Here is a 282,007-nt window from a genome sequence, read left to right on the forward strand (position 1 = left end):
GGGGGCCTCTAATCCCCCTCCCCGCCCCTCCACATGGGCCAGGAGTGACCCCGACCCTCGCGCCGCCGCGTCTGACACGAGACTGCCGCCTACTCCCCGCCTCTCGTGCCTCCTGGGGTGACCGCTGCCCGTCTACCTCGCAGGCGCCCCCGGGCCACGCCCCCGCACCGCCTTGACCAGGAGTTGTGTTTCCGGGGCTGCCGGGGCCCGGCCATGCCGGCGCCCGCCGCCCACCGCAGCCTGGGCGACTACTGGCTGAGCCCGCAGCGCCGCCGCCCGCCGGGCGCCGCCTGGCGCTGGCCGGCGCGGAACCTACTGCTGCTGCCGGGTACCACCGGGCTGGCGGACTTACCCTCAGCGCGTAGGCCCAGCTGCTACGGCGCGCGCCCGCGCCTCATGTGAGCGCCCGGGGGCGGGGCGGAAGCCCTGGGAGGGAGGGGCGGTGCCTACGGCAGGGGAGGGGTCTGTGGGAAGGGGCGGATCCCCAGACGCGAGGGTCGGACAGGGGTTGGACAGGCTGGGCTTGACTGTACCTAGGAGCGGGAGGAGTGGGAGGAACTGAGTGGGAAGGGTGGGGCCTGAAGCGGCTGACCACGGAAGGGACAAGGCGAAGCGGGCGTGGACTCAGAGGGGGCGGGGAGCCTTGCCGCCGTCCTGTAGGCCCAGTTTTCCCTCCCTCCAGGTGGAAGCACCGGTGGCAGAATATTAACTACCAATATCTGGGCAAGAGGAAGACACATCTAGCTCCCCTGCGCCCGTGAGAGCCGGTGAGGGGCGGGGCCAGAAGAGGGCGCGACCTCGGAGGGGCGGGTCTAGAGGCGGGGCCTGACGGAGGTTGGGGTGGGGAAAGGGTGATACCCGGGCACGAGGTTAGTCCGCCCTGCCTTACAGGCTCGAGGACCCAGAGGGGTCGAGCCGCAGTGAGAGGCCCCGCGGGCCGGGCGTGGGTTTCTTCAGGGTTATTCAGCCCTGCCCTTCTCAAACCACCACAAACATTTTTTGGAAAATTGACATTCGACTATATTAAAATTTCTGTTTATCAAAGGACAACTAAAGGAGTAAAATAGAGTTCCAAAGAGGGCTCTTCAAACATAATGCCAACTTGGTGCCCCGCGCAGGGAGTGTGGAACCAGAATAGGTCATGCCCTTGGGCACCAACTGGGTCGGTCCCAGGACAGGAGTCACCCCAGCCCCAGGCCTGATGACCAAACTGAATGACCAAAGGGAAGCAGCCTGCTTGAAGGACACTGTCCTGTGTGTGTCTGTGTGTGCTTGATATTTTGGGGCATCTCTGAATGTTTGCATCACCTCTGAGCATGGCTCTTTTTCTCTGTGTGTCTGTCTATCCCTGGTCTCTGTGTCCATTTATTTCTTCAACAAATATTTATCAAGGGCCTATTTTAGAGGGTTGTGCCAGGTTTATACTCTGAGTCATTGAGTTCACATTGGTGAAAAGAACAGTTGAAGTCCCTGTCCTCATGGCACTTACATTCTGGTTGGGAAGACAATAAAAAAGTCAGAGATATGGGGACTTCCCTGGTGGTCCAGTAGGTAAAACTCCATGCTCCCAATGCAGGGGGCCGAGGTTCGATCCCTGGTCGGGGAACTAGATCCCACATGCATACCGCAGCTAAGAAGTCTGCATGCCGCAACTAAGAATCACGCATGCCGCAACTGGAAGATCCCGCATGCCACAATGAAGATCCTGCGTGCCACAACTAAGACCAGGCGCAGCCAAAATAAATAAATAAAAGTTTTTTAAAAAAAGAAAAAAAGAGATCAACAGTGTGCTCTGTTTGAGAAGATCGAGGTGGGCCAGGTGCTACATTATATGGAATGGGCAAGGACTGTGTCTTGTTCACAGATCTAGAACAGTGCCTGACTCCTAACTGGGGCTCACTAAAGATTGCATGAATGAATCAGTTGGCTGAGTGGTCCTGTCTGAGGAGGTAACTCTTAATCAAGGCTTGAAGGATGAGAGATCAGCCACTCCAGACCTGGGAAGAGTGTTCTGGGTGCAGGGAATAGCATGCATATGTCTCGCGGGTGGCCCTTTGCCCCTGGCTGTCTGTCCTGGAATACCCCTTTGGCTATGTCTCTGTTCCTGTCTGTTGTCTCTGTGATCTTGGGAGCCATGGGGCAGGTTTAAACGGGGCCCCTCCAGGCTCTCTGGAAGTGAGGTCACTGCTGAGCTCATTCACTCCACTGGCCCACTCTGGCCTAACCAGCCTAATCTGGACATTCCCCTGGAAGCAATCCCTCCCCTCAGCAGCCTCTGTCCCACGATCTCTGGCTCCTTCCCAGGATAGCATCCTGCAGTCTGGAAGGAAGTCCTTCGTCCTGCGTAACCACAGTCCCTGCTGGGGCAACCGCAGCCCTTTCCTCTCATTCTGCCTCATGGGCCAAGAGGAGGAGATGGGCTGGCCCTGTGGCAGCAGATCCTGCCGGGACAGAGAGCCCAGTAAAGGCCTGACAGAGTGGAGGTGACAACCCCTCTGCAGCCCCAGCGAGATGAACCTCAGAGGGAAAGAGACCATCACTCATCTTAGGAGTCTCTGCCACAGCCATTATTTCATTTAATCCTTCAATATCCCTGTTTTGTTTTTTTTGTTGTTTTTTTTGTTTTTTTTTTGCGGTACGCAGGCCTCTCACTGTTGTGGCCTCTCCTGTTGCGGAGCACAGGCTCCGGACGCTCAGGCTCAGCAGCCGTGGCTCACGGGCCCAGCTGCTCCGCGACATGTGGGATCCTCCCGGACCGGGGTACGAACCCGTGTCCCCTGCATCGGCAGGTGGACTCTCAACCACTGCGCCACCAGGGAAGCCCAATATCCCATTTTTTAGATGGAAACTCAGGCAGGTCCAGTGAGGAAAACATGGCAGAACTGGGACCAGAACCCAGGTCTCTTGATGGAATAGTTATAATCCTAACAACTCATTTTTATTCCACATTTACTTTCAGCCAGTTATTATGCTAACACTTCGCGGGCCTCATCACAACCCTATGAGGTGGGTACCATTGTTATTCCCATTATTCTCAGATAAGGAGACTGATCAGGGCTCAGAGCCATTAAATGACTTGCCCGAGGACACCCAGCGAGTTCACAGCAGAGCTGCACAAGAGCCCAGACAGTCTAGGGTGCTCAGCTACACAAACTGTGCCCCAGGTCCCAGAGGAGGGTCACAGATGTCTGTTTTCCAGGGACTTGGGAAGACAGGCTTCAGGTTCATCTCCTCATGGTCCTGAGGCTAACTTGTGCCAAGCCAGGATGAGCAGGAAGATGCCTGGAACACTGCACAGTCCTGTGTCCCCTCTCAGTGGATGAAGATTGTCCACCTTTGCCCTCTCCCCTGGTATCTCCATGTTTCTGCCCTTCACTGCCCGAATAAAGCAGCTTTCACTGCTCTCTGGCTCTCCCTACTTTGGGGGATGATGATCTCTGTTCTCCCCATCCACACACACTGAGTTAGACTGAACCCACAGGGCTGGGAGGGCCTCTGTAGCCGCCCCTGAATGTCCCACTGCACCCGTGACCACCCCCCCATGGGGTAGACTGAGTGAACCCGACTTGTTCCTCCTCCCTAGACTCTCACAGGCCATAGAAGGAGAGAAGCAGAGACATACGCCAGCTCAGTAAAGTGCCACAGAGGGTGACATTAGTTTGTTTGGGGCACAGTGACTCCTCTGGAAGATCAGGAAAGCCTTTTGGAGGGGTACCTTGAGCTGAATCTTGACAGATGGGCAGGCCCTGGGTAGACCTACAAAGGGAGTAGCAATCCAAGCAGAACTGGCAGCATGGAGAAAGGCTTGGTGATTTGCAGCCTGAAATGGTATCATCAGAGCGGTCATCCTGCTGAGAGAACCGTGAGACTGGCAGCCAGGAGGGCTCTGCCTAAGATGAAGCTAGCTGGGCCTGGAGCTTCAAAGACCTTGAAGGCCAGGCCAAGGGGGTGGACATTCTCCAAGAGGAAGTAGGGAGCCATGGACAGGTTTAAAGCAAGGGAGGGACATGGTCCCATCGTGGCACCTCTAAGCCTAGAGCCCTCCCGGGGTCTCAGAGTCCACTCTGGTGGGCAACAAGTGGTCTCTGGCCCTCAACTAGGTCCAAGGCCCTGAGCACCTGTCCCTGTGCTCCCCTTTACTCACTCTCGCAGGTCCTACCTGGGATTGAAGCTGGGAGTGGGTCCCGCTCATGCCTTCCTGCAGGGGTTCGGCAGAGGGTGCCGATGGTTAAAGGAAGGAGGCTTCGGGTGTCCACCCTGACTCATGCACTCTGCGGTCAACAGCAGCCCCCTCCCCCCTCCGTAAGACCCACTTATGACCCCTCCCCTGCCCTTTTGGGAGGGGTCTCAGTCAGATAAAGAGGTGACTGCAGGGCAGCTGTCCCCACTCTCCACACCCAGCGGACCCCTAGAGCTGTCTCCCTTCCTCCTCTAGCCCCTCTCCCTCCACATGGAACCTCGCCCCCATCTCTGGTGCTCTCCGCTCCCTGAATGTCTCTGCACTTCATCTCCTCTGCCCTCTGCCCTTGCCTAGTTCAGGCCGCCTTTGCCATTGTCTGGACCAGTCTGATCAACTCTTCCCTGGTTTATCTCGCCTCCAACTCTGTCCTTTCTAATCTGTGTCCTGAGCCTGTTTTTCTGTGTCTTGTAGGTCCCTGTGGGACATGCGGGGTGATCTCCAAGGGCAGCCAGAGTTCTGGAGAGACCTGGGCTGGAGATAAAGATTTCATAACAGTCAGCATATAGATTCTTTCATAAATACACATAGAAAAGGATAGAGGAGAGGGACTTCCCCGATGTTCCAGTGGTTAAGACTCCGCACTCCCAATGCAGGGGGCACAGGTTTGACCCCTGGTCAGGGAACTAAGATCCCACATGGCACGGCCAAAAAAAAAAAAAAAAAAAAAAAGGATAGAGGAGAGAGTGACAGAGACAGACAGACACACACACACACACACACAGGGGGATCTTCTCTTTTTCTCTCCAACACACATTTCATTCCAGACGCATAGATCCTAATGACATTCCAAAGGCACCTCAACTCAAGCTGTCCAAAGCTGACCTCTCCTTTTCCATGGTGCCCCGCTACTCCTCCCTAGGCCTTCTGTGTATGGCTTGGCACCTCCTTCCACCCATTTCCCAAGCCAGACCCTCAGGCACCATCCTCGGTCCTTCCTCCTCACTCCCGACATCCATAGTCCTTTGCTAAGACCTGTCACTTCTGCCCCTGGACCCCTCCTATACCTCTACCCCTCCGTCTTCCTCCACCTTCAGCAGCATTTGACATGGCAGATCACGCAATCCTTCTGGAAGCCATTTCCTCCCTCAGCCTTCAGGACACCCCTGCTCCTGGTTCTCTTCCCTTCTCTGCCCACGAGCTGAATCCCCCTGCTGGCTCCCCACTCAGAGTGTCAAAGTTGGAGAGCCCCCGGCACTGTCTTCTTGAGCTGCTCCTCTCGGTGGATCCCATCCAGTCCTGTGGCTTCAAATTTGGGAGGCCAGACTTCCCTGGTGTCACAGTGGTTAAGAATCCGCCTGCCAATGCAGGGGACACGGGTTAGAGCCCTGGTCCGGGAAGATCCCACATGCCGCGGAGCAGCTAAGCCCGTGTGCCACAACTACTGAGTCTGTGCTCTAGAGACTGCGAGCCACAACTACTGAGCCCGTGTACCACCACTGCTGAAGCCTGTGCGCCTAGAGCCCGTGCTCTGCAACAAGAGAAACCACCACGATGAGAAGCCCACTCACTGCAACAAAGAGTAGCCCCCGCTCTCCGCAACTAGAGAAAGCCCGCGCGCAGCAACAAAGACCCAATGCCACCAAAAATAAATAAATAAATAAATTTATTTATTTAAAAAAAAATTGGAGGAGGCCTCCAAGCTCTCCTCTGAAATCCAGGCTCATAGATCGATTAACTGCCCGCCTGATGTCTCCACGGGGACCCTAATAGTCATCTCAAACTTAAGCTCCAAGGCTACACTTGCAGTCCCGAGCACTGAGGACAGAGTCTAGCTCAGGAAATGTTGGTGTTGGCTGACTCTCCCTTCTCTCTTTAGTGCAGGTTCCCCATCATCACTTGCCTGGATTATTTCAACAACCAATCTTGTTTCCCTGCTGCATAGCAGGGAAGAAGGACAAAGCTACATGAATGCAGGAAGGAGAACAGGGTATGGCTTGGGGAAAAGCCCAGAGTGCGCTGTGGGGAATCAGACAGGGAGGACCTTAAATATAAGGCACAGACTTTGTGCTGATGGCAGTAGGGAGCCATGGAAAGGTTCAAAGCCAAGGGGGATATGCTTGATTCTACATTTCTGTCACTCTTTCATTCGTTCCTTCACTCATTTACTCCATCAGTCAACAGATATTTATTGAGCACCCTCTACTGGAAAGTGACCCTGAGGCAGAAAACAGCTAGAGGGGCTAGACTTGTGCAGAAAGACAAGTGAGAAAGCTGATGAAATGGCCCAGGTCCAGGTGAGAAGGGCCAGTTATGGAGGTGGAGACAGGGGATGATGAGCTGACAGGGGTGGCCTGGTGATGCAGCCCAGGTTCCAAGTGGTGGGAAACCGAGTGGTGGGAACCCTAAGCCCAAAGGTGTGGAGCAGGTGGTGGGAGAGCCATCCCTTCCTCCTGGGGAATCTGGAAAGTCCTCAGGAGTGGTTTAAGAGAAGAGTAGAAATTCAGCAAGTAGAGAAGTGGAGAGAGACACTGTAGGCGGAGGGAACAGCCTGTTCAAAGGCCCTGAGGTAGGAGAGGCTCAGCTCTGATGAACTAAAAAGTCAGGAGAGTTGAAGGTCAGTGGGCCAAGGAGCAAGAAGAAGGAGGTGAGGCTGGGAGCCCGATCTCTCGGAGGCACAACATGGAGCATTGAGGGCCAGTCCCTGGGAGCTAAGGCCTCCCTGTGCAGACAGATGGGAGGGAAGGAGGATGTGAGAGGCTGGGAGGGGACAGACAGACGACGTGTGCGTTGGAGGGGGGTCCAGAGTATGTCTTTTCTGGGAATAGTCACCAAAAGGAGGTCCCCGGGGGACACTTCTGGGGTGTGAGAGGAAAGAAAGAAAATCCTCAGGGTTCTGGGGAGAGGCAGATTCCTTTGCCATTTAAGGAATTGACTGAGCCAAATAAATTTCCCTTCTGAACACTTCAGCACCAGCCCCACCACCCGCCCCAGAAGAAAGCTGATGGAGGGGGTGCAAGGTTATCCCAGGGTGGTCCTGGACACCTACCTCCTCTCCCTAGGGCAGGAAGGGAAGAGAAGGGAAGGGAATGGCCCTTGCCCAGCATTTCACGTAATCGCTTAGGAACATTGTTGAATGTTCCCGCGTGCTCTGCGCCTCAAGTGCTTGGTCCTCAGGGCTTTACGTCACGGTACTAGGTCATTTGTCTCACAATAACCCTGAGGCAGTAGGTATGATCATCATTCCTATTTTACAGATGAGGAGACTGAGACTCAGATAGGGCCTAAAGCCACACCGCTGGGATATGACGGAGCCAGCTCTTCACCACTACAGTTGCCTCCGCACAGCAGTACCTCACTGAACCCTTTGCCACAACTCGAAGTGGCGCCTGGTGTCCTCGTTTTACAGAGTGGGCGTTGCGAGGCTCAGCAAGGGGAAGGGACTTGTCCAGAGTCACAAAGCTAGAAGGTAGCTGTAGTCTGGATCCAGATCATTTGGGAGAAGAAGCTGAATGGGAGAGGTGATGCGTCAAGGTCTGAGCAGGGTGGAGAGGAAAGGGTGGGACTGGGAACTGGACTAGGAGAGTTTCAGTTTTCCTTTTAAAGGGACTTCCCCTAAATGGGGGGTTTTGGTTGGAAAGTTGTTAGCAGTCCACATTCCACTGGTTTGGCCACCTCTTCCCCCAAAGGCACCCAGGATCTGAAAAGAAACTGAAAGTTAGAGAAAGGGGAGGGAAGGAGGAAGGGAGAGGCTGAGAGCAGCCCAGAATAACTGGGTTGAATTTCTGGTGACCTCACTGAGCCTGGGGGAGATAGGCAGGCAAGCTGGGATTACACACCTCTTAGCTATTGGAGAAATTGAGCCCCAGAGATACAGCTCTATTAGATAGTGGCTGGGTCCTGTCCAGTTTGCACAGCCACCCGCAACACACACACACACACACACACAGAGAGAGAGAGAGAGAGAGAGAGAGAGAGAGAGACCAGGGGAAGAGGGAGGGAAAGGGAGAAATGAAAGGTCTGGGTGGCCTAAAATCCTGAAAGGGAATTTCCAGAATCCCTTGTCTCTGTCATGTGGTGACTGGTTGGATGGTGGGTCCCAGTGAAGGGCCCCTGAGGTGTCCCAGTATCCAGACCCAGGTTCAAGGCCCAGGACTGGCAGGAAGACTGCACACCTGGGTCCTACTGACAAACAAGCCAGAACCAGCGTGCCCAGGGTGCTGGGGAGTCAAGTCCCAGGGATCCCAGGCCTGCAGCTGCCTTGCCTCTCCCTGCCGACATCCCTAACTGCTTCTCCCAAATCAGAAGCATCAGGACCCTTTGTGGAGGCCCCCGGCTGAACCCAGCACGGCCACGCCCCTCTTAGTCCTGACCTCCTCCTCTTCTGCTCACATAAACACTCCGCCTCCCTGGGCTTGTGTCCTCCTCTGTAAGGGGGAACAATGATGCCACACAGCTCACCGGGTCATGAGGTAACGTATGGAAAGCAGTTGGTGCAGGGCTTGGTGTACAATAGGCATGTAATCAATGCTGGCAGCTATGATTATTATCACCGTTGGTCATTCCTACCTTTTTTTAAAAAAAATACATTTATTTATTTTTTACTTTACTTATTTATTTTTGGCTGCATTGGGTCTTCGTTGCTGCACGCCGGCTTTCTCTAGTTGCAGCGAGCCGGGGCTTCTCATTGCAGTGGCTTCTTTTGCTGCGGAGCACAGGCTCTAGGCGCTCGGGCTCAGTAGTTGTGGCACACGGGCTCAGTAGTTGAGGTGCATGGGCTCAGTTGCTCCGCAGCATGTGGGATCTTCCCAGACCAGGGCTCGAACCACTGTCCCCTGCATTGGCAGGCAGATTCTTAACCACTGCGCCACCAGGGAAGTCCCCATTCCTACCTTTTTAAAACTCTCCCGTGTGGTCAAGGATCTCATGATTCTGTCCTCTAGGGTTTTTCCTCCTCCTCCCTGCTGGCTCCCTTCCCGGGGCCCTCTCTTGCTGCTGGCCCCACCAGTAGCAGAGCTCCCACCGCCCAGGGACTTCCTGGGTGACCTCATGCACTGCTTGGTTCCAGTCACCCTCTTACTAGCAGCAACCAGAGATCCAGATTTCCTGGGGTCAGTTCTGGCTGAAAACCTTCTATCTGTTATCCCTTTAAGGTCACCAGCCAGACCCTAGCCTTTGGGCCCTGGCCTTTGGCTCAGGAAACATGATCACATGTCTATGTGCTGAAGCATATAGACTGCAGACTTCCTCCTGGATGTCCCCCCCAAATATTCCCTGGGCACCTCCAACTCAGCAAGGCTAGATTCAGCAACTCCCTCCCAAGTTTGTTTTTCCTCTGATGCCCTATATCAGTCATGTATCCATTTTGGCAGGTGTCACCCAAAACAGAAATGTGGGCTACAACATCATCACTCCCATATCCCCACCCCCATCCCTGTACCAGCCAGTCCCCAAATCCTAGGATCCTGTCCCTTAAATCTTGCTCCAGACAAGGCCTCTACCTTCATCCCCACCCCACACAAACCATTTGCTGTTCCCCTTTGTGCCCTCGAAGCCCTTCCTCCATCCCCAGCGCCCCCCACACAGGCCCCTCATCTGACCCTGCTCTGGCTCTTTCTTTTCCTCGTAAGGTGTTGCCAGGAAAGCCCTGAGGGCAGGGGCCCTGCATGACTCACAGCTGATGCTCTGCCATGCAGAAGCAGAAGGAGGAACTCCAGTCTCCATGAATGTGAATCACAGACGCCAAGCTGTCACTGTGCAGATGAGTAAACTGAGGCCCAAGAGGAGAAAGGACTGGCTTACGGTTAAAGCAGGAGGCGGGGGCTTCCCTGGTGACGCAGTGGTTGACAGTCCGCCTGCCGATGCAGGGGACACGGGTTCGTGCCCCGGTCTGGGAGGATCCCACATGCCGCGGAGCGGCTGGGCCCGTGAGCCATGGCCGCTGAGCCTGCGCGTCCGGAGCCTGTGCTCCGCAATGGGAGAGGCCACAACAGTGAGAGGCCCGCGTACCGCAAAAAAAAAAAAAAAAAAAGCAGGAGGCGGACCTGGGGCCAGAACTAAGGTCTCCGAGTCCAGCTGATGCTCCCTGGAAGGAGATGGGGACCCTGGGGCTGGGAACTGTGCCGTGCCAAGTCACCATTCCTGAGGCCTCCACTGGTACCTGGCCATCCCCTGGTGTCTCCTCCCCTCTCCAGGCCTTGGCATATGCTGGTCCCTCCCCTAGGAAGGCCCATCCTCCATTTCTGACAAGATACTGCCCTCACCCCTCACCTCGCATCTAACCTGATCACCACCACAGGGCCCTCCTCAGAGGCCTCAAAGTGTCCCCACAGCCTTCTCTATGAGGCGGTGCTCTCTCCTGCCCTCCTTCAGCCCCACGCAGTGCTCTCCCGGGGTCCCATTCCCTTCTGTCCATGGGGACTAGGAGCATCTCAGGACAGGACCAGCGTCTGAGCCTTTACTGGAGAACTGGGACAGATGGGGGATGTGCGAAACAGTCTAGACTCTGCAGCTTCCGCCATCCAAACTCGAGCCCCCCTGTCTTCCCCACTCCTCCTTCCCCTGCCACTCTGCCCTGGCCAAAGCTCACATCTCAGAGATCCTGAGCATCACGACCTGACTGGCTGAGGCACACACAGCCACTCACACAAACACAAAGTTAGCCACTCTCTTATGCACATTACTCATAGTTACACACCCGATCACAGCCAGACACAGTCACCAACACAACCTCAAGGACAGACAGGCACATACCCAGAAAGACTCAGAAAGTCATCGAGAGTCACCAAGGCTCTCTCTCTCACCCTAAATACACATCGCCAAACAAAGATGCAGACTCACACAACTACAAAAGTACACACCTGGTCACACACACACACACATACACAGAGTCACAAAGTCTCTCACACACAGACAGATACCGAGCAATACACAGTCACACACAGAGAAAAACAGACACACACAGTTGCACACAGGCCCCTGGAGATACAGAACAATGGGCGCATTGTCTGGGCGGGCAGCAGCTGGGGAGGAAGGAGCCGAGTGTGGATGGAGGAGGCTGTGGGGTCTGCTATACCACCCCCACTCACACCCACAGCATCCTAAGCCTCTTCCCTCTTCCAGAAGCCGGATTCGGCTGGGACCTGGATTTGCTGAGGGATTCAGCTCCCAGGTGCCCCCTCCCCAGCCTCCTTCGATGTCTGGTGGGGGACGCTTGGGCTCCCCTGTGGACCAGCCTCCCTCTGGGGCTCTGGGGACACGGGATCCTTTAGCCCTGATGCTCCTCTGTCCTCCTGGAATCATCCTGGCGATTTGCCTCTCATCCCCACGGGGCAGCGCCTGGAAATCGGGAGCCTTAGCATCTGCTCCTAACCTCGGACTCCAACTCCTCCAGGACTCACACACCCTCCATCTGAGCCCTGCCAGCCGGTGCGGGCCGCGCCTGGCAGCATTGTGGGCTCCCTATTGTGGCCGAGACAGAGACGTGAGTCACAACGTCCATCCCTTAGTGGCAGTGGGTAGAGAAGTCACCGTCCTGTCAGTGAGTTGCCGTGGGGCATGGTGTCCCTTCCTCTCCCCAAAGCTAGCTCTTCTCACCTCCCACGCTAACCAGGCAGCCCCAGATCTCAACAGAGACTCCTTCCAGGACTTTCCTTACAGCCCCCAGCCCCTTTTTGCAGGTCTCTCCAAACTCTTAGCCTCAGCTACTGGTATCTGCTATGTGCCCTTGGACATGTCACTTTCCCTTTCCGAACCTCAGTGTCCTAGTCTGTAAAATGGGGGGTGCTAATGAAGCCGAGAGTATTCTGTAGTCTCAGAGTGGGGGTGGGGATGGAGGCTACAGGAGTGAGTTGGTATGTAGAAGCCACCTCAGCCCGCCCCGCCCCTCTGTTGTCAGATCTGTAGGAGTTCCTGATTTCTCAGTCCCTGGGGTGTCTCCACACCGCACAGCCTCAGGCCTCCCAGGAGGCCATACTTGTAGGAGGGAAGGAGCAAGGGAGCGACGTGCTGAGCTGTCCCGGACACAGCCTTGCTTTTGCAACACTTTGCTTCCTCCAGCCCCCATCCCCTTCCTCCTGGGGGCCGAGGGCAGGCAGCCAGACACACAACCGGGGCCAGCCAGGACTCTGGGATTCCCCCTGGCCTGGGCTAGGGGGAGTGGCAGGAGACTCCAGCTGGAGAGTCTCCAGCCTCCTCCCCCCTGCCCCTGTCCCCGGGCTCCCCTACTCAGGCGGGGCTGACGGCTGGACTGGGCAGCTTGGGGGCTGTCCTGAAGGGGCCATCCAAGGCTCCTCCTCCTCAGGAACTGGAGTGTTTTAAGGGTTGTTGAGCGCCCCCCCTTCGGGGAGCCCTGATGTAGGGGAGCAGATGTGAAGGGAGAGCACCGAAGTCAGACAGGTTATGTCCAGGTCTCTGAGCCTCAGGCTCCTCGGCTTTCAAATGGGGATGGAGATGCCCCTCAAGATCACGGCACCACCCCAGATGGGACTTTGTCATGGTTCAGGCTGAGAACAGGAGGGACCAAAGGTGAGCTTATCTGTGGGGGCTTAGTGTGACGGGCCACCAAGAGACTGAGAGGAGGGATGAGGCACGACCTCACCAGTCTGACCAGAGTGACCCTGCGGTGGGTCAAACCTCCCAAGCTGCCCTGGACAGGCAGGCACGTGGGCGGGACCTCGGACCGGTCTCCCGGCCTGAGGGGGCACAAAACCCAGCTGGGGCCCTGCGACTTCCATGACCATATTCTCTGGAGCATAATAACTCTGGACCAGCCGGCTGACGAGTCTGGGCATGTGAGCCCTTCGAAGAGTTCTAGGGGGAGACTGACAGGGGCTGCCAATGCGGGACCAAGGCGATGGGGGCCACTCCAGGAGCTGGGGCGTCCACCTGAGAGGTGGGCGGTGAGAGGAAGGGATGACTGCTCTGTCCTCTTTCCTCTAGGAGCCCCCCTCCACCCAGCTCGCCTCTGGGCTCGCCTCAGGCACCCGCCTCTCCCCTTCCCACCCTGGACCCCACCTGCCCCCCGTAGCCGTGCGGGTTGGGGAGACCAGACCGCCAGCGTCGCCCACCGCTCAAGTGGGGCCCGCGACTTGAGCCCGCCTCCGCCCCTCGATTGGGCGCTCATTTAAATGTCCGGCCCCGCCCCGAGCTCCGGGCGCATATATATAGGCGGCTCGGCGGGCGGCGGGCGGCATTCTGGCGCGGAGCGGAGCGGCGGCGGGTGTTGCTAGCGGGTCCGGCACGGAGCGGGGGTGCAGCTAGGTTTCCCCCCGACACCCCTCCCCCTCAGGCGCGAGCCCCACCCCTCCGCCGGCCAGGCCCACCCGACCGAACTATCCCCTGCGGCGCGAGCCCGGGGCGGCTCCGGGCGCCCCCCAGCAGAACCCCCACCATGGGCAGCCAGAGCTCCAAGGCTCCCCGGGGCGACGTGACCGCCGAGGAGGCAGCAGGCGCTTCCCCCGCTAAGGTCAACGGACAGGTGGGTGCGCTCGGCACGGCCCGACTCGTTCCCCTCCTCTCGTACCTCGCCCCCTCTAGGGCCTCGGGCCGGGGCCGCGCGCTTTGTCCGGCCCGGGACACGCGGCGCCCCCTCCCCCGCCCGGTCCCTTTGTTCTCGGCGCCGCAGCCCCCGCGGGCGAAGCAAGGGGAGGGGCGGGGAGGGGGCGCCGGCCGGGCCCCGCCGCCTTCTTTGTTCGCGGCCTCGGCCCCCGGCGCTGCCCCCTGGCCGCCCGGAGTGCCGCGCGGGGAACAAAGGCGCTGCTGGGCCGCGCCAAGGGGGCGCCCGGGGGCCGCGGGGCGGGGGCCGGAGGGGAGGGCACTCCCCCCGCAGACTCGACCTCGATAGCCCACAGCTTTTTTTAGGGAGGAGCCGCGAGGTGGGGAGAGCCTGAGGTGGGTGGGGGCCGTTTACACAAAGCAGGAGGCTGGGAAAATAGGCCGTCCAGGTGTGGGGAACAGCGCCCCGGGGCGGCTTCCCGCCCAATATCGGCTGCACGGCTCGCCCGCCAGCCCGGGATCCGCGGCCGCGGGCGGCCCTGCGCGGAATAGAGAGCGCGCCCCGGGGGAGGTGGGTGGGGGCCCCGGGACCCCAGCGCCTCTTGTCGGCCGCGGCCCCTGCGCGCCTGTGCGGGGCAGGAGGGAGAGGTTTGACGGGATGCCGGCTGTGGGGTGAGGTTACAACCAGGCTCTGGGGGTGCGGCGGAACGAGTCGGGACCCCGTTGCGTGGAAGAGGTCAGAGGCGGGCTGGGGGAGGGGAGTAAGAGCCCCGGCCCTCATTGCTGTCTCCTCTGCCCTGCAGGAGAACGGCCACGTGAAAAGCAATGGAGACTTATCCCCCAAAGGTGAAGGGGAGTCGACCCCCGTGAACGGAACAGAGGAGGCAGCCGGGGCCACTGGTGACGCCATCGAGCCGGCACCCCCTAGCCAGGGCGCTGAGGCCAAGGGGGAGGTCCCCCCCAAGGAGACCCCCAAGAAGAAGAAGAAATTCTCTTTCAAGAAGCCTTTCAAATTGAGTGGCCTGTCCTTCAAGAGAAATCGGAAGGAGGGAGGGGGTGATTCGTCTGCCTCCTCACCCACAGAGGAAGAGCAGGAGCAGGGGGAGATCGGTGCCTGCAGCGAGGAAGGCACTGCCCTGGAAGGGAAGGATGCTGCCACCCCTGAGAGCCAGGAGCCCCAGGCCAAAGGGGCAGAGGCTAGCGCTGCCTCCAAGGGAGGAGACACAGAAGAGGCAGGGCCCCAGGCCGCAGAGCCATCCACTCCCTCGGGGCCGGAGAGTGGCCCTACACCAGCGAGTGAGCAGAATGAGTAGCTGGGTGGGGGCAGGTGGGTGATCTCTAAGCTGCAAAAACTGTGCTGTCCTTGTGAGGTCACTGCCTGGACCTGGTGACCTGGCTGCCTTCCTGTGCCCAGAAAGGAAGGGGCTGTTGCCCCCTAGCCACGTTCCCTCTCCTCCTCTCCCTCCTGTGGATTCTCCCATCATCCATCTGGTCTTCCTCTTAAGGCCAGTCGAAGATGGTCCCTTGCAGTTTCCCAAGTTAGGTTAGTGATGTGAAATGCTCCTGCCCCTGTCCCTGCCTCCTTCCCTGTCCCCACCTGTGCAGAAGGCAGTTGCTGGTTTTCTTCCCCAGTTCTTTTCCAAGTAGGCTTTGTTTACTCCCCAAATCCCTGAGCCAGAGGTGGGGGTGCCTACTCCCACGCCCTGAGTGTCCACCTTCCCCTGTTGTTTGTAGTCTCCTGTGCTGGGCCTAGTGGCCCCTGGGCTGGGGAGGACACTGCCCCTGTCTAGGTTTTTCTAAATGTCTTACTCAAGTTCGAACCTCCAGCTTGTGAATCAACTGTGTCTCTTTTTTGACTTGGTAAGCAAGTATTAAGCTTTGGGGTGGGGGGGAGGTATGTAATGTGAAACAACTTCTTGTTGTCTTTTTTTTTTTTTTCCCTCCCATTGTTGTAAATAACTTTTAATGGCCAAACCCCAGATTTGTAATTTTTTTTTTTTCTAACTGCTAAAACCATTCTCTTCCACCTGGTTTTACTGTAACATTTGGAAAAGGAATAAATGTCGTCCCTTTAGTGGTGCTTTTTAATGAGTGGTCTTCTGGGGTAGGGTGAGAAGACTGGTCTACCTCAAACCTTGAGGGGGGACTGAGACAGGTAAGTTTGTGGGGTTCTTTTGTTTTTGAGGGGTTGCCCAGATCCTCATGGACACCAGAAGGGCAGGGAAGTGGAGTCGAAATGAACCCAGGGATACTACTAGGAGACAAGCTCAGGAGGGTGTAGAAATGTACCATTTTATTACAAAGATTCTCACAAAAATGAAAATAGTATCTCAAAAAGGAAACTAGACTACCAATCTTCATCTGCAGAATTGGGGGGAGGACAGAGAGGGCAGGCAGTGTGAGTTTCTTGGCTCACTGGGGGCCAGTGGGAAGGTATGAGAACAGAATCAATCTAAGAATGGCTGATGACAAGAGCCTGAGAACAACAGGGAGTCCCTGAAGACCCAGCCACCCCTTCTAAAATGCTCAATAAGGGCACCTTTTCAAAGCAGGCACTTCAAGATTTTGTCCTATGGCTGCTTTAAGTGTATCCCTTCCACCCAGACCTGGCATCCGTTATGGTTCAAAATTAAAGAGTTCGGGAGGGATGGGTGGCAAGGCAGCTACTAGAAAAGCTCACCTAACACGTGTGCCCTGAGCTCAGGGCCCTGGTTCCTGTCTAGTCCCTGGGGATATTTATATTTAATATATTTTTATATAAATACACAGAGAAATAGAAAATATAAAATCTGAGGGGTTGTGGGATAAAGGTGGGGAACTTGGCAAGAAGCCAGAACTGGAGAGGTCTGTTCAGGCCAACTTGACCTCCTCCTTGACCCTGTGGAGAGAGCAGAGATTGGCATGAGATAACCCACCCTAGAGGCTTTAAGGCAAAAGTGTGGGTACAATGACTTCCACAGGACCCCGGCTGCCCAGGTGACTGCTAAAGGCTGGGGCTTCCTAGCTCTGCCTAGAACTGCAGAGACAGACAGACTGGTCCCTGAAAGAGGCCTTTGTAAGCTGGACCAGCTGTCCCTGCGCCTTCCCTCTCAGCGTGGTGGGACAAAGGGGCTGGTGCTCCAATGCCAGGGAGATGATAGACAGCTCCTTCCTCACCCTTTGGCTTCTTGCTTCTCCTCCTTGGTTTTCTCCTCTTCTGTGACTTCTAGAACATAAGAGTGCAGGGATGGCCAAGGGCAGCCCCTCTGGAAAGACCCATGGGATCTCCACTTTGAAACCCCTTCCCCAACACTACAGCTCACTGGACATACAAAAGAGAGAAAAGCCCATCCCAGGCCCTCCCAGCGAGCCCTGCAGAGGACAAACAGGTTGGACCGGTTTCCCAGCCTGCTAGAGCCTGAACCCAGTGGGTGGAGGCAGCCCCCTGGGAAACTGGGGTGAAGCACTGAGAAAAGGTCTTGGGTGGTATGTGAGAGCCATGCTCCCGACCACGGGGAGCCCAGGCATGTCCCTGGCTCTGGAGCCTGGCAGGGCTCAATCAGCCAGTGAAGATGACGAATTGAGTTTCATTCTTTTGTGGGCCCTGCCACTTCTGGGAACCAGTGAAAGGCCCAAGTAGCTAAGGAAGAGCCCTAAGGAGCTGGCAGGGCCTGAGTCAGCTCCCTCCTCCCAGTGCCCTACATAAATTCCTCCTCCAGGGCCTGGGGCTCAAGATCCAAGTCCTGGCCCAACCCAAACCCACCTTTCTTCTCTTCTGGGTCTTTCTCTTTCTCATCTTCTGTTTTGACTCTCTTGGCTTTTTTGAAGTTGGAAGAGTTCTTGCGACCGCCTTCTCCCTCCTCGTCAGAGTCGGAGAACTCTTCCTCACAGGCAATTCGTTTGTCCGAGGAACAGACTGGGAAGTAATGGAAAATATGGGTGGGAGAGCAGATTCTTTATCTCAGGGTCTGCCCAGCGCTTTCTTGCATGTTCCCCCAAAAGACACCAAGGGAAGGGGACCTGGACCCTCTAAATTATCCCTACAGGCACAGGTACTTGGGTTTCTCAACAGGTGGGCAGCTTGGGGAGAATGTGGAGCCAGGAACAGTGGAGGGAAGTCAGAACTGCCTGCGGAGTAGGAAGGTGGAGGCCCCTGGGTCTCGGTCTTACTTGAAATGCGCTTGTCAGGGTCTTCTTCATCCTCATCGCCACTCTCCTCTGGAATGGCATCCTCAGGAATGGCCTGCATTTGGACCCCAGGCGCGTGGGGCAGCATTCTCAGGTTCTCAAACAGTCGCTGTCTATGGCCAATGGTAGAGAGGTGGCTGGGCTCTGGTCAAGGACCAACCAGAGCCTGGAATGTTGTTAGGGGTGTGGGGGAGGATATACTCACTTGATCTTTTCCAGGTACTCATTAGTGTTCTGGTTAGTCATATTGGAAGGACTGATGTGAAGTTTGAAATCTGGTCCAAAGTATTCGAAGTAGTCGTTGTATGGAAGCTCTAATTGGGGCAGAGGGTGAGAGAGTTAAGAGACTGGCCACCATGGGACCCTGAGAAAAGCATCTGTAGGTTTATCTGGACCTGTGAGCCCAACTATCAAACAGAGAAGCATGCCTCCAAGATAGGGTGAGGCTTGGGTACCTATAGGATTTCAATTTTTTTTAAAGCCATTCTCCAGTGTCCACACCAGTGGTGTGTTTGTGTGCATACGTGCACGTGTGTGTGTATGAAGCAGGCTGAAGCCCCTGGTTTAGAAAAATTTAGGCAATATTCATTGCGAGCACTCCCTCAGTCACTACCCCAGTTACCCTACAGAGTATGAATTCCAAAGCTATAGATAAGCACTGATAATTTTGTCCAGACCAGCAGCTGAGGGACAGGGGACAGGGTCAACTAAAGGACTCAGAAAAAAACTGACAGCTACGGTCTGAAAACCACAAGAGGATAGCAGGAGAATCAGACTCTGAAGAGGAGAGGTTGTAGAGCCAATGGGAAAGGGGCATGTGAGCTCCTGCGCTGCCCAGCCCAATCTGGCCCTGCAGCTATTACCATTAGGGATCTCTGTGTCCAGGGCCACAGCTGTTTCGTATGTCCAGCACCGGGCGACATTACGAATGGTGTAGCCACCTCCTCCCAGCATCAGCATAGGCAGGTTGAAGCTCTTCACAAATTCCACACACTTGGCGTGCCCTTTGGTGGGAGAAGGTGTGCCAAGTTGCAGGAGCACCCAGCAGGACCCTGCCCTCCCGTCTCTATGCTACCTGGCCTCACCTTTGATGGTCAAATTGAAGCAACCTAACCGATCACCAGACAAGGAGTCAGAGCCACACTGTAAGACGACTGCACTGGGCTGGAACATCTCCATTACTTTGGACATGACCTGAAAGGACACAACCTGGTCACTACCAGCCTCAAGAAAAGCTATTTGAGGTTCAGGCTGAAAAGTGTGGGTGCAGCACTTTCTTCGGCTCCTTATCACTCACTCCTACCTTTCCACTCTCCCTCAGAGAAAAGGGAGTACAAGCCTGGGCTTCTCATTTCCCCACTTTGTTCAGTTTTCCAATTTGAGAGGATCTCCAAGAGCCTTCTAGCTCTAATAAGGAGCCTAAGACAACCTCCTTGTCAATTCCCTAGATCTTGCCCTCCTTTCGTTGCTCCAAGAAGCCCTTCTGATGCAGCCCTTAGCTGCGTCTGCTCTATGCATTTGGTCCTGCAGACTTTGAGCCTTACGCTGTGAGGAGGCGCTTCACTTTTGTTTATCTCATTCTCACTAGATTCTAATGTAACTGAGGACAGAGACCATAACTTAGGCTTTTCTGTTGCCCTTACTACAAGGTACACAGTAGGCACCTGGTGTTTGCTAAACGACTACCTAACCTAACCTAACTACTCTAGTTATTTATAACTACTCTAGTCATTACTACTCTAGTAATGGTTCCTTATTGCTTACAGGTGAAGATTTAACTCCTCAGCATGGCATTCAAGGCTACCTTTGAAATACTGACCCCGACAAACATTTCCCGCCACATCCTTCAACACTCCTCCCTCACATCATACTGGCCTACATACCACGTATTGGCACCTCTATGCTTCTGCTGGTGCTGTTCCCTCTGCTGAATGCCACCCCTCCCCTCCAGCCCCCACCTCCTTCACATGGGTAACTCCTCATTTCTCAAAGTCCAGCTCAAATGTCACTACCTCTGTGAAATCATCTCTGACTACGCTTTCCCCAGCCCATGTTCATCCCTCAAAAACAGCACTGACCACATGCTGTCAGGGATGTGCTTGCCTCCCACACCACAGACTGTGAGGTCTTCAAGGGCATGGATCATGTCTTAGCTATTCTTATATCCAGCAGAGGGCCTGACCCACAGAAGGCATCAGTAAATATCTGGATGAATTTTGTTCCCCTAACTGGCCACACAGCATGCAATCCAGGGTTCAAACACATCTCATTTCCAGCCAGCCTCTCAGTGGGGAGACATCCCGAAGTACACTGGAGGTGTTTTGCTACCCCTCCCTTAGATCAATCCTGTTTATAGCCCAGTGGTGGATAAGCCTAAGCCACTTACCGGCTTGAAAATGGCCTCATAGGACTCGTCATCAATCCCATCTCGGAGCGGGTAGTTAACAGCGTAATACTTGCCTTTGCCAGCCCCAATATCCTAATCAAGAAGCACATTAAAGTAAAACTGAAAGATGATGAAGCTAGGAGGAAGTTCAAGGATGAGGGCTGGAAGGCTAAGGAAAGAAGCAGTGGTTCTAAGAGAGATAAGCTGGGCCCATGAGGTGGGCCAGGGACAGAGCAGGTTAGCACCATTCCCCTCACTGGTGGAACAAGTCTAGCCCACGTCTCTGGACACACCACTGAGTCTGCACCCAGGCTGAGAATCATTTATGGAACCAGAGACTGAATATCCTACCACACAGCATGAGACCTCTCCCCCTGGACTGGGTTAAAGGTGGCTGGGGGCTGGACCATAGAAATAACACCCACCCCACGACAACCCTTTCCTTTCCAGAGCGCTTTACTGCTCACTCCTCTACCCACCACTCTCCTCTCTAGGGAGGTGTGGAAGGAAAGCAGAAACGGAAGAAGAATTCTTCAAAATTGGAAAGGCTCAGTTATTATAATGCTTGCCACGGCAAACAACTGAATTAGTGCCACTTTTTCACCCAAGGGCCACTGGCATGGCAAAATGGCTGGTTTCATTGTATTCATGCTCTCACAAAGCAGAATAGTTTAATGAATCAGTTTCCAGGGATTCTTATCCTGAGGTCCATGGATGGGCTTCAGTAGGAGGAGGCATCTATTAACTATTTGATAACAAATGTAAAATTTCATGTACTTATGGGGAGAGAGTACATAGCTTTCAGTCAGATGGTCAAAGGGAAGGGTAACCTAAAAACATTAAGAACCCTTGAGATGGTCCATAAAGGTCCCAATTCCTAGCCCGTGGGAGAGAACCTCATGTTTCTAGCCTAAAATTCAAGCTGTCTGGGACATGTGAATAGTGTAATGCAACTCAGCTGTGGCCAGGAGGGAAGTGCAATAGTCAGGAGACCCCCATCCCTTCCAACCCTTTATGTACCATCATTCCCTTCCTCCAGAATAAGAGAGGGAAAGAGACCATGGCAGGTGTCCCAGGCTGGGGTGTGGTATTCTGAATGGCAGAAGACGCAGGAAGTGGTTTTTGGTGACATGAGATAGGAGAGTTAAGAGCTGGCAGCTGAGGGTGAGCTGGTTGGCCCCTGAAGGGAGTTCTCACCCGTAGGTCCCCAGTTCCTGGGAAGTACTCTCCATATTTATGAAAGGACACAGTCATGACTCGGTCTGTGGTATAGAAGGCCTCTTCCACGCCATCGCCGTGGTGAATATCAATGTCAATATACAGCACCCTCTGGTGATACCTAGGATCAGAAGGGGGTCAGGGGGTTCTGGGGGCTCTTTGGGAGTGGGACGCGCCAAGGGCGCCAGGTCCCAGCTTACCGGGCTGGCTGCCTCCCTCAGGTATCTCTAAGCACCAGAGACGCGGAAACTGGCTGAAGGAAGGTGGAAGAGCGGCAGGGTGTCTCCAGAGGCCTGACCAAGCCGATCAAGTCCGATCTTCCTACTCTACAGCCAGGGTCAACTCCAGCCACACAGGGACACTCTGGAGGCAGGATCTGAGCAGCGCCTGCCCCTGATCTTGCCGTGGGCTCAGATCAAATCAAGACCCCGTCAAGGAGAGGATGGCCAGAGACACTCACCGAACACATCCTAGCCAGCACACTGCTAGGAAAAGCAAACTAGGGAGGCAAGCCCGGGGGAGGGGGAAATGGGAACCTGGCCTAAGGTGCTCCTCCAAGAGACAAGGCCAGGAAGGCATACTTTAGCAGTTCCAGGATGGCCAAGACGATATCATTGACGTAACAGAAGCCAGATGCCTCGGACTTCTTTGCATGGTGTAGGCCCCCAGCCCAATTCACAGCGATGTCCGTCTGCTGCTTATTAAGTTTCACGGCACTTGCTGGACGTGGGAAGAAAGAACACAAGCCTATTATCAAGCCACTCTCTCCCTTTCCTCCAAGAAGCCAAGGGAACCCAGTGAGAGGTAGGACCTGCCTATTCAACAGCTGTATTGTACAATTCACAAGCCAGTCCTCTCCCCCTACCCTATTCCAATAGGAATAAACATGATATTGGCTACTCTAAAAAAACTGTTTTCCAAACTGAAGGTGGTAACTCACTAGTAGGCCTTCAAATTGGTTTAGTGGGTTATGATTAGTATATATATATATATATATATTTTTTTTTTTTTTTTTTTTTTTTTTTTTTGCTGTACATGGGCCTCTCACTGTTGTGGCCTCTCCCGTCGCGGAGCACAGGCTCCGGACGCGCAGGCTCAGCGGCCATGGCTCACGGGCCCAGCCGCTCCGCGGCATGTGGGATCTTCCCGGACCGGGGCACGAACCCGCGTCCCCTGCATCGGCAGGCGGACTCTCAACCACTGAGCCAGCAGGGAAGCCCTAGTATATATATTTTTAAATGAGACAGACTAGAATAAAAATATCAGAATAATAGTAAAGGTAACCACTGTTTTGTGAAACTGGCTTCAGAGTGAGAGAGGGTGTTGTGCACGTGCATGCATAACCTGGATTGCAAGTGTAAATACTTCTAAATGTGGTGCATGGTCAAAACGTTTTGAAGAGGGGCTTCCCTGGTGGCGCAGTGGTTAAGAGTCCGCCTGCCGATGCAGGGGACACAGGTTCGTGCCCCGGTCCGGGAAGATCCCACATGCCACGAAGCGGCTGGGCCCGTGAGCCATGGCCGCTGAGCCTGCGTGTCCGGAGCCTGTGCTCCACAACGGGAGAGGCCACAGCAGTGAGAGGCCCGTGTACCCCAAAAAAACAAACAAACAAAAAAAACATAGAGGGAATTCCCTGGCGGTCCAGTGGTTAGGACTCCACGCTTCCACTGCTGGGGACCGGGGTTCAAGCCCTGGTCAGGGAACTAAGATCCCCCAAGCCACATGGAGTGGCCAAAAATAAATAAATTAAAAAATTAAATAAATAAAATGATTTACTGAGTAAAAAATGTAGGCACAAAACTGTACATATATATGACACATTTTTTGTAAAATACAGATGTATATATGTTATGTCCAGATATATGCACACAGAAAAAAGCATGGATGTACAAACACCAAAATGGTAATGATGGTTATCTGTGGACAGTGTGATTGTAGTCAGTTTTTTTCCCTGTGCACTTCTTTGTTTTCTGAGATTACATTAGGAGGTGGTAGCGAGGGGGGAGGAGAAAAAACAATGATCATAGAAAAATAAACATTTGTTAAAAAAGGGTAGAGTGGGACTTCCCTGGTGGTCCAGTGGGTAAGACTCCACGCTCCCAATGCAGGGGGCCCAGGTTCGATCCCCTGTTGGGGAACTAGATCTCGCATGCATGCCGTAACTAAAGATCCCACACGCTGCAACTAAGACCCAGTGCAGCCAAAATTAATTAATTAAAAAAAAAAAAAAAAACTTCCTAAATTTTAAAAGAAAAAAAAAAGAAAGCATAGAGTGATCCTGGAGGTAATCTAGACATTACAAATGGAAGTGGGAGATGCGTGGGGAGTATTTCTGACCTCCAAAGGTAATTACCATACTCTTTTGTAAGACAGATGATGACACTTCCCATTTTTATAGCACTGTGCAGTTCACAAGTTACTTTTATGTACAGCATCTCAACAAGCCCATGAGGTCTGCAGAGAGTTCCTGTATATAGGATGTCTTGGTAGGAGAGGACAGCCAAGGACACCTGTCTGTACCATGTCAGATTGAACCTGGGCTGGGACTAAACCAGGACATTTTCAAGACCTCAGGTAAAAACTCACAGGACCATTTTACATGGTCACAGGTCAGCCTCACTGGGATAGTGGCCTAAAAGACAGACCTCACTAGTACAACCCAGCACAGCCTTTAAGGAGGGATGTATATTCCTTACCCACAGAGCCACCAGTAGATAGCTGACAGAACTCAAAGAGGCCATCAAATACCGGACAGTCCTCACCAACGTTAACTTGAAAAAACATAGGAAAAGGTTAGTTTCCACAATTTCCTTTAGTTTTTGTTTACATATTTATGAGCTGATGGAAAAAATGCAGAATTTGGATTCAGAAGGCTTGGGTTCTTGTCCAGGCTCTACTACTTACTGGCTGTGTGACTGGGTCCAGTCACTTAACTTTGTTGAGCTTTCGTTCATTATCTATAACTAGCAATAATGACATCCACCTTACCCAATTGTTGAGAAGATTGATAGAAATCTTATATGGGGAAGCATTTAGCAAGTAAATACTTGGAAAATGTTGGTTCATTCCTGAGGGAGAAAAATACAGCCTCTTATTCCAGCCTGGGTTTGTTCCTGGACCTCACTCCAGCTGGCCAACAAGGAAGTGAAGAACAGAGACCTATACTGTCATCCACTGGATGCTTAACAACGTGCCGGACACTATGCTCAGTGCTTTAAGTACCTGGTGTCGTTTATCCTCACACACCTGAGGTAGGGTTTGGTCCTATTTTATAAATGGAAAAACAGGCTCAAAGAGGTGAACTGTCAGTAAATGGCAGAGGCGGTATTCAAGGATTGGTCTGCCTGTCCTAAAAGCCTACGAAAATATACTCTGGCCTCTTCCCCAGTAATTTCACATACACAGTCTCATTTGATCCTAACAAGCCCATAAAAGCTGGACGAGACAAATATCAACCCCACTGTGCAGAGGAACAAACAGATGTGGAGAAGCTAAGTGACTCGCCCAGGGTTATATAATCAGGCAGTGGTAGAACCAGAGTCCAGGTGTCCTGACTCCCACAGTCCAGTGCTCTTCTACTATACCAAGTGACAACTGGAGGAAAGTTATTTCAGGCCTAAGGGGTAAAAGTACAAACTAACACATAATGTGGAACCACATGCAAACAATAATGCAAATAAAATGAAAAAGACAGGAAGGGAAGCACACCTGAAGGCTGCAGACTCAGAGCTACAGAGGAACCTTATGGCTCCAAGTCTGCTCTCACAGAAAAGGAAACTGCTGAGATGTCAATGATATACAGAAGTTAGAGGCAGGGTGGGGCTAAATTCTCGTTCTCTTGTCCCAGTCTTCCCATTGCATGCATTATTATCAACAGGGGTTCCCACAGTAGAGCAAGGAGGAGGAGCCCTAGGATGAGGAGGGTAGGAGAGCCCAGCTTAGACTGTGGTGACCTCTTGAGACACAGCTGAAGCTCAAGGTTTGCAATAACCACAAGAGTTACCACCTCTGGCACTGCCCTAAACTTGGGAGGGTGCTCTGATCTGGTGCCCTGCCAAGCACAGTGCTCTGAGGAAAGGTGGCGTGTGTATGGGGGTAAGCAGTAGGTGGCTCTCTCCCCCACTTCCCAGGTAAACACTGGGAGGCTGTGTCAATAAGAACTTTGGTCCCTGAGGCCAGGCTATTTATTTATCCATCGGCAATTGATTTCCCTCTCTGGCTGCTTCCTCCTTCAGTGGGCTTGGTCTGTCTGGGTTCCCAAACCTTTGCTTATACTCCTGTTTGAGATGTGGAGCTCCCATGACAAGAAATTGGTATTTTAGAAACGAGAAAAAATATATTCCTTCAGGCCCCAAACCAACATGTGGCTCAGATGGCCAGTCCATTATTCCCAGCTCAAGGGAGCTGTGTGATTACAGATGGAAAAGGGGTAAAATGGGAGAGCAGACCCTCACTTGGGACTAATCTGTGAGACTAGGGAGGACTTTTCTATGGGTTTTCCCTCTTCCCACTATAAAACTTCTCTCATTCTTAGGCTGGCTTTAGACTGATGGGGAGCAATACTGGGTGAGAGATGGGGGAGCAGACGTAGGTCAAGAAGGCACTAAAAAGCATATACTGCAGCAAGAGACACATGGGATTAAACACTGACTTCAGGATAGTGCTTACACCTTGGTGGTGGTGGGAATGGGGTGGAGAGGGGGGTAGAAGAGGAAGGGCATGTGATCAAAGAGAGGTGCCCAGGAGGGCTTCAACTGTACTGGCAATGTTTTCTTTCTTAGGCTGGTTGTAGGGACATGTTTGATCATTGTATAATTTTTTATAGTTTTGTGTGTGTGTCTGAAATATTTTATGTGCAACATATTTTAAAATAGTCCAGAATCAGGAAACCAGAGTTCCATTCTCCATTCCACCACTATCTTGCTGTGTGACCCTGGGACAGTCATCTCACCTCCCTGGGTTTCAGTTTATACATCTACAAAATGGACAAGAATGCCTCCAAATTTTACCAGCACAAGTCCCTTTTATCACGTTTCTACCATAAGCCTCATGTTTTGATAGACTATCTGCCAAAAATAAAAATTGCATTTATTTATGTTCCCATTTTTAATTATTAAAAATTATGTCAGAACTTCTGCTTAAGATTCTCAAATTCTCAAAGTGACCATAAAGCATTTAAATTACATCCTAGCAAGAGCAAGGAAACCAGACTTATTTGGTCTTATTACATGTATTAACTTCCTAGGTTAGGTGTTGGTAAATACTGAAAAAAACTCAGCTCTTCATCCCTGTTATTGTCCCTGTAGACATCCCTGGTTTTAAAGCACTGCACTAGTGACATCTCTCTGAATCAAGTCAGTAAGGTGCCTTGAAGTACTCAGAGAACCTCATCCTTTTTTTTAAAAAATTTTTTAATTTAATTTAATTTTTTTATACAGCAGGTTCTTATCAGTTATCTATATTATACATATTAGTGTATATATGTCAATCCCAATCTCCCAATTCGTCCCACCACCACCACTCCCCCGTGCCACTTTCCCCCCTTGGTGTCCATACATTTGTTCTCTACATCTGTGTCTCTATTTCTGCCCTACAAACCAGTTCATCTGTACCATTTTTCTAGGTTCCACATATATGCGTTAATATACGATATTTGTTTTTCTTTCTGACTTACTTCACTCTGTATGACAGTCTCTAGATCCATCCACGTCTGTACACAAATGACCCAATTTCATTCCTTTTTATGGCTGAGTAATATTCCATTGTATATATGTACCACATCTTCTTTATCCATTTGTCTGTCGATGGGCATTTAGGTTGCTTCCATGACCTGGCTATTGCAAATAGTTCTGCAATGAACATTGGGGTGCATGTGTTTTTTTGAATTATGGTTTTCTCTGGGTATATGCCCAGGAATGGGATCGTGGGCCATCTGGTAATTCTGGTAATTCTAGAATTCTAGAAATCTGGTATTTCTATTTTTAGTTTTTTAAGGAACCTCCATACTGTTCTCCATAGTGGCTGTATCAATTTACATTCCCACCAACAGTGCAAGAGGGTTCCCTTTTCTCCACACCCTCTCCAGCATTTGTTGTTTGTAGATTTTCTGATGATGCCCATTCTAACCGGTGTGAGGTGATACCTCATTGTAGTTTTTATTTGCATTTCTCTAATAATTAGTGATGTTGAGCAGCTTTTCATGTGCTTCTTCTCTCTTCTTTGGGGAAGTGTCTATTTAGGACTTCTGCCCATTTTTGGATTGAGTTGTTTTTTTAATATTGAGCTGCATAAGTTGTTTATATATTTTGGAGATTAATCCTTTGTCCTTTGATTTGTTTACGTATGGTGTTAGGGAGTGTTCCAGTTTCATTCTTTTACATGTAGCTCTCCAGTTTTCCCAGCACCACTTATTGAAGAGACTCTCTTTTCTCCATTGTATGTTCTTGCCTCCTTTGCTATAGATCAGTTGACCATAGGTGCATGGGTTTATCTCTGGGCTTTCTATCCTGTTCCATTAATCTATATTTCTGTTCTTGTGCCAGTACCATATTGTCTTGATTACTGTAGCTTTGAGGTACAGTCTGAAGTCAGGGAGTCTGATTCCTCCAGCTCCGTTTTTTTCCCTCAAGACTGCTTTGGCTATTCAGGGTCTTTTGTGGCTCCATACACATTTTAAGATTTTATGTTCTAGTTCTGTAAAAAATGCCACTGGTAATTTGATAGGGATTGCATTGAATCTGCAGGTTGCTTTGGGTAGTATGGTCATCTTCACAATATTGATTCTTCCAATCCAAGAACATGGTATATCTCACCATCTGTTTGTGTCATCTTTGATTTCTTTCATCAGTATCTTACAGTTTTCTGCGTACAGGTCTTTTGTCTCCCTAGGTAGGTTTATTCCTAGGTATTTTATTCTTTTTGTCGCAGTGGTAAATGGGAGTGGTTCCTTAATTTCTCTTTCAGATTTTTCATCATTAGTGCATAGGAATGCAAGAAATTTCTGCGCATTAATTTTGTATCCTGCAACTTTGCCAAATTCATTGATTAGCTCGAGTAGTTTTCTGGTGGCATGTTTAGGATTCTCTATGTATAGTATCACGTCATCTGCAAACAGTGACAGTTTTACTTCTTCTTTTCCAATTTGTATTCCTTTTATTTCTATTTCTTCTCTGATTGCCGTGGCTAGGACTTCCAAAACTATGTTGAATAATAGTGGCGAGAGTGGACATCCTTGTCCTTTTCCTGATCTTAGAGGAAATGCTTTCAGTTTTTCACGATTGAGAATGATGTTTGCTGTGGGTTTGTCGTATATAGCCTTTATTTTTTATTTTTTCGGTACGCGGGCCTCCCACTGCCGTGGCCCCTCCCGTCGCGGAGCACAGGCTCTGGACGCGCAGGCCCAGCGGCCACGGCCCACGGGCCCAGCCGCTCCGCGGCATGCGGGGCCCTCCCAGACCGGGGCACGAACCCGCGTCCCCCGCATCGGCAGGCGGACTCTCAACCACTGCGCCACCAGGGAAGCCCCGTATATGGCCTTTATTATGTTGACGTAGGTTCCCTCTATGCCCACTTTCTGGAGAGTTTTTATCATAAACGGGTGTTGAATTTTGTCAAAGGCTTTTTCTGCATCTATTGAGATGATCATATGGTGTTTTCTTCTTCAGTTTGTTAATATGGTATATCACATTAATTGATTTGCGTATATTGAAGAATCCTTGCATCCCTGGGATAAATCCCACTTGATCATGATGTATGATTCTTTTCATGTGCTGTTGGATTCTGTTTGCTAGCATTTTGTTGAGGATTTTGCATCTATATTCAACAGTGATATTGGCCTGTAGTTTTCTTTTTTTGTGACATCTTTATCTGGTTTTGTTATCAGGGTGATAGTGGCTTCATAGAATGAGTTTGAGAGTGCTCCTTTCTCTGCAGTTTTTTGGAAGAGTTTGAGAAGGATGGGTGTTAGCTCTTCTCTAAATGTTTGACAGAATTCACCTGTGAAGCCATCTGGTCGTGGACTTTTGTTTGTTGGAATATACATATATTTTTTAATATGTGGTTCTTTTGTGGGTTTTTTTCTCATTTATTTTTGGCTGCGTTGGGTCTTCGTTGCTGCATGTAGGCTTTCTCTAGTTGCGGCGAGCAGGGGCTGTTCTTTGTTATGGTGCGCAGGCTTCTCATTGCAGTGGCTTCTCTTGTTGAGGAGCATGGGCTCTAGGCGCGTGGGCTTCAGCAGTTGTGGTGCACGGGCTTCATTGCTCCGCGCCATGTGAGATCTTCCCAGACCAGGGCTCGAACCTGTGTCCCCTGCATTGGCAGGCAGATTCTTAACCACTGTACCACCAGGGAAGCTCCTGTTGGAAGATTTTAAATCACAGTTTCAATTTTATTACTTGTGATTGGTCTGTTCATATTTTCTATTTTTTCCTGGTTCAGTTTTGGAAGGTTATACCTTTCTAAGAATTTGTCCATTTCTTCCAGGTTGTCCATTTTATTGGCACAGAGCTGCTTGTAGTAGTCTCTTACGATGCTTTGTATTTCTGTGGTGTCTGCTGTAACTTCTCCTTTTTCATTTCTAATGTTATTGATTTGAGTCCTTTCCCTCTTTTTCTTGATGTGTCTGGCTAAAGATTTATCAAGAGAGCCTCATCTTTTCTTTTTTTTAACATTTTACAGGAGTGTACTTGCTTTACAATGTTGTGTTAGTTTCTGCTTTATAGCAAAGTGAATGAGCTATACACATACATGTATCCCCATATCTCCTCCCTCTTGCGTCTCCCTCCATCCTCCGTATCCCACCCCTCTAGGCGGTCACCAAGCACTGAGCTGATCTCCCTGTGCTATGCAGCTGCTTCACACTAGCTATCTATTTTACATTTGGTAGTGTATATATGTCAATGCCACTCTCCCACTTCATCCCAGCTTACCCTTACTCCTCCCCAAGTCCTCAAGTCCATTCTCTATGTCTGCTTCTTTATTCCTGTCCTGCCCCCAGATTCTTCAGAACCATTTTTTTTTTTTAGATTCCATATATATGTGTTAGCATACGGTATTTGTTTTTCTCTTTCTAACTTACTTCACTCTGTATGACAGACTCTAGGTCCACCCACCACACTACAAATAACTCAGTTTCGTTTCTTTTTATGGCTGAGTAATATTCCATTGTTTATATGTGCCACATCTTCTTTGTCGATGGACACTTAGGTTGCTTCCATGTCCTGGCTATTGTAAAAAGGGCTGCAGTGAACTTTGTCGTACATGACTCTTTTTGAATTATGGTTTTCTCAGGGTATATGCCCAGTAGTGGGATTGCTGGGTTGTATGGTAGTTCTATTTTTAGTTTTTGAAGGAACCTCTATACCGTTCTCCACAGTGGTTGTATCAATTTACATTCCCACCAACAGTGCAAGAGGGTTCCCTTTTCTCCACACCCTCTCCAGCATTTATTGTTTGTAGATTTTTTGATGGTGGCCATTCTGACTGGTGTGAGGTGATACCTCATTGTAGTTCTGATTTGCATTTCTCTAATGATTAGTGATGTTGAGCATCCTTTCATGTGTTTGTTGGCAATATGTATATCTTCTTTGGAGAAATGTCTATTTAGGTCTTCTGCCCATTTTTGGATTGGGTTGTTTGTTTTTTTGATATTGAGCTGCTTGTAAATTTTGGAGATTAATCCTTTGTCAGTTGCTTCATTTGTAAGTATTTTCTCCCATTCTGAGGGTTGTCTTCTCGTCTTGTTTATAGTTTCCTTTGCTGTGCAAAAGCTTTTAAGTTTCATTAGGTCCCATTTGTTTATTTTTGTTTTTACTTCCATTTCTCTAGGAGGTGGGTCAAAAAGGATCTTGCTGTGATTTATGTCATAGAGTGTTCTGCCTATGTTTTCTTCTAAGAGTTTTATAGTGTCTGGCCTTACATGTAGGTCTTTAATCCATTTTGAATTTATTTTTGTGTATGGTTCTAATTTCATTCTTTTACATGTAGCTGTTCAGTTTCCCCAGCACCACTTAATGAAGAGGCTGTCTTTTCTCCATTGTATATTCTTGCCTCCTTTATAAAAAAATAAGGTGACCGGGCTTCCCTGGTGGCGCAGTGGTTGAGAGTCTGCCTGTCGATTCAGGGGACGCAGGTTCGTGCCCCAGTCCGGGAATATCCCACATGCTGCGGAGCGGCTTGGCCCATGAGCCATAGCCGCTGAACCTGCGTGTCCGGAGCCTGTGCTCCGCAACAGGAGAGGCCGCAACAGTGAGAGGCCCGCGTACCGCCAAAAAAAAAAAAAAAGGTGACCATATGTGTGTAGGTTTATCTCTGGGCTTTCTATCCTGTTCCATTCATCTATATTTCTGTCTTTGTGCCAGTACCATACTGTCTTGATTACTGTAGCTTTGTAGTATAGTCTGAAGTCCAGGAGCCTGATTCCTCCAGCTCCGTTTTTCTTTCTCAAAATTGCTTTGGCTATTCAGGGTCTTTTGTGTTTCCATACAAAGTGTGCAATTTTTTGTTCTAGTTCTGTGAAAAATGCCATTGGTAGTTTGATAGGGATTGCATTGAATGTGTAGAGAGCCTCATCCTTTTTACCCCCACCTTCAATGACAAAAAAATCTCAGACCTCATTTTTCAATGCACAACTTTAGAATGCTGGTTTCAGGAAAACTGGAGCAAACTGGGAGCCAGAACCAAACCTGCGCACTCCTGAGGGCCTAATATGTCGTCTGTCTTGATAGATTTGAAAATAAAAGCAATAAGTTATAACAGCAAAAGCTACTATTCACTGCTTTAAATACACTATCTTGGGCTTCCCTGGTGGCGCAGTAGTTAAGAATCCACCTGCCAATGCACAGGACACAGGTTCGAGCCCTGGTCCAGGAAGATCCCACATGCCGTGGAGCAACTAAGCCCATGCACCACAACTACTGAGCCTGCGAGCCTGCGCTCTAGAGCCCGCGAGCCACAACTACTAAGCCCGCATGCCACAACTACTGAAGCCCACACTACTAGAGCCTGTGCTTGGCAATAAGAGAAGCCACCACCACGAGAAGCCTGTACACCACAACGAAGAGTAGCCCCCGCTCACCACAACTAGAGAAAGCCCTCATGCAGCAACGAAGACCAAACACAGCCAAAAATAAATAAATAAATATTTTTAAAATAAATAAATAAATACAGTATCTTACTCATCCCCCCAAACTCCATTATGAAACAGGCACTACTGTCTTCCTTTTAAAGAAGGTAAAACAAGGCTCAGAAAGGCTAGGGGACATACTCAAGAACACAGAGCTAAGTGGCAGAGCTATGGGATTCAAACCAAGACATCAAAGCTCATTCTCTTGCTTTAATACGAAGCTGCTTCTCTAATGAGAGCCCTCTCTACTGAGAGTAGAGCCTTATCGCTAGCCTAAATAAGTTATGGAACGGCCCTAAAGCCATCTAAAGCAAAGGAATGAATCTGTCTCACCTGAGAAGGAAATAAGACCCTGTCAATTCAGACAGTAAGTACCTCACTTAGATGGGGCAGCAGCTCCTGGAGTTGTGCGTGGCAAAGAAGCTTAATGCTTCATAAAAGGTCCCTGTGGTTCTCTAATCATTACCAGTGCACAATTATTGTAACAAATAAATTTCTGCCTTGGGAATCAGACTACCTTGTGGCCAGTAGCAACAAAAAAGTGCCATAGATTTCCTGGTATTTCAAAATAAGCTGTCATAAACTATTCAAAACTTCTTCTAGACAATACTGTTACATTGTTTTATTATGAGATCTTAGGTGCTAAGGGATAATTTCTAAAATAACACAAGTGAGAAATCAGGGATGACAGTTTCTTCTCAAATTTGAACATAATTTTTCCACACAGCTAAAACAATCCCCATAATTCCTATAAGCTGAGCGTGGCTTCTGAGATGTGACCTGTTCTGAGTTTCAAGTCCCAAGGGGCAGGGGCAGAATCACCTTAACTCAAAGATTACATCACCTAGAGTCTAAGTGGCTGCTAAGTTCTTAACTAATACTCACATAGTGAGAGCAGTTACAGTTGCATGGGATGACATCCAGTCCATTTTACAAAAGAAAAATCTGAGGGGAAGTGACTTGCCCCAGTCAGTTAAGAGTCAGTGCCGGGACCTATATCACCTGTCTCCCCAACCCAGGTCAGTGCTTTTTCCATTACAACAATTACAGTTTGGTGGGGCGGGGATAATGTTGTGAACCTAACTGGACAAAGTTCAATCTATTTCTTACAATCAGGAAACAAAGAAAACCAGTCTTGAGACAAAAGAAACACTTTGGTACCCTCAGGAAGCAGGGAAAATCAGGTGTCAGCTGAATGGGGGATACAAGGGAAGGGAGGGTGAGTCTCTCCAACTTGAAGGGAGATCCAACTGGGGGCTTGACAGTAGGGAGGGAACAGAATGGACTTACATCTCTGCATCTGCTTGCTGTACTCAGACATGTTATCTGGGCGGATGGAGCGCAAGAATTTAATGTAGTCATCACTGTGGTACTTGGTCATCTCCTCAGCATTGGCTTTGTGAGGGCGCTAGAGGGCAGAGGGGAGAAAAGAGCATGTTATTCTTGACTACTGCCAGTCTTCACTCAGCACTGAGCTAGGTGCTGTACAGAATAAAAAATGACTGATTAGATTCAGTCCTCAAGAAACTCACAATCTAGTTAAGCAAATAAGATTATCAAAAGAGATTCCATATCTCAAGACCTAGATGGCATCTCAAGCTCTATTGCCTAGGCAAGTCTATATTTTTTTTCTTTTTTTCCATTTTTTAATTTAAAAAAATTGTTTTAAGTATTTAATTATGGTGGCAATTCTATCTCTTGAGCCTCAATTTCCTCATTTACCAAATAGGGATAACAACATCTACTTCACAGGGAAGAGGTGAGAATTGGATGAGACTGTTAAATCTCTTTGTAAATTGTTTTACAAATCACTTTCTTTTTAATATTCAATATAACAATATATAATTATGGGCCAAATGGCTCTAAGAGTTCAAGAAGAAGGGGTGACTAGTAATAACTGAAATAGATGGGAAATCCTTTATGAATCATCATCACACCAACAATTCTGATCACATCCTCCCCATAATAACTTCCCTGACATAGTAATTTCCAGGTTATCCCAACATTCTGATTCAGCCTGTCCTCTTTTTAAAAATTCTCTTCCTCTCCTGCCTTAAAGGTGGGTCTCCTTCAAAGACAACCCTCTTCTTTTCTAATAACCAATACTTTTATAGTTTATAAAGCATTTTCAATACAGCTAACATTAATTATTTACTCTGTGCCAGTCACTGTTTTAGGCACAACCTTTTAAAGTCCATACTATTATTATCTTCACTTTGCAGTAAGGAAACTACAGCAGAGAGGGGTTAAACATAATTTGCCCAAGGTTACATGGCTAGTAAGCCAGAATAAGAAAGGTCTGGCTCCAGGGACTATTTGACTCTCATTTAAGCCTCACTTAATATAACGAGAAATACTGAAATTGAAAGACTGATACTGTTTTATTAAAAAACACCCATAGAAGGCTTCCCTGGTGGTGCAGTGGTTAAGAATCCGTCTGCCAATGCTGGGGACACAGGTTTGAGCCCTGGTCCGGGAGGATTCTACGTGCTGCAGAGCAACTAAGCCCGTGCACCACTACTGAGCCTGCGCTTAGAGCCCATGAGCCACAGCTGCTGAGCCCACGTGCCACAACCACTGAAGCCTGTGAGCCTGGAGCCTGTGCTCTGTAACAAGAGAAGCCACCGCAATGAGAAGCCTGGGCACCAAAACGAAGGGTGGCCCCCGCTTGCCACTAGAGAAAGCCCATGTGCAGCAATGAATACCCAAGGCAACCAAAAATAAATAAATTAAAATGAATAAATTAATAATAAAAAAAGACAGCTGGAGGAGCAATACTCATATCAGATAAAATAGATTTTAAAATAAAGAATGTTACAAGAGACAAGAAAGGACACTACATAATGATCAAGGGATCAATCCAAGAAGATATAACAATTATAAATATATATGCACCCAACATAGGAGCACCTCAATACAAAAGGCAACTGCTAACAGCTATAAAAGGAAATCGACAATAACACAATAATAGTGGGGGACTTTAACACCTCACTTACACCAATGGACAGATCATTCAAACAGAAAATTAATAAGGAAACAAGAGCTTTAAATGACACAATAGACCAGATAGATTTAATTGATATTTATAGGATACTGCATCCAAAAACAGCAAATTACACTTTCTTCTCAAGTGCACACGGAACATTCTCCAGGACTGATCACATCTTGGGTCACAAATCGAGTCTCAGTAAATGTAAGAAAATTGAGAGCATATCAAGCATCTTTTCTGACCACAACGCTATGAGATTAGAAATCAATTAAGGGAAAAAAACATAAAAAACAAAAACAGACGGAGGCTAAACAATACATTACTAAATACCAAGAGATCACTGAAGAAATCAAAGAGGAAATCAAAAAATACCTAGAAACAAATGACAATGAAAATACAATGATCCAAAACCTATGGGATGCAGCAAAAGCAGTTCTAAGAGGGAAGTTTATAGCAATACAATCCTACCTCAAGAGATAGCAAACATCTCAAATAAAAAATCTAACCTTACACCTAAAAGGACTAGAGAAAGAAGAACAAACAAAACCCAGTTAGCAGAAGGAAAGAAATCATAAAGATCAGAGCAGAAATAAATGAAATAGAAACAAAGAAAACAATAGCAAAGATCAATAAAACTAAAAGCTGGTTATTTCAGAAGATAAGCAAAATTGATAGACCATTAGCCAGACTCATCAAGATAAAGAGGGAGAGAACTCATATCAATAAAATTAGAAATAAAAAAGGAAAAGTTACAACAGACACTGCAGAAATACAAAGCAACCTAAGACAGTACTACAAGCAACTCTATGACAATAAAATGGACAACTTGGAAGAAACAGACAAATTCTTAGAAAGGTATAACCTTCCAAGACTGAACCAGGAAGAAACAGAAAATATGAACAGACCAATCACAAGTAATGAAATTGAAACTCTGATTAAAAAAAAAAAAAAGTCTTCCAACAAACAAAAGTCCAGGACCAGATGGCTTCACAGGTGAATTCTGTCAAACATCTAGAGAAGAGCTAACACCCATCCTTCTCAAACTCTTCCAAAAAATTGCAGAGGAAGGAACACTCCCAAACTCATTCTATGAGGCCACCATTACCCTGATACCAAAACCAGACAAAGATAGTACAAAAAAAGAAAATTACAGACCAATATCACTGTTGAAAATAGATGCAAAAATCCTAAACAAAATACTAGCAAACAGAATCCAAAAACAGATTAAAAGGATCATACACCATGATCAAGTGGGATTTATCCCAGGGATGCAAGGATTCTTCAATGTATGCCAATTAACCAATGTGATGCACCACATTAACAAACTGAAGAAGAAAAACCATATGATCACCTCAATAGATGCAGAAAAAGCTTTCGACAAATTTCAACACCAATTTATGACAAAAACTCTCCAGAAAGTGGGCATAGAGGGAACCTACCTCAACATAAAAAAGGCCATATACGACAAACCCACAGTAAACATCATTCTCAATCGTGAAAAACTGAAAGCATTTCCTCTAAGATCAGGAAAAGGACAAGGATGTCCACTCTCGCCACTATTATTCAACATAGTTTTGGAAGTCCTAGCCACGGCAATCAGAGAAGAAATAGAAATAAAAGGAATACAAATTGGAAAAGAAGAAGTAAAACTGTCACTGTTTGCAGATGACGTGATACTATACATAGAGAATCCTAAACATGCCACCAGAAAACTACTCGAGCTAATCAATGAATTTGGCAAAGCTGCAGGATACAAAACTAATGCACAGAAATCTCTTGCATTCCTATGCACTAATGATGAAAAATCTGAAAGAGAAATTAAGGAACCACTCCCATTTACCACTGCAACAAAAAGAATAAAATACCTAGGAATAAACCTACCTAGGGAGACAAAAGACCTGTACGCAGAAAACTGTTAAGACATTGATGAAAGAAATCAAAGATGACACAAACAGATGGAGAGATATACCATGTTCTTGGATTGGAAGAATCAATATTGTGAAGATGACTATACTACCCAAAGCAACCTGCAGATTCAATGCAATCCCTATCAAATTACCAGTGGCATTTTTTACAGAACTAGAACATAAAATCTTAAAATGTGTATGGAGCCACAAAAGACTCCGAATAGCCAAAGCAGTCTTGAGGGAAAAAAACGGAGCTGGAGGAATCAGACTCCCTGACTTTAGACTATATTGCAAAGCTACAGTAATCGGGGCTTCCCTGGTGGCGCAGTGGTTAAGAATCCACCTGCCAATGCAGGGGACACGGTTCAAGCCCTGGTCTGGGAAGATTCCACATGCCGCGGAGCAACTAAGCCCGTGTGCCCCAACTACTGAGCTTGCGCTCTAGAGCCCATGAGCCACAACTACTAAGCCCACGTGCCTGGAGCCCGTGTTCCGCAACAAGAGAAGCCACTGCAATGAGAAGCCTGCGCACTGAAACGAAGAATAGCCCCCGCTCGCCACAACTAGAGAAAGCCCACGCACAGCAACGAAGACCCAACGCAGCCAAAAATAAATAAATTTTAAAAAAAGCTACAGTAATCAAGACAATATGGTACTGGCACAAGAACAGAAATATAGATCAATGGAAAAGGATAGAAAGCCCAGAGATAAACCCACGCACCTATGGTCAACTAATGTATAACAAAGGAGGCAAGGATATACAATGGAGAAAAGAGAGTCTCTTCAATAAGTGGTGCTGGGAAAACTGGACAGCTACATGTAAAAGAATGAAACTAGAACACTCCCTAACACCATACGCAAAAATAAACTCAAAATGGATTAGAGACCTAAATGTAAGACTGGACACTATAAAACTCTTAGAGGAAAACATAGGAAGAACACTCTTTGACATAAATCACGGTGAGATCTTTTTTGACCCACCTCCTAGAGAAATGGAAATAAAAACAAAAATAAACAAATGGGACCTAATGAAACTTAAAAGCTTTTGCACAGCAAAGGAAACTATAAACAAGACGAAAAGACAATCCTCAGGGGGCTTCCCTGGTGGCACAGAGGTTGAGAGTCCACCTGCCGATGCAGGGGACACGGGTTCGTGCCCCGGTCCGGGAAAATCCCACATGCTGTGGAGCGGCTAAGCCCGTGAGCCATGGCCACTGAGCCTGCGCGTCTGGAGCCTGTGATCCACAACGCAAGAGGCCACAACAGTGAGAGGCCTGCCTACCGCAAAAAAACAAAAAAAAACGACAACCCTCAGACTGGGAGAAAATATTTGCAAACAAATCAAAGGACAAAGGATTAATCTCCAAAATATATAAACAGCGCATGCAGCTCAATATTAAAAAAACAAACAACTCAATCCAAAAATGGGCAGAAGACCTAAATAGACACTTCCCCAAAGAAGAGAGAAGAAGCACATGAAAAGCTGCTCAACATCACTAATTATTAGAGAAATGCAAATAAAAACTACAATGAGGTATCACCTCGCACCGGTTAGAATGGGCATCATCAGAAAATCTACAAACAACAAATGCTGGAGAGGGTGTGGAGAAAAGGGAACCCTCTTGCACTGTTGGTGGGAATGTAAATTGATACAGCCACTATGGAGAACAGTATGGAGGTTCTTTAAAAAACTAAAAATAGAATTACCAGATTTCTAGAATTCTAGATTTCTAGAATTACCAGAATTACCAGATGGCCCAGCGATCCCATTCCTGGGCATATACCCAGAGAAAACCATAATTCAAAAAAACACATGCACCCCAATGTTCATTGCAGAACTATTTGCAATAGCCAGGTCATGGAAGCAACCTAAATGCCCATCGACAGACGAATGGATAAAGAAGATGTGGTACATATATACAACGGAGTATTACTCAGCCATAAAAAGGAATGAAATTGGGTCATTTGTAGAGACGTGGATGGATCCAGAGACTGTCATACAGAGTGAAATAAGTCAGAAAGAAAAACAAGTATCGTATATTGACACATATATGTGGAACCTAGAAAAATGGTACAGATGAACTGGTTTGCAGGGCAGAAATAGAGACACAGATGTAGAGAACAAATGTATGGACACCAAGGTGGGAAAGTGGCATGGGGGAGTGGTGGTGGTGGGATGAATTGGGAGATTGGGATTGACATATATACGCTAATGTGTATAAAGTGAATAACTAATAAGAACCTGCTGTATAAAGAAATAAAATTAAATTAAAAAAATACTTTATGGGTTAAACAAAAATGTTTGAGGGGTTGAATTTATCTCATGAATTAATTGTACCAATCTACTGATCACAATTTTACTAGCAATTCTCTAAGGGAATCCTCTCCCATCTTTAGGCCTTTGCATATACTACGGCCTAGAATACAGTTCTCTTCACACCCTCTATTCAATCTTTAAGTTGCAACTGAAAAGTTAATTTCCCCAGAAAGCTGTCCTTGACCCCCAGAGTCTCAGTTAAGTAACTCTCTGAAGTGCTCCCCTGAGAACCCTGTACTTCTCTTGTCATTCAAACTGCACAGAAATTGTGCTTGCTTGCTCTACTCCGGGAGGCCAGGAGCAGGTCTATCTTTATTCTAAGAAAATAGCACAGGGGAGTTCACTGGTGGCTTAGTGGTTAGGATTCTGGGTTTTTACTGCCATGGCCCAGGTTCAATCCCTGGATGGGGAACTGAGATCCCGCGCGGCTTGTGCACAGATGCCCAGCACTTAGTAAGTACTCAATAAAAATCTGTTGTCATAATAAATTAACTCTCATTTGGATTATTTTTTGGTTTCCTAATTGGTTCCATTTATATCCAGCCTTACCCTGTTCCAATCCATCTTCCATAACGGTGTCACAGAAATCTTTGAAAAAGTCAATGCCCTCCTCTAGAACATTCAGGACAAAAGAAAAGATTCTAAAGACTAACATAGTAATCAAGGAACTTTGCAAGGTTCCTTTTCCAATCTAATTCTCCCCCTACTCTCTTTCATAATATTATACTCCAGACAAACAACTCTTCTGCAACAAGACCTACAGAGCTTCCCACCACAGTGACTGTAATCAAGCCTTCCTACTATTTGAAATTCATCCTTATCCTAAATCTCTGAAGGACAAAGCCCACCTCAAAAGCTGCCTCTTTTACAAAGTAAACGCAAATCTCACCCTAAGAACCCATCTTTATCCCAGGCCACAAAGTTCCAAGAAATATGACCTCACAATCAAAAACCACAAAACACACAAGGAAACAAAGCACCAGAGGTAAGAGCCCATAGAAACAACTAATAGCAGAATCAGATCCTCAGGGACCTTGGATATAAGTTTAAATAAAAAAGAACAGCACTGAATTTCTATACACCAGTAAGCAATTAAAAAATAAAAAATTCAGAAGATACAATTTATGACAGCATTAAAGAAATGAAGTACTTGGAAAAAATCTAATAAAAGATGTACATCAGCTTTATAGAGAAAATTACAAAACTTTATATTGATAGCCAAAATCTCAACTGCCCATCAACAGTGGAATGGATAAATATAGTATATTCTACAATTAAATAGTACACAGCAATTAATATGAATAAGCTACAGCTACATACAAAAATGTATATTGTATAATTCCATTTATATCAAGTTCAGCAAAATTAAACTATATTATTTAGGGATGGGTAATTAGGTAATTAAATTATGATGAAGAGCAAGGAAGCATTAACAGAAAAGTCAGGATTCTAGTTACCTCTGGGGGAAGAGAAGAGGCTATGATCAGGAAGGGACATATGTAGGTTTCTGAGGTACTGGCAATGTTCTATTTCTTGAACTAGTTTGTGTTTACATGTATGTTTACTTTATATCCATTTGTTAAACTGCATATTTGTTTTATGTACTTTTCTGTGCATGTGTTATATTTCATAATAAAGAAGCTAAAGGAAATCTTTATGTGAGACATTTAAAAAGAACTAAATAGGGACTTCCCTCGTGACACAGTGGATAAGGCTCCGCGCTCTCGGTGCAGGGGGCCTGGGTTCGATCCCTGGTCAGGGAACTAGATCCCACATGCATGCCACAACTGAGAGTTCACATGCCACAACTAAGGAGGCCACGTGCTCCAACTAAGACCCGGTGCAAATTAATTAATTAAAGACCTAAATAAATGGAGATATACCATGTTCATGGATTCAAAGACTTAATATTCTCAAGATATCAATTTTCCCATTTTCCCTAAGCTGAGGCACAGAGTCATTGAAATTTCAACAAAAATCCTAGTAGATTTATTTGTAGCACTTGATGAGTTAATTCTAAAATTTATACAAAAGTACAAAGCGCAAGGAACAAGTCACTTTTTTTTCTTTTAAAGAACAAAAAAGTGGGAGGACTTAATACTAGATACCAAGACTTCATAAAAAGCTATTATAATTAAGCCACTGTGGCAATGGCATATAGGGCAATAAAGAGACCAAGTCAAGAGAACAGAGAGCCCAGAAACAGACTCAAACATAGTACCTGGCACTAAGTAGGTGCTTAATAAGTATTTGTGGAATAAATGAATAAATACGGACATTTCAGATACAAAAGTGGTGGCACTTAGCGGGGAGAAAACAGACTTTTCAACCAATCAGCTGGGACAATATGGGGGAAAAAGTTTCAGTGGATTCCCTACTTCAAATCATTTTAGGGAACTCCCTGGCAGTCCAGTGGTTAGGACTCCATGCTTTCACTGCAGGTGGCACTCCTGGTCGAGGAACTAAGATCCCGCATGCTGTGCAGTGCAGCCAAAAAAAAGAGATACATAACAAACCATATTACAAAATCAATTCCAAATACAGTACATATCTATATGTGAAAGGGAAACCTATAAAGATTTTAAAAGATTAATATAGGATCATACTTTAAGGGTTGGGAAGGATTTATTAAGACATAAAAAGCACTTATAAAAGAAACAACAAATATGACTATGTTAAAATTAAGAATCTCGGGACTTCCCTGATGGCCCAGTGATTAAGAATCTGCCTGCCAATGCAGGGGACACAGGTTCGAGCCCTGCTCCAGGAAGATCCCACATGCCGCAGAGCAACTAGGCCTGTGCACCACAACTACCAAGCCCACACTCTAGAGCCCGTGAGCCACAACTACTGAGCCCACGTGCCACAACCACTGAAGCCCACGGGCCTAGAGCCCGAGCTCTGCAACAAGAGTAGCAACCTCAATGAGAAGCTTGCACACCATAACGAAGGGTAACCCCCTCTCCACAACCAGAGAAAGCCCGCGCAGCAACGAAGACCCAACACAGTCAAAAATAAATAAACGAATAATTTTTTTTTAAAAATTAACAATCTCTGTTCATTAAAGATACATTAGATTGAAAAAACAAAACCAAAGTAGAAAATACTTACAGCAATATACTGACAATGAACTATATATACCAGAATATATAAAGAACTACTACAAATTGTTAAGAAAAAGAAAGTCAAACAACCCAAGAGGAAAATGGGCAAAAGACATGAAAATACATTTCACAGCAGAGGACATACAAATGGCTAATAAACATATAAACAGATGCTCAGTTTCACTGGTCACTAGCAAAATGCAAATCGAGACCATAATTACATATTGTTTTTTTTACACCCATTTGATTAGTAAAATTTAAAGTCTGATTCTAAGTGTAGGAGAGGATGTGAATCACGGTATCTCTTATATATTGCCAGTTCATTCAACCACACTGAAAACCAACTTGGCATTTAATATGCACATATTCTACAGTCCAGCAATTCCACTCCCAGAGAAAGAGCCATAAGAAAATTTTGCCTATATGCACTAACAGACATGTACAAGAATATTCATAGTAACACTGGTCCTAACATTGAAAACCTAGATACAAATTAAGACCACAGGAGAATGGATAAATTGCAGTATACTGACATCATGAAATATTATTCAGCAGAGAAAAATTAAAGAATTATAGCTACATGCAACAAGGTGGATGGATTTTAGTAGTTATAATATTGTGAGAGATAAGCAAGTCCCCAACGACTACACGTAGCATGACACCTTTTTTAAAGAATTCAAACACAAGTAAATAAATACTATAACTTGTTTAGGCACGTACAGACATGATAAACATAAAAATATGATAAGCAAGAGAATGATAAACACGAAATTTAGAAGAGTGATTGGGTTGTAGGAATATGAAGTTCACAGCATTATTAAAATATTTAAGTAAAATGAATGAATAAACAATAAAATAACATTTTTAAAAAGAAGACCAAGCATGAACCTTCTTTAGATGCTTATAAACCAAGGATAATGATTAACCCAATTCTGTGTATCCAAGGTCCAATTAAAAGAGAAACAAAACAATAACCAGACAATCAAAAAGAAAAATGGGCAGAAGGCTTGAATAGGAACTTCAAAAGGGAAACCTGTAAAAAGATCCTCAACCTCACCAGTAACAAGCGAAACATAAACTGGCAAAAAAATTTAAATATAACAAAATCAAGTGTTGGCAAGGACTTGGAGCAACTGTAATTCTTCTACACTGGTGGCAACTGGAAACCATTTTGGCATTATTTAATAAGGGTGACTGTGTACCAATGTCCTGACCCAGCAATTCTACTCCTAGTACCTCCCCTTCTGAAACTGTAGTATATATGCATCCAAGAAACATGCTCAAGAATGTTCACAGCAGCAGTGTTTGTAGCAGCTCAAAACTAGAAACAAACCAAATGCCCACCAATAATAATAAATAGACAACTTGTAGTATACTCTTTCAATGAAATACAGTGAAAATAAATACAGCTACATGTATCAACATGAATGACTCTTAGGAACATGTTGAGCAAAAAAGGCAAGTCACATAATAAATACTGTATGGCTCCACTTATGTAACATTCAAACATGTAAAACATGTACTATTTAAGAATACATACGGGTAGGGACTTCCCTGGTGGTCCAGCAGTTAGGACCCCACACTTCCAATGCAGGGGCCCAGGTTTGATCCCTGGTCAGGGAACTAGATCCCGTATTACCAAATCCCACATGCCGCAACTAAAGACCCTGAGTAATGCAACTAAGACGCAGCACAGCCAAATAAGATAAATAAATATTTTAAAAAGAAAAAAAAGACTACATAATGGTAAATTTATAAAGACAAGCGAGCAAATAATAAATCCCAAGTTCACGGCAGAGGTTAACTCTGGGAAGAAGACAGGATCAGGGAAGGGCATACAGGAGCTTTAGCAGTCATGGAAATACTCCTTTTCTTAAACTAGGTGGTATTAATAATAATGTGGGGCTTCCCTGGTGGTGCAGTGGTTGGGAGTCCGCCTGCCAATGCAGGGGACGCGGGTTCGAGCCCTGGTCCGGGAAGATCCCACAGGCCGCGGAGTAGCTAGGCCCGTGTGCCACAACTACTGAAGCCCGCGTGCCACAACTGCTGAAGCCCGTGCGCCTGGAGCCCGTGCTCCGCAACGCGAGAGGCTGCTGCGATGAGAGGCCCGTGTACCACAATGAAGAGTGGCCCCCGCTTGTCGCAACTAGAGAGGGCCTGCGTGCAGCAGCGAAGACCCAATGCAGCCAAAAATAAATAAATAAAATAAATAAATTTATAAAATAATAATGTGATTCTTTATACCCTACATATATTTTATAAAAATTCTTTCATATCTATTCAATATTTTATAAAAACATTAAAAAAAGAACAGAAGACAATGAATAAGAAGACTGGGACTATACAAAATTAGCATCCAAGGCAAGGAAGAGAGCAGGATTTTTATTATGTAAATAGGAAGATGCCTGGATGAAAAGTGAAGATTTAGATTCTGGGACAGATTAATTAGACGTGTAGAGACAGAATTGGAGAAGGAACCAAAGAGGGTGAAATTGTGTGAAAAAAACTTCAACGTGTCTCCTTCAGGTACAGAAACTTCTATGAGCAGTCTAGGGAACTTCTTTCAAGACTGACTCTCAAAAGCCATTAATTGGGCTTCCCTGGTGGCGCAGTGGTTGAGAGGCCGCCTGCCGATGCAGGGGACATGGGTTCGTGCCCCGGTCCGGGAAGATCCCACATGCCGCGGAGCAGCTGGGCCCGTGAGCCATGGCCGCTGAGCCTGCGCGTCCGGAGCCTGTGCTCTGCAACGGGAAAGGCCACAACGGTGAGAGGCCGGCGTACCGCAAAAAAAAAAAAAAAAAAAGCTATTAATTTCAGGACAGACACTAAAATAAATGGCTCTTTGTGCTTTGGGAAAGGGATGCTAGAATCATAGCCCAGAGAAAGGAGAAGAAAGAAGGGATGAATGCAAAGAAATACTGCTGAGGGGAAGAGGACTAACGATTCATACTCAATAAAGAGATAGAGCCAGAGAAGGAAAAAGATCACATGAAAGAGAACGAGGTCTAGAGATTTCAGAAAGAGATTATACTAGGGTTTTGCTTTAGAAGTTTACAATAAGCATACCACACAGATGAAGTAATCTCCAATAATCTCTATTATCTCCTATGATAGCTACTGTTGGTTGCTTCCCAAAGAACCAGTCTTTCCCTTCTTTCTTGTTAAGAGATCTCAATTTGGTTGCGTGTACCCAGCCCCAAGAATCAAATTGCTGGTGAATGGTCTAAGGACAGCAAATGACCCAAGGAGATTTAAGGGGAAATCTGTTAGGAAGCTTCTAGGACGAGTTTTCCTCTTTAATAAAAAATAGAGTGTGGGGTGAGGACAATGGAGAGTGATCCAAATTAGGGTTGCTGTAAACATTAAGGAAATAACAAGTAGCTCTGGCTTGGTACCTAGCAATCACCAATAAATGTTAGTTAATTTTTCTTCTCACTTAAAGATAGGATCAATTTTTTTTTTTTTTAATATTTTCTTGGGGGACTTCCCTAGTGGTGCAGTGGTTAAGAACCTGCCTGCCAATGCAGGGGACATGGGCTCAAGCCCTGGTCCACGAAGATACCACATGCTGTGGAGCAACTAAGCCCATGTGCCAAAACTACTGAGTCTGCACTCTAGAGCCTCTGAGCCACAACTACTGAGCCCGTGCACCACAACTACTGAGGGCCACATACCCTAGAGCCCACACGCCACAACTACTGAAGCCCGCATGCCCTAGGGCCTGCATGCTGCAACTACTGAAGCCCGCGTGCCTAGAGCCCGTGCTCCACAATAAGAGAAGCCACTGCAATGAGAAGCCCGCACACCACAACGAAGAGTTGCCCCTGCTCGCCGCAACTAGAGAAAGCTCACGCACAGCCACGAAGACCCAACACAGCCATAAATAAATTTCAAAAATATATATAAATATAAATATATATATATATATATTTTTTTTTCTTGGCCGTGCCGTGCGACACGTGGGATCTTAGTTCCCCGACCAGGGATAGAACCCTTGTCTCTTGCATTGGAAGCCTGGAGTCTTAACCAGTGGACCGCCAGAGACGTTCCAGGATCCATTTCTTTTTTTTTTTTTTTTTTTAATTTATTAATTTATTATTTATTTTTGGCTGCCTTTGGTCTTTGTTTCTTTGCCCCTTGGAGGGAGGGGGGCTGGGGAGACTACTTTACATTGCGGTTGCGCGGGCTTCTCATTGCAGTGGCTTCTCTTGTTGTGGAGCACAGGCTCTAGGCACATGAGCTTCAGTAGTTGTGGCTTATGGGCTCTAGAGCACAGGCTCAGTAGTTGTGGCATATGGGATCTTCCCAGACCAGGGCTTGAACCCGTGTCCCCTGCACTGGCAGGCGGATTCTTAACCACTGCGCCACCAGGGAAGCCCAGGATCCATTTCTTAATACCTCAATATCACTCATGGAGGTTGATATAGTCCCTGGGGTATGACAAGTACTCAACAAAAATCTGTTAAATGAAAAAGAGAGTGCTTAAGGTAACACTTGAAAATGAGTAAGATATAACTGGACAGAGTAAATAATGCTCCCAATCAGGATGGGGTGGAAAGAGGCAGAATCTGATCTGGCTGACTTGGAGAGGTTCTGAGGAGGGGAGTGGCAGGAAAGGAGGCAAGCTGAGGCCAGGTCAGCATGGTGTAGGTGTGCAACAGGAAGCGCCATAAGGCCTTGATGCTTACTATTCCACATTCAGGTAACGTCTCTTTATCTAAATGCTAGTCTGCTCCCTAGAGTTCCTGGAAACCTCTGCTACCTTTTATGTTTTTCATTCCCAGATGCCCTTCACACCTGAAAATGCTCTCTAGTCCCAAGATCCGTCTGCTCCTCTATCTACCTTCCTTCCTTGCTTCCCCAGCTGCCTCCTCCAGTGGCTCTAGAGACATGACACAGCCATCTGGGACAGAGACTTATCTCCTTTCAGTCTCTGGAATGGTGAGGAAGGATACTGCTGTTGCTAGGTTACTTAAGCTGTCAGCACAGACTTTTAACAAGACTCTTATGCTCTAACTGTAAGACAACATAGGGGGCTTCCCAGGTGGTGCAGTAGTTAAGAATCCGCCTGCCAATGCAGGGGACACGGGTTCGAGCCCTGGTCCGGGAAGATTCCACATGCCGCAGAGCAACTATGCCCGTGCGCCACAACTACTGAGTCCGTGCGCCACAACTACTGAAGCCCACGTGCCACAACTACTGAAGCCCACGTGCCTAGAGCCTATGCTCTGCAACAACAGAAGCCACTGCAATGAGAAGCCTGCGCCCCACGACGAAGAGTAGCCCCCGCTCACCGCAACTAGAGAAAGCCCGTGCGCAGCAACGACGACCCAACACAGCCAAAAATAAATAAATTAAATAAATAATAATAAATAAATAAAATACTTCACTTGCTCTTCACAGCTTCCAGAAGAGGTTCAGATTGGGAACCTCTGGACCAAATTTGGTCCACAGATGTGCTCATGTGCTTTTGTTTGCACACATCTAAAACAAACAAACAAACTTGGGCCAATATTTTAAACCTGGGAGATTTTACATAATAATCTAGAGTTCTGGCTTCTCTTTAAAAACTGATAGATGGGGCAAAAGTCATCAGATGGAGCTGAGTCAAGATGTTAGACAGTCCATACTCTCTAGTAACTAGAGACTTGGCATCTAGTTCAACACAGTTCCAATCACTCTTTTTTTTTTTTTTCTCCAGCCATTGGATTTTTTGACCCTGGCGCCACAGAGTTGCTTAGTACATCCAATCCTTGCTGACCTCTCCAGCTCTAGCTCCCCTCTCTCACACCTGTGAACTTTATACTACAATACCTGCACACTGAACTACTTATATTTTCCCCAAACACACCATATTGTTCTTACCTCTCTGCCTTTTTGTGTATGTTCTTTCCTCAGCCTAGAATGCCAGTCCCCTCCTGAACTCCAGGCTAAATTCTATTCAATCTTTAAAACACTGCTCAGATATCACCTCTAGAGAACATTCCAAGGCTCCCTTCCACCTTCACACCTTATTATCTCTGCATCTTATACATTGTTTCATTGTTGCACTTACACACTGTACAATTTATTTGTGTACATGTTAGTCACCAGCATTAGAGTGAGCTCCTTAAAAACAGAGAATCTCTATCATTTACAGTGTCTGCCATGTAACAGTCACTCAACACATTTGATAAATGAGTAGTTGAAAAAATGAGATAATGAGTGACATATGGGGAACCAGAGCTGACGAGGTTAGGGAGGGGTGACGCTCCCAGTAACTCACATAGATTTCCATCTTTCGGTAAAGACCATAGTTAAGGAGCAAATTGTGAGTCATGCGGATTCGGTGAGGCTTCATTGGGTGGCCTTGTCCATAATAGTAATTTCCAACATCCCCTGAAGAAGAAAGAGTGACAGTTTCAGTGACACAGTTAGACATACACTTCCAGGAGAACCCATGAATATTTACAACAAATTTCTAGGCAAACTCTCTTTCTGGTTCATCCTAGACTCCAAGATTCTCTCCCACCTCAAGGAAGGGTAAACTCCAAAAGAAAAAACAAACAAAAAGCAGGGGACCTTGGTGAGATGAGCATTTAAGGATGTCTGTCTAGCCCAGTTTTTTCCCCTGGAGCCTACAGGCACTAGGATAGTGTGAGGAGGTCATTCCAAATCTACTGGGGAACAGCAGCGAGTGAGGTGACTCACCTCACTGTATCTCCAAGGAATTCATTCCCACAACAGAAAAATAACCATCACTACTTAGAATTACTGTAAGTCACAGTTCACCTCTTGCACATCATGACACTTTATGGTGTCAACGTACATTCGCATTCATTTTCCTACTGGATTCTCACAAAAACCCTGTAAAATAGTTAGGACAGGGAGTATTATTCCCAGTTTATATATAAGAAGACTAAATTCACCATCTCTTGATTCATCTATAGCAATAACCTTCTAATTGGTCCCTCTGCCTTCAATTCAAACTATCGGCCACACTGTTACCAGTTATTTTCCTAATATACAGCTTTGATAACATCACTCGCCTACTCAAAAATCCTTAATGGTTCCCCATCCCCTACAGGATAAAGAATAAAGAACAACTTCAGTATCCTGGCATTAAAGGAGTTTCTTAATCTACTTTTCCAACTTCCTACCACCACCACCTTGCCCCAGCACGCGCATGTGCGTGCGCACGCACACACACACACTCACTCTCTCTCTCTCTCTCTCTCTCTCTCTCCCCCTCCCTCCCCCTCTCTCCCTCCCTCCCCCTCTCTCTCTCTCTTTTTTTTTTGCGGTATGCGGGCCTTTCTATGCGGGCCTTTCACTGCTGTGGCCTCTCCCCTTGCAACTCCCTGACGCGCAGGCTCAGCGGCCGTGGCTCACAGGCCCAGCCACTCCGCGGCATGTTGAGTCTTCCCGGACCGGGGCACGAACCCGTGTCCCCTGCATCGGCAGGGGGACTCTCAACCGCTGCGCCACCAGGGAAGCCCTAGCTGCCTGTTTTTTGTAAATAAGATGTTATGGCACACAACGATGCCCATTAGTTTATATATTATCTATGACTACTTTCACATTATAATGGCAGAGTTGAGTAGTTAAATAGTTACTACAGAGACCCACCCATATGGTACACAAAGCCTAAAATATTTACTATCTGGCCCTTTACAGAAAGTTTGCCAATCTCTGCTATAAATGCACTAGATTATTACCAGCTTCCTGAACATGGCATTCATCTTCACACCAAAGTATCCTTTGTTCAGACTGTCCCTCTGACCTGGAATGTCATTCCTTCTCTGATGATCCTCATACTACAAAGCAAGCTCCAACCATAGTCTTGTTCAGAATAAATGGTCTTTTCCTCTGCATGCAATTATATATGGCATGTAATTTTGTTTTGTATCTAAATTATTTACATATCTATTTTATGTCTACAAGACTAGCTCCTTGAAGGCAAGGACAAATATGCCCTGTACATCATAGAGGCTCAATAAAGATTCAAGGAACTGAGGTGAGACTCAGAGAAGTTATGTGCCTGCTCAAGATCACACAGCTAATGAATGATCTGGGAGTCAACCCTTCTAACTCCGAATCCGGAATGCTAAAAACTGCATTGGGTTTCCCAGGTACCTACTTCAGTTCGCACTTCATCTAAAGGGCTCTGTGAGTCTACTTGGTAGAAAGTTCCTGGAACAATATTTCAAAATCACGTGAATTGCACACCCAAAGTTCTCTCCTTGGAAGTCCATCAGGATGAGGCAGATCTTTCAGCACCAGTGAAAAAAAGGCCCCAACCTCTTAATCATTGATTTGGTAGTGCCAGAAACAGGCTTCATTCCAGGGAGCAATGCACTGTGGGGAATGCCACCAACAGCATCCAAGCCACTCCAGTTCTCTTTGGCACAGACATGGCCTGGGATAATGGGAAGCTTCTAAACAGTTGGATATTTAGGATCTCATCCTCTTCTCTCTCTTTTTAAATAAACTTTATTTTTTAGAACAATTTTAGATTTACAGAAAAATTGCAAAGAAGTACAGAATTCTTAGATACTACACTACTATTTCCCCACTACTAACATTTTACATTAGTAAAATAAAAAGTATTTGTTACAATTAATGAAGCAATATTGATACATTATCATTAACTAAAAGTCCATACTTTATTTAGATTTCCTTAGTTTTCACCTAATGTCCTTCCATCCTCTTCTCTTAATCTTAGTGAGGCCTGTGCTCTCAACCAGAGCCACAAGCCAGAGCACAGCATGTAGTGGCATTCAAGAGGGACCATTGTCCCATACAGGCACAGACTTTGAGACGCAGTAGCAGGGAAGGCAGGCAGAAGAGTTTGTTCCCAGGGCTCCTCAGACAACCTTATCAGCCATGGGGGGCGGTGGGGGGGGGGGTAGAACATGTTCTCAAGGCATTGGCAGAGACATCCAGATGCAGACCCAATTTGTGGGCAGTCAGGAGTCACAAGATCATTACTATGTGATATAACTGGCTTCCTGCTTACCCATATCTCTGGCCTATCAACCCAGAATCCAGCCAAGGTTTAGACCTGGGGAACTAAGATAACTTATGTAGAAAGCTAAGGGAGTACCTGAGGGTGGGGCCCAAAGATACCATTTTCCTTAACAGTTTTTAATCAGGTTGCTGAGAGACTTTAAAAAGAAATAATGCTTTTTGGGCTTCGCTGGTGGCACAGTGGTTAAGAGTCCGTCTGCAAATGCAGCGTACATGGGTTCCTGCCCCCGTCCAGGAAGATCCCACATGCCATGGAGCGGCTAGGCCCATGAGCCATGGCCGCTGAGCCTGTGCGTCCGGAGCCTGTGCTCCGCAACAGGAGAGGCCACAACAGTGAGAGGCCCACTTACCGCAAAACAAAACAAAAAAAGAAAGAAAGAATGCTTTTTATATAGAATTGGCCATCCCCATCCACTAACCCTGGCTAAGGAAGGCCTACTATACTATGCAATTTTATGTAAGGAATTTGAGCATCCTTTTGATATTTGCACTGGGGTCGTGGAACCAATCCAGCTTTTTTAAACTTTTTAAAACTTTTTTAAAAAGAGCTTTTTGCACTGTTCTTATAGTTTCTCAGCTTTATAGGGGAGTGACCTGAGGCCCGGTAAGGTAAAATGACTTGCCCAATACTTCAAAGCTTCTGAGTGGTAGAGACAAATCTGAGCCCCAAACTAGTGACCTCACTGCAAAACTCACAAGTAGTTTCTCAAAAAGAAAGAAATCTCCCTTCTCTAAAGACTGATGTCTTTTCACTTTTTCTCTTTTTAAACTGAGAGTGTAGAGATCACAAAACTGTGCAAACTGATAAGGCTACAGAGTCAGACGCCAGCCTCAAATGGGCCCTCACCACTGTCCAGCAATCCTTCCAATTTTTTTTCCTGGCTCCCTCTTTCATAACAGCTATCTCTCTTCAAGATTCCTACTCTACCAACTGCCCTCCCCCACTCTCAGGAAAAGGAATATTCTCTTACCTCATCTTGAAAACTCCCTCCACTTTCTCCCCATCATTTCCCCTTCAAACTTACCTATCTCTGAACTTTTCCTTGCCACTTAACCTCTCTGTCCCGGAGGAACTTCCCCTTGCAAGACTAGTGTCCCTACCTGTGCTCTGGTTTCCATCTCACCTGGTCTCTTCTCAGGAATCTCCATCATTACTAGCCCCTCTCTCCAATATCTGGCTATTTTCCTTAAGAATTTGCAAATACTCAACTCTCAGCCACTACATCTCCCCTTTATCAACAACCCTCTCTCTCTGTCCCAACAAGCTTCCTTTAAAAGTTCGGCCTAGGGACTTCTCTGGCAGTCCAATGGTTAGGACTCTGTGCTTCCACTGCAGGGGGCACGGGTTCGATCCCTGGTCAGGGAACTAAGATCCCGCATGCTGCGCAGCGCTGCCAAAAATAATATATAAAAATAAAAAAAGTTCAACCTAATGTCTCCTCTTAACCCATCCATTCATTCTTCAATCTACTGCAATTCAGCTTCAGTTCCAAACCCTGCACAGGAAACAGCTGTTGCCAACACTTGGCCACTCCCTCCCTCTTTTGGCTACTGTAACCCAACACTTTTTGGTTCACTTACATCTCTGGTCATTCCCTTTGTATCTTTATTCATTTAATCAACAAGTATTTCTTGAGAAAATATGTGCCTACTATGAGCTAGGCACTGTTTTGGGGACTGAGCATACAAAGGTAGACAAAACATGATCCCTTTCCCTAAGGACCTTACTGTCCTTAAGAAGTATGAACAAGTAAATGGGCAATTCCAATACACAGTGACAAATGCTATGGCAAGAGAGTGCAGAGCATGAAGAACACTAGACTTTTTCTCAGTCCACTTCCTTAGAATTCCGCCCTGGACCCTCTTCTCTTTTCACCCTATACAACTTCTTACATGGGATGCGAGGGTGACTGCATCCTCTCCTATAAATAAAATTATCACCTGTATGTATGTATTCTGACAATCACCAAAAATCTCTATCTTCTTGTTTGTCTTCTAAACTGCAGACCTGAATGGCCAACTGCCTACTGGACACCTCTACTTGGATATCCCCCAGACATCTCAACAAATATTTCTTCAAAAAACAAAACCCGGGGCTTCCCTGGTGGCGCAGTGGTTGGGAGTCCGCGTGCCGATGCAGGGGACACGGGTTCCCGCCCCGGTCCGGGAAGATCCCACACGCCGCGGAGCGGCTGGGCCCGTGAGCCATGGCCGCTGAGCCTGTGCGTCCGGAGCCTGTGCTCCGCAACGGGAGAGGCCACAACAGTGAGAGGCCCGCGTACCGGAAAAAAACAAAAAAAACCGGAACCTCCCTGGTGGCGCAGCGGTTAAGAATCCGCCTACCAATGCAGAGGACAAAGGCTCGAGCCCTGGTCCGGAAAGATCCCACATGCAGCGGAGCAACCAAGCCCCCGAGCCACAACTCCTGAGCCTGCGCTCTAGAGCCCGCGAGCCACAACTACTGAGCCCGCGCCCAGAGCCCGAGCCCCACAGCAGGAGAAGCCACCGCAGTGAGAAGCCCGTGCACCGAACGAAGAGTAGCCCCCGCTCACCGCAACTCAAGAAAGCTGGCACACAGCAACGAAGACCCAAAGCAGCCAAATAAGTAAATAAATAAATAAAACAAAACCCAAAGTTATTAACTGACCCTGCCTTCTACAAACACTCAGCATCAAACTGCCCAAACCAGAAACTTGGGATCCTTGTCTTCTTCCTTACTTCTCCATTCATGCGTTTAATTTCTGTCCCAGAGTGATAGTTCCAAGGTATAAATATGATGATGTCACTAACCTGCATACAACTTCAATGATTCACAAGTGCCCTCAGAATAAAGTCCAACTTCCTTAGGGTGGTATGCCCAGCCCTTCATGATCTGGTCCCCATTTACTTCTCCAGCCTCATCACTTGCAACCTTTCTCTCACTCCTGCTCTCTACCTTCTAACACTGTGCCCTCAAATCTATGCCTCCACCGTTCTGCACATAGACCTGCCGTTTTTCAAACGTGCTGTCCTCTTACCTCTCAACTTGCTGTTATCTTTGCCCTGCCTGGGCCTGGCTAATAACTCCTGTTCTTCAGGTCCTAACTGAGATGGCACCTCCTTGCCTGACTCCTCAGGCTGGGCGGGTGCTTCTTCTCTGTGCTCCCAGAACACTCTGAGCTGTCCTTCCTCCCAGCCTGATAGTGGAGAGCAATTCTTTGTCATTGTCTACCTGCTCCTCCGGACTGAGAGGAAGGTGGCAAGTGCTTTGGTCTTCCCATGGCCCCAGCCCCTAAATGCTACCTAGAACAGAGGAAGCTGCTGCTCCACAGATCTCTGTTCAACGAAAAAGTTTGTTCTAACAAGTTGCATCCTTCTCCTTCCAACCTCAGGGGTTCCATTTCCCAGCAGCAACTGCAGGGCCTGCTGGGAGATGGGGAGGGATGCTGGTGACCTCTAGGTGGTGAGCTCTGATGGCCTCTCACCAGAAGAGATGAGGAAGGAAAGGGGCAGTGAGAGACCTTCGGATTCTCAGCAGTAACATGTAACCCTGCAACCTTCTCCACCAGATTCTGCCTCCCCCCTCGGACTCTGCCTCCCCTCTAGGAGGCCGCCGCAAACTCCACATCAGACTTCAGAAGTCCCCTCCAAAGTGACCTCAGGCTTCCCCAGGCGACCCTCTCAGCCTCGGACTCCTCCCTCAGCATCCCCTCTCAGCCTCGACCTCCTTCCCCTTAGCCTCCTCCCTCAGGCTCCACCTCCTTTCCTCTTAGCCTCCTCCCTCAGCCCCGACCACCTTTTTTCAAACTCCGCCCTCAGCCTCGACCTCCTTCTCTCAGCCTCCTTCTCTCAGCCTCCTCCCTCAGTCTTTCCCCAATGCCTCAGCCTCCCCCGAGATCTCCTCGGCTCCCTCTCCCAGATGCCGCCTAGCCCGGCCCCGCCCCCTACCCCGACGCGAGGACTGTGCTCACCGTCGTAGTAGTAACAGACTTTCCTCCTGGTGCCCTGAGTCTGCGCCATCTTGCTCGCCTCCTGTCCCTCCCGTCAGTCTGTCCGTCCACCCTCCCGCCCGCCGGCAGCTCCGCTCAGCGTCAGACCCAGTAAAGAGGGGGCGGGCCTCCAGCGCGTTCCGCCCGTCCCCGCCCGGGCTCACCTATAGCCGCGCAGCCCGGGCACCGCTCCAGCCAATCAGAGGCGCCGGGACGGCCCGGAACTCGGCGGGGGGCAAGGGCAGCCCGGCGAGGCCTCGGAGGGCCCCCTGGGCCTGTACCAAGGTCCGCGACAGGGGGTGGGGCTGCCCCAGGACCGTACCATTCGTCCCGGGGGAAGAAAGCCGGACTGCAAACTTCGCTGTCCCATTCGGCTTTGGGAGAGTGCTTGGAGATCAGAGACCAACTTTGTCATTTGACAGAGGCCTACGGTGGAAAGTGACTTGCGCAAGGTCACTCAGCTGAGTTTGGAGCAGGAGAAATAAATTGACAAAGGACAGGAAACTGCTGTAGGCCAAACGCTGTGCAATAGCTTTACCGACATTATCTCAGTCATCTCCATTATTCTTCACGACGGCTCTGGAGGGGGCCTTTTTATCACCATTTAACAGACAAAGATAATGAAGTTCGGAACTTTGTGGCTTCCTCAGAGTCACACAGTAATTACGTTCAATTTTCAATCGTAATTTTTTGAATGCCTACTATGCATCAGAGGCACATTAAAAATGTGTCAGAACCCAGCCTTTCTTACTCCAAAGCCTACGTCCCTGATGCAGTCACCTAGGAGAACTGAGTGCATTTAGATGGGAGGAAACTGATTGTCCCCTTATACTGGGAGCAGAGTTTCTCAGGATACTGAAGCTACTGATATTTTGGATAATTCTTTGTTGTAGGGGACCGTCCTGTGCACTGTAGGATTTTTAACAGCATCCTTGGCCTCTCCTTATTAGATGCCAGTAGTACCCTGACCCACCCCCAGCTGTGACAACAGAAATTGTCCTCAGACGTGGCAAAATGTCTCCAGGGCAAGGGGGAGGGGATTGGAGGGAGTGTAAAAGTGCCCCCCACCCTACCCTTGAGAACCACTGCACTAGATCAGTCATCAACTAATCATTATTGAAAGCTACAGACTGAAAAGCACTGTGATGCGCTATTAAAATAACAACACAGGGCTTCCTTGGTGGCACAGTGGTTGAGAGTCCCCCTGCCGATGCAGGGGACACGGGTTCGCTGCCGATGCAGGGACACGGGTTCGTGCCCCGGTCCGGGAAGATCCCACATGCCGCGGAGCGCCTGGGCCCGTGAGCCATGGCCGCTGAGCCTGTGCGTCCGGAGCCTGTGCTCCGCAACAGGAGGGGCCACAACAGTGAGAGGCCCCGCGTACCAAAAAAACAAACAAACAAACAAAAAAAAAACGACAACAATATTAATATTTAGTGAGTGCTTACTATGTGTGAAGTAAGTTACTCATGAGCCTATAGATCTATAGGATCTATAGATATATATTTTATGCCTCTTTACATCTTAAAGACTGCTTGGGCACTTGTGTTCCTCACCTGGGAACTGCATTTGGGCCACTAATTACAAATGTAACAGATCTAAGACTGGGCACTTCTATTATAGAAGCAGCAAAAGACCAGGGAATAAACCCTATTCCCAGTTCTGTGTTGCTGCTTCCTAGCCAGGAACCTTTCTGGGCCCCCATTTCCCTGTTAGTAAAATGGAGAGTGTAAGAAAACAAAGTTCACCAGCTCTGTGGCTGCAGCAGTGTCCAAAGGAGGAGGAGGGTGGGGATCAGATGAGGTCATGGGTGTGGCAGCATTTTATAAAATGCAGAACAGGAATCACAAACTCAGACGCTTGCAGAGGTCACGCAGGTGATGTAAATGAGTGGATTTATATTTATATTGGTTTGATTCAGGTACTTTGCTTTTTAATATTGGATTCTTTTTCACTTTCTAAAGAAATATGTCCTTCTCCCCATCTTTCTTCAAACACACTGCCATCTTCAGGGATCTTTAATTTTCCCACTTTTTAATGGAAATATGGGTGCAAAAAATTTTTCATTTTCCTCTTTTTATAAAAACAACAGCACGAACATGATGATATATAACCACTAACACTCAGGTTCATTGTCTGGGAGCAATAGGGTGTGAAGGGGCTCTGGCAATGGGAGAGCTCATACCCCACCTGAAGGCATTAGCCACTTATTCAGCTCCATGAGGACAGGTAAGCCCAAAAGAGCCAAATCTTCCTATTTTTTTCAAGAGGAGGCAGAAATCTGGAGTTTTATGCAAAACTACCTCAGTTTTATAAACTGACTGCTAACTCAGTCTACTTTCAAGACAGCAGTAAGAGCCATCCTTTTAAAATGTAAGTCAGCTCAAGTCATGGCTCTGCACCCTGCAAAGGCTCCTCAAAATGGCTCCTGCAAAGACCACGAGGCCCCAGGCCCCATAGGATCTATCCCCCTCCCTCAGGCTACCTTTACCTCTGAGATCTTGCCAGGCAAGCTTCTGCCTCAGGCTGTACCCTCTGCCTGACTGCTCATCCTTCATACCACGTGGCTCACTCCCTGACCTTCAAATCTTTGCTCAAAATTCACTTTCTCGGGCTTCCCTGGTGGCGCAGTGGTTGAGAGTCTGCCTGTCAGTACAGGGGACGCGGGTTCGTGCCCCGGTCCGGGAAGATCCCACATGCCGCACAGCGGCTGGGCCCGTGAGCCATGGCCGCTGAGCCTGCGTGTCTGGAGCCTGTGCTCCGCAACGGGAGAGGCCACAACAGTGAGAGGCCCACGTACCCGCAAAAAAAAAAAAAAATTCACCTTCTCAATGAGACCTTCCCAGACCACCCTCTTTAAAACTACAAACCTCCCTCAAACATGACATTCCTAATTCCCCTTACCTTGTTTTTCTCCCCTTAGCACTATCACCTTGTAGCATACCATACCATTTACTTCTTTGTGATGCTTATTGTCTATCTTCCTTTACAGAGTATAAGCTCCAGAGATTTTATCTACTGCATATCCTATGAACCCAGAATCATGCCTAGCACACAGTAGATGTTCAATAAATATTTGTTAGGTGAGTGAATAAACTCAATGTTTAAAAACACCTTGAAGGTGAATCAGAACATATCTAAGGTCAAATATAGTCCTTGAATCAGTAGCTCTCAAAAATGCTGTTGCATTTATATAATGGGAGGGGGGAGTGTCTTGGGACACAGCTACTCTCTAGGAGGTTCTGGGTAGGGGTTGCCCATAATCCTTTGGGGTGGGGGTTTGAAGGGGTTCAAAGAACCCATACAGCAAAGTATAGGGACCTCCTCTTGGCCCCCAACATCAGCAGGGCTGGAAAAAGTTCAGACATCCCTTCACCCCATCTTTCACCCCAATTCAGGGTGCCCCAGTTTCCATCTTCTGAACGCTCACTCCCCACTCCCAAGGAAAAGGAGATTGGAGTGGGGAGCAGAGAGATGTGCAATCTTCACCGAGAGACATTTATTGAGCTCCTTATGGGTGCCAGGCACCAAAGAGGAGCGCACAGAGGTATTAGATAAGGTCCCGGCCCTCAAGGAGCTTCTTGATGACCAGGGGAAAAGAAAAGGGGGTGGGGAGAAGCTGGTGTCAATCACAGGCCTCTCTCCTTTCTTTGGTGGTCTCAGAAGTGGCCGGGCCCAGAAAGGGACAACTTGGACGAGTGTCCAAGACATATATGCACAAGCCACACATGTACAAGACACATGTGCAGAGCCCACCCAACTACAGAACCCGGGTACAGGACACGAGAAGTGTATGTGTCGCATGTGGGCGGGATTCACATGCAGAGTCCATATGTGCATAGGCCACATGGGTGTAACACAGGAACTGCATCTCCCCAAGCCGGGTTGGCTAGGTAGGGGGAGGGCTCCAAGCCCCAGCCAGCTAGGCTCCTCAGGGCTGCGGCTGGTACTGGCCCTCTGTGGCTGTGAAGAAGTCCTCCAGCACGCTGCGCAGGTAGTCAAAGGTGGGCCGGTCCTCCGGGAGCTCCTTCCAGCACAGCATCATCAGTTGGTACAACTCATCTGGACAGTTGTCAGGTCGTACCATGCGGTAGCCTTGCTCCAGGTTCTGAATCACCTCAGGATTGGTCATCCCTAGAGGTTGATGGGAGAACTGACATCAAGTCTCCAGGCTTTGGAAGCCCACAGGCAGGGGTGATGGTCAAGATATTTGACAACTTGTATAGTGTGAGCACCAATCCAAAGGGATCTTGGTCTTCATCAATGGTAAAGCTATACTTGCGGTAATTGCTAAATGTCAGTCGTGCCACTTGTAGTGTCTGCTATGGCTTAAACACTCAATAATGCACACATGTGGCTGTGAGACTTTGGGTGAGCCACGGCACCTCTCTAAGCCTCAGTTTCCTCATCTGGAAAATGGGATAACAGTAGCTCCTACCTCATAGAGGTGTTATCAGGATTGAAAGAGAAAGTGTATATATAGCATTGAGAATGCTGCCTGGAAGAGGAGATGCAGCATAAAGAGTACCTGTAATGATGATTATTTGGTAGGGAAGGATGGAGTGGTCAGGGCCCAGGGCAGGATGGGGGCCCACAGCCAGGACAATGGGGGGGCTTCTCCAGCTTTTAGAACAGGCACATGAGATGCTGCATCAGGAATCCAGATGGACCCTGGACCCCAGCAAGGCAGACCCTGCATGGGGCAGAGAAGATTCACTAGGCCCCTCCATGATCCAGATGAAATCATCTTTGGGCCACTTCCTTCCCTTGGTGCTGATCCTGGCCCCCAGAGTAGGCTCTTTGCATGTAGACCCCCAAGAGGAGCTGCTCTGGAGAACTGCATGGTCACAGCAGAAATATAGCTCCCTGTTTCTAAATTACCTGTATGGCCTCTGGTTTCTCCTTCATTCTCTGAGAAGAGACTGTGACAGGCAGTCCCCAGAGCCTAACCCCTAGAGGGTCCTAGCAAAACAGAAGTTTTACTCCTACAAAGCTTCAGACTGGACCCTAGTCAATAGAGACCTCTCTTCCCCAGGCCTTTCCCCTGGGGGACCTCTAGCTATGTGTCACTCAGATTTCAAAATCAGGACACTGAAGGACATAAGCCAGGGAACAAGGGTACAAACCTATTGGCTACACCCAGCCTAAATACAGCCCACAGCCCTACTTTGGCTTGGCCCCTTATAGTGTTTTTTTTTTTTTTTTGTTATTGTGTGTGTGTGTATATATATATTTTTTTTCTTTTTTTGACATGTGGGATCTTAGTTCCCCAACCAGGGATCGAACCCGTGCCCCCTGCATTGGGAGCATGGAATCTTAACTGCTGGACCACCGGGGATGTCTCCCCTTTTGGCATTTTTAAACAATGTGAATCATCACCAATATTTGGAAATGGGAAAATTTTCCTAAAACTCCAAGTTTTGGCTTCTCTTGAAAAAACAAAGATCTGTTTTTTGGGCCCCCATGTCTTAATAGGAGCCATCTGCTAGAGCAGATGTAAGTTCACCCAGGTCCCCATTACTCCCCATAATTTCCCTGACCCTAAAGCCACGTGTCGGTTGCCATTTATCATCATGCTTTCACTGCCTTTATTCTTCTAATAGAAAAATTCTCTAAGGGAGCACTGTGAACTCTTGGCAGGACAACGAGTGTGTTTCTAGCCCCGGCGCTGCCGCTGGACTCTGTGATGGGGCAAGTCCAGGGCAGGAGAGGCCTGCATACCCTCACCTGATTCTAAGGTGTCTTTACCTTCCCAGGAGCAAAGTACTGTGCACACTGATGGGGATGTAGGAAGCTTCTGCAAGTCTGGCCACTGTGCTCCATGACCTCCTTACCCTATCTTTGTATCCTATTTCCTTTCCCCAGAGTTTCCTAGCAAGTTCCTTCCAAAAAAAATTTCATTCCTGTCTTGGCTGAATTCAGGGGTAAAGGACTGTCCAGGAGATGGAGGGAGGAATGGGAGAGAGTGGGAGTTAGCTGTTTACACGTCTCTCTCACTCTACATGGAAGGCTTCAGAGGGACGGGAAGTCAGTGTTTAGTGAACACCTACTATGAGTCAAGCTCTTTCACAAATAATCTTGTTTCTCATATCATGAAACTGAGGCTCAGAGAGGTAAAGTCACCTGCCCAAGTCACTTGCCCATAGTGATTAATAATAAAACCTAACACTCCTGAGTGCTTCGTATGGGTCAGGTACTGTTCTAACCTCACGTTTTACAACTGGAGAAAAAAGGAATGATCTGATCAAAGCCAAACAGAAAGCATCAGTGGCAGACCTGGTAATAAGAAGCAGGCCTCTTACCTCGCAGGCCAGATCCTCTTCTACATATTAGGCTGCCAGTGTTAGAACTAAAGAAAAGAGCTGGGATTGTTGAGGGAAGAGACATCCAGAGACAGAGATGGAAGCCAGGCCTGGGAGATGTGCACCTAATTGGGGATGTAGGAGTGCCACCCCTGAGACGATGGAGGAGAAGCAGCTAGAGAGTTTCAGATTCTTAGCCTGGGAAGAAGTAAGTGGAAAGACATGAATTTGCCGCCCTTCCCCATCACCCTTTCAGCTCCTGCCCTTGACCCTGACCTGGGTAAGGGATGCGGCCATGAGTGACAATCTCCGTCAGCAGGATCCCGAAAGACCACACGTCCGACTTGATGGTGAATGTCCCATAGTTAATGGCTTCTGGTGCTGTCCACTTAATGGGAAACTTGGCCCCTGGAGGGAGGAAATGCGGTCACCTGGGTCTGCTTGGCCAGACCCTGCAGGCCACAGACTTCCCTCATGTCCCGTACCTACCCTCCCTGGCTGTGTACTCATTGTCCTCGATGAGGCGTGCTAGGCCAAAGTCTGCGATCTTGCAGCTCAGCGTATCAGACACCAGGATGTTGGCGGCCCTCAAGTCACGGTGGATATAATTCCGCTCTTCAATGAATGCCATGCCCTCTGCAATCTGCAGGCCAGGTACAGGTCAGCGGTCCTGGGCCCGACATCCTTCTCCCACTGCCCTGTGCCTATGCCCATCCCCTCCCCAGTCTCCTTACTTGCGCCGCCATGTCCAAGAGTTTGTTAATGGTCAGCTTGATGCCTGTGGAGGTCTTGAGAAAATCCACCAGGCTCCCTGTGGGCAGAAGCAAGAGCTGCTGACCCAAGTTGCCCCAGGGGAAAGCCCTCAGACCCTTCTCCCCTAACTGGGAGTCTAGAAGCAGTGTCTGATGTGTGGAAAGGAAGAGTAAAAGCTGAAAAAGGAGGAGTGTGTGTTCAGAGTGAGGATGCCCGGGATGTGTGATGCCCTTTTCCCGGGGACTAGGGGGCTACTTGGAGGGGTCTGCAAGCTTCTTGTCACCAATGGGGTGGAGCCCAAACTCTTCAGCGAGTCATCCAAAGCCCTGCATGGTCCACATCTGTAGTTTCTTCTCTTCCTTCCACTCCTGCCTCTTTTACTCCACCCACCCTAGACAATTGTGTGATTTTCCACATAGACCCCTGGGTTCTCACCCCAAAGTCTCTTTGTCCCATGTCTCATGCTAAAAATTCTTTTTGTTCATGGCCCAGCTAGACTATTCCTCTAGAAAGCCTCTCTAGATCTACCAAGTATAATAAATTACATCATCATCTTCCTTCTCCATGGTATACTGGAACTTTCCTATGGCACAAACTCTGGTTTTCCTAATGTGCATAACTGATAGCAGCAATCAATCAATGTTCCCAGCCCACAGTAAGCAGCAATAAATGTATGCTGAATGTAGTAAATGGAATCTGGAAAGAGGTGTCCTGGAGGATTGAGAGACCTCAGAGGGTAGCAGAGGGTAACTAGGAGAAGACCAGGGATGGGAGTGGCTGGAACAGAGCTAGTGACCGCTGACCCTTCTCAAGAGACTAAAACCCTATGTGAAGATGACAACAACTTGAGTGTCTCCACTATGAGTGCTGAATTAGTCACTGAAGGCAAAGACCTCACCCAGAGGCAGCAAATATGTGGACATAAACTGCCATTCCTTCATTGTATCCATGGCAGATGTTGCTAACCAATCCCGGTACTCACTTCCAATGAACCTCAGAATCCTTCTCAACACAGAACTCCAAGCAACTACCAATTGAAGGTCGTCTGCTATTTGCCATTTCCAGAATCCATTAGCCAATTAACAGCTTTTTTCCCTTCCTGAAAGAGGGACAGATCTTATACTCCCAAAGAATCAGAGCCAGATAACAACAAACTTACTAAGCTGTTACTATATGGTAGGCCCTGTTCTAACTGCTCTATATGCATTAACTTTCATCCTCACAAAAACCCTATAAGGGGACTTCCCTGTGGTTAAGAATCCGCCTGCCAATGCAGGGGACACGGATTCGAGCCCTGGTCTGGGAAGATCCCACATGCCACGAAGCAGCTAAGCCCGTGTGCCACAGCTACTGAAGCCCGCGTGCCTAGAGCCCGTGCTCCGCAACAAGAGAAGCCCCTGCAATGAGAAGCCCACGCGCCACAATGAAGAGTAGCCCCCGCTCGCCTCAACTAGCGAAAGCCTGCGAGCAGCAACAACGACCCAACACAGCCAAAAATAAATTAGAAAAAAAAAAGACCCTGTAAGAAAGTTGCTATTGCATTATTATCACCATTTTACAGATGAGGAAACCATGGCAGAGGGAAGTGAAGTGACCAAGCCCAAGGCCACACAGTCCTGAAGCCAGGATTCTAACCCAGGCAGTCAGACTCTAGAGCCCTTAATGACTACACTTATTTCTGGATAAGCCTGTTTAGATTTCTGCTGTTATTCTTGGGGGAACTGAGCATCAGAGGTGGCACAGGGACTTGGTCCAAAGCTGGGCCTAGAAGTTCCTATTTACCTTCCTGGGGCTCTCAATCTGTCCGACAGTGGACTGAGGGAGGGGGAGGGGCTCACCCAGAACTGAAAAAGAGGGCTTTGGAGCACTCGCAAGGCTCAGGGGCAGAAGGGAGAGAGGTGGGGCTAGGGACCTACTCATCTCCTGAGATCAAGCATCCTTAGATCAAGGTGGGGTTTGAAGAAGGCAAACAGGACTGACTGCAGGTCAGAGAAGAAGGGGGGCGTGGGGGGGGTGAATGCTCTTTCAGAGCCTGCCACCTCAAGCTGGGCTCCCAGACGGGGCTCGAACAACACATCCTCTTCTCCACACGCCCTATAGTCGCTCCTGGAAGTGAGTCTTTGGGGGCTCAGGAAAATTCCTCTAAAACACCTCAGCGCTGAGCCAGGCCTATCTCCTCCGCCCTCCAGCAGGGGCAGAGGAGACGGCAGTGCCCCCCAGCGGCCGCGCACGGAGGCGGCGCTCACCATTCTCCATGTATTCCGTGATGATATAGATGGGCTCCTGGGTTACCACCGCGTAGAGCCTGACCAGGCGCTGGTGTTGCAGCTGCTTCATGAGGTTGGCCTCGGCCAGGAAGGCATCGGGGGACATGCTGCCCTGCTTCAGGCTCTTCACTGCCACCTTCGTGTGCCCGTTGTAGTACCCTGGGGCAGGGAGGGGTTGGGGGAATCACTCGGAGCCCATGCCCCCAGAGCCAGGCAGCTGCCCCGAAACAGGGCACTCTCACGACCTTAGATGCCTCCCCTCCCCGCAGTCCTGGAGGGCCTCACTCACCCATCCACACCTCTCCGAACTGGCCAGCCCCCAGCCGCTCCACCAGCTTCAGCGTCTCCCTGGGAACCTCCCACTCATCCTCCCACCAGGGCTTCTGGGGCTTCTGGGTCTGGCAGGGGCGGCTCAACCTCGTGCACAGCCCGTCCGAAGAATCTGTGAGGATAAGGGAGGAGGGTAAGGCTGTGAATAAGGCGGGACTGGGGGTTGGGGCCCACCCAGTCCCCACCTGGGGAAATGGACTGGCAGGGGAGGTGTGTGGAGCTGTCACCTGATCCCTGGGGCTCCAAGGTACCGCACCTCACCCACTGAGGGGGGAATGAAGGAGCATACTGAGAGATGGATGGAGGGTACCCCGAGAGGCCCTGGGGGAGGCAGGCTGACAGGGCACAGGTGCTAACCCTAACCCTGCCGTGCTCACTCATGTAATGGCGGACCAGCTCATGCAAGCCAGGAAAAGTGATGCGGGGGGAGATGTAGAAGCCGCCCTTGTCCAGGTTACGGATCTTGTAATGTTTCACCACTTCTCCCTGGGTCTGGTCGAAGTCCCGGACGGACAGTGAAAACGATCCTGAAAAAAAGAAAGGATGAAGGAGCGCAAAAGAGGGGGGCGGTGGCCTCCAGCGAATCGCACCTCCGCCGACGCGCCACACACACACACCCATCCCACACCAACCCCGCGGGCTCCTCGCGCCAGGACCTCCGCTCGCTGCCCCAGCCCGCGGCCCCGCCCCCCGCCCCCCGGCCAGCCCAGCCGCTCACCCGTGGTGCTTTCACTCTCTCGGATCAGGAAGGAGCCGTGCGTGTTCCCGGGCGCCAGGAGCTGCCTCTCCGCGTCCTTGCGGGTCAGGGTCTTGAAGAACCAGCTGAGCAAGGCAGAAGCGAGGGCTTCTTTCGTCTGTTGGTCCGTTCTTCCTCCATCACCCTCCAGCATTCACACCACCCCAAGCATCTCTCCTTTGCTCCGAGGTCCCTGGATCTACACCCAGCCATCCCGCACGACGAGTCCCCACTCACGGTTCGGGCTCCAGGCTGTTCGCTCTGGCCACAAAGTTGAAGGGGATGTAACCTTCCTGGCCCGTGGTCACGGACTGCGCCTTCCACCACTCGCCGTTCCTGAGCGACAGCAGCGGTTAGCACGGTCTGCTCAGCCTTGCACTTGGCTGGAACCCCCCCTCGGAGCACCCAGTTAGGCCATGCCACCCCACCCTTCAGCTCAACACTCCGAAGCCTCCCATTTTGTCTTAAGGGCACCCACTGCAAGCCAGATCAGGGGCCGCAGGGGGGCTGCAGTACCGGAGGTCCCCACTCCCTCACACTCTACCGCAGGGCAAGGATGGATGGCGTGAAGGGGACACTCACTGCTCCAGGATACGTAGCTGTTCACCCTTCTCGAAGCCCAGATCTCCATCGTGGGAAGGCTCATAGCTGTGCAGGGCGATAACCAGGTTGTCTGTAAAGACAGGGGGAGTCAGGGAGAACCTGTCTGGAATAGGCTGGGAGAGCGACTTCAGGAGTTACATGGTAGCTGACAAGACAGAGGGGGGAGGAGGAAGGACAGGGGGTGAGTAGGTGAGGAGATGGAGGCTGACAGCCAAGGATCCACAGGACTTCTCTTCCAGGCCCTGCTGGTTGAAGTCACCTTGCAGTGGAGAAGCTGGGGGGTTGGAGCCTTCGTAGGTGACCAGTGGATCCCGCACTTCAGAGCCATTCCAGATGGACAGCTGTGGGGTGGGGTATAAGTGGAGTCAGAAAGCTGGGGCTGGGTCAGACCCTGGCTTGCCTCCCCACTGCCCTGCTCTCCTTCACTTCAGCTTGGCTGGGTCTTATCACTGAATTTGCCGACCACTTGCTGCATGACCTTATGAGAATGCCCTTTCCCTCTCCAGGGTTCTTTTCCTTTCTGTTGCAGGGGAGAGGGCGCGCTGTTATCTCAAGGACCTATAGTGGTGGTCCGTTTCTCTCCTCCGGGTCGTACACCCACCCGACTCCCACACCAAGCCCCCTGTCTTGCCTCTTACCATGGCCTTGCCCTCCAGTGGAACTATGGGGTAATGGCAGTTCTCACACACATCGATGTTTTCCATCCAGTCATCTTCAGGGTTTGAGCTGCAGCTACAGCCCATGGTCCCTGGGGGAATGGAGAGGGCACTGAAAGGGCTCCCCCAAGATCTACCCCTGCAACATCCGACATGCTAAGACCTAGCCCTGGGAACTTCCAGAAGGACCCGAGATCGGCAGCTCCCCCGCCCCCATTCATAAGCCACAGAAAAGCTGAAATGGGGTCCTAGCTCCCACCTGGGCTGGGCAAACCGCCACAGGCACCTTTGTTAGTCTAGTTGCCCACTTCCTGCCTCTCCCCACTCTCGCTCTCTCTGCCCATCCCCCAAGTTGGGGGACTTCCTACTAGAGATCACATACACTTCCCCAAGCCCTAGGGAAGACCTAAGTTTTGATCCTCCCCTACCAGAGGGGTGTGTGCGCCCCGCCTCCTAATTACAATTCCCCTTTCCAGACGAGGAAGCTGAATATGAGACCCTTTCTCCCGAATGTCAGCCATCAGGCTTCTGCTCCCCCAAACGTCCCCGCACACGAAGTCTCCTTCAGAGGCTTCTTTCTGCTTCTCCCCAGCAGAAAACACTCCAGTGGCCCTCTTGGCCATACCTTTTACTCGTTTGCTTGCTTTAGCAGTGGAAACTTTTTGTCAGATGAAATCAAGCCGAACCTCATAGATCAAGCAGGTCAAAGTGGAGCTGTTCTGCCTGAAGCAGAATGTGGCGGGACCTCACTCTGAAGCTCCTGGGAATCCCTGCAGCACCTCCTCCCCCAGGGCTGCTCCTCAGGACTGCTTGGAAACAGCAGTCCTCAGGTAAAGTTTAATTGAATTTACTGTGCATTCAAGAACCTTTAATATCAGAATCAAATCCACCTCCTCAGTCTATTCTGCTACACACACACACACACACACACACACACATTCACACAGCCTGTGCTCTGAGCTAGTCTTCCCAAAAACTTCTCGCTCTTTTCTTACAACGTGCCTTTGTTTATGTGGTTCGCCTGCCTTGGAATGCTTTTGCCCATCTGTTGAACTCTAACTCAACCTTCAAGCCTCAACTCAGATATCACCTTCTCTGTGAAGCCTTCCCAATGCCCAAAGCTCTTTGCTCCTACAGTATTCCACTTAGACCACAATCATCAACTTAGGCACTGAGTGCCATGATTACGCTAATTTATGTGTCAGTCCCCCTGCCTCTCCTCCCCCCTTGATGAGATGGGGGGTTTATCAAGAGCAGAAGCTGTGTTTTATTTGCCTGAATGTCCCAGCACCCGGAACTGTTCTTGTTCATAAATGTTGACTGGTATGTGGAGGGTCGATGCACAGATTCTCCCATTTACAGAGGCCTTAGAAACCACCAGGTCTAACCTCTGATTTTAGATGAGCAAACAGAGGACCAGACAGGCCTGCTTCAACTCACACAACTGTTTGGGGCAGAATAAAGCTAGAGTTGCTAATACATGCTGGGACCAAGTAGAAGTGGGGACCAGTGGTGGTTTCTTGGTTAGCAAGACTTAAGATCTGGGGCTTACCTGGTTGCTCAGTGGTTAAGAATCCACCTGCCAATGCAGGGGACAAGAGTTTGAGCCCTGGTCCGTGAAGATCCCACATGCCGTGGAGCAACTGAGCCCCATGTGCCACAACTACTGAGCCTGTGCTTTAGAGCCCATGAGCCACAACTACTGAAGCCCGCGTGCCTAGAGCCTGTGCTCCGCAACAAGAGAAGCCACCGCCATGAGAAGCCTGCGCACCACAACGAAGAGTAGCCCCTGCTCGCCACAACTGAAGAAAGCCCGCACGCAGCAATGAGGACCCAACGCAGCCAAAAATAAATTAATTAATTAAAAAAAAAAAGACTTAAGGACCTATGTCAATTATATCTTAATTAAAGAAAGAAAAAAAAGATTCAAGGATAGGCCCTGGAGTTATGTTCAAATTCTGGTTCTGATAACTTACTGTGTCTCTTTGCTGAAATCATTCTTCCTCAGCCTCACTTTGCCTTTTCTGTCAACTGGGGATCGTCATCCCTTTCTCATAAGCTTAGATGAATGTTGGCTTGATTTAGAGCTGAGAAAGACTTATACCAGTGCCCATTCTGCCCTACCAACCCCTGCTTTGGAGGGTGGGAGAATGGGACTGATAAATAATCCTCTTGGCTTTAAGCTCATGTTTCTTTTTTTTTTTTTTTTTTTGCGGTACATGGGCCTCTCACTGTTGTGGCCTCTCCTGTTGTGGAGCACAGGCTCCAGATGCACAGGCTCAGCGGCCATGGCTCACGGGCCCAGCCGCTCCGCTGCATGTGGGATATTCCCAGACCGGGGCAGGAACCTGTGTCCCCTGCATCGGCAGGTGGACTCTCAACCACTGCGACACCAGGGAAGCCCTCTTTTTTTTTTTTAAATTTAATCTTTATTTTATATTGGAGTATAGTTGATAAGCTTATGTTTTTTAAACTGAGATACTTATAACCTTTCATGGGTACCGGAAGTCACGGGTGTGTACCTCCCAAAGCATGAGTGTCAAACACATAGTTAAACCTTGTTCACGTAGTTAAACAGACATAGATCTATTACAAATAGAGGAAAATACAAAATGTACATGGAATTTTAAGCCAAATCAAGAGACTTTCAAGGAAAGGTGTACACGCATATACTCTTTCCGCTACTGTAGGAGTCCTGGGGAGACATTTGAGAAATCTTGCTCGGCTCTGTGGCTGCAAATGGCTTTTTAATTTTTTTGATTGCTAATTTTATTATGGCTAAGAACTGATCAGCAGCAAAAGCCTCCAGAAAAGTACTGATGACAACCTGGAACCAGCCTAAGATGAGCCGAGCTGTCTAGTAAGGTCCTGAGCAACCCATTGTTTGTGATATTCAAATAGGCCTTGGAAAACCACAGGTTGGTTATATTACACAGAGAACACCAACATCAGATGAGGTGTCAACTTAGATCAGTAAGGTCCCTTCCAAGCTTGACATTCTCAGAGGCTTTGAAAAAGGGTAAGAGAAAGATGAGAAGAGTTTGGGGTTGAGAAAATGTGATGAACTGGGGTGCAGCAGTGAGGGGAGGCTGGTAGACGGGGCAGAAGGAACTTTCTGAAGGCTGAAGCTCGTAGGGCTGGAAACTGTACCTGTCCAGGCTGGGGTCACGTGGGGAGGGAAAAGGAGCCGCAAGGCCTTGGGCCAGGGTCCAGGAGAGCATGCAGGCAGGACCTATATCCTGGATAAATCTCGGCCTGCCATAAAGGACTGGGGACAGATATAAAAGAATGAAATATTGCCATTTGCAGCAACATAGATGGACCTAAGATTATCATACTGAGTGAAGTAAGCCAGACACAGAAGGACAAATATTATATGATATCACTTATATGTGGAATCTAAAAAATAATACAAATGAACTTATTTACAAAACAGAAACAGACTCACAGACATAGAAAACAAACTTATGGCTACCCAAGGGGAAGGGGGTGGGGGATAAATTAAGAGTATGGGATTAACAGATACACACCACTATATATAAAATAGATAAACAATAAGGATTTACTGTATAGCACAGAAACAACAAGGATTTACTGTATGGCACAGGGAACTATGTTCAGTATCTTATAATAACCTATAATGGAAAAGAATCAGAAAAAAATGTATATAGGCATAACTGAGTCACTTTGCTATACACCTGAAACTAACAAAATATTGTAAATCAACTCTACATCAATTAAATAAATAAATAAATGAAAGGACTGGGGCCAGGAGCGAGAAAAAGTTAAGCTGTGTTAAATTAAGCCAAAAGGTACTCAGTAACTCTGCTGGGTATCTGACCCCTAGTGTTTCCTCTGTGGCTTATTCAGTGCACCTGGAGCCCTCCAGCTGCAGGTAGCAGGCCCTGCCGTATACAAAAGTGTGAATTTCGGAGTATAGGGCCTGGCAGCAATCAGAAGACCCCAAGACCTGGCAATGCCAGAGGTTACTTTGGTGAGTGGCTCTCAGCCACTGGGAGCTACATGCTCCTGTGAAGCCCAAGGATAATGTTGAAGGTTATTTCAATATTTCAAAAATCTGAAAGGAAATGGTACTATGATTTGTTTCTCAGTATGACAAATTGCATTATCGTTTCTTCAATGCATACTTAAGTCTCTGATGAAAATTTGAACTAGAAAACAAGAAAATTAGTACCTAAATGAGGTCATTCAGTCAGCAAAACCCTCAAAATCATGAGATCCATGGGGGAAGAGGGGAAAAGTACAACAGGGGAAGGGCAAAGGAGTCCTTGGAGGGAAGAGTTGAGAAGTACTCATGTAAGTCACCAGCCTCATTTTAAAGATGGAGAAGGTGGCGGATCAGAGAAGGTAAGTGGTTTTCCCAATAGCACGTGAGGGCTCTTGGCAGAGGCGGGACTCCAATCAGGCCCCACCTCCTTTTTCAAGGTACTCTGCTCTATTCTTCCCTCCCTGGAGACTAAAGCGGGCAGGGAATCCTGAGAGGTCATGCAGACAATAGAGAAGGGAGGGAGGTCTGACAGAGTGGGGTCCACTCTCCATCAGGATGTGATCATTGTGCTGTTAACAAAGGCCTTTCTCTCTAAGGCAATTCTCCCTCTATTTGGAATGCATGTTTCTGAGTGTACATTTACCTGCTTGTTGAATACAAGTCAGCACATATTGAGGCATGTGAATCATTGAGCATCATGCTTATGTGTACATACCCGTGGGTATGTAGGAGCCCCTGTGTGCAGATGGATGTGCAACAAAATGGGGGCATGTATAGTTTGTGCGTGTCCCTATGTAATTGTGAGGTCATATATGCATGTATTTATTTGTACAAAATGTGGGTCCCATCCTAGTCTGATTCAACCAGGTTAATAAAGGAGGTCGGCAAAAAGAAAATCAAAATTAAAGCTTATGGGCTTCCCTAGTGGTCCAGTGGTAAAGAATCCACCTTCCAATGCAGGGGATGCGGGTTGCATCCCTGGTCTGGGAACTAAGATCCCACATTCTGCAGGGCAACTAAGCCTGTGGGCGCAACTACTATGTTCGTGCACCTCAACTAGAGAGCCCGCGTGCTGCAGACTACAGAGCCCACGCGCCCTGGAGCCTGCGTGCCACAACTGGAGAGAGAAAACCCGCACACCACAACTAGAGAGAAGCTCACGCACCACAACTGGAGAAGCCCGCGTGCCGCAACAAAAGATCCCACATGCTGCAACTAAGACCCGATGCAGCCAAAAAGATAAAGAAAATAAATAAATTAAAAAAAATTAAAGCTTAATATAAATTTCTCATAGAAAGGAAGGAAGGAAGGAAGGAAGGAAGGAAGGAAGGAAGGAAGAAAGAAAGAAAGAAAGAAAGAAAGAAAGAAAGAAAGAAAGAAAGAAAGAAAGAAAGAAAGAAAGAAAGAAAGAAAGAAAGAAAGGTGGGAGGGAAGGAAGGAAGGAAGAAAGAAAAAGGAAACAGATCCAGAGAATCCCCAGGACTCTCAGAACCAGTAACAAAGGCAGATTCTGTGGTGAATGAAACAGGACATTCTCTTCTCCCAACTCAGGAATTCAAGGTCAATAGGAGGAATTTTGTAGATTCTAGACCTCGTCTGACTAGCGTCTGAAATGTTCTCAGTCAAACTCAAGATCTGTCCATGGTTCACAGAGCACCTTGTGCCAGTGATAAAGGGCCCCCCCTCCCTGGGGTTTCAAACTTGGAGAGTGGAGTGAGGGCTAGATTTCAGGTACCATCCCTCTTGTCTCTTTGCATAGAGCCCAACACACAGAGTGGCCCTTCTTACTCTGTGTAGAATTGATCAAAAATCCCAGGCTGCGTGAAGCTCCTGGACTAGCGTTTCTGATCCCAGGGTTGTTTAGGAATCAACCCCTGATTCTTGCCAACTTGTTCACTTTTATCAACTCCATAGACATTGTCTCGCCTGGTTGGGCCTAGAATGTGTTTCGTCCCCTTAAAAAAAAAATGTAACACTTTTCCTCCCCTAAACTGTAAACCGATTCATTTATTGAACATTCTGTCCAAAATGTGTGCCAGCTTCTTGCCTGGGTTTCTTGGGCTAACGCTTTATGTCAAGGGCAGGCAGGCTCTTCAACTGCAGATCACTGTTGCACTCTGGGCCACCCTGTGGCAAAATCTGTCAGGAATAATTTAAAACATTTTCTTGGCCTTTTTCTTTGGCCAAGATTTGGTTATTGGCAAAGTTGCATATGTTCAATGAATAGCCTTAGCTGTGGATGCCTGCACAGAACCCTCACCATGGTACTCGAGAATCAGGGCCATGGTAACTAATTTCTAGTGGGTAAAACAAGGATGTCTCCTGAATTCCCTCCTTTTTTGTGTGTTCCTCTTTGATACAATACCACTTTGGAATAAACTCTGTGAATTCACAGAGTTCACAAAAAAGAGAACAAAAAGATAAGCCTTCTCTTATGCAAACAAGATGGATTTATTCTCATAAACTGGGAGTGGTTTAAACATAGAACTGATTCTGCTGGTTAGTTATTGCCATAAACAAGGGCTATAGAGCAATTATTCTAAAGCTGGTATTTTTGGTAGAGGCCCTCCAACTAGTAACTTATATGTACCTAGTAATTTCTTTTATTGAGCCCCCTTCCTCATGTACCTCTGTCTGTATTTTGCATCATGGGGGTTTTATCAGGACGAAGCCTTACTTACAGTTTGGCGATCCACACCACTTTATTAAAGTTTCTGGAATTCTGCAGGTCAGGGAGGCTCAGCTCATCATATCCATATCATAGTGAACCAAGTTCATTCCCAAGGCCTCCCAGTCACTCACTGACAGAGGGCCTTTGGGCAGGTTACTACACCTCTCTGAACCTCCCTCAGTTCCTTTATCTTCAAAATGGGAATAAAAAAGGGACCTGCGTCTAGGGCTGTTGTGAACGTAATATGTGATATGTAGATGATCTCATATAATAAAGTACTTAACATGGTGCTTGGTACATAGTAAGGACTAAGTAAATGAAAATAGTTATTTGAGGCCTGCGTGGGTATTTCATTACCCCAGCTTTAAATACCTTCATTTTCCTTTCTGATTTTTGGCACTTCCACGAACCACTTTTTCACCTTTAATATATTTACCTCAAATGGAAACTTCACTACCATAAATGGAAAACCAGAACACAACATTGTAAATCAACTATACTTCAATTAAAAAAAAAAACAATGGAAAACCAGTATCACCAGCCATAAATAGAAATCTGTATATATTAAAATAAACACATACTTTAATACCTAAATTCACATTTGTAAATATTCATTCCTTACCCCCCTAAAATCACTCACCTGCATCAATGATGCACAGGCCATATCTGGGGAAATGCCACACTGTGAGACAGAACTCTGGACTTAGGCCTCTGTTGGTAAGTTAGAGGAGACATAACTTTCTTCCTACTTGGCCAGCCTATCGACAAAAATTTAATGGGTATGTCTTATGTGCCAGGCTCTGATCTAGAGCTGGGGACACAGAGGTGAGCAGTCAGAGAGGCTCCCATCCACTTGGCCCTGCCTGCTGTGTTAGAGGTGGGTGCCCCTCTGGCGGGTCACTCCATTTTCACAGGAGGCAGTAAGGCCTGTCTTCAGCTCACTGATCGGTAACGTCTGTGACCCTGACAAACTGACAACAAAAAACAGCAGTATTTGCCAGGAAGTAGCATCTCAAAATCACCACCATTACCCATTAACCAAGTTAACGACATTTAGCTAAAACCGCTGAAAAGATGAGGTAGATCTCCATGTGTTGACATGGAAAGACGTCCCAGATACAACACGGCAAGCAAGTTACAGAACAGAATGTAGAGTTTCAGTCTGTTTGCATTTAAATATGGAGATATAGGGGATTCTTTTAAGCCAGGCTCTGTGCTAAGCCTTCATTTGCATGACTTCATGTAATTCTCATAATAATCCTATGAAGTAAGTGCTATTATTACCCCCATTTTACAGATGCAAAAATTGAGGCCCAAATGGGGTAAAGGTATTTGTCTGAGGCCTCATAACAAACAAATAAGTGGTAGAGAGGCGAGCTGAACCTCGGTCTACCTGTGCCTCCAGAGATTAGGCTCTTAACCAGTATGCTTTCCAGTGGCCACACATAGGAAAATCTGGAAGGACGTGCACCAAATTGCCCACAGTGAGCATAGCCCAGGAGTGAGATTGGAGGGAGCTGTATTTCTTATACGTCTTTGTATGTCTCTGTAAATTTTTAAAAACTGCCATGTGCTAATTTTGTAGTTGAAAAACAAAAAAACAACAAAGCCCCCACGAACACAAAAACTCTGCTAAGAGACGCAAGCATTTGAGGAGAATCAACTGTACACTTGCCCTTCCACTCCTCTCCTTGTCTCAAGAGGTGTAGGCATGGAATAGGGGATACAGGAAAAAAGGTTCTGCGACCACAGAAGTCTGAAAAACACTGGGTTAGACAAAATCAAACAGCCACCTTCTCTGGGGAGACTTTCAGAGCTTCAACAAGCTAATGCTGATGGTGAAGTTAATGTGGGACATTTTGTAGCTTAGACCATGTTGATTTGGCCCCAGACCGTTTTCTTTCCAGGTGGCTCATGGGAGTAGCGTTCTTTAGAACGAGCATTGGAAATGCAGCTCCAGGTGCTTTCAGACCAACACTTGGATGGTATCTTTGTCCCACCTGCCCCCATTCCACCCACATACTCAGCTCCCCTCAGCATCGCTTTCCCTACGTTGAGCTTGGCCTTGAAGCCATCAGCTTGTGGGTGTGTGGATGGATTTGTAAGATCCAGCGTACGATGTATCTGCGGTCCCTGCCTCTGCCTCTGAACACACGTGCACACATACATTTTCCAATGATGATATGAATGGTGTTTTGGCTAGGGAGGGAGGGTTCATGTGTGTGTCTGTGTGAAGCTGTGTGTGGGACCCTCCTCTAAAACAGACCCTGTGGCCCAGTCTAGAGTTCTCACACCCACTAGTACACACAGGAAACAAGCTCATTTGCAAAGCCACACCACAAGTGTGAGGGAATGGGTGGCTCACTGGCCTGCCCAAGGTGCTGAGTAGGAGTAATTCTGGTGCAGACATCCCCCCCACCCTTTGGTGCACAATTTGCAGGAGAAGGGGGTGCCTAACCTCTGTTAAGCACCTACTGCATGCCAGGAACCACCCAGGGCACATCACAGCCATTATTTTCTCTTTGATTCCCCACAGGCACTCTGTAAGGAGGGATTTATTATTGCCTCTTTACCAATAAGTAAACTGGAGTTCGGAGAAATGAAGCCATTTGTTCAAGGAAATGGCAGAACTGGAACTGTGCCTGGGTCCACCTGGCTCTGAAATGCATGTCCCTCACGCTACACCAGACCCACTGGCTCTCTTGTGTTTGGTCTTGCCCTGAGGCCTCTGCCCTCCTGGGACCCAAGAAACAACCCAGGGACAGTGACCTTGGCTTCATGTCCTAGGTACTCTGCAGAATGGGCCTTTATCCTTCTCAAAACTGCCTTGACTCTTCCAGGAAGCCTCCCGGATCACCTAAGGGAAGACTTCTCCCGTCCTCTGAACCCTCCGCCTATTCTCTTGCTCCATCACTTGGCCTTTTTTCCCTTAGAGAAGCATCTCTGTCCCTGAGCCCCGAGGGTGAGGGACCCTGAGTCACCTATCAGCACAGGCTGGGTGGGAGAGGGGACGGCTTATGCCGGTCCAGAGTCTGGATGAGGGCAGGGAGACCCAGCATGTTTTTCAGGCCCCACAAGAGGCTGCAGGCCTTGGAGCTGGGGACAAAAGAAAGGCTGGGACATGCTGACTCAGTGGAAACTGTGTTTCAAGAAAAACTCCAAAGGCGGAGAGGGAGGCAGGGGAAACCTGCAAAGTGTGGCTCAGGTGGGGATTTGCCCCATAAGCAGCAGGCTGAGAGTTAGAAAGTGAGGGGGAGGGCAGGGAGCTGACTCTGCTTCCCTGGGCTGCCACCACCTTCCTGGGGTTTGAAGCAGGAATCAGCAGGACCCACTGGCCCTACACAGACAGCAGCAGTGGGAGGGGGGCTAGAGCGGGAGGGAGCAAAGGGAAGAGGGGAGGACTTCCTGCGGACACAATGGCAATTTTCCAGATGGAAGTCCACGCGGTCCTTGCCCGGGGCCAACTGCACCCCTGTCCGGGATAAAAATAGCCCTTCCTCTTCCCGTCTCCCATCATTCTCTCACCCCCCAACTTCCCAGAGTCCGGTCAGATACTTCCACCCGGGAGGCCGCATGCCAGATGATAAGTATCCCTTCTCATGCCCATCCGTTCCCAAAGGAAGACTCCTCCTTCTCTCACAAACTGTTGGTCACTGAGGCTGAAATCACTGCTCACGTGTCCATCTGGATGCTCTGGGTGGCTCCTCTTTCTCTCTCTCAGGAGAGTCTTGTCATTGGGGTCAGCCCCAGCAACCGGAAGTATTCTTGGGACCCCTGACTCAAGCCTGCCCATCACCTTGCTCCATAGGGGGTGTGTGTCACACCCTAGGCCATCACCCTCTCTCAGGGCCATCACCCTCTCTGCCTCTGCCTCGCTGACGGACTGCAGGGAAGGAGTGACTGGATTTAGGGATTTCTGAAGGCCTTTGTAGCACCTGACGGTCTATGTGCCACATCCCCAAGGAAAATGCTCCCAGTGAGGTGGGGCCTGATGGCCGGCAGTGTGACAGAGGCGGGAGGTAACAGCTACGCAGGAAAGAGGTCATCCGGCTGTTCTGCCTGTCTTCCACCTGACCTCCAGCCAGGTTTTTCTGTCCCCCAGCCTGAAGGGCTGCTGCATACCTGGGGAGCCTGGCCCCAGGCCCAGCTGCAGCCCTCTGCTATCAGGCCCCCCACCACAGCCCCTAGACCCCTGTTCCCAGTACTCCTTACCTGCCCAGCCCAGGAGCCCTCTGGCCCCATTCACATGGCCTTCCTGGCCTAGCCTGGCTGCCCAGACACAGCTTCAGCTCCCCTCTCCGTCGTAGCCACTGCGTGTCTCCCCGCGCCCACGTCCCACCCTGACTTCCTGCCACCTCCTGAGGGCCCCAGCAGCCCAACCACAGGCCTCCAGCACCCCTAGCTTCCTGCTGCCATAGCCCCCCACCTCTCAGCCCTCAGGGGTCCTATACGTCTCCAGTCCAGGCCCTACTCACCCTGAGGGTGGCACTTGGAGGTGATAGAACTTCCCCCCGCCCTCCCAGGGTGCACCTGGACAAGAGATTCAAGGGGAGCCTTGAAACCCCACTGAGCGGGAGGCAAACAGACACCACTCAGCTTGCAGTGAAGGGCCAGTAGCACTGCTGTCACAGTCTGAGAGCTGGGTGACCCTTTCATTACAGTCGGAGGGCAAAACTAACATCACTTCAGAGTCAGAGGAGAGGACAGCATCCCTGTAACATCACTGGAGAGCAGACACCCGTGTTCCAGTCAGATAGATACCAGGCTCACACAGCTGCTAGACACAGCCATGCCATCTCAGGGCACAGGACAATAGTTTATTATATGCAGAGGGTAGGCTAACACCCCTCTTACGGACAGAACACTGGACAACAGGCTGTTTAAGAAAGCGGGCAGAACAACCTCTTGTCTTTAAAGGGGGCAGAGAAACAGCCTCTGTCGTGGGCAGAGGGCAGGACAACCCCCCCTAATTATAGTTGGAGAGTAGGGCAACCCTTCTAACCAGGTAGAGGTGAGACCACAGCTCCTGTCAGAGGCACAGGGCCTGACACCACCTCCTGCAACAGGTGGGAGACAGAACAGACACTCCTGCCCAGGCACCCAGGTGCAGGCAGCAGACTGGCCGTGCCTTCTGTTATAGGCAGGAGGCGGGGACCTTGTCACAGCAGCAAACAGGTCAACAATCTCCCTTTCTTCAGGGGCCAGGCTGAGGGTGACACCCGTCAAGGCTGAGGGCCAGGTCACCAGCGTTATGAGGAACTCTAGGTGGCCTCTCTCAGGCCCAGGAGCTGGGCCTTGATCCCACCCGGCGGAAAGCATAAATATGTTGCCACCGCCTAAGCCTGCCCTGGGGGAGCGGGCTGGGGGAGGGGAGCCCACAGAGCATTGTTGGGGTTTGCAAGGCTGTGTGCACCTCAGCTGCGGAGGGAAGGGGGAGACAGGAAATGGGTGGGGGGAAGAGGAAGCCTGAGCTGGAAAGTCAGACAAAGAGGGTAACACAGAAACAAAAGCCGAGAAATACAAAAAACAAAAAACAAAAAACCTACCGAATGACACAGAGCCCAGAGTCCCAGCTGCGGGGCCCAGCTCCCCTTGCTGTGAACCTGAGCACTTCACAGTCCATCTCTGGGCCTCAGCGCAACAGCAAGAACACCACTGGGGCTAGTAATAATACATAATAATGCACATTTATTGAGGGCTTACAGTGCATTATCTCACTTCAGGTGTATCCAACCACTTGTGGAGTGAGAATTAGCATTTCCATTTTAAAGACAAAGAAACAGATGCAGGGGTTAAGGGACCTCCTCAGAGTCTCATATCAATAGAAATCAGCGGTGGAGCTGCCACGGAACCCAGGTCTACCAGATCCTGCGTTCTTCAGCTGCCCATTTACCTAAGTCACCTTCCACGGGGGTGATTTAGAATTTTAAGTTCTTTTCCAGTTCTGATCTTGATAAGATAGAGCAACAGAAGTGGAGCTGTGGGGAAGATGGGGAGCCATCTGTCCATTTCCACCCCCAAGGTCAGCCTTCTCTCTGGCAGTAGAATCCCTGGTCCCAGCAACAAGTGACATACAGCCACCTTGGGCCTGAATAAATGACTGCAGAGACCTTGATGGGAAGCAGAGGTTTATTGAGAAGCCTGGGAGTCTGTGAACTCCTCCCCTTCCTCCACACCGTCCCCCCTCCCCCATCTGGGGCAGCAGGAGCAACAGGATGCAGGGGCTTTAAGCTCCCAGAGCTCTGAGCATCTCCCGGACTCTCCCCCCACCGGTCTCCAGGTGCTGGCTCCTCTGGGGCACCCCTCCTTTCCTTCTTCCCAGGTGGGCTGGGGAATGGGTAGCGGGTGGCGAGGCAGGCACGCGGGTGCCCCTCAGCAGAGGGTGAAGCGCCGGGCGCTGATGTTCATGCGCGTGAGGCCCAGATGCCGCAGTGGCGGGGCCAGGGCCAGGCCGGCTCCCGGCTCCAGCTCCAGCTCCATCTCGGCCTCGTTCAGCAGCTCTTGGTGCAGGTGACAGACTTGGTCCACCTTCAGTCGGTGCAGCTGGGCCCGCAGCCGAAGCAGCTGCGCTGCCAGCTGCCGGTCCTGTGCCTGCATCTCCCGCTGCGGCCGAGAGGGGGCGTGAGCCTGCTGAACCTCCCATTTTTCCCTCCTGGTCAACACCCTGGGTCTCTGCACTGGGTATGTCCTCCCCACACCCTCACACCCCAGCTCTATCCATCCCATCTCATAGATCTTGCTCTAAAACCAAGCTAAACAAATACAGGTACCTGGGGCCCAATCCTAGATCAACTAAATGGAATCTCCAATTTGGAGGCTGGACATTTTTATATTTGCACATATTGGATTGAACCACCTATTCAACACTGGCCTCCTGTACAGCGTGGTCAGTACCTCCTTTGTATCTTTGGGGTATAGCAATTCCCAGAGTATGGGAGGCCATGCCTTCCCCAGCTATAACTGGTTGCCCCACAAGGGCAGACTCTGTCCCCTGAGCCACAGGACCACAAGGTCAGTAGATTGGATGGACTCCTTCTTCAGCAAGGCTCCCTGAATAAAACACTGGACAAGTCCATGCCTGGCTCCTCAGCCCTGGGACAAAGCCACAGGAGTGGGCATTTGCTAGAGGCAGGGTCATTCTCATCCCCTCCCCATACCCAGTGTCTTGTGCCCTAAGGACTGCCCTCAAGGCCCTCTGCAAGGCTGCCCTCCCCACCAGACTCACCAGCTCCCGTCGGAGCCACTCAAGGGCAGAGTCCATTGAGTCGAAGCCGCAAATGGTCCCAGGTCCCCCGGGCTCGGGTCTGGCTTGGGCCCTGCGCCAGGCCTGGCTCTGGACCTGGGCCGTCCACTCCAGATATGAGGGCCGCCGTGTCTGCAGCTGCAGCTTGGCCGTCAGCGCCTTTACAGAGTCCAGGCTCTCTTCTTCTTCATCCTCCTCATCTTCTTCACCCACTGCCTGGAATTTCAGTGGCTCCATGGACATGGTTGGGGATGAGGGACAGGGCAAGTCTGAAGCTCTGGGATTAAGGAAAGGCTGGCAATATTACCCAGGAAGAGATGGCAGAAGCTGAGGGTGAAAGAAATGTGCAGGGAGTGTGCGCTGGTGAATGTTCAAGGTGGGTCAGGGAGGCTTGAGTGTGTCGGGGTGGGTAGGTAGATGGGTGTGGGAGGCTGAGTGTGCAAGGGCTGGGATTTTCCTACACTGCTAACCCGGGAGCCACGTGATGCCTATCCGGGTGGGGGCAGGAGAAGCCCTGCTCCTCTGGCCCCTTGGATAAAATTTATTGTCTTTGCCCAGAAGGAGACACCCAGTTCCCAGAAAGGAAGTTGCTCCAGGATAAGAAAAGCATCATCCACACCAGAGTCTTGGCCCTCTTCCCAAGACCCAAGTGAAGGGATTGGGGAGGGGATAGGAGGCTGACAAGCTGCCCCCTGTCCTCACTTATGACACTGGCCCTTCAGCAAAGGAATAGGGTCCAGATCCCTGGCTCAGGAGTCAGGAGAACTGGGTTCTGGTGCTAGATCTGTGGGACCTTGGACAAGTCACTGACTCTCTGTTGGGACAGATCAATGATTTCAAGCTATATTCTAAGGAACTTTTGGTTCCCTTGGAAATCCCTCAAGGACTGTGTGCAGGGTAAGGGCACAGCTGTGGATGGCCTCCTAGACCTTCCTCTCCCTGCCCCTCCCAGGGCTTCAACCAGAACGGTTCCCTTTTTAAAACTTTGTATTGAAATATAACACACACAGAAAAATTTACATGTCATAAATACATGGCTTGCTGAATTCTCCCAAACTGAACACACTTATGTAAGTGGTACCTAGATCAAGCAAAGGAGTATTACTATCATCCAGGAAGCCTCTTTTGTGCTCCTGGCCTATCACAACTCTCCTAAGGGTAATGTAACCAAGCATAGGGCTTGTTCATATGCCTGCAGCGCAAAAAGCCAAGCTCTGACAGGGTGTTTGCAGCAAAGTAAGGGTTTATTGCAGGGAGCCAAGCAGGGGAATAAAAGCCAAGCCTCAGCTCCACTCCAACTTGGTCTTTGAATGTTGGGGTTTTTTTAAAAAAGGGGAAGAAAAACAATTTTTTAATAAATAAAAAATAAAGTAAAAGAATAAAAAAGGGGAAGAACCAGACTTCCCTGGTTGTCCAGTGGTTAAGACTCCACGCTTCCACGGCAGCAGGCACAGGTTCAATCTCTGGTGGGGGAAGTTCTGCATGCCGCGTGGTGTGACCAAAAAAAACCCCCAAAATAACAAAAAAAAACAGGGGAAGAACAAAGAGGCTGAGATTAGCCATCATGTTGTGACATTTCTGTGACATTTCGTAATCGTTTCTGTGACATATCTTTTTTTTTTTTTTTTTTTTGCGGTACGCGGGCCTCTCACTTTTGTGGCCTCTCCCGTTGCAGAGCACAGGCTCCGGACACGCAGGCCCAGCGGCCATGGCTCACGGGCCCAGCCGCTCCGCGGCACGTGGGATCCTCCCGGACCGGGGCGCGAACCCGTGTCCCCTGCATCGGCAGGCGGACTCTCAACCACTGCGCCACCAGGGAAGCCCCTGTGACATTTCTTAATCGTTGTTTCAGGAGTCAGAATGTCTCTGGTTTATGATTATCTGGCCAGGGGTCCATAGCTAGGGGCTGATGAGCTGTTACCTCATCTTGTCTTAGAGAAACAACTTGAATTTGTATGTTAATGATGATATCTAGAATAGCAGTTTCAGTACATTAATGGTGTTATTGACAGCAGCAATTTTAGACTTCTGACTCTGTGTTTGTTTGTTTTTGTTTTTTTGGCCATGCCACAAGGCACGTGGGATTTTAGTTCCCTACCAGTGATGGAACCCGTGCTTCCTACAGTGGAAGTGTGGAGTCTTTTTTTTTTATTCTATTTATTTTATTTTTGGCTGTGTTGGGTCTTCATTGCTGCGGGCACGGGATTTCTCTAGTTGTTGTGGTGTGCAGGCTTCTCATTTCAGTGGCTTCTCTTTGTTGTGGAGCACGGGCACTGGGCACGCGGGCTTCAGTAGTTGTGGTACGTGGGCTCTAGAGTGCAGGCTCAGCAGTTGTGGTGCACAGGCTTAGTTGCTCTGCAGCATGTGGGATATTCCCAGACCAGGGCTCGAACCTGTGTCCCCTGAATTGGCAGGCAGATTCTTAACCACTGCGCCACCAGGGAAGCCTGGAAGCACAGAGTCTTAACCACTGGACCACCAGGGAAGTCCCTGACTCTGGTTGATTAGTGTTCATTTAGCACAGGATTGAAGTCAGAGGGGACATAAAAGAGAGTAAAGTTTTAGATAGAGAGATTAATCATAAACTCAGTAAGGAATCTTGGTTTTAGGGGGACTTGGTTTCAGTAATACTACCCTAATTTGACAGCATAGATTAGTTTTGCCTTTTTGTATACTTTCTAGTGGTTCTCAATCTTTTTTTTTAATTTATTTTTGGCTGCGTTGGGTCTTTGTTGCTGCACGCGGGCTTTCTCTAGTGCGGTGAGCCAGGGCTACTCTTCGTTGCGGTGCGCAGGCTTCCCATTGCGGTGGCTTCTCTGTTGCGGAGCATGGGCTCTAGGCGCATGGGCTTCAGTAGTTGTGGCACATGGGCTCAGTAGGTATGGTTTGAGGGCCCTAGAGCGCAGGCTCAGTAGTTGTGGTGCATGGGCTTAGTTGCTCCACGGCATGTGGGATCTTCCCGGACCAGGGCTCGAACCCGTGTCCCCTGTGTTGTCAGGCAGATTCTTAACCACTGCTCCACCAGGGAAGTCCCGGTTCTCAATCTTTAGCATGGATCAGAATCATCTGGAAAACTTGTTAAAATAGATTGCCCCATTCCCAAAGCTTCAGATTCAGTGTGTTTGGGGTAGGGCCCAATAATTTGCATTTCTAACGAATTTCCATCCCAGCTGATGCTGCTGGACTGGAATTTTATAATTTATACTCTTTTATGTCTGGTTCCTTTCATAGAGCAGTTCCAACTTTATGTTATATTATGGGGGGGCACCTATGATTCCATTATTTGATGGAAGGCTTTTGCACACACACAGAAGCCTGGAACCTAGTAGACCAGAAGGCTCTTTAAAGGCAGGAGTACATCTTATTTTTCTTAGTAATCAGCACTTAACACAGTATAGTCATCAGTGTTTAAGAAATAAAAGAATACTTGGATGGATGGGTCCTCCAGCAAATAGACTTAAACTCTAGTAATTTACCAGCTTAAGTGTGTCTCTTGCCAGACTGAAAATCCTGTGAACAGAACTTTCCTCAGCCATTCTTGGGTCCCGACACCCAGTGTAGGGCCCAGCTCAGTGTACAGGCAATTCATGTTTGGGCAAAGGATGGAGTGATGAGGGATGGAGCTCCTCAGGGCAGAACTATACCAGAAGTGGCCCCCATAGAGGGCGCCCTCAGGCAGGGACTTCCAGCTGTGGTGGGGGAGGGGTGCCTGCTACACAGCTGCTTGCATTTAAGGTGGACCAAGGGATTTCCCCCACCCAGCCTCCGATGTAGGGGAGGATGCAGACAGTTCCCAGTTTCACATTCACCCTTTCCACCTCTTCCACCAGGGTACAGGAGAAGAGACGGTATTTTTCTTTATTTTTTTTTAATCGGTGAGAGTGCCAGCACCCCACAGTTAAAAAAACCAAAAATGTGAGTGCCTCCTGCGACCCAGGCAGGAGGTAAAGGGCTTTAACAAGAATATTCTCCCCATTTCACAGATGGTGAAATTGAGGTTTCCTTAACAGGTTCTAAACCCGGGGTCTTCACTAAGAAGTGCTGGAAATAGGAGGGGGAAATTCCTGTGAAACTGTGCGATCCCTTCCTCCAAGGGGCCTCCTTAACAGCTGTCCTGCCGGCGTCGCCAGCTGCCCAGCCAGTTCCTGTCCCTTTCGGAGCCCGCGCTCACCCCGCCTGACGCTCCTAGAGTCTGTCCTTCTGCCGGGTCCCAGGCCCACCGCTGGAGGAATGGAGTTCTCGGAGCTGATCCGTACGGGCCAGGCCCAAGTCGAGCTCCTGCGGGGCCCGGAGATGCCCCCGCTGCGCGGCACGCTTTGCGTCACCGGCCACCACCTGCTGCTGTCGCCAGGACCCCAGGCGACTCCAGACCTGTGGCTGCTGCTGTTGCGTAGTGTCGACTCCATCGAGAAGCGGTGAGACGTGGCGGGGACATCCCCGTAGTCTGGGAACGCATGGCTCCGCAGGGAGAGGGGGAAGGGCAAGCGCAGTTGGAGCTGGTGCCCCCCCTGCATAACGTACAATCCTAAGAAACTCCTTTCTCCTCCCCTCTGGTAGAGGTCAGGGGACATTAAGCCTAAGTTTATCCATCCCCAGCGTCGCGGGTGACGCCGGCACCATCACGCTGCGCTGTAAGGACCTGCGAGTGCTGCAGCTGGACATAGAGGGCGTGGAAGCGACGCTGGACATCGCCCGCTCCATTGAGGTACGCCAGGGTTGCACCAGGGGCACTTAAGCTACCCTATCCCGTAACAAGGGGACTCAGCATCCAGCGTTATCGCGGATGCAGGGTGTTCTGGAGTGCGTGGAGAGGCGGGAGCTGCGGAGCGGAGGGCTGGATTCCGACCTTTCCCAGATCCCTTGCCTTCGTTCCCCAGGCGCTGTCCTCCCTGGAATCGGTCATCACCTCCTTTCCGTTCTTCTACCGTCCCAAGGGCTTGAGATTGGGCGAAGCCTGGCACTTCCACCCACCCGAACGCTACTACAAGCGAATAGCTCGCGAGGTCGGCGCAGTCATGGGGGCCTGGGGATGTGGGAGAGCCGGGTCTGGAAGGGGAGCGGGGACAGGGCACTCACTGTGTGCCCTAGACCTGGTCTTCGCCCCTCCCTGTGCCGCAGACCAGAGCGTGGCGGCTGAGCGAGGCGAACGAGGACTTCAGCTTGTGCCCCAGTTACCCCCGCGCGGTAATCGTGCCTCGCGCCGTGGACGACGATGCCCTGGCGCGCAGCGCCCGCTTCCGCCAGGGAGGCCGCTTCCCTGTGCTCAGCTACTACCACGCTCCCCGCGGAACCGTGAGCCCCACCCCTCCCCAGAGCCCGCCGCTAGGACCCTCTGCGTCCCTCTTGGCTCTTCTCTACACTGGCCGGCCTGTTGGTTGCCCGGCTTCGGCCCGGGCTCCGGCCCTATTCTGGCCCCGCCCACTCAGCTCAACCCTGCCTTCATTGATCCTGACCCCGCCCCTCTCCCTGGTTTCCGAGTCTCGCCAATCTCTGGCCCCACCTCCGGCTGGTCTGGGCCCACTGAAGCCTTGTCCCTCTTTTGTCAACCCATGACCCGCCCACGTTCTACCCAGCGGGTCCCTCCCCCCTCTGGCCACAACCCACCCAGACCCGATCCGACGCTCCCAGGGCTCCTGGGCTACCCCCCCACCCCACGCCCCATACAGCTCTAGACCCGCTCCAGTGTGTAAACCCGGCCTAGGGATCCCCTGAGCGAAGTCCCTGAACCGGGGCCTGGTGGGTACAGTTTCCGAGCTGAGTCCCTGTCCGCAGGTGCTCCTACGTTCCAGCCAGCCCCTGACCGGGCCCCAGAAGCTGCGTTGCGCTGCGGACGAGGAGCTGCTGCGAGCTGTGCTGGCGGAGGCTCGCCCGGGGGCCCGGGGCGTCATCGTGGACACGCGCTCGGCCCAGGCCGCCAAACAGGCCCGCATGACTGGCGGCGGCACCGAGGCCAAGGCCGCCTACCCGGGCTGGAAACGGCTGCACCGGCCCCTGGAGAGGTAAGGGGTCTTCCCATCCTCTCCTAGGTTCTTTTGTGCAGGACTCTTCATGGATGGGGGCAGGGGGAGGGCGGTCTTGTAGGAACTTCCAGGACTGTTAGGTCTTTCCTGGTAACCATCCTGCCAGGTAGGCATGTCCCCACTGACAGAGCTCATTCCTGTCTAGGCACCCCAACTCTGCCTGGGTAGAAAAAGCACTTCTTTACATTGAACTGAAATTTCTCTTCCAGGAACAACCTCACCATACACACACACACACACACACACACACACACACGCACTGGTCCCAGCCCTGCCCTTGAGGGCTGTACCCGCACAGTTGTTATCTGCTCCCTCTGTCTCCAGGTGCTGGTAGAAGGTCCTGAGGGACTTTTGTGCTTTGAGATTGGACTGCTCCCCTATCCAGAATATAAAACTCTGTTTATTCATTGATCCGGCCAACATTGACCCAGCACAGAGGCTGAGATGGTGGCCAGCCCAGACATGGTTGGAAGATCAGCAGTAAATGGGCAATTAGAATTCAGTGTGATAAGTAGCAGCACAGAAGAGGCGCCCCTCTGTTAGAATAGGTCATCCTAAGAAAGCTTCCCTGAGAACAGGTGAAGGCACTGCAGGTGTGCAGGAGCAGGGAGCCTAGTCATTTGTTCTGTTTTGGAACTGCAAGCACTTCGGTGAGGTGGGAGTGAGGAGTGTGAGGTGGAGGCAGGGAAAGAGAGATGGAGGTAGAGAGGCTAAAGGGGTGACAGGGGCCAGAGCAAAGGTCTTGAATGCCATGATTATGAGCTCAGAGCTTATCCTAAAGGCAGTGGGGAGCCACTGAAAGCTTTTAAACAAGCCTGAAAAAGTCTCAATTAGATTTTCTGGCAGGAGGTTACTGGTGATCTAGAGCAGAACAGTTCCTGGGAAGTAGGAGCAGATACCAGAATCTCAGGAGTATCGTGTTTCTCTTGTCAGACTGGTTCTCCCCAGGGGGTACTGTGTTGCTCCCATCAGACTAGGGTACATCAAGGGTACTGTGACACCTTCATCAAATTGGGGTTTCCCAGGGCATTCTGTTTCTCCAGGGGGCTATGTGACCCCTCCCCAGGCATTGCTATGCTTCCCCAACAGACTAGGTCTCCCCAAAGGGTCTTGGGTCTCCTCAAGTTTGGGGAAACATTTCCATCAGATTAGGTGGGCTCTCCAAAGGACCCTGTGTCCCTCTTGTCAGGTGGGCTCCTCTGAGGGCTCTATGTCTCCCTCACTGGTCTGGAGCATTTGTTCCTAGGCTATGCTCACCAGAGCTTGGGCTGGAGAAGGGATGACCAGACTCCCACTTGTGCAGGGGGCGGCCCTTACAGGAGAGCTTCGTGCGCCTGATGGAAGCCTGTGGGGACCCGGAGCAGAGCATGGACCGCTGGCTTAGTCGACTAGATGGCTGCCGCTGGCTGTCACATGCGAAGGAGGCACTAAGCACAGCCTGCCTAGCAGCCCAGGGCATGGAGTGGTAAGGGCCCCCCCTCGCCGCCCTACAAGAAAGAGAAGAGGGCAGGGTGGGCAGGGCTCTCAATGTCTGGGCACAAAACCACATCTCAGTAAGCAAATACAGGTTTCAAATGGGCCCTTTCTATTCCTGGCCTGGCTACCCCAGGCAGGGAAGGACAGGCCACTGCTGATAAGCCCTGGGCCCACAGGGAAGGGGCCTGCATCCTGGTGCATGGGGCCGAAGGCACGGACAGCACCCTGCTAGTGACTTCACTGGCCCAACTCATCCTAGACCCCTTGAGCCGAACCATGGCTGGATTCCAGGAACTGATAGAGCGAGAGTGGATCCAGGTAAGTGGCCGCCCAGCCCAGCCCTAGCCCTCCATCCAGAATCTCCACTTCCTTGTGCCCATCGCTCTGCCCCCTCCCCAGGCCGGCCACCCCTTCCAGCTGCGCTGTGCTCACTCGGCCTTCTCCCACACCCGCCCCAAGCACGAGGCACCCATCTTTCTCCTCTTCCTGGATTGCGTGTGGCAGCTGGGCCGCCAGTTCCCGCTGTCGCTGGAGTTTGGGGAGGGGATGCTGTTGGCGCTGTTTGATCACTCCTATGCCTCCCCTTTCGGCACCTTCCTCTGCAACAGTGAAAAGGAGAGGTGAGCTAAGGGGGTGTCAAGGTGGGTCAGAGGGCAGGCACAGGACAGGGGTGGGTACCTGCTGCATTGGCAGCCTACTTTCTTAGAAGACATCTTCGGGAATTTGCTGGTGGACCATGGTTAGGACTTGGCGCTTTCACTGCTGGGGCCCGGTTCGATCCCTGGTTGGGGAACTAAGATCCCGCAAGCTGCAAGGCGCAGCCAAAAAAAAAAGACATCTTTCCCTTTCAAACGAGTTTCTCTCTTAGAAAAACTCGGAGTGTCCTCTCCTATCCTACCTCCAGAGCTCACACTTCCCCCTAACTTATGCAAAGCCCGAAATAAATGGGTCTATGGCCAATCCTTCAGACCTACCCCTCACTCTGTCCATAGCCAAGAACAAGTGCACTCCTAGCTTAAAAACAAAGACTGAAGGGGAAAGTTGCTGCCAAAGTCATTTCTGGGGCTCTCTACCACTTTGCAGGGTTGATTCTAGTGAAGCAATAGAGTAGAGGTTGAATGCTGAGTCAAATTGTTTGGGCTCAAATTCTGGCTTCACCACTCACCTGCTGGGCGATCAAAAGCAACCCTGAATCTGTTTCATCAGTAGCAAGCAAAGAATCGTAATAGTCACAGTAGCCTAGAGGTGGGGTGGGGGCATGTGTGAGGATTAGCTGAGTTAAAATATGGAAAGTGCTTAGCACAGTGCCTGGCACACAGTGGGCACACGAGTGGTAGTCATTTTTATTATTTGGTTGGCTTGTTGCATATGCCACCAATGAGCTCCCATTAGCCATCTTTCTCTCATCAGACTGAGATGAGGGGAGGGAAGGTTCACTGCTAAGAAGGTAGAGCTCATATTTAGTTATCTTTTGTTGCCCAGTGGCCTCCTCTCCACCATGTTGTTTTTACTAACTCTGCTTATCATTCAGGTTAGAAACTTATTTTTACCTCCCTCTCCCCCATCCTTCATATTTAGCTTTTCTTCTAAGAATTTATTTTTTTAAAATATTTATTTGGTTGCGCCAGGTCTTAGTTGCGGCTCGCCGGCTCTAGTTGTGGCATGCGAACTCTTAGTTGTGGCATGTATGTGGGATCTAGTTCCCTGACCAGGGATCGAACCTGGGCCCCTTGCATTGAGAGCACGGAGTCCTAACCATTGCGCCACCAGGGAAGTCCCTCTACTAAGAATTTCTTAGCTTAGTCCTTTCCTGTCCAAGGCCCCTCCTACTACCCTAATCCAGACTTTCCTTTCCACGTGGACCACTGGAACAGCTTCCTCACTGCTCTTATTATCTCCACTTTCATCCTTTTTTTTTAACTCATCAGTCTAGACCTATCAATATTCACCTTGGGCCCTTTCCCACTTTCTTGCTTTTGCTCCTGCAGTTCCCCCTAAGTATTTCCATGTTTTTGCACACCTGGTGAACTGTTGCTGCTAGACCCAGCTCAAATGGCACACTCTTAATTAGCCTTCCCTGATCCTTTCAAAGCAAAGCTAAGCAGAACTCCTTAAGAACTAGGACTTTGTCTTGTTCCGGCTTTATTGTAGTGCCCAGTTCAGGATCTGACTAGCTACTGTCATCTGCGGGAGAGGGTATCACTGCCCTGGGGGAGCTGTCACCCTACTAACCAGCGCCCTCACCTGGAGTCCCAGAGGGCATAGCTGAGTCTGGAAGCTCACTCTCTCACCCCCTCCAGATGCCTGTGTGAAGTGAGAACTCGAACACACTCCTTGTGGTCTGGGCTCAATCAGCCAAAAGAGCAACGAAAACTCCGGAACCCGCTCTACGTCCCCAATCCCTTGGCCATCTGGCCCTCTGTGGAGCCCCAGAGCCTGCGACTGTGGCAAGGTGACCCCCTCTCCCTCCTCCTCCCTGGGGGAGTTCTCCCCTCTGCTCAGCTTCCTTACCTGTCCTCCTCCTCTTCCTCAGGCCTGTTTCTGCGCTGGACCCATCCACCTGAGCCTTCAGAGGTAGCATGGGAGAAGGTGTGGCAAATAGCAACAGGTCAGAAGACAGAAGGCTCTCAGCCAACAGATTCAGCCTCTGAGCCCCAACCCTAAGTACTGGTCCTTGGATGGTGGTTGAGATGTTCCTGAAACTTCTCCAGGCCCCTCAGCACCTTTGGACCTTGAATGACGGTGCCTGCAACCCAGCCTAGCCCATAATACTGAAGTTCCAGGTTTGAAGTGTCCAAAGTGTAGGGAGAAGGTCCAAATAATAAAGGTATCCATGATTGGTATGAGCTTGCTGGGGCATCACTGAGAAGGGAAAGTGTTGAAACTGACGAAATTTCTGACCAGAAACCATTTATTTCCAAACTAATTTATTTCTCAGAGTCCAAAGCCTTCTGTGAACCTGGCCCATGTGGAGATCCTGCGCGCGTGCGTGTGTGTGTTGGTGTGGTGTGCTGTGGTGTGTGTGTGCAGTGGAAGCTCGGAGTCCTAATCACTGGATGGCCAGGGAATTCCCAGAGATCCGGCTTCTTAAGCCTCAAACTCAAATTCAAAGTACTGTGGGTCGAAGTAGTGGATGCGGACATAACCATCTTCTCCACCGCTGCTGTAGCTGGAAAGAGACAGGCAGGGCCCGGTCAGAGGCCTGCCCTGGGGGAGGCAGGCCTAGCGGGCAGGGCATGGGAAAGGGGCAGAGGCAGGCAGACCAGGGCTGAGCTCAGCTCCCTTCACTGGACCCTACCTCTTGCCATCAGGATGGAAGGCAACACTGTTGATAGGTCCAAAGTGACCCTTGATTCTTCCAAACTCTTCTTCAAAGGCCAAGTGGAAGAACCTGGAGGAGACAGCGGGGTGGGAAGTGACAGTTCATTCATTTTCCATCTCCTTCCAAAACATGTCGAGAGGTACCACTCCCCAAACACAAACTGTAAAGTGGGGAAACTGGGAAAAGGGGAAATGAATGTGAACAGAACAAGACAAAGTTGGGGGAAGATTGGACCCAAACGTCTTCCTTACTATGTGCTGGGCAGTGCTCTAAGAGCTTAACAACTATTAAGTCATTTATTTTATTTTATTTTTTTTGCAGTACGCGGGCCTCTCACTGTCGTTGGCCTCTCCCGCTGCGGAGCACAGGCTCCGGATGCGCAGTCTCAGCAGCGCTCCGCGCGGCATGTAGAATCTTCCCGGACTGGGGCACGAACCCGTGTCCCCTGCATCGGCAGGCGGACTCTCAACCACTGCGCCACCAGGGAAGCCCAAGTCATTTATTTAATCTGCACAGTTTTATGAGGTAAGTATATTATCATTGTCTTCATTATACAGTCAAGGGTAATTGGGCACAGAGAACTACAGTGATGTGTAGAGCTTCAGAGCGAGCCCAAAAGTTCATGCTCTTAACTGCTATATTATACACTTGTCACAGAAGGGCCACAAATCTGGCTGCACTTCCTAGCAGCCAATGAATTAAGGAAAGTCTCTTTAGTTTTATGATTTGTGTCCATCATGAAAGACATTTCATGAAGTTTCAGTTTGGAAGAGCTCCTTCCCCCTTTACCTGGCCTCGAACTTGCCAATCCGGGTGGAAGTGGTGGTTACATCCATTGCTTCCTGACCACCGCCCAGCACCACCTGAAGGGAAGAAGAAACTCTAGACAGGCCCAAAGGGCAGGCAAATCCATTTTCTGTTTTTTTCCCCCCACCCCATAAGCCTTTAATTATCTCCCACATCAGATTAGGAATATATTAAGGGTAAGGAACAAACATCCTTCAGCCACCTCCTACCCTGTCCCCTGGGGCTTCCCAATCATTCAGCCTTGTTGCTGCTCTGACAATCTCCTCTCTGCCTGACACCATTTTCCCCCAGAGATCTTTTCTTAATTGCTAGACAAACAGGTAGATCCTGGAAACATTCCAAGGCTTTAGCAAGAAGCTCGGGTGGGGTCCCTTACATGGTCATAGTTGGGAGAGAGGGCAGCTGAGTTGACGGGACGTTCTGTCCGGAAAGTCTTCTGGTGTTCAAGGGTTGTGGAGTCAAAGAGCTAGAGAAAGCAGGGGAGAAATCTGTAAAAGGAGCCTTCTTGGGGGGAAGTCGAGAGCCAGGCTGGAGGGTGGGATCAGCCCCACCAGACCCCTTGCCCGGGCTCACCTTGGCTGTGTTGTCCTTGGATGCAGTGACAAACATGGTCATGTCCCTGGATAACTGGATGTCATTGATCTGCCGGGAGTGCTCCTTAATAGTCACCAATACCTCCCCAGACTGCAAAAGAAAGAAGAGTGAGGCTCTGACCAACCTGATCCTCACTACCCCACTGCTCAGCCAGGGTTCTGGACTGTTTCTTGTTCCATGAAGGGGAGGGGTCTGGGTTGGGGCTGCCTCAGTGTCCCCTGAATCAACATTTACTCCCACTCCCAAGCCCAACCTGGCCCAAGTGTGCAGGTTTTGTAAACACTGCTAGTTTACCTAGGAAAACACACACTTATGGTGACAAATCTACAGACCTATTAATTAATCATCATGTAACAGTAGAGAAGTTTCCGTTTAATCCTTCCAACAAATATTTATTGAATGGCTACTATTTGCCAAGCATTGTGCTAAGCACTGAGCAACACCTATTTCCTTTAATCCTCACAACAATCCTATGAAGTATTTTAACAGAAAATTTAAAAGGAATAAACTAAGGTTCAGAGAGGTGATGTGACTGGAGATCCTAAAACCAGTCAGAGGCAGAATCCACTCGCATCTCCTTCCCTCGTAGGGTCTTGGTCACAGGTCACGAGGACCACTGCTCGTCCATCCTTTTCTTAGGTCTTTTCAAAAGGCCGTCTCATCTCCTGATTTCCCTTCCCACTAAAAGAACCTGCTAGACTATGTAGTACAGAGTTTTAGAGTCTGCCCTTAAAAGTACTTCTCTGGGCTTCCCTGGTGGTGCAGTGGTTGAGAGTCCGCCTGCCGATGCAGGGGACACGGATTCGTGCCCCAGTCTGGGAAGATCCCACATGCCGCGGAGCGGCTGGGCCTGTGAGCCATGGCCGCTGAGCCTGCGCATCCGGAGCCTGTGCTCCTGTGCTCCGCAACGGGAGAGGCCACAACAGTGAGAGGCCCGCATACCGCAAAAAAAAAAAAAAAGAAAAAGAAAAAGTACTTCTCTGTAGGAGTTCCCTGGCAGTCCAGTGGTTAGGATTCTGCGCTTTCACTGCCAAGGGCCCGGGTTCAATCCCTGGGCAGGGAACTAAGATCCTGCAAGCCAAGCAGCGTGGCCAAAAACAAACAAATGAAACTTCTCTGTGCCTCAATTTCTCTATCTAGAAAACAAGATTATTAAAAGCCCTGAGGGCAGACTTCCCTGGTGGCCCAGTGGTTAAGAAACTGCCTGCCAATGCAGGGGACACGGTTCACGCCCTAGTCCAGGAAGATCCCACATGCCTTGGAGCAACGAAGCTTGTGCGCCACAACTACTGAGCCTGCGCTCTAGAGCCCGCAAGCCACAACTAATGAGCCCACGAACCACAACTACTGAAGCCCAAGCGCCTAGAGCCCGTGCTCCACAACAAAGAGGAGCCACTGCAATGAGAAGCCCGCGCACCACAACAAAGAGTAGCCCCCGCTCTCCACAGGTAGAGAAAGCCCATGCGCAGCAACGAAGACCCGACGCAGCCAAAAATAAATAAATAAAATTAATTAATTAAAAAAAAAAAGCCCCCAGGGGTAATTCCCTGGCGATCCAGTGGTTAGGACTCAGCCTCTCACTGGCATTGTCACTGCCGATCCCTGGTCCGGGAACTAACATCCCACAAGCTGCATGGCATGGCCAAAAAAAAAAAAAAAAAGCCCTCCGGGTCAAGGGCCACTGTAAGGATACTGGGACTGGGTCTTAACTGACTTTGAATGACAGGTACCTGGCCTGTGCTCTGTAAACATTTGTTACATGATTAAAAGGCCTCAAGCAGTAGGCCTCAAACAGAGACCCTCAGAAGACTGTCATTTCCTTTCCTGAGTTACTTTCACCTATTCTGAGGGAAGAATGTATTTCTGTCTCCTCCATTAATTTGGACACATGGTAGGGATGTATCTGGCTCTTACATTTCAGGGAACAAGTACCAGCTTTGCAGTCAGGCCTATCTGGGGGCACAGATCAGCTCACTGTTTGCTATCATCAAGCGTTATTTATGTCTTTGCCCTTGGTTCCCATTCCCTTCCTGCAGGTAGGCCTGGTACTTTAGTGGGCCACAGTCAGTGCTTGTTGAGTGACTGACTAACCTTTATGGTATTATAGTCCAGTATTCTTCAGAAACCCAGGCACCCACAACTGAAATCTGAGACAGCCTGGACTTTACCCTTTGCTCTTGTGGGTCCATCTCATCAGTCACCTCTGAACGTCTCCTGACTGTCAGGTAGTGCACATCCCCATGACTACTGCCTAGAGTTTATGTCCATTCTCCAAACTAGCCTGCGAGAGTTTTCTAAAGAGAAAACCTGATCATCCATAACCATTTGAAGATTACCTCCTGCCTAAGGGAAAATTACAACTCCTTTGTCTCCTGACCCGCAAACTATCTAGTCCTGGTTCCTCTCTTCCGGCTTGAAGCTCCATTTATTCTTCACAGATTAATGTACATGCCACCTCCTCTGTGATAGAGGGCACTTTCTGTACTTGGCTGAGACCTCTGTGGTGGCAAAACTCACAATCTGACCCACGTGCTAGCTGTTTGCCAGTCTGTCTCCCCCGGGGCAGGGCCCGTGTCTGATTCACTTCTTTGTCCTCAGAGGCTAGCATGGGGCCTGGCACTCAGTAGTGGCAGGAGAATGCTTAACTGTGATCATTAGTAACATATCCTGAGTACTCTATGACAAGTTTTTCAAACACCTGATGTCATCTGATCCTTGAAACATCTTACAGATAAATAGGCTCCGTGAAGTTATGTAATACGCCCAAGATCACATAATGAGAAAGGGGTGAAATCTGTATGTGAATCCAGCCCTCTTAACCACTGGGCTTATCCTGCCTCTCATAGAGAATCATTCTGATGGGCTTAGGCCTTACCCACCCCCTTACCTTGGCGCTATACTGGTTGAGCTCTCCGCCCTCATGGCCTGCAATGATGCACTCGCCAAGGGGTCCCCAAACAGCACTGGTGATCTTGGAGTCGTTGCACGGGATCTTCATGTAGGGCTCGTTGTTGTCTGTGTGGGGCAGCAGATGTCAGGCCCTGGGCTCTGGAGTCGAGCCCTTCACCTCAACTCTAGTCCTGAACCCCAGCACCGGCTCACCAATCTGGCTCGGATCCCGCAGGTCGAAGAAGCTCACGAAGCACTGGTAGCCCATCTGCTTGTCCGTGGAGAACATGATGATGTTGCCCCCGAAGTCAAAGCCACAGGTCCGGACTGCTGAATTGGTCTTGACTAGGGCCAGCTGCTTCCCTGGAGACAGGCAGAGTGTGGGCTAGCCCTTGCCCACTGCAGGGAGGACTCTCTCTACACTTGCCTATTGGGATTTCCCTCGTGGCACAGTGGATAAGACTCCGCACTCCCAATGCAGGGAGCCAGGGTTCTATCCCTGGTCAGGGAACTAGATCCCACATGCATGCTGCAACTAAGAGTTCGTATGCCACAACTAAGGAGCCCACGTCCTGCAACTAAGGAGCTGGTGCAACCAAATAAATAAATATTTTTTAAAAGCAAAACAAACAAAAAAATACACTTGCCTATCGTCACGTTGCACTGTTTCTCCTGCACTACTGACTCTAGTGCCCTCCCCCACTTTTTTCCTCACTGCTGTGCTTTGGCTCAAGTCTTTTAACTTCTCCCCACAGTCCCTCCTCAGACACCTGCCACTGTGGCACTCACAGTGGACTGCATTCTATCTGTCTCTGCCTCAGAATGCACTCTTCCACAGCAAAGTCCTGCTCTAATTTCTCTGTGTGTCCCCAGTGCCCAGCAAAGACCTGGGAGATCTGGATTACCAGTAAACGTTTACTAAATGCAGCAGCTTAATAGGCTCCCCTGTCTTCTGTCTGTTCCTCCAATGCTCCCCACTGCTATCTGGGCTTGCTAAAGCTAAACACGCTCTTCCCTGCTCAGGGACCTCCATGGCATGCCAAATCCTACAGAACAAAGCCACGCTCCTGAGTTTGCATTCAAGGCCTGTTCTGGCCCTAGCCTGCCTCAGCTTCCCCACTGCTGTCTATTTCATTCCCCAAGAAGCAGGAACTCCCGCCAGATCAGATGGCTTGGATATGATACTTGCCCTGCTTTCATTCCTGCATGTTCCAGAGCGATGACCTCTTTCTCATCCTTCAAGCCCCAGCTCATATGATATTTACTTTGGGAAACCTTCCCAGGCTGTTCCCACCCCCATTCCAGGCATTCAGTTGCCCACCTCCGGCCTTCCACAGTGCTCTTTGCTTCCTCTAACATGGCTTATATCTCACTGTATGCCTCTTTTCTCCTCTGTCTTCTTTATTTTCTTGTCTGTCTCTTTTTCCCTAGACTAAGAACCATCTCTGGATTTATCTATATTTACCCAGAACCTGTAGGTCCTCACTGTTTGCTGTAAAAGTGAAGGATTCAGGCTTACCTGTTTCACAGTCCCAGAGACGACAGCTGTTGTCAGCTGAGCCGGTGAGGACATGCTTGGTGTCCCCTGAAGAGGGTGTTAAGAAGCATGACAGAGTTCACCCGAGCCCTTGTCCTCCTGGAAGGCCAACTGAATCACCTCCCTGTTCAGCACCAGAGAGCCTTCCTTCTTCTCTCATCCTAACCTCCTCATCCAGAACTGGAACTTGTCCTAAATGCTCCCCCAACCGATGAACAGACCAAGGAGGCAGGTAGCATCATTCTCTAGACCCACAAGAGCAACCCAGACTCCCAACTCCAAGTCAGCAGCCTCTCCATTGCTGGCAGACCCTGGGAGCACAGACTCAGAGCAAAGACAAGGATACAGTCAGCGTCCACACACCACACAGCTCCGGTATGGCCCATATAGGTGCCCAGCCTCTCACCATTCACAGAGTACCATACATTGACAATCTGGAGGTGTCAATGACAATATGACAGGGTGATAGGCATCTCAGGCAGAGCAACGGCCTCCTATTTTGCCCCAGGAGCCCCCAGCAGCCTCTACCTAGGCCAGATTCTGCCCTCTCCTGCTCATCTCTTGGGAAACAGCAGGTTGCTGGTAAAAAGACCAACTCCTGGATTCTCCTCCTTCCCACAGGTAAGCAGCAAGAGAGTCAGGAGGCTTGCAAAAGGTCTCCATTTGCCACTATACCGGCCCTTCCCCAGACTCCTAAACCCTCAGAAAAATAAAAGGTCAAGTCAGGTGCGAGCCTAGCAAAACAGTAGCTTTGGTGTTCTGTCCAAATGGGAGCAGTTGGTAGTAGGGAAGCTTGGGTTCCCATCCCTGCTCTGCTACTATCTCACTGTATTATCTCAAAATTAGTGCTTCTCCCCTCTGAACTTCAGTTTTCCCATCTGTAAAATGGTCAGGACAGTAACGCCTTCTTCAAAGGGTAGCTCCAATAAAATACTGTCTAAGGAATTTAAAATATAGGTGACTAACATTAATTAGGCATTCACACACACTAAGCTCCTTACTTGAATAATCTCATTAATCTTAAAGACAATCCCAGAAAGAAGCACTATTACTACCCATATTTTGTAAGAAGGGACACTTTTAAGTTTATAAAGGTTAAACGACATGCTCAAAGTCACACTGCTAGTGAACGCAGCACTCAGGATTCAAATCAGGTCTGTTTGGTTTCAGAGCCCTCACTTTTAGGCACTCGAGTTAACTTCCTCCACATGGAGGTGCCTCAAAAGGCAGTACTGTGAGGGGCTGTCTGCAGTCAGTGAGCGGCAGGAAAGGGCTGACTGAAATGATACCAGGAACATCTTCATTAAGGCCTCTGTGTCCCTCGCCACCCAAGGATCAACTTTCCCTTTCTTCAGGTGGTCTGCTCCCCTATCCTTGTAGAATAGTTTTGTTCTTCCCCAGAATGGTCTCCTCTCCGCTCCCTGAGCAAGCTGACCCTCGTCCCCCTTCCCCTTCCACAAGGTCCCTTACTTTTCTTCTCCCCGGCTAGTCCTTCCTTCTGCCAACAACTGAGTCCTTTCCCACCTCTCCAGGTTTAATGTTCTCGCCCTCCTAATCCCGGGATAGTCTCTCCCTACTTCTCAGAATGGGGCGCTCTTTGGGTTCTCTCTCGCGGCAAAACTGGCCTGTCCACCCTTCGCCCCGGCAGAATGAACTCGCCCCCTCCCGGGCCCCCTCCGCACTGTCCCGGCGGCTCGCCCTCCGGCCGACGCTCACCGGGTCCTTGGCCACCGTGAAGAGGAGGTCTCCCTCGCGGTTGTACTTAATCTGCGTAATGGACCGCTCATGGCCCTGCAGCAGGATCGGCTTCTGTGGGGACAGGACGGGAGTGTCAGCGCCCAGAATCGGCCCCGGCCCGGACCCCCAGGGCAACAACTCTAATTCACGAGAACTCACCATGCCGGCGGTGACGCGAGGAAAAACGGAACGCGAGCAGAACCGGAAGAGGCTTTGGCACAACTTCCGGATTACGGGTCTCCGCCCCTTCGTTCCCGGAAGTGGAGAGGAGCGGCGTTGCCATGGCGGCGACCCTGGGTAGGCGGGCCCCGCCCCTCCCCAGGCTTCCAGACTCCCACCCGGAATTCATTTCTACTCCACCTGCATCACCTAACCCCGACCACTGCTGCAATCCCGAACCTGGGCTCCTGGATCCACCTCCCCGGCCTCCCGGGGTCTGTCCTACCCGCCAATCACACCCGGGGCGTTGGAGAGCAAAGAAGGGCTGTAGGGGCGGCGGGCTGGGGATGGGAGGCCGGAGGAGGGCTGGGGCCGTGCGGTGGGGCGGCGCGGCGGGGGAGGGAGTGTCACTCGCATCTCCATCCAGGGCAGGTGCTGGCTCTGGTGCTGGTGGCCGCTCTGTGGGGTGGCACACAGCCGCTGCTGAAGCGGGCCTCCTCGCACCTGCAGCAGGTTCATGAGCGGACGTGGGCCCGGCAGTTGCTGCAGGAGACGAAGACCCTCTTCTTGAATACTGAGGTGCGTCGGTGAATGACCCCTTTCTCAGGCGTAGCCGCTAAGAATTTGGTCTCTGGAGTCAAACAGGTCAGGGTCAGAATCTGCATTCCACCACTTACTCGCTAGAAGCTCTTGGATGAATTCCTTGTCTGCCTTGAGCCTCAGTTTCCTCATCTGTAAAATGGGAATAATGTAACCATCTCATGGGGCAGTTGTGAGTATTAAGTGAGGTGAGGCACATAAAGCACTTAGCATTGGGCCTAGTACATAATTAGGGCCCAAATCTATGATGTTTTGAGCTGCTATTATTAATATTTTATTATGGTGATCCTTCCAACAGACCTTTCCGGAGGGAGGGCTTAGGGCTCAAATTGGCCCTGGGGAGGCAGGATATGGAGAACTACCTCTGACCCCAACGCTGCCAGTCTAGGCTAGTGGGAAAGACAAGACATAGACACAACCGTCTCTTAGGGCTAAGGGCTTTGAGAGAGGTACAGATAAGTGCTGCGTGAGTTCACAGGAGGGAGGCTGGAGCTAGGGGACCAGGGGAGGGCTTCTTGGAGAGAGTAACACTGGCATTCAGAGACTTGCAGAATGGGGAGGATAGGAACCAGCAGGGCTGAGGGGGAGGGCATTCAGGGCAAAGGCATGGAATTCACTCAGTGACATTCCCTCTGCCCTGGAAGGGTTCTTTTCAGAGGGCTTAGGCCCTAGGCCCTTAGAGCTACCCCTCCCTCCGAGGAAAGGCATATCTCAAAGCTCAAAGAAGGCAGCACTGCTCAGTTAAGCAATCACACTGACTGCAGTTTTCTTCTGTTTCCAGTACCTGCTGCCCTTTTCCCTCAACCAGTGTGGCTCCCTTCTCTACTACCTCACCTTGGCATCAGCAGGTAGGTCTCTGGGTTAGAACTACTATGCTTAGTGGTGGAGGCCACCCGGAGAGTCACTGTGGGGAGGGTGTCTAAAACACCTTGTTGCCATGAGTGAGGGAGAGCCCCCTGTCTCTGGTTCCCGAGCTGCACCCTCTCCTCTGGGCAGTAGGGCACGGTGGGCTGGTTATGAGTATGCTGCCAGGCACGAGAGTTGGTTTGAAGCCTGGCAGTCTCATGCAGTGGCAGAGGAAGAAAGAAGGTTCATTTTGCTGTGCCAAGGGCTGGCTTTGACACTCTTGCTTCCACTGCTTGCTACCTGCCTAACCTTGAGCAAGTCCCTTATTTGAACCTTGATTTTTTACAACTGGCTTCATAACACTGAGAGCATTAAATTCAGTGTATGAAAAGCATTTGGCAGAGTACCTGGTGCGCACTGTACCAGGAGGAGCTCAATAAACATAAATTGCCTTTCCCCCACTGTTGTTGACTGCCCTCTACTGCGTCAGATACTGTTCTAGTTTTCACATTTTAAAAAATTCTCATCTCAACCCTATGAAGTAGGCATGATTGTCTCCACCTAGGAGATGAAGTTACAGAACTTTGGGCAACTTATTGCATCTCTCTTTAAGTCCCACTGCATGTCCGTGCAGAAGGACTTGAAGCCACATATTACTAAAGTTTATGCTCTTGAACTTTGCTATGAGAATTTCACCTCTCCTGGAGTCTCACCTAGGCCCCCCAGAGACTTGACAGAAATTTGGGTCCCAGGTAGCCCTGGGAAACCCCTCAGAGGCCATAGGAGGGTGAGCGGATAGGCCGACCTCCAGACCTGCCACGTCAGCTTCAACTAGAGTCACTCCGCTTTCATCTGTCTTATATTTTGGGCTTCTCATAAGACTTCATTTAAAGGAAAGTTTGAAAGCCTCTGGCACTCCCTGCTGCCCAGAATGCTAAGCCCTCTGGTCAGCTGACTGCAGTTAGCCATTTACCAAGTTTTGAGCAAATTGGAATTTTAGGATCCTATTATCTCACCACCTACTCTGTATCCTTTAACGCCCACCCATTCTAATAATCAGAACAGTGGTCTCTGTTTATTAAGGATACATTCAGCCAAGGATATACACATGTTATCATATTTCATCTTACAACCCTGTTGTAAGGTGATGTTGTTATCCTGCTATCACTGTTTGTCATGTAGGGCACAGGCTCAGAGTGTTTGAATGACCTAACCAAGGTGACATAGGGAAACCTGGGTCAGCCTCACTCCAGTGCCCTTGCTCTTCCCTTGTACTGTGCTGCTTCCCTCCCCAATCTCCTGTTGCAAACCAGACTTTAGCAGCCACTGCACTCGATGTAAAGTGTGAAAGCTTAAGGAAGGAGCTCTGAGTAGGTAGCTGTTGTGTCAGTTTCTTGGATGGCTAATGCCAGCCTCGGTGGGGCCTCGCAGGGGCTGAGGAGCTGCACGGTTCTCTCCTCCGCTACCTGAAGCAGGTGAGGCCCGGGAGGGCTGGGAAAGAGTGTGCTGAGAAGCCAACATGCACAGTCTGCCTGGCAGTTATGAGTCTTGTAAACTAGTAACTCAGCTTCTGATTTCGTTTTGTTTTTTTGTATGTGTTTAAGAGCACTTAACGTAAAATCTATCTTCTTAAAAAGCTTTAGGTTTACAAAATTTAAGTGTAATAAATTTTAAGTTAACAGTGTTCTTAACTCCATTAGTCTTTTTGAAGTTTGTTTCTTGCAAGTCAGTCCCTCGGGGCTTCAAAACTAAGGAACAGACCCTGGACTGCGGTGACCTCTACTTAAGGCCCAGCCTTGTGGGGCCTGTCCTGTACCTGGCTTCCTACCGCTGACTTTTTTTCTCTTCTGTAATTCCGTAAGGCCCAAGTCTGAGCTGAAACAGAAACAAAATGTGCTTCACCTGCAGTTTTGGTTTGTCCTTATCCACCTAAATAGATTCAATAAGGGCACAGGCTTTGGAGTCAGGCAGACCTTGGTTTAAATCCTCAATTTGCCTCAATTTATGTGATGTCTTTGAGCCTTTGATTCTTTTATCTATGCAGAATGATGCTAATGCTCTTCCTGCAGTGTTTTTGTGAAGATTAATGAGATGTGTGCACAAAGCACCCGGCACATAATGTATACTTGATAAACGTGTTTGGTGTTAATAGCTACTGCATCCTATGGGTTTTGGGTACTTGTCTGTCCAGATGTCCTTGAGATCTCAGAAGTTCTCTTTGAGTGCAAAGATCTCATCCTTACCAGGAAACCAAGGTGGTCCCAGACCTTATAGTTCAGGTCTTCATGCTGGAATCCTGAGGGAGCACTGAATTTAGAGTTAGGAGACCTGAGTTTGAATCCTGAGCTTTGCTGTGACTTCATCTGGAAAATGGGGTCATGAGATACCCTTTTTAAAAGACTGTCTTGATGATGTAATGAAAGTGTTTTATGCCTAGAAAGACTTTTTTTTTTTGCATCTCAGAGATTCTTTTCATTCTGATCACTCAGATCTGACCCTAGCTGTGCCCATCAGTAACTCTCTGGCCATCATCTTTACACTGATTGTTGGGAAGGTCCTTGGAGAAGATATCGGTGGAAAACGTAAGTCTGGCCACTGCAAGTTTGGGGAGCCACTACTTGGGCTTTGACACCCCTGGGTTAGTTTTTTCCAGAGCCATCTCCCTTGGCCCGGTGAGGAGAGGATCTTCCCCGATCCTGCCCCTTTCTTCTGCAGCTCCACTGCTTCCTTGTGGCCATCAGAGTTTCCTTCCCCTGGGTAGTCTGGGGACAGACCCTGTCTGCGCCCTTCCCTCAGCCCTGCACCAGCTCCTACTGACATGGCTGGTCTCAGAGCCTCTCAATTTCTCCCCATGATCCCAGGAGCATTCGCAGGCATGGTGCTCACCGTGGCAGGAATTACACTCTGCATCACAAGCTCAGTGACCAAGACCCAGGGGCCACCATCTAGGCCTTGAGTGGACCAAGGCCACCCTCCGGCTCTGCTGTCTCCAGGAAGCCCCTGGGCCATGAGGTAGAGGCAGTGAGCATGCGGACTTAGCCCTCCCACCCCCTCCACTCCCCAGCCTCAGCTTCCTCATCTCTTGGGATAATAGCTACCTCATGGATCATAATAAGAGAACAAAAGTGAAAGGGTTTTGTAACTTCCACGTGCTGTTCACCTGCTGCTCGGATTTAGCACAAGAGACTTCACACGCACCCTCACCCTCAGCAACCTTTCTGTCCCAGCAGCACACTTTCTGCTGTCATGTCAGGCCCCAGGCCCCAGGCCTGCCACTGTTCCTGTGCCTGGCCCAGACTATCCCAGCAGCTGGTTGGTGGACCGCAGAACTCCAGCCGCAAGAAGAGAGCCAGCTACAGTCTTTGAGCCAGAAATGCAGACAGGAGGGCTCCAGGGCTCAGCCTTGGCTGGCTGAGGAGGGAACTGAGGGGAAGGTGCATAAGAACAGCAGACGTTGGGGAGAGGAGTTTGCTGTTAGCCTTGCCTGTCCCTCCTGTGAGGTGGGTGCCGGCCCCTCTCAAACCGATCGACATCTATGGGCCCCCGCACTGCCAGACCCCAGCGTTTGGAGCAATGCCAGGTGAGCGGAAGTCTGTAATAAGTGTGTAGGAGACAGATGGAGGTTGGTAAGTATTCTTTTACTGGGACGACCCGCTCCCCAGTTTGTGTTCTTTCCCTGAAGCTCCATTGGCTACTCATCTCTCTGGCCAGAGAACCTCATAAGGAAATGGCCTCTGTGGCTGGGCTGGGCTGCTCTGCTCGGAGCGGAAAGGAGGCTGGGCTGTGGGTTTAGGGGCAGAAGAGGGGCTGCAGCGCACCCTGTGAGCCTAGGGGAGGCCCTGCTTCCTTGAGAACCGGCCGCTGGAGGCTGAGGATAAATGGTGGCCGCAGAGTGGCGGTCCCCAGTTCCTGGCTGCAGCTGCTGGCTCTCAAGATGGCAGAGCAGGGCCCAAGGCCGAGAGAGCTGCCCCAGCTCTGGCCGGCTTTCCAGGATCAGGGCCTCTTCCACTACCTGTGCTGCCCTCTGGAGGAGGCAGAAGGCCACACAGAACGGAGCCATTAGCACCCCACATCCAGCCTCCAGTCCTCAGCCTGGGGTTTGCCCACCCCAAGAAAGGAAGAGACCAGAAATTAGCATCTGCCCTCTCATTCAACAAGGTAGGAAGTCGGGCTCTGAGAGGTTAGGAGATTTGCTCACAATCACAAGGGAGAAGAATCGTTTCCGGGACCTAGAGCTGCCTGTTTCCAGCTCAGAACTCCTGTCCCAACATACGGCTTCCGGCCCTGGCCTCAGCCCACCTGATCCAGGGGTGCCTCTGTCCAGGTGGCTTCATCATGTGCTACTCCCTGGGCCCGTGCTGTCTCCATCCTTGCATGGGGAGCCCCATACACTCCCTTGACTTCTGATGTGGGAAGTTACAGGCCGATGCCTAGGCTGAGGAGCCCTCACATTCTTTCCCTTGACCCTCTCTACCAGCCCCTCCCCTCCCCTCCCCTCCCCTCCCCTCCCCTCCCCTCCCCCTCGCCCAGGACCTCAGAGGATGGCAGGTTAGCTCAGAGGCAGGCCTTTGGCCCTACCCCCACCCTTCCAAATCCCACCCCCGAAATGTCATGGCTTTGAGTTTCCATGTGCTTCTTTTCATAAACCAGGTCCCTGTGAAGAGGCAAGGGACTGGCCGTGCACACGGGGGAGTAGGAGACAGTCGTCCTGAAGTCCGGACCAGCTCTGAACCTGGGCATTCTGCCCCCATGGAACTCCCTCAGCATAGCAGGGACAATCCTACGTCACTGTTAGAGGCTGGCAGAGAAGGCCTTGGATTCTTGGGTCCCCTCAAGAGAGTGGAGAGCATGCTGAAAAGCTTGCTGGGGGCTGGCATAAAAAGCAGATGGCTCAATTTGCCTGGCTTCCTTTGGAGAGGACTGGGTTGCCTGTGCTCTGTGGCCATCGGCCTGCGGAGGGAACACTGGGCTTGAGCCGTGGGTGCAGGCTGGCCTTACCTTCTCCACTCCCAGTCAAGGTTTGAATGCTCCTGGTGGGAGCTTGGAAGAGGAGATGCCATCCATCTTCATAGCCTGCCTCCTCCCTCCCTGCTCCCTCTTCCATCAGGCTGCCTTATCCAGGGACACGGCAGATGGTGCCTGGTATTCTAGATGCCCAGTGAAACCAGGCCGCATCCCCCTACCCCCCACTCAATGCTCACTGGCTCATCTCTTGGGAGGGCTCAGGCTTGGGATAAGATGGGGAGTTGATAAGCATCTTTGGACCCTGTTGTGCCAGATATGCTGATTCCATCTCCAAGCATCCAACCTGGCATTAGGTCCAGCAACTCAGAGTCCTGAAGGTCTTCACAGAGCCCAGATAAGCTGGCTTCAGACCAGTTTCTGGTCTGGCCCCTGTCAATAACTGTGTTAACCTGAACGAATCACTTCACTCCTCTGAACTTCAGCTTCTCCTCTGGAAAACGGGAATAATAATCTCTGTTTCACAAGATTATTGAGAGGATGCAGTGAGATAAGGTCAGAGGCTGAGCTGGAAGAGGATTCGGCTAGTCACTCCTTTTCCTTCCCACCGCCCATGACCCCCTGCCTCACCTGCCCCCTGCTGTGGAGCCTGGACTTTGGGTCTGGGGGTTGCCTGCAGTGAAAAAAGAGAAGGCTTGTAGGAGGCAGAGCAGGACATGGAGTCAGGGTGGCTTCCTCTGCTCTAACCTGCTACCCTTCCACCTCACACATACATACCAGCAGCCCCTGGGCAGTGAGGGACGAGGCACCAGATAGGGGAGGGCCTTGAACCATCCTCTCCGACAGCCACATAGTAATGGCCACTCACCAGAGCCTCCCTTGCTGACAGTGGGAGCCCATCCAGGGTGCAGAGTCTGGGAGAGAGAGGTGAGTACATAAGGGCCGGTGAACAAGATGTATCTTCATATGCAGCAGACTACAAGGGGGTGGGTACAGCTATTTCAAGGTGCCCTTTGGCTGCTGGCCCTCTGGGCACCAGGGCCAGTCACCCAGGCTCTGCCCTGGCTCCGAGGGCTGGGCTGGAGGGGCCTCTCCCTGAGGCACAGAAAGAAGTCTCATTTGGGGAAACATGCTTTCCTTTTGCCTTTTCATCCTCAAGGGCAGCGAAAAGCAGTAGGGAGGCTCCCTTTGGGGACATTCAGGTCTCCACAGTCCCCAAACTCACTTGCGCACAGCCCCGCTCTGTAATTTCACCTTCTCAGTCAGGAGTTTCAACACTGCTTCCCAGTCCGTGCTGGCAGCCTGGGACAGCTTCAGGCTAAATGGGGGGCTTAACAGGTCCCCATTCCTGAACACACTGGGACAAAGAGCAGCCTGGTAAGGGGAAGGGTCCCCAGAACTACCTACGTGTGAGAGGAGGAAGGATGGCACAGCGGCCAGAAGATGGTCCAAGAACCAGTGCGTTGTTTGTCACCCATTAAGCATGTTGGACTTTTTATATCCCAGTCGCCAGGGGCTCCTGGAACAAATCCACCCACTTTCCCTTGGTCTCCCTGAAACAAAAATCTCTGCCCCTGTTCCCCAACACGAGCACTCACTGGATACAGCAGGGGGAACCTGCAGGTAGCCGCTGTCCAAGGGCCCCATCACATGGCTGCTGAATCACAGGAGGGCCCTGAAACCCGTCAGGCCCCCAGATCAGGAGCGAGTTGAGGCCTTTTGTCAGGGATAGGTCAGTCCAAGGTGGGTAGGGTGAGGGAAAGAAACCAGACTGGGGCAGAAGAGGGGGCAAGGAGGGATGGGACTGGTCACGCCTTTCACCAAAGGGTACTTCTACCTCCCCTAGGTCACATTCTTAACCCCCTCCCATCCCTCTGTTTTATGGCTTCCTCTTTCCTCTGAGGACCATAGCCTGGAGCTAAAGTAAAGTAAAAGTTCGGGAACGGCACAAGGAACAGTGTCTTGAAATCCTGCACCCGAGAAGGCTCCAGAGCTCCAGGGCTCCTGACTTCCCAGACCAAAGTGGGGGCAGCCCCCAGGGGGATGGGAGAACAGAGGGCTGGGGGCTGGTCGGCCCCAGGACTTACAGGTAGTCTGCTGCTCTTCCCACCTGGATCCTCCCCTCTAGGGTATAAAGAGCTGAAAGGACAGATAGGTCACTGGTCATCTTGGGGAGCCTGGGTCCTCAACAGCCCGGCAGCTGCCAGAGCGTGGGGCTGGGGCCCAGTTCACCAAGTCTGCCTTCCCACTGGAATAGTCTCAGTTATCTCGGTCTGGAAACGGATGCTGATACTTGAACCTGCCTCAGGTTATGTATCAGGCTGGACATCCAGTCTGGGGTCTCAGACCCAAACCACAAGATTAAAGGTCGACATCCTCCTGTATCTCAGAAATTTTCTCATTCATGATGTGTGCGGTTTCATCTCATTTTGTATGAGAACGAGGGCAAGTTAAGTGACTCACCTCAGCAACATGGAAGTGACAGAGCCCAGACTCTAAGTCTGTCTGGCTCCCAACTCCTGGCTCCTTAACTCTCAGCAACCTCAGCTGAGAGCAGAGGAGGACCTGGAAGCCAGATCTGAGCTGGAAGCTCAGACACTCAAATTATTTATTCTCCCATCTTGGAAAGCATAGCCCCACCCTGTAAAGGACAATCCCAGCCTAATGGAGAGCACAGGATGCCTAAGCACAGCAGGGAGGAAGTGATGGATGGATATAGAGTATTTAGTGGTGGTGGTGATGGGCATGGTGGTGGTAAGGACCCAATCAGGAACAGCCTTTGGAAAAAGGGGCTCAACCAGCAGAATGTTCTTCTTCCCACTGGTTGGTCCTGGCTGGATGGGCATGAACATCAGTGTAAGACTTTGACTGGAACTGTGGCTCCACGTGTTATTTATGTACTCTTAGGTAGGTTATTTCACTATCTTGATTTCCCCTTCCAAAGAATGGGGATAAGACCACCCCCTTCATAGGATTGCTGTATTCCGTGAGATACACAGGAAGTACTGAACACATGCTGTTGCTATCGCTATTACCTCTCTCCCCAGGCTCTTTGACCAGCCCCAGCCCACTCACGGGAACTCGCGGAATCGTTCAAAGCCAGCAGCCACATACTGCCCTCTGTTCTGCAGGTCTGCCAGGTCAGTGACAGGGTGGCCATGACAAGGCGTGTAGAGAGCACGCACGGCCAGTGGGGCCTGCACAGCCGATGTCACATCACAGAGGAAGGTCTCCAGGGTGGGGAAGCAGTGTTGAGTCACCACCAGCTGGTGGCCTGGGGAGAAGGGGTCCCCATTCCCGGACACCACTACCCTCTTGGCTGCTGGACTGCCACCTGCCATAGCGTATCCCCGGTTAGAGACGCAGAGCTGTTGCCAGGCAACTAAGGCAGGGCTGGGAGCGGTGCCAATCAGAGGTGGAGTCCTGCCCTCTCACCCAGAAAGGCAGGGAGAGCCTCCATAGGAGCATCTGTCTGCATTCAAGGTCTCATCCAACCTGCTCTTGGTGGGGCCTCACAAGAGTACGGTGGGTCTGATCACTACATATGAAGAAAGAGCCTGGGACTCAGTGAGAGAGGCAGTGGCAGAGATGACACTGAAACACAGATGTTCCAGTACTGGGTGGAGCGAGGGACTCTCAGCCTCCCTGCCACTCTGCAGCCCAAGGGCTGAGCTTAAAGGAAGATCAGCTTTGGGGGCTGTTCCCCAAGGATGGCTAGTCTGCTCCTGGGCTGTGGCTCCCAGCCAGCTCTGGGGAAGATGCCCCATGTCAGCAGGAAGTGAACAGGAGGGCCCAGAGTCTGTCCTGACCAGAGGCAGAAGATAAATACAGCCAGGCTCAGAATCTAAGGAACACCTTTATTCTCCATCAGCCCCCCAACTTTGCTCACCCCAGGTGGCTCCCTATCCCAAAATTTGGGTTGAGCCACAGGCAGAGGATGAACGTATCCTCCTATCTCTACTGATGCCAGCTCTGTGCTCCAGCTTCTCTTGGCCTCATTAGCCACTAGTACCCACGGGCAGGGGCAGGAGGTAGAGCTGGTACCAGGGAGCTACAATGAGGTCTTGTCTCCCTCATTGCCCTTTCATAGAATCCCCCTTTGGAACCTGGTCTTCCCTGGTTCCCCAGGGTCTAGCCTGGTGGTCCTGTTTTCCACAGTCGCCCCCTCCAGTGATCCTCTCCTGTGTGGTCTGACCCTGTGGAAGACAGTTTCTCAGGTGGCCTTGATCCTCTGGTTTGTCCATCCTTCATGGCTAGATTCATTGGAGGTTCTATCTGTGGAGCTTTTATCACTAGGAGTCCGGCCCTCGGGGTGGTTTAGCCTTCCAGAGATGCAGGCCACCATGCTCTGCCAAAGTCCCATCACAGATGACACGGTCCTCTGAGAGGCCCAACTCTCGTGGCCCAGCTCTTTGGCAATCACGCTCTTTTTGGCCTGGCCCTCTGGGAGAGTTGTCTTCAACGTCTGGGTCCTCACAGAGTGTGGGCAGCTGTGTCCTGGCCTTTCCAGAACAGCAGCCCCTAGATTTGAGGCCTTTGTGGGTCTCATCCTCTAGAAGTTTTGTCAACTGCAGGCAGGTCCCTCCATAGGTCTGTTCTCCACACTCTGGCTCTTTGGTGAGCCTTTTCCCTATGGCCTGATTATCCCATGGTGTGGGCAGCTGTGGTCCTGTCTGTCTGTAGCATAGGTCCCTGTACTTAGCCCCAGCAGTGGTTTTGTCTGTAGTGGCCAGTATTTCTGGGGTTTTATGGGGTTGTGATCTGAGTCTCCAGCAGGAGTCATCCATGTGGTCTGGCTCTCTAGTAGTTCTGTAGGACTGGTCTTCCAGTGGTGGGCCTGGTCGTGACCCAGCTTTCTCACAGCCCTGTCCCCCATGGTCTGCGCACAAGCTGGGCTCATCTCTTGCCTGGTTCGCCTCTGGGGATCTCAGTGTTTGTTTGAGAATTAGGTACTGTTGGAGAAGAGAACACTGTACCAGGCAGGCCTGCTTGGGCATGGCAGGAGGCTTTTCCCTAACCCCCACCCTTGGCCCTAAATGTGCAGAGAGGGCTCCAAATTAGTGCCTACCTCCTTACGGCTATTGATGGCCTGTTGCAGCCACAGCAGCTCCATAGCTAAGTGGCTGCGGTGGTACTGGAGCTCCTGGAGCTCAGTCTGGCTGTGGGGCAGTCCTGGACCTGCAGCTTCTGTGAAGGAGGGAAGAATGAAGGGAGAAAGCCTTGAGGGGGCAGACAGTGGGCACTGGCCTAGCATTAGACCCTGGCACCCTCCCTCTGCCCACCCATGAGTTGCCCCCAACCAAGCAGAGGGAAGAAGGAAAGGGATGCAGCTTATCTAGCACAAGGCTTCCACTTTTCAGATGGGAAAACTGACGCCCAGAGAGGGTCAGGGGCTTGCCCTGATCTAAGCAGAGAGGTACCTGGGTTCTCCATCTTTGACATGTCTCTGGTCTCCTCTTGGCTCGGTTTCCTGGTCCTCCTGCTCTGCTCATCCTGAAGCCATGGGCTATCATCTCTGCAGGGAAGACTGCCTGAGTTTGCTGCGCTCTCTCCTGACTTCTTCAGTATCATCTCCTCCCAGATGGCCTCTTTCTCAGGCTCTTTACATGGGAAGCAGCTCCACAGTTCCTGCTCTGGATTTGGTACCCTCTCTCCAGCTTTCCAGGTCTGATGGGATTTTGCCTTCTGAGAAATCAGTCAGAAAGGTATGAGAGCCCCAAGGCTAAACCCTCCAAGTGTCTGGGTGCCATGATTTAGCATACAAGTTGATGAGGATTAAGGACTGGGGTGTGAGGAGGTTGAGTCTGCTGCCTTTTCCAATGAGAATAGCTTGTCAGCATGAAGGGTGGAATCCCCTGCCCGGGTCCTTCTTCCCCATCTCTTCTACCTCTAGGGTGTGTAGTACCTTTGGGAGAAATCGGGGCCTGGGAATCCAGCCCTCAGTCCACTGAAGCGTGCCCAGATCACCCTCGATCTCTCGTACAATAGCCTCATATTCAGCTCGAAGACTCTGGAACTGGCGTCGGACCAAGAAGCCCCGGACGCAGGCCTGGTGTGGAGAACGAGGGGAAAGAAAACCCTTATCACTGCAAAATGGGGGCATCTTGGAGGATTCTTCTGGAGAGGTCTGCAAGAGAGGACCCGGCCCCCGGGAGAGGACAGGTGACGCTGTGTGTTGGCGCTCTGGGGGTTCGAGGGAGCGTGCTGGGCTGGATCCACCTCGTCGATTAAAGGCCCTTCCCTTCATTTCCCTGATCCCGTAGGAGTGTGTAATGGGAGTGGGGGGCGCGTGAGGGTCCGTGGGGTCCCCGCATTCTTCAGGCCGGTGGGGCTGGGTCGGTAGGTTCAGAGGTGGGCACGCGGGCAGGTTACTAGACGTGACAGCCTCATCTTGTCCAAAGGTCCCAGTCCGAGATCCCGTGCGGGGGAGGAATCATGCGCACCCCAGCCTGCCCCGCACCTGCAGCGCGGTCACCTTCCGATCCAACCGTTCCCGCTCCATCCGGGCGCAAACTGACCCGCCCGGCGCCTGCGCAGTGCGTCACCAGTCTGCGCCGCGCTGGCCTGCTCAGGCCCCGCCCCGCCGTCTCCATGGCAACCTTTTGGCTCCTGCCCTGGGGCTGGGCGCCAACTGGCACCTGTCCCCAACTCCCACTCCCAGAGCAGCACAGGGGAGTCCAGCCCCGCGAGCGGGACCTCCCAAACCAGAAGTTTGTTGCAAAGGGGCGTTCCCGCGAGAGCTGGGGCCCGGGCGCCCCTGCCGAGTAAAGGCGCGAGGAGGGGAGGGAGGACACAGAGCCGCTTTCTTTCTTTATGGTTTAATTCCATCCAATGCCCCCCTCCCCCATAGCACCTGGGGGGGCCGCGGAACACCCAATCGAGTCCGTAAAAAGTCACAGTTTGAAGGGAATGAGAAGGGGCGGTCTGAGCCTGGGTCCGACACCTACACAGCTGACGGCTCCTCAGGCTCGGCGTTCTCAGCCAGGTGCAGCTTCTGTCTGTGCCTGTCAAGGATTGTGATGCTCTGGACCCGGGTCCTTGCAGCCCTATTTTCCCAACCTGCACAGGCTCAGTTTCCCCGACTGCGCAAAAGGGCGGGGGCCAGGGACTCTGGAGTGCTCCGTGGTCTGGGGTTGCAGTCCTCACCTGTCCTTCTTGCTAGGTGCCTTACCCCCTTCGCTTTTGCTTTAGATCATGCAGGAGCGTGCACCCGCACTACTTCTGATAGAACTAGATGCGGAGATAATTTAAGTCAGTAAAAAGAATTGTTCAGTGCTGAAAGAATAGGAAGACATCAGACAAGCTTTGCCATGGATTGGTGTCGGCTAAAGTACTTGCTAAGATTTTTTTTTTTTTTTGGTGGCCTCTCCCGTGGCGGAGCACAGGCTCCGGACGCGCAGGCTCAGCAGCCATGGCTCACGGGCCCAGCCGCTCCGCGGCATGTGGGATCTTCCCGGACCAGGGCACGAACCCGTGTCCCCTGCATCGGCAGGCGGACTCTCAACCACTGCGCCACCAGGGAAGCCCCTTGCAAAGATTTTGATAAGCAAGTAAAACATATTCCCTGCAACCACCTTTCTTTCTCCTAATATTTGGGGAATTCTTTCTGCACCCTCTACCTGGGTAGGGGGAATTTGTGGCTAATTCTGTAGGACTGAAAGGGGTGAGGATGTTGGTTATCTGTAAAGATTCCTGCAGGGTGGTGGGGAGGCCGAAGCTGATTTTATCTCTGGGAGGCGTGCACACACTTACACACTGTCAAGTCCCCTTGAAAGGATACATAGAATTACTGAGATCTTCCAGCTGTCAACAGAGAGAGAAAGGGAAGTTTTTGTAAGGAGGGGCACCTGGTCAAACTCCAGATGCTCTGGGGTTCATCTTCTGGTGGGGGGTTGAGAGGCCCAGAGCTTTGGGCTCCATGCACCCCCAGCTTCTCACCCAGGGGCCAGGAATGGTCTTAGAAGCATGTACCCCTCCACACACCCTCTGGTGCCCCCAGGAACTGAAGCACCCAGCCCTGACCCACATTGCTAAGCAGCTGGTCCAGGTTGCGGTCAGCCATCGTCTTCTTCTGCTCCTCAGGTAGCCCCTCAGTGACCCCGTCCTCCTCCTCCTCCTCCTCCTCCTCCTCTCCACACACGTCCAGGCTGAAGTGCAGCCGGGCCAGCTTCTCCTGCATCTCCCGCACGTGTTCCAACTGCTCAAAGGAGCATTCCTTCCCTGGACAACACCTGTCAGCTCTGGGAGCAAGCTTGGGACCCTGGTCCCAGCCACGCCCCAGATACCCAGTCCTCCAGCCCCACCTACATGCCCTCTAAGCCCCGCCCCCAGGACTCACCGAAGGCCTGCAGCCGGCCTGAGTGGAAATCATTGAGCAGGTTCAGCAGCCCACCTTCCATCTCATAGACATCGGTCACCTCGGTCAGGAACGAGTGCTGCAGGGGGGTGCCTGCAGAGCCACCCCCACCTCCTGCCAGCACTGGGCGGCATTTCTCCTTGCTGACCCTGGGTGGGTGGGCATGGCCATGGTCACAGGGTGAGTGGCAGCCAGGTAACCCCAGGTCTTCTGTGCCATCTGTCTATGCACTAATTCACCCTTCTATCCACCCACCAATGTAAATGGATGTTTCGCCCTGTTCTGGGCACCGGGATGGGTAAAGGGAAGGGAGTGGGTGAAGAAGGGTGAGGGTGAGAAGTCAAAAGAAGTCTTTTTCTGCCAGTGATACATCCAGAACCATGCCTGGAATGGGGCTCCTGGGTTCCAGTCTGAGCACCTCACTCATTCTTCCTGTGACCCTGGGTGAATCACTTGTCCTCACCGGTCCTCAGTGAACTTGGGGACAGTTACTCCCTTATTACCATGAAAGCCATCTTACCTCTTCCAAAAATATCTTTCTGCCCCTCTTGTTTGTAAAAACCTTTTCTTTGAATTTTCCATTGCCCTCGGGATAACACTGAATGATCTTTCCAGCTTGGCCCCACTGCCTCTCCAGTTGCGTCTCCTACTATCCCTGCCCCAGTCCTGAGCTTCAGCTACCCCGACTTGGCCATCTCCCAACATGCCTCTCAGGCAGGTGGTGCCAAAGGCACAGGGAAACACAGTAATCAGAGAAAGAACGCATGGGTAGTGGAAACAAACACAGACACTATAGGGTAGGAGGCAAATTTTCAATCATTAAAAAAATTAAGCGGAGAATTCAAATTGTTTACCCAAGTATCCCCTCACCATTTCCTACCCCATGACAATCCAGGACCACCAAATCACCTGTGGTTCCTGGAACCTTCCAGGCAATATTTTCCTACCATACTTCTGCCAGGCAAGCCCCTCAGCTTAGAACATTCTCCCTCTCCAGTGTGCCCAACAGCCTTCTCTGACTCACTTCCTGGAAGTTTGCTCACTCCCTGCGCTGAGGTGCATCATCATACTGTGTGATCCCCGTGACCCACCTGGCCTTTTCCCAACACACTTGAGAGTAGGAACTGGGTCTGAGTTCTCAGGGGCCGGTGGGGGGTGGGAGGAGCCCCAGGGAAGGCATGGATTACTGCTTAGTAACGGTAGGCTAAGGCCCCCTTTACCTTCCTGCCCACAGGGCTCAGCCCAGAGTTAGGGTCCCTCCCTCCTTGCCCTCTTCCCTTCTGTACCCACCTCTTGAACTTGGCCCGCTGCTTGGGGGATGGCAGATGAGGGAGTCCCAGGGCCAGGGAGCCGCTGTGGCTGGTGGGCACTGGGACCCTGCGTAGTGTGCCTGGGGGCTGGGCTGGCTGGGTCAGGCAGGGCTTGGGACTCCTTTTCTTCTTCTTGTCCTCCATTGGATGCTGGCTAGGCCTCAGGCCCTGGGAGGGAGGCAGTCCCACTGAGATAGTGAGGGGCAAAGCCATCCCTCCACCTAGCAATCCCTGAGAGCTGCAAAGGATGGCCCCCAGACCTTCCTAACTCTCCCCTCAGCTGCCCAGTATGGGCAAGGCCAGGTGCCAGCACCTACTGCTGGGGTCACAGATGTGTATTTGAAGGAACTTCTGTGGCCCACCCCAGGTCCTCCTTGCCTTCCAGTTTTAGCCTGAAAACCTAGGCCCTGCCTCAAAGGGCTGGACCAGACACTATTTTCCTGCTGCTGCTGCTCCTGGGGTTTCCTGTCCCTGTAGCTGCGGGGGCGGAGCTGGCAGAGGAAATGGAGGGGGAGACAGGGTGGATGTGAGCTGGCAGGAGCCCGGCTGAGGATTACGAGTGTCTTAACTCGGCTCCGTTCTATTTATCAACTGCCTGGACAGACGCTGACAAACCTCAGCATGGAAGGTGACAGAGATGTGGATGGGATCACCTGGGAAGACCCCGGTGTGAGGCAGTAACCCCCTGAGGATGGGCAGCAATGGCAGAAGCCGTGGCACGCTGGCAGGGCTCAGTGTGGTTTCCCCGCACTGGCATCCCTCCTCTTCCACCCCGCCCCCAATGGCAAACACCAGGAGACTCCCAGAAGTTCCCTGGGACAGACTTCCAGCCGCTTCACCCTCCCCCGTCAGGAAGTCCCCGCTTGGCTTCAGCTGCAGCCAGAGAGGGCCGCGTGGTCGGGCACGTAGCAGGCAGCCTGGGCCTCCAACAAAGGCTGCGCCCGAGGCTGGCACCGCTGGATCTCCCGCCCGGCCCCGCCCCTTCAGCCCCAGGTCCGCGGAGGCCGCCCCCCAGATGGAGGTCTGAAGACCCTTTACGGGGTTTCCTCAAGCTGCTTACTCCCAGTTTCCACCACCAAGCCCGACTCCGCACTCTGGGATGGCGGTGGCGCTGGGGGCATAAGCATTTAAATTGTACGAGGCTGGCTGGCACTGGTGTGGGACAGCGGTGGTGGAGGGGAGACAGAAGCGCGTCAAATACCTGGCCCAGCAGCAGCTTGGTTCAATTAAGGACTCGACAGAAAAACTGCAGCGGGAGCCTCGGCTCCCCAGGAATGGCTGGGGGCGACCTGGGATCTATTTCCCACAATCTCCAAAGCCGTGTGCCAAATGGATCGCTCATCTCGGGACCCAGGATCCGAAATGGAGCATCAGACCCGCGTCATTGAGCCTCTGCACCCACTCCCGAAGTGGGTAACTGACCTGGAGGTTTGGGGTCTGGAGTGATGCTTCCGTGGGGGTTCCCTCCGCCCTCCGCAGCACTCTCCAACTCGGGAACGGAAAGGGTGGAAGCTGAGCTCGCAAGAGGCAATTTGCATTTAAAGAGAAAGTGACCTTTTTCAGAGTGGGATGGAGTAAGATGGGAGGAACATCCCCACATTTATTAAGCTGTCCCTTTCACTCGACTTTACCTCTCCAGCTGAGCTAAGGTGATGACATTGGTTGTGTGATGGCAATCTAAAAAAAAAACGCTTTCACTTTCCTATCAGTTTTGGAGAGAAGTTACAGTCCCTTACCAAATGGTGGCAGCTTTGTCAGAAATGGAGGGGAGGAGGAGGTGGGGGGTAGAGAATGAATGAATATATATATATATATATATATATATATATAATATAAGAAGCACAAGAAGCAGCAGCAGCAGGAAAAAACTGCAAGAGAAGACAACCATCTTTCAAATGAGTCCCGGTCCCCTATTAAGCATTTTACGTGCATTTAATCCTCATAACAACCCTGAAGGAAGGTAGTCATTTTACTGAAAATCAACAATAGTCTTTTTTAAAAAATATATTTATTTATTTGGCTGCACCCGGTCTTCATTGCGACATGCGGGATTTTCAGTTGCGGTATGCAAACTCTAGTTGTGTCACATGGGATCTAGTTCCCTGATTACAGACCAAACCCGGGCCCCCCACGCTGGGAGCCGCTGAACCACCATGGAAGTCCCAACAGTAGTCTTCTGAGGTAACACCATTCCCCCACAGCACCCAGACACTCTTTGCTGGTAGGTGGTGAGGGCTGTATTCAGTCACTCATGAAATGACAAGACCAAGCCGACCCTCTCCCCACACCCAGGCCTAGGGGCCACGTGTGGGGAGCATCAGGTTAGAGCAAAACCAGTGTGATTACCCAGCGCTTGACACCAGCCCCCAGGCGGGAAACTTATGTGCCTGATGGGAGGCTGACCCAGCGCTGCTGGTGCCACCCCAGGAGGCCAGACCAATGGGGCAGCTAACAAAAGACCTGGCAGAGGCTCCCAGCTCAGGTCCCCAGAGAAGCATCTGATGCAACAGGAGGCTGCCCTGTAGTCTCAGATAACTGCCCCGGGGCCAGCGCACAGTGACCCTACCTACCTTCCCCTCCCACTGGGCAGGAGCAGAGCCTCCCTGGGCCCAGGCCTCCCCGAGTTCCAGAGGGCTGGGCACTCTTTCCAAAGGCACCTGAACAGGGCTCTTTCCCAGATGCTTCCAACACCTAGACTGCTCCAGAAGGGGAGACATTACTTTGGGACTTCCACAACCAGGGGTCTGAGGGAGGGGTCTGTGTAGGTAGGCAGAGGGGACAGCTGGAAGTCCCTCTCCTCCCCTACCAGGGCTGCTAGAGAGTGGCACAAAGGCTCCTCCAGGAAAGTGGCAGAGAGTCCAGGAGCACCTCTAGGGTGAAGTTATTCTCAGAGCTGCTTTAATCTGGAGCTCCAAGAATTGTGGCAGTCTCCCTGGACCCCCTCCAAAGGATATTTAACTGGAACCAACCCATGTGGCTGGCACAGAAACATATCAACCCATCAGGATCCTGGCCTGAAGGGGCAGAGGTTTTGTGGGGGTTGTCACAGCCAGCGTGGAAATGTCTGCCTGTGGAGGCCTGGAGGGAAATGCAGTTTGCCTCTGCCATTTGGGGGGCATTCATATATAATCCTTTGAGCCAGATCAGCCAAGGGAGGGCAGAGAACAGGGTGCTGGGTGAGGCCACCAGTAGGATGTCTCCCTTATAGGAGTCTCAACTTTTACACCTAGCCTTGGGGTGGGTGAACAGGAGTTAGAAACAGCCCATTCTTAAGGACTACGTGCAGTTTGGGTCTTGTCATGGAATGACAAGGAAAGGAATCAAAGGAACCTGGAGGTTCCTGTGTATTCCCTTGGGTGGGCCAGTGCCAAAAGGATGCTATGCATGGCAGACAGCTCCCAGTGGCAGTGATGACAGTGTCCCCTCATCTTAATTTGGGCCCCCATTGGCCTATGGCCAACTCTCTGGTCTCCTTGCTTTTTGTCTTCCTCATGGACTCGACCGATTTCCTGTCTAAACAACTTAGGCGGCTGCCCGTGTCTCCTGGATCTAGCACGAATTCCTTAACCTGGCACACAGGCTCGTGATTTGGCCCCTGCCTCATCTCCCACCAACCTCCTGTGCACCTGCATTGTCAACCACTTCCTCGCTAAATGTCAAACTTCCACTTGCCCTTTGGGTCCTAAGGACCTTCCAGGATCCAGTTCTATCCCCTTGCTGAAGGGAACAGGACCTCTCCCATGCTCCCATATCACAACCAACCTTTCTGTATCTAAAACCACCTTTCCCCGTCACTAGCCTGTAAACCCTCAGGGAACAAGGACAATTCTTTTTTTGACAGGGACAACTTTTGATTGAGAAAAATCATATATATATGATGAGCATCACACCAACTTTGCCAAGGGCTCCACTCAGGCAGCTGAAGTGTATTTGCTAGTGTCCTGAGCCTGCGGTGACTGTTGGAAGGCAGAGCCAGAGACTTCGTAGCAGATGTGGACACATCAGTGTGGCTGGATGGACCCAAAAGCAGCAAATGACCACGAAGGTCAGGAGAGAAAAAAGTTAAGGCAACAGACTCTTTATTTAATGTGGTTTTAAAATACATCAAAATCAAGTCCCTGGCTGTTGTGAATACCAAACAGAGACAAAAAAAGGCCGTCAGCACAGCTTCAAACAAATCTGGACAGCCAGGTTGGGCCATAAGGGAAGCAGTTACAGGGACAGAAGGCAGCACCCTTCCCCCAGGCGGGTGCCTGGATGTCCCTAGGATGACCTCCTCTGTGCTGTGCAAGGTGGGAGGGCTGGAGCAGCAGCTGGAGAACCAACTCAGCAGGCCTCGGCCCTCCCCCATAGACACCAGGGCAGCTCCACTGGCCTTTTGGTCAGCCCTCCGAAGGGCCACCAGGGTGGGGGTGGAGGAGGGGAAATAACCATTTTTACAGACATAACATTCTCTTATAGAAAGTGCCTGAGCGCAGCCCATGGTCCAAAAACCTCACGGGAAACAAAATTTTTTAAAAGTGCTGCTGACACCTCTCAGAATCTGGTGTACATGAAGCTCTCAGCTGGACAAGACCCTGAGCACAAATTACTGTCAGCAGAGCCTCACCTGCTGTGGTCCCCTGGAGGAAAAACTAGCAATCTAAGAAACCAACACAGCTCTTGGTCCTAAAACTGAGGTCATGGGCATGAGACCTGCCCCAGGGAGGAAGGAACTGGTCTTCACTCATGGATAGGTCACCTCTTCATCTGGCCCAGGACCCTGGCCGGTATGGGCAGCACCCAGAAACCTGGGCTGACTTTGGGAAGCAGAGCAAGCAGAGCAGCTGTAGTGATCGGTTAAGATTTGGTCAACGAACAGGAAGAAGAATGGGGTCCCCAATTATAGCCTAGCCTGGATGCCTAGAGACAGGCGGCTGGAGGTGAGAGCAGAGGTTCTACCCTGCACAGCTGGGGCCACCTTGCTCACTGTAGATCCTCAGCAGCTAGACTTGGTTTCCGAGGGCTATAGTTCCCCACAGCACACTGGGCTCCAACAGTCCCCTCCCCACCAACACTATGGGCTTTAAGAGGTAGCTGAAGTGGGGCAGGCAATCATGTGGGTCACTGCAGGCCTTCCTGCTTGTTTTGAAGGGGGCAGGCAGAAACTTCTGTCTCTTCTCTGTACTTCCTTAGCTCAGCAAACCCCGTATGGGGTTGGCAGCTCTTATGTTCCTCAGCAGAGCAGTATCTCAGCCAGGGATGGCAAATACGTCTCAACACTCATACTGGTTGCTGGGGGAATCTTGAGAAATGATATACCAGGGATTTAGCAGGGAATACTCCGAAGCAGATTAGTGGTACCTACCATGGGGGGAAGAGGGGAAATGCTGTGCCATTCATTTGCCATCTCTGGTCTAAGTCCTAACATAATTCAGGAGTACTTAGCACTCTTCATGAACCTAATTATCTGAGGGATTTAAGTTAAGGGCTGAAAAGAGCGGGCTATTTGTGGAAGATGAAGGGACTTATAAGATAATGAATTAACTTCAAGGAAATACAGCAAGAAGCAAAAACTCAACCCTCCGATCCATCTTGGTCTGTGGCTCCCTCAGCTATACTGAAGCTGAGGCCCAGCTGGAGATGGGGTTATAGGACCCCAAACGCAGCGTAGCCTGCTTCCTGACCCAAGACTCATTCTGCTGTTCCAGAACATTGTTCTGTACAAAGATTGACTAATACACTGGCAAGTTTGCCACCAGCAGGACTTTCAGAGTATAGAGTAGCATGTATGAGGGGTGGGAGTGGTGGAGCTAGAGAGGAAAACACACACAACTATCTGCAGCCATTCTGTGGACTTCTGGGGCTCAGTCAATGGCTGAGTCGCATTCTTACCCATTAGCTGTCAGATAAGAGCTGGGGGCTCCCACACAGGAAGAAATGGGATGTCAAGGGGGACATATCACAGCTCTTACTACTTGGGCAACAAAATCACGGCAAACCTCAAAAGAATGCACATTGGTGGTGTGGGTGCAGGAAGCAGAAACAGACTCATGAGGCCAAAGGGACAGCTGGACCCGGGGCCCGGCAACTGCTGCATGGAGACAGTGGTGGTGGCATCAGCAGTGGCCTCCCAGGATTGTAAGCTTGTGACAAAGCCATCAGAAGCCCTTTCCTTTCTCTCACTATAAACAAACAATCTGACTTCATCAAGCAGGAATCCTGAGCACCAACATGGCAAAGGTGCCAGGTGGGGTGGTGAGGGGGTGGGGCACTGGAGGCCAGGAACCCAGGCACCACCACCATAGCACCCCTTCTTCCTCAGAAGATCCTCAAAACAAACACTGTCATGTGCAAAACCGAAACAAAACCAAGGCAAACAGAACAAAACCCAAAAACCTTCAGAAAGAATCCTTTTGATGATCTCGTCAATCATTTGTGCAGGCTACAGAGGCACCTGTGAATGATAAGGCTACTGCGAAGCATCATTGGCCTGGTCCTGGCACTACCGGAGCGCAGGGGAAGCTGAGGGGCTCCCTACCAGCACATCATCCCGCACAGAACATGCTCCAGGTCCCTTGTCCTAGGTAGGGAAGCAGTCTAATCACTGGCTCTGAGTGCTTTGTCAATGCTCTGCCTGGCGACCCCTTTTCCAGATTAAGAGAAGCAAAGGAGCTTCCAGGAGAGCTAGGAGAGCCAGAGCTGCCCAAGTCCCACTAACAGGAGAACACAGTCATGGCCTGGGTGTGTCACCTGTCATGAGCCCTGAAGGTAGCAGGGAGGGAGGGGCTGAGCCTCAAATTGGGCAGGGAAACGCTCAAATCACTTCTCCTGCCAACTTACTGTGACGGCAGCCACAGACGACAACTCCGCTTTAAGACTCTTCAGCTCACAGAAGAGCCACTGACTTCATCTGTACACACCCCCACCTCTGATGCAAGCCCGTTTTACACTTACAGATATAAATGTATGAGGCCTTGCACATATGCCATATGTACGTAAAACTGACCCACAAAATCCAAAACTGCAAAGAGTCAGATGGCAGCCAGGTCACAGCACCCTGGGCCTCAGCGGCGGGAGCCTCACATGGGCCAGGCCTGGCTGGGCTGCTCGCTCCCTTCCCAGCTCCCTAGGCAGTGATGGAGGCGGGTTCCTGGGGCCCAGTTTGGCCTGATGCTTCCATGCTCGGTGCTCCGGGGCAGCAAGGAGCTTCTGTGACCCTTGGGGAGCTAGGTGCTTGGACCCTGGGCCCCTCGCCACCCTGTTCCTTGGAGGTATTGGCAGCCTCTGGCCTTCGCTCAGGGCCGCTGTCAGTGAGGGGAGCCTGGCCCCCAGCACTTAGGTCCTGCACCCTCTTGTTCAGGTCATTGCGCTCTGACTGCAGTGCCCGACACAACTTCTCCAGCCGCTGTATTTTGACCTGCAGGCCCTCCAGCTCTTTGTCCCGGAGTGTTTTCTAGGGAGAGACATAGGGCCTTCAGTTCCATGTCATCAACGCCCCACCCAACACTGCCACTTGGTAGAAAACATTCACACTTTAACAACGCTGGGCACCGATCAGAGTAAAAAAGCTGGCCGCTTTCAAGTAAACAGCCCTGGTTTATGCTGAGACTTGGCTGTCGGTTGGGGGCAGTGTGGTGTAGAGAAGGGGCATGGCTTGGAGACAATGGATTCCTCTGTTTATCCACCAGATGGCCTTAGCAAAGTACTTGGCTTTTGAGCCTACTGCCTTATTTGTTATACTGGACTACTAATGTCACCCTCACAGATCTCAAGAGAGCTCAATGAACCGGCACATCTAAACACTCAGCAGGGTCTGGCACACAGCAGCCTCTCCGTCAATTAGTTATTTTCTCCTCCTACATCTCAAGCCACAAAATCAAATTATCTGGGCAGTTCTGCAGCTGCATGCAAGCTATGCGCATCACTGGCACCCCTTGTTTTTTCTGCTCCTTTCCTCCTTTCTTCCATCTGCTCTCTTTGCTTCCCCTACAGACCTATCACTAAGCTCACCACCTCCCTCGGGGAGACAGCCGACAGTGCCTCTGGACTTGGATGGACATGTATGTGAATCCCAGCTCCACCTCATGGCAGCTGCATCACTTCTCGGTACAATGTACAGGAAAGGGCCCAGTACTCAAGAGCTGCACACCCCCAGCCCAGATGCAGGTCACACTCAGCCCACCTCCTCGGCCATCTCAAGCAAGGCCTTGTTGCTGCTCTCCCACCGGGACCGGTACATGGTGGTTTCTTTTTCCAGCTTCTTGATCTTCTTAGTCATCTGGATTATGTGACACATAAAAGGAAATGGTCAGGGGTCCAGGCTGTCTGTGCATCTGTGTCTCCAAAGTGGGGAACGATCCCAAGGGGGCAAGGTATTACTGGGCGCAGTCAGTGCCCTCTGTGCCACCCCAGGGTGTCTCCAGTTAAATACAGTCCACCCAGACCCTACTTATGGTCTCACTCACACTATTACTGTAAACAGCTCCTCGTGAAGCACTCCAGGGAGGGGGCTTCCTGAAGGCAGGCCCAGTGTTCAACTCTGAATGAAGCTGCTTATGCCCCTGCAGCCACACCCAGTCTGGACCACTGTTACCTTTTCCATCTCTTGTTTGAACGTGGTGAACACCTCACTGCTTTTGGAAAGAGTGTTCTGGAACTCTTCAAACTTCTCCGTGTATAGGGCAAGCTGGGTGAGAAAGAAGCCCACAGGTAAGACTGGGTTTCTCTGGAGGGCACTTCTGGTCAACACACTCAGACTCACCCTTGGCCCTCTGACCCAACAACTCTCTTGAGATACCAGTTTTCTTTAAAACAAAACAAAAACCATATATTTGGAAGGATATAATCTAAAATGTTAAGCCTAAAAAGTAGGATTTGGGGGTGACTTGTATTTTCTTTTATGTTTGTTTTCAAACTTTTCTTCCAGAATGAAGTCTAACTAATGTAACTGAAATCACCCATTCCGTCCCCACCTCCTCAACAGCAGCACAACAATTCTGACTAGGAGCCGAGTACTTCGAGCTCACCTAGCCACCTGGTTACCACCACACAGGTGCTGGGAGGGTCCGGGGAGAACAAAGTCTTAGGAAGGTCACACAGGAGTCAAGGTGGTCCTAGAATGAGGGTTCCATTTCCCTCCCCACAGGATGGGGCTCAGCGTGGGGACCACGAAGGCACAGGGGGAGGCTATACAGTCTCACCTGCTGTTTCAGGTGGGTCTCCTGCTGCTTCATCAGCTCGCACATCCTCTGCGACTCCACAGCCTCTTTGAGGAGCTATTTCCGAGACAGGACCCCAGATTCCATCAGAAGCCCCCAGAGGCTACGTCTGGATTTTCTTCGCCACACGCACCATAACCCATCAAGGCTTCCTGCTCTCAGACTGGTGTCTGAGGAAGCAGTGCCCTGGTCTGACCAGACAGCAACCTCTCCCGTACAAACTTGACTATAAGCTGAGCCAGAACCCAACCTGCCTCCTCCCAGACCCCCACCCCTGGGGCCTGAGCCTCACAAAATCCTTCTCCCGCTGGTGCCTCTCCTCTGCCTCCTTCAGCATCTCCTGGGCCTGCTGGAGCTTGGCGTCCACCAGCTGCTGCTGTAGGTCCTTGTGTTTGAAGACTTTGTCAATGTGCTGCAGGAAAGCATCATGAGAGGGGTCCATCTGTCAGGAGCTCCCTTTCTCAGGGAGACCCAGGGGCTGCAGGGATGCCCCATGTGCAGAGACCAGGGCACTGCCAGCCTACCACCTCAGTCTGACATGTTGGACTCCCACGTGTCCCATAGGATGTGGGACCCAAGTCCCTGGAAGGTCTACTGCCCAACCTCACCTTGTGTCTTTCCCACTGAGTCACTCTAGAGTGAGCACAGGGGTTTAAGGATGAGATCAGCTCCCAGGAAGCCAAGTAATAAAAATACTCCAATCTCTAGCCTTAAGAAAGATTACGTACTCCATTGGACTGAGAACCCTTACTTCTGGAGCCCAACTCCCTTGTAAATGAGAAGAAAGGGCAAACACGACTTCTCTACCAACATAACAGCTTAGCTCAGTTGGCAGAGATCTGCTGTATCTGTAGGTGAAGATCAGATGTGTGGATCCCAAGGAATGGCTGTCCTGACTGCTGGAGGAGCCCCGGGAACTGGGACCAGGTGAGAAAACAGTGATGGAGAGGTGGTGATGAACGTGAGTGCTACTTCAAAGGTCAAAGCAACTGAAAACAGGGAGGTGGAGAATGCGATATATTTTTTGGATGGGGGAAGAAAACGTGGCTTCGAGATACGTCTAGTTTGAGACATGATGAATTTCAGTCACCTGTGATCTACGGTTGGGAGGCTTGTGGGGCAGGATGGGAGTGCCTGAATCTGACTGGGGACGGGGTGCACCTCCACTCCCACAGGGAGAACCAGGGGGAAAGGAGAGGGAAGACGAAGAGGGGCCTCAGCTGCTTGAAGTAGGTGCCTCACTCTGGTGGCTCAGGAAGCCTCCATGTCTCTCAGTGCTGAGGGACAAGAACCAAACCAACTCCTCTCAAACCAGCCTTCATCCCAGAGGATGAAGCACAGGAAAAGAGGTGGGTCAGGGAAGGCCCCTCCAGGCCCTGCACACGTGATCACTACACTGGACTGTGAGCCCAAGAGGGCAGGGTCTTGCCCATCCCACCCACCACCACACCCACCACCACACCCCACGGTCTAGGAAGGGGCCTGGTCCAGCCCTGTAAGGTAGCTGCCAATCTCCCTGTTCACAACATTTAAGAAACAGAAGCCCAGAACGCCAAGTGACTGGCGTGTGGGGACCCAAAGAGAGGGATCTGAGCGCCTGGGGCAGCAACCAACACCAGCCAAGGGAGTGATATCCTGCCCTTTCAAGTGGCAGGGGCAGCAGAGCAGCAAGTAATCAGAGGACACAGCCCCTAGAGTCGATCACTAAACACAGTTCCAGCTCCTCAAATTCTAAAGTACTCTGAAAACTGAAATTGCCCTAACCAAGCAGATAAACTTGTAAGGCTAATAAGCATTGTAAGGTTAATTATAAACCTAGGCGAGAATACTCAGAAGTTTTATTGCATAAGCATTAACATGTCTGATTTGGGGGTGCTGCCACACGGCCCTGCTGGGGGTGCTACATAATACCCAGTCCATGAACATAACTCTAGTCTAAAATGTGGACAGTTCTAATTCCAAAAGACACCTGGCCCTACTGTTTAGGACGAGGTGCTGTGGACCCGCGATTGTGTGGCCACAGGCGAGTCTCTTCTCAACACCTCAGCTCTCATCTACATGAGGATGTACAACATCACTCCCCTCCAGAGGAAAGGAGGGAGAATGGGGGAAGGGATGAAGCCTAGAAAGCGCTGCCTGGCACCGGCATCCACCCAGAACCCACAGTCCCCTGGCGACCCCTCACCTCCTCCCGTAGCTCGTACTGCTCAATCAGCTTCTTGAGCCTCTCAGCCAGCTCCACGTTCTCCTGGCGCAGCTTGGAATTGCGCTCATTGTGCTGTTCCATCTGCAGCTGGATGTCATTCAGTGTCACCTGGAAGTGCGAGGTCACCTCCTTGCGTTTCTCCTCCTCCTCCCGGGCCCGCTGCACGCCTTCTTCCTGGGCAGAGAAGTCAGCCCCAGCTCCATCATCCACTGTCCCCTGGCCAGACTCACAGGGCTCCCCCACCAGTTCAGGTATGTTCTCTCCCAGTAGCCCTCCCTGCTTTCCAAGTGAGGAGTAGCCAGGATCCAAGAGGTCATGCAATGGGGGCTCCTAATGGACCCCTCTGTATATCGGGTGACATCGAGCCAGAGACTCCCTAGAAAAATGCAGGCATACACGTAAGTGCCTTTCTAAAGAAATCTGGATTTCCTGAGGCCTACTCTTCCAGGCCTCAGAACAGGATTTGGAAGACCTATTTGTCTCAGTTTAATGTGCTTCTATCTCTGACCCACCCCCTCTCCCCTGACCAAGTAGTTAAAATTCAGTAATTCCCAGGGTTGGCAGGGCTGTGCAGAATTAGGCACTCAGACACTGTTGGTGGGAAGGCAATCTGGCAAAATCTATTAAAATTTGCATATTCTTCGACCCAGACATTCCACTTCTGAGATTTATCCTATGGATAAATTCCATGTAATTAGCCAGGGATATATATAACAAGAATTTTCACTGTAGCTCTATACATGAAACAGTGAAAAATTGGAAACGACACAAAACACATTAATTAGGGTACTGATCAGATGCAGCATATCCATACAATGATGCTGTTAAAAAGAATGAGGGAGGCTTATAAAACTGCTAGGGAAAGATAAGGCATTGTGTAAAGTGAGAAAATGGAATAGGCTATGAAACAATACATGTATAATAATTTCATTAAAAATACTTTACGTAAGCTTTTATATGTAGACAGGAAAGTCAGAAGGCTGCACTTAGACTTACATATAAGTAGGTTTACTTCCCATTAGTTTCTGCTGGGACCGGGACCAGGGTCAAGGAGGGTGGGCAACAATTACCTTTGATTTGTTAGACTTTTGTCACCTTTGTATCTTTTACATCACATTTATATTAAATTTGTAATGTTTTAAAATAAAATACAATTGAGAAAAACAAGTTGCAAAATATATTTACTGATGCAAATTTTTAAAGAAATATAAAGGATATATATACAAAAGCTATCTGGAGATCACAGTAATGACCAGGCCTTAACCAGACTGACCCCACCCTAGGAGAAGCAGAGGTTGGAGAAAGGCCCCAGCACTCCAGACTGATGACTCTCTCCACCCTCCAGCTGCTCACCTGGGACTGCTATGGGATGGAGAAACCTAAAGCCCTGCATCCAGGTTCCTTCAACACCTTAGCCTTTACCTCATCTAATACAAGTGCATGTCAAGTGGTTACAAGTAGCTCTCTAAAGTACGGCATCATTGGGGAAATCTCTTTCTATGCCGAAAGCCTGTGCTGCTTTTAGGGGGAAAGCCACCAAAGACAAGTGAGGTCAGGGAAAGCGGCTGGCCCACCTTGAGGGAACGGTTGTGGCGCTGCAGCTCTCGGCACAGGCTCTCGAGCTTGCTGCGGGCCAGGACAGCCTTGCTGTGCTCGCCACGCAGGTGGTCCTTCTCCTGTACCAGCTGGTTCTGCTTCTTCTGCAGGAGCTTCATCTGCTTCTGGGAGTTCCGGTGCTCCTCCAGCTGGGAATGGGGATGGGGACGGCAGGTAAGAGCCCCGTGGGGACCCAGGGTCTCCTGAGCTGACCCGACTCCAGCCACCACAGCTCAGGCCGGACACTATGAGGGTGCTTCACACACTGCCCCCAATAACCCCAAGGGCCCCAGCTCAAGGATACAGAAATGGACGCTAAGGACAAGCAGAGGGGCACAGCCAGCAGATGCCAGTTTCTCTCTGAGCTTTGACTGCAGATTCAAAGCTCGCAAGACTCTCAGACCATGACATTCCCCCAACTCTCGGGACACCCATGCCCTCAGATGAGCCCACCTGCTACCCACCTCCTTATACTCAGCAACAGACCCTGGTTCACCATTTCTCTCCTCAACATGATTCCTAGAGTCAAGGTGGCCTTTTCATTATCGACAGATAATCCTTCTGGCTCCCTGGCTTCACAGACCCTCACCTCTTCCTCAGACCCTGTCCTCTCTCAGCTCAGGTCCCCTCCCATGAGCCTATTCGGCACTGTACAGGAGAAATACAATGCGACTCAGAGTAATTAAAAATGTGCTGACCTCCCAGGGCAGGGAGGGTACGAGGAGAATGGGGAGAACTGACCAGCTCAGCATACTTCTTGCACAGAGCCGCGAGCTTCTCCTCTGGGGTACTCAGCGTGTTCAACGTCTGCATCAGTAACGTGATCTCCTTTCCTGCAAAGCACAGGGAGCAAAGGCATGTACCCCATTCTCTGGGGGCCCCCCCTTCAGGTCTGGGCCCACTCTTCTGCCTTAAGGTAGCCCTCCCCTATTCTCCAGCACCCATCACAGACGACATGCTCAATAAATACTAATTAAATGAATGACTGAGTCTCTGTCAAATCCCCGTGGTGAGCACCACGAATGGGAGAAAGAAAACTGCCTACTCTACCTACAGGTGAAAGAAAGGTGTCCCACCTGCGAAGTCAGTGCTGTTTCAATGCAAGGAAGGCCCTTCTGAAAGAGGAAGGATGCAAAAGGAACAGGTCTCCTTAAGAACACTGCACTCCAGTCAACAGAGGCAGACAAGAGTGCACTTTAAAATGACTATCCTCCCCAATTAATAAATATAGCTTTCAATATTTGATCCTAAGATTAAAATAACTAAAAAAAAAACCCTTTAAATTAGGGCAACAGGTGGGGGGGGTGGGGGAGTAGCGACTAAGACATGGGTGTAATACCACCTTTGATTCTCTGACACACACTAACCCTCCATCCCCACCCAAGTGACTCCCCCATGCCTGTGACTGAGTCAAAGAGAGGGCCACTGTACATAGCACCGTGCCAGGCTCCTGAAGTGTCAACCCCGGGAGGCTCTGAGAGATCAATGCAGAGAATGCAAATCATGGGCACACAGGCCAAAACAAATCCAACCCACAGATGGGTTCTGTTTGGCTCCTATCGTATTAGTTGCCAACTATTAAAATCTAGAGATTTCACATAGTAACTCTAGATTTCTGGCTTAAAAAAAAAAAAAAAGCCAGCTGCAATTTTTACATGCTATCAACTCACTGGGACCAGGTGGCAGTCAAGCTTTTGGATAAAGGGGGCATTCTCTTGGTCTCATGGGGCCCTCTGGCTAGCTTGGTTTATTTGAATTTTCAACCCTGGTCTAGTCTAATTCTCTTATTGTGCAGAGGAGTGAAAACTAAGGACCAGAGAGGAGAAACGTCTTGCCCAAGGTCACACAGCAAATTAGAAATGGTGCTGGCGGGCACAGACTGCCGACTCAGGACTCCTGCTTTCCATCTCTCAAAGAGAGCAGGCTGGACTTCGGTTCCTGCTTGCTCCCAAGGCCAGAAGCCCTTGTGCAGTGAACAACCTGTACACCTCTATCTATGGCACCACTGTCCCGGCTTTGATTAAACGACGTAGTTTGACAGTTCTGGAAGTAGGGTTTCCTCTGAATCCTGGCAGAGCAGGCTAGCCCAGGATGTCAGGTCCAAACTCCCTCCCCTCACCAGCCTCACAAGCAGCAGCCCTCTGCTCACCCAGACCCTTGGCCTTCTTCTTCTCCTGTGGCCTTCGGTGGTCTCGGTCTACGACCTCGTCACTTGCCCGGCTCTCGTCTGTGCCCGGCTCCCCCTTGGAAGTCTCTTTCTCACCATTGACTACTGGGGTCTCTGGCTCGGGCTCCCCATTCCTCGAGGCATAGGTCCTGGACTTCTCTGCATCTTCGGGTTCAGCTGGCTCACCCTGTGCCCCATCCTCGCCTGGGCCCCCCTGACTGTTGTCAACACAGTATGTACTGAGGATGTCTTCCAGCTGGCGGCTCAGCTCCTCAGAGACATCCTGGAGGGCCCCAGACTGAGCAGTTTTGGCTTGTGCTCCTTCAGCAGGAGAGGATGAGGGGCAGAGAGAGAAATAAGATGGTTATGCCACTGGTTGGGAGTTTTCAGGCCCAAACGTACTGGTTTGGGTTGCCTAACTTCTCTAAGGCTCAGTTTATTTCCCTGTAAAACGATGTAACTATTTCTCACTACTGCCCAACCACGCTTGTTGTGGGTATAAAAGAAATCAAGTAAGTAGACCACCCAACACACAGGGGTGGCAGCATGTAGCAGGAACTCTACGTCCAGTCCATCCCCTTCTCCTCCCCGCCAATGTCACCTCTTGCCATTAAAAAAGTTTCAGGGGGCTTCCTTGGTGGTGCAGTGGTTGAGAGTCTGCCTGCCGATGCAGGGGACAAGTGTTCGTGCCCCGGTCCGGGAAGATCCCACATGCCGCGGAGCGGCTGGGCCCGTGAGCCATGGCCGCTGAGCCTGCGCGTCCGGAGCCTGTGCTCCGCAACGGGAGAGGCCACAACAGTGAGAGGTCCGCGTACCGCAAAAAAAAAAAAAAGTTTCAGGGAATTCCCTGGCGGTCCAGTGGTTAGGACTCCATGCTTCCACTGCAGGAGGCATGAGTTCCTGGTTGGGGAACTAGGATACTGCAAGCCGCTGGCGCCGACAACAACAACAAAAAAAGTTCCAGAGGAGACACTGCTTTGGGAAAGCAAGTGTTCTCCTTACTTGCTGCAAGTAATAAATCCTTCCTTCTCTGGTGGGGAAAAAAAAGTCCCAGAAATGCCTCAAATATAAACAGCAGTTACCCACTGGTGAACGACGTGTTTGTAACCTGGATTTGCTGGTTGGGTGTCTCATTTGACTGCCAACCTGACTTGATCCTGTCAGAGCCTTCTCTCAAGAGAGTTCTGTCCCTGTGCTTAGAGTGGGAGCCTCTATCAACTCCCCAGCAGCCAGTGGGGACTGCACAGACTCAGCGCTGTCCTCCTCTCATTCTACATTTCCTCCTTGCTGGGTAAACAGTGGCCTTGGCCTCTAACTCCAGAAGCTGGACCGGCGCACCACAAACTCCTCCCCCTGCCCGCTGGAAAAGCAGAGCTGGCACACACCCTCAGCCTTCCCTGGAGCCTGGATGGTGGAACCTTCAGCTTCTGTCGCAGGAGCCGACTGGCTGGGCCGCCCCTGGGCTCCCCCGGGTCCAGCTTCCGGTTGCTCCGGGGTGTTTTTTGGGTTGGAAGTGTTGCCTGATTGCTTGGCAGCCCCATTCTTTTTGTCTTGGTTCTTCATTGTGGTTTGCAATGTTAGGTTAGGAGCAGATCCTATAGAAACAAACACACTTGCTATTTTCCAGACTTTAAAATTCTTCGCAGCCTGGATCAGAAATCCCAACACCGGGCGCGCAAAGCTTCTTGAAACAAACCGGCAGGCCTTCCCTGGAGGGAGCCAGCGGTTCTCCGTTTCCGGTCCGTCACCGGCGCCTGGTGTGCCCAGGAGCGAGGGAGGAGCGGCCTCCTTTTTCCTGAAGCCACTTCCCGGCACAACACGGTCCCCTCACCACAGGCCGCGCGCGGGATACGTTCAGGGCCCGGGACTGACGTGGCGGGACGCTGGATTCCCGGTCCTTCCCCGCCCCCCACGCCCCACGTGCCGCTCCCCCCTCAAACCCGCGCGCAGCCACCCACGCCTCGCGCGCCCTCCAGCCGCGCGCGCCGGGCGCGCGCATGCGCACAGGCGTCAGCCCTGCCCCCCGGCCCGAGCCCTAGCACGGAATCCACGCGATTCCTCGCACCGGCCAGAAGCGTCTGGGACCACAGACCCTCTGGCTCGCTTCGTACCCCTAGCCGACGCTGTACGCACCTCACCGCCGACGCCCTGACGGCTTCGCCCGCTCTGCCCTCGTACCGGAAACCCTGGATAACTGCTGCCGGCAGAGCCTCCTGCTAGCGCCGCAGCCAATCAATAGCCGGCGCTCGCGCGAGGCTTGCTGGGAAAGATGAAGCGAAGGCGGCCTCCGAGGCGGGTGAGTTGGGAAGGGAGGGGAGGGAAAGGACTACGCTTCCCTCCATGCACCGGGGCTGACCCCCACTCCCAAGATGCAATAGGGTTTTAGTCCTCGGAGCCGCAGACCCAGGAGGTCCGAAAGGAGCCAGTCATTCTGCACAAATACTCACGTCAGCCTCGTTTCTGTCTCGAAGGAGCTATGATTCAGCTCCCAGAGCCTTGCGCCTGGCTGCTTTTTCCGGTACGCCTCCACCACCCCGTCCCTCCTGCTGTGAACATCTACGACTATCTAGGAACCCTGAGGACGAGGGAGAGAATACACTGGGCTGGGCATCAGCCCTGTATTCCAGTCCCAACTTCACTAATTTGCTATGTGACGGTATTCTTTTCCCTCCCAGGGCTTCAATTTCCGTATGCAAATAGGTGGTTTTAATAGTTTTTTGAACAATAGCTTTCCCCGTTCCTCGTAAATACTGTACTGTTTGTTATTGCCAATTTACAGCTGTGGACTGTAAGACAAAGGTTAGGTAACTTGTCCAAGGTCACATCGCTATTGAATGATTAGAGCAGATTCAAAGCTAGGAAGTCTGGCATCCATCTTTACTGGACTACCCTGTTTCTTACTCAGAAGAAACAACCACCACCGTAGGCTTTCCTTGAGGATGAATCAAAATAACTTGGGAAAGTAATTTATTTTTCCATCTTCATTACCAGCTTGAGCCCCTCTCTGAAAGGTGCTGAGGGGGCCCTGCAAGGGGGACTTTGGCCTCAGCAGATTCCTGAGGCTTTTCTGACTGGCCCACCCTCTACAAAGTCCCAATTGCACTGGAGCTAAAAGGGAAAAAAAACCAAGCTTTTCTCCAAGTGTAAGATCACAATTCTTTTTCTGTTTGTCTATAGATAATGGAATAAAGCCCAGCAACCCATGTGCCTGGAATTTAATGCCTAAATGGTTTGTTTGGCTTCTGTTTCCAGCCAATCCTGCCCAATCCCTCTGCCTTTTTTGTTACATCTCTACTTTTACTATCTCCAGGATTTCCCAGGTTTTTGCAGGTGCTTTTCTACCTTCCAAAATTCCCTTCTTGGTGAAACAAAATCTTTTGAGGCCCACTGAGCTCAAAGTTCACTTCAGAACCTTTTCAGTACTCTGCAGTCTGTCCTAGCTCCCTGGGTCTAGACAGAGTTCTATTACAGCATTAGTGATGAGGTGTTGAAATTATTTACTTACAACTCCCTGAACGTTCAAGAACTGTTGGCTAAATACTTTAGTCCTAAAGCCTAGCAACAGTCTGGGGGCTGAGAAGGCAGAGAATGTTTTAAATTGTTGTGCAAATTGGGCATCTTTTTAGGGCTCTTAAGATGTTAAATATTTCCTCTAGTTGAAGAGACTTCAGCGCAGTGCTCTTTCCCACCCCTTAGGCAGTGTCTACCAGGTAACACTGAGAGGCAATATTCGTATAACAGTATAAAGGTGGAACTCAAGCTCAGAAAGCGTTGGAATTCAAGTCTCTCAAAACCAAGGCCCTCATTATTTCCAGAAAAGCATGTGGGAAATCTCTTGAGGTAACATATGAATCAGGCCTTCGTGGATTTCCATAGGAAGAGGGTGTTCTAGGCAGAGATAAAGAACATAATATAACAAGGTACACATGGGATGAGAGGTGGAGTGGTGCACCAGGAAGGGTCAATGGTGGTCTCCAGGGGCCAGCTGGGTAATGAGAACAGACAGGCAAGGAATAAGAAAATTTGATAGAAACATGGGTTAAAAAGTTACTTTCTTCTTTGCTGTAAGAGAAAATGGCAACATTAGCGCCTGCCAGAGTAAGGGAGCCCTCTGGGAGTGGTGGTTGGGAATGGTGGTGATGGTGATGGGTAATAGAGCTCTTGCAGATTGTTTTCATGCAGAAACTCAGGCCCAGGAGTGCCAGATATTTTTAAAATATAGACACATCTTTTAATATTGGCAACGAATTAAAACTTAAAACGTACTGTGTCAGCCAACCAAAACCCTCCTTTTTGGGTTGTATCAACTTTTTGGCTGCTAGTCTGTAATCGCCGCTTTAGGAACTGATCTAAACCAAAGTGAGGAGTTTGTGAACTACTTTGGGCTCAAAGGGCTGTGGAGTGGTGATGAAATGTGAAAATCTTACAGAAACTCTAGAAAATGCAAATTAAACCACAGTGAGAGCCAGAGCTTCCATCAGTGGTTGCTGGGGGTTAGGCAGAAAGGAGGGATTCCCAAGGGGCATGTGCAAACTTCTAGAGGTGATGGACATGTTCACTCTCTTGACTGTGGTAATTGTTTCATGGATGCAAATATGTCAACACTTAACCAGTTGTTCATTTTAAATATGTGCCATTTACTGTACGTCAATTATGTTTCAATAAAGCTGATTTCAAAAATTCTTTATAGCAGAAGCAGGCTGTAACAATTCTTAATTCCACTGTTAGGTCAAAAGTTTAAGCACCCTCACTTCAGTGACTTCCAAAAAATCCAGTCTAGGATCACTCCAAAGAACACGATTTAGAACTTTGCAACAGGTTTTTATTTTTGCTTTGTATCTATTACAGTGTTTGAAACCTAAAGAAATACATTTTCTCTTCAAATTTGGATGTGTATATAAATATCATTTGTCTGGACTCAGCACACTCAATGCCATGGTTTCTTGGCCTGTATCTGCTCTGAAATCATCAAGCTTTGTCTGTCTACCCAGGGGCCCTGAGAACATGGAAAACAATAGCCAGAGTTTATAGTTCTTAAAAGCAAATAAATTTGGAAAGAAAAACTAGTAAGGGAAAAGGTTTGATTCACCTTCCTAGGGTCTATAGCTGGGAACCCAAGCTGTTTTTGAGGGATATCTGGTCTGTCCTGGGTAACTGGGACCTCATACCCCCTTTGCTTCTTTAGTGGTTCAATCAAAAGCAGTTCCCACAAATCTGGCTAAAAGAGCCAATACCCAAATCCAGGGCCTGAGGATTGTCACCATGGCAGAGTTTTCTCTTCCCAAACCCAGAGGCCGAACATCTGACCTACATAGCGGAGCAGGGCTAGAGTTTAGCGGAGGGGTTCAGGAATGTGCTAATGTGGACATCAGCAGTCAGGCTGGCCCAGAAGTAGTGAGGTGCGCCCAAATGCACTGAAGACCTTTATGACACACTACACAAATCTTTCTCCTGGGATGTTCTGGGCCTCAAATTTAATGGTGCCTCTTCTAATTCACAGCCAGGTTTGATTCTGCATGTAGCCCAGGCCTGATGCAAAATGCCCTCTCAGAGGAAAACAGCTTTAATTAACAGACTTACTTGGTTTATACTGACCTCAAAATTCTTCCCTTACCATGGTCTTCATCTGGGGGTGGGTCTAGGGAACAGCCAATGGGATGACTGAATCCTTTATGAAGGCCTTGGCCAAAGAGCAGCTATTGCCTACCACATGGATCCCCGCAGGGCCAAATTCTCAGCTTGTTGGCTTAACAAAAAAAATACAAAAGTTAAGACAGAAAAAACACTGGACAAGATTGGTCTAAAATGTGCAATCCTAAAACGGCTATGGAAAAAACCTACTCTGAGCAATTTCTCAGTCTCACATGCACTTATTGCTAGGATAGTCCTACCCGGAAGATGTTGCTACTGGTTGTGAGGCTTTCCTATGGTTCAGTGCACTGAGCCTTGCACCCTTCCCCAGCCTGCCAGGGAGGCAGACAGGCACACACAATCCTGAGGTCCCCAGCCAGCCTCTTCTCCCTATGGGTCCCTGTAGTGCCTGCAAGGACCTGGAGAATCTGGCTCCTTGCCTTCAATTGAGAATCCAGAAGCCAAGCCCACAAGATGAATCTACTGAGGAATATTCAAGATGATGGATACCAAGCTGAGTGAGTCTTGGGGAGAAGAGACATGGCCTGAACAAATGAGCTGAGGCCTTCAAAGAAGGGCCTGTGGGAGGAGGAGGGAAGTACTGCTAGGCGTTCATCTCCTTCCCTTCTATTTTGCTGGAAACGGGTAATTGTACAGTGTAGGGGGAGGGCAGGCAGACATGAGAAAATTGAAATCTAGTTCATCCTGCTAGAGTTTTCATATTAAACTGGTTTGGCTGAAGAGAAAATGAAGGTCAGTGCCTGAGAGCCTTCTTTCGCTCTTCCTTAAGTGTGGTATAGCAGCTATAATCTGTGCAGTTCAGCTCTAAATAGGGCTCTTGGAAAGAGGCTTCCAGGGAAAAGAAAACAGGAGTAGATCTAAAGGTTCTAGGTAAGGAGGAACACAAAGGGTCCCGGAAAGCTGAAGTCATCAACACGTTACTTGGAAGGGTCTTTTGTACCCACTGCCTCAAGTAACTAGGCTGGCCAGGTGAGGGTGGAACCTATGTGGTTCTAACAGAAGGTTGCAGCCAATACCATGGCCGGTCAGTCAGTGGGGATAGCTCAGAACTGAAGGCAGGCTTCTAAGACCAGAGAGCCTGTTAATACTAGAGAAGATGACATGGGGGTGGGACGCCCAGAAGGGCTGGCAATAAAGAATAGCTGGCACTGTTCAAAACAGTATTTGAACACTTGAGCTAAGAAAAAGGCTCCTTGTCCCCTTAATCCACACCTAAGTATCTCCAACCCACCAGAGATCTTAAAATGGACATAGCTATGTGCCAAAGTATTAAGATTCCAAACACAAGTCTTCTCAGGCTACTCCCTACAGCAGGTTGGGGAGCCCCTCCATCCCTGTAACATCCATTCAGAAATCTGTCAGAAAGCTCTGACTTCACCTAGGCCAGGGTCTGGAGTCCAGATGGGGACTGCCCACGAAGAGTGGCTGTCAAGCCTGGGCTAAAAAATATTTTGCTTCCCAAGATGGCCAAAGGAGAGAAGGAGATACAAAAGATGATGTTACTGCCTCTGTGGGCTGGAAGAACTTCACCTGTTGACTGAAAAGGGGGTCAGAGGAATACAGTGGGAAAGCACAGTCTGAGGAAGACACTAACAAAGGAAAGCTCCTAGAGGCCATGTTTATCTGAAGAGAAATTTGTCCTCGTGCCCTGGGAGACTTCAGCCTTTGGAGTCCTTGTAGAAAACAGGCTTCGAGTAGTAACCCATGATCAACAGTCTTCTCTTTGGTGCATGGCCCAGATCTGAAGCAAAAGTAGATTTGGGAGGAACAGCTGGGGAAGGCAGGATGTGTATGTCTCACAATAAGAATTTGGTCCCAATGTCAGGGACTTAATTATTGCTAGAGATGTACAAAGTAGATCTTACTAAAATAAAATGCTCTGCCCTTTGGACAAGGGGTGGGGGGTGGCTTTCTTTTGAACTGTAGGAAAATGGTTTTGTAATGGAGTCGGCAGGCCAAGTGAAGAGGGTCCTGCGCCTTGCCTACCTGGGAGAGTGGGGTTGGTAGTTATCATGCCCAACCTGCAGAGCAGCATCTGACTCACTTAGGCAGTACAGCACTGGTGTCACTTTTCAGTGATAGCCACCAGCCGCAACCACTTTTCTCAGAAAATGCCTCTGGAGTTGGATCTCAACACTGGAAAGAGAGGGCAAATTCAAGACCAGTGGCCAAAAACAACTGAATGTTTTATCTGTAAGCAGAGTGGCATGGATTTCACCTGAGCCAGAGGGGGATGTGTAGCAATGGGAGCAAGAATGGCATTGTTCCTGGGGAAGGGAAAATACAGTTTGGAGCAGGGCACCTCTGCCCGACCTCTGTGGGGAAGCAGGGACAGGGCAGATTGTGCCTTCAGCTCCACCACTGGCCTACACTTAGCCAGCAACTTCCTCCACCCCACCCCCAACACCTGGGCTTTACTATCACATGTAGTCCATTGAAGCACACAGGCAAGCCATTGAGGCACTGCAGTAGCTCTACTCAAAGGGGAAAGAAAAGGCATTAGGATTATATTTGTCACAGGAAGGGTAAAATCCAAACCATGTACAAGGATCCCAATCAGGGAAGACATCAATCACTCTCAAAAAAAGTCCCGAGGCTGCTAAATATCTCGGATAGGAGACACGGCAGCCACCTGTGATAACTTATGTGGACAAAGGTGTTTGAGACTGAATCTGAGGAGGCAGACTGCTTTCTGGGTTTCCTGATGTAAGCAGGATGCTCAGTGGTAAGGACTAGAGTGGTAGACTTCACCGGGCCCTGGGGCCATCCTTGCTCCCTCCATTCAGGTACTAGGACAATCAGACCAGGATGCCCTGCTATATAAAGGTTCCAGAGCTAAGGGCTGGTCCCTGGTGGTGGCCCGGAACCCAAGCAGAGAGGAGAAGGATCAAGGTCAGGCTTCCTGAGCAAGAGAGCTTCCACATCTCTTTTTGGTCTTCCTCACAGTATCCTACTTACAGAAATTACAGAGACAGTTCCTCCTCTTGAGACCAATTAAGGTTGACCTACGTAATATATAGAATATAAAAAAATACAGAACTTTTTTGACATTCTCTCCTTTGGAAGTAAAATATACATGATCCAACTACGGAAGAGGAAGAAGAAGAAAGGCCAAAGGCAGGGATCCACTGGCTATCCCAATACATGACACTCTCACTCCAACCTCCTCTGCAATTTATGGGTCACCAGAGCAAGGACTTTCTCCTCAGGAGAAAGGAAGGACCACAGCCCTCTGTCACGTGCTTAGGAGAAAATACAGCTACCTCAGAGGTTCATCTCAACTCTGAGGGGAATTTTCAAGTAAACAAATGAAGTTGGGTTGCACCACTGGAAGGTGGGTAGGAAACATGGGATCAGTAGCGACACATGGGAAGCCCCGTCTGAAGGCCTGTGTTCCTCTCCCCTCACTCCCACTGGTGTACATGCCCCAGGAGAGTGAAGGGGATCTCCCAAACTAAAGAGGTCTGGGCAAGGGGTTAAAGGGAGGGAGGGGCCTTTGTCTCATGGTGACCTCCCCCTCAGCCTCTAGTCCCAGACAATGCTGGCAGCTGGGATTCCTAAAACCAGGAACTCATGGCTCTGGGAAAGAGCAATTGTAATACAAGAAAAATGTGCAAAAGAAAAAAAATTAAATAACGCAATCCAAGCATACAAGATTAATATTCTGTCCGAGCAAGAACACTTTGTTTTGGATTTCTCCCCTCCCCTCCCACCCCCGACCTGTGGAATATTCCATCTGCTCAAGTACCCAAGATAAGAGTTACAGAGATCAGGGCAGAGGACTGGGAAGGATGAAGGAAGATAAAACGGAAGGAAGTCACCACTAAAGAAAAAAAATAAAAAATAAAAAAGGTGCAAAATTGATTACCTCAGTCCTCCTTTGTCTACCCCTGGGCTCCTGGGTTAAAGACATATGTGCAGCCAAAATCTAGTGTAAGGAAGAAAAACCCAACACGTCCCCTTCTTGTCACAAAACCCAAATGTGAGCCTCAGATGGTTCTGTCTGTCCAGAGGGTGCTCCCTCCAGGGAAGGGGGCGGAGCAGGTCAAGAGCACAGTTTCCAGGGCAGCAGAGGTGTGTGGTGGCTGATGGTGGGGAGGGCTGGTTTCCCGCCCACCAGAGGGCTGCCTTTCCGCTGGCTGGTGGTGCTTCCCATCCCCTCCCCTCCCCGGAGGCAGACATTATAGCTGGAAGCCCTCCATGGGGGCCTCAGGCTGCTGGAAGATAAACTGCTGTTGCGTTTCATCCACTTGGGGAGCCAGGCTGCTATCATCATCTTCTACGCCAAAGTAGTGCTCAATGAGGTCAAAGGCCTTCTGGTAGATCTCCTGGTTCTCATGGCTCTGGAGAAACTCAATTTTATCCAAGCCTATGGTGGCAAGAAGAAAGGAAGGAGAAGAGTAAACTTTGAGTGCTTTTCTCTGGGTCCATGAAACAATCTATTTTTTCCTTCCCTGAGTTATGTTAGCATTTATAAACACAAGTAATATGATCAGATCTCTCTTTGATCTGAAAGAGGAGAGCCGAGATCTTTACCTAAAATGACATAACACCAAAGGAAAAAGACCAAAATGTCAGTTATAAACCGGAGAGTCTAGTCCCGATTCTGCTTTTAACCTGGGCAAACGATTACTGTTCTGAATCTCTTGGAGATGAGTGATGAGTCAATCCAGCACTAACAGACCTTGCTAAGGAAACCATAAACAAAACTAAAAGACAACCTGCAAAATGGGAGAAAATATTTGCAACCGATGCGACTGATGAGGGCTTAATTTCCAAAATATACAAACAGCTTGTATAGGTCAATAACAAAAAAACGAACAACCCAATAAAAAAATGGGCAGAAGGGACTTCTCTGGTGGTCCAGTGGGTAAGACTCCGTGCTCCCAATGCAGGGGGCCCGGTTTTGACCCCTGGTCAGGGAACTAGTTCCTGCATGCATGCCACAAGTAAGAGTCTGCATGCTGCAACTAAAGATCCCGCATGCTGCAACTAAGACCCGGCGCAGCCAAAAACAAATAATAATAAATAAATAAATATTTTTAAAAAATGTGTGTTGTAGGTGTACAGAATCTTAAAAAAAAGGGGCAGAAAACTAAATAGACATTTCTTTAAAGAAGACATACAGATGGCCAATAGGCACGTGAAAAGGTGCTCAACATCACTATTATTAGAGAAATGCAAATCAAAACTACAATGAGGTATCACCATATACCAGTCAGAATGGCCATCATCAAAAAGTCTACAAGGGAATTCCCTGGTGGTCCAGTGGTTAGGACTCAGTGTTCTCACTACTGGGGCCCTGGGTTCGATCCCTGGTCAGGGAACTAAGATCCTGCAAGCCATGCGGTGCAGCCAAAAAAATAAAAAAGTCTACAAATAATAAATGCTGGAGAGGGTGTGGAGAAAAGGGACTCCTCCAACACTGTTGGTAGGAATGTAAACTGGTGCAGCCACTATGGAGGTTTCTTAAAAAACTAAAAATAGAGCTACCATATGATCCAGCGATCCTACTCCTGGGCATATATCTGGAGAAAACTGTAATTCGAAAAGATACATGCACCCCAGTGTTCATAGCAGCACTATTTACAATAGCCAAGACATGGAAGCAACTGGAGTATCCATCAACAGATGAATGGATAAAGATGTGGTGCATATATATAATGGAATATTACTCAGCCACAGTAAGAATAAAATAATGCCATTTGCAGCAACATGGATGGACCCAGACATCATCAAACTAAGCGAAGTCAGTCAGACAGAGAAAAGACAAGTATCATATGATATCACTTATGTGGAATCTAAAAAATGATACAAATGAACTTATTTACAAAACAAAAAAAGACTCACAGACATAGAAAACAAACTTATGGTTACCAAAGGTGAAAGGGTGGGGAGGGATAAATTAGGAGTTTAGGATTAGCAGATACAAACTACTATTAACAAAACAGATAAACAACAAGGACCTCCTGTATGGCACAGGGAACTATATTTAATATCTTGTAATAAACTGTAATGGAAAAACAAAACAAAAGAAAGAAAAGAACTTGCTGCTAAAAACTCAGCTGAAAACATGCCTTCCGGCTCCTGATTCTGTTATCAATTCTGGAGCTTTATTTTTGCATCTGTACCATAACCTACTTACTAGGTAGAGCCTATCAGAAACAGAACTCATCTACTGCTCCTCAGAGGAAATGGAACTGGTGGGATAAAACCTTGCATTCAATGATGACCCCCTCAAAACACACACCCTCACATATGTATACTATTTCAGAGTTTCTCTCTACTTATGGCAGAGGTGAGGTTGGGGAGAGGGCACCTACCATAGGCTTCCTCGATGAGGCCACAGTAGGGATTGACCCCTGAGCCACTGCGCTTGCCCTCTTGCTCTCCGAGCCGAAGGATGTTCTCCAGTCCATTGAGGGCGACTTGCACAATCTTTGAATCCATCACAGTCAGCAAGTCACACAGGGGTTTGATGCAGCCCAGGGAGACCAGGTACCTGAGGGGCAGAGACCAGGTAAGTTCTAAATTAAGACAAGGCAAGGGAGGTGCCAGGCAGGTGCTATGGGGCCTCTAGGTCTCCCTCACACACATCGATGCTCTCAGCAATTCACTCTGACTGAGCTTTCATAACCATCCATCCTTTATCTCAAACTCATCACCCTCCCAATGCTACTGGTTTAGTTCATTTCCATGTAGAAGGCTGCCATGGATTCCTCCTCTTTGTCTCTAATGTCTCCTTGCTGCAGTATTACCTACTTTGAACACATCATTTCCCTGCCTAAAATTTCTGTAGTCCCAGCTCTACAGTCATAACAATACAATCTGGCTCCTAACCTTTTCTAGCTTCCCCTCTCATTATTCCCTTCCGAGAATATTACATTCCAGTCAAACAGTAAAGGTCTCCAGGTTTCTGATTTTTGTACCTTTACTTATGCTTTTTCCTGTCCAAAATGCCATTTACAACCCTGTATCCTCAAAAGCTTCACTCAGTGGCTATCCTTTCTCCTAAGGTTTTATTTATACTGAATATATTCCCCTTCCTAAGCTACAAGCTGAAGGCAAGGCACTTCTCCAATTCCCATCACTCCTACTCAAGTTGATAATGGAAACCAAAATCAAAGAGCATCCCCGCACAAAATAGCTTTCCTATTTGCTTCTCCCAAGTATCACTGCCAAAAATGATTCCCAAAGAAGCTGCTCTGAATGAGCCATAGCATGGTTCTCTTTCATTTGTATGGATAATTGAGAATTACATAGATTTAAATTCTCTTGAGGGTAGAAAGAGGCAGAGGAGAGAGCTGTCTGTGTCATAAGTTTCCATTCTCCAGGAGGGAAAAGAGGTACATGGTTTACAGGAATCTACTTCAGATTCCCATGCTACACTCTAGCAGCTTACCAGTTAAACCCTACTGGACAGGGGCAGACCTATCCCAGAAAAGGCAGTTTAGAGGTCACATGTAAACTGTGAGCCAAGAGGTAGAGTACACATATCACTCAAGACAATGGGAAAGGACTGTGATACCTGATTTGTTCAGGAGTTCCTCCTGATGTGGCATTGGTGATGGCCCAGGCTGCCTCTTTCCTTGTACGGAACTCGGCTTTCTGAAGGATTTCAATCAACACAGGGAAGATATTTGCATCTATGACAGCCTGAGAAGAATTGGGGGGTGGGGTGTGGGGGAGGAAAGAAAGTCACTTCAAGAAGGATAAGCAAATCCAGACCCCAAATCAGCTAAAAGATTAAGACATCTTCCCCTTCCTGAAAGTTCTTTTCACATAGGTAAGACGCTACAGAGGAACCTGGCTTCTGTTACACAGAATCTTTGACTGATAGCATCCATTGACCCCAATTTCAAAAGGGAAATAAAGTTTTTCTTCTAGAGGGCAATATCCCGCAATGTCTCATGTCCCCAGGCCTTTCTACCTGCTGCCCCCCACAACTTCCCTCCTGCTTGTTCTACCTGTATCTGAGCCCTGTTGCCAGCAGTGATATTTGAAATGGTCCAACAAGCTTCCTTTCGGATTGACTCCTTGGAGCTGCTCAGCAAGTGGAGGAGGCAAGGGAGGGCTGAACAATTAAGAATGACCTAGAACACCAAAAGCACAGGCAACAAAAGAAAAATTAGATAAACTGGACTTAATCAAAATTTAAAACTTTTGGGTACCAAAAGACACCATCAACATAGTGAATTACACAAATCACAGAATGGGAGAAAGTATATACATATCATATATCTGATAAGGATTAATATCCAGAATATACAAAAAAAATTTTTTTAAATGCAGGTGGCCAATAGGCACATGAAAAGATGCCAAACATCACTAATCATTAGGGAAATGCAAATCAAAACCTCAGTGAGATACAACTTCACGCTTATTAGAATAGTTATCCTTAAAAAATCCAGGCAATGCAAGTGTTGGTAAAGATGCGGAGAAATTGGAACCCGGTACACTGCTGGTGGAAATGTAAAATGGCGCAGCCATTGCACTGTTTTGTGTGCAAAACAGTATGGTGGTTCCTCAAAATCTTAAACATAGAATTACCATATGATCCAATAATTCCACCCCTGGATATATACCCAGAAGAACTGAAAGCAGGGACTCAAACAGATACTTGTATGCCAATACTCAATGCAGCATTATTCACACTAGCCAAAAGGTGGAAGCAACCCAAGTGTCTACCAACAGATGAGTAAATAAACCAAATGTAGCATATGCACACTTGGAATATTATCCAGCCACAGAAAGGAATGAAGGTGTGACATGCTAAAATATGGATGAACCTTGAAAACATTATGCTAAGTGAAATAAGCTGAAACAAAAGGACAAATATATATGGTTCGGCTTATATGAGGTACCTAGAGTAGTCAAACTCCTAAGAGACAGAAAGTAGTATGGTGGTTACCAAAGGATGAGGGGAGGGGGAAATGGGAAGTTATTATTTAAAGGGTACAGAGTTTCAGTTTGGAATGATGCAAAAGTGGTGGAGATGGATGGCGGTGATGGTTGAATAACAATGTGAATGTACTTAATGCCAGTGAACTATACTTAAAAATCGTAAAAACAGAAAAAGTTATGAATATCTGTACACACAGGCACATGCATGCACACACAAACACAAAACAATGACCTAGAAAATGAGTGTGGGCTTGAGTGAGACTGCTCACCTGTAAGAAATTTGTTAAGAGTCCCACAGAATTATGCAAACTACTCAAGACGCAAAGAATACTCAGATCTCTAGCCTTTGAACAGAGAAACACTGTATACTGTGCTCTCAATGGAAGTGTTACTAACAGGAGAGTAACAAGAGACATGGGATTCTAAAGGTCTAGGAAGCAGGGGTGAGGTTCCATAGCTTTTAGTATTTCAAAGGTACCGTAACTCAAAATCTGTTAACAATTACTTTACAATGTCCCAGGTAGTGAGTCAGGTTATTCCATTTAGTTTTTCTTCAATAGCACCCAATGGATGATGACTTGCTTCCAATTTATAGAAAAAAGTGAAGGCAACCAAGTTGCCCCCAAATAATATAGAAAGTGGCAGAGCTGGAATTTTTCACTCAAGCCTATGCTTTCTCTCCTATATCATGTTGCCTCCTACCAGGACCAAAGTCTGTGGCAGGGAAGGATTCTGTCCATAGACAGCTGTCCTCCTCCTCCTTACCTGGGTCTGGATGTCATCCCCGGTGACGATGTTACCCACAGCTCTCAGAGCAGGAGAAGCCACTTTGTTATCGTTGTGCCTACAGAGGAGGGCGATCTGATCAGTAGAGGGCCAGCACATGGCATTCAACTCAGCTGACCACCAAGGCCAGCAGCACTCATGGCTCCAGACCTTTGGATAGGGCAGCAGATTGCTGACTGTAGTTCTGAGTTGGAGAAGCTTAGGGAATCTGTACCCTTTCTGACTGAGATCACTCACATTAGAAGTTCGACCAATCTCCGGCAGACTCCAGAGTCTATGACTGCCTGGATCTTCTCGTTGGGGCCATCAGACAGATAAGAAAGGGCCCAGCAAGCATCTGCCAGCAAGTCTGAGTCGCTGCTGAAGAGTAGGCGAGACAGCACAGGCAAACAGGGGGAGACCTGTTGGAAGCAGAGAGAGAGGGACTCAGGTGGACACGGTTACATCATCTCTACCACTAACCCTAACATCGCTGAGCCCTCCTCTACTTAGTAAGTCTAAGACCTGGAGATTTCTACTACATTAAGCCATCAGGCCCATATTTTCACTTTACCATCCAGGCATATGAGATCACCTACTTCATTGACGACTGCCTTTTTCAGTTTCCCAAGGATGAGACTCTGAGGGTTCCCCAAAGACTTGAAAACTCCCATTATCAAAATTCCTCCATATGAAGGAACCTGCTTTCACTCAGGAATTGGTAAGAAGCTCTCTTGGGACGCCCCTGGTGGCGCAGTGGATAAGACTCTGTGCTCCCAATGCAGGGGGCCCGGGTTCAATCCCTGGTCAAGGCACTACATCCCACATGCATGCCACAACTAAGGAGCCCACCTGCCGCAACTAAGACCCAGTGCAAGCAGATAAATAAATAAATAATTTTTTTTTTTTTTTTTAAAAACAGAAGCTCTCTTACCTTTGCAAACTCTGGGGGTGGGTTCTTGCCTCGGCACAGGTTTGACAGGGCCCAGACTGCATTCCGTGTCATTGTCAGTCGTGTGGACTTGGTAAGTAGCCTGAAGGGGACAGCAAAGCCAGATCCTGAGCAATGATGCTCTTTTCATAGAGCTGTTGCCTACGAACCCCAGGAGCAAATCCAATCAGACCCCTAAGACTCTAGAAGCCTGTTTCTTCCTACCCATAGATTTAAGTTAAGTGAGCCTGTTTGGCCCCGGAGGCCGACCTACATCTTCACAGAGGATTAGGACCAGCTGTGGCTTATTAAGACCATAGCTAATAAGGACAAACAGAGGGCTGGACTGTGAGTAAGCATGCTAAACGTTTAAGATAGGACATACTGTGCCCTTAACTGCGGCCACAAGTTCTAAACAAGAGTATTGTTGTCTTTGGAAATAAAAGCTGAAGGTTTAGTGTGAGGGCTTTAGCCATGCACTGTGGAATGATTTTCTGTGACAGGCCCAAGAAGGAGTTATAATAGTAGCCTATGAGATTGTGGCCTCTCAAGAAAAGCTCCTTCCTGTTTTGGTTTAGACGTAGCTCTATTATAAGGGTACAGAGGAAGGGATGGGAGCATCCAGATGACTCTGCAAGGGGTCTTAGATCTGTGGCTTACAACAGAGCTCTCCAATGTACTGGGCATAAACCCATAGCAAATCAATGCATTCCGTAGAGAAGGTTAGATTCTTCCAGATGGGCTAGTCCTTCCTCTCTCCTCTGGCTCAACAATGAGACAGGTATGACCAACATGAGATTCTACAGTGCTACAAAGTGAGGAAGCACAAGACACAGACCAGTGACACAATCTTCTTACTCTCAAAAGATACTATCTTTTACTCTGGCAATGAGAATGCACTTCTATCATTTTTGTATTCACTCATCGTCTTAAGGTAAACTGCTCCCCAAAGATCTGCCGCATGGCTGCCGGAAAGATACCCCAGGTGCAGGTGATAATAATTACTCACGTTAGCAAAGGATTAAGGATGGAACAGTTCAAGACGTAATCTCGGCAGACGGAGCTGTCTCCAGCTATGTTTCCCAGTGCCCAGACTGCCTAAAAAAGGGACGATGGAACTGTCATCCACAGAGCCTAGAGGCTTCTGTGAGTACTTTATACTCACAACTACAGAGTGACACCCACCAGTAACCAGGACAAACACCCCATCAAGACCTTAAACACACTAAATAAGCTCAGGTACCCTCCTTGTTAAAACTGAGCACTTGCTCTATTTTAACTCTGAGAGTTCCTGGTTCACTGGGGGAGGCAGGCTGACATTGTACTGCAGCCAGAGAAGCCAGACCAAGACCTCCTTGTCCCCACCCCCCAGAAAAGGAGAAAACGATGGGAAAATTGCATTCTTGTAGCCTCATAGGACCAACCCTATATGTAGTAATATAGGAAAAAACCCTAGTACCACTCTCCACTTCTATCCAACCAGTGGAAGAAATGGAAGTTGGGTTTTTATGATCTGTAGGTGCTGAGAAATGGGTATTGTGGTGTCTTTTTTCCAGCACCACCTCTGATGCTCAATGTGTGGAGTTTTTTCTACACCAACAACCAATTCTCTGATACCAACTATGTCAATTCAGTTAAATTCTGACAGTAACTCGGAGTTAGGGCAGATCCCACAGGCTAGGGGCTCAGTCCCACAAGACTGCCCTCAATTTAGATACTAGTTGCAATTCCCAGGTGCTACCCATACTTCTTACCAACTGGCTATAAATTCAGGAGTTCCACAATCTCCTCCTCAGGTTCAATAATTCACTAGAATGATTCACAGAACTCAGGAAAACACTTTACTTACGTTTACCAGTTCACTGTAATATATACAACTCAGGAAGAGCTAAACGGAAGAGATGCACAGGGCAAGGTATGGGTTGAGGAGTGGGGTTGCACAGAACTTCCAAGCCCTCTCCAGTCACGTCATCTTCCCAGCACACTGAGTGTTCACCAACCCAGAAGCTCTCCGAATCTCACTGTTCAAGCCTTTTTATAACCCAATCTCTAGCCCCTCTAACCTCCCTGGGGAGGGTGGGGTGGAGGGGTGGGAAGAGTGGGGGTGGGGTGGGGCTGAGAGTTCCAATCCTCTAATCCTAAATTTGGTCTTTCTGAGGACTAGACCTCCCTTCCTGAAGCTATCTAGGGCCCCACCCGGAGTCACCGCTAATGCGGTGACACAGAGACTCAAGGTGTGTCCCAAAGGGGCTCTTTAGGAATAACAAAAGACACTTCTATCACTAAGAAAATCCCAATGTTTTTAGGAGCTCTTTGCTCTTAACCTCTTAACTGGGGATAAAGACAAAATATACTTTATATTATACCACTGGTACCATCAAGAATTAAGCCAGGGCTTCCCTGGTGGCGCAGTGGTTGAGAGTCCACCTGCCGATGCAGGGGACACGGGTTCATGCCCCGGTCCGGGAAGATCCCACATGCCACGGAGAGGCTAGGCCCAGTGAGCCATGGCTGCTGAGCCTACGTCTCCTGTGCTCCGCAACGGGAGATGCCACAACAGTGAGAGGCCCGCGTACCGCAAAAAAATAAAAAAGAATTAAGTTAAATTTGGGCATTACCTGTTCCTGTACATCCTCAAAGTCCGAGTTAAGCAGCTCTATAAAAATGGGGACAGCCCCTGCTTCAATGACAATTTTGGTCTGCTGAGAGGTTCCAGAGGCAATGTTCGTTAGAGCCCAGGCAGCTTCAAACTGAAAGTGAGATTAAAGCCATGAGTGAGAGGTCATTCCAGATGAGCAGCCGTGCCTACTAGCTGGCTCAGCAATAAGCCTCCTGCCCCTGACTTAAAAACAAAAACAAAAAACCACACAAGCCTTTCCCTCTCCACCTTTAAATGATAGGAAGAGGTACTGGCAGTGATATAACATAATGGGGAGACAGAATTGGGCTTCCATGGTCCCAGGTCTAGTCCTGCAGTACCACTGCATCCATGAGTCCTTTGGCAAGTCACGTTTTTATTTCCCGAGCTTCACTTTATTCATCTCTGAAACCAGGATAAGAGTGAGATGGGTCTCTAAAAGTCCCTTTCAGCCAAGTTTCTAATAAGTTCCAATGGATTGACTCATTACCCATTTGTGAGAAGAGAGACCCAGAGAAGCTAAATGGTTCACCTCAGGGTTAGGAGTGGACTAGAACCTCTAGGGTTGGCCAAAAAGTTCGTTCAGGTTTTTCTGTAACATCTTACGGAAAAACCCAAACGAACTTTTTGGCTAACCCAATATATTTATATTTATAATTTAAAATATAACCTCTGAATAATCAGTCTGTCATATTCTGGTATCTTTCCTTTGAGATTGTTTTAGGGAAGAGTTTGTGGGTCTCTTATTTGATTGAGGTCAAGACCTCTGAGGTAACAGCATCTCTTAAATGTTCCCTCAATATCTTGTCTATATCCTAAGAGATGTGTCTGTAGAAACATGCCACTACAATTTCTCGGCAAAAGGGCTTTCATCTGGTAACTCTCCACCCCAGGCCTCACCTGTAATGTACAATTCTCATTCCTCTTCAGAAACTCCACAAACCGATCCACCACTCCTGGAGTATTGATAACTTCATCTATTGGAGGACTAGGTTCTGGAAGAGGGAGAGGAAAAGTCAGGAGAGGCTCTGACTAATGCTTTCATGGGGGTAAGTCCACCATCCTTCCTAGATACTCCTGACCATCCTTCTAAACATTCCCAAACTCCCTTTTGGTGAGGTAGTTTTAACAATAGCTGGTCATGGGGCTTCCCTGGTGGCGCAGTGGTTGAGAATCCGCCTGCCAATGCAAGGGACATGGGTTCGATCCCTGGTCCGGGAAGATCCCACATGCCGTGGAGCAACTAAGCCCGTGCGCCACAACTCCTGAGCCTGCGTGCCGCAACTACTGAAGCCTGTGCACCTAGAGCCTGTGCTCCACAATGAGAAGCCACCTCAATGAGAAGCCCGCGCACTGCAATGAAGAGTAGCCCCCGCTCACCGCAACTAGAGAAAGCCCGCATGCAACAACGAAGACCCAACACAGCCAAAAATAAATTAATAATTTATATATATATATATATAAAAAAACAATAGCTGGTCATTTTTGAACTGTATAAAATAGCTGAGATGCCAAAGAGTAAAGCCAATCCTAATTTAACTATGCTCACCTTTGGCTTCCTAAACCTAAGCAAGTAACTAACCTTACTTACCTAAGCAAGTAAAGAATTAAGGGAGAGAAGACCAAGGGAGGAGCAACCCTAGTCTAAACGCTTCCCTTCCAAGACCAGCATTCTTTTCTTGGGAGGAAGAAAAGTCAGGGAATATTTTTCCCATCATACATCAAATTTTTACTGAGCACAAACTATGTGCCAGACATGGTTCTGGGTATTGAGGATACAGTAGTGAACAAAACCAAAAGTCTATGCCCTCGTAGAGCTTATATCCTCGTGATGAGAAATATCCTGGTATGTCAGAAGGCAGTAAGTGTAATAGGAAAAAAAAAGAACAGGTAGGGCAGGGTAAGGAGACTGAAAATGCTGCAGGGGTGGGGGGAGCTGCAATTTCTGATAGCGTGTCAGGGTAGGCTTTACTGAGAAAGTAGGATCTGATCATAGAAATGTAGCAGCTGTCACACAGTTATCTGCAAGTAAAGGATATCAGGCAGGGGAAATAGACAGTGCAAAGGTAAGAATGTGCCTGGCTTGTCCAAGGACACCAAAGCCAGCAGGGCTACAGCAGAATGAGTGAAAGGGAATAGTTGATGAGGTCAGTGAGAAGAAACAAGACGCTAAAGTCAGCAGGGCCCCCTGCGGAAGACTAGGCTTTGTACCTTTGGAGAGCAGTTTTCGGAATTTCTGTGTGGTTGCTAACTGCAGGTCAGAATCGTCAGAAAAGAGCATCTCCACCATCTCTCTTGTGATCACGCTCTCCTAGAACATAAAACAGGTTCACGACTTTGCAAACCAATACTAGAGCCAGATATGAGCTCATAATCCTGTTTGGAATCCTCCTTTCTAAAGACTTGAGGGCAAGAGGAAGGGGTAACAGCAGGCTCAGAAGGTGTTTAATCCACAGCTGCTTCAAGTTGGAACATTTGGAAGTGATTCTTAACCTCTGAGGCAATTGATAGCTTCCCTTAAATGTTTCCTCTGGTGTTTCCATCAGAGATGAATCCTTACTGACTCCTTAAGTTGACCACCTACAAAAGGGCCCATGGAATAAAGAGCTTAGCATGGTTGTTGGTAAAGCTAACTAGATGATGTGAACTGACCAATTTCTGTTCTGTAGAAGCAGGTACTTCCCAAGCTTGCCTGGGAAGCTTGCAAGGGTCTTACCCCAGTGGTAGAGCTCACATAGGAGTCCATGAGGAGACTATCGAACATGGCGGCTTCTTCATTAATCAGCTCCACATTTCTCCGTTTAAAAAGCTGAAAATAAAGAGAAGAGACGGTGGTAAGACTTCTTACCGAAACAAAGAAAATAAAGTATGACCCAATGTTAAATTATGGCATAACTGTCAAGGAATGCTACTGTATGAGAAAATGCCAAGCTTAATATACTGATATGGAAAGATATTCAAGGGCTTTACTTTCTATGTTATAGATTGTTTACATTTTTGGAGAACATTTTTATAAGCAAAAAAAAATCTTTTAAAATTCCTGTGCCCTTTGTATAAAAGGTGATGCATATAAAAGGCTGTGAAGGAAAGAAATAATGGTAAAGCAAAAGGGTGGGCAAAAGCAGGTTAGCATCTAGATCTGGGCAAGGAACCAATTTGGTGGTGGTGTGTGGTGCATGGTGCGTGGCAGTGTAGACGATGAGGCATTAATACAATCTCAGTTCTAGGGAGACTTACAAAGAATGGACTCAAGAAAGAGAAGTAAGGCAGCCCAGATGGCTGACAAAATTCTTAAAGGGCCAGGCTTGGGGTTGGGCCTTGACGGCCAGATCTAACAGTGACTACTGGGTAAAAACAAGGGGTTAGCACTAGAATGTTATATTGAAGATATAAATGATGTCCAAGTTGTTCTAAATTATGGAAAAGGAATAAGGGATAGTTCTTTCTCAAAGCTTCCAAAATTTCTTTACAACAAAGGAAGCTGGATGAGCGGCCCACAGAGATAAGCTACTTTCCCAAGAGGAAAGTGAGAGTGCAAGGTGGAGGTCAACCATGGTGGCTGGCCTGCCTCCCTGAAGAGCACGTTTGAGAATACTTGGGCTAACCCACTTGTTGCTCCCGTTTCTGCTTCCGGAGCTGAATGCCCTCCTCCTCTCTTCTTCGCCTCATTTCCTCAGGGTTTAGGGCATTGTTCTTATAGCTCTTCATTCGATAATTGTCTTTCCCTGGGCTCGCCATGGTCTCTGGAAGAAGGGAAGATACAAACATATTGGCAAAGGCTCTTAGGAGGACAGCATTTCCTTCTCACTGGCTTCTTTCCCTACCCACCCTCCCCTTCTCACGGGGACTCACAGGTTCCCAAGGAGGCCTAATAATCTCGGTAACTGCACCTGACATCTCTAGTACCACCCACACACAAACAACAGTCTCCTTTAATCATAACAAACTTATTAAGTAAGTGCTATTATAGCAATTGATATAAGCAGAGGAGTTAAAAGGTGTAGGCCCTGGAGGCAGACTGTGTGGGTTCAAATACCGGCTCTTCTACTTGTTAGCTGTGCAACTTTCAACAAGTTGCTTTAACCTCTATGCCTCAGGAGCTCATCTTTAAAACAGGGATATAATAATTCCTATTTCATAGAGTTGTTAGAAGGATTATATAGCTTAATACATGAGCACGGAGTTGTTAGAAGGATTATATAGCTTAATACATGCAAAGTACCATTTAGAACAACAGGCATATGGTAAATGCTCACAAGCTATGATCACTTCTATGACAAGACAGAAAAGTTATATGACTTGCCCAATAAACTCAAATATATTTAACCTACCCAGGTGATATACGTTATTGTGTACCCAATTCAGTGGAATACCATGTATTTTTTTTAATAACTCATGTGGCCACCCATCTATATTTTAAAGAAATTTAAAATTTTATTCTGTAATATTTGCTACATACAAAAAGATGAAACATAATGTAAAGTTACCAAGCAAAATAATACAATGAGCATCTGTCAACTCACCACTAAACCTAAGAACTAGATTATTAATATGCCTGAATCTAGTAGTAGGGTCTTCCCCTATCCCAGGCGCCTCCATCCCCACTCCAACTCCAGCCAAAAGAAAACGGCTATGATGAATTGTCATTATCTTTGCTTTTGTTTTTATTAATCACATATATGTTTACCCCTAAATACTGTATCATACTATGTTTAGTCTACTGAGAATTGTCGCCCCTCCACTGGGTTTTTGTTTTTTTCTTTTTGCGGTACGCGGGCCTCTCACTGTTGTGGCCTCTCCCATTGTGGAGCACAGGCTCCTGATGCGCAGGCTCAGCGGCCATGGCTCACGGGCCTAGCCGCTCCGTGGCATGTGGGGTCTTCCCAGACCGGGGCACGAACCCATGTCCCCTGCATCGGCAGGCAGATTCTCAACCACTGCGCCACCAGGGAAGCCCCCTCCACTGGGTTTTTAAGATTCACCCATGTTTTTGCATGGAGCTGTATTTCTTTAATTTTTCCTATGTCACATTATTTTACTGTATAAACACATCATAATTTATTTGCATTTCCCTGATGATTAGTGATGTTGAGCATCTTTTTCATCAACGTGTTGGCCATTTATATGTTTGCTTTGTAGAAGTGTCTATTCAGGTTCTTTGCCCATTTTTAATTGCATTATTTGTGTTTTTTTGCTATTGAATTGTGTGAGTTCCTTATATATTTTGGATATTAATCCCTTATCAGATATATGGTTAGCAAATATTTTCTCCCATAGGCTGCCTTTTCACTTTGTCGACCATTTCTTTTGCTGTACAGTTTTCTAGTTCAAGATTTCTCGTTTATGTGATCCTACTTATTTATTTTTGCTTTTGTTGTTTGTGCTTTTGGTGTCATATCCAAAAAAATCATTGCCAAGACCAAGGTCTTTTTTCCTGTGTTTTCTTCTAGGAGTTTTAACAGTTTCAGGTCTTACAATTAAGTCTTTAATCTATTTTGAGTTGGCAAATAACATCTTAGTCTTCACTTCCCAGACCCTCTGAAATAGTCTGCAGATCATACTTTGAGAACCCCTGCTCTAAGGAATGAATTGCTGTGTTTAGGCAAGTAGATGTTAAACTTCACCAGATAGTACCACATTGCCTTCCAATGTGATGCCAATTCACACTAGCTCAGCAATACGTACCAGGTTCCCACTGATGTATATCCTATTACTCAGAATTATCACTTTTGCCAATCTAATAAGTATAAGGTACTTCACTGGGATAATGATTTGTATTACTAATAGGGTTAGATTTTATGTTTATTAGTCATGTTTCCCTTTCTGTGAAAAATATCTGTTTATGGTACTTCGAATATTTTTCTATTGAACTACTTGTCCTTTTCTTATTGATTTATAGTTCTTTAGATATTCTAGTTATTAACCATTTGTTAGTTATTTGTATTACAAATATTTTTTAGGAGTTTGTATCTTTTCATTTTTTGCAATTTTCACTTTATGGAGTTCTTTAACAAGTTCTTAATTATAATGTAGTTAAATTTTTCTTTAATACTTAGCTTTTTCTGTGTGCCTTGTTAATAAATCCTTTCACGCTCCCAAGGTCAGAAAGATACCCTCTCATGTCTTCTGAAAGTTTTAAAGCTTGCCCTTTACATGCCAGTGTTTCATATACATGAAATTTGATTATTTGTGTATAAGCTTTAGGAAGTTAACACAAAGTCTGAACATTAATGACTTAGGTACACAGGTTAGGGAAAAAAAGAAAGAGAAATCATACAGCAGAGAGAATCAACAAGGCAAAACTTGGAACTTTCAAAGATGAAAAATAGTCAAGTCTCTGGTGAGATTTCTCAAGAACAAAAGAGGACACAATGTTAGGTAACTAAAGAGACTGAAAAGCGAATATGAACAACTTTATGCTAGCCAACATGTTTGAAAAGACAAATTCCTAGAATAATATAACTTGCCAAAAGTGACTCAAACAGAATGTGACTAGCCTTATAACCATTAAATATACTGAATCAGCACTAAAGAATATTCCCACAAAGAAAATGCCAGGTTTAAATGGTTTTACAAATGAGGTTTTAAAATAAATATATAAATTTATTTATTTATTTTTGGCTGCATTGGGTCTTCGTTGCTGTGTGCGGGCTTTCTCTAGTTGCAGCGAGCGGAGGCTACTCTTCATTGCGGTGTGCGGGTTTCTCATTGCAGTGGCTTCTCTTGTTGCGCAGCACGGGCTCTAGGTGCGTGGGCTTTAGTAGTTGTGGCTTGCAGGCTCTAGAGCTCAGGCTCAGTAGTTATGGAGCATGGGCTTAGGTGCTCCACGGCATGTGGGATCTTCCCGGACCAGGGACCAGGGCTCAAACCTGTGTCCCCTGCACTGGAAGGCAGATTCTTTTTTAAAAAATTAATTAATTAATCAATTAATTTTTGGCAGTGTTGGGTCTTCGTTGCTGCACACAGGCTTTCCCTAGTTGCGGTGAATGGGGGCTATTCTTTGTTGCGGTGTGCGGGCTTCTCATTGCGGTGGCTTCTCTTGTTGCGGAGCACGGGCTCTAGGTGCGCAGGCTTCAGTAGTTGTAGCACGTGGGCTCAGTAGTTGTGGCTCGCGGGCTCTAGAGCGCAGGCTCAGTAGTTGTGGCGCATGGGCTTAGTTGCTCCGCAGCATGTGGGATCTTCCCAGACCAGGGCTTGAACCCATGTCCCCTGCATTGGCAGGTGGATTCTTAACCACTGCGCCACCAGGGAAGTCCTGAGCTTTCTTTTTTTTCCCATAAATGTATTTATTTTATTTATTTTTGGCTGTGTTGGGTCTCCATCGCTGCGTGTGGGCTTTCTCTAGTTGTGGCGAGCGGGGGCTACTCTTTGTTGCAGTGCACGTGCTTCTCACTGTGGTGGCTTCTCTCGTTGTGGAGCATGGGCTCTAGGTGTGGGCTTCAGCAGTTGTGGCAGGCGGGCTCAGTAGTTGTGGCTCACGGGCTCTAGAGCACAGGCTCAGTAGTTGTGGCACATGGGCTTAGTTACTCCGTGGCATGTGGGATCTTCCTGGACCAGGGATCGAACCTGTGTCCCCTGCATTGGCAGGCAGATTCTCAACCACTGTGCCGCCAGGAAGCCCCCCGGGCTTTCTTTCTTTCTTTTCTTTTTTTTTTTTGCGGTATGTGGGCCTCTCACTGTCGCGGCCTCTCCCGTTGCGGAGCACAGGCTCCAGACGCGCAGGCTCAGCGGCCATGGCTCATGGGCCCAGCCACTCCACAGCATGTGGGATCCTCCCGGACTGGGGCACAAACTCGTGTCCCCTGCATCGGCAGGTGGACTCTCAACCACTGCGACACCAGGGAAGCCCCCCGGGCTTTCTTTTTAATTGCAGTGAGCAGGGCTACTCTTCACTGCAGTGTGCAGGCCTCTCATTAAGGTGGCTTCTCTTGTTGCAGAGCACAGACTCTAGGGCGCAGGCTTCAGTAATTGTGGCAATGGGCTCAGTAGCTGTGGCTCGTGGGCTCTAGAATGCAGGTTCAGTAGTTGTGGCACACAGGCTTCGTTGCTCCACGGCATATGGGATCTTCCTGGATCAGGGATCGAACCTGTATCCCCTGCACTGGCAGGCATGTTCTTAACCACTGTGCCACCAGGGAAGTACCGGAAAGGACATTCTTTTGATAACAATACCAAAGAAGGATAATATGAGAAGGTCCTACACTTTTCCTATATCACTTATGAACAAGGATACAAAAATTCTAAATAATATTAGAGGGAGGTGGGGGAGAGATAAATTAGGAGTTTGGGATTAACATATACATACTACTATATATAAAGTAGGTACACAACAAAGACCTGTAGTTCACTGTATAGCGCAGTGAACTACACTCAGTATTTTGTAGTAACCTATAATGGAAAAGAATCTGAGAAAAAATATACATATATATAAATGTATAACTGAATCACTTTGCTGTACACTTGAAACTAACACAACATCGTAAATTAACTATACTTCAATAAAAAATAAAATAAAAAAGAAGATAATGAAATAACATCATTAACTGTACTGAAAAAAACTGTCAAACTAGAATTCTATGCCCAATGAAAACACTTTCAAAAATGAAAGTGAAATAGACTTTTTCAGACAAAAGCTGAGACTCTGTCTCTAGCAGACCTGCACTAAAGAAATGCTAAAGTTGTTCAAGCAGAAAGGAAATGATACCAGAAGGTAACTCAGATCTTCACAAAAGGAAGAATACTAGAAATGGTAAGAAGTAGGTACATATACAATAACTTTCCCATTTAAAAAATTTCCTTAAACCTAAGAAGATAAAATGAGAATTATAAAAAATAATCCAAAAGAAAGCAGGTAAAGAGGGAAAAAAGAACCAAGAACAAATGACAAATAGAAAACAAACTCATTTCCAGAGTTACAACATTATAATATTCAAATGTCCAGTTTTAATTTAAAGAAAATTACAAGGCATACAAGGAAAGAGGGGAGTATGGTCCATTCAAAGGCACAGAATAAATGGACAGAAACTTTCCCTGAGGAAGTCCAGACACTGGACAAACTAAGACAGACTTTCAAACAACTGTCTTAAATACACTCCAAGAGTTAAGGGGAAAATATGGAGAAACAACTAAAGGAAATCAGGAAAACAATGCTGAACAAAATGAGAATATCAACAAATAGAAAAGGAACCAAAGAGAAGTTCTAGAGTTGAAAAGTATAATAACTGAAATGAAGAATTCACTAGAGGGGTTCAACAGCAGATCTGAGCAGGCAACAGACAGAAGTAGCAGGCTTGAAGACAGGAAAATTGAAATTATGCAGTCTGAGCAGAAAGGGAAAAAGAATGAAGAAAAGTGAACAGAACCTAGGGATCCATGGAACTCCAACAAGCAAATCACAATATATGCATTTAGGGAGTCAAAGAAATGGGAGGGAAAGGGAAAAAGAATTCTGAAGAAATAATGACAGAAAATTTCCCAAATTTAATGTAAGACATGAATGTACCAATTAATCATGAGAAAAATTCAGACCCACATCTAGATACATAATCAAACTGTTGAGAGCCAAAGACAAAAAGAAAATCTTGAAAGCAGTAAGGAAGAAGTGACTCATCACATACAAGCCAACTTCTCATCAGAAACCATGAAGTCCAGAAGGCACTGAGATTTTTAAAGTGCTAGAAGAAAAACTGTCAAAGAATTCTGTACCTGACAAAACTGTCCTTCAAAAACAAGGGAGAAACTAAGAAATTCTCAGATAAAAGCTGAGGGAGTTTGTTAACCACTAGACTTGCTCTATAAGAAATGCTAAAAGGGAGTCCTTCAAGTTGAAAATGAAAGGAAATGAAAGGACACTACACAGTAACTTGAAGGCAGTAAAGGTTAACTACATGGGGAAATACAAAAGCCAGTATTATAGGATTTTTGGTTTGTAATGCCACTCTTTATTTCCTACATGATTTTAAAGAAAAACATATAAAATAATTATAAACCGATGCTATTGCGCACACAGTATATAAAGATATAATCTGTGACAGCAACAACATAAAGAGGGGATTGGAGCTGTACAGGAACAAAGTTTTTGTATGCTCCTGAAGTTAAGTTGGTATCAATCCAAACTACATTGTTATAAATTTGGGATGTTAAATGTAATCCCCATGGTAACCACAACCTCTCTATACAAATACATACACACACACACAAAATAAAAATATTCACAAAGGAAATGAAAACAATTCACTACAATAAACCAACTAAATACAAAAGGCAGTAATAGAGGAAGAAAGGGACCAAAAAAGCATAAGGCATATAGAAAAAAAAGAACAAAATGGCAGAAGTCCTTCCTTACCAGTATTTACATTATAGTTTTTTTTTTTTTTTTTTTTTGGCTGTGCCACATGGTTCAGGAATCTTAGCTCCTCGACCAGGAATCAAACCTGGGCCCCCAGCAGTGGAAGCACAGAGTCCTAACCACTGGGCCACCAGGGAATTCCCGAGTAATTACATTATACTTAAATGGATTAAACTCTCCAGTCAAAAGGCAGAGGATTAAAAAAACATGATCTGGGCTTCCCTGGTGGCGCAGTGGTTGAGAGTCTGCCTGCCGATGCAGGGGACGCGGGTTCGTGCCCCGGTCCAGGAAGATCCCACATGCCGCGGAGCAGCTAGGCCCGTGAGCCATGGCCGCTGAGCCTGCGCGTCCAGAGCCTGTGCTCCGCGACAGGAGAGGCCACAACAGTGAGAGGCCCACGTACCGCAAAACAAAAAACAAAAAACATGATCCAACTATATGCTGCCTGCAAAGACTTACTGTATATCCCAAAATGCAAACAAGTTGAAAGTAAATGGATGAAAAAAGATATTTATGCAAATGGTAACCAAAAGAGAGCTGGGATGGCTATACTAATATCAGATAAAAAAATTTAAGTCAAAAACTCTTACAAGAGTCAAAGGAGGACATTACATACTGATAAAAGTATCAATTCATCAAGAAGATATAACAATTATAAATGCACCAACTAGAGCCCCAAAATATATAAAGCAAACACTGACAGAAGTGAAGGGAAAAACAGTTCTACAGTAACATTTGGAGACTTCAATACACCACTTTCAATAATGAATAGAACCTAGACAGAATATCAATAAGGAAATAGAAATCTTTAACATTATAAATCAGGTAGACCCAAAAGACATAGAATACTCCCACCCAACAACAGCAGAAAACGTCTTCTCAAGTGTGCATGGAACGTTCTCCAAGACAGACCGCGTTAAGCCATAAAGAGTCTCAACAGATTCTAAAAGACTGAAATCAGACAAATTATCTTCCTTCACCACATGGAATGAAGCTAGAAATAAATAACAGAAGGAAACTAGAAAATTCACAAATATGTGGAAACTACAGATTCTTAAATAATAAAGTTGGAGAACTCACACTTCCTGATTTCATAACTCACTACAAAGCTACAGTAATCAAAACTGTGTGGTACTGGCATAAGAATAAACATATAGATCAATGGAATAGAACTGATAGAAAAGAAAAAAAAAAAAAGAATTGACAGAATAGAACAGAGTCCAGAAATAAACTCACACATCCACAGCCAGCCAACTGATCTTTGACAAGATGTCAAGTCCATTCAATGGAGTAAGAATAGTCTCTTCAACAAAAGGTACTTGGACAGCTAAATGTTCAGATCCAAAAGAATGAAACTGGATCCCTAGCTTACACCATACATAAAACTCAAAATAGATCAACAACCTAAATATAAAAGCTATGACTATAAAACTCTTAGAATAAAACATAGGGGTGGGACTTCCCTGGTGGCGCAGTGGTTAAGAATCCACCTGCCAATGCAGGGACACGGGTTCGAGCCCTGGTCCGGGAAGATCTCACATGCCGCAGAGCAACTGAGCCCATGCACAACTACTGAGCCTGTGCTCTAGAGCTCGCGAGCCACAACTACTGAGCCCACATGCCACAACTACTGAAGCCTGCATGCCTAGAGTCCATGCTCCACAACAAGAGAAGCCACCGCAATGAGAAGCCTGCACACCGCAAGGAAGAGTAGCCCCTGCTCGCCGCAACTAGAGAAAGCCCGTGCACAGCAACGAAGGCCCAACACAGCCAAAAATAAATAAATAAATTTATACATATATAAAAAATATAATAATGGTCAAAATGGTAAATTACATTTTACACAAAAATTGTTTTAATTGCAGCATATGTCCTCCATTTAAATCTAACATACAATCCCGGTTTTAACATTTTCTTTTTCTAACATTCTGTATTTGTTTATTTGCATTCATTCATCACAGGGCCAATTATATTAACTATATTTTCTTATTTTCTGTGTTCCTGATGTTCTGGTACTTGGGGGCCTTACAAACCCAGGAGAGACTGCCACTCCCACGGCTAGCTAATTCCCACAGATAACAATGTGCCTAAGAGCATGCCTTTGCAAAGGAACCAATCCAGAGTCATATCTACTTTATCTTGCCTGTACACCCAGGAGGCAATATTCCTGTGCTTCAATCATCCCAGGGCCCAAAAAGTAGTAGGCAACTAGAGACTACTCTCATAGCCCAAAGCCCTCCAGAATTATTCAAATTAGCCAGTCCTAAACTGTTTACTCTGCCCTGCCTTCACTTTCCCTCTGAAGCTCCAGGCTCTGGCCTAAACCTTCTGCTTGCTCCTGCCCCTTCTGCCTCCTGACCACCCTGGTGTCTTCCTCTGTGACCCTGTGTGGCCAGTGGTGACCCACTTCCCACCCCCTAACCACCCTGCCCCAACCAGACCTGTGAGTATAATAAACTTCTTCCTTACAAACCTCATTCTTGCTTCCTCCTGTGGCCTCAGTGACTTTATCATACCTTACTCAATATTTACATTTTAAAAACAATCTCATTATTTTAAAAAACTGATAAAAGTGAAGGTGAAAATGTTGAAGTATGAGTAGAGGAAGCATTACCAACTTGGTTCTTTCTCCCTTTATAGGCATTTCTCATCCTCTAAATTTCTTATCTGAAACACTTAATAAAAGTATTGCAAAAGGGATGAAAAACAAGCTTTATAGGCACACAGAAAGAGATAATTAACTCTAATATTGCCTCTTTTCTGGAGTGGTTGGGGTGATCATGATGAGAGTTGAAAAAGAAAGCTCCCAAAGGCAAGATTAGGGCTGGTTCTTCAAGCAGGAGATCACCTTGAGGACACAAATGGAATAAAGTACATAAATGTGAGGGGGAAGAGTAGTCTATAAAGAGAATCTGAGTGAAAAAGAGATACAGAATGGAAGTTGAGGAGAGAGCTGAAATAAGGAAATGAAACTTCAGAGAAGGTGCCTCTGTTCATTCTGGAAAGTAGCTAGGCAAACCAATAGCAGCAGCAGGGTCTTACAAGGTGCAAGTTTCCACATCCACTTGGCAAAGCCCAAGTCCATTTACTGTTTAAAAGTTCTAGGGGGCTGCAGTGGCCTCCCTCTGGGGTCCCTGATTACCCGTATGCCTGGAAACAGGCACAGGACAAATTTCTAAAGGGAGCATTGTGGACTGCTCTCCCCCATACCTGACACATGGTTTTTCATGACTCTGAGCCTGGGCTCTCCCAGAGGGCTCTCTTCCTTCAAGAAGAGCTGACAGTGAAGCTGGAAGGAGAACCAGGCTGTATTTCTTTAGTCACCATGGTGACAAGAAACTATCACAAATATGTGCTTATGAATTCACTGGAGAAGCCAAGCAGGAGGTTAGACTGGAAGGAGGAACATTTGCAGAAGCACATCTGGAATCAGCACCCAAAGGAATGCTGGACGCTCATTCAGGGACTATCAGGCAGAGGGGCTTTTTTCATCATGCTCTCCCTTACTTGCTGAGCCCAGATCAAGAAATCCACAATACAAATATATCAATACCTTTTCAAGCATCTGACTGTCTCAGGTAGCCTTTGAGTTTTCTTAGTCAAGGAACTCTCTCAAAGTGAATAGTTCCCTTAAATTGTACCTCTCATTTCTAGGAAATAACTGGCTAATGTTGCCATGCATTTTCTAAGCTTTGAGAACCAAGGAACTAGCAATAAAAATACAAAATAAGTACAGACCCTGTTACGGCCTGAATTGTACTCCATCCCCCACCAATTCATATGTTGAAGTCTTAAACCCTAATACCCCAAAATGTGACTGTATTTGGAGATAGCATCTTTAAAAAGGTGATTACAGTTAAATGAGGATACTGGAGTAAGGCGTAATCCAATATGACGAGTGCCCATATAAGAGAAGATTAAGATACAGATGCACTTAGAGGGACAACACCATTTGAACACGAAAACTGCCATTTGTAAACCAAAGAGAGAGGTCTCAGAAGAAGCCAACCCTGCTAACATCTTGATCCTGGATTTCTAGCCTCCAGAACTATGAGAGAATAAATTTTTGTTGTTTAAGCCACCCAGTCTGTGGCACCTTGTTATGCAGTCTTAGCAAATTAATACAGGCCCTAATTGATAGATGAATAACCTGTGTCTCAAGTCACACACTAAGCGAATAGCCAGATTACTGCAGTATTCCATTTAATCAATGGTATGTTTAAAATTTTAAGATTCATAAAATTTAAAAAATTATGCAAATTTTCTTAGAAAAATGGCATACTACATAAAGCCAGCTTTCCTGTGTATGGGATGGGAATGATATTACGACAGCTGCTGGCTCTAGGACTTTGCAAACCAAAGTCTTACATTCATGGTCTGTATTTAACACTATGAAGCAGTCAGTCAGCCTTTTAAAATTATTTCTCAGGGGAATCCCCTGGCAGTCCAGTGGTTAGGACTCCACACTTTCACTGCCAAGTGCCCAGGTTCAATCCCTGGTCCGGGAACTAAGATCCCACAAGCCACACGGTGTGGCAAATAAATAAACAAATAAACAAATTCTCTTGTCCTGGTGCTAAACTGAGTGGGGGCTCCTCTTTGCAGAGGGCAAGTTTCTAATAAAATGTACCTCCCCAGGCACAGAAAATGAGCTAAACTTAATGCCTCTTCCTTCAGGAATGTAAGAAACCTGATTCCTCCCAGAGTGAAATGGCTTTTTTCAGCCGGCCTCTCTTACTTCTCACTAGGAATTCTCTACCAAATGTGCATCAGTGTAAGATTTGCGAGTTAAAACATTGGCCACATGCCAGTTAATTAAAAAGGAAGAGCTAAGAGTGTCCTGGGATATAGAAACTCTCTCTAGATATAATCTCCAATCTTCACAACAATCCTAAGAATCCACTTTACAGACGAGAAAAATAAGACTCAGAGATTAAGTGACAAGCCAGGAAGCTAATAGTCAACCCTGATCTAGTTGGTCCCAAACTCCAGGTTCTTTTCATTTCCTGAAAAGGGAAGCAATTGGTAACAGCAAATCCATCTATATATGTGCTGCCAAAGGGAGCACAACAGCAAATCCATCAGAATTCTGGGTTGGGGACTGCTCTGTTACCAATAAACGAATCTGCTCCCATTCCAGAATTTCAGTTAACCACAAACTCAAATGCCTTAAAAGGTAAAGAGGTTATTTATTTTTTTTTTTTTTTGGCTGTGGTTCACTGCTTGTGGGATCCTAGTTCCCCGACCAGGGATTGAACCCAGGCCAGGGGAGTGAAAGCGCTGGGTCCTAACCACTGGACCACCAGGGAATTCCCAAGAAGTTAATGATTTTTTTTTGCGGTACGCGGGCCTCTCACTCTTGTGGCCTCTCCCGTTGCGGAGCACAGGCTCCGGACGCGCAGGCTCAGCGGCCATGGCTCACGGGCCTAGCCGCTCTGCGGCATGTGGGATTTTCCCGGACCGGGGCACGAACCCGTGTCCCCTGCATCGGCAGGCAGACTCTCAACCACTGCGCCACCGGGGAAGCCCAGCTAATGATTTTTAACGGGACAGTTATAATAGGACAACAGGGATTGGGCTCACACTCAATTTTCATAACACTGTGCCAGCCAAACAAAATTTAATTTTAACAAGGGCTAGGGTGAAATCAGCTGTTAAACAGCCCTTGGTTTGAGGACAATTAAATAATTACATAAACCCCAGCACCATGCTTCTCTTTTTAAAAAATGTTTTCTTACACAAGATCTAGCTGACCTCTACAACATCCAATGAGAAAGATTAGTCAATTAGGAGCATATCCACTTAACAGCTAGGGAACCAGGTTCAGAGGTACTGTGACTTGCACAAGATCATTTAGCTATCAAGTTGTGAAGCTGGGACTGAGATCTAGACCCTGTAATTCCATAGGCCTTCTCTTTTCATCCAACCTCAGAGAACAACTTCTTTTCATTCTCTGATAAGACACATAATTCTATTCAATTTGGCTACTGGGCTCCTGCCCTTAGACTAGGTTCTATCCATCTTGATCTATTTACTCACAGTCATTTTAACTTAAGAATTACTAGGGCTTCCCTGGTGGTGCAGTGGTTGAGAGTCCGCCTGCCGATGCAGGGGACGCGGGTTCGTGCCCTGGTCCGGGAAGATCCCACATGCTGCGGAGCGACTAGGCCTGTGAGCCATGGCTGCTGAGCCTGCGCGTCCGGAGCCTGTGCTCCGCAATGGGAGAGGCCACAAGAGTGAGAGGCCCGCATACCGCAAAAAAAAAAAAAAAAAAAAGGAATTACTGACCACTGACTAATTTTCATTAAATTTTTATCTTGTTAAAAAAAATGAAATAACATAAAAAAACCAAACAGTTACTGGCAATCAATTTTCTAATTAGTGCATAAGAACCGGGAGCAACTGAAAATTAGTACTGGGACTTCCCTGGTGGTCCAGTGGTAAAGAATCTGCCTTGCAATGCGAAGGACTTGGGTTCGATCCCTGGTCAGGGAACTACGATCGCACACACCGCAGGGCAACTAAGCCCGCGCGCCACACCACTGAGCTCGTGCACCTCAACTAGAGCCCGCGTGCTGCAAACTACAGAGCCCAGGCCCTCTGGAGCCTGCGTGCCACAACTAGAGAGAGAAAACCCGCACGCTGCAACTAGAGAGAAGCCCGTGCACTGCAACGAAGAGCCCACGAGCCGCAACGAAAGATCCCGCATGCCTCAACGAAGATCCCGCATGCCACAACTAAGACCTGACGCAGCCAAAAATAAATAAATCAATAAATAATTAATAAATCTTAAAAAAAAAAACTAGTACCAAAGACGTTTGCCTAAGAGATTCCCCCCTCCACCCACCATATCTGACTTTTTAGGAATTCAACCTCATAATACAGGTTTTTCTTTTGCAGTGAGTTCTCTCCCTAGACCACAAATCCAACCAACCACAAAACTGAAGTATATCTGACCCTTTGTGAACACCTATACCATCAGAATTAATTAAATCAAACTTCCTCCAAAGTGGATGAAACCAGCTATGATGCTCGGATTGGAAGGGTAGGAAGATAACACACAATACACAAGTGACAGATACAGAGACTAATAAATGCAATCATTTTCAAAGATGTTCTTCTAAAACTTACATGGCTGAGCTTCTTATCAAAGATGACAACAAAGACCGGGTTAAATTTTGCCTGTCTTCTTGCTGGTCTACCTGGTAGATAATTGCTGTGAATGTATACAAAGTTGATGGCAAAATTTTGGTACATTTAAAAATTTTTTAAATTGAGGTATAGTTGATATACAATATTATGAAAGTTTCAGGTATACAACAGATTTGACACTACTGATTTATAACTTTGTTAGCTAAAATCAGCAATGTAGGACTAGTTCTAGGAATCTCACCACCTACCAATTCTTCGTACTGAGAATCAGCCAGACACTAATCTTTTCATTGACTACCTGACTCCCCAAGCTACTGCCCTATTTTTCTGTTCTAATGAATAGGAAAACTATTTTTTCAGCAGAAAAATAGTTTTTTTAATTAAAGAGGACTACCTGCCCTCTTTATTATGAATTATTTAAACACTTAAAGTTACAAATGTCATGACTTGGCACTGCACCCTAATTACTTTAGTAATTGTCTCATAATAACGACCTTCTTATATAAATACAATACCATTGCAAACCTAAGAAAATTAACGAAACATCTATTATCTAGTCCATATGCAAATTTCCTTACTTCAAAATGGCTTTTATAGCTAGTTTTTTCGCCCAAATCAGAATCTAGTCGAGTTTCAGCCCTGTATTTAGCCTTCTATTTAACATTTTATTATGAAAAATGTCAAATATATACAAAAGTAGACAGAATAGTAAATAAAATGAAACTCAATGCAACAATCATTCAGATTCAATAATCAACTAGCTGCCATTCATCTATGCTTCCATCTATTCACAGACCCTGTATCATTTAAGGAAATTCCTGGCATATCATTCCAACAACATATATTTCAGTATGTAACTCCAAACAATAAAAACGGTTTTTAAAATTACATAATTATTCCAACATTTGGTCACTTTTTTTTTTTTTTTTTTTTTTGCTGTACACGGGCCTCTCACTGTTGTGGCCTCTCCCATTGCGGAGCACAGGCTCGGGACGCACAGGCTCAGCGGCCATGGCTCACGGGCCCAGTCGCTCCGCGGCATGTGGGATCTTCCCAGACCAGGGCACGAACCCGTGTCCCCTGCATAAGCAGGCGGACTCTCAACCACTGTGCAACCAGGGAAGCCCCATTTGGTCACTTTTAATCTACAATGTCCCTGTCCTCCTTTCCCCCAACCCTTTTATTTACTTGTGATATTGACTCTCTGAAGAATGCCTTAATGTCTTAAAGAATGCCCCACATTCTAGTTTTGTGCCATTAATTTATACCCCTATCCTGTGTGTTTCCTGCAAAATGGAAGTTGGGTCTAGAGGCTATAACAGATTCAGGTTAAAAATACACTTTGGCAAGAATACATATAGGTGATGTTCTTTGCTTCATACTACATCACATCAGGAGGCATCTAATGGCAGGTTGCCCAGATGATATTAAATTTGATGGTAATCAGATCTCTCTTCTTGAAAGTCATCTATGTACCCTAAGTCTCCATTCACATAAAATTAATGTAACATGTTTCTTGACTATTACACATTTTATGTGTAAGATATAATAACATAATGAAATAACCAACTTTAAAAAATAGGCATTGCCAATATTGTTGAATCTCTGTGTGCTCTGTTTCACTCTAACTCTTCAAATCTGACTTCCATTCCTTCTGCTCCAAAGAAACTGCTTTTATCAAGGTCACCGATAACCTCCACATTGCCTTATCTAATGGATAGAAATTTCTGTCCTCTTCTTAACCCCTCAATAGTAGTTACTAATCCCTTCTCTCGAAACACTCAGTTTTCTTGGCACCACTGCCAACCTCATCCAATCTTCTCAGTCTCTCTTGATGGCTCCTCTTCCCTATATCTACATATTGGTTTCTATCTTCACTCTCTCGAGGTGATTTCATCCATTCCCGTAACTCCCAAATTTATGTCCCCAGCCCAGTCCTTTCTCTTGAGTTCCGAACTCATATATTCAACTACCTATGGAAATCTTCACTTTCGTATCCAAAACTAACTTAATTTCTTACACCCTCCCCCCACCCCCCCGCCCCAGCAATACCAAGAGCAACAGCATTTACAAGTTACTTAATCCAAATCCTAGGTTAAAAAAACCCATCATCCTTGACTCCTTCCCTTCTCACACTTTTCTGATCTAACCTACTGACAAATCCTGAATGTATCTTGAATGTATTTACCTCTCTCTCACCCCATACAAGTCACTATCATCTCTTGCCTGGTTACTACGACAACCCACCCCCAACCCATCACCACACAACAAAATCAGAGCATAGCACTGCTCCCATGTAGAAGTAAAATCTTCTTCACAATTTAAGGCGCTGCCTATATCTTCATCTCATCTCATTCAACTTTTTACCCTCAGTCATCATATGCTCCTGTCACAATGGCTCTCTCAGTATTTGGAAACTATCAAGCTGTTTCCGGATACAGTCTTCACATTTCCTGTTTTCTTTCTGTCCACAATGCTCTTCCCTAGCTCTTAGAATTGCTAATTCTTAACTTAAGAATTACTAGGGCTTCCCTGTCACACTAACCCAAAGTAAGCTACTCCATTTTTGTCAGAACACCTGTTTTATTTCCTTCGTTACACTATGTACAATCTGTATCTGTTCTCCTGTGTAAGTTCTACAAAAACTTCTGTTGTATCCCCAGCATCTATGATATATACAAATATTTGCTGACTGAATCACTGTTCAAATATCTAGTCAATACTTACCGAGCACCTACACTGTCCCAGACACAAGGTGTAGCTGTAACAGTTGCTTAACAAGCGTTTGCCAGTAAGTGTAGGGTAAGGGAAGAAATGTACAGCAAAGGAATCTTCCTTGTGACTGGAGTGGAGCAGAACTTCCAAAAGCAGATTTGAGAAAGATTTCTTCCCAGAAACCCAGAAAGCACAGGTTTCCTCCAGAATTGGTATGAAAAGTGAATAGAGACGCTCTGTTGTAAGGACACACACACACACACACACACACACATAAACAACTTAAAAAAAAAAAAAAAGACTGCAGGACACAAATGGCTCAGAAAAAGACATTTTAGACAGCTACACCAGTGACCTTGTCAGTATTCATTCTATTTGACTTTCTAATTTGTCACTGATGATCACTTCTGCCTTCTTGAAACTCCACCCATGATTCTGAAGGCACCACCCTCTCCCAGTTCTCTCACCTTTCTAACCACTCCTTCTCAGGGTTTATACTGTGTTCCTCTCCCAACACCAATCTCTCAATGTCAGTGTGTATCAAAATTCTACTTTTGGTCCTCAGCAGAAGCAGCCCCCTTTCCCAAGTGACCTCCCTTAGCTTCAACCTCCACTTTTACACTAAGTACCAAATCTCTGTTGTCACAACCTTTGCCTGTGTGTATTTCCAAATGCATACTGGCTATCTCCACCTCACTTTCTCTCTCCTTAAACCAGTTTCTTCTCCTAGGTTCCCTAGTTAGGAGTTAATGCCATTACCATTCATCTGGTCTTAGAGTCAGCCATGAACTTTCTATTCCCCAAAGACAACAGGCTGGCAAACTGATCTTCACCTGTACCAAAGATTCTCTCCTTAACCTCCTTAACCAAACTCTATCCAGGCTCCTCTGAGCCCTTTCTCAACTAGGTTCAACCTTGGCCCATCAAGATTTGAACAAAAAACACTAACATAGTTTCTAACAGCTCAAGGTCACATCACTAGATGACCCTAGCCCCCCTTAAAGTGCCTGCCTGAGAGAATCTCAAGGCTGCCAAATGAAATTACTGTTTCAGCCAACACCTGAATATAGGGTTCCTGTTTCCCAGGTTCTGTGGGAGGGTAGGAGACTACCTTCAATAAGCCCCAGTAGCAAACCCAGTTGGGTTTCATGTGGACCACCTCCCCCTTCCTTGCATTTTGTAATTTTTCATTTCCCTGACTTTACTGAGCTCTCTCTCACCCCCACCTCCATTCCCTCATCCTTCCTTTAAAACACCCAGTTACCTCTGCACAAAGTTGAAATCAGTTCACACTTTTCCCTATTGCAATGGTATATTACTGATTAAAATCTGTCCTTATCACTTTGGTGTCCAACTTTATCTGTGTTTATCTTTGTTTACCTGTTACTACAAACTGGTTCCCACTGACAACCTCCAATGGCCATGTTTTAGTTCACAACTCATCACCTCACTTCTAGATCATTAACTCTTTGAGAGCAAGAATGTGTAGCACAGTGCGCAGCACACACATGCTCTCAAATGTTCTATTCAACATTTTTAAACTTCAGTTTTCCAAAAGATCTGAAGTGGTTTACAATAAATTCAACAAAATAAAAATACCAAACCCAAAAATCTGGAAAAGGAATATACACATATGCATAGAAAATGGGGAAAGATGAATGCAGATCAGCAGAACCCAAGAGTCATTTAATTATTGAAACTGACTTGCATTTTGACATGTCAGCTACCTGTCAGCCAAAATAAAGCAATATGATTGAGCTCTTACATAATTCTCAATATCCATGATGGTGTCCTTTGAAGCACAAAAGTTTTAAATTTTCACTAAGTCCAATTTATCTTTTTTGGGGGGGTGGGAGACTGCTTGTGCTTTCAGTGTCATGTCTAAGAAACTGTTGTCTAATCCAAGGTCATGATGATTTACTCCTGTTTTCTTAAATGGGTTTTATAGTTTTAGCTCTTTACATTTAAGTTTCTGATCTAAGTTAATTTATTTTATTTTATTTTTACTGTTTTATTTAATTTATTTTTTGGTTGTACCGCGCGGCATGCAGAACTTCCCCAACCAGGGATCGAACCCACACCCCCTGCAGTGGAAGCAAGGAGTCTTAACCACTGGACCACCAGGGAAGGCCCTAAGTTAATTTTTATATATGATGTAAGGCAGGAGTCCAACTTCATTTTTCTGCATATGCATACTTATTCTTTTTAGGCAATATATATATCAATAGCACATTAGGATAATCAAAATAAACCAGTGATTCACACAAGTCCTTTCTTAATGAATTTAACATTAATTGAGATGCCTTCAAAGTTTTTATGATAGAACCAATCTACTAAACTAACAAACTCCTGTGATATATAAGTTCCTTTCCTGTGTCAAGTTACTTATTTCCATGTCCTGCTAGGACACCTCCATCAGGCACCAAGGCAGGCAAGGATCATGATGCTCCTGCCAAAAAAATCACACATCTGTGTCCTTGCTGCTAGATGTGAAAAGAAGCAGTCTTCTCAAGTCCAGTCCAGAATGCTTTCCAAAGTCTCTGACCGTGGTGGAAAGTTTTCATCTACTAAATCCAGACTAAAAGCCTTTTGAAAGCTCTTTCAAAAATGCCAAAGTCACGGGCTTCCCTGGTGGCGCAATGGTTGAGAGTCCGCCTGCCGATGCAGGGGACACGGGTTCGTACCCCGGTCTGGGAAGATCCCACATGCCGCGGAGCGGCTAGGCCCGTGAGCCATGGCCGCTGGGCCTGCGCGTCCAGAGCCTGTGCTCCGCAACGGGAGAGGCCACAACAGTGAGAGGCCCGCATACAGCAAAAAAAAAAAAAAAAAAATGCCGAAGTCAGGGACTTCCCTGGTGGTCCAGTGGTTAAGACTCCACACTCCCAAAGCAGGGGGCACTGGTTTGATCCCTGGTTGGGGAACTAAGATCCTGCATGCCACAGGGTGCAGCCTAAAAAAACCAAAACAAAACAAAAATGCCAAAGTCAATCTCTAATCTCTGCAGAGGGTATGTTCCCAGGGAAAATTCAAATTTGATTGGTAATGATTTAGAAACAATTTGCTTAGCTTTTAAGTCTAAGCTCATACAGAATCCCCATTTTATTTATTTTTTATAAATTCTTTTTGTAAATATTCATTTGTTTATGGCTGCACTGGGTCTTTGTTGCTGCACGTGGGCTTTCTCTAGTTGCGGTGAGTGGGGGCTACTCTTCATTGCGGTGCACGGACTTCTCACTGCGGTGGCTTCTCTTTGTTGCAGAGCACAGGTTCTAGGCACGTGGGCTCAGTCGTTGTGGCGCACGGGCTTAAACGCTCTGCAGCATGGGGGATCTTCCCGGACCAGGGCTCGAACCCGTGTCCCCTGCACTGGCAGGCGGACTCTTAACTACTGCACCACCAGGGAAGTCCCTAGAACGCCCATTTTAGAGGTGAGAAAACTGATGCATAACTTGCAGAAGGACCCAGCTACTAAGTGGAAGACTCTAATCCAGATCTTTGAAGACTCTAATCCAGATCCTTCTGACTAAAGCCAAAGCTCTCTCTATTACATATACTCTGCTCAACAGCATACTAGCCACAGGGGTCTCCTTTGTTATTTCTTGGAAGAAGTGTGTCAATGTTTCTTCTTGGATTCTACCACCCTAACCACTGCCTGACTCAATCTGTCAGACATGTGGTCCAGTTCTTGCCAAGAATAGGGAATACAGGGCTTCTCTGGTGGCGCGGTGGTTGAGAGTCCGTCTGCCGATGCAGGGGACATGGGTTCGTGCCCCGGTCCGGGAAGATCCCACATGCCACGGAGCAGCTGGGCCCGTGAGCCATGGCCGCTGAGCCTGCGCGTCCGGAGCCTGTGCTCCGCAACGGAGAGGCCACAGCAGTGAGAGGCCCGCGTACCACAAAAAAAAAAAAAAAAAAAAAGAATAGGGAATACAAATATCAGAAGATACCAACACAGGGACTTCCCTGGTGATACAGTGGATAAGACTCTGTACTCCCAATGCAGGGGGCCTGAGTTCGATCCCTGGTCGGGGAACTATATCCCGCATGCTGCAACTAAGAGTCCGCATGCTGCAACTAAGATCCCGCGTGCTGCAACTATGACCAGGCACAGCCTAAATGAATGAATGAATGAATGAATGAATAAAAAGGTATCAACACAGATATGAATGGAAGTAGAATTTTGTAGGGACTGGCAGTGGTTAGGTAGTCATTTGAAGGCTATTTGCCACTTCAAAGGAAAACCAAAAACAAACATTTGAGTTAATCCTCCCTGTTCTGGTGTAGGGTTTGAAAATCTTTTTAAAAAGTTTAACATTGGGGGCTTCCCTGGTGGCGCAGTGGTTGAGAGTCCACCTGCCGATGCAGGGGACGCGGGTTCGTGCCCCGGTCCGGGAAGATCCCACATGCCGCGGAGCGGCTGGGCCCATGAGCCATGGCCGCTGAGCCTGCGCGTCCGGAGCCTGTGCTCTGCAACGGGAGAGGCCACAGCAGTGAGAGACCCGCATACCGCAAAAAAAAAAAAAAAAAAAAAAAGAGTTTAACATTGGGACTTCCCTGGTGGCGCAGTGGTTAAGAATCCGCCTGCCAATGCAGGGGACACGGATTCAATCCCACATGTCGCAGAGCAACTAAGCCCGTGTGCCAAGACTCCTGAGCCTGCGCTCTAGAGTCCGCGAGCCACAACTACTGAGCCCGCATGCCACAACTACTGAAGCCCACGCGCCTAGAGTCCGTGCTCTGCAACAAGAGAAGCCAGCCCAATGAAGAGTAGCCCCCACTCGCTGCAACTAGAGAAAGCCCGTGCGCAACAACGAAGACCCAACACAGCCAGAAATAAATAAATAAATACACTTTTAAAGAAAGAAAAGAAATACTTAGGCTGAGTGAAGGCACTGTGCTGGATAGAATATCAACAGGCACACCTGAATAGTGTGGTATTAGTGAAAGGAGCTACAAAGCCAGACAATCTGATTTCTGGTCTGCTACTTAACAAGTGTACAGCCTTGAGTGTCACTTATCTGTATCTCAATTTTGTTACCCTTGCCCTGTCTACCTCAGAGTTACAGTGAAGATCAAATGAGAATACACATGAAAGCACTTTGTAAATAGTAAAATGCTGTGCTAGTAAGGTAGAATTAGGTTTGGTAATAGTTTTTCAAACTTCTGGAATTTCTCTCAGAGCTTTTTATGACCAAGAAATACTGCAAACAAGGAAACAGTATGGAACAGTTCTGACGGCATGAGGTTCTCAGGGTGTTTGTTATCTGTAAGCCTGTCAGAACTGTCAATAACCAAGACAATGGGAGAGACTTCTCTATGGACAACTGGATTAGTCCATAATGGGGCCATAATAAGGCTCCTCATATTCTGGCAGATCCTCACAAGAATGGGCTGAAGAATGATCACTCCAGGAAACAAAGCTGAATCTATAAATCAGGAGGTCTGGCTAAAAGATCATGTGGGAAAAACAATCTTCTGTACACACAACTATATATTCAAAGCTCAAGGCCTAAGTGAAGCATGGCACACTGAGATACTGCATCAACCAGATAGCTGATAGTCCAAGTTCTCTAATCCTAATTCTCTCCTAGGATTTACCAGTCCTTTTGGCCCTTGAATCTATATATAAATGCAATGCTCAGACCTAGGAATGGGGAAGTAAGGGGTGGTGAGAGACATAGGAGAGGCCCAGGATAGCTACAGTCCAATTTCTCCAAAAGAAAAATTCCAAACATCCCTTGTAGACTGTGCAGAATCTGGAGGCTCTTACCTTCCTAGCGACACCCCATTGCCACTATCACTAGGTGCTACAAGGAACTAAAATGAATTACTTAAAGTAGGAAAACCAAAGCGCTTACCTTCCATTTCAGTCAATGCAAAAACATTCACTGAATATCTCCCAAGCACTCACACTGCTCAAGGAATCAAGGTGAAAAGAGAAATCCAAATGGTTATCTCCAAACTGACTCAAATAGACAAGTGATTTATTATTCATTTAATAAAATGTATGTGCCAGGCACTGTGCAGAAGCTTCTGCCTTCAGGAAGCTTTACAACCTAGTTTAGTCTCACAGCATCAAGAACAAAAAACAGGGCTTTCCTGGTGGCGCAGTGGTTGAGAGTCAGCCTGCCGATGCAGGGGACACGGGTTCGTGCTCCGGTTTAGGAAGATCCCACATGCCACACGGAGCGGCTGGGCTTGTGAGCCATGGCCACTAAGCCTGCGCGTCCGGAGCCTGTGCTCCGCAACGGGAGAGGCCACAACAGTGAGAGGCCCGCGTACTGCAAAAAAAAAAAAAAAAAAGAACAAAAAACATAATGAATCTAAGTGTGCAGTGATGTCAGAGAGTGGAAGTGAGAACTATTTTTACTGTGTGGTGAGTTCTGAAGTGGTCTTTGAAGGCTAGATGGTTAATATTTCTAAAGGTAATGGCGTAGGGAGGGACAGCAGTTTACCAGGAGCAAAGATTTAGAGATCAGAAAGCCCACGGTTGGTTTGAGGGACAAGATCAGTTTGGTTAGAGAGGTATAAATACAAAGGCCCACAAGCAAAATGTCTTTGGGATGTAACAGTGAACTGCTGGCCCCTATTCTGCAGCACTCCGCCCCTCCATCCCCAGTCTTCAGACAAGGAGGGTTCTGCATGGCCTGTAGGTGCATTACACAAATCTCTCTGACTGGCTCTTCATTTCAACCTTTGGTAATAGGAGAAAGGGTTTTTCTAACAGCCCTTGTAACAAAATAAAAGCAGGATTTCTCTAACCTGTACATATTAATTCAAAAAGGAGGAGCTAGATTTGGGATGCAATCTTCTGAGGAGCCCAGGACAATATGGGGAAGAAGAGCCAGACTGAGAGGCCACACAAAGGGAACCCTCTCTGTCCTCATTAGACATGCTATGGACAGACACTCAGTGCTGCCCCTCAAACCTTGTCAGCTCCTTCCAATATGATGTAGTGAGAAAGAGCACTGATTTGAGAGTCAGGTGAGCTGGTTCCAATCCCAACTGAATAACCATGGGCAAATTACCCACTATTTTGAGTCTCTGCTTCCATTACCTATAAAATGAGAATAATAAACTTTATAGCCCAGTATGATTGATGAGGTAACGTGAAAGTGTCTAGGGTCTAAATGCTGAATCAATGGTATTTCCTTTTTCTTCTCAGCCCTACTTTGAAAGGCTTCAATTCCCCATGAGGGCAATTTCCCAGAAGTCAGAGTCAAAGAGGACGACTATATTTTCTTGCTCTCCATTAGCAGGTGGTTTTTCCTCTTCCTTTCTCCTAACACTGTAGCTCCCTTCTCTTAACCTTTATCCTTCTATTCCATCTTCATTCCCTCCAAAGCTAGGCTGTAAGAACCAATAAGCCAGAGTTTTTTGTTTTGTTTTGTTTTTTTAGGCCACGCCGTGTGGCATGCAGGATCTTAGTTCCCCAAACAGGGATCAAACCTGTGCCCCCTGCAGTGGAAACATGGAGTCTTAATCACTGGACCGCCAGGGAAGTCCCAAGCCAGAGTTTTCAGAAAGGGCCTATTCTCTACCATTTACCTCACCCCAAGATAAGCAATTCTAACCACGTCTCATTACAATTATTGCTTCTTTGGAAGATTTAAAAGCTGATGACTTTCAAATCTACATCTGCAGTGCATATCTAATACTCAAGGGGTTCCTTCTATCCATGTTCCATAAGCACCTCAAATGCTTAAAAAAAATTTCTTTTTAAGTCATCATCTCCATAAACCTGCTCCTCATACATTCCTTATACATTTCATTATCCACAATCCCATATCTGGAATTCTGAAATCAAAAGAGCTCTGAAAATAAGAAGGTTTTTAGTATATATAACACAAAACACATTTAGCAACAAAACCTGAACAAAATTAACATGAGACTATTTATAGCCCTTATTAATCCCACTCAATTAATATTCAAATGATTTGCCTGAAAATATTAATATTATTTGACTATACAGGGCTCTATCCCAGACCCTGCTGGAGGTGTTATGCACTCAAAAGGGTGAAACTGGTTCATGGGGGAGGGGGAGAACTTAGATATTACAATGGTATGTGGCCCTCCAAAGCTCAACCTTACAAATAAAGACTTATTCCCTAGTATCTAATTTTTCTTGCTGGATTTTCTTGAGTATTACATAAGCAGCATTGACACTCACTTCATAAAAGGCAGACAAAAAGTATGCAAGAACTATACTACAAAGCTATGGCAAACAGACAGCTATGACTGGGGGACTTTCTCTTGACTGATGGCTGAATTTTGAAGTCATATGACAAGAGGTGGCCTGAGCATGCCTGTTTTGCCCTGTGGATGTTATTTATGTTTGATCCTCAGTGCTTCTGTGTGTGACATGGGTTTTGATAATTAAATTAAAAATTTACATTTTATTATTTAATTCTACAAATTAAAATGTGTCCCAATTAATTATGCCAAGTGCTAAAAAGAAAAATGTTAACAATATCTGAACGACTATCTAGCAGCTAGTTAAAAGTTATTTTCTCATATCAGCAAAAGTTAAAAAGTTTACTAAAAATAATGTTAAGAAACTGATTTTTCTCTATTGTTTTGTTTTTGCTGGAAAATGAACAACTTTAAATGATTTTTAAAAATCTGATTACACTGTTTCTGTATTTATAAATACTAATTTGCAATATGCAATTTGATACATTACAACTTATATAAGTAAATAAAAGTTACTCAGCAAATACAGCTATAAAACTTAGTTAAATGTAAATAGCTTTTTAACTTTTAACCTAAAAATCTTGTTTAGTCACTCTTAACCTTGCACTGAATAAAAAGCAAGCTTTATGCTTACTCATTTTATGTATAAAGCACAGACATACTTACTGTACGTAAAAAGATATAGAGTATATCTGCATGTTAAAATTTCATGGGAGGGATGCATTAGGGAAAAAAGATGTCTAAAAAGGCTTCTTAGGAAGGTGATAATGAATGGAAAGGTTGAGGAAACAATGATATAAGGGATTAGGGAACTGTACCAGTATCTTCTCAGCTTTTCAAGTCAGAAACTTGGGAGTCACCCTTGACAACTCTTTTCCCCTTATCCCCATATCCAATCACTAGTAATGGTCAGCTTTATTTCCTATTTCTGGACTGTCTCTGTCTCTTCTTCTCCATTCCTACTGCCATTACCCTAACTCAGATCTTCATGATCTCTTGCCTAGACTTTATAAGAGCCTCATTAACCTGTTCCTTTTCTCTTTATTCCAAACTTCTTGAAACAGTTTGTCTCTCCTCTCTTATTTCTTAGCCCACTCCAATCTGCTTCCATGCTATCAAAACTGTTTTCGTAAAAGACACTGATCAAGTGCAAAATGCTAAATTCAATAGACCTTTTCAGTCATTTTTCTCGTCCTCTTGGCAGCACTCAATCTTGATAGCCATATCCTTCTTGAAATACTCTTTTCCGTTGGTTTATGAGACATCAATCACTACTTGTTTTCTTCAAATTGTGGCTGCTGATCCCCTTCTTCCTGCACATTAAAGCTAATGAAACTTGAGGTTCTCTTTTCAGCCCATCTCCCATGATATACATTTTTCATAGGCACTATCAGTGATTCCCATGGTCTTAGTTACCATATATAAACAGATGATGAATTCTCTATCTCCATCCCCAGACCCCACGCTTGAGCCCCAGACTTCTCTATCCAGTTGTTTTTTGGACAGCTTCCCTTGGAGGTCACAGAGATACCTCAAAAGTGTCCAAATTTAAACTCAACTCAGTTAAAAGCATCACTATCCACTCTGCTGCTCAAGGCAAGAGGCCTAGGAGTCATGCTTAATTCCACCCTGCCCCAACCACTTTCAGCCTCCAGATGAAACCAATAACCAAGCCCTGCTAATTCAAATTCCTAAATCTTATTCTCCACTGTTACTACCTCAATCTCCATCAACATCTCTTGCTAGGACTACCACACTACTTAAGAACCAACTACTTCAAGAACCTCCTGGTTGGAATGTTATCGCAGTCTAATTCATTCTCCCCAGAGCAGTCAAGCAATATAAATAAATTAATTTGATCACGTCACTTCTGAGATTAAACCTTTCAATGGCATTTCACTGTTATCAGGATAAGGTCCAAATATCATTCCCCCTATGCTACCAACCCACCTAGCCTACCAATCTTTTGCTTGTGAAATAATCATTTCACCCTGCCACTGACAACTATCCATAGATCAGCTCTCATTAGCTTAAAGGCCTTCCCTGATCCCCCTATGGCGGGGTGGACCCCCTTATTATATAAATCCATAGTAATGCGGACTGCTCCACTCAAAATATTTATCATTTTATAATGGTATGCGATACAAAATCAACTGGGACATAGGAAGAAAAACATACACATATGTTGTAACTAACACACATATATATGTATATAAATAACATATACAAATGTTACATATATATAAAAATAATATATACGAATGTTACATATATATAAGTAAGGCTTACCTTTATTATGCATTAGCCTATTAATACTGGCAACTTTTATCTGTTGGTCAGGTGGCCAAGTTTTCCTGAAGGAAGACTGGGAGTTATACCAATCAGGTGAAGACACTAGTTCATTCACATTTATCATACTGCATGACACTGTAGTTTGTGTGCCTAGTTAAGTGGATTTACAAAATAGCTACTTTTAACTAAATTAACATTCACAAAATAAATAAACAGCTTAGAGTCCTACCAAGAAACTGAATCGGGGCTTCCCTGGTGGTGCAGTGGTTAAGAATCCGCCTGCCAATGCAGGGACATGGGTTCGAGCCCTGGTCCAGGAAGATTCCACATGCCGTGGAGCAACTAAGCCTGTGCGCCACAAATACTGAGCCTGTGCTCTAGAGCCTGCGAGCCACCATTACTGAGCCCACATGCTGTAACTACTGAAGCCTGCGCGCCTAGAGCCCGTGCTCCACAACAAGAGAAACCACTGCAATGAGAAGCCCGCGCACTGCAACAAGTAGTAGCCCCCACTCACTGCAACTAGAGAAAGCCCGCACACAGCCACGAAGACCCAACGCAACCAAAAATAAATAAATAAATTTAAAAAAAGAAAATGGGGCTTCCCTGGTGGCGCAGTGGTTGGGAGTCCGCTGCCAGTGCAGGGGACACGGGTTCGTGCCCGGGTCCGGGAAAATCCCACATGTCGCGGAGCGGCTAGGCCCGTGAGACATGGCCGCTGAGCCTGCGTGTCCGGAGCCTGTGCTCTGCAACGGGAGAGGCCACAACAGTGAGAGGCCCGCGTACCGCAAAAAAAAAAAAAAAAAAGAAAATGAATGGAAGATAATGTTAATAATGCAGGAAGAGGAACAAAGAAACAGCAGAGCTGATGTCTCTGGAAGTAAAAGCTCCTAAGTACCAGAATTTCACCTGCCACATCACAATAAAACAAAACAAAATAACATAATGACCAGCTAATCAGATCTAAGTCAGCCAAAGATTTAAAATTATCTAGAAGATTATTTAAAATATGGACTTACACTCTCTCATGCACCTTACTCTGAATGTATAATATGCTTAAAAATAATACTTACTGAATACACAATGCTATCATGATCAGCAAGACATTTAAAAACACTTGTCTTGGGCTTCCCTGGTGGCGCAGTGGTTAAGAGTCCATCTGCCAATGCAAGGGACACGGGTTCGAGCCCTGGTCCAGGAGGATCCCACATGCCGCAGAGCAATTGAGCCCGTGCACCACAACTACTGAGCCTGTACTCTTAGAGCTCGCGAGCCACAAATACTGAGCCCACGTGTCACAACTACTGAAGCCTGCGTGCCTAGAGCCCGTGCTCTGCAACAAGAGAGGCCACCACAATGAGAAGCCTGTGCACCTCAATGAAGAGTGGCCCCTGCTCGCCGCAACTAGAGAAAGCCCGCAAACAGCAACGAGGACCCAACACAGCCAAAAATAAATAAATAAAATAAACAAATTTAAAAACACTTGTCTTCATCCTTTTATAATAAATACGGTGTATATATTTTTTGGCCTTGCCTCACGGCTTGCGGGATCTTAGTTCCCCGACCAGGGATCGAACCCGGGCACCCTGCAATGGAAGCAGAGTCCTAACCACTGGACTGCCAAGGAATTCCCAAAATGTGTTTAGATTTTAAAAGTTAACTTGTAACATCTAAAAATTTTTAATCTGTTATGAAATCATATGAAAATTCAGATTTCCAACCTCAAGGGGGAGAGGGATTGTGGAAAGGGATGCGAAATTATGCAGTAAGGCAACACTAGACCTACATTCTGTCATGGCAACAACTGGCTGGACCTCATCAGATTGCATGGGACTCTAGTTGGCCCGCCAGTCTACATTTGGTTGATTTTACTCGATTACCCATTAGAATTTAAGCTGTAGGATTTCACTAAAAATATATATATTTTTTTGTCTGTTTTGTTCACTGCTGTATTTCCAGGGCCTAGAACAGTAGCTGGCACACAGTAGGCATTCAGTAAACATTTGCTGAAATTAACAAATAACAGGTGCCTGCCTGCCTAATCCCTAAAAATGTTTCTGACAAGTATTCATAATATGTTTCTGCCTTCCCCTAAAAGACAAATTGATTTATCTTTTATATTTAGCACAGGGCCTGACACATACTAAGTACTTTATTTGCTCACTGTATGACTAATAGCAATTAGTTATCACTTACTGAGTACTCACTGTGTGCTAAACACCACGTTAAAACACTTTACAAGCATTAGCTCATTTAATCACCCTAACACTCCTATGAGGCAGATGCTATCACCCCTGTTTTAAGAGATGAGGAAAATCAATCTCTGGAGATTAAGCAATCGGTCAAAGCTCTAACTGTATTACAGAATGAAATAACTGTAACACAAGATAAAATATGAAAAGAGCTATAGGAAAGGCAAGAACAAAGTGCTACAGAATTCAGAAGGACAGTTCACTTCCAGTTTGGAAGGCATAACACACATATTTGGGAAAGGTCCCTGAGGGAGGTAGCATTTAAACTAAATCTTGTAAAAGGGCCAAGATTTTCATAGGAAAAGATGGGTGGGGAAGGGATTGCTTTTGTCACTTTCTCTACCAGGAAAGGTGAAGTACATACCAAGGAGGTAGTCTGAGTAGAATGTAGGATATGTGGATAAATATTAAATCGAACAAGACTAGTAAAGTCAATAGGAAGGCCTTGAATACCATACCCTATGGGTTATGATTTTATCCTGTAGACAAAAAGAAGTCCATGAAGGTTCCTAAACTAAGGAGAAGAGTGACAAGACCAGAAGGGTGTTTTAGCAACGTTGCTGCAGCAGAACTGGTCAGGGTGCGGAGGCTATATAGAACAGATTTAGAAGGCTCCTGAAGTAACAACACCTTTACAATTTACAATATTTTCTGACACCTAGTACTTCACTGACACTTCACTAACAACATTAATAAATAGTATTATCATATTTTCACATCAAGGAGCCTGAGACTTAGCAATTTTAAAGACCACAGAATTAAGTCTTTGTGGGACTATGCTGTGAGAATAACCAACACAAAACAATTTAGGGAAGACATCAGTAACAGGATCACAGTATCCAACAACTGCCAATATAGGAAGGGAAGAAAAGAGTAAGGAACCAAAAATAGGTAAGATTTCTATCTTACGCCCTAGTGTCTGGGCCAGTGGTCCCACCATTAACAAAAATGTAGGAAAGGTACACCAGAAAGGGGGAGTGAGTTTGATGCTTGTGGGACACAGTTTAGTAGCTCTCTAAGTTGCTGTTAGGAACTGTGGGGTGGGTGGGCAAGGCTGGAGGGAAACTAAGAAATGGGATAAATTACTTCCTGACCTGGAGGCATTATCAGAAAGGTTTTGTTACTTGCAGCAAACCAGAAGCAGCTTTTAGTATCCTAGAGCCCAGTGACAGGACAGTTCCAAAAACATCATGAAGAAATCAGATTCTTTCCGTCTTCTCGACCCTCACCCTTAGAACTGCCTGCTCTTATTTCTAAATTCTGCCTCATGATTCCAGCGTTGCTAATGGCAATTTCAGAGTCAGAAAAGGGATCTTTCCTTTCCAGAGGCAGAACACAGCCCTTAATAGCCTATATTTTGGTTAGAACCATACTACCTGAGTATTTCCTCTATTTACTAGCTGTGACCTTGCTTAAGTTACTGAACCTCTCTGTGCTTCAGTTTTCTCAACTAGAATGTGAGAATCTGAGAAATAAACGAATTAGTATTACAGTACTTAGTGCCTAGCACATAGCAAGTTCTATGTAAGTGTTCGCTATTATTATAGCTTTCCTATCTCTCCATCTCTTTGAAGCTCTCACACTTTGGTGATACCTGGGTTAAAATATAAAGTGGCAAAAAAACAACAGAATAAAACTTGGCAAATAAGGAACTCTTTTCAGAAGTCCTCCAGGCTTCCTTTCACATTCATTAGCCAAAATCTGCATCACATGCCCATACTTAAATCAATCACAGCCTAGGGAGATAGAATTACAATGATTGGTTTAGTTTATATCAATCAAGACCTACCCCCTGGGGCTGGGAAGGTGCTGCCAGATTCCTGGTTAGCAGGATGGCAGGAACAGCGATAAAAACGACCGGTGTCTGCCAAGACTTAGTCTTGAGAGGCTGCGGTCTCTGCTAGGGAGGGTTAGAAAAAGTAACTTCCAGAGCTGCAAGCCTCAACCCCACAGGGTTCCTAAGAGCAATGAAATCACTGCAAAGGTCTGTTAAGGCTAGTGAAGTTTGGCACAGGAGAAATAGTATAGGATATAGGCCAGAGCTCGAGGAGCGTACTCTTGAGAGGCAGTGAAACACAGCAGGTTCTAGATTCATGGAGGTGTGACGCAGGCCATGTTAGCGTTCCCAGCCCTAGGGCCTAGATCACCAGCCTTGGACTTAATCACCTAATCTTCTCAAAGCCTGTTTACTCATTTATAAATGGGGATAACCCAAATTATCTCGGATTTGATGTTAGGATTAAATGTAAGGATATATTTCACCCCGTAGTATAAGGATCAGAGAAAAAAACAAAAATAACCAACCCACACACAAAAACCCCACAAAACAAAAACCCCAATGGCCTGGTGTTCAGAAAGACAAGGTGCAAGGCGGGATGGGGGTGGCGGGGAGGTACCTGAAATGGAGTTGCAGAGAAGAGAGGAGGCTGCCTGACTCTAGACTAAAACTCCCCTTCAGGACCCTGGTCAGGTTCTGTTGCTCTATTGAAGAACTTTCATTTCAAAGTTTACCAGAAAAGGATTAAATTTAATCACACCTGAAGTCTTCTTACAGGTTTATGTGCAGCAAAATGGGTAAGAATCTCACTTCTGGCTTTGCTGTAACTAACTGTGTTATGTTCTCTGAGGTAGTTTCCCCATCTATAAAAGCTAAGTAAATCACTGTCAAATTTATTTCACTGGGCTTAATAAACTAAATATTAGCCCCTTCCCTTTGAGGCAGCAGTGTTCCTGAAATTGAAGGCCAATACAAAATCTATAACATAAAAGCCCCTAAAATTTTTCATTGATACATAAAGTTGCAGCTACAAGGACAGGCCTATCAGTCTTAATGGAGGATTCTGGAAACCAGAGTACTTAAAGGAAAGGAACAAACATTACTGAAAACATTATTGAAGGTGGAAAAGAATCTGTTCTGATATTTATAGAGCCCTTACTAGTCTCCAAACACTGTGGTATCTTATTTAATTCTCAAACACCTCGATAACCCTGCCCCCTCCCCTCTTTCTAGAGATGAGGAAAGGAAGGCTCAGAAAGGAAGAAAATAACATTTATCGTGGACTGTACTGGATGTTTTCCACATGCATCACTGCATCTGACATTTAAGTGACTTCTCTGGATGAGAGCTACGAAGTAGCAGGCAGGATTATAATGCCAGATCTGATTCTAAAGTCATTGCCCTGCAGCTCAAGGGAGTAATTTATGTTTCCTCAGGATCAGGTTTCTTACAAAACTCAATCCCAGAATCTCAAGCCCCACCCCCAACACACCCACAATAGTTGGGGTTAGCAATTCACTTTGCAGTTTTCCAGTTTCTTTCAGATTAAAGATTTCAAAGTGGGCCCACTAGCAAAAATACAAAACACCTTTACAACTCTGCCTAGGATTAAAAGCTTTCTTTCCCCCTTTTCCAGCCCAATCACTTGGGAGCCAGGCCATAAAGAACAACAGCTATAAACTAGGGCTCTGGAGCGATCAACCTGGTTTAAGCCACTGACTGTGTGACCTTGGGTAAGTTACCTCCCTAAGCCTCAGTTTCCTTATCTGTAAAATAGGGATAATAGCAGTATCTATCTCAATAAATAGGTTGTGCATATTAAATAAAACGTGACATGTAAAGCAATCAGAGCAATGCCTGCACACGGGAAGAGCTTAGCAAATTTAATAGTTCTCATTGCTGGAGAAGAAGTACCACTGATGGTTCTGTCCCTAAGTCCAAAGACTTCGCCATCGTATTCTCTCTGAGCACAGGCCTTGCTACCTGGAGTCCCTTTAGAAAGAGCAACAGGTCGCTCCTTTTCTCCTAACCAGGGCCAGGCCCAGAAACCTAAAGCCCCCGACCTATACATGACTACGAGATCTTGGCACTGGTTTTCTACCACTACGAAGGCTGTCACTCTGAACCCAACCGAACCACCCCATTTCCGCCTCGGCTCGGTAAGTTCTCCTGGCCTTCAGCGGCCCAGGCTGCCTTCGGCATGGCTGCCCCTGGTTACAGGCCTGGAGCTGGCTCGCCTGGCGTCCCTTCGCCAAATAACTCTCTCTGCGACGTAGGGAGGGTTTCCCTGAGTTCAGGGCAACCAGTGAATCCAGTTAAGAGGCGCGTCGGTCAGACACACGCCGGAGAGGGCTGCCTTAAACGCCTCCCGGGCCTGCCACCGGGAGCCCGGCCCAGACCGGAGGGTCAGCCCCTTTCTAACCTCCGGGAACGCGTGGGGTCCGGCCCAGGGCCACCACGTGGGGGCTCCAGGAGTGGCAAGGTGTTTCCGAAACCAGCCCCCAAAGACTGCTCCCCGCTTGGGCCCTAACCTGGCCCCAAACTGGCCTGAGCGGCGCTCCCGGCCTGGCTTCTCCCCTCAACCCTATTTGGAGGAGCCTCAGACATCCTCTGCACACTGCAGACAGGCTCTCGCCAGACTCCAAGCCCCGACACTGCCTCAGACCGAGTCCCCAATTGCCTGGTTTCCTTACTCACCCATCGCGGCTCCGCTCGCTCTTACTTGGCGGCGGCAGCGGCGGCAGCTTCGGCGGCAGCTTCAGCAGACAATATGGCGGATCTGCAGGACGGCAGCCCGAAACGGACAAACAACTTAACAATCCCGGGAAGAAACGCGCTTTCGGCCCCACCGCCTAGTTCACAGCGACGACCGCATTTAAAGAGACCGCAGCTACTAAAGGCGGGGAATAAGGATGGAATATGAAAGGAGTGGGTGGAGAAAAACTGGGAGGGATACCTACTAAAGAAAGTTAAGTGTGCTTAGGATTTCTCAGCTTTTTCTGCTATTTCCTTTTTGTAGTGAGGTCTCCTCCCGTAGAAACTTTTTCTTCCAGAAAGGTATTCCTTCCTTTTGTAGTTAAAACCACCCATAGACCCTGAGCCGGATATATGAATAAGGAGTCATCTGGAAAGGTGAAGTGACTTGCTCAAGGATATAGCGATAAGGAAATGAAGAAGTCTAGAGTAAACCCGATCACAATCTTATTGGGAGATACAAAGTGGAAAAATAATGAGACCGGTGCAGTGCTTTATAGTTGACAGAGCTATTTCATTTAGCCTTACTGCAATCTCTCTGAGGGCACAAGTCAGTTCTATAGTGTTCATCACTGATCTCCAGCACCTAGCACAGCATCTGGCACGTGGTATGTGTTCCATGAATAACTGTTGAATGAATAAACAAACGAATGAATAGATCTGTGAGTTACACAAAAAAAGGGATATGATCTCCCTTTTTAGACATGAGGAAATTGAGGCTCTGAGGTTCATACATCTTTTTTTTTTTTTTAATATTTATTTATTTTGGCTGTGCCAGGTCCTTAATTGCGGCACGCGGGATCTTTAGTTGGGGCATGTGGGCTTCTTAGCTGCAGCATGTGGACTTCTTAGTTGCGGCATGCAAGATCTAGTTCCCCGACCAGTGATCGAACCCACGTCCCCTGCATTGGAAGGCGGATTCTTAACTACTGGACCACCAAGGAAGTCCCGTTGTCGTGTGTCTTTTGAATCATGGAACTTATGGCTGGTGCACATTAGACCTCCCTTTTTGCATAATAGGATTCCGGTCCTTCTGTCCCCCACCTCAACACACAGAGGAAGGCTATGTCTTCAAGTCACTGGTCCCAAGAGGGAGCTATCTTTTGGAAGCCCAGGTCCTGTCATAACAAATTGCCACCTCTAGTTGTGGACCTGGCCCACCTAGGGAAACAACTCAAAAAGCCAATTCTAGGACTCAGGGTCAGGAAAGGGAGTGTTATCTTTCTCTTGCTACTGCCACTTCTCAAGGTCAGACCTCTTCATTCTCTGTTGGTCTATTTTACCTGCCTCCTCACTGGTGTGCCTCCAGGTTCTCCCATTTGCACCCATTATCTCTTTAAAAGCAGAGATCTTTTTTTTTTTTTTTTTTTCTTTTGCGGTACGCGGGCCTCTCACTGTTGTGGCCTCTCCAGTTGTGGAGCACAGGCTCTGGACGTGCAGGCTCAGCGGCCATGGCTCACGGGCCCAGCCGCTCCGCAGCATGTGGGATCTTCCCGGACCGGGGCACGAACCCATGTCCCCTGCATCAACAGGCGGACTCTCAACCACTGCGCCACCAGGGAAGCCCAAAAGCAGAGATCTTATCATGTCCTCTGCTTAGTGATTTCCTACTAACGGCCTTAGGTAATGCCCAAACATTTCAATCTGACAGTTAGGCTGGTCCTTACTGGCTTCTTGCGCTACTCCCTGCCAGGCAACCCAGGCTCCATCCATATTTGGGGAACCATATTCCCCCAAATATGCTCCTATCTTCGTTTGTGCCTTTGCATATGCTCTTTCCTCTGCTTGGAACGCAATGCCCTCCCTTCCCCCTTGACTATGAGGTGAACTACTCACTTTCAAGACCGAATACAATTTTCACCTTCTTGAAAAAGCCTGTCTTTCCAGACAGAGTCAGACTATCTGTCCTTTCTGCTCCCCGGTGCCCTGGACACACATTTTCCTCAGCAATTAGCAATCTAGGTTGTTCACAAGGTGTCTCTCTCTCCTGGTTGTCTATGAAGGGACAGTGTCTTCCTCATCTTTGTTTCTGTCCCAGTGCCTGGCACAATGCCTGCCTCCGCAGAGGTACCACAAACATTTGCTGCAGTGTCTGCCTCCTGTACACCACCATTGGAGCATCTGCATAACTTGTAGCCAAACAAGGGCTCAGGGGACACGGGCAGACTAGATGAATGGCTATGACCATGTCTCCTCTCCTGCCAGCCCCTGAGCCCTCCATCCTATGCTCCACAGGAGCCAGGTGGCCTTCCAAGCCGCTTTGTTTCCATTCAAGCCCTTGGCCTTGCTCACACACCCTCCCTAGCCTAGAGCCATGGGTCCTCCCTGATCCAGTCCCTGCAGACCTTTCCAGATCCAGCCCACCTCCCCGCAACTTTCCTTATCTTTCTTGCTCTAGGAACCACTTTCTGCTTACCTTCTCCAAATACCCCAGGATGCTACTGCTCGGCTTGAAGCGCCTTTACCCCCTCTTGTCCACCTAGGAAGTGGCCGATACAACTCAGACTATCCCCTCCTCCAAGAAGTCCAGAGAGCATTAAATGTTCTCTCCCCTGTGCTATTCTGTACCTTGTAACTGTTATACCCCTCCCAGTGTAGTGACTTGTTTGTTTCTGTGTCTTGGCATCTTCACCATCTACCTCGGCATCTGACACAGAGCAGGGTCTCAGTGACTGCGTGCTGGGAATCAGTACATCACATTCTGCTGGGATAGTAGTGTTATCTTTCAGAGGGTTTTGGGACCCAGCGCTACCACTTCCTAGCTGTGTTACCTTGGGCAAGTCATGATACATAGCTCCCTGAGCTCCTGTTTTCATCTATAGGAGTGACAGCACCTACCTCCTAGGGCTGTCATAAAAACTGGATTAAGACAAGGCCTGTCATACATGTAGAACAGCCTCTGGCACACAGTGAGCATTCAGCCAGCAGCAGCTACCATGCTACGGTGACCTCGGGTGTCTCATCTTTTCTCCACCGGAGAAGGCAGAGCTCACAGGGGCCCCAGAAGCCACACATGGGGTGTCCTGGCCAAGAATCCCACACCTCTGCTCTCTGCCTGACAGGCAAGAAAAGGAGAAAGAAATACAGGACACAGGCTTATTGGGAGTATAAAAATAGGACTTTTTTTTTCTCCTCATAATCACATCAATTATCAAAGAAAAACAGTATGTAACAAAAATACAAAGCTCTGGTGGATTTTTTTTGTCTGTTTTTGTTTTTTTTTTTTGCCCCCCACCCATCCCTCCCCAACAGCCGATTCCCAGGGAGCCCCTGGCTGAAGCCTGGATGCTGTCCCTGGGTCGCCCTGGGGCTCAGGAGAACCGGTGGTCTAGGTCCCTCTGGGGGTTGACCGAGTACGAGTAGGCCTTGCCCAATACCAGGCGGTCTCGCAGCAGCTTGAAGAAGGCGTAGTAGTTGCTGAAGAGGATGAGTGCCAGTGAGATGGTCTGGTGCCACTTATCAGAGGACATTAAGGAGTACAGCTGGTAGACGATGACAGCGCCCTCCAGCAGCAAAAGGATGTTGAGGATCCGCAGGGGTTTGCTGAAAAAGAACTGCCCAGGAAAGAGTAGGCATGGACTGGAAAGTGGGCTCCAGAAACCTGCCTCTTGGAAGGGGGTTCTGGGTAGGCCAGTGAAGGGGTCAAGTTCTTGGGCCCCATGCAGAGTTGGGTGGGGAGGAAGACTTCGTAGGGTTGGGCGTGGACCTTGCCATCTCTCTGCCTTTGTTTGTGGTGTTCCTTCTGTCAAGACTACTGCTTCCCACAGAAGCTGTTTAAGATCCGGATCAAAAAAAACAAAAAAAAGATCCGGATCAACTTCCACCTCCTCCCAGAAGCTTTTCTTGAGAAGTCCTGCTTGTTCTCTCAAACTTTTGCTGGTCGAAAACCAACACCTTATTATACGTGACTTCCTGGGTACTGTCAGGCCTGAACAAAGTAGAATCTTATGACAGAGGCATGGAAAGTTATTATAGACTCTACAGCCTGAGTCATTTACTATTTCATGTGTAGCATCCCCCGCTAGGCCGGAAGCTTCCAGGGGACACGGAGACACATCACTCTTACCTGGTGTCTACAGGGCAAGGTAGAGTGTAGAGACTAAGAAAATTTTTCTGGTCAGTTTAAAAGAATGATCGATGTCCAGGGATCTTGATTCTGCAGGGGCCAAGGTACCTAAACCTCAAGAGCTGATTATAGGATGGCAGGAGAAGTGCCAGGAAACAGGAGTCTGAGAGACCAGCACGCCAGGCTCAGCTCTGCACCTGACAGGCTGCAGGACCTTGGGCAAGTCCCTTCCCTGCCTGAACCTCAGGTTTCTCTACTGGGAAAAGAAGAGGTTAGCCCAGATCAATGATTTCTCAAACCGTGTTCCTCAGAGCCCCAGGTTCCAGGAGGTCTTTTAGGGGCTACCACAGTGGTAAGCAGGAAGTGAGGGGAGTTCCAACCCTTTCAAACAGAGCAGCGCCATGAAGTCCTATATACTGAACTTCAGTTTGACTGAGTTGGAAAAAAGGATTTTGACAGTAAAATAAGTAAATAAAATGGAAACCACCAGCCCAGATGATTTTGAGCAGCCCTTTCCATAGTACTGAGTCCATGAGCCATTACCATTAGTTCCCAAGTTTCCCAGGAAGGCACCCTTGGTACAAGTTAAACTCTCTAAGCTGATTTCAGTACCTGAAAACCAGGACAGCCCTGGTATTTCTTTCATACACAAGGTTCTGGTGAAGACTGAATGGGAGGGTGCATGGGAAGTGTTTACCACAGTGCCTGGCACACAGTAAGGAATGACGAGTGTAATTATTTTCACCACCAACAACCCCTCCTTTTGTTGTATCATCTTTTCTACCTCCACCCAATGTTTTCAAAGATCTGGTACCAAGTGAGCTACAGTTATGAAGGGATCATTTGTATGGCTGTCCTTGGGCTGCACATGTGCATTGTCTTCTTTTGGATTTGGGAAATATTGAAAATAGCCGCCTCTTGCTATGACATCGCCTTCCTGCCCCGCTGATCCTCCTGCCCTCTAGATCAGGCCCCACCCCTCCTTCCCAGGGGAGGAGACTCACGTGGAAGCGGAAGTGGGAGACGTCGGAGGGGATGGCCACGTTGTAGTGGCCCACTGCTTTGTAGACGTTCTTGCTGTGCTTCACCAGCACGCCCTGTGGCCACATGCATTCTTCAGTCCACCTGGAGGCACAGCCCGACAAAACTCCCTTACGCCCAGCTCACCCACACAAGGGGATGTGAGAAGACTGAGCATGGGGTGACCACCAGGGCTCTACTCCCATTTCTATCACTTAGACACAATGACTTTCCTTTTCTGCGTCTTAGTTGCCTTTTCTGTAAAATGGGTAACTGTAAGAAATTCACTGCACTGGGAGTCGGAAGGTTTAGGGCTGACATTCATGTCTCTGAGGGATTTCAAGAAAACCCTTTTCCCTCCCTGGGGTCATTTTCTTCATCTAGCCTCCCATCAGTCTCACCTCTAGCCTCCCAGCAGTCCACCACACAGCTGCCCGAGTGGTCTCTGTGAAACACCAAGCCAAGCCTGACTAGTCTCTCCTCAAAACCCTTTGAAGGCTTTCCGGTGCCCCTGGAGTCAAGTCCCCAACAATGTGTTATGGCCTCCGAGTCCCAGTGTGGCCTTCCATGACCCCCACCACATAGCACCTGCTCAAGCCACCCAGAACTGCCTCTAGTTCCTCCAGCACTGCTCCTGTCTCTTCATAAGGTGCTCGCTCCAGCTGGGCTGCTCTTCCAGATGCCTTATCCCACAGAGTTCAGCATCTTTTAAATGTTCCCTGAATCTCCTGCTACCGGTCCACTTTCCCCAATGTGTTGTCACTTATTTATTTCCCTGTATCCCTCACTAGTCTGGGAGCACTGAAGGGGAAGGCATGGTGTCCAGTTCATTTCTGTGTCCTCGGAGCATGCCACAAGGCTTGGCACAGAGGCGCCCCAGAGAGCATGTGAATAAGGTTGTGGGACCAGTGAATTCTCTTCCATTGTTCTTTGAGATCTCCCAGGAAATCTAAGGGTCCTGGGCCAGAGGACTGAGAATAACTGTCCACAAGAAGCTCAATCTCATGCTCCTGTCCTGTTGATTCCTTCATGTAAAAAACAGTTACCATGTCATACGCAACAACATGGATGAACCTCACAAACAATATGCTGAATGAAAGAAGCTGGACCCAAGAAGAATGTCTACTGTATGATTTAATTTACATGAAGCTGTAGAATAGGCAAAACTAACCTATGGTGAAGTGAAATGAAATGAAAAGATGGTTGCCAGGGGGAGGGGGTCATTGGGAAGGGCCATAAGGAAATTTTCCGAGGGGCTGGAAATGTTCTGTATCTTGATGGGGGAAGGGTTACATGGGTGTGTATGTCTTTATCAAAACTCAAGGAATTGTACACTTCAAGATCTGTGAATTTCACTGTATGGAAATTCTACCTTAAAAAAAGCTCACATACAAAAAACACAAAAAATTTGCTGTTGGACCTATCACAAGCCAGGCATTTGCCAGGAGTGAGGAGATGGCCGAGGGCTTGACAGACAAGGACCCTGACCTCCAGGAGCTTTAGTCTTGGAATGACAGGCAAGTAACTAAGCAAACACAGCAGAGGAGGAGCACAGGCAGGGCAGGGACACTGAACCTATCCTGGGTGGTCAGGAAAGTGTTCCTGGAGGACGCAAAGTGCTAAACGATGAATAGGAATTAAACAGGAAAAGAAAATTGGAAAGGTCACTCCACGCAAAACATGCATCATAGGCAAAAGCCTGCATACAAAAGTACATATAGGGACCTCCCTGGTGGCGCAGTGGTTAAGAATCCGCCTGTCAATGCAGGGGAAACGGGTTCGATCCCTGGGCCGGGAAGATCCCACATGCCGTGGAGCAGCTAAGGCCGTGTGCCACAACTACTGAGCCCATGCGCCACAACTACTGAGCCCATGCACCACAACTACTGTGCCTGCACTCTAGAGCCCGCGAGCCACAACTACTGAAGCCTGTGTGCTTAGAGCCCATGCTCTGCAACAAGAGGAACCACTGTAATGGGAAGCCCGAGCACCACAACAAAGAGTAGCCCCCGCTCGCCACAACTAGAGAAAGCCCGTGCGCAGCAACGAAGACCAAATGCAGCCAAAAAAAAAAAAAAAGAACATACAGAATTGGAGGATCCGAAGAGGTTGGGTCTGGCTAGAGCAGAGTATGAGTTGGGGCATGGGAAGAGACAAAGCAGAAAGGCTGGTAGGAGTCAGTTCATCATGGGAAGCCACGTGAAGGAGCCTGGATCTTACCTGAAGACCATGGTGAGCCATGGGCAGGTTTATCCTCATATTCAGCCATGTACTCTCTTTCTACTCTCCCCTGCCCTCAGAGCCTTAGGCTAAGCCAAGCCCCACTTCAGCCCATTTGGCAATATCCATCCACTCTCTGGACCACCTGGACAGAGCCTGAGAGGGACCCTGACTGGCATGGAGGGCCAACATCAGGAGGCTTGGCCTCTGCGGCCTGCCTTTGCATCTCTGTGCGCCTACCCCTACAAACCTGTCCTAGGGGCCTCTTCTCGGCTGGGCCTTGTGCTGGGCCCAAGACTCAGATGTGATTCAGAGATGGTCCCAGCCTTGAGGAGCTTCCAGTCTAATGGGGGAATACAGGCAGGAAAATTAGCATAACCGGGGTAAAAAGACGGTGATGAAGGGCTGTAGAAATGCTAGGCACCAGGAAGGATGGGTCAGGCTGAGGGGAGGACAGCCCAGCCCCTCAGGGCTCCTGAGCAGGGTGACTTCTGCCTCTGCTCTGAGTGCAATGCCATCCCGCAGCTGGGCCTTTCTCACCCCACTCATCCTAACTCTTTGTGTACACGGCTATCACCCGCACCAGACTGTAACTCCTCAAGGGGTCTCGTCTTAGCCATTTCCTCCCTGTGGCTTTTCTTCCCTGGCCAGGGTATGTCATCAACTAACACAGCACCATACCCTGTTACCAGACTGATGTTTCTAAGGCACACCTTGGAATGGGTCCCTCCACTGTTCAAAACCCTCCAGAGCTCCCCTCTGCCTATAGGTCAAAGTCCAAGCTCCTTTGTCCAATACACAGCACCAGGCCTGGGACAGCTTAGGTAGAAGTAAATGCTTTCTGAAAGAGTAGATTAGCCAATGATTGGATGGATGAGTGAGTGGAAGGAGGGAAGCAATAAGTGAATGCATGAGCAAATCAGCCAATAAGCAAGTACCTAAGTCAGTGAATGAGAAAGTCAATGAGTCTATGAATTTACCACCTGCCTTCCTCCCATCTTCAAGACACTGCAAGTTACCCAAGGACAGGAGACATGTCCTTCCTGGGCCCTGCCATATCCCACTCTGGCCACAAGGCCTAGCATACAAGACATGCTCAATAACTATTTGCTGATCGAATGAATGAGTTGATGAGCAGGGAGGTGAGTGACTCCAGACACTGACCAGGGGGGGCTGGGGTCGAGCAGAGAAGGGCAGACTCACGGGTGCTGCAGTACATTGGAGCACAGTGCTGGGTCCACCTTCTGCCAGCAGCCCAGGTGGGCAGCGGCCTTATGCAGCAGGTCGCAGTAGCTGGCAGGCAGCAGGTGCTGCATGAGGATCACCGAGGTGCTGATGGACACCAGCAGGAAGAGCTCGCAGGACCAGCGCTTGTCATAGTAATGTGTGTTCTGGGGGCAGCGGGAGGTGGGTGAGACCTTGGACACCCATAACGGCCTCACTCCCTCCCCCATCCCTGATTCCATCTGTCTCGGAGATCAAGACAGCCCTAGAGAGACCTCGGGGTGGCCTGAGACGAAGGACTGAACACCTAACAAAGGTGGCTTGATCATGGGCTTAAACCCTATGCCCACTACTCAGTTTTCTACAAAGAAAAATTATTCCCACTCTGAGCCAGAGAACAGGCTCTGGGGTTCAACAGAAATGAGTTCAAATCTTGGCTCTGCTGCTTAGTCACTATGTGACCTTGGGCAAGTCATTTCACTTCTCTGGGCTAGCTTCCTCATCTGTTAAATGAGGATGAGAGTAACCACCTCTGAGAGGCGTGAGGAGGATTATAATACACATCAAAGCTCTAGCAGGTTGTAGGTGCCCAACGGACATGAAGTCCTCTCAACCCCCAATCATTCAGTGCAGCCCATCCTCAGAGAAATGTGTCAAGCCAGCTGGGGAGGTACCTTCCCACATGGCCATACAAGCCAGAGAGAGAGCACAGGCCTTTGGAGTCACTCAGATCTGGATGAGTCCTGCCTTTCGAACTTAATGACAAAGCAGGACACCGTGACATGCCTGTGCCAAAACCGCCACACTGAAACACCAAGTCACCGCCTTCCGTTACCAAGTATTACAAACAACAATGCCATGTCCCCCTCGCTGGCTGGGGGACCTCGTGCGGGCCACGTGCATTCAGCGAGCCTTGTTTTTTCCACTCTAAAATGAAGGCAGGAGTCACTCTGGCCCTCAAGAGCACATATGGGAATCTCATCAAGAGCAGCAGAGTTATTTATGCGAGCAAGAGGGCTCCTGGGGGGCAGGCAGCAGGGTGAGGCCCCTTTCCTCCCTGGGTCAAGCTACGCACCTTCACGAACCAAACAGGCACAAAGGCCACGTAATAGGCGCTCAGCATGGAGCTGACCAGCACCTCCTTCATGCGCCAGTTGAAGTCCATCTTGAGGAACTCCACCTCACTGCGGATGAGGCTGGGCGACAGGCAGCAGGCGTGGGTGGGCATGGCGTCCGGGCCGTACAGCTGCCGCGTGTGCTGCTTCCACGTCTCCCGCAGTGTCAGCAGGTAGTCCCGGCTCCGTGCCAGGCCACTGACCGCCTCCCGGGGACCCATGGAGGCCATGTGGCTGAAGAGGTTTGTCTTGCGGAGGTCACAGTTCAGCTGCAGGAACGGAATGTACATCCCAAACCTGCTGGGGAAGACAGTGGTGAGGGCAGGCCTGCGCAAGGGCCAGGATCCCAACTCTTAACCACCAAGGGAATCTTCTTTCCTCCTGGGCTTTAGCTCTCCTGGCTGTTCAGAGGGGAGACTCTACCGGTCCCTCTAGCCATCCAGCCTCCCAGCCAATGATCAGTCATTCAACCCATGTATTAGCACTAAGTGCATGCCAAGCATTGTGCTGAGCGGCAGGTATACAGTAGGAAGCAAGACACGAGTCCCGGCCCTCACAGACTACTGCTGCCCAGCAGTAATCTTAACAGTCCACATTCACTGGGCACAACCAGTGCTCCAGATACTGTACTAAGTGCTTTACATGCATTCTCTTCTTTTGTTTCTCTTAACTCTGTGTTACGTACTGTTAGTTTGTGCCCTTTTCAGCTGAGGAAGCTTTGACTCAGACAGGTGGAGTGGATTCCGAAAGCTCACACAACTAGTAAGGAAGTAGTAGAGCTGGGATTCAAATCCAGATCTGTCTGGCACCGGTGATAAAGACAGATACTCAGCAAATACTACAAGTAATTCATTAATTGAAAACATACATGGGGAAGAGATATGGGAACATATGTATATGTATAACTGATTCACTTTGTTATAAAGCAGAAACTAACACACCATTGTAAAGCAATTATACCCCAATAAAGATGTTAAAAAAAAAAAAAGAAAATATACATGGTACCACAAAGGAGAGGTAGACATTGTCATGGGTGCACATGGGGGCAGCTCTGTAGCTTGCAGAGGAGGACAGTTCAGGAACAATATTTATTGTGTGTCTATTATGTGCCAGGCACTGAAATGGGCCCTTGAACAGTACAAACCACTTCCCCTGAGGAGTACCCGTAGGTCAGGGCTGGAGCTAATTAGTTAAGAGATAGTGTGTGTGGCTGATATCATTTAAGGAGAAAACTAGACAGACCCATAGCCCAGAAGAGTAGATCATTAAAGTGGGTAAGTGCCAAGCACAGTACATGGAACGTCACGATAGGTGCTCTTGACAGGCATTCCTCGTTTTAGCTTAGGGCCTCTCAATTTCCCCAGGCTCTCAGACATAGCTCCAGGAGGGTCCTGGGCTGCTGCCAGGAGCCAGACCCAGTGAGAATGCTACATTTTCTTATCTATAGTAATGTTCTCTTTCTTTATTCTGAACTTCCAGGAAGGGATATATGCGTGTTCTTGGGCACTCATATAATTAGCCTCTTTGGGTTTTTGCTTTCTGGCCTATAGAATGGGAATGCTTCCACTTCTCCTAGGGTAAGGTTCAAGTAAGATAACTTAGAGAATTCTGGTCAAGAGCATAACCTTTGGGGTCAAATAGGCTAGGATTAAAATCCCAGCTCTGCCACTTACTAATGCTGTGATTTAGGGCAAGTTATATAATCTCTAGGAGCCTCAGTTTCCTTAACTTGCCTTAAGTTACCTAGCTTGTACTGATTCTCTACGCTCAGTCAGGCATTATGCTAGTGCTTTTATAAATACTCTCTTTTAATCTTTGCAACAATGCCCAGCATGGTGTCTGGCCTAAAGTAGATCAATACAATTTTGTTTAGGAAAGAAAGAGGTCAATGATTCTGTGGGACAGAAAAGAACACTGAAATGGGATTCCCAAAACACTCTTCAGGGCACTTGGTGGGAATGAGGGCGTGGGGCACCTACATGAACATACAAGGGCTTCAGACTCAACCTTAAGGACAAGTACTTAAGAATCTTCTTGGCTTTCCCACTAAGAAGGACTGCCGATACAATTAAATTATTTGATAACAGTGAGTAGCTGCTCTGACACGTCACAAGTTAGAAACAACTTCACATGCAAGACGGCAGATCCTCTTTCATCCTCTCCATCCTAGATGTGACAGTATCAATGTAGAAAATAAATAAATAAAAGTAGAAAATAAATCCATATCAGCAAAGAGAATGGGAGTGAGGGTTATCAGTACATAAGTGATTCTGACAAATTTACACAGCAGATGGAAACATGTTGACAGATGAGGAGGTCATTCATCTAGAGTAGCGCAGTCCAATAGAAATATGAGAGTCACACATGTAATTAAAAATTTTCTAGTAGCCGCATTAAAAAAAGAAGAAATTAATTTTAATACTCTATTTTACTTAACCCAATATAGGCAAAATATTATCGTTTCAATATATAATCATTATTTATGAATGAGATATTTTACTTTCTTTTTTTGTACTAAGTCTTCAGAATCCAGTGTACATTTTACACTAACAGCACATTTCAGTTAAAACTAGCCTATTTCAAATGTTTAATAACAATAGGCAGCTAGAAGTTACTAAACTGGATAGCGTAGGTCTAGAATGTGCCATGAGAGGGTTACAATGGGGGTAGGAGCTTGTCTGCCCAGAGTGACCCAAGAGATACTGGCTTGAAGTGGGCACATTTGATAGAGGGTAGAAGTGAGAAGCAGGGCTGAACAAATGGGATTAAACACAGATCTGTATTCATTTATGAGTCACTTCCTTTATTCTCCTACAAACCTGACACAATCTGCCCTGAAAGATTCTTCTCTAAAGAAACTGAATAAACTGAGGAGAACTGAGGTCTCCAATGGGGGCACCCTACAGTGATACCCCCCTCCGCTTTCTGGTCTATGGGTGCACACAGCTTGACAATTAGCACCTCACTCACTCTTCCTAAAGCAAAGTCTACCAGTCAGTGTGCCCTGCCCACATACTTAGAATTCCCAGTCAAACCTCCCATTCACGTATACAATGGCAGACGGAGAGAAAATGCATTCCAAGCCACTCAGTCCTCCACTCTTAAATGCAAACAGACAACCAAAGAAACTAACTACACTTAGAAAATTAGCAGCATGAAACAGAAAAATTGACCTAGGGGAAAGACAAAATTGAGGGAATGTAAGAGATCTTTAAAACAAGAACAGAATGCTATGAGAAAAGAACAATCAGAGGGGCTTCCCTGGTGGCGCAGTGGTTAAGAATCCCCCTGCCAATGCAGGGGACACGGGTTCGAGCCCTGGTCCGGGAAGATCCCACATGCCGCGGAGCAACTAAGCCCGTGTGCCACAACTACTGACCCCGCATGCTACAACTACTGAAGCTCGTGCTCTTAGAGCCCGTGCTCCACAACAAGAGAAGTCACTGCAATGAGAAGCCTGTGCACCACAATGAAGAGTAGCCCCTGCTCGACACAACCAGAGAAAGCCAGTACACAGCAACAAAGACCCAATGCAGCCAAAAATAAAAATTAAATAAAATTAAAAAAAAAAAAAGAACAATCAGAAATCCAGAAAGAGGACTTAGAGATGAAAAATATGATTGCTGAAAAAAATCTCAATAAAAAAGCTGGAAGATGAAGTTGAGAAGATCCCCCTAAAGATAAAGTAAAAAGAAAGAGAAAAAGATAGATAGAGAAAGAGAGAGACAGAGTCAGAGAGAGAAAGAAAGAGGGGAGGGAGGGATGGAGGGATAGGAAGAAAGGGAGAAAGATGAAAAGTATGAGGGAAAATATAAGAGAAACAGATGACCAATCTATGAGGTCTACCATCCGACGCAGAGAAGTCCCAGAGAGAACAGAAAAAATGGAAGGGAAGACATTATCAAAGAAATAATAGAAGAAAATTTCCCTGACCTGAAGAAATACACAAATCTCCAGGTTAAAAAAGTCCTAGAGTACTGATAAGATGAATGACAAAAGTTCCATATCAGACACATTCTTGTGAAATTTCAAATAATCAAAAGATAAACAGAATGCTCCCAAAAGCTTTCAGAAAGGAAAAAACAAGTGGTCCACAAAGTAACTGGAATCAAACTAGCATCAGACTTCTCATTAGAAACACTGGATGCTAGACACAATGGAGCAACATCTTCAAAATTCTGAGAGAATATGAATTTGAACTTAGAAATCGACATTTGGCCGAACCATCAATCAAGTATGAGGGCAGAATAAAGACATTTTCAGACATGCAAGGACTAAGACTGTATATACCTCCCATATACCCCTTGTTAAGAAAATTACCTCATAATGCACTCCAGCAAAATAAGGGAGAAAACCAAGAAAGAAGAAGACACGGGATCCAAGAAACAGTGGATCCAACCCAGGAGGGCAGGAAAGGAAGTCCCAGGCTGAGAGCTGTATAGCAGGCTTAAAGAGCAACCACTCCAGACTGGAGCAGGAGGATGGAGGGCTCCAGGAGGGATGTCTTTGGACGGAAAAATGGACTCCAGGCAACAGGTAGTATGACTGACAGGCTGGATAAACTTGAGGATATGTTGAAGGCCCATCATTCTTTTGTCAACAAGAAAAAAGAAAGGCAATTAGAAACTCCAAGAAAAATAAAAAGCTATATAAGAAAGTTACAATCTAAATATGAAGCAAACTAAAATGTGGCATGGTTTTAAGCAATTGATGGAATATCAGAAAAGAGAAACCATTTGACCTTGACACTAGGAACATTCTTTTTTTAAGAGGCCCAAGATTATAATTCAGTAAATATAGAGAAGGAATATCATCTATGCACACTACTTGGTCCTGCAGTGAATAATATTTTCATATTCACAATAATATCAAGGCCACTTATTGGTTTTTAATTTTTAGAATTAGCCTTAGACAAAGAATGGAAGACTTAAATGTGGCTATATAGGAGAATGTGAATGTCAAGCATGACAATATAAGAGTACAGCTGCCAGGAAGTGATAGGAGGAAGAGGGGAGGAAAAGCCAATGGACAGGGTTCCTAATATTATGTTCTTACATAAAAGGGATTAAGACACTGACTATTGTTGATGGAATAAAAAACACAGGCATACTCATATTATTGAAAAAGAGGCCCAACAGAAAATTAAAAATAATAACAATTATCAAATACTAGGAACAGTACGGATAGAAGGTGAAGTAAATCTTCATCTGTCAATGCAGGGAATCAATGTATATGTGCATGTGTGCGTGTGTACGTGTGTGTGTGTGTGTGTGTGGTATGCTTGCATATGCACAGAACATTCATTTCCAGGATATATAAGAAACCAGAAACATGGCGGTTACCTCGTGGTGGTTAGGTTCCCTTCCTTCTAAGAGTGGAAGGAAAACTGGGTAGCTGGGAGACAGGAGTCAAGGGAAGAATTTTTCATTCTACGCTCTTTTATCTGTTTTTCAGTTTTAATGATGTGAACCTATTACCCAATTATAAAATCAATAAATAAATGTGTAAAGAAATAAACAAAAGCATAAGGATATTAAAATTATGGAGGTAACTCAGGGAACACTTAAAACCAGAAACAGTAAAAGAGGTTGCTTTTGAGAAGTGGGACTAAAAATCTGGAGGGTGGGGTTAAAGGCTGTTTCTCATCATAAGCTTTTTTTTTTCTTTTGGCCACACCACACCTCGTGGGATCTTAGATCCCTGACTAGGGATTGAACCCACACCCTCAGCAGTGAAAGCACGGAGTCCTAACCATTGGACCACCAGAGAATTCCCATCATCAAGTTTTTTAGCACTATTGAATTTGATTTTTTTATGATATACGTGTCTTATATTAATAAAAATTTAAAGATTAAATAATATAAAATAAAGCAAAATATGAACACTGGGTGATGTCTGAGTAGTCACCAGAAAGTGTCAAATTAAGGCAACTGTTGACATTTCTAATCAGTACAACCTTGGAGGGCCATTTGTTGATATCTATCAAAAATGTAAAACATAGCTTTTGGTGCAATAATTCTACTTCTGGGAATCTGTTGCACAGAAATTTTGGACAAGTGTGCAAAGATGTATGCAAAAGAATGTTCCCTGCCTCATTGTTTCCAATAGGGAAAAGCTAGAAACAACTCAAAAGTCCACCAACAGAAGACAAACAAAACCAATTGTGAAAAGTCAATTCAATGGAATATTATGAGGCCATTTAAACAACTGAGGCAGACCCATATATACTGCCATAGGAAAATATCCAAGTTATATGACTATGTGAACGTGTAATAACTTATACATTATCATTCATAGAGATTAACCCTATTTTTCTGTTTTTAAAAAATGTGTATGTGTGGGTACTTGCACAGAAAAAATTTAGAAGGACATGCTGCAAGATAATGGTTTTCTGGAGGACTGAGATTATGTGGGACTTCCATTTACTAAGTTAAAAGCTTCTGTAAAGTTTAATATTGTTACGTGACACATGTATCACTCTTGTAATTAAAAACTAGTTATAACTAAAGCAAGTGTGATTTGGCTCCTACCATGACAGTGACCTTTTGATCACGCAGAGGAGAGACGAGTGTCCAGTTCTGAAGCTTCCCAGGGAACAGAGGTGACCCAGCCTGAGGAAGTTCATGACTCAGAAAGCCCAGGGGTTGGGAAATGACTGCTAATGCCCAGGCAGCCAGCAGCCTGCCCCAGAAACAGCCAGAGTGGACATCTTGCCAAAGCTCTCCCCAATTCTAGTCTAGAAAGGGGCAGGCCTGTGCTCCTCCCAGACACTATCTTTCCATCCTCAACAATCCGGGTTCTGGCAAGACGGAGGAAGTGAGTGAGCAAAGCAGACACACAGACAGACATACGGATATGCATGTGAAGATACACACACACACGCTTCATGCACAGACACCCACACAGAAACATGCGTGCACCCAGGTGCTTGCAAGCATACATACCTGGGGGAGGCACCGAGAGACTACATAAACACTAAGATATGCAAAGAGACAGAGAAAGAGAAAGAACCAGAGAGAGAGGAAAGGAAGAGAGAGGAAGATGAAGCCCGTGCATACCCCCTCAGGAGCTGCGGGATATACACTCAGATCTGAGTCCCCTTCTGACCTCCCCCTTGAGGGCACCTTGGGGAAATTATGCCTGCCGTCTCAGTTTCTGCTCCTGCAAAAGAAAGCTAATCGTCCTGATCTCAGAACGATATTGTCAGACAATGTGAGAGGGTACTGTTGCTGCCTGCCTGTGAGTCTACTGGGTACGGGGGCCCAGTGCCCAGCCACACTCAGGGCAGAGGTCAGGAACAGGTGCTGGCCAGTGAGGGGGTGGAGTGAGGGGTACTCACGGATAGCAGAGGAACAGGAGGTTCAGGAAGGAGTAGGTCCTGAAGAGGTGGATGAGGGAGCGGCACAGACTCCAGCCTGTTGCCGTGAGAACGGTGAAGCGGGTGAGGAACAGCATGATGGAGCGAAAGAGGGAGACCTTCCCCCTCTGAGAAGCCTGGGTCAGGGCGAGATAGGACGGGATGGGGCCTTGGATGGAGGTCATGGGGGCTGTGCCCAAATCCCACCCAGCATGGCCCGTGATCCCGCCCGGGGAAACGTGGGGCAGCAGGCTGGGCAGAACCTGGCAAGGTGAATCCTTTCCCTCGACGCCCAGGACTCCAAGAGCCGATGGGATGTAATACTCTTCAACCAAGTTCAAAGGGAGCCCCAAGGAAATGTCTCAGGGTTGAAGGGCTGGGCACACCTCCTTGGTACCCCCACGGGTAAAGGGGAGTCCCAGAGTTCCCCAGCCAGCCTCTGGGACCCAATCACCTCCTTCACGATGGACCCAATGAAGCGGCGGCCCAGAACAATGGTGGTCACCATCAGCAAGTTGAAGTCGATCAGGTGGAAATTCTGTCAGGGGGCAGAGGCTGGGGGTCACGTGGGCCCCCTGCCCATGTACGGGCTTTTCGCATACCCACCTCCCCCTGCCCAGTCCTTTCCATCAGGACTGTCCCCACTCTCTGACCTTCATAGGCCTCCAGCTGAGTCAGACCAGGAAAATACCTAGAGGAGTAGAACAGGACCCAGAGGAGGAAAGTGGGACAGTCCCTGGAGACAAGAGAGTGGTGTGTGAGCCCTCTTGCTCTGATCACCCATGCCCCTGCCCCTGCACCTCTCCTTCTGCACAGAGCTCTTTCCTCTCCTTGAAATAGCCATGTATGCCTGTGACTCACCTCCCCCACAGGACTTACGACTCTGTGCTCCTTTAGACAAAATCTGAGTCAGATTCATCTCTGCTACCATTACACTGTGTAGTGTGGTGCTGAGCACACTAGGGGTGAGCGTTCAGGAATCATCAGTTTCCTGTTCTTTTTATACCTCTCATGCCCAGCATGAGGCCAAACACACAGGGTTCTGCGTAAGCTATGCTAAACTAAAACCAAACATGTCTCTCTCACACACACACACACACACACACACACACACACACACACACACACACACACACACACACACACACACAGCGGGTCCTAGCTGGGCACCTACCAGGGAGGTGTGGGAGGGCGGGTGGGAGGGCGGATACCACCACACTGTCTTGTAGATGTTGATGTAGTGGACGAAGAGGGCTATGAGCTGGCAGAAGAAGAGCTGCAACTCAAACAGAATGCTGGCCTGGACTGGCAGCTCGGGGATCTTGCAGTGCTGCAGGGGCACGACCGTCTGGGTGGCCAGTGGGGGGCTGGAGAGGCCCGTCCCAGAACTGCTCCTGGGGGTGGGAGGGAACAACATCAGGAGCTGACCTGAGAACCCTACCAAGAAGCACTTCTGGGGCACAGGATTGCAAAGCAGGACCAGAAAAGCAGCTCAGGGTAGGGATGGAGTCCTCCTAATCCTGCCTGTCAGACAAAGGAGATGACAGAGCCTTTTCCTATTCATAAGCTGATTCAGTCTTTCCAACATTCCCCAGGAAGGAAAGAATTATTAGGTCCATTTTACAGATAAAGAAAAGGAGGCCCAGAGAGGGGAGACAACTTGTCCAAGCCACCAGCAAATCAGAAGCAGAACTGTAACTGGAATCCAGGCCTTCGGGTTTATTACACTATGTCCCACTGCATCTGTCCCACTGACCACCCTCTGGGACTTTTCTGCTGCTCCCCACCCTTTAAGCTCCCATCTGGCATCTAGGGTATCACACCCTAGAGCCCAGTCAGGGAGAGCTTTGTCCAGATTGCTCCTGAGAGCCCACAGTGAGGCACAAGAGACAGAAAGTAGTTTACCTGGTGCGGGAACGGACACTGGTGACTGATGCGCTGGAAGTGTGGCCCCCACCTGAGCCCCCAGAGGATCCTGGCTCACAGAGTGGATTTCGACAGTAGGATGTCCTGTTGGGACCTCTTCGTCCTCCTGCAGGGCTCGACATAAGGTAGATCCTCAAGCCAGAGGCCATATATCAAGGATAACAGCAATGATACTGGCTGCCAGTTACCTGCTGTCTCATTTTGTCGCTCAGTTACAGAGACCCATGATCTGGCCCCTGCCCACCTCTTCCAACTTATCTCCTACCATTCCCTGCCTCGCCCCCATGCTTCAGCCAGCCTGGCCTTTCTCTCTTTGAGCAAACCAAGCTTATTGCTACCTTCTGCACTTGCTGTACTCTCTGGAGAGCCATTCCCTGCCATTTTGTAAGTATCTGCCCCCATAACTCTCTATCTTATTTTTATATTTTTTCACAATTCACTCTTCATCTTATTCATCTGTTAACATATTTACTGTCTATCTTTCCCACTGGAATGGAAGGCCAGTGAGGTCACTATCCTGATCTGTCCTTTTCACTGCTGTATCCCCTCCTCCTACCACAGTGCCCAGCATGAAGTAAGTGCTCAATAACTGCTGATGAGGGAATGAATCCGGAAAGGTTCCACAGATTGGTAAACTCAGTTTACACTGTGTCACAGGTAGTCTGGGGGTCTGGGTCCTGCGCTCTTAGCGCTGGTGTACACTGCTCCTTTCAGATACTACAACTCCCTGTAGGCTTACAATTATGGGCACCCTTGAAGTTTTTTCTCCAGGACCCAAGATCCAGTTCAGTGGGCAGCCTGGACTCTCACAGTCAGGACCCAGGGCCTGAGCACAGTGTCAAGGGAGAATGGTGTGGTTGTGAACCCAAAACTTGGACCTGCAACCTCTTTTTCTAGGCTTAGCAGTCTAGCCCAAGCTCCCAGGCATCACCCTGCACAAAAGTCCTGCACAAAGCTCCAAGGCACCACCCCAGTCCCAGTCAAAGTTATAGCCTTGTTCATACCTCCTCATGGCAGCAGAGCAGCCTCCACACACACACACCCCTTGCCCTAGCTTCTCAGCCTGTAAGTTTTTCCCACATGTCTCGGAAAAGTTCTTGTCCGGGAGCTCTGCCCCAAACAGCCCCCAGCCCCAAAGCTCTGTTCATGTACTACTGTACCTGGCTTAGAAAATCCCACACAGGCACCCTCAGTCCAGATGCTCTGCCCACACCCACTCTCCTCTGTTTAGAAGCTCTGCACCCACATAAAGCCCCTCAACCCAGAAGCCCCGCCTACACACAATTGTCAGCTCATAAAACCCGCCCACAAGCCAATAAAAGCTCTCTCTGCCCAGAAGCCTCGCTCCAGAGTGGGCTCCCTTCTTCTGGGAGGTCTCCTTCCAGGCCCACCTCACCAGTACAAAGCCCCTACTGCCCAGAAAGTTTGCCACTGCACCGGGGCCTACAGCTCAGGAGCTCCGCCCTTAGTACTAAGGCCGCGCCCGCCGTTAAGCCTCGGCCCACTCTAGCCCAGAAGACTGGGTCCTCACCAAAGCCCCCAGGGAGCCTCCGCATTTGGAAGCCCCTCCCACCGCTCCGATGTCCCGCCCCCACAACAGAAGCCCCACCCGCAAAACGACAGGAGGGGGCGGGGTCCCTCTACGCCCACATCCCCTCCCCCTCCCCTCGCCGGGATCCTGTCCGCGTGGGGGAGCAATTAGCAGCTTGGCCGTCCTAACCCCCGAGCCCGCCCGTTCCCGGGCCGAGTTGGACCCGCGCCGCTCACCCATCTCCTCCCCCCGGCGCTCTCCGCTTCGCCGCCGCAGCTCCAGCGGGCAATATGTCGGAGGCGACGGCGGCCGGGAGAGGACTAACCGCCGCAGCCCAGTCCCCTGGTATCAGCTGCGCGCTCCCGCCTCGCCGCCAAATTTGCATACAAGGCGGGCTAGAAGCTGGGGGCGCGCTTCTTAAAGGGGCCGCTCGGACCAAGGCAGTCCCGCGCGCTCTTTGTCTCGCGGTCACCCACGCGTTTCCTGCAGATGCTGCTGAAAAGCCCGAGAGGGAGGGGAACTCACCTTCTTCTCTTACCTTGCGTGCCTTCTCCCAGCACCTCTTCAGGGCCGAGGGAGGGGGCCGGAATAGCCTCTCGGTTCCTGCATCCATGAGTGTTCCTCCGGCGCCTCAAACTCATCGCGTCCCAAGTTGGGCTTTCATCTTTTCACTTTGGCCTTATTGCTCTTAGGTCCACCCCAATCAAAACCTGGGAGTTATTTCCCCATTTCCTTCTACCCCCACATCCAATCTTCCACCTAGTATTGCTGACCCTAAGTCCTAATTATTTATCACATCTGACCCTATCCGTCTTCCACCACCTTAGTTCAATTCCTGATTCTGCCAGTTCCAAGACTTGAAATCCTGTTTCTTGCTCTTTACTGGTAATATTCACCTTATAGGCCTTGGTGGCCTATAAGGTGAAATAATGCATGTAGAACAGAGTCTGTTTTTGTTTTTTTCAGAGTCTGTTGTAATTAATGTTCGCTGTCATTACTATTATGATATATGGCAAGCACTTAACACAGAGGAAGCACTCGATAAATGAGCTGCTACTAGCAACCGTTATGATTTCTTCCCTCATAAGACCTATAAGACGTCTCAATCGTCTGGTACCTCCGTTACTTAGCACAGTCTTTGGTACATAATAGACAACAATAGTCAGTTAATTAAATGATTTAGTAGATATTTAATTAATAGATATTCAGAGCTTACAGTTAAATGGGAGGAGATGGATAAAAAAATTAGTAAATTCTGCAGTATGTTAGAAGGGAATGATTACTGTGGAGGAAAACAGGAAAGGGGGATGGGAGGTTGCAATTTTAAACAGGGTAGTCAGTAGGCTTCATTGAGAAGGTGACTTTTGAACAAACACTTGAAGGAAATGAGTGAGTCAGTGCTGCAGATGTCTGGAGAAAGCGGGCAGTCCAGGCAGAGGGGAAAAGTCATTGGAAGGGCCCTCAGGTACAAGCATGCCTGGTGTGTTTAAGAAACAGCAAGGAGGCCAGTGTGGCTTGGAATGGAATAGACATGAGAGTCAGACATGAGAAGGAATGGACCTGTGGCTTTTACTCTGAATGAGGTGGGAGCTAGTGGAGGGTTTGTACATCCATTTTTAAAATTAATTAATTAATTAATTAATTATTGGCTGCATTGGGTCTCCATTGCCATGTGCGGGCTTCTCATTGCGGTGGCTTCTCTTGTCGCAGAGCACAGGCTCTAGGCGCACAGACTTAGTAGTTGTGGAGCACAGGCTTTGTTGCTCCGTGGCATGTGGGAACTTCCCGGTGCAGGGCTCAAACCACTGTCTCCTGCATTGGCAGGCGGATTCTTAACCACTGCACCACCAGGGAAGCCACCTGAACTTCCATTTTTAAAGAATCACCAGCTGCCCTGTGAGAATAGACTGTAGTGGCACAAGGGTGGAATCAGGGAGACCAGGATGCTTTGGCAGTGATCTTAGCAAGAGATGTTGATAGTTTGTACCAGACTGGGTGAGGTGATGAGACATGGTTGGAGTCTGGATTTGAAGGTAAAGTCAACAAGATTTGTTGACAAATTTGGATAGGTGTGTGGAAGAAAGAGAAGATCAGGATTACTCCGAGGTTTTTAGCCTAGGCAAATGGAAATATGGAGTTTAACACATATACATCTATTATAGATTTTATACCAAGTCAGGCCTTCCTTTCTGGGGAAAAAGAGGCCCAGGGAGGGAGAATGGCTGGGTCACAAAGCAGATCACAAAGCCTGCTTTTTCTTTTTCCAGCCAAGGAAAGTCTGGTTAGAAGAGCTCTTTCTGACCTCTTTGGAGTCCTGAATTTGAAGTGTATCTTGTTAATTACTGAATCCCCAAAGCCTAACACCACCTGGCACGAGATAGGCATTCAGCTAGGATTAGTTCAGTTGAATTGAGGTAGTGGCAAACTGGCTCTTGAAAAGGCCAGTTGGGAAGGGAAGCTAAAGGGTTTCAGGAATATTCCATAGAAGACTGAGGCTGGGACATTCCTGGGAACTCATTTTAACTCAGGTCAGTAAACATTTCTGAGCATCTATTATATCTTGGGCACTGGGGATACAGAGATGCCACTCATCAGTGGGAGACAGAGAGGAGAATCAATAAATTATGACAGTGTGATAACAATAGCAGTATGTACCAAGTTCAGAGGTGAACGGAAGATGACTAACCCTGACAGGGGAGGTAGTCAAGAGAAGGCTTCATGGGAGAGGACATCAGAGCTGGTTTCTGAGAGACGAATAGGAATTTGCCTGTTATACTCCTCAGGGAGAAAGCAGTAGCTTGAGTCTGGTAATTGCCTTACTGGGGCTGGTGGCAGGGGATTGTGCATCTATTATATGGAAAGTACTGGACCTTGTACATGGCAAATACTCAGGAGACGTTTGCTGAATTGATTTGAGGGCATTCGTACAACCCAGGGTAAGAGGGTAAGGCCACTCAAATGGACCACTATGCATGTAACCCATGACCTGCGGTTCCTGCCCACCTTCTACAGGTTGACTACTGATTTTACCTGCCCAGCATCCATTCCTCTTTCTTCTGGTAAGAATACCAATTTTCCCTTGGGAATCTACCTTTCCTCCCACTCTCTCAGGCCATGTGGTTTAGTGCGGCTGCCTTACTCTGCAGTTTCAGTGTATGCAGATAACCCTGGCCTGACAAATCAAAGCATTCCATCCCTGCCACATCAGGCTACACTGACTGGTTGGGGTGAGGGTGGAGGTGTGTTAGTGACCCAAATTAGGCCAAATGAGATGCAATCCTGGGATCTTTGCTAAACTACTGGGAAATAAATATTCCCCCCTCTGGGATGGCTAAGGAAATAAAATATAAACTTGAAGTTCTTGGTGGTTATCTTGCCACCTTTTGGGGGGAACTGGCTGACAATGAAAGAAACACAGAAAAGTCAAGAAGTCAGGGGGCTTCCCTGGTGGCGCAGTGGTTGAGAATCTGCCTGCCAATGCAGGGGACACGGGTTCGAGCCCCGGTCTGGGAGGATCCCATATGCCGCGGAGCAACTGGACCCGTGAGCCACAACTACTGAGCCTGCGCATCTGGAACCTGTGCTCCGCAACAAGAGAGGCCGCGATAGTGAGAGGCCCGTGCACCGCGATGAAGAGTGGTCCCCTCTCGCTGCAACTAGAGAAAGCCCTCGCACAGAAACGAAGACCCAACACAACTAAAAATAAATAAATAAATGTATTTAAAAGAAGTCAGGAGACACTTTCTTGATGGCATCATTTGATCTAGTTATACCTGAAGCCTTTATGGACTTTGCTGTTAACAAAAAACCAGTTTGTGTTTAGTGTCTGACAACCGCTACTGCAAGAATCTAGAACAATATACATTTCTCAGTATCTACCAGAAACGTCTAGGGCCTTAATCCTTTTACATCTGCCGCCTACAGGCTCCCTGGGAAAATAATCATAAGATGGCAGGATGTTGGTTAGGTTCTTGTCCTCTAGATCTGTGGCCCCACATCTCAGCTGTTTTGTGACCTCGAAGCCCTCACTTCCCTCCTGTATGTCTTCATTTCCTGATTAACTTGCTCTCTATTGGCTCTTCCAGGAGTCTTGAGTTTTTGAGGAAATGCCACTGGCTCTAGGCCAATCATGTGTCATTGGATATCAGGAATTGGGATCTCTTCCTTGGTCCTGTTATTCTGGGGCCAAGGCTGGCAAGTCTGATTAGTTTTCACCCTGGATTATGCAGACCTCTGGTGGTACACAGCGGGGGTCCTGAAACCGCAGGATAAAACACAATACTGCTTCCTGGAGTGTCAGTTTTATTCATGGCAATGTAAGGCAATATTTTCAATATTAAAAGTGTAGTTATCCACAGCACCTTCTCTGAGCCAGACTTATATGGAATCAAATCCCGGCTTTACCACTTACTAGGTGCACGACCTTAGGAAATTACTTAACCTCTCTATGCCTTAGTTTCCCCAGTGTAAAGTGAGGATAGTATAACTCACAGGTGTAGAGAACAAGCTAGTGGTTACCAGTGGGGAGAGGGAAGAGGAAAGTGGCAAGATAAGGGTAGGGGATGAAGAGGTACAAACTACTATGTATAAAATAAGCTACAAGGATATATTGTACAGAATGGGGAATATAGCCAATATAAAGTTATAATAACTTTAAATGGAGTATAGTCTATAAAAATTTCGAACCACTATGCTGTACACCTGAAACTAATATTGTAAACCAACTATACCTCAATTGAAAAAAAACAGTGAGGGTAGTATTAGTATCTATCTTATGAGATCATGGTGAAGATTAAGTTAGTCTGTGTAAAGTACTTAGAACATACCCGGTGCCTGGGAAGTGCTATTTAAATATCACCTGTTATCACCTGTTATTGTTATTAAAACATGGATATATTAAGTAACAAGAAAACTAATGTGAATTTAAGATCAGTGACTTTTGAAGAAATGTCACCTGAATCTCTGCCTCAGCTTCCCAGAGATTTGCTCTTTTGCCAGCAAGAATACTTACAACATCGAATTTTCACTACAAAAACCTACCAGAGAACCCAGATGTCTTCATGTTCTTTTAATTTCCTGGGCAATTCTCACTTCCACGTACATGTTAGTCTCCCCATCCAACCTTCCACATCTCAGGGACACTCACCCACCTGTTCTCATCCAGACATTTGTTCTCATCCATGTCTTATAATATTTGGTTATTACAAAGATAATATATGCAAGCTTGAGAAAATGCTGCATTTCTTTAGTTTTTCAAAAATGTGTGGATTTTGGTATGTAATGTACTGTGTGGGGGTGGGGGCAATGAAGATAGAGAAAACAGCATGAGCAAAGGTCCAGAGGCAAGCTATGTTCCAGAAGAGTAAGTCATTTTGGCTTGGGAGAATGGAATATGGGGCTGGAAAAACAGGTTAAGTTCCTATCACTTGAGGATCTTGAACACTACAGGCTACATACAGTGAAGAGTTTGGATTTGATTTCACCTCTCTAATCCTGTTTCATCTGTAAAATTAGGGTAATTCTCATGTCATTGAATTGTTGTGAAGATTAATGACCTAGAGAAGCAAACATATGGCAGAGTAATCCTATATAGGAAATGGAATGGCTGTCATCATGAGTTGGGGTCAAGGATTCTTCTTGGTATAGAACAATCCCATCTCTCAGGGCGGCCTGCAATTTAGTCTCGCTTGAGGTATTATTTTATGCAATGCACAGCTAAGCCACCAGAGGGAGCTCGACACAAAGGAAGCACAGCTCCCAGCTCCACAGGAAAACTGGTGGGCAGGGCTAGGCAGGGGATGTGGAATTCTGGACCCAATCCAGAGCTTCTCGATGGTAGGGGTAGGGAGTGGATCCAGGCGCCCCCTCTCTGGCCCTCTTTTGTTTCTTAGACCCATCCCAAGGAGAGGAGTGGGCATGCTGCTGCAAGCTAGAGTTTAGCAGCTATTCAGATTGAAGAGCTCTAGGATGGAGGTGGGGGGCTGTGGTAGAAGAGAGTGAGGGCCAGATCCAGTTTGGGGGCCTGAGTTTCTGTATCTTAATCAAAAAAGGCTTTCATCAACTCTACTCATAAGGGCCAAACTCCTTAGAACACCGTGGGCCAGGCCAGGGAACTTCAGAAAAGGAGCTGGGGCTACAGCATGAGGAATGGGGGGCGGGGAGAATGGGAGGCAGTGCCACATCTATCAGCCTTTAGAGTGGCATCTACATTGCCCTGGGACCCCAGCATGCAGGTCTATCAGAAAGGGCTGTGGGACCTAGCTGCTCCAATCATGACTTACTAACCAAACTTGTTTCATCGGATTTTTACAAAACCTCCTTTGACTTACCTTCCCCACTTACAGTGATTTAAACAGGGACTTTTCTGTTACAGATGTTAAAATCAAGGCCCAGAGGTATTTAGCAATTAACCCAAGATCAAGTGGTGCTCGAGGGCAAAGCTGGGCCTGGAAAGCAGTAAGAACAGCTCTGAGGGGCCCAGGAAAGGGAAGGCAGGCAGACAGAGCAACAGCCTTCAGAATCGCTGCAGCAAGCGCTGGCTCTTGGCCAGACTTCAAACCCGCCCCTCAAGGGCCAGCTCTGCTTCTAGGGCCCAGGCTGCCGAGCCCCGCCTCCACACTCCCACCCCAGTCCCCTGAGAGTCCATCACCCCGGCAACAGCCAGAGAAAGGCCCAGCTAAAATATTTATGGCTCAAAACAGTCCAGAGGCTTTGGATGGGGGAGGGGGAAAAGCTGATGTCATCCCTTCTCCGCTTGCAGGCGAGGTGACTGACATGCAGGGCAGCTGGGTGGGTGGGCCAGGCCCACTAGGGTCAGGGCTCTCAAAGGAAAATCCCTAGGGCTGCAAGTGGTAATGGGAGGAGGGAGTATGTGATAAGACTCGACAGGTGACAGGGCTGGGTAAGAAACACAAGCCGGAAAAGAGGAGGAAGGACACCTAAGTGTTGAGCAGTATTTGGATAGACTCTGTGTGAAGTATTTCACACACATTTCAGTTGCTTCTCAGATGCCATTCAGTGGATTGGGACGATTATCCTACTTTTACAGAGTAAACAGGCCCAGAAAAATACACGTAAGTGAGGAGCTAGGATTTGAATCTAGATGTTTCGCTTTGGCCCTTGTGGACTTCCCTGTAATTCCATGGCTCCCAAGTAGGTATCCTGCATCTGGGGGTTGAAGGTAAGGCTGCCTAGAATCTAGCACTGGCTTCTCAAATAGTGACCCAGGTTCTGCACCTCCATTTTTCTATGACCAGGACGCCATCTGATTCCCTAACTGCCCCCTGTCCTAAATTCCTCTCCTGCCTGCTGGACCGAAGCAGGTCCTCAAATGCTAAAGAAACTGGCCACAAGATGAGGCGTAGGTGACTAAGAAGTCAGGGAAAATGAAGCCTCAATGGCCAACTCTGGACTGAGTCTCAGTGCAAACAGACTGACAAACTCATCTCAGTTTGCCTGGGACTTTCCTGGTTTTAGGACTGAAGTTCAATATCCCAGGAATCTTCTCAGTCATGTAAAACCTGGATCGTTTGTCACCCTAAATAAATCTCTCAAACACAATGCTTTACTGTTTCAAAGTACTTGGTGACTCTAAGAGGTACAAACAGGTCAAAAGCAGGGGCTATAGAGTCTGATAGCACCTTTCTTTAACCTTAGGCAAGTTATTTATCCTCTTTGAGCCTCTGTTTCCGCATCTGTAAAATGAGTACAGTGGATTGGAGGATTAAGTCAAATAGTACATATAAATGCTTGACATAGTGCCTGGTACAACTAAGCATTCAATAAATTATTAGCTATTATATATTTTAATCAATAATGAAGATAAAAATGGGCTTAGAGGTTAAACAACTTGCCCAAAGTAAATCAACCGATTTCAAGGTCCCTTTACTGCTAAGAACAGAATCCAAAGCTCATTAGAATGCCTCAGGCACAGTCTGGATAGGTCTCTCCAAACTCAGCCCTTCCCCTGGTTCCCTTGTTGGGATAAATAACCAGAAGGCACTGAAGGAAAAGTGTAGTATTAGAGAGGTCCCTAACCTCTCCGGGTGCCCAGTGTAAAACCAGCCTATGGCATTGGCCACAGGAAACCAGAAGTCTAGGAAAGGCTGACATTTTCTCTTAAAGAGAAAATGTTAGGATAAATGGCTAGCCCAATATAGCTGGATAGAGAGTGGGAGTTAGACAGGGGACCTCCTTTGGCTCTCTCCCAAAGCTGATAAAAGCTACCGGAGTGGGACTATTCATCACTTGACTGAACCTTTATTGAGCTCCTCAGTGCCAGATGTTTGCTGGGGAAGGGATATAGTCCAGAGTGAAGTGGGAAAAGCCCTACCCTATCCTTCAGGAGATTTTTGGACGTTAGTAATCAAAAATGAAGAGAAAAACAGGCTCCGAGGTTAAACAACTTGCCTAAAGTACCCGAACCTTCTAACTTGACTTTCCTCAGCCTGTTACAGAGTTGGTGACCAGCCACTCTCCGGGAGCCCTCTGCAAGTGTTCGAGGCTGGCGTCCACAACACACGTGTGGCAGGGTGGGAAACAGGTGGCGGTAGGGTGCTCCAGCCAGCGCTGCTGGAGACTGAGGGGAAGCAGGCAAGCTGGGAATGACACAGTAAGAGCCGCCAGTTTATTCACGTCTAGGAGGCCATGCTGAGGATACTGTTAGTCCCCTTCGATTCTTTAAAGTCCTAAGCAGGTTTAACTGTTAGCATCACAGCCCCCTGTAGCCCTAAGGACTCCATTCTGGGCCTAGGGACTCTTAGAGGATTCTGGGTGGCTTTCTGTGGGTAAATCAGACAGATCAAGAGGTGGGTGGGAAAAGACTGTTGATCTCCTCTCCTGGGTCTCTCTGTGCTCAGCAAATGCCCTCAGGCCAGCCTTGACACAGCAGGCGGCTCTCCTGGTTTCCGGGAGTCCTCTGATGCTGCAAAGACATAGGCAGAAAATTAAGAAGCATGAAGTTGCTGTATCGGGGGCTTCCCAGCCTCCCATTTGGCTGGTCTGCCTCCCTCACAACCTCCCCACCCCACAGCACAACCCCCGTTGCTGCATTCAGGACAAGGTTTTTAGGTACACAGGTGGGTAGGAAACAGAAGTCCACGGCCTATGAGCTCCTTTTGCTATCCGTCAGGCAATGAAAATGGAGACTCACACCTCACACCTCCCATCCTTGGCCATGCCTGAGCTGAGTGATCTGGGGCAGAATCAACTAGACCTTTGGGGCCTTTAACTATACAAGCTTTGGGGCCTCCAGCTATATAAAGGGGAAAATAATCTCTGCTCTCTCAGAGATGTGAAAAAGATAACGATTAACAGAGAGCTTTAAATCTTTTGAAAGAAAGGGAATGGGGAACAGGAATCTTCTCGTAGCTATTATTAGTACCTCAATCCTAGGCTCCGGGGTCCACCTCTTCTGGCCTTATGAGGGGTTCTTCCTAGCCCTCAGTTCTCGGCGTTATCCACAGGAGAGACACATTCTAAGCCTGGGGCACAGGTCAGAGCCCTAATCTTATGCCAAAGACTGTAGCTGTGCTCTTCATCTTAAAAAAAAAATGCCCCAGTTTTTCAAGCCAGTAACTTGGGGGCCCTCACTGGTACGTCCCTATTCTCCCACATCTAATCAATCATTCTATCTCTGAAGTTCTTGAATCCATTCATTTCTCCAGTGTAGGTCTTTCTCATTCATGTCTTTCCTCATAGGTCCCCATAACCCATTCTCCACTCAGCAGCAAGTGAAGTTTAAAAAGCAGAAATCTAATCGTGTCACCCCTCACTACTGGAATTCAGTGGTCTTCAGTGATGACCATAGCATGAGCCCCGGATTTCCACCTCACCTTGAACCTGCCTCAGTCCTACACTTTGCCTAGAATGTGTTTTCATGCCCTTTCCTCAAACCATCTCCCAAACTCTCTGCTTAGTTAACTCTGCCTTTATATGTCAGCTTAAACATTTCTTCAAGGAAAACCCCAGAGCTAGGTTAGCTCCTGTTGTATACCCTCATGGCACCCGTTCCTTTCTTTCACAGCATATGTCACAATTGAGAATGATTTATGCTATTTATGAGATTAATATGTTTAGTGTCTGTGTCCCCAAATACACTATAAGCTCCACGAGGTCAGGGACCAATTTTACCTTGTTCACTTGCCACTGACTCTCCATTGCCTAGCACACAGTAGGTGTTCCAATTTATAATAATGAATGTATTTTTTAAAAAAAGAATGAAAGGGGTCATTCATACTGATCTCTGGAGAGAAGCTTATGAAGAATCATATCAGAGCACAAGGTATTTCTATTTCTCAAAGGCAGATGCAGAACTTGTTTCCTACATTCCAACCCTGGAGAGCCTGAGAGATGGGGAGCACCCCATTTTATACCTAAAGCTGGGCTGTAAGTAGGAAGCACGAAGGCTGCAGGAGCCAGAGGAAAGCAGAGAAAAATTAGCTCTGTATCTAAACCCAAACTCTTCCATCTCAAATTCCTTATGTGCCTGGTGAAGAGACTGGCTATCCTGAGGTGGGCCAAGGTAGGCTCCCAAGGTTGACAAGGGAATAGCTAATCCAGGCATCTTAATGCAGTATTAAGAACGTAAACAGTCCCCAATTTTCCAGCAATGTGTTCTACTTTGGTGATTAATCTGGGCTGACAGCCTGGCTGTACCTCACACTCTGCCTGGAAACATGTCAAACGCGCTGTCTTTCTTCAGGAGTCCCCACAACCTCTCCCAATCTGACCTGGAAATGACAAGGCCTCCTTGAAGTAAAAAGTTCCCTGGTCCAGTGGGGGGAAGCACTGTGACAGCTTGTGTACCTGTCTGAGAACTCCTACCTGCCCACTGCTGCCTGAGATGCAGCCAAAGACAACCAGCACAGCTTAGGCTAGGAGGGAGAAGTACACCTACTGCTGAGAAGCTGCTGGATTTGTAGTCAAGGAATGTCAAGAAGCTAACCTCCAGCAGCACGGTTATGAAACTCAAATCCCTTTCAGATACAAGGCTCCCTCCTTTTAGAAGAGAGAGCTAGTGTTCTCTGGAAGAGAACACATCCTCAGCCCCAGAGCCATAACAGGCTATTGAGCAGAAGACCTCCAGCCTGGGGGTTAGAAAATTGATTTTTAGAGGTCAGTGAACATATCTGCTCATTACCTCAAACAAAAGGGTTTGGTCTACTACTTGAATGCAGCCTCATTGGGAGCCCAGGGGAGCTATCAGGCCACAACAGGACTAGGGTGCAGTGCCCACCATAGGTCTTTGCTCCCAAGGGCTGAGGCCAGGGAACAAAAGAATGCGCAGTTAGGCAGTGCACTGTGCTTCCTCCCCTTCCCCCCAGCAGCTGCTGTCTCAGACAACTGTATGCAGCCTGTCTGCTCAAGGCTATTAAATATTCATCAGATGCTTGCTAGCTTTAAACATGCCATGACAATTAATCCAGAGAGCAGGAGGTACATGAGGGTCCAGAGAGAGAGAAAAATGGAGGGCAAAGAAGGATCCACTTCTTTTAACTTCAGGAATCTGGAAACCAAGCTAGGGGCACCACACATTCTGTATATCAAAGCCCGGAACTACTTTCAGTGTAAGCTGATCTTCTGGTGGCCACTGTAGGTACAGAGGAAAGACCAGGAGGCAGCTAAGTAGTAGCAGAAAGACTAGGGTCTGAACTCTAGTTCTTGGACCCTGTGGTCATCCTAACCTGTGCATGTCAGTTTCCCAGGATAATCCTCACTTCACAGAGTTGTGAGAATTACATGGGATGCTGCAATATGATACTCCCCGGAGAGTTAGCACAAAATTAAGAGCTTAAAATGGAGGCAGAGACTTCATTCATTTAAGACTCAAAAGTGGTGAAGCAAAGCCTTGCTTAATAATTCCTCAAGAGTGAAGTTTCCATCAGTGGAGACTCACAGAGTTTTGGTCTCTAATTCACAGGGTGGGTGAAAGGGATAGGATACAGGATGATGCCCTCAAGATATGGTGAAGGCCTAACACCCCACCCTCAAAGAGCCCAAATATCTAAGAGGAGAGAAGGTTATTCTTTCTGAAAAAGGTAAGAACCATATGGCTTTTAGGTAAGAGGGAGCAGAAGTCAGGCATGGGGAGGGGAGAACACCTCCTTTGCTCTCCCACAAAGGGTGGTGCACTTTATGGAAGATGATTCCCTTCTGCTTCCCTTACTTCCCCAACTCGCCAGCACAAGGGCAAACACGAGTGTGTTCAAGTCACTCCCCTACTTAAGGCCTTAAAATAGCTCCCTAAACTTTAGAATAGTGTCCGAATCCCTTGACTAAAATTTAGCTTTTCAAAATCGGCAGTAACTTACTCTCCTAGCCTCTGTTTATAGCTAACATGTACTGACTGGGTGCTTATTACATGTCATGTTGAATGTTTTACATGCATTAATTCACCCAATCTTCACAACAATGTTATAAAATAAATGATATTATCCTCCCATTTTACAGATGATGAAACTGAGACTTGGAGGGGATAACCCATCTAAGGTTCCAAAGCTAGTTACACTATGTAAAAATGTGTTAAACTGTGTAAAAGTGGGATAATAATAGCTACTTTACAGGTGGAGCAGACAGTGCATGGTACACAGTAAAGAATGTTAGAATTGACAAAAATGCAATAATAGCTAAGTAACCTTTTTTCAGATTTTAACATTTCTGAAATCAGGACACATCTTACACTTATATGAAAACAAAACACTGTGTCAGTTTAACTGGCAGTATTTTTTATTTCTTCGCAGTATTTAATGATGCATCTTATAATACATAGCCTCAGTGTCAATGAAATATGGTGTTCATCTTATAGAAGCAGCATGCTTTCAGCATAAAGAATGGGCTTTGGTATACAAAAATGCTGATGTGGACCTCCTCCACAACTTGCAATACAACTGTGGTAAATTACTTCACCTCTCCTAGTAACAGCTGCCTCATTTACAAAAACAGAGACACAGTAGACATGCAAATTAAATTTTCTTCTCCCTTAGCCAGGCAAAGCTGCCTATTTTCTCTATATCACTTCCTCCTTTTAAAAAAATGGGGTCAAGACCAATTAATGGGAATAGACAGAAAAGTAATAAAATGAGGGAAAATTAAAATGACTACTTAATAGTAACTCTGCCAGCTAACAGCAGCCTGTATAGGCTCACACAAAGCACGAGAACATAGCAAGAAAAAGGGAGCCCACGTGCTGCCTTATGAATTCTAACTCAAATGATCTTTGGGCGACATATAGCCGCAGAGGTTTGAGGCCAGGGAGGGATTATTTAAGCTTCAAATATCTAAGCAAAATATCCACCATCACTACCTTTATCCCCCTAGTTCACTTGGTTCGGGAGCACTCTGCATACGTATAGGCAAGAAGCCTTATGGGTCCTAACTCTCAGGCTCCTGTTCCTGAAAAAAAACACAGTCTGAGTCTGCTTCATCCTTGGTGGCCAGAAAGCCCTAGCAGTTGCTGATGCATCTTCACCTACATTCTTAGCCTGGGACAGGAGGGGGAAGTGGTGGGAGAGAAAGCAAGAGTGGACAAACCCTAAGGCTATCTGAATACTGTCATATCCCTAGGTAAGGAAGGGTGAGAGAGTTCCCTTAGCAGCAAGTGTCATCTATAAGAGTACCCTGGAAACCCTGGAGGGAGATGGGGGGAGGAGCAAGGGAGGCTGATGGTGGGGGAAGGGCATGTAGGGCCTCAGCCTTTGAGCCTCTGGAGAACTACATATGGCCAGGCATAGCAGCTAGAACAGCCTCATTTCCACTTTAGCAGCCTGCAGTATTACAGACATGATTTGGGGTCACCCATACCTGGGATCAAATCCTAGCCCCACCACTTACTAGCTCTTATTGATGCCAAAATAGTCCAGTCAGCTATTATTTATTATTGAGTAGCTACTATACGCCAAAAATTATATTAATCACTTTAAGTAATACCTACTTCAAAGGGGAATAGATCTATACCGCTATAGTCAATTGATTTCCAACCAGGATGCCAAGATCATTCAATGGGGGAAGAACAGTCTTTTTCAATAAATGGTGCTGAGACAACTGGATATCCACATGCAAACGAATATGAACCCCCCACCTCATTCCATATACAAAAATTAACGCAAAATGCGGGCTTCCCTGGTGGCGCAGTGGTTCAGAGTCCGCCTGCTGATGCAGGGGACACGGGTTCGTGCCCCGGTCTGGGAGGATCCCACATGCCGCAGAGCGGCTGGGCCCGTGAGCCATGGCCACTGAGCCTGTGTGTCCGGAGTCTGTGCCCTGTAACGGGAGAGGCCACAACAGTGAGAGGCCTGCATACCGCAAAAAAAATAAATTAATTAAAAAAAAAAAATTAACGCAAAATGGATCATAGGCCTAAATGTAAGAATTAAAACTATAAAACTCTTGGAAGGAAAAAGGTATAAAATTTCAGGACCATGAATGAGACAATGGCTTCTTACCTATGACACCAAAAGCACAAGCAATGAAAGAAAATAACAGATAAATTGGACTTCATCAAAATGAAAAACTTCTGTGTTTCTAAGAAAATAAAAAGAGAACTCACAGAATAGGAGAAAATACTTGCAAATCTCATATATCATAAGAGTCCATCATCCAACTATATAATGAACTTACAATTCAATAATAAAAAGACAAATCGTCCAATTTAAAAATTGACAAGAAGATTTAAATAAACATTTCTCTAAAGAAGATAAACAAAATGGTGGGTAAGTACATGAAAAGATGCTCAATGACATTATTCATTAGGGAAATGCAAATCAAAACCACAATGAGATACCAATTCACACCCAGCAGGATAGCTGTAACAAACAAAAAGAAAATAGCAAGTGTTGGTAAGGATGTGGAGAAATTAGAAACCTCATACATTGCTGGTAGGAATGGTGTAGTCTCTGTGTAAAACAGATGGGCAGTTCCTCAAAAAGTTAAAGAGTTACCATATGACCTAGCAATTCCTCTCCTAGGTATACATCCAAGAAATTGAAAACATATGTCCACACAAAAACCTGTACATGAATGTTCATAGAAGAATTATTCATATTAGCCAAAAAGTGGTAAATGGATAAATAAAATGTGGTATATGCATATAATGAAATAGTATTTGACAATAAAAGGAAGTACTGACAACATGCTACAACACGTATGAGGCTTGAAAACATTATGCTAAGTGAAAGAAGCCAGTCATTAAAGATTATATGTTGTATAATTCCACTTTATGAAGTGTCCAGAATAGACAAGGTGATAGAGACAGAACATGGACTAATGGTTGCTTAGAGCTAGAAAGGATAAGCTGATTGTGGGGAAATGGCTTAATGGGCACAGGATTTCTTTTCTGGGGTGAGAAAGACGTTCTAAAATTGATTGTGTTGATGATTGTACAACTCTTGTATATACTAAAAACCCCCGAATCGTACACTTTAAATGAGTGAATAGTTTGGTATATGAATTATATCTCAACAATCCTAATATGCCTTTTAATCTGTATTAATAGAAGCTAACCAGCAGCTGCAACTGGCAGGTGATGGGCAGAATTTGGCTTGCAGCATATGTTTTATAGGGACTGACACAAATCTAAGCAAACATTAAACAACTGGCAGTATATAAAATCCAAATTTCTAGTTTTTCTTGAAAATCAGATCTAGCAAGTCTAACAAATAACTTTTAGAGCTGGGAAAGAAACATGAGTGAAAATGATCTTCAGGGACTTCCCTGGTGGCGCAGTGGTTAAGAATCCGACTGCTGATGCAGGGGACACGGGTTTGAGCCCTGGTCCAGGAAGATCCCACATGCTGTGGAGCAACTAAGCCTGTGCACCACAACTACTGAGCCTGCACTCTAGAGCTCGTGAGCCACAACTACTGAGCCCTTGTGCCACAACTACTGAAGCCCGAGCGCCTGTGCTCCACAACAAGAGAAGCCACCGCAGTGAGAAGCCCACGCACCTCAACAAAGAGTAGCCCCCTCTGGCTGCAACTAGAGAAAGCCCGCATGCAGCAACAAAGACCCAATGCAGCCAAAAATCAAAAAAAAAAAAAAAAAAGATCTTCAAATACATGATAGGAATCCCTTCAGAAGTCCAAAATAGAATCAGTATAAGCTACTAGAGTGACATTCAAAATGAGGGAAAACTACTAATACTTGGAGCTGTCTTAAATGAAATGGGCTGCTTTGGGAAGTAATATTGTGTCCTATCACTATTTGAAGTACTGATATGTACTATAACATGCATGAACCTTGAAAACATTATGCAAAGTCAAAGAAACCAATCACAAAAGGCACATATAATATGATTCCATTTATATGAAATGTCCAGAATAGGGAAATCCATAGAAACAGAAAGTAGCTTAGTGGGAGAGAGGGGAATTGGGAGTGACTACTAACACGTATGAGATTCTTTTGGGGTAATGGAAATTTTCTGGAATTAAATAGTGATAATGCTCATACAGCACTGTGAATATTCTAATAACCACTGAACTGTGCATTTTAAAATGATTACAATGGTAAATTTTATGTTATGTGAATTTTATCTCAATTAAAAAAGAAAAAGGTAGACAGGACCAAATGAGATAGTTTTTATTAACTGCGTAGGATGGTATGACGCACGTAGTGATACATGTTAGCTATTATTATCAACTCCATTTAATGATAAAGAAATAAGACACAGACCTGCTATATAAAAAAAAAATAATAACTAAAATAAAATTCAAATCATAAAAAGAAATGACACAGGGAATTCCCTGGTGGTCCAGTGGTTGGGACTCGGTGCTTTCACAGTCATGACCCAGGTTCAATCCCTGGTCGGGGAGCTAGGATCCTGCAAGTTGTGTGACACAGCGGGAAAAAAAAAAAAAAAAAAAGATGTTCATTATGCTTAAAAAAAAAAAAAAGAAAAAAAGAAATGAGACAGGGGGTAAGGGTTTTTTTCTGGTTGTTAAAACAAAGACAAGGGCTATGATGAGGCAGAGCCAGGACAGGTCCCCAGGCTTCCCTGGCTCTAAAACTTATAGATGTAATAAAGTTCACAGGTAGTGACAGAAAACACTGGGACCGAAACTGCACACCCAGAATAGGCAGACCACTGGCAGGCCTGGGTCTGCCAACAATGGAACTTGCCTTTCCAAGCACAAATTACAGGCCAAATAAAGAAAGACGTTTCCCCAAAATTCTGCTCTTAAGACTACCTTAGGAAGAGTTGAGACTAAATTCTCTGCATTCAGGGACTTTCCCCTAAAATTTTCTAACCATTCATGTGACCAGTATCAAACTTAGGCCTTCTGGATGCACAGAACCATGCTCAGTACACGTGGCCCTCCTTAAAGCCTCCGTATCGCAGAGGCTCCTGGCCGAGAGGTGGGTTTGGAAGAAATGATCTCCAAGAAGGCAAATTTCACTGTCAAAGGACACAGTATCTTTGGCCTACCTAGTTGGATCCTTTCTCCTCAGTGCCCTCATAACCCTAACAACTTACTCAGGGGCAGAGAAAAAATCAATAGGAAGGCTCACTCAGTTGTCAGAGCCCCCAACTACCCAACCAGGGAGTTAAAATTTTTTAGGGAAAAAGACTAATATTTACTATGTATAGGGCACGGAATTGGTTGGCCTTACATATATTTGAACTCCTTCAGTTTGCCAACCACTGTGAAGTGTACATTATCACTGTCTTCCTTCTCAGATGTGGAAATAAGTGATGTGTTTTAGGTCACCAAACAAAAGATAGCTCATAGATTCAACTCCAGGTTTCTCTGGTTCCATGTCCTTTCTACTACACCACAATGTCTCTAACCAGGGGTCTCTTCTGCGTGAGAAATACCCCTTCCTTAGATTAAAAGTGGTATAGTATGAGAGGTAAGATGTTAGGTTCTGGCAACACATAAACTTGGGCTTGATTACCACCCACACTAATTATGTAATCCTGGGAAGTCACTTACCCTCATTAAGTCTCAGTTACTTCTGTAAAATACGGTTATTACTGAATAACTGTCGTTTGGTTGCTCAGTATCTATTTCTTTCCTAATAACACCCTGACTTCCTTTTGAGGAATTATTTTCTTACTGCATACTGGTAAAGTACGGGCATGTGACTCAAGCTAATCCAGTCTGACACTTTGCCTCTCTAGAACTTGAACCTTGAAACCAAACATGGCTAAGAGTGTACTTATTCCAGCAATAGTGTCCAAGGAGCTAATCCCAGCTTTAGAACCACTCCTGTGGTCTACCACTGCTGTCCCAGTTCGCTGTAGCCACTCTGGTTCCCAAGCAAGATTTTCTAGCCTTCACATTAAACCTGCGGACCCCTAATATCCTTCCAATAAATTCCCTTTCATTTACATGAGCCAGTCACTTTGTTGCTTATAACCAATGAACTCCAAATGAAACACCACCTTATCAGGTTATTGACAAAATACAGTGGGACTCAAAAGATGTAAGCTGACAGTCTGGTCATTACAAGTAAATTCAATATGGACTGTAAACCAACGTAAAAGCATGGTCAGGTTGTAAATATGGTACAAAGTACATACAAGCAAGATTTGCCCATTGATTACCTCCCAGGCTACCACCTGGCAAAACTGTTTTAGTTACGATAAAAGTCCAATATCCTTAATAGAAAGCCACCTTAACATACCTGACATGGGTCTTCACTACCCATTCTACTCCAAGAAATGCCTCAGGAGTTTTCAATCACCTGAAAATGGAGAAGTAAGAGATAAGTCTTTTAAAGAGGAAGTTCTAAAGACATACAAAATAAAAGATAGAGATCCTGCATGCAGTTTACACATTACAGGAGAGAAACATGCAACTTTAAAGAAATTTTAACTAACATTTCATTGTGAATATCAATACGGGGACCTATAGGGGCTCACATCCTTGTACATTTTAAAATAGCTGAGCAGAAAGCTTTACTTTGGGGAGCAGCAGGTCTAAACTACAGTCATTGAAATTTTACAATGTGTCATTTAAGATGTCAGACTTTGTGCCCAGGTTACATTACAGTTCACTTGTGATGGGCAGGATTATTAAGAGTTATGGCTAATTTATGCGGCAGCATATGGTTTTTCTTTTTACAGCTATTTTTATTAAACAAGTTTTGCAAAGTTTTAACATTAAAATTAACAGCTAAAGAATTGTTTATGCAAGTTGCTGTCACAGTTTATGTAAAAGAGAAATATGTGCTATTAAAATCAGACATTTAGGTTACCTTTGGTTTTTTGCGATGCATGTTAGCTTTACACATCCTGATTCTCTTGCGATAATTTTCCTTTAAAAAGGGGGGTATAGAGTGATCTCTTTTCATCAAAACAAGACATAATGCCCTGAAAGCTGACTTCAAACCATGGTTGAAAATTCAGTTATTTACACTTTATCACAATCTACAAATACATTTTTTTGTTGGTGTGTTTTAAAAAGAAAAAAAATGTCCATCATGCACTGCTGCAGGCAGCTTGGCACTTCATACAAGAGGATTTTTCACCCCCGAGCAGTTTAGGTGGCTCCCTTAGGGAAGGCATGAGAACCCTGAGAATTAATGTAGAGGAGTGGAAACAGGGTCAACCAATTCCATCATTTCCTCTCTTGGTCTCTCAGGAGGGAGGTTCAGAGCCAGGCTATCATGCCACATCCTGCCCCAGCCCAGTTGATTTATTAACAGCATTTCTGGGATTGGAAGGGAAACCCTTAAGGGCACCCAGGGTTTGCTGAATTGTCATTATCTAAAGGCAAGTGCTATCCCTCTCCAAGTTCACAGAGATTATTTGGTGTCACTCTTAGGGCCACCTACAGGCTCTACAGAAGGTGCAAACTAGGATGGCTGGAACTTTAAGTACTGAGGCCTATGTATGGAAACCAATCCAAGTTTCAACTTAGTTGGATTTTTCTCTCCAAAAATTAGAGCTTGTGATAAGGACTGGATAAAACTGCTTTCAACAACTTCCAGGGGGTGAAAAAGCTTTGGTTATTTTTAAACTAAAACTTAACAACTCATAAACTTTTTTTTGGTAAACTTAAAATAAAATACCCCCCCACCACTTTTAAGAATGTCTCCAACTTTTAACAAGCCCATTAACTTTAGAGTTAATTTAAGTTTATTTGAAAGAGAAAACTATTTTATTGTCCACCCAAAAAAATGACAATTCATCACATTTACTTTGATTAAAAAAGGACTAAACTTTATTGACAAACTGCTGCAGACATTTTGACATAAGTTTAAGCTACCTATTTAGGCAGACTTACACATGTAGCATTTAATCTTCCAAGAACAAAATGGGAGGACGGTACAAATCCAATTAGGACTTTAACTTATGTACAAAGTGGATTTTGATTCCTTTTGCATTCAGCTGCAGTGTCCCTTTTTATATCATGCTAGTGTTGAGACATACTTGACTAACTACCTTGGTAACAGTTCAATATTGACAACCGTCAACTTAAGAAAATCATCAGCTTTTGGCCCCAGTGTCCAAGTGAGCTTTTCATGGAGTGTAGAATCTCAGATGGACAAAATACTTTGCCTTTTTAAATACTGAAATGTTAATTATTAGTACTATTACTGAAAGGTTGTTCGTGACTAAAAAGCTCTGCATCAAATTCAAATGGCCAGCCCCTCTCCCCATATCAACCTCTTCGAAACCTACTTCCCACTAAGTATCTCTCAACACTGTATGTCTGGGGCTAGATTTCAAAACCCACATAATGAAAAAGTCAGTTTTACGAACCTAATTTTGTTGTTGTTGTTTTTAAGTCAATTAACGTTAAAAATTGCATCAACTATTTAATTCATGAGGATCTTTCATATTAAAATTTAACCTTAAGATTCAACCGCCATGTGCTTTTAAAGGAAACGTTTTTAGAGACGTCTGAGCTCACTTTTACATGGTGGCACCTACTGCCGTTAACGTTTGTGATTTTAAATCTTAAACAGCCCTGAATTTTGAAATGTAGCCTAGTTTGGGATTCTGCAACTACAACTTTACGGGATGCCTCAAGTCAAAACTAAGAGAAAGTTAACAAGCCTTAACTTCAGAACCTTTAAGCAAGCAATGTCACTTTTGAAACTAACAGGTTTGTGGTTTTTTTTTTTTACTCAACTTCTGTTTTATTAGAAAAGGTACATTTCTGTTTATATTTAAACAACAAAGAAAAAAAGCATCTACACACTTAAAAAATTAATTCGATATTCCTAAATCTATTTTAACTCATTTTAAAATACTACATACAGAAGCCAGAATGCAGAGTTAAGAATGGAGTAAGGTGGGGGAGAAGAAGGGGACCACGAAGAAAAACACTTAGACAATTACTTGTCTGTTGTGGGTAAAGCAACAGGAATCCTGGGAGATACAAGAAATCAGTAACAACTTTGCTCATAACTGATATTTTCCCCTCATGTTTGTTTTTAATAACGTCCATATGGGTGCTCTCTGTATGCTCCCTTCACCGGCCTAGCTGGAGGGGCCTTCAGCGACGGCCTGGTCCCATTCCAGTCATCTTGGCCTGTGGGGAAAAAGCAAGAACAGTTTTATAACCCACGTGCCAATGGCATTTCTAGATGGGCAGGCGTAGGTCACCTGGTCACCAAAAACACTGCTTTGCTTCCAATGTCTTGCCACCTCCTGGGTGGTCCTTACTTTTTTACTCTGCTTGGCCCTCCTGAGCAGCTTAGGCAATTTTCCAACTGTAGGACAGTTCTGCGTGGACAGAGGAAACAGTTCAGGAAGAACTTGGAGTGATGTCCAGGAAAGAAGCTGTCCATAGGCAACATAATCTATACTCCAGCCCCCAAACCTGAATAAACCCAACACCTTGCTTGGGACAATGAGGAAATCGACCTCAGTGGATCTGCAATGCTCTTTCCTGTTTCCAAAGCAATTTGGCACAGAGCCTCAGGTAAGGTGACAATTTCTGGAAGTCTTTCAGATTGGAAGCAGCAGGTAGCTCCCTTCCCATGCAACAGCAAGTCTGATTTCCCCGTGGAGAAATGTCCTCTGGCTCCCTGGGAAGAGCAAGCAATGGCCACGTTTCAGGAGCCCTCCACCAGCAGAGCTGGTTCACTGTTCTGGCAGTGGGAAGTACAACCAAATGTGTTAACAGCACTCATTAGGAGAATTCATTATCTCCTTTTTTGTGCCAATAGTCCAGAGAAGCCAGACAACATGACTGACATCCTCAAATGGTTTTCCTTTGTGACAGGGAAAAGCCTATAGGAGAGATGATCACTTACTAGAGCTGATCTCTTATGAACACGAGTTGTGTTTATAAGCTTATTCTTCCCACTCACCCCCAGATGTTACCCAGGCCTGTTATTTCTCTAGCTCCTTGCATTCACAAACATCTGCTTCCATCAATATAGGTCTAAAACTCCTTTATGGATGTTGCACAAAGCCCTATGCTATCTAAGCCTGTTTATACCTCTAGTAAAATAGATATGTCCATCACTTTCCAAGTGGCTTCTGGGTACCAACAAGACAGTTTATGTTTCTAACTCTGCTTATAAAGGCAGAAATCAGAACAGATTAACGGTGGCAACATCATACCAGGAGAACAAGGAGCAGCCTGCCTATTTCAGTGCAGTCTTTTCTCCAGCAAAACAGAAATGTAATTTAGTCAAACACATACAGAGGCCCCATTGTGCTGCTTCACCGATGAAGGGAAATACCCTGGAGCAATCATACCACCCTTCTAAATAGTGGCATATGAGCAGAGAGCAGTGCAGTGTTACGGATGGCAACTGTCCAGTACCATTTAGCTAGAACTGGTAAAAACTGTTTCCCGGGCAAGCAGCTGACTGGTTACCACATACTGTGCTGAGGAGTTGAGGAGTCTGTCTGTGGGAACCCTAAGAGGCTCTCTCTTTTCAGTTAGGGGTAAGGGAGACTGTCAGCTGGTAACTTAAAAGGTCAACTGCTGACCCCCTTGCCAAAGTCTCTGGACTTCCCTTGGGTATGCTGGAAACACCTCACATTTAAAAGGCTGCTCTCTCTGCATCTACTGCCACATGGTACTCCCTCTGGGACCCATTAATACAGGGCCATAACTGGCTCTTGAGGATACTCTTGAGCAATGTGTTTTCAACCAAGCCTCAGGAAAGGCAGTTTGGTCCTGCTGCCATTCCAGCATCTATATAGCTCTCTTAGGATTATAGGACTGAACGGAGATGTCTCCAAGACAGTAAGGAGCTTGGTGCCAGTACTGCCCTGAATTGGCTTCAGTCCCCAGTTTCTAATCTAATGGACACTATTCCTGCCCCCAGCCTGCTCTTGCCGTTTAGGTTTCTTTCAGCTAGCATTTCCTCTACACTGAGATTCTTCATGATGAGATCCAAAATTGTTTTTAAAAATGAGGTGGGGCAGAAGAATTGGATATGATTAAATTCTTATTATCCACCGCCGTGGCCTAGGTGTCAGCAGCAAAGGCGCAGCAACATAACCCAGGCCTAGCCATCTCCCAGCCTAAAGTCCAAAAAGAATCAACATCAGCTGAAAAGCCTGCTGCTCCAACCAGGCCAACCTAGACCTGAGCGCTAGTTTAGGACACCTGCTTAGCCGTCCAAGAGTAATAGCACACCTATCTCATTTCAGTAAGTCCTTCTTTCTACCGCACACCACACAATTTAAGAGCAGGACTCCTATTGCCACATCTATCAACATATTGGCCTTCTGTTAGAGGTTTCTCCTTAGATGCATGACTGACCCCCAATAATCCGGTCACCAGCATTCTCCAGGGCACTTACTTGCACATTTTGTCCCAACACAGAAATAAATACATACCATATGCTTCATAAGAATCTTGAACCTCCCCATGTCCATAGTCATAATATTCTGAGTCCCTGAAAGCCAAAGACAGAGTGTTAGAGCTATGTAGTAACCATGTTTCAGTTTTACCTTTCTCCCCAATACTTCCATATTTCAGTCATTTTTTTGTGGGTATAAAACAAAAAGATGCTCATTTTACCCCATCTCCAAACTACAAAATATTTCCAAAGCATGTACACACTAGGTACTCATTTAAAAACTGTGACAACCATAGCAAAGAAAAACGAATAGCAACAATTTAAAGTGAAAAAGCTCAATCCAAAAGCTCAATCTTAACCACAGTGTACATACACATGTATTCACAGGGCTAACCGGAAGAGATTAAAGAAACATGAAAAGAACTGTTCTGTCCTCATTGTAGAATTATGAGACCTTTTCAATCACAGTTAAGATATATATATATACACATACACTAAAAATGTTTTTTAAAAAAAGAGCAGAAAAGAACCTGACTTACAACAGTGGGATTCTAGTATCCTTTTAAACTTTTATGCAACTTTAATGTGGCTGTGACATTTTTTAATAATAAATCAAAATAATTTTAAGGCCTCTTCCCTTTGTTTCCATGTAGTCACAGCTCAGGAACTTTTCATCTGCTAACCCCAGATTCTACACTATAATTTAAGATTCACAGTTATCCAAATTTGCAGATCCAAGTGTGTGCCTTATAGATGTCAAAAGCAGACGAGACACCCTCAAGAGAGGTGAGCCACCCTGCTCCTTAGATTTGTGCTGCCTAAATCTCTCAGTTCCTCCAACTCCCTCTTATCCATCCCGAGGACATGAAACAGCACTTCTACTGCCTGACTCACCCTTGGCTTTGGCTGTAATAGCCTTCGTAGCCTTCATAACTCTGTTCTGCATATGTATCATCATATCCCTAGAACAAATAAAATGAAATAGAAAGTCAGAATCACGGAAAGTAGGTAAGGTAATTATATCCCATGGGAGTATGGCGGGCTTCTGGATTAAGAGAACATGGATTTTCCCTCCAAAATGTTAACACCTGTTGTGGAATAGTCAAGAAAAGAAAGGACTAAAGAAAAAAAAAAAGAAACCATGTTTCTTTTGAACTTCAGCATCATCAGCAGTAGTAGTGTGAGTTCCTTTAGTAACACACTAAACATCAAGGGACAACTTATTTCCTGTTTAATCTACATACATACAGTAAACCATGCTTAAAAATGGAAAACTCTTCTCATAGTTTAACATTCACTGCAAGAGAAGAGGGCAGATTCCAAATCTTACAGGCAGTCCCTGCCACCTACATCAAGGGCCAAGGCCCTGTCATTCAACTTCCTTTGGCAACCTGTTAGGTATTAGGAAATGGCATTGTCCGAATGTCTTACATATTCTTCATAAGTTTCTGGTGCAGGTGGTGGAGGCAAAGGTATTCTCTGGATGCCTGCTGTCCGTGCTCTTGGTGCTGGAGCACCCCTCACAGTAGGTGGGGGTGGCACTCCTCGAGTCACAGTGGCACCTCTGGTGATGGCTCCTCTCACTGGTGTACCACGCACTAAAGCCCCCCGAGGTGGTCCAACACCTCGGCCCCTGCAAAAAAGGAAGTTTATTTTAAATGGAGATTTTTATAAATAGGCTACTTTCATGTTCAGATTTGTTTGCAAATTCTGGAGCTAGACAGATTTTACGATGCCTTAAATAGACTATTATCAAAACACAGAGGAATGGGGAGTTCCCTGGCAGTCCAGTGGTTAGTACTTGGTGATTTCACTGCCGTGGCAAGGGTTCAATCCCTGGTCAGGGAACTAAGATCCCACAAGCCACTCAGCGCAGCCAAAACAGAACAACACAGAGGAATGTGTAGGTGGGTAAAGGACCCATATTGTAAGGCTCCCCAGGTCCCATGGTGGACCTGTTAATATCTCATTAGTGGAGCGTCTGCCTTGGAGAGTCTGAACAGTCCATAAAGGTCAATCAGCAAAGGTAAAATTCTAAAGTCAAAGACCATTTAAAAATGCTAAAACTGTCCAAAAGTTAAAAAAGCTTTTTTTAAAAGTCCTAAAGCTTCAGGACTGTTGTACCTGATTATAGTCAAAATGACGAAGATCTAGAACTCCAATTTTTTTTTTTTTGGCCATGCCATGCAGCTTGCAGGATCTCAGTTTCCCGACCAAGTATTGAACCTGGATCACAGCAGTGAAAGCTCCAAATCCTAACCACTAGACCACCAGGGAACTCCCTAGAACTCCACTCCTGATGCAACATACAAATCCTGAGACCCTTTCTAAGCTGGAGATAAGAGCACCAGTAAAACAGAGATGGTACCAGCAGTCAAATTCACATCCCATTTCTAGTTGTCTCCATTATTTATACCTGGGAACAGGTGGAGGAGGAGGTGCAGCTCCCCGGCCTCTCACCGGCACCCCACGTCCGCGAGAGGGCTCTGGTACTCCATTCAAGTAGGAGAGCTCTAGGAACTGCTCCTGGCAGATATCATCCATCATATCCTGTGGATAAAAGATAATGGGAAGGAGTGTTATTCTCTACCTTCTGCTGAGAAGTCACCTAGCCCATATGGGCCTTGGATGCTAAGAACAACTTTGAAAGCCCAGATGAAGTCTCAGGTCATTCATTCTCTGAAGTCAAATGGCACTCCACCTGTCACCTCTTTGAGGAAAGTCTTGATGGTAGACCCCTCATTATTCAGATGAAGTTCTTCATGATGTGGTCCCTGCCTAGCTCTCCAGATCACTTCCATCCTCTCTCCATGTATAACCTCCTTTCAAGCCATGCTGAACAACTTGCAGTTCAGAACATGGCATACTCTTAAACATCCATTCTAGCAAATAGTTTCCTCTTTCTAGAATGATAAAAACCACTACCATTAATTAAGTTCTATGGCTGGGTACCATATAATAAACTTTATATAAGGTTTTCAGTTTAATCTTCAAATTAACCCTGAAATAGGCAGATCTTCCCATTTTACATTTGGGAAAACAGATTCGGGAAGTATAAAGCAATCAGTCTAAGGACACAGAGCTAGTAAGTGGCAGATTCTACATGTAAATTCAGAATTACCTGTCTCCAAAATCTAGGCTTTGAATCATCAGACTATGTTATTGCCTTTTTTTGTCCACCTGAGGGACTCTAACTCTCACAAGATTTAATCTAAAATATTACCTCACCTCTTTTGAAAAACTTTCTCTTGATGCCAACCCTTCACTCCCTCCTCTTTTCCCACAGCACCATGTAATTTTCTCTAAGCACTTACCACATCACTTTAGAATTGTTTGTATGTCTTTCTCACTAGGTTGTGAGCTCTTCAAGAGCCATTTTTGTAACTTCAGACCCAAGCATAGTATTAGGCACCTACCAGATACTTAACAAATGTTTGGGATGAACAAGGAACCTGAGGCTCAGAAAAGTGATATAATAACTTGTCCAAGATGATGCAGATAAAGCTCCCAGTCCAGTGCTCTTCCTACTGTACCAGGTTCTAAGGGGAAAACGGAGGGCTCTGGTCATGTACGCAAAAACAGGCTCACTTTTTTTCTTCACAGGGGGGAAGAACTGAGCCAAATGCCATTTGCAAATCTTTTCACATATTTCCTGAAGAGAATCATTCAGTCTTAACTTCATGCATTTTTATATATTCCAGGTGTATACAGCTTTTAGAAGATTCTAGTCACCACAGAGATGCCCCCCTCCACCAACTCTTCACCTCCTCTTACCGTACACATTTCTGCTGGTTGAGATTCACATTGGAGAATCAAGGGACCAATGATGGGCCATTTGCTCATATTCCTCTAACTGCCACAGTAACACTGAGGAAACCCAGATCTCCCTGGCAGGCTTCTCTTTTGAAGATCCACTTACATGGAAGCCTTATAAGCCTAGCCCTTTTGAGAAGTATGCTGAGACTAATGATAAAGAGGAGATGGGCATTCTCCTGCAGTCCTTCAGAAAACGGATGGCTCAGGATGCTTCAACATATACCTCAAAGAGTAAAAAGCATATCCTCAAGGGAAAATTTACGAGCTCTGAGTTTTTCCTAGGATATTTTAAATTGGCTGTTTCATGTTGAACACTCTAATGATGACGAGATACTTAGAAGCAAAGCAGCTGCTGAGACATTTAAGACAGTGTTGGAATCCTTGGCGCTCAGCATTACAGGTACACATGCCCTATAAATTTTTGCTCTACCAATTCTCACATGCTGATACAGTTCCAACTCCCTCATTTTACATATACAAGAAAACCAGGAACTATATATCACCTCCTCTTAGTGATGAAACTATGATGCTTACTCAATTCTAGCTGAATAGTACTCCAAATGCTTAAGGTTCCAGATTCATACTTGGTTATTAAATATTCAACAGTAAGTAGTTTTCAGAGTAATACTGAAAACTAACAGTTCTTGCCAAATGGCAAAAATTCATCATTTTCTACTTACTCAAAGAATGAAATCTCTGACCAGGTAATAATAAGCAAGACAGGTAACCTGGTCTGTTCCAATTCTTCCAAGGCCTTAGTTACATTCTGAAAGGAGCTGTACACCAATCTGTTTAATATTATCAACAGTTAAGCCTACAGTCATCATGCCTCTTTCAAATCATCTCTACTTGAGTAAACTCCTCCAGGAGAGAAAGCCCTGAATGCACTCAGGTCGGAATTCAATCCATTAACACTGGAGGCTAGAGGCTTCTTGCTGTTATCATCTAGACTCTCTAGAGTCTAGAATAAAACCCCCCTAAGTGCAGGGGATTATGACCACCTTAGTCAAATCTCTGTTAACCAGATGTTAAAATGCCAGACACACTGTGGATCCAAATTATTGACCAGATACTAGTATACAACTAAAACCACATTAGACATGGAGTGGGAGAGTGGCCTTGGGGCACAGTGGTTTGAAAACCAGATACAAATAATGGACCACCTCAGAAAAATGAACATAAATGAAGAATTTGGTATATAATTTCAGGTTATGCAGACACCTTGGATAAGAAACCCTGCCTTAGCAATAAGCACAAGATCCCAGTTTTCTCTTGCTCAAAAGATACAGGATATAGATTTCCTTACTGGTACTAGAAACTTCTTGACTTCCTCCATAGCATGGGCCATAAGAGCATAAGCCTCACACGGGGGTCCAAAAACTTCAATGAAGACATGCAGATCCATATTCAAGTGGGCATATTTGGGGTCTCCACCTTTGCGCAGCTCTTCCTCCTGTGGAAAGATGCACAAAAACATCGCATCACTTGGACTAGGGAGAAAATGACACCTTTACCTCTAAGCCAAAGAGACACTGAGAAATGACCCCAACACCTAAAAAAATAGAAAAGTGTAAGAAAAAAGCAAAACAAACTCTGGAGAATAGTAATTTACACAGTCTGCTAAACCTGCAATTAGTCTGCTGCTCTTCTGTTTTGAATCACTGGTGTATTCACTGGAGCTCTTATTAGAAGGTATACAAGAGACAAACTTATTTCCAGTTTCCATTCAGATAACAGCTGTTTGCCAAGCATTCATCCATTCACTCATTTATTGCCAAGCATTCGCTTTTAAATCCCTGGTAGAGCTCTTAATTACCAGCTCTTCTTATCTGCTTATATGGTCTGGGAAGTTCTAGGGAAGGAAAAAAGTCAGGACAGAGAGAAGAAAATCTCATGTAAATCTCATTAGCTAGAATAACATACCTCAGCCCTAACTGTATTCATCTAGTGAGAAATGTGAGTGGACAAAAGAGGGTCTGAGAAAACATGTTTGTCTATTAGGCTGCATAAAAGGAGGCCTGGGGCTTCCCTGGTGGCGCGGTGGTTGAGAGTCCGCCTGCCGACGCAGGGGACATGGGTTCATGCCCCGGTCCGGGAAGATCCCACATGCCGCGGAGCGGCTGGGCCCGTGAGCCATGGCCGCTGAGCCTGCGTGTCCGGAGCCTGTGCTCCGCAACGGGAGAGGCCACAACAGTAAGACGCCCTAGAAGGCTAAGACTATTCTGTTTTGGTGGTAAGTTTCTCCATACTTACAAAGAGCATAAAGAGTATGGGGCTATGGCATGGGAAAAAAAAATAAGCATTAGGTTCTGTTGTTAGGATTACTCATGGTTCCTTTTGTAATATCTTCTTTTAGAAAGCCTCACATTCCAGCTGGCTATAAAACAAACCAGCCAACTAATCCTCAGACTCACCTGCACTCACAAGACTAGTGCTCTCACTTTTCCACATTACTGAAAAGGGAATGTGCTGCTCACATTTTAGTGTCTTTAGTCTCAGTAAGTTTCAGTACATCCAGCTCCCCTTCCAAGTTTTCATAGATAAGCTTACTAATGCCAAAGTTGCTACTGCTGTTTCCATTACTATGCAGTCAAAGTCAGAAAGAAAACAATTACCAGGGCACACCTAGGTTCTTCCAGCGTTGCCAAAGAAGTGAATTAACTGGTCTATAATCTCTTATATCCAATGCAAATTTCAGGGAATCACATTCTGTACATACGCAAGTGCTAACTTCCATAAGGAATCTATACTGGACTCTGGGCTACTGGAAGGCATTAGGGTGTTTTCTTGCCTCATTAATGTGAGCTTACCTTGGCCTTGTCTCTCATTGAGCCCTTTCCCAACACAGAAATCTTTGCACCAGTCTCTTCTTGCAGTCTTTTGATTGTATTCCCTTGTGGTCCAAGGATCTTCCCCACAAAATTGAACTGACAGAAAATAAAGACAGATTTCTAAACACATATGTTCCTATAAAATATTTTCACACGTATTATTTATCTTCAATAATCCTGTAAAATAGGTAGAGTATTACCACTCCCTTTTTACTGAAGTATTATACTGAGGCTGTACGGATAAAGTGATTAGCCTACGGTTATACAACTGGAAAGTGGCAGTTCTTAGACTTGAATTTCCTGATGTAGTTTGGCACTCTTTCCATAATATCACACTGCAACCCTTCATACATTTACGTAAATATTTTAAAGCCAGTTACTTCAGAACAGAACAGACATATGGTACCCTCTGGTAGTACTGGTTTGATAAACTAAATACAACTAGTTGCTTTCCAAAAAAAGACTGAGAAAAAAATTCTTTTTTTTTTTTTGATAATAAAATGATGATTATATTTCCGTCCTGGCTATAGCTATGCTATTAGGGACGGACTTGCATGTTTCAACTGCCAGATACATATATGGGACAGAACCTTCACCAGCTTAAGTTTCTGACACATCACAATCTCTGCAAGTCTTCTGCTACAGCCCACGCTACAAGACATACTACATACTCTCATACTACAAAGACAACTCAAAGTGAGGCACTCTTTCCCTTACCTTGGGATACTGCTTGACAGGTATCAGAACCCTCTCCTTCAGCTTCATGTTCTTGTGAGAAAATAAATCCAAGTAATTCTCCTCATCGTCCTTTTTTGAATCCCCTTTCTGAATCTTCTCAATTTCTGAATAGGACAAACAGAATTTCATTTAGTTTTTTCTTTTAAATAAAGGCAAAATTCTGAGTCTGCTCAGCTTAAAGCAATAACACAGAGTACTGTGTAATGAGAAAGTGCTAATTTCAAATGGAGACTGGGTGAAAGCACCAAAGCTAGATGAAGCTAACTAGGAAACCCAAAGCCTGCTTCTAATAAGAGCAGTCTGCTCTTCCACTTCTAGTGGAAACCTCTACAGAGACATTCAAATGTTCTTAACACAAAATGGATTTAGCAGTGAATTGGGGAAAAGGCGATAAACGAACTAAAAATATTAAAATCTGCATCAAGAAAAAAGTACAAAGTCATATCTTAATGAAGAGACAAAGTCAATAATTTAAATACACAACGGAGAGTCCCATTAAAATTCTGTAACAGTAGTGCTTTGGATAGTAGTAATCCTTAAGAGTCTGAAAGATCTGGTTTTTGCTCTGCCACTCACCAGTTGTGTGAGCTCTGAAAAATTTTTTAATTGCTCTGAATTTTGGTTTCCTCATTGTAAAATGGAGGCAATATCTACCTCATGAGGTTACTATAAAGACAGAATAAAATAACATATGTAAACATGCTAATTAAAGCCCATTTCTTTCTTTCTTTTTTTTTTTTTCCTTTTGGCAGGTGGGATCTTAGTTCCCCGACCAGCAATCAAATCCAAGCCCCCTGCAGTGGAAGTGTGGAGTCTTAACCATGGGATCGCCAGGGAAGTCCCAAAAGCCCATTCCTCAGGAAGTGTTTTAATATATACTGAACACTATCTAGCCCAAATTCACTCAGTGTCCTAAAGGAAAAAATGCACCAAGATAATTTCAATTCATGGGTTAAGACAGTTTCATCAGCTAGAACCTTAGCAACCAAAAAGATTTTCTATCATTAGGGAACTTCATTCACCCATCCATCCATTCATTCAGTGACTGCAAGTGTTTGAGTGCTTCCTATGGAGAGGCACATGAAGGGACAGATACAGGTATGATCACTAACCACTATGGAAGACTTACTAAGAGCCAGGCACCTTGTCCTGTAAAGTATATGAGAAACAACAGAACAAGTCAAACATGGTCCCAATCTCCACTATGTTTATATACTAGAGTTCCCAGTCTATGAAGTCAGCAATGAAGTATAGTTAAATGCTACAACAGGAGTACTAACAGGGATGGGGGCCGAGTATGGAGGCAATGAAGAGCAGCAGCTAAAAGGTTATATACTATGGTCCACTGAGAACAACCACCAAAAAAATTATACTCCCTAAAATTAGTGGAACATTCTAACAGAGAATGTTCTCCTTATATAACATTTCCAGTGTTTCTTCTATAATTTTAAGGCAAGTGTTCTCAAACTTCATCGAATCACCTGGAGGGTTTGTAAAACTAGACTGCTGGGCTCCAATCCCAGTCTGGGATTGTGTTAGGAGTTTGCATTTGTAACAAGTTAGCAGGTGATGCTGATATTGCTGCTCTAGGGATCACACTTTGAAAACCACCAGTTCTGTATAAAGACATACGACTTCAAACACATACTGCAAATCTAAACCTTTAACAATTAAAAAAAAAATAACTGTTTAGACTAAGTCCAGCTGTAAAGTACACGGATGAAGGAAAGTTACTGACACTGACAGACTACAGAGTTCAGAATTTCAAACTGAAGGCTTCTGTTTATTAAAAAGCCTAATTTCAGATGTTACACTCTTATAAGAATGGTAAATGACAGTGCTCTTTGCACTCCTATTTTTCATTGCTTGGAATAGAAAACAAATTTAACCTTACAATCAACAGACTAAATGCTTCTTCATTCAACACCTATTTGTTTACTGTTTCACTGGTAGTGTATCCTGACCCCACCCTTTCCCACTTACTGCTAATATTAACTTTTTGTAGTCTCTAGTTTTGAGCCTACCGCGTCTGAACACACCTCTTGAGTTTCTGGGCTGGGAAACTGGGCACTCAATCTTCCAAAGTCCACAGGAACAAAGATGCCACATTTCTAATCTGAAAACATCACTGAGGAGCTTCTAAATATGTGGAACAAATTACATGCTTCATTCATCTTAACTATGTCTCTCCGTGTGTCCTAATTGCTGCCATCTAGTTAGGCCCTTCAGCTGTACTTTATACCACTTTCCAGAAACTTTAATTGGTTAGAACAAGAAGACTCAAAGTCTGTTAATCTGTACTCCCATAGGAAGCAGGGATGCAAAAATTGAACCAGTAGAAAGGTTTGTTTAATATCAATGTAATGTGCCCCGTGAATTTAAGACCTTTCTATAACATGGATCCTTCTGCTATATTTTGAACTAGGCAGATCTTTAATTAGGATCCTCTTGTCCACTTACCTCACAATTTAAAAAATAACGTTAAAGCATTTTCAGAGAATTCAGAGAACAATGATTTTAGTAAAACAGAACTGAAAAGGTAAAACAATCAGGGGGTTAGCCTAGAAAGCAAAAGAAGAAGAAGCAACTTGAGCCTTCAAGAAGGGTGGTCTTCCATGTTTGGGAGGGGAAGGACCAAATATTTATTAAATGCCTACAATGTATCATACTCTATACACATATTACCTCATTTATCCTAAAAAGTAACTCAGTGAAGTAGCTGGTACTATCCCCATTTTATAACTGAGGAAACAAAATTAGAGAAGTTAAATCTCTAAGTCACAAAGCTGTTAAAGTAGTAAGAGAGTAAGGATTAAAACCCAGGCTTTCTCTAACTTCAAACCTCATGCTTTTATTATTGCCTTTCAGTGAGGAGTTGTGGGGGGCACTTTAAGCAAAAAAGAGCTGATTCTGTGAAGTTTTGGGAAGTACTGCTTATACCCCCAGACACTGTCATGCAGCTAAAGACAACAAGAGGGCTCTGCGTGTGCCTCAGATGTTCAGCTGCCTGATCTTTCTTTTCTTTTCCAATTCTTTTTTTTTCCTCCGTTTTTCTTTTTCAATTTCTCTTCTTGGCCTCACTTCTTGTGGAGGGCAAAGGAGCAGGCTGTAATGGGAAGAAAATAAAATCAAAGAGAAGCTTCCTAAAAATGCCTCACCCTCAGGCAAAAGTACTTTCTAGACAATCTTCTGAAATTGACTCCTTTACTTTTTTTTTTTAATTTGTTTACTTTCGGCTGTGTTGGGTCTTCGTTTCTGTGCGAGGGCTTTCTCTGGTTGTGGCAAGTGGGGGCCACTCTTCATCGCGGTGCACAGGCCTCTCACTATCGCGGCCTCTCTTGTTGTGGAGCACAGGCTCCAGACGCGCAGGCTCAGTAGTTGTGGCTCACGGGCCTAGTTGCTCCGCGGCATGTGGGATCTTCCCAGACCAGGGCTCGAACCCGGGTCCCCTGCATTAGCAGGCAGATTCTCAACCACTGCGCCACCAGGGAAGCCCTGAAACTGACTCCTTTAAAAGATCTTTGCTTGGGCCTCTGGAGACCCTGGGTATCCCAAGAGTCAAAGAAAGAAACGCTAAGGTGTAAACAACACACAGAGAGGTGACCCATTTGCTTCAAAGTTAGATGCTGACAATAATCATATCTTACCGAGTGCCTTTTATGTGTCAGGAATTTTGTATTTATTGTTTCCCTTTGTCTTTATAACCAGGATTATCCCCACTTAACTAGTGAAGAAATCTTGTCCAAGATCACAAAATTAGTGACAGAGCAGCTATTTAAACCCAGGTTATTCCTTACGTCAGTCAGAGCAAATTCAACAAATCTCGTGGCTTTTCTTCTACTCTTTTACTATAACTTAATCTTTCCTTTTTTTGGTAGGTGTTATCACAACCAGACTGTTAGCTCCAAAGGATGAGAACTGTTTCTTAAATGTATGACTGAGAGGAAAGAACCTGAGTTTTGAAGCTAAACAGAACTGGGTTTGACTCCCAGCTCTGCTACATGCTTGCTGTGTGACCTTGGGCAAGTCATTAAACCTCATTTAGTCTTCCTTCTTACTTTTAAAAAGGATTTTTTTTTAATGGATGAAAGATTTAAGGAAGACAAAACTGTTAATACAAGAGAAGTTTGAAAAAAATTATATACAGATTTTATCAACTGGACTGGCTTAACTAAAAATGGCTATCATGTACATTCCATTAACTGAACATGTGATAAGGAGCAAGACAAGCAAGATTTTCTGACTAAGACATCCAGAGATAGTGCTTCTAGGAGGGCAAGATTCATAGGATATCTGCTCCAAAAGGTCAGGTGTCATGCCCTCCTCCAGACTATCAATGTATTTGGTTCATACATCTAACGACAGCACACCTTCCCCTGCTATGAACAATTTCTGGACCCTTGCCATTATTAAACTAACTGCAATTTATAGTACAGTGTCTACTAGACAACAGGCATCTATAAACATTTACCAAATTAAAGAAATGTACCATTAACACCCCCTAACTTCCCTTAACGACTCATATAACTTCATCATTCCCAAATTTATAGTTCTTTGCCCTGTATCTTTTCTGTTGGTAAATCCTTTTAGAATCACAAATCCAGTAAGTTCATTAATTTTGTATAAAACCACTCCATTTTTTTCATTTTTCAAATTATTTATTATTTAAAGCAAGAGCACCGAGTTATAGGTTCTTAATCTGGTTTGGGGTCATGAGCCCCTACAGACTAGCTCCCCAGAAAAAGATACCAACACAGTATTTCACACACAGTGTTGACTAAGGGTGGGTACTGGCTCAAAAAAAATCCCTCAAAGCCTGAGTTAAGAGCACTCTAAGGGGCTCAATTCCCACATTCCAGGATAGCGGCAAACTCTATTATGGCATATCGACCATAGTCTCCCAAATCTCTTAGGGTACAACTTAAGAGTTTAAGCCTTTTTTTCTCTTAAAAACAAAACAAAACAACAAACCACTTTATTTTGAGATAACTGTAGATTTATATGCAGTTGTCAGAAATATGAGATCTCGTATATCCTTCACCCACTATTCTCCATAAAATTTTGCATATCTATAATATCACAACCAGAAAATTCACATTAATACAATCTTACTGACTTTACTCAGATCTCACCAGTTTTGCATGTACTTATGTGTGTGTGTATGTTTGCTTAGTTCTATGCAATTTAATCATGTGACCACCACCACGGTCTCAGTACAGAACAGTTCCACCACAAAGATCCCTCATGCTACCCTTTTATAGCCACAGTCACCTCCTTTCCTCTCTCCCCAACATTGGCAACCACTAATGTTCTCCATCTCTATTATTTTATCTTTTCAAGAATGTTAAACTAATGGAATTGTACAGTGTGTAACCTTTTGAGATTGGGTTTTTCATTCAGCATAATTCTCGAGGGAATTCCCTGGAGGTCCAGTGGTTAGGACCTGGCACTTTCACTGCCAGGGCCCGGGTTCAATCCCTGGTCAGGGAACTAAGATCCTGAAAGCCGTGCGGCCTGACCAAAAAAAAATCTCTTGAGATCCATCCAAGTTGTTGCATTTATCAATAGTTCATTTCTTTTTCTTGTTGAGTAGTATTCCATGGTATAGATGTACCACAGCTAAACTATTCATCAATTGGAGACATACAGGTTATTTCCAGTTTTTTGGCTATTATGAATAAAGCTGCTATGAACATTCACATACAGGTTTCATATGAACATAAGTTTTAATTTTTCTGGGATAAATGCCCAAGAGTACAACTGCTGAGTCGTATGGTAAACACATGTTTAGTTTTGTTAAAAACTGCTCTATCACAGACCTATGCATGCTAACGATATTTTACTTCATTTTGCTAGTATTATGTTCCATAAAAACAGTATTGTAGGGCTTCCCTGGTGGCGCAGTGGTTGAGAATCTGCCTGCCAATGCAGGGGACACGGGTTCAAGCCCTGGTCTGGGAAGATCCCACATGCCGCGGAGCAACTAGGCCCGTGAGCCACAACTACTGAGCCTGCGCGTCTGGAGCCTGTGCTCCACAACAAGAGAGGCCGCGATAGTGAGAGGCCGGCGCACCGCAATGAAGAGTGGCCCCTGCTTGCCACAACTAGAGAAAGGCCTCGCACAGAAACGAAGACACAACACAGCCAAAAGTAAATAAATAAATAAAATTAAAAAAAAAAAAACAGTATTGTAGGGCTTCCCTGGTGGCACAGTGGTTAAGAATCCGCCTGCCAATGCAGGGGACATGGGTTCAAGCCTTGGTCCAGGAAGATCCCACATGCCATGGAGCAACTAAGCCCGTGTGCCACAACTACTGAGCCTGCGCCGTAGAGCCCACGTGCCACAACTACTGAGCCTGCGTGCCTAGAGTCCATGCTCTGCAACAAGAGAAGCCACCACAATGAGAAGCCTGTGCACTGCAATTAAGAGGGGCCCCCACTCGCCGCAACTAGAGAAAGCCCACGTGCAGCCACAAAGACCCAACACAGCCAAAAATAAATAAACTAAAATAAAAAAAAATAAAAAAATAAACAGTATTGTACCATAGGTATGTAGCCTTATGGGATTGACTTTTTCACCTAACATTAGATTTCCAAGATTTCTCCATCTTGTGGCATTCAGCTATAGTTTTCATTTTCACTGCTGTATTAAGTATTTTATTTTGAGAATCTCACAGTATCCAATCAATGGTGAAACAAAGTGCACTATTTTATGAGTGAGACATTCACAGGCAAAAGTTTCTTTGAGTATATTCCTAGGAATAACCTTGCTCAATTTAAAGAATTTGAATGTTCAGCTTTCAAAGGAAATGCCAAACTGTTATCCAAAGTGGTTGTACCAATTCACACTTCTACCAGCACTGTTCCTTCTAATCCACATCCCCTCAAGCACTAAGTCTTGTTTGACTTCTTTTCTGTCAATGTAGCAGGTTTTCATTATTTTCCTGTCTCCAAAATTTTTTTTTCATTTATCTTCATTTACTCTTTTAGCTACTTAAAAATTTTATTGAAGTATAGTACATTTACAAAGTTGTGTTTAATTTCTGCTGTATAGCAAAGTGACTCAGTTATACACATATATATTCTTTTTCATATTCTTTTCCATTATGGCTTATCACAGGATATTGAATATAGTTCCCAGTGCTATACAGTACAACCCCGTGTTGTCTCTCTCTTTTAGCTACTTTATATTCAATATGTCAAGTTGAAAAAAATAAATCCAGTTTGGAATTAGTTTGAAAAATGCAAAAAACTAACATGTTAATTTAAAAGTTGTCATCTTTATAAGACTAGTTCCTCCTCCCACCAGGACATGGCATATTTCTTTTTATTCACATCTTCGCTTACCACTTTCAATAAAATTTTAAGTCGACAATATGTGATCACAATATTCCTCATCTGTAATATAGAGATAAAAATTCTTCCTGCGTCATAGAATGGCCATGAAGATGGAATTAATGAGTACCACGGGTCATGGCACATGTTATATGCTCTACAAAGGTTACAGATTGTTATTGTTTGTTATGAATATTCACATACATTTTGAATTGATTTTTATTGCCTATCCCAAAGTTTTTGCTATTCTAAAAAATGAGATCATTTTGTCAATTCTTTTCTAATTGGCTACTGCTTCTATATCAGAAAGCTACTGATTTATACATCTTTACCTTGTAATCAGCCACATCACTCACCATTTTCCTAGGTAAACAACCATGAAGTTGTTGCAAATAATGATAAATTCTGCCTCTTTCTTTCCTAATATTTATACTTATACCTACACAGTCATCCCTTGGTGTCCCAGGACCAAACTCCCATACCAAGATCCAAGGATGTTCAAGTCCCTTATATAAAATGACATAGTACTTGCATATAACCTACGCACATCCTCTTGTATACTTTAAATCATCTCTAGATTACTTATAATGTCTAATACAATGTAAGTGCTATGTAAATAGTTGTAAATACAATGTAAACCAGCGCAAAGCCGATTCAAGTTTTGCTTTTAGGAAATTGTGGAATCCCTCCCACCCCCGAGTATTTCTGATTCATTGTTGGTTGAATCCACATATATGGAGAACCCGTGGATATGAAGAGCCATACTTGGTCTATAGTTCCTTTGCAATTCCACTTTCTGGTTTTAATAGGTCTTGCTAGCTCTGTAGAATGAAATGGGGACATCTAGGTGTATTTCCATAGTATACTGTAAATAAAATAAAGAAATATACTATTTTGAAATTTCAATAGATTTTTGTCTGGAAATATTCTGCACTGAGGGTTTTTTTTTTTGGCTGCTCCACTGCGTGCGGGATCTTAGCCTTGACCAGGGATCGAACCCATGCCCCTTGCAGTGGAAACATGGAGTCTTAACCACTGGACTGCCAGGGAAGTCCCTGCACTGAATGCTTTTGGAAGATGAATTTCTGCATATCTTTTCAAGATCATCTGGGGATTGTTAATCTACTGAAAATGTTTACTTATTCCTGAGTCATTTACACTAACTTGTATTTTTCTAGTTATAAAAAGTAGAAAAAGAACACTGATATACATAAAAACATCTTATGTTTATTATGTAAATATTTAACACAAATAATATGATAAATTATTTTTGTTTCAGAAAACAAGCATGGGTACCCTGAGAGTCTTTGTATGTCTGCAAACGCATTTAATTGTCATCGTGGTTGAAGATCAATTTGGCTAATATAGAAATCTATATTCAAAATCGAAATCCCTCAGAATTGCGTTATTTTTCCATCATGCAACGAGGATGAATATTCATTTATCAAATATTTAGTAAGAGGCCACTCTGTGCAGCACTCTTAAAGGAACAGAAGATACAGCCATGAACAAAGCAGACAAAAGATCCCTGCCCTGGTAGAGCTGACATTCTAGTCATAAAGAAGCAGCAGCCAACAACCAAACACATTAACTACAACATATGGTGCATCAGATGCTAAGTGAAAAATAATATAAAGCTGGGAAAAGGTACAGGAAGGGCTATGTGGCTGGTAAAGAAGAGTGGTCTGGGTCTTGTAGCACCTCTTGGGAAACAGGCAGAGTTGCCTGGAGGAGTCACAGTCCTCAGTGCTAGGCTCTGCTCTCCCGGTTTCCTCCTCCTTCTTTGTCTTGCCCTGTGATCTTCACTGCCCTGTTGGCTAGGACTTTGATGTTTTCAGAAAATCTGATGAAACAGATTTTCTTTTAATATTTTAGCACAAAATTTATTTTTATTTTTTTGAGTACAATTTGTTGCAGGTACTATAGTGAGGGGTGGGGGGGGGTGGGCAAAGAGGGTTAGGTGTGAGGATCCAGACTCTGACTTCAAATTCTCCATATGCTGCTTACTAATTTTGTTACCTTAGGCAAATGATTTAATCTGTTTGCCTTGGTTTCCTCATGTGTAGAAGTAAGAATAATAGGAGTAACTTCCTCATAGTATTGTTATGAAGACTAAACATTTGATGTAAAGTGCTCAGGCCAGTGTCCAGCATCCAGCATAGTGTTAGCTGTGTTTTTCTTACCTGTATCCTTATCAGAGCTTAAATACTACTATTCCGTCTTCTCAATCTCACTTTCTCACAATTGGTTGACTTTACTACGACCACTTTTCCAGATCATTCAAAAATATCTTAAAATAAATCAACTGTATTTCAATTTAAAAAAATATCTTCAAAGCCAGGTCCAACATATATCAAGACTTATCCATGCTAAGAAATATTCACATATCCCAAGTTAGTTTTCTCAATGAGCCAGCATTACCTCAATCCCATTTCTCCAATTAAAATTCAATTTGGTTAAAGGAAAAAGACATCAAAAAAGCCCAAGTTTAGAAGATGTGGCACATATATACAATGGAATATTACTCAGTCATAAAAAGAAATGAAATTGAGTTATATGTAGTGAGGTGGATGGACCTAGAATCTGTCATACAGAGTGAAATAGGTCAGAAAAACAAATATCGTATGCTAACACATATACATGGAATCTAAAAAAAAAAATTGGTCCTGAAGAACCTAGGGGCAGGACAGGAATAAAGACGCAAACGTACACATAGACAGTGGACTTAAGGACACGGGGAGGGGGAAGGGTAAGCTAGGACAACATGAGAGGGTGGCACTGACATATATACACTACCAAATGTAAAACAGATAGCTAGTGGGAAGCAGCCGAATAGCACAGGGAGATCAGCTCAGTGCTTTCTGACCACCTAGAGGGGTGGGATAGGGAGGGTGGGAGGGAGACGCAAGAGGGAGGGGACATGGGGATATAGGTATATGTACAGCTGATTCACTTTGTTATACAGCAGCAACTAACACAACAATGTAAAGCAATTACACTCCAATAAAGATGTTAAATAATAAAATAAAAGGTGTTAAGAGTGGGGGGAAAAAAAGTACCCAAGTTTAAAAAATGTAAGAAGGGTGAAAATCGGAAGTAACTTTTAAGGATCAATAGTTTTTGATGGCTATCCTAAGAAACCTTCTTTTACTAAAAAGACGAGCACCATACTGGACACTTGATGTGCTCAGAAAGGCAAAAAAAGCTTCCATTTTCATACCTTACTCAGTACCACGAATTTACAACTAGGAGAAAACTGGTGACATGTTATTATCTAATGATTACAGGTCAAAGGGAACTGTGCTGGTGCTTTTTACACAACATTTAATCCTCACAACTCACCATCCCACTTTACAGATGAGGTTACTGAGGTTCAGAAAGTTTCCCGGGAGTAGGTGACTAGTCAAGAGTTAGAATTTCAAACCCAAGCCAACACCTTAAAGTTCTAAAGTTCGTTATTTTATCCTCATTTAATATGGACTCATTAAAGACAGGAGGAAATAAAAATAAGACCCAGTCAACCTATACCATTTAGTCTGACGTTCCTGAATCTGCATGTACTTGCTTTCAAACACCTGGTGTTTGCTATATGCAAGACAATATGAAAAATATAAAGATTTAAAAGCATTCCTTGGGGCTTCCCTGGTTGCGCAGTGGTTAAGAGTCTGCCTGCCGATGCAGGGAACACGGGTTCGTGCCCCGGTCCAGGAAGATCCCACATACCGCGGAGCGGCTGGGCCCATGAGCCATGGCCGCTGAGCCTGCGCGTCCGGAGCCTGTGCTCCGCAACGGGAGAGGCCACAACAGTGAGAGGCCCGCGTACCGCAAAACAAACAAACAAACAAACAAACAGAAAGCATTCCTTGCCCTCAAAGAGCTTGCCAGAAGAACACAATGAACAGTAATGTTTCAAACAATCTGACTGTGTTATAGAACAGCAAAGCACAGAGTTGAAAATGTAAGCAGTTTATCTAAATGTTCTTATTCTTGACCACCTCAGGCTTTGTTTACTGTGTTTAAAAGTAAAGACCTCTAACCAACGGTGGGAGACAGAGAACAAAGGGAGGGAAATGATATTTTCATAACGGACGTGTCCATTATATCAACCCTGCCAAAGAGTCCAACTACTCATTCAGTGTTGGAATGCTGTGAATTTTTATTTGCTTAATAAAATTTAGGTATCATAAGATACACTTATTAAAACGTTTTAACTAGAAGAGAGAGCAAAACAGACGGCTTTAGGGAGAAATCAAGGCGACTAGGTGATGGCCAGTTTTGAGGAAAAAAGGAGCGCTAGTGTACACACAGAGAACAAAGACTACTATTCCTAATCTATTTCAGGACTGAAGCAAAAAAAGGGGGGGAGACCATGCAACTTCTTTCAATTTTTTCCCATCTTACTGGGAATGTCATGGAAACCATCCTGAATCTCCCTGTATCACCCCCTTTCACTGTCTCTAGGTTTGTTTTTCCCTTCTCCAATGACGAGCACGCGTTGTAAAATAAAGGGATCCAACCGTCTGGCTCTACAGCAATCGACCATCTTATCGGCCGAAGTCGGCAATCTGATTCGGAAAACCTCAAGCTCCGATTCCCACAGGTTGCTCCTGCCTCCGAGCAACTCAAGCTCCAGTTACCGCGAAGTCCGACCCGGCCCCGGCGGCCGCGGCGCGCTGGACAGGGCACCCCAGCCTCACCCCATCTCACCTCGGCCCTCCCTCCCTCCCTCCCGGCTCAGGCTGCCTTCACCTCCTACACCCTCAGTTGAGGCGCCGACCGCCACCCGCGATCAAAAAGCTTCCCCTTTCGGGGAAGCGGGAGATGAAGGTTCATTTCTGGAAGAATCTGAGCACTCGGAGCGCGGGGCAGCTGCAAGAGGTGGGAGGGGGAAGGGTCGGTAAGGGGGCGGGGAGCGCGGCACTATCCATCAAAATCTTTGCGCGAAGAGATCGCCAAGTCCCCTTCGGGCCTCCACTGCAGCCTAGGAATTCTCCCTCGCACCCTGGACCGGAATGGGAGTTGTAGAATCTAGGGTCCCGAAGACGAGGACGAGATAAGGAGAGTCCACGACTGCCTGGGTCCCCAGGGGGCGGTAAGGGAGAGGAACAAAGCCGCTACCACCCATGACCCCGGGTGGCCGGGCGACCCACAGGGACCCCGGAGGCGCCCTTACCTGCCGTCAGCAACTGCATGGCGTGAGTGAAGGACGGGTCGAGCGAGTCCTTCTCGGCCATGAGTTCGGGCAGGTACTTGTTCTCCGGCTCCATCTTGACCGAGGCAGTGGCTGAGGGGGGCAGCAGCGGGGTCGGCGCTGGACCGCCCACAGTCGCGTCGGGACCCGTGGCCGAGGGCGGCAGCAGCGGCGGCGGCTGCGTGGCGGGCGAGGCCCGGGCGCCCCCCCGGGACCCCCCTCCGCCTCCCCGGGACCGGTGAGGCAGCGGCGGCTGCCGAGACGGCGCCTGACGCACCGAGGGGTGGGCACCTGAGGGGTCCATGGAGCCGCTGCGGCCTGAGGACCGACTCATGCGCGCGGCGGGGTCGTCCCGGCGCTGCATTGTGGAGAATATGCGATCGAGGGATCGAGGAAGCGACGCGGCAGCGGCAGAGGCCCGAGCGACGGTTGGCGAAGGTGGGAGAGCGGGAGCGACGGCGACCGAAGCCGACCCGAGCGACCCAGCGAAAGAGAGCACCGGAAATGAGGCGACGCGCGTGCGCAGCCAGTACCGGCACCGCCCTTGGGTTTCTCCGCGGAGAACAAAGTCCCTGGTCGGGCCACGGCGCCTGCGCACCGCCGCGGAGCCCGAAGAAGTCGCCTCCCCGCTCCCCTTTTTCCTCCAAGCCCGCCAGGCCGGAGCCTTTTGCGCGTGCGCGGGTGTCCGCGGGCTCCGTTAGTTTCTTTCCCTCGTGACTCGGCGCTAGAGGAACACGTGTCTCCTCCCACTTATGGCCGAGAGCGCGGAGGGGGCGGGGGCTGTGGAATGTCTTTGTCTGCGCGCGGGCCCGCGGCTTGTGGGGCGGGAGACCTGATGCTCGCGGGGCCACGCCTCCTCCAACGGCTGAGCTGTGGAACTCAATGGGGTGGGGGAGGGGAGAGGGGTCACTGAAGTATGGAAATGAAAGAAGACCCGCCTGGGGGACGCGGGAGAGGAAGGAGAGAGAATTGGGGCTGTTTGGGCAGAAAGAGAGGAGGGAGAGATTAGCGTGGAGAAGGGAAGACTAAAGGAGAGTCTGACTCAGAGTTGAGGGGTGGAGAAGGGAAGCTTAGAGGGGGACATTGAGGAAGGACGGGTCAATGGAAAGGCTGAAGGCTATTGGAGGAGTTAAACTGAGGGAGGGTTCAGATCGGAGACCTGATATCTAGCCAGGAAAAGGGCCCCAGACCAAAGCAGGGAATCCAAGGAGTACGTATCCCACGGTTTCCAATATAGTAGGTTCTTAAACGTTAGCCGTTGTTGATCAGAGAAGTCGTCTTAAAGGGCGAAGCATTTTAGCTCTCTACACATAGTACTGCTTTCTGCAGACGTGTTTCTTCCACAAAAACATGGGGTAGAGGCCAGCTGCGTAATCATTAGGGTGGCGCCTTCTACGGATGTGAGTGCTAAGCCTCCTGCCCTTCACGATGAATAAATCATTCCACACTTGCTCAAAGAGACAGACCCTTACCGCTGCTCTCAAGGCCAAGGTATTATAGTGGACAGTCTCCCACAGCGTTCTCCTCATCCTGGGGTGCTATATGCAAATGAAAGCTAGGTCTTTACTTTCCCATAAACTCTCAAACACCTGGTACCTTCTCTAACCCTTTCCTTCCCTCCACAGATTTTTGCTTCCCTCATTGAAAGCACTCGCTCCCATCCCTTCTCCTGGATCAGTTCCCCTAATAAGCCCACACTTTTCAAAAGCATTTCTGGAAATTGTCTTCCTGGTGCCTGGGAACTGCTGATATTTAGATCTGAAACTTAGAAGGCTTCAGCTAGGGAACATTAGGGGCTGGCTACCTTCTTGGGGGTAGGGAGACAAATCACCAGCAGAAATGAGAACAAAACACAAATCCCTCCGTAAATTATCACATATATGTTATACATATTTATCTCCAGTGTCTAGGGCAGTACTTTACTTTGAGGTCACATAGGTAGTTTACAGTCAAGTAGGAGGGGGAAAAAAAAGAATGGTTTTGAATAATTGTAATGAAGAATGTAAAGTGACAGGTGTCCAAAGATAAATTAGGTGGGATTGGAGTTCAAAGTGGAAGATAGATTTCGGCCAGGAGAGAATGAGTTCCAGGCAAAGGGAAGTGTGAATAAATGAGCAGAGATGAGAATGTCACAAATAGTTTAAGAACTGGGAGTAATCCAGTTGTGGACTGTGAAGAAATAGGTGAGTTGAGAGAGCAAATGCCTGGAGGAGGGGAAAGGGGATGAGGAGGGTTTATAGCTCCCTTGCAACACATTTCTGCTGCTGTCCTTGAAACTCCTGCTTGGGTGGTGGTGTTACGAATGGCTGAAGTGTCCTTGCTCTGTAATGAGATGCCTAGATGTAGGTACCTTGAGCTGAGGCTAATAAAACTTTGATAAAGTGTCTGAAAAGGCATTGGGTAGTGGTATCTGTGGGTTTCTAGACTAGACTCAACATTCTTCCCAGGAGGCTGCCAAACCTTTACGTACTTTGTCTAAAGGTGGGGTTGAGGCGAAGTTTGAGCTCTTCTTCCTAGTGAGACACACAAAAGGTAATCTCTGAGGTGATGGGTTGTGAGGCTGCAGTGTAGTTACCAAGTAGGTGAAGCAACAGCCTTCTGTTTGGGGGAGGGGGGCCTTCCCTGGAGTCAGGGGAGAGTAATTCCTGTCCTGAAAGCCTAGAGGTCTGGATTTCATTTTGTGTTGACCATGATATGCTGCCTCAGGTTCACCTGAAGGTATTAACAGCATGGCCTTGTGAAAAAACTGATTTTGGGGTGAGGCAGACAAATTCATAAGCCAGCGATGCCTTGTCCTCACTGTGTGTCATTAGGAGAACTACAGCCTGTCTGAGCCTTCGTTCCCTCCTATATAAAGTGGAGATAATGACATCTACCTTGCAGAATTGTTGTGAACATTAACAAATACCAGTGTAAACCTCCTGGACTTATAAGCAGAATAATAATAATTATTATTCCACTTAGTGCCTAATGAAGATTTTTGGGTGTTTCATGTTAGCTGTGGATCTGAAAGGCCTGTTCTCTAATCTGTCTCGTTTTCACTGACTATAGCTAGACTTTGTTTGGGGGTGGGGGAGGGAGAAGTTCCTTCTACCCTATTTTCTCCCTTAATTGAGTTACTGTGGTGTAGGATGCAGGAGCAATTGAGAGCATTGTGATTCAGATGGAGTTAGGTCCAAATCGGGCTCTTCCTCTTACCTGCTGGATAATTGAGCACATTACTCAAACTTGCTCAGGCTCTGCTTTCTCCTGCTTGATAAAAAAGGGGTCATAACAATCCTACCTTTGGGCTGATAGAATTAAAAGTGATAGTATTTGTAAAGCACTCAGCACAGGAGCTGACAGTTAGTAGGTGCTTGATAAGTGATAGCGGCCATTGTTATTACTACACACTTTATTGAGTACCTTATTGCATACTTTCACTTTCATGTGAGTCCCTAACTGAGGGGCTGGAGGATTTTTTTTTTTTTTTTGCCTGTAGCTGATTGACCTGTGCTTGACCCACCAATGGAGGATCTGTAGCCCCATCCGCCTCCCCTGCTTCACAGACGGTTTCCAAGAGAAGAAGGGCTCCAGCCCTGGGCAGTTTCTCTTCTCGGAAGGAAGTGCCAAATATGTGGAGGGTGTGGAAGGAGAAAGCAAGACTGAGAATATTTAATTTTTTTTCTAAGATTTTTTTATTATAAAAATGTATGCTCTGAGTATTTGACATCTCTGTGCTTCATTTCTTCTTCTATAAAATAGGGCTAAACTACTACCTGGGAATCCCCTGGTGGTCCAGTGGTTAGGACTCTGCACTTCCACTGCAGGGTGCACGGATTCGATCCCTGGTCGGGGAACTAAGATCTCGCATGCCGCATGTTGCGGCCAGAAACAGAAAATAAACAAACAAAAAACTACTACCTACTTCATAGGGCTCTTATGAGGGCTTAAAGAGTGCATTTATATAAAGTAATTAGAGTAATGCCCAGCAGACTATAAATATCAAATATTACATTTTATTATAAAAGATACATGCTTCTAGTTTTAAGAAAAATCTAACTATAAAAAAGGCATAAAGTGAAAAGTAAAATTCCCCTTAAATCCTGACCCATTCACTTGACTGTCCTTCTCTAAAGACACTATTCAGTGTTTGCTTGTGTAGCCTTCCAGACATTTTTGTTGCATCTATTGTATATGTAAGTCTATCTTTTTTTTTTTTTTTGTGGTATGCGGGCCTCTCACTGCGCTCTAGAGCCCGTGCTCCGCAACAAGAGAAGCCACTGCAATGAGAAGCCCGCGCACGGAAACGAAGAGTAGCCCCCGCTCACTGCAACTGGAGAAAGCCCCCGCGCAACAACGAAGACCCAACGCAGCCAAAAATAAATAAAAATTAAAACAATAAGTCAAATAGAGACATGGAAAATATATTTTTTAATTAATTTATTTATGCGTTGGGTTCTTGGCGCGCGGGCTTCAGTAGTTGTGGCACGTGGGCTCAGTAGTTATGGCTCGCAGGCTCTAGAGCGCAGGCTCAGTAGTTGAGGTGCATGGGCTTAGTTGCTCCACGGCATGTGGGCTCTTCCCTGACCAGGGCTTGAACCTGTGTCCACTGCATTGGCAGGGGGATCCTTAACCACTGCCCCACCAAAGAAGTCCCCTCTACTTCATTTTTCATGGTAGCATATTATTCCACCAAGTACTTCTCAATCCGTTCCCTTCTGATAGAAATATAGGTTGATTCCAGCTTTTCAGTATTGCAAATGATGCTGCAATGAGCCTCACCATCTTTGTGCATTAATATCAATATATCTATGGGATAAATTCCTAGAAATGACACAGAAAGACTGTGCCAAACAGCAGGATAAGCAGCATCCTCTTCTTGTACCTCCTCAATCAATTCTGGGTACTCTCTTCCCATAGTTTTATTTTTTTTTAACCTGATTTTATTTTATTTTTTCATGGAAAGGCATTTTATTTTAAATACAGCAGTGTGTGCATGTCAATCCCAAGCTCCCAGTCTATCCCTCCCCCACCCCGGTAACTGGTAACCATAAGTTTGTTCTCTAAGTCTGTGAGTCTGTTTCTGTTTTGTAAATACGTTCATTTGTATCATTCCATTGTGTACGTGTACCACATCTTCTTTATTCCCTGCCCATAGTTTTAGTCTTTGCCAATGTGGTAGATGAAAATGGCATGAGGGTCAACACTGAGTAAGAGAGTTCATGCCCTCAAGGAGCTCACTGTAGAGTGAAGGGAACAAATATATAAATCAAGAGTTAGTAGCGTGAAAAGTGTTATCACAGAGGACTGTACAAAGAGCTGAAGGAATGCACCGGAAGGAGTGACTGGTCAACTGCCAACGTAAATGAGGAAAGTTGGATTTGGGGGGAAGATGCCAGGTGGAGTGGGGGCAGGGCATTTAAGTGTTGGCACTTCAGCAGAGCTTGGTCCCGTGACTGTTCTCCCTCCTCCATGATCTGGAATGTAGATCTCTAACCCAAACTTCTGAGTTCCAAATCCAGGTAGCCAATTGCAGCCCTGTTACATCCCCATTTCAATTTCTCAGAGAGCCATCAAACTCAACATGTCCCCAGTAGAACTCAAACTTCTGCCATGAGCAGTGCTGCTTCAGGGCTCAGATGACTTGAGAAATTAAATCCTTCAGTAAGACCCAGTCCTGCTCCAGCACCTCAGACCATCAGGGCCAGCAACACTTAAGGAGGCATCCACTTTCAGGGCCATCTCCTTGCTTGCCTCACTCTAGTCCAGGGGTGTTCTTAGCGTTCCCACAGAAGGCACCCTTGGTAGGGGCAGTGGGCAGGGACAAAGGGGGTCAGAGCAGGGCTGATGTGCCCAATGACTTGACCCCACTGCTTAGTCACACAGTCATGTGTGAAAAGTCCCTAGAAATGTCCCAGAAATACTTGAAGGGAACTTTGCAGGGGCAACAACGGGAACTTGGGATGATTAGTGCTCATGTAGCTTTGTTTGAGTCCACAGGGTTATGAGGCCTGCGTGATATTTGGATTATAATAACTTTTTTTTCTGCCTGACCTGCCATCCAGAGCAGCTTGTGTGCCGGAACCACTTCTGTCTTTATATAGACAGAGGCTGGCACAAAGCAGGCCTTTGATAAATGTGTGTTGACCAAGTAAATACCTGCTAAATAATTAAACTCTCATTCTCCTCGTTGCCTTCACCTAACCTGCTTCTCCTCCACTGTTCCCTGTTTTAGGGAACAACACCCCCAACTTACCACACAGCCAGAAATCTGGGAGTCGTCCTTAACCTCTTTCTGCTGCCTCACCGCTCTATGCCTACCCTACACAATCCATGCCTGAATCCTATTGTTGTTTACTTCATAAATGGTGCCCGTCGGTGTTTCTCTGTCTCCACTACCTGTGCCTCCATCTGAGGTTTCATAGTGCCGCACCTGAACTTCTGCAACCTCTGAACTGGTCCCCAACTTCTTCTCCTGCTCCTGCCCCTCTTCTCTACTCGCCACCCAGAAGCCAGCATAATGTTTTCAAAGTGCAAATCTGATCATATTTGTGTGTGTGTGTCTCTCTCTCTCACACACACACACATACCCTTAAACCTCTTCAGTGGCTTCATATTGCCCTTAGGATAAAAACCAAAACCTTTACAATGTCTGACCCAGCCCTGCCCGCATGGAGAGCTCTGCCTGGCTTTCCTGCCTCATCTCATGCCATTCTCCTCAGTTCCTTTGCTTGGCAACCCTGGCCTTTCTCAGTTCCTCAAACAAGCGAGACTCCTGCCTCCTCCGGACTGTCTGGTTTCTTCTCCAAAAACTCCAATCACACCTCCCCTCCCCCCACTCCAGTCCCTCCCTGCTCCACCTCTTTTCCTTAGATACTGTAATTCCTACACATCCTTCAGACTTCTAAAAATGTCATTTCTTCAGGGAAGCCTTCCCAGATCCCCAGGGCAAGTCAGCTTAGCTCTCGTTGTTATATGTTCTCAGGGCTCATTCCTAACACTTACCACATTTGAAGTTTACTTCTTCATGTGATTATTTGAGTAACATCTACCTCTGCCACTTGAATGTAAGCCCCATGGGGGCAGGAACTTTGCCTGCGGTGCTAATGGTTATGTCCCCAGCAACCAGCACATATTGGATTGGCTGGATTGGCTGATCAACAAAGAGTTGTTGGCTCAGTGACTAGAAATAGGAACAGCACATGCAGAGACATGAAAGCATTACAAAGCTTGGCATGGCGCCCTGGAATGGCAAGTCACATGGTATGATCTAGACTGGGGGTGGAGGGAGGTGCATGGAAAATGGCAGGAGAGTTTTCAGGCCCCAGAGGTAGTCCATGTCTTGATGTTCAAGTAAGGAGATAGAATGCCCAGGGGGAGCATCAAGATCACATGGTCAGAGATGTACAGCAGAGAAGGAAACCAGTGGCTCACAGCCCATATCTGGCCTGTGCATATGTTTTAATTGGCTTGCCTAATTAAAAAAAAAATTGAAAGAGTTGTCAGTACTTATACATTGGGAGATTTCACATATTTTTTTTAATTCTGCATTTCTAGTTTTTCTCAAAACATCAGCTGTTCTAGAACACTGGGTTTGTACTCCTGCAAACAATAATTAGCTTCCACCTTTAGAAGGCACTACCTCTAACTTCCCAGGCATTTTTTTTTCTACCAGTCTGACTCTCTAAGCATTTGAGTTAGTGACCCAGCTCTAGAGAGATCATTCTGGTGGGCAGAATGGAAGAAGAGACTGGAGAGGGTTGAGCGGGTGGGGGAAGGGCAATGGCAGCGGGAGGAACTCAGAGAACAAAGGGAGTTCATATTCAACTTGGAGACACCTAGGCCCAAGGGACCCTACATCTGGACTCAGTCAGCTGAGCTCAGGCTTGGGGTGGGGGAGGGGAATAATCTTCAGATCCTAGGACCCTTCTTCCACCATCAGAAGCTTTGTTTGGACCAAAGAGAAGATAAAAACAAAACAGGAAATCCACCGTGATCCTGGCTGGTCTGAGAGTAAATGAATGGAAACTTTAGAGGTTTAGCAAGATAAAAGCTACCTTCTTCTGGGCCCGCCCTTGTCCTCTCCATGTCTCAGAGAGATATAAGATAGATAAGACCATGGTCCTTAGTACAGAGGAAATTGACAGTCTTGTTGTGGAGGAAGACATTTAAATAACTAAATAGTGCTATATAATAGAATAGAAAGCATTCATTCATTCCACAAATATATTTTGAGCCCCTACCATGTGCCAGATACTGTGTTAGGTGCTGGGAGTATAGTCATGAAGAAAACAGACATGGCCTCTGCCCTCATACAGTTTACACCTAGGTGGTTTGGGAGATCAGTGGATGATGGAATTAATTCTGAAGGATGGGAGCTCTTGAAGGGAAGCATTTGGGCTGGGCCTGGAAGGAATAATAAAATTTTACTAGGACTTGGGTTGGAGCATAGAAAGTCCATTCTAGTCAGAAGGAGGAACAGGAAGAACTGGTGAGAATGCATGAGATGTGTGAGGAATAGAGAAGTGTTGGGTTGGAATGATTTTTATAGAAGAGAAGAAAGCAAACTGTTTAGACCCCCAAGTTGTTTTTTAATCTAAATACCATTGGGTTGTTGTCTAGAAATTGAATTCTTTAAAATGGAACTATTTCAAAATAACTAAAACAAGAAACAAATCCAGAGGTGAAAACACCATTGTCCCACTGTATGAGGTTTCACCGTAAAATAAGGTAATCATTTAAAATTAGCATAACACTCCAGAAATTACATGTTGAAATCAGAGGTTTTGAGTTCCTCTTTTCAAATTGCCTTCAGAGCCTAAAGCTCATTCTTCTGACTATTATCAAAGCTGACAATTTGTTGTTGTTGTGTTCATGAATTTATAGTTGACTCTTTGAATTAACACATATGCAATTTATGCAGTAGCATGAATAGCATTTAACATTAAAGCTGACAAATTTTTATTCTTTTTTTTTTGAACTTTAAAAAAATTTATTTATTTATTTGGCTGTGTCGGGTCTTAGCTGCATCATGAGGGATCTTCACTGCAGCATGTGGGATCTTTCATTGCGGTGTGTGGGCTCTTCGTTGCGGCATGTGGGCTTCTCTCTAGTGGCGCGCAGGCTCCAGAGTGTGCGAGCTCAGTAGTTGTGGCGCATAGGCTTAGTTGCCTCGCAGCATGCAGGATCTTACTTCCTCGACCAGGGATCGAAACCGCGTCCCCTGCATTGGAAGGCAGATTCTTACTCACTGGACCACCAGGGAAGTCCCCAAATTTTTATTCTTGAGGGTGAATTTAATTTGGGGAAACAGGTAATTCAGAGCCAAAGTTAGTAAATAAGGTAGTAATCAAATTGGGAGAAAAATTTCAAGTAAAGAATTGAGTGTGACTATCGAGTAGTGAATCTGATTTATTTGTGTAAGTTTTAAAGTGATCCTCAAATACTTTTGACAGATGATGGCACTGTCAGAACACACCCACCCAAAGTGTCTACTTCAAGAACAGCACTTGTTTTATTCACGCATGCATGTATTCATTCAATAAGTATTCATTAAGTACCTACCTAACAGATGCCAAGTGTTGTTCTGAGTGTCGAGGTAAGTGGTGAGCAAGATAGACAGGGTCCCCGCTTTTGTGCCACTTTCGAAATAAGGGAGATGAGTAATCACCAAGCAAACTAACAGGGTTGAAAGAAGTTTCAGAAAGACAGTAAAGCAAGATACTGTGATAGAGTGACTGGGGGTTGTGTACTTTAGGTGGAATAGTCCCGGAAGGTCTCTCTGAGGGGGTCCTGATGAGGGAGAAGGAGCCAGTCATGGCCCGTGCTGAAGGAACCTTGCTCTGGAAAGAAGGAACAGCAAGTGCAGGGGCCCTGAGGCAGGAACTGGCTGAGTGAATTCTAGGGCCAAATGGCTGGAGAATAAGTGAGCACAGGGGATAGATATAGGAGTGAAGTGGGTGAGGTAGGGAGGATCAGAATCCAGTATGGCCATGTAGGTTGCAGTAAGGAGTTTTCTCTAGCTTCTGTTCTCTGGAAGAACAGAAGCACAAAGACCAATGAAAAGGCTATTACAGTAAATACTCAACAAATATTTGTTTATTTAGTACAGAAATTAACCTGTGTTTTATTGTTGTTATTTTTTCTTCCAGTTTTATTGAGACAAAATTGACATATGGCACTGTATAAGTTTAAGGTATATAGCATAATGATTTGACTTATATACATCAGGAAGTGATTATCACAGAAGTTTAGTGAATGTCATCTCATATAGATACAAAATTAAAGAAATAGAAAAAAATTTTTCCTTGTGATGAGAACATTACATCCCTAGTACTTCTTTATCTTATAATTGGAAGTTTGTATCTTTTGACTGCCATCATTCAATTCCCTCTGCCCTCACTCCCCGCCTCTGGTAACCACAAATCTGATCTCTTTTTCCATGAGTTTGTTTGTTTGTTTGCTTGCTTTTGAAGTATAATTGACCTACAACAGTATGTCAGTTCCTGTTACACAACAGGATGATTGAGTTTTTCTTTTTTTAAAAAATAAATTTATTTATTTAATTTTTGGCTGCATTGGGTCTTCCCTGCTGCACGCGGGCTTTCTCTAGTTGCAGTGAGCGGGGGCTACTCTTTGTTGCGGGGTGCAGGCTTCTCATTGTGGTGGCTTCTCTTGTTGCAGAGCACAGGCTCTAGGCACGTGGGCTTCAGTAGTTGTGGCACACGGGCTTCAGTAGTTGTGGCTCATGGGCTCTAGAACGCAGGCTCAGTAGTTGTGGCGCACAGGCTTAGTTGCTCTGCAGCATGTGGTAACTTCCCGGAGCAGGGCTCGAACCCGTGTCCCCTGCATTGGCAGGCAGATTCTTAACCACTGCGCCACCAGGCAAGCCTTGAGTTTTTCTTTTTGGCTGCACCACGTGGCTTGCAGGATCCTAGTTCCCCAACCAGGCATTGAACCCAGGCCATGGCAGTGAACGTGCCGAGTCCTAACCACTGGACTGCCAGGGAACTGCCCTGATATTTCTATATACTTCAAAATGATCACCGTATGTCTAGTTATGATATGTCACCATGTAAAGATATTACATAGTTATTGACTATATTCCCCACACTATACATTTCATAACCATGACTCATTTATTTTGCAACTGGAAGTTTGTACTTCTTAATCTCCCTCACCTATGTCTTTCCTCCCTCTATCCCCCTTCCCCTCTGGCAACCACCCATTTGTACTCTGTGTCTCTTACTCTGTTTCTGTTTTGTTATGTTTGTTCATTTGTTTTGTTTTTTAGATTCCACATATATGTGAAAACATACGGTATTTGTCTTTCTCTGCCTGACTTATTTCACTTAGCATAATATCCTCTAGGTCCATCCATGTTGTTGAAGTGGCAAGATTTCATTCTTTTTTTAAGGCTGAGTAATATTCCATTTTATATATATATATATATATATGACACATCTTCTTTATCATTTCATTTATCCATTCACCTATTGATGGGCACCTAGGCTGCTTCCATATCTTGACTATTGTAAAGAATGCTGCAATGAACATAGGGGTGCATATTTCTCTTTTAATTAGTGTTTTTGTATTCATCAGATAAATACCCAGTAGTGCAATTGCTGGATTATATGGTAGTTCTATTTTTAATATTTTGAGGAATCTCCAAACTGTTTCCATAGTGGCTGCACCAATTTACATTCCTACCAACAATGCATGAGGGTTCCCTTTCTTTCACATCCTCGCCAACACTTATTATGTGTTGTCTTTTTTTCTTTTTGGCTGCGCTGTGAGGATTGCTGGATTAAGATCCAGCGATTGAACCTGGCCCTGGCAGTGAAAGTGCCGAGTCCTAACCACTGGACAGCCAGGGAATTCCCTATATGTTGTCTTTTGGATAATAGCCATTGTGACAGGTGTGAGGTGATATCTCATTACGGTTTTGACTTGTATTTCCCTGATGATAAGTGATGTTGAGCATCTTTTCATATGCTTGTTGATCATCTGTATGTTTTCTTTGAAAACAGGTCTATTCAGATCCTCTGCCCATTTTTAAATTAGGTTATTTGTTTCTTTGATGTTGAGTTGTATGAATTATTTGTATATTTTGGATATTAACCCCTTATCAGATACATCATTTGCAAATATCTTTTACCATTCAGGAGGTGGCCTTGTCATTTTTTTTTTTTTTTTTTTTTTGCGTTACGTGGGCCTCTCACTGTTGTGGCCTCTCCCGTTGCGGAGCACAGGCTCCAGACACGCAGGCTCGGTGGCCATGGCTCACGGGCCTAGCCGCTCCACGGCATGTGGGATCTTCCCGGACTGGGGCACGAACCCGTGTCCCCTGCATCGGCAGACGGACTCTCAACCACTGCGCCACCAGGGAAGCCTGGCCTTTTCATTTTGTTGATAGTTTCCTTTGCTGTGCAAAAGCCTTTCAGTTTGATGTAGTCCCATTTGTTTATTTTTGCTGTTGTTTTCCTTGCCTGAGGAGATATATCCAAAAAAATATTACTAAGACTGATGTCAAACAACTTACTGCCTATGTTCTCTTCCAGAAGTTTTATGGTTTCATGTCTTACATTTAAGTCTTTAATCCATTTTGAATTTATTTTTGTGCATGGTATGAGACCACTTTGATTCTTTTGCATATAGCTGTCCAGTTTTTCCCAACATCATTTATTGAAGAGGCTGTCTTTTCCCCATTGTATATTCTTGCTTCCTTTCTCATAAATTAATTGCCCATATAAGTGTGGGTTCATTTCTTGACTCTCTATTCTGTTCCACTGATCTATGTGTCTGTTTTTGTGCCAGTACTATACTGTTTTGATTACTGTAGCTTTGTAGTATAGTTTGAAGTCAGGGTCAATGAATAATTCTTGACCATCTCCTGTGTGCCAGGGACTGTGCATGTGACTAGGGATATAATAGTGAATAAGATGTGGGTTCCTGTTCTTGGGTTGCTGACAACAGTGGGAGATACAGACAAGTAAACTGGCAGTTGCTTATTGGTATAGTAAATGCTAGAATAGGAGTAAGGTACAAGGTGCTGTGAAAGTACAGAGGAGGGTCACCAATCTGAGGGCTTAAGGAATGCTTCCTGGAGGAGGTGCCATTTAAGCTGAACTTGAAGGGCCTCAGGAATTGGTCATGGGAAGGGCTGGAGAAGAGCATCCCAGGCCTTAAGGGGGTGTAGAGAGGAGCAAGAACTTGGTGAAATTGAGGACCCACAAAGAGTTCAGCATGGCTGGGTCTTAGAGGTATACATCCTGTAAAAAAAGAAATCAGCCTTAAGTTTTGTGTTTTTTAAATGTAAACCTTTTGAGTTTGCATAGGAAAGACTTTCAAAAGTTTTTCAGCAGCAGAAGGACATGGTTCAGGGGACTGCCCAACCCTCAATTGCTTCTCTTCCTGATATCGTCAGTCATAATAATAACGTGTTGAGCTGTAACTTTGAACCTGATACACTCAGTGTTGAAAAACACAAAGCATTCTTGTTGAACACCTCTGGTTATCCCTAACTAGATGAAAAGGAACAGAGGAGGGAAAAATCATTATTCTCTGAGTAATGGAAAAGACCTAGCCAGGAAACTGCCTGAGACCACTTAAATCCTATCATCTGTGAGGCCATAGCCTGGGGGTGTGCAGTGTGGCAAAGAGACTTAGGGCCTGCTTAAAGCTTTTTTAAGGACACTTGACAAATCCAGCTTATCAAAGGATGGGACCAGTCAGTGGATTCTGTGCTCCAATAAACTGACTCATTAGGTTTGTCCCTAACCTCTAGGGTAGTTGTGCATAAAATGATTCCTTATTGGCACAGTTGGTCTGTATTTCTTGGGATAACGGTTCACTGCCTGTATAATCAGACTTTTTTTCTGAGACAAGCTCACTAGGGCACTTTCAGATACCTTTTTTGATAGAATGGGCTGTTCTTTACTAGGACCTAGGAACTTGGAATCACAGAAATAATAATAGCCAACATCTACATGTGTTCAGTTTATTTCTCACAATAGTCCTATGACGCTGGTACTGTCATTCCTATTTTGTTGTTGAAAGAATAAAAGTGCAGGGAAGTTAAGTCACTTGCTCAAGGTCACCAGGGATTTGAACCCGGCAGTCTGACTCAAGAGCCCAAATTCTTTTAAAATGAATTAATCTGGGCTTCCTGGGTGGCGCAGTGGTTGAGAATCTGCCTGCCAATGCAGGAGACACGGGTTCGCGGTCCGGGAGGATCTCACATGCCGCGAAGCAACTAAGCCCATGCGCCACAACTACTGAGCCTGCACTCTAGAGACCATGAGTCACAACTACTGAGCCCACACACCACAACTACTGAAGCCCGCGGGCCTAGAGCCCGTGCTCTGCAACAAGAGAAGCAACTGCTCTGAGAAGCCTGTGCACTGCAACAAAGAGTAGCCCCTGCTCACCACAACTAGAGAAAGCCCATGCGCAGCAACAAAGACCCAACGCAACCAAAGATAAATAAATAAATTTATTTATTTAAAAAAATATATAAATAAATTTATTTTTAAAAAGAATTAAAAAATAAAATTAATCTATTTTTTATTGAAGTATAGTTGCTGTATAATATTATATGTTACAAGTGTACAATATAGTGATTCACAATTTTTATTATTTATTTATTTATTTATTTATTTTGGCCATGCCGTACGGCTTGTGGGATCTTAGTTCTCTGACCAGGAATTGAAGCCATGCCCTTGGCAGTGAAAGTGTGGAGTCCTAACCACTGGACCACCAGGGAATTCCCTACAATTTTTCTTTTTCTTTTGTTTTCTTTTTGGCCGCACAGAGCAGCTTGGACAATTTTTAAATGTTATACTCCATTTATAGTTATTATAAAATGTTGGCTAAGTTCCTTGTGTTGTACAATATATCCTCGTAGCTTATATTTTCTCTTTTTTAACATCTTTATTGGAGTATAATTGCTTTACCATGTTGTGTTAGTTTCTGCTGTATAACAAAGTGAATCAGCTATATGTATACATATATCCCCATATCACTTACCTCTTGCGTCTCCCTCCCACCCTCCCTATCCCACTCCTCTAGGTGGTCACAAAGCCCTGAGCTGATCTCCCTGTGCTATGCAGCTGCTTCCCACTAGCTATCTATTTTACATTTGGTAGTGTATATATGTCAATGCTACTTTCTCACTTCGTCCCAACTTACCCTTCCCCTCCCTATATCCTCAAGTCCATTCTCTTATCCTTGTAGCTTATTTATTTTATACATAATAGTTTGTACCTCTTAATCCCCTACCCCTATCTTGCCCCTCCTCCTTTCCCTCTTCCCACTGGTAACCACTAGTTTATTCTCTACATCTGTGAGTCTGTTTCTGTTTTGTTATATTCATTTGTTTATTTTAAAATCCACATATGAGTGAAATATACAGTATTTGTCTTTCCCTGTCTGACTTATTTTACTAAGTATACTACCCTCAAGGTCCACCCATGTGGTTGAAAATGGCAAGATTTTACTTTTTTAAGGCAGAGTAATATTCCGTTTTGTATATCTATATATCTTCTTTATCCATTCATCTGTTGATGGACACTTAGATTACTTCCATATCTTGGCAATCGTAAATAATGCTGCTATGAACAGTGGGGTACATATATCTTTTTGAGTTAGTGTTTTTGTTTTTTACAGATATATACCCAGGAGTGGAATTCCTGAGTCATATGGTAGTTCTATTTTTAGTTTTTTGAGAAACCTCCATACTGTTTTCCACAGTGGCTACACCAATTTACATTCCTACCAACAGTGTGTGAGGGTTCCCTTTCTCCACACCCTCACCAACATTTTGTTATTTGTAGGCTTTTTGATGATAGGCCATTCTGACAGGTGTGAGATGACATGTCATTGTGGTTTTGATTTGCTTTTCCTTGATGATTAGCCATGTTAAGCATTTTTTCATGTGCCTGTTGGCCATCTGTATTACATCTTTGAAATAATGTCTACTCAGGTCTTCTGCCTATTTTTTAATCAGGTTGTTTTTTTTTTTTTTGATGTTGAGTTATGTGAGCTGTTTATATATTTTGGATATTAACCACTTATCAGTCATATCATTTGCAAATATTTTCTCCCATTTAGTAGGTTGTCTTTTTGTTTTGTTGATGGTTTCCTTTGCTATGCAAAAGCTTTTCACTTTAATTAGGTCCTATTTGTTTATTTTTGCTTCTATTTCCTTTGCTTTTAGGAGATAGATCAAAAAAATATTGCTATGATTTATGTCAAAGAGAGTTCTGCCTATGTTTTCCTCTAGGAGTTTTATGGTTTCCAGTCTTATATTTAGGTCTTTAATCCATTTTGAGTTTATTTTTGTATATGGTGTTAGAGAATGTTCTAATTTCATTCTTTTCATGTAGCTCTCCAGTTTTCCCAGCACCACTTATTGAAGAGACTGTCTTTTCTCCATTGTATATTCTTGCCTCCTTTGTCATAGATTAATTGACCATAAGTGCGTGGGTTTATTTCTGGGCTCTTTATTCTGTTCCACTGATCTATGTGTCTGTTTTTGTGCCAGTACCATACTGTTTTGATTACTGTAGATTTGTAGTATACGCTCAAGCTAGGGAGTGTGATTCCTCTAATTCTATTCTTCTGAGAGCCGAAATTTTTAAGCACTACACCATAGATGTGACCAATTTAGGAATTTAAAGAAAATGATACAACTATAAACTCCTAAAATTATGTAAATTGGTAAATTTTGGCCTCTAGTTCTATAAAACTAGGTGTAATTATACTGAATTTGGTGATTCTACAATGGCGTCAATACAATGCCTACGAAAAAACATTTACAACACATAAAAACAGAATTTCTTTGTACCATTAAGTTGACCTAAACGAATTAATTTGTTCTCAAACTATTATAATATTAAGTTGCTATAATAAAGCTCATGTTAAACAATTGCGTTTTCTTTCTTAAAGTTTTAAAAATATTTATTTATCTATCTATCTATCTATTTTGGCTGCGCTGGGTCTTAGTTGTGGCACGTAGATCTTCCTTGCAGCATGCGAACTCTTAGTTGTGGCATGCATGTGGGATCTAGCTCCCCGACCAGGGATTGAACCTGGGTCCCCTGCATTGGGAGCACAGAGTCTTACCCACTGGACCACCAGGGAAGTCCCTAAGTCATTCTTTACTAAACATTTATTGAGTACTTACTATGTGCAAATTAGGTGTTGGGAATGTAAAAAAAATTTTTTTAATAAATAAATAAATTTATTTATTTATTTTTGGCTGTGTTGGGTCTTCATTGCTGCGTGTTGGCTTTCTCAGTTGCAGTGAGCGGGGGCTACTCTTTGTTGCGGTGCACGGGCTTCTCATCGCGGTGGCTTCTCTTGCTGTGGAGCACCAGCTCTAGGCGTGTGGGCTCAGTAGCTGTGGCACTCAGGCTCAGTAGTTGTGGCACACGGGCTTAGTTGCACCACGGCATGTGGGATCTCCCCGGACCAGGGCTCGAACCTGTGTCCCCTGCATTGGCAGGCGGATTCTTAACCACTCTACCACCAGGGACGTCCAGGGAATATCAAAATTAATGTCAGTTGCTGCTCTAGTATACAAGCTAGCTGGGAGGCAGAGGTGTTCACAAACTGCAGTGTGATAGGTACTCTCTAAGAGAGGTGTCAAAGTGCTATGGAACAGATTTGAAGTTTACTCATTTATTTCACAACTTGGATTTATTTTAATCCCCCTCCCCCGACCTAGAAAATGGCCATTTGGGGGCATGTAAAATCTCAGAGAAATACAATTAGTTTTTAAATTTTATTTTGTATTCTGTCATAGTATAGGGTATCAATTCCCAGTACAACAGAAAAACATCTGGAGGGATACCCACCAATTTCCAATTGTTACCTTTGAGAAGTGGAACAAAGAGAAAAAAATTTCATCATCACTTTACACCTTTCTATATCGTTTTCAGGTTTTTATTTTTTTTCTGGTCACGCCGCGTGGCTTGCGGGATCTTTGTTCCGTGACCATGGATTAAGCCTGGGTCATGGCAGTGAAAGCGCCGAGTCCTAACCACTGGACTGCCAGGGAACTCCAGTTTTTTCAATTTTTAATTAAAAAATTGGTTAAAACTCTATGCAGTTAAATAAGTAGTATAAGTGAAAGAAAGAAAGGAAATAATGTTTATGGCCTATCTCAGCAAGGAGGATATTGATTTGGGCTTAAAGAATGAGTAGGAGGGGGCTTCCCTGGTGGCGCAGTGGTTGAGAGTCCGCCTGCCGATGCAGGGGACACGGGTTCGTGCCCCGGGCCGGGAGGATCCCACATAACGCAGAGCAGCTAGGCCCATGGGCCATGACCGCTGAGCCTGCGCGTCCGGAGCCTGTGCTCCGCAACGGGAGAGGCCACAGCAGTGAGAGGCCCGCGTACCGCAAAAAAAAAAAAAAAAAGAATGAGTAGGAGGAATTCATGGAGTAGAGAACAGGGAGAGAATAAAATATAATCACAGAATACCTGATCCTTTTTTCAGATTGGCGTAGTACCTCCTTCACACCTGCCCCTGTAAATTAATTTGTTGATAGCATCTTGTCAGAAAACAAATATATATTGAGTTCCTGCTCTATGCCAGGGTAATAGGTACCAAGGCAGTATAAGTCAGAGTTCCTGCTCTCAAAGCATTTACAGTCCCACTGGGGAATTAAGACAATCTCAGAACAGTTAGGGACAGCCCATGGTTAAGTGCCAACGGGTTTGGCCCATGAAAGAGTAGGAAAAGCTGAGTACACTGCCAAGGTTTGAACCTGGGAGCATTGGAACAGTGGTGCCATTTATAAAAATGGAAAGTTGGAAAAGAGAGCTGTTTTGAAAGCAGATATACCTATAGTAAAATATCACAGTCTATGTAAATTACTATTTGACTATGCAAACGAGCAGGGATGCATAACTAATGCTTAAGCTGAAGGGTGCCAGGAAATATAATAATCTCTACCTTTTATTGAATTAGACTGGGTGCCAGGCACTGTGCAGGGTTGTTTGCATACATTATCATTTAATCTTCACAACAAATCTATGAGGTCATTATGACTGCTGTTTTTCAGATGAGGAAGTGAGACTGGGAGAGGTTGGTCTTGCAACCAGTGGGAAAGTGATGTGTTAGGATTTGAACACGCCTGTCCAACTCCAAATCGCTATGACACTATGCTGTGCCATCCAGGAGGATGTTCGAGATACCAACTCTGCCCTCCAGTGTAAGTTGAAGGCATAGACAGGTGTCTCAGTAGGCATCGACCAACTCCTCAGACAGGTAGCTCTCCATCACCACCACCACACCATCAGAGGAAACTCTGAGAAAATGATAACTGTGGAGAATGTGGAGACGAAAGGTCAGAAGAATAAGGAGTAAGCCAAGGAGGTTGAAGAGCTGGGAAGAAGGAGAGAGAGAGAGAGAGAGAGAGAGAGAGAGAGAGAGATCAGGGGATCAGAGTCAAGAAAACCATGGGGGACAGGGAGGCGGTCTCAAAAAATTCAGAAGTGATCACCAGGGTCAAATAGTATAGAGATGGCTAGAAGAATCAACAGGGAATTTCCCTGGTGGTGCAGTGCTTGGGAATCCACCTGACAATGCAGGGAACATGGGTTCGATCCCTGGTCCGGGAAGATCCCACATGCCATGGAGCAACTAAGCCTGTGCGCCACAACTACTGAGCCTGCGCTCTAGAGCCCACGTCCCACAACTACTGAAACCTGAGTGCCTAGAGCCCATGCTCTACAATAAGAGAAGCCACCGCAACGAGAACCCCGTGCACCGCAATGAAGAGTAGCCTCTGCTTGCCGCCAACTAGAGAAAGCCCACACAGAGCAACGAAGACCTAACACAGGCAAAAAAAAAAAAAAAAAAAAAAAAAAAGAATCAACAGGAAAGAGACCACTGGCTTTGATAAAATCAATATGCTGCCACAAAGTAAGTCACTTTGAGCAGGCTTTTTTCTCTCAGTAAAAACTACCGAACAGACTATGTGGAGGATGCTGGAAAGAGGGTGATGATTCTGTACCCATGCAGCTAACATTCCCTAAGCACCTTCTAGGTGCTCAGGCTCAGTTGACGGCTGGGATCTATCCATCCCATTGACAAGGTCGGTATTATTAATGTTTTCTTGGAGAGGGAGACTGAAGTTCAAAGAAGTGAATTAACTCTCCCAAGGCCACACAATAGAAGTAATGGAACTAGGATCTCAAACCAGGTCTGCGTGGTCCTAAAGGCCTCCCCACTTTCCACCTCACCAATGTCTGTGCTGGAGTGTGCACTGATGGCTCCATGACAATAAGATGAACATCTACCATTTAGTGAGCACTTTTTGGGCGCTAAATAGTGTGCTAGATAGTTTATGTATATTATTTTGTGACACCCTTTGAAGTAGGTGTTATTAATTCTATTTTACAGGTGGGGAAATTGAAACTCAGAGAGGTTAAGTGGCATGACCAAAGTCACACAGCTAGAAAGCGGTTGAAGTGGCCTATATATGAAGCTGTGGGCTTCTATTGCCTCTCAAGAATTTCTTAAAGGAAATTTCTACTCGGGACCCAATAGGTGACCAGCTAGTTCGCTTAAGTTTTATGTCATTAATTGTATCACACACTTCCTGGGTGATTTTCAGTGGCTCGAATGCTGAACTTCTGGTGGCAGTTTCCCTGTATAGCATCCGTATAACTTCAAGACGGCTCTACTGAGTTGCAGTGCTTTCTCTTTATCACATTCCTTGCTTCACCCCAGGGCTTGAGGACTGTGTGTGGCTTTTAAATTTGCTTTTCATCAGGGATGGAGAAAGCCTTGAGAGTTCATCCTTTGCTTTAATTGTTAGAAGTGTTCCAGCAGAATCAGGCATTTGTGGCTGGCCAGTGCCACTCCCTGGCTGTTGCATCAGCCGGCATCACTTTTCCTGTCTGAACTTGGTGGGAAGAGGCTGGCTGGGTCGATAGAGACGTCCACTCGGCAGTCAGGGCCTGTGAGACAGCTAATTCTCTCCCAGAACCTTCGCCCTGGCCTGGGCAAAACCTAGTGAAGGCACCATCTTAGTGACAGCAGCCTGCGGGGCGAGGAGGCAGACACGGAGATTTCCCTGTGGGGTTCTGGGCAGAAAGAAAGCTGGAGATGGGCTGACATGTGATTGGTGGGCCCGAGCAAGGAGGAAGCAGTAGACCCAGTACATCTCTTCCCCTTAGTTGTTAGTGAGGGCCTCAGGGAAAATGTCAGCCTTCCTGATCTGATATCATCTCTAGCCCCTGCTGCATAACTTGAGCGATTCTCTCTCTGCACTTGGTCAGCAGCAGATTTTTCTCAAGGTGAAAGCAATTAGGCCTTCGTCTCCTCCTCCCCCTGCTGCTGGAAAGGAAAGGAAGATGCAAGGGAAGCCGTCTCTGCCCCTGCCGAGGTCAGCCAGGCTGCCCCGGCTCGTTCTGGTAATTGGCTCCCCCAGTTGCTCACACCTCTCACAGGTTGTCCTGGTCTCAGGCATTTCGGTGTCCCTCAGGGCTGACACACTGAAGAAGGCAGAGCTGCTGCCTTTACGCTTCTCTCCAGAACAAGAAAGAGGGCAGCTCACCCCGCCCAGGGCAGAGAATTAGCTGGAACACAGTGAGCCGGGCCTGAGCAGCACACACAGGTGGGGCTGCCTCTCTCTGGAAGATTCAAAGCCAGGCAGGAGAAAACTCTTTGGAAGGTGGAAGAATTTATTCATTTGGTTAACAGCTATGCCAAGCACTCTGCTAGGAGTTCCTCGTCCCTGTCATCTTGGAGCTGCGGAGAGCACAGTGGGTACAGGAGGTAGAGGGGTGGGAGAGGTAGGGAGCAGGAATTACAAAGGTCTGAATGTCACAACAGAGGAGGGCAGGATACCACGGGGACCTGATCTACTGTAGACATCAGGGAGGGCTGCTTGGAGGAAGAGACTTTTGAAAAAGGGATAAAAGCTCATGATAAAATATTTAAAGGTAAAAAGGGGAAAAATTGAAAATAGAAACTTCTGATTGTCCGCCCCTCCCCCCCTAGTAGTAACAGCTGTTAATACGGTACTTTTTCAGGAATCTTGCTTATGTAGCCAGGTATAAATACATATATATGGCACTCCTTTTAAAAAATGGGATTCTATTAAGCACCTACTCTGCTGGTTACTTTTCCTCACTTCACAATGTATCCTGTGCCTTTTTCCACGTCAGGACAAGCTTTGCCTCATTCCTTTTGAAGGCTGTGTGTGGTATGGGGAAGTGATTTTTGAAAAGGCAAAACCTGAAGAACGAGTGATGTTAGGAAGGCAAAGGGGTGGTGCTCTAAGGAACAGAGTGTCGGAAAACAAAAACAACATAGATCTCCCGAACCATACCTCCTAACATCTCCCCTCCTCAGGTTTTCAGACCTCCCTCCCTCTCCCTAGGGCCACATTTCCCCACTCTAATTTGCAAAGCTATTCAGCTCCTTTTGTCTTGCCTAGCCCTGGGGAGCTTCATTCTTCATGCCAAAGCAACTTATTAAGTATTTTCCTAAACAAAGATCCCTATACCCAGAGAAAAATTATGCCACTCCCCTAACAGACAAAAGTAGCTGCAGGCAGTTGTGGTTTTAAATAGCAATTAAGGGGAAAAAATCTGTTACATAAAGCACCTGGCAGGTTTTAAATGGCGGCTGTTGGTTGCTATTATTATTTTACATGTGCTGATGGATGAATTCGCTGCTGCAAGAACCCTTCCTTCATCCTGGAGCACCCACCTCTTGGTTGGCAGCTTTTAAGGGCAGGGATGGTGTTTTATTTGTCTTCATACTCCTAGCTCTCAGCACAGGGCCTGGCACAGAGCAGACATGCCAGAAATAAGTGCTGAGTTGAACACTCAGAGGCTGGAGTGTGCTGCTCTGGGCAGACGCTGAGTCCTGGGTGCTGTGGGCCTGATGAGATCTGAACCCCAATATAGATGCTTTGGAACAATAGAGATCAGAATCCAAAAATGACTTCTGGCCCTGGGGGACTTCACTATCAAGCTGCGTCTGGGGAACTGTCATCTCATATCACAAACTGTAAAATATTGATAGTCCCTGGGTCAGTGCTATCATAATTTCTTTTGTCTTTTGGAGGAGGGGCTAAGCTTCACTCCTGGCTTTTTAGGTATAAAATAGATACAGTAATGTGCACAATCTTTTTTTAACTCTTCTAAATACTTTATTTTTATTGAACTATAGTTGCTGTACAATATTCTATAAGTTACAAGTGTACAATATAGTGATTCACCATTTTTATAGGTTATACTCCATTTATAGTTATCATAGAATATTGGCTATATTCCCCGTGTTGTACAAATGCACAAATCTTAAATGAACAGCTGGATAAATTTTTATACTGTAAGCACCTTTATAATCACCATCCAGATCAAGATAGAAAACATTTTCAGCACCCCAGCAAGCCTCCTGTGGCTCCCTTTCAGGTGCATCTCCTCCCACAATAGAAACTACTGTTTCTGACCTCTATCACCATCAACTAGTTATACCTGTTTTTGAGCTTTTTATAAATGAAATCACCGTCTGGCTTCCTTCATTCAACATTGTAACTGTTAAGATTCATCCATGTCAGTACTTAGTTCCTTTTTATGTGTATGGTGTAGTATTGTATTGAATGAACATATAACAAAGGACATTTGGTTTGTTTGCAGCTTTTGGCTCTTTTTTTTGCGGTACGCGGGCCTCTCATTGTTGTGGCCTCTCCAGTTGCAGAGCACAGGCTCCGGACGCGCAGGCTCAGTGGCCATGGCTCACGGGCCCAGCCGCCCCGCGGTATGTGGGATCTTCCTAAACCGGGGCACGAACCCGTGTCCCCTGCATCGGCAGGCAGACTCTCAACCACTGTGCCACCAGGGAAGTCATGGCTCTTCTTTTTGTTTTTTTTAAATAAATTTATTTATTTTATTTATTTTTGGCTGCGTTGGGTCTTTGTTGCTGCGCACGGGCTTTCTCTAGTTTCAGCGAGCAGGGGCTACTCTTCGTTGCAGTGCGCGGGCTTCTCATTGTGGTGGCTTCTCTTGTTGTGGAGCACGGGCTCTGGGTGCACGGGCTTCAGTAGCTGTGGCATGCAGGCTCAGTAGCTGTGGCTCATGGGCTCTAGAGTGCAGGCTCAGTAGTTGTGGTGCACAGGCTTAGTTGCTCCGTGGCATGTGGGATCTTCCCGGACCAGGGCTCGAACCTGTGTCCCCCGCATTGGCAGGCGGTTTCTCAATCACTGCACCACCAGGGAAGCCCCTTGGCTCTTCTGAATAATGCTGTTATGAACATTCTTTTACGCATCTTTTGGCGGACTTAAGCACTTATTTCTCTTGGCTATGTATATATGTGAGTAGAATTGCTAGGTCATAGTGGATACATATGTTTTGCTTTAATAAATACCGCCAGTTTTCCAAAGTGGTTATGCCAATTTACACTCCTATTAGTAGTGTATGGTAGTTCTGTTTGTTCGGCATCCTTGCTAATAACCGATATTTTCATTCCTTTTAATTTCAGCCATTCTGGTAGATGTGTAGTGGTATCTCATTGTTTTCATGTGTTTTCGCTCATGAGTAATGATGTTGTTTTCATATGCTTATTATTGGCCATTTGGTTGTTCTTTTCAAAGAACATTTGAACATTTGGTTGTTCTTTCCCCAAAGTCTGATCAACCTTGATCCTCTCACCCAGCAGTGTCTCACCCACACTTCAATGACCATCCTTGTGCTGCTTCCAGAGGTTCTGCTCCTAAACTCTCCACCCACATATCCAGATGGCTCTTTGATATCTCTAACAGGATGACCCTCATGCTCCTCAAAAACACCCCAAATTGAAATTTTTTTTTTTACATATATCCACTCTTTGTTTTTAGATTCTTTTCCCATATAGGCCATTACAGAGTATTAAGTAGAATTCCCTGTGCTTATCAGTTATCCATTTTATATATAGTAGTGTGTATATGTCAATCCCAATCTCCCAGTTTATCCCTCCCACCCCATCCCCTGGTAACCATAAGTTTGTCTTCTACATCCGCAACTCTACCTCCAAACTGAAATCTTCATCTCCTCTTAACCCCAAATCCGTTTTCCTTCCTTTTTGCTCAGGCCCAGTTCATAATCTGGCCCATCGTCTTCATTCTCACTGTTCCTCTTAACGTTCAGGCCACAATCTCACATATCTCAAGAAACTTGCAAGACCTGTTTTCTCCTTTCCCCTGTCATGCCCCTCCTTGTCCTGAGACCTCCTCAAGTCTCAGTTTACAGTCACTTCCTCTGGGTTAGGTGCTGCCTATGCGCTCCCTTAGCCACTTCCTTCCCACCATGTCATTTATCACACTGTGTTGTAATGACCAGAATCGTTGCCTGAATCCTTGGATCAACCGTCTGTTGTTTTTGCCTACTCAGCATTCATTCCCCTCTTCTTAGTTTGTACTGCAACTTTCCCTGGGAACAATCCCTCCACCCTCAATCTGTGTGGTCTAGGTAGAGCTGCACAGGAGGGTGTGCCTATCACTCAGGCCTGGTTAGTCAGCATATTCCATGCTTAAGCCCTACAACTGGGTCAGTGTTAAGCGTGGAATCAAGGTAATTGATCAGAGCCAATCTTAGGATTTTTACTGGAACAACTGGGAAAGAAACAATCTTTTTCAGGGGCGGGGGTGGAGGGATGGTACTGACAGGCTAAGAAGAAAACCTGGAGCGAGGGGCAGCCATCAAGCCACCACAAGGAGAAAAGCTGCCTGAGAATGGAGGAAACCCAGAGGAGAGCAGAGTCAAGGTAGGAAGAGACTGACTCCCACTGACATTTTTGAGCCCCTGGATCAACCAGCCTGAAGCCCATCCTACCAACTGACTTTTCAATTAAGTGAGCCAATAAATTCCCCTTTGTTGAATCCAATTTGAATTGGTTCCTGTCACTTGCAACAGAAAATGTGCTAATATGTTCCCCCACTAGACTGTAAACTCCGTGAAGGCTGCAGTGCCTGGCATAGGATAGGAATTCAGCAAACAGGGGTTTAAGGAAGGAAAAGAAGGGGTCCTCTTCTTCACTTTGCTAGGTCCTTCCTCCCAACTTCCCCTGCCAGCTGATGCTCCAAGCACCATCCTCAAGTTTACCTTTGCTGGTCTGAGGGTTGCTCACTCATTCTCGGCCATGGATCTCTGTTCCCTGATTCCTCTTTTAGCTTACCTGCCTGTCCCACTAGACACTCGGATGGCTGTTCCTCAGCTCTCTGTTCTCCAGATTTTCTTTGCTGGTCATTCCAACCAGCCACACATTCTAGGTGGGAGATCTCTCCTCTGCATTACTGGAGCACATGGATTCTACAGAAAAAGCCTCCTCCAGAGCATGTTTTTCATTTTTAGTGCTTTGATGGGTCTTCTAATAATCTCACTTAGCTTTATTGTTAAACGACGGAGTAGCAGTTGTTAAATGCATAAGTTCAGGAGGCTGACTCAAAGGGTCAAATCCCAGCACTGTCACTTACCATCTGTGTGACTTTGAGGAAGTTACTTAACCTCTCTGTGCCTCAGATGCCTCATCTATATAAAATGGAGATGATAACAGTGCTTACTTTATAGTGTTTTTGTGAGAATTAAATGAACTGATTACTGTAAAAAGACTTGTTTACACTGAGGGAAAAATACCACATGAAACATTTCACAAAGGAAGTGAAAACAAGGCCAATTTTCCAAGTGGCTAAAGACGGTTTGTTGGCAGTGGAAAATGGGGCAGGGTGAGCGTCTTACCAGTAACTCCTAGTTGGTTCCTTTGCTTTCTCTATTCTGTCCTTAAATATGTTCTGACATCACTAATGAAATTTTCTTCAAGTGTTTGGCATCTCATTAGGGTTTGAGAGCCAGAGTGGTGACCAAGTGGGTTTAACCACAAAGGGACGATCGTGGTGTCTGCTGCAAAAACTTGGGAGATAGCGTTACTTACAGTGTACAGAGTATGTGCATAACAAGTTAGGTTCCTCGACTGTGATGCCAGCACATGTATATACATGTTAGAGAGAAGATTCAGGAACTCCTCCAGCCGCTACCTAACTCTGGGACTGCACATAGCCGGGCTGTAGTAAAACATTTCGGTTTTAGGAGCTTGGGCTTCATAGCTGGTCATTCCTCCTGTTGCTTGCTTGTGTGAATTTAAACTAGTAATTTAATCCTCTCTGAGCCTCAGTTTTCTCCTCTGTAGATACGGATAAAGTAACTGCTTCTAAGGTGCCAATCTGAAGGGTGCCAATGACAACATATTCTATATATGGATAGCACCTACTTTACAAGGTGGTCATGAGGATTAAATGAGATGGTTTCTACAAGGCAATTAGCTCAGTGGCGTGCGCATAGAGAGCACTCGGTAAATAGGAGTTGCTATGGTTAGTTATTTTACATGCAGAAGTACTTCAGGTAATAATCACCATAATAGCAGGAGAGTGTAGGTCAGGCAAGTTAATGAGGAAGGTTTCTGAGGAGATCCTAAGGCTTAAACTGGATTTGAAAGGTAGGGAGGAAACTATTTTGGCAAAAAAAGAGTAGGGTGAGTTGTTTTGTAAAAGAAGAAGAGGGAACAGGTGTCTGTGTGGCCAAAATGAGATACTTGGATGCCGCTCAGCCCTGTCCTTAGGGCCCTGTTGGGCCGCTGCCAGTAGTGGGGAATCCCAGAAGCTTCTCTGGCTTGGCTGCAGAAGGAAAGAGACATCTCCTATGGAGAGAAAGGGAAGTCACAGAGCTGCTGCCTCGTGGTGCCCGAGACTGGGGCCAAACCGGCCAGCGGACAGATTTCCATGGAGGCAAGGGAGCTGGCAGGGTGAGGGCACTACCCGCAGGCTCCTTTGCCTTCTGGCTTCTTGCTGGGCATGTTCAATGGGGAGTCTGTGGATGAGAGGCAAGAGGAGAGAGAGGTATTAGTGCCCCCGGCTCCCTCCACGGCCGGCGGTGTGCTGTAATTGACAGTCACTGCTCTTCTTAAGGAGGCCTCTTCTCCCAAACTCCCTCCCTCTGGGTTCAGGTGACTATCTCTCCTCTGTCCCTTCAGGCCTAGGGGTGGTGACAACTCCTCAGCTGTTACTAGCCCTAGGTTACCACACTACCCCTTGTGGTTCTCCTACACCGTCTGTACCCTAGTAAATAAACCCTCTTCAAATAATTCTAATTTGAATGTGCCATCTGCTTCCAGTTGGGACCCTGACTGATGCCTTTGCCAAGTAAGGATTCTTTTGGTTGTCTTAAGGGAGAAAGAGAGAATGTGAATTCTTGTCTTGTTATTGCCTCACGTACCTGGAGCTCGAGGTACAGACTTTAGACGTATCTGCTCAAGTGTTTAGGCAAGAGCTCCAAGTCTGCAGGCTCGAGTCTTTTTCCATCCTTCAGCTCTATTTCCTTTGGATTTGCTTGGCACTCAGGCAACCCCCAACGAATCCAAGCTTATCTCCTCCCAATGTCAAGTCCACAACCAGGTTCATCTCTTTCCCAATGGATTCAACAAAGGTCCAGCATGCTCATTGACTCCGCATGGGTCACAAGTCCACTCTCAGATCAATTGCTGTGACCAGGGAGATGGGATAAGCAATTGGCCAGACGTGGGTCACATGCTCTCCCCTGGAGCTTGAAACAGAGGTGTCAACTCCACCCAAATCACAAGGCCTAAGAGTGGGGGAAGGTGGCTCCCCAAAGAGAGTGACGGTACTTTAACCAAAAGAGGAGTGTGCATGCTGAGCAGGGCAAAACCACGAGTCTATTCTACCTGGCTGTGTGAATTCAGATAAGTAACCTAACCTCTGGAACTTTTATGTCCTCTTCTGCAAGAGTACTAAGAATAGCTAGTGATTATTGAGCAGTTCATGTGCGCCAGGCCCTACACTAAGGGTTTTAGATGAATCTTTGTTTAGTAAGGACCATTTTTCCTCCTCTCTACAGAAAGGTAAAACAGCTTTCCCAGGGTCACAAAAGCCTAGATGTGGCAGAGATGGAATTTGAGCCCAGGTTTGTCTGACACAACAGCATATACCACTATACCAAACTGCCTGTTAGTTTAGAGCCCAGCTTGTAGGGTTGTTGTGAGGATTAAAAGAGATAAAAATACAGCCAACGTTTATTGTGCTCTTACTATGTGCCAGGCCCTGGGCCCAATGCTCTAACATGGATTCATATTGAATTCTTGGAACAACTCTCTCAGTCCTGAAAACACCTAGCACAGCCCCGGGCCCAGTAGGAATTCAATGATACCTTCCCTCCCCTTATGCTCCTGATTTTCCCCTTCGTGTTGGTTCTAGCATCTATCTCCCCTGTGTTCTAGGTTCTTCAAAGTTGCACAGGGTCTCTGAGCTATTTACCCTCCTGCCTAGAAGCTGAGAAAAACCAGGCTCAGGACCCACAGAAGTTTGGAGAAGTCCTCATGGGGAGACAGGGCTCAATCAGAAGAGAGCAGGTGGGAAAATAGGCATGAGGGAAGTGATGTGACTAGCGTCACAGCATCTGTGGTTTTCCCCGGAGCAACTTTGGTCACTTTTAAACATCTTGGGGGATTGGGGTTTACCCATTAGGGAAGTGAGAGAAGTAGATGTGAGGACCAGATATAAGTTCTGGTTTTCCCTCCAATCCCCCGGACTGCTTTCATTCTGAGGCTACTTGTCCATTATCTTTGACTCTTCCTTTCTTCTCTTTTTCCTGTTAGGTGCCAGGACCCGATGATTCTCCCAAATGATTGTTGTTACCTGAAAGATTGTTTGTTGAAAGCTTTGACCAAGTTTTCTCCATTGGGATTGAGGGCAGGGACTGTATCTTTCATTGTTTGTGCTTCCAGCAACTAGACGCATGTTTAATTGAACTTCATATTAGTGATAATTTATTCAGAGCCTCCTGTGAGCCAGGTATTTTACTGATTATCACATTTTATCCTCACAACAACCTTGTGTTATAGCTACTGTTTTTAATCCCTATTTTACAGAAGAGGAAAATGTAGCTCTGAGAAGATAGGTGACTTGTCTAAGGTCATGAGGCTAGCAAATGGCTAAACGGTAAGCCAATGAGTAGCTTGGACCTCTCTTTTGAACTCCAGACTCGCATGTCCAACTGCTTATTTAACGTAACTTCTTGAGTGTCCAATGGGATCTGAAAATTAACATGTCCAGGATTGAGTTCCTGGTGTCCACTCTCCCCAGCCCCCAATCAGTTAATTGCAACTGCATCTTTTAGTTGCTCAGGACAGAAACCTTGAGTTATCCTTAACTTTTCTCTCTCATACACACTAGCTCCAGGCTATCAGCACACTTGGTCAGCTCTGCCTTCAAAATACCTCCAGATTTGACCCTTTCTCACTCTCTCTACTGCTCCCTTTCTTTCTTTTCTTTTCTTTTTTTTTTTTTTGG

General features: G+C 46.9%; 14 protein-coding genes and 1 long non-coding RNA gene across 33 annotated transcripts; 4 read left to right on the top strand and 11 right to left on the bottom strand.

Annotated features, from left to right (window-relative positions):
- Positions 1-251: 251 nt before the first annotated feature.
- LOC132598160 (uncharacterized) lies at positions 252-3,402 on the top strand. 2 transcript variants are annotated; one of them, XR_009565932.1, is made up of 4 exons: positions 252-398; positions 683-767; positions 2,960-3,006; positions 3,200-3,402. It is a non-coding gene; the product is annotated as an uncharacterized lncRNA (long non-coding RNA). The 2 variants fall into 2 exon arrangements; XR_009565930.2 differs by lacking the exons at positions 2,960-3,006; positions 3,200-3,402 and adding an exon at positions 1,577-1,730.
- A 9,979-nt stretch (positions 3,403-13,381) lies between these two features.
- Positions 13,382-15,746, top strand: MARCKSL1 (MARCKS like 1). The gene is made up of 2 exons (XM_030871004.2): positions 13,382-13,655; positions 14,476-15,746. The coding sequence occupies exons 1-2, from the start codon at positions 13,569-13,571 to the stop codon at positions 14,983-14,985; spliced, it is 597 nt and encodes a 198-aa protein (XP_030726864.1). The 5' UTR covers positions 13,382-13,568; the 3' UTR covers positions 14,986-15,746.
- A 209-nt stretch (positions 15,747-15,955) lies between these two features.
- Positions 15,956-55,969, bottom strand: HDAC1 (histone deacetylase 1). 3 transcript variants are annotated; one of them, XM_060308484.1, is made up of 14 exons: positions 55,842-55,969; positions 49,148-49,260; positions 33,856-33,973; positions 24,140-24,214; positions 22,025-22,163; positions 21,423-21,564; positions 20,226-20,318; positions 18,925-19,033; positions 18,703-18,843; positions 18,045-18,153; positions 17,822-17,952; positions 17,415-17,567; positions 16,829-16,877; positions 15,956-16,550 (listed from the first exon to the last, which is right to left on the bottom strand). In XM_060308484.1, exons 1-14 carry the CDS (start codon positions 55,888-55,890, stop codon positions 16,523-16,525), a joined length of 1,449 nt encoding a protein of 482 aa, XP_060164467.1. In that variant the 5' UTR covers positions 55,891-55,969; the 3' UTR covers positions 15,956-16,522. The 3 variants fall into 3 exon arrangements, with proteins under 3 accessions (XP_060164467.1, XP_060164458.1, XP_060164478.1); XM_060308475.1 differs by lacking the exon at positions 16,829-16,877; XM_060308495.1 differs by lacking the exons at positions 16,829-16,877; positions 24,140-24,214.
- A 3,776-nt stretch (positions 55,970-59,745) lies between these two features.
- LCK (LCK proto-oncogene, Src family tyrosine kinase) lies at positions 59,746-67,598 on the bottom strand. The gene is made up of 12 exons (XM_030871025.2): positions 67,489-67,598; positions 67,110-67,191; positions 66,830-66,920; positions 66,485-66,583; positions 66,230-66,333; positions 65,889-66,038; positions 65,471-65,623; positions 65,161-65,340; positions 62,896-62,972; positions 62,651-62,804; positions 62,438-62,569; positions 59,746-59,993 (listed from the first exon to the last, which is right to left on the bottom strand). Exons 1-12 carry the CDS (start codon positions 67,591-67,593, stop codon positions 59,791-59,793), a joined length of 1,530 nt encoding a protein of 509 aa, XP_030726885.1. The 5' UTR covers positions 67,594-67,598; the 3' UTR covers positions 59,746-59,790.
- A 12,710-nt stretch (positions 67,599-80,308) lies between these two features.
- Positions 80,309-81,859, bottom strand: FAM167B (family with sequence similarity 167 member B). Its single transcript, XM_030865452.3, has 2 exons — positions 81,412-81,859; positions 80,309-80,789 (listed from the first exon to the last, which is right to left on the bottom strand). Exons 1-2 carry the CDS (start codon positions 81,670-81,672, stop codon positions 80,559-80,561), a joined length of 492 nt encoding a protein of 163 aa, XP_030721312.1. The 5' UTR covers positions 81,673-81,859; the 3' UTR covers positions 80,309-80,558.
- Positions 81,860-85,552: 3,693 nt separating this feature from the next.
- LOC115860849 (myotubularin-related protein 9-like) lies at positions 85,553-95,444 on the top strand. 6 transcript variants are annotated; one of them, XM_060308511.2, is made up of 12 exons: positions 85,553-85,844; positions 85,987-86,134; positions 86,307-86,432; positions 86,518-86,721; positions 87,202-87,428; positions 88,753-88,914; positions 89,102-89,243; positions 89,325-89,545; positions 91,226-91,377; positions 91,459-91,533; positions 92,569-92,772; positions 94,789-95,444. In XM_060308511.2, the coding sequence occupies exons 1-11, from the start codon at positions 85,660-85,662 to the stop codon at positions 92,769-92,771; spliced, it is 1,845 nt and encodes a 614-aa protein (XP_060164494.1). In that variant the 5' UTR covers positions 85,553-85,659; the 3' UTR covers position 92,772; positions 94,789-95,444. The 6 variants fall into 6 exon arrangements, 5 of the variants coding, with proteins under 5 accessions (XP_060164494.1, XP_060164503.1, XP_060164509.1 ...); XM_060308520.2 differs by having other exon boundaries at positions 85,555-85,844; positions 86,548-86,721; XM_060308526.2 differs by having other exon boundaries at positions 85,555-85,844; positions 86,026-86,134.
- Positions 91,836-100,109, bottom strand: EIF3I (eukaryotic translation initiation factor 3 subunit I). Its single transcript, XM_030871198.3, has 11 exons — positions 99,971-100,109; positions 99,791-99,883; positions 98,421-98,508; positions 98,057-98,122; positions 96,751-96,900; positions 96,536-96,663; positions 93,628-93,738; positions 93,431-93,520; positions 93,037-93,110; positions 92,224-92,316; positions 91,836-92,094 (listed from the first exon to the last, which is right to left on the bottom strand). Exons 1-11 carry the CDS (start codon positions 99,971-99,973, stop codon positions 92,013-92,015), a joined length of 978 nt encoding a protein of 325 aa, XP_030727058.1. The 5' UTR covers positions 99,974-100,109; the 3' UTR covers positions 91,836-92,012.
- TMEM234 (transmembrane protein 234) lies at positions 99,990-113,743 on the top strand. 3 transcript variants are annotated; one of them, XR_009565966.1, is made up of 10 exons: positions 100,048-100,108; positions 100,398-100,549; positions 101,352-101,418; positions 103,906-103,998; positions 104,278-104,428; positions 106,067-107,305; positions 109,426-109,518; positions 111,878-112,083; positions 112,367-112,540; positions 112,780-113,743. XR_009565966.1 is itself a non-coding variant. In XM_060308582.2 (7 exons), the coding sequence occupies exons 1-7, from the start codon at positions 100,093-100,095 to the stop codon at positions 106,074-106,076; spliced, it is 681 nt and encodes a 226-aa protein (XP_060164565.1). In that variant the 5' UTR covers positions 99,990-100,092; the 3' UTR covers positions 106,077-109,419. The 3 variants fall into 3 exon arrangements, 1 of the variants encoding a protein (XP_060164565.1); XM_060308582.2 differs by lacking the exons at positions 109,426-109,518; positions 111,878-112,083; positions 112,367-112,540; positions 112,780-113,743 and adding an exon at positions 104,713-104,996 and having other exon boundaries at positions 99,990-100,108; positions 104,278-104,336; positions 106,067-109,419; XR_011377490.1 differs by lacking the exons at positions 106,067-107,305; positions 109,426-109,518; positions 111,878-112,083; positions 112,367-112,540; positions 112,780-113,743 and adding an exon at positions 104,647-104,783.
- Positions 105,215-109,719, bottom strand: DCDC2B (doublecortin domain containing 2B). The gene is given in 11 exon segments (XM_060308592.1): positions 105,215-105,392; positions 105,395-105,440; positions 105,716-105,811; positions 106,229-106,366; positions 106,997-107,051; positions 107,156-107,210; positions 107,213-107,292; positions 107,604-107,735; positions 107,977-108,053; positions 108,466-108,517; positions 109,454-109,719. Coding segments are annotated over 11 exon segments (1,044 nt in total). The 3' UTR covers positions 105,215-105,345.
- On the bottom strand, positions 110,222-113,057 carry IQCC (IQ motif containing C). Its single transcript, XM_030871191.2, is given in 7 exon segments — positions 110,222-110,606; positions 110,608-110,684; positions 110,686-111,330; positions 111,447-111,565; positions 111,799-112,063; positions 112,284-112,427; positions 112,839-113,057. Coding segments are annotated over 7 exon segments (1,389 nt in total). The 5' UTR covers positions 112,881-113,057; the 3' UTR covers positions 110,222-110,509.
- CCDC28B (coiled-coil domain containing 28B) lies at positions 113,181-117,580 on the bottom strand. Of its 2 annotated transcripts, none has more exons than XM_030871235.2 (6): positions 117,467-117,580; positions 116,025-116,212; positions 114,717-114,883; positions 114,405-114,598; positions 114,159-114,181; positions 113,181-113,376 (listed from the first exon to the last, which is right to left on the bottom strand). In XM_030871235.2, the coding sequence occupies exons 2-6, from the start codon at positions 116,186-116,188 to the stop codon at positions 113,322-113,324; spliced, it is 603 nt and encodes a 200-aa protein (XP_030727095.1). In that variant the 5' UTR covers positions 116,189-116,212; positions 117,467-117,580; the 3' UTR covers positions 113,181-113,321. The 2 variants fall into 2 exon arrangements, with proteins under 2 accessions (XP_030727095.1, XP_030727085.1); XM_030871225.3 differs by having other exon boundaries at positions 117,246-117,552.
- A 453-nt stretch (positions 117,581-118,033) lies between these two features.
- On the bottom strand, positions 118,034-133,492 carry TXLNA (taxilin alpha). The gene is made up of 11 exons (XM_030871089.2): positions 133,347-133,492; positions 132,599-132,808; positions 131,196-131,534; positions 129,788-129,879; positions 129,025-129,195; positions 127,430-127,624; positions 125,537-125,656; positions 125,227-125,301; positions 124,620-124,712; positions 124,209-124,304; positions 118,034-123,479 (listed from the first exon to the last, which is right to left on the bottom strand). The coding sequence occupies exons 2-11, from the start codon at positions 132,774-132,776 to the stop codon at positions 123,153-123,155; spliced, it is 1,686 nt and encodes a 561-aa protein (XP_030726949.1). The 5' UTR covers positions 132,777-132,808; positions 133,347-133,492; the 3' UTR covers positions 118,034-123,152.
- Positions 133,493-135,883: 2,391 nt separating this feature from the next.
- On the bottom strand, positions 135,884-187,641 carry KPNA6 (karyopherin subunit alpha 6). Of its 2 annotated transcripts, none has more exons than XM_030871068.3 (14): positions 187,530-187,641; positions 153,713-153,846; positions 152,820-152,912; positions 152,315-152,414; positions 151,004-151,098; positions 150,084-150,215; positions 148,475-148,563; positions 147,469-147,568; positions 146,793-146,956; positions 146,535-146,613; positions 144,833-144,958; positions 144,394-144,521; positions 143,189-143,367; positions 135,884-141,234 (listed from the first exon to the last, which is right to left on the bottom strand). In XM_030871068.3, the coding sequence occupies exons 1-14, from the start codon at positions 187,531-187,533 to the stop codon at positions 141,047-141,049; spliced, it is 1,611 nt and encodes a 536-aa protein (XP_030726928.1). In that variant the 5' UTR covers positions 187,534-187,641; the 3' UTR covers positions 135,884-141,046. The 2 variants fall into 2 exon arrangements, with proteins under 2 accessions (XP_030726928.1, XP_030726899.2); XM_030871039.3 differs by lacking the exon at positions 187,530-187,641 and adding an exon at positions 180,801-180,828.
- Positions 187,642-190,812: 3,171 nt separating this feature from the next.
- TMEM39B (transmembrane protein 39B) lies at positions 190,813-208,665 on the bottom strand. Of its 6 annotated transcripts, none has more exons than XM_060308621.1 (9): positions 208,571-208,665; positions 206,494-206,620; positions 205,763-205,982; positions 205,043-205,126; positions 204,571-204,725; positions 197,192-197,528; positions 196,096-196,283; positions 192,657-192,777; positions 190,813-191,140 (listed from the first exon to the last, which is right to left on the bottom strand). In XM_060308621.1, exons 1-9 carry the CDS (start codon positions 208,656-208,658, stop codon positions 190,898-190,900), a joined length of 1,563 nt encoding a protein of 520 aa, XP_060164604.1. In that variant the 5' UTR covers positions 208,659-208,665; the 3' UTR covers positions 190,813-190,897. The 6 variants fall into 6 exon arrangements, with proteins under 6 accessions (XP_060164604.1, XP_030727000.1, XP_060164610.1 ...); XM_030871140.3 differs by lacking the exon at positions 208,571-208,665 and adding an exon at positions 208,282-208,516; XM_060308627.1 differs by lacking the exon at positions 208,571-208,665 and adding an exon at positions 208,046-208,085.
- Positions 208,666-224,594: 15,929 nt separating this feature from the next.
- On the bottom strand, positions 224,595-252,299 carry KHDRBS1 (KH RNA binding domain containing, signal transduction associated 1). Of its 2 annotated transcripts, XR_009565990.2 has the most exons (11): positions 251,654-252,299; positions 239,125-239,249; positions 238,387-238,503; positions 236,883-237,029; positions 234,177-234,310; positions 233,192-233,393; positions 232,655-232,722; positions 231,798-231,856; positions 229,332-229,524; positions 226,667-226,726; positions 224,595-224,858 (listed from the first exon to the last, which is right to left on the bottom strand). XR_009565990.2 is itself a non-coding variant. In XM_030871287.3 (9 exons), exons 1-9 carry the CDS (start codon positions 252,033-252,035, stop codon positions 229,427-229,429), a joined length of 1,332 nt encoding a protein of 443 aa, XP_030727147.1. In that variant the 5' UTR covers positions 252,036-252,299; the 3' UTR covers positions 229,097-229,426. The 2 variants fall into 2 exon arrangements, 1 of the variants encoding a protein (XP_030727147.1); XM_030871287.3 differs by lacking the exons at positions 224,595-224,858; positions 226,667-226,726 and having other exon boundaries at positions 229,097-229,524.
- Positions 252,300-282,007: the final 29,708 nt, after the last annotated feature.

Source organism: Globicephala melas, chromosome 1, assembly GCF_963455315.2.
Source record: "Globicephala melas chromosome 1, mGloMel1.2, whole genome shotgun sequence".
NCBI lineage: Eukaryota > Metazoa > Chordata > Mammalia > Artiodactyla > Delphinidae > Globicephala > Globicephala melas.

Excerpts from the sequence above, each read along its gene's own strand:
- MARCKSL1 (XM_030871004.2), top strand. The coding sequence starts at position 13,569 with ATGGGCAGCCAGAGCTCCAAGGCTCCCCGGGGCGACGTGACCGCCGAG. Across the intron at positions 13,656-14,475 it reads CCGCTAAGGTCAACGGACAG|GAGAACGGCCACGTGAAAAG; the intron begins GTGGGTGCGCTC and ends TCTGCCCTGCAG.
- HDAC1 (XM_060308475.1), bottom strand. The coding sequence starts at position 55,890 with ATGGCGCAGACTCAGGGCACCAGGAGGAAAGTCTGTTACTACTACGAC. Across the intron at positions 33,974-49,147 it reads ACCGAAAGATGGAAATCTAT|CGCCCTCACAAAGCCAATGC; the intron begins GTGAGTTACTGG and ends TCTGCCCTCTAG. Across the intron at positions 17,953-18,044 it reads GAGTACCTGGAAAAGATCAA|ACAGCGACTGTTTGAGAACC; the intron begins GTGAGTATATCC and ends CATTGGCCATAG.
- LCK (XM_030871025.2), bottom strand. The coding sequence starts at position 67,593 with ATGGGCTGTAGCTGCAGCTCAAACCCTGAAGATGACTGGATGGAAAAC. Across the intron at positions 67,192-67,488 it reads CACTGGAGGGCAAGGCCATG|CTGTCCATCTGGAATGGCTC; the intron begins GTAAGAGGCAAG and ends CCCACCCCACAG. Across the intron at positions 62,570-62,650 it reads TGAGTACACAGCCAGGGAGG|GGGCCAAGTTTCCCATTAAG; the intron begins GTAGGTACGGGA and ends TCCTCCCTCCAG.
- FAM167B (XM_030865452.3), bottom strand. The coding sequence starts at position 81,672 with ATGTCCATGGAGCCACTGAAATTCCAGGCAGTGGGTGAAGAAGATGAG. Across the intron at positions 80,790-81,411 it reads AGTGGCTCCGACGGGAGCTG|CGGGAGATGCAGGCACAGGA; the intron begins GTGAGTCTGGTG and ends TCTCGGCCGCAG.
- LOC115860849 (XM_060308511.2), top strand. The coding sequence starts at position 85,660 with ATGGAGTTCTCGGAGCTGATCCGTACGGGCCAGGCCCAAGTCGAGCTC. Across the intron at positions 86,433-86,517 it reads ACAAGCGAATAGCTCGCGAG|ACCTGGTCTTCGCCCCTCCC; the intron begins GTCGGCGCAGTC and ends TGTGTGCCCTAG. Across the intron at positions 89,546-91,225 it reads TGCAACAGTGAAAAGGAGAG|ATGCCTGTGTGAAGTGAGAA; the intron begins GTGAGCTAAGGG and ends CACCCCCTCCAG.
- EIF3I (XM_030871198.3), bottom strand. Across the intron at positions 98,123-98,420 it reads GTGGTGTGTGGACGCTGACT|GGGACACCAAGCATGTCCTC; the intron begins GTATCCTTGTCT and ends CACCCTCTTCAG. Across the intron at positions 96,901-98,056 it reads TCTCTGGGACTGTGAAACAG|GGAAGCAGCTGGCCCTAGTC; the intron begins GTAAGCCTGAAT and ends GCCTGTCTCCAG.
- TMEM234 (XM_060308582.2), top strand. Across the intron at positions 100,550-101,351 it reads CCCTCTTCTTGAATACTGAG|TACCTGCTGCCCTTTTCCCT; the intron begins GTGCGTCGGTGA and ends TTCTGTTTCCAG. Across the intron at positions 101,419-103,905 it reads CCTCACCTTGGCATCAGCAG|ATCTGACCCTAGCTGTGCCC; the intron begins GTAGGTCTCTGG and ends CTGATCACTCAG.
- CCDC28B (XM_030871235.2), bottom strand. The coding sequence starts at position 116,188 with ATGGAGGACAAGAAGAAGAAAAGGAGTCCCAAGCCCTGCCTGACCCAG. Across the intron at positions 114,884-116,024 it reads CAGCGGGCCAAGTTCAAGAG|GGTCAGCAAGGAGAAATGCC; the intron begins GTGGGTACAGAA and ends CCACCCACCCAG. Across the intron at positions 114,182-114,404 it reads TGGACCAGCTGCTTAGCAAT|CTGGAAGATCTCAGTAATTC; the intron begins GTGGGTCAGGGC and ends CTCTGTTGACAG.
- TXLNA (XM_030871089.2), bottom strand. The coding sequence starts at position 132,776 with ATGAAGAACCAAGACAAAAAGAATGGGGCTGCCAAGCAATCAGGCAAC. Across the intron at positions 129,196-129,787 it reads GCAAGAAGTATGCTGAGCTG|CTGGAGGAGCACCGGAACTC; the intron begins GTCAGTTCTCCC and ends CCCCATTCCCAG. Across the intron at positions 127,625-129,024 it reads GCCACAACCGTTCCCTCAAG|GAAGAAGGCGTGCAGCGGGC; the intron begins GTGGGCCAGCCG and ends TTCTCTGCCCAG.
- KPNA6 (XM_030871039.3), bottom strand. Across the intron at positions 147,569-148,474 it reads ATCCTTAATCCTTTGCTAAC|GCTACTTACCAAGTCCACAC; the intron begins GTGAGTAATTAT and ends TGTCCCCTTCAG. Across the intron at positions 143,368-144,393 it reads GGAACTCCTGAACAAATCAG|GTACCTGGTCTCCCTGGGCT; the intron begins GTATCACAGTCC and ends TCTGCCCCTCAG.
- TMEM39B (XM_060308621.1), bottom strand. The coding sequence starts at position 208,658 with ATGGATGCAGGAACCGAGAGGCTATTCCGGCCCCCTCCCTCGGCCCTG. Across the intron at positions 206,621-208,570 it reads ACGCAAGGTAAGAGAAGAAG|GAGGACGAAGAGGTCCCAAC; the intron begins GTGAGTTCCCCT and ends CGAGCCCTGCAG. Across the intron at positions 205,983-206,493 it reads AGTGTCCGTTCCCGCACCAG|GAGCAGTTCTGGGACGGGCC; the intron begins GTAAACTACTTT and ends TCCCACCCCCAG.
- KHDRBS1 (XM_030871287.3), bottom strand. The coding sequence starts at position 252,035 with ATGCAGCGCCGGGACGACCCCGCCGCGCGCATGAGTCGGTCCTCAGGC. Across the intron at positions 234,311-236,882 it reads TCAAGAAGTTTCTAGTACCA|GATATGATGGATGATATCTG; the intron begins GTAAGGAAATCT and ends TTTTATCCACAG. Across the intron at positions 232,723-233,191 it reads CAGAAACTTATGAAGAATAT|GGATATGATGATACATATGC; the intron begins GTAAGACATTCG and ends TATTTGTTCTAG.